This window comes from Camelus ferus, chromosome 13, assembly GCF_009834535.1.
Source record: "Camelus ferus isolate YT-003-E chromosome 13, BCGSAC_Cfer_1.0, whole genome shotgun sequence".
Lineage (NCBI taxonomy): Eukaryota > Metazoa > Chordata > Mammalia > Artiodactyla > Camelidae > Camelus > Camelus ferus.
Window position 1 is genome coordinate 18,463,306 of NC_045708.1, and position 283,858 is coordinate 18,747,163.

At 44.8% G+C, this 283,858-nt stretch overlaps 10 protein-coding genes and 1 long non-coding RNA gene across 33 annotated transcripts in view; 6 read left to right on the top strand and 5 right to left on the bottom strand.

Moving 5' to 3' along the window:
- Positions 1–72,398: 72,398 nt before the first annotated feature.
- On the top strand, positions 72,399–138,879 carry ARID1A (AT-rich interaction domain 1A). Of its 2 annotated transcripts, none has more exons than XM_032495582.1 (20): positions 72,399–73,604; positions 96,974–97,186; positions 98,602–99,054; positions 100,124–100,240; positions 121,499–121,739; positions 122,001–122,090; positions 122,653–122,820; positions 123,528–123,840; positions 125,040–125,185; positions 125,273–125,382; positions 126,496–126,705; positions 129,396–129,603; positions 130,771–130,903; positions 131,082–131,254; positions 131,618–131,768; positions 131,853–131,990; positions 132,073–132,169; positions 132,647–133,538; positions 133,900–134,030; positions 135,798–138,879. In XM_032495582.1, the coding sequence occupies exons 1-20, from the start codon at positions 72,474–72,476 to the stop codon at positions 137,526–137,528; spliced, it is 6,846 nt and encodes a 2,281-aa protein (XP_032351473.1). In that variant the 5' UTR covers positions 72,399–72,473; the 3' UTR covers positions 137,529–138,879. The 2 variants fall into 2 exon arrangements, with proteins under 2 accessions (XP_032351473.1, XP_032351472.1); XM_032495581.1 differs by having other exon boundaries at positions 131,079–131,254; positions 135,798–138,874.
- On the bottom strand, positions 93,706–98,593 carry LOC116668313. Its single transcript, XR_004325440.1, has 3 exons — positions 98,396–98,593; positions 93,972–93,978; positions 93,706–93,719 (listed from the first exon to the last, which is right to left on the bottom strand). It is a non-coding gene; the product is annotated as an uncharacterized LOC116668313 (long non-coding RNA).
- Positions 138,880–144,392: 5,513 nt separating the features above from the next.
- On the top strand, positions 144,393–154,248 carry PIGV (phosphatidylinositol glycan anchor biosynthesis class V). Of its 7 annotated transcripts, none has more exons than XM_032495587.1 (5): positions 144,393–144,576; positions 145,908–145,994; positions 147,692–147,826; positions 150,949–152,070; positions 153,411–154,248. In XM_032495587.1, exons 3-5 carry the CDS (start codon positions 147,749–147,751, stop codon positions 153,690–153,692), a joined length of 1,482 nt encoding a protein of 493 aa, XP_032351478.1. In that variant the 5' UTR covers positions 144,393–144,576; positions 145,908–145,994; positions 147,692–147,748; the 3' UTR covers positions 153,693–154,248. The 7 variants fall into 7 exon arrangements, with proteins under 7 accessions (XP_032351478.1, XP_032351479.1, XP_032351474.1 ...); XM_032495588.1 differs by having other exon boundaries at positions 145,913–145,994; XM_032495583.1 differs by lacking the exon at positions 144,393–144,576 and adding an exon at positions 144,735–144,795 and having other exon boundaries at positions 145,913–145,994.
- A 9,864-nt stretch (positions 154,249–164,112) lies between these two features.
- On the top strand, positions 164,113–194,539 carry ZDHHC18 (zinc finger DHHC-type palmitoyltransferase 18). Of its 10 annotated transcripts, none has more exons than XM_032495590.1 (10): positions 164,113–164,727; positions 168,944–169,104; positions 181,704–181,853; positions 183,370–183,507; positions 183,617–183,665; positions 184,110–184,212; positions 185,722–185,834; positions 186,710–186,809; positions 191,611–191,697; positions 194,234–194,539. In XM_032495590.1, the coding sequence occupies exons 1-10, from the start codon at positions 164,411–164,413 to the stop codon at positions 194,366–194,368; spliced, it is 1,353 nt and encodes a 450-aa protein (XP_032351481.1). In that variant the 5' UTR covers positions 164,113–164,410; the 3' UTR covers positions 194,369–194,539. The 10 variants fall into 10 exon arrangements, with proteins under 10 accessions (XP_032351481.1, XP_032351482.1, XP_032351483.1 ...); XM_032495597.1 differs by lacking the exon at positions 194,234–194,539 and adding an exon at positions 189,183–189,260 and having other exon boundaries at positions 164,118–164,727; positions 191,611–191,685; XM_032495595.1 differs by lacking the exons at positions 191,611–191,697; positions 194,234–194,539 and adding exons at positions 189,183–189,260; positions 190,142–190,548 and having other exon boundaries at positions 164,118–164,727.
- A 118-nt stretch (positions 194,540–194,657) lies between these two features.
- Positions 194,658–195,995, top strand: SFN (stratifin). The gene has a single exon (XM_006173683.3). The coding sequence runs from the start codon at positions 194,754–194,756 to the stop codon at positions 195,498–195,500; it is 747 nt and encodes a 248-aa protein (XP_006173745.1). The 5' UTR covers positions 194,658–194,753; the 3' UTR covers positions 195,501–195,995.
- A 7,031-nt stretch (positions 195,996–203,026) lies between these two features.
- Positions 203,027–212,655, bottom strand: GPN2 (GPN-loop GTPase 2). Of its 2 annotated transcripts, none has more exons than XM_006173684.2 (5): positions 211,971–212,655; positions 211,244–211,400; positions 209,197–209,357; positions 205,277–205,407; positions 203,027–203,762 (listed from the first exon to the last, which is right to left on the bottom strand). In XM_006173684.2, exons 1-5 carry the CDS (start codon positions 212,379–212,381, stop codon positions 203,690–203,692), a joined length of 933 nt encoding a protein of 310 aa, XP_006173746.2. In that variant the 5' UTR covers positions 212,382–212,655; the 3' UTR covers positions 203,027–203,689. The 2 variants fall into 2 exon arrangements, with proteins under 2 accessions (XP_006173746.2, XP_032351491.1); XM_032495600.1 differs by having other exon boundaries at positions 203,379–203,762; positions 211,884–212,655.
- A 115-nt stretch (positions 212,656–212,770) lies between these two features.
- GPATCH3 (G-patch domain containing 3) lies at positions 212,771–219,213 on the bottom strand. Its single transcript, XM_006173685.3, has 7 exons — positions 218,750–219,213; positions 217,078–217,496; positions 215,385–215,559; positions 214,981–215,040; positions 214,264–214,385; positions 214,027–214,154; positions 212,771–213,520 (listed from the first exon to the last, which is right to left on the bottom strand). Exons 1-7 carry the CDS (start codon positions 219,174–219,176, stop codon positions 213,304–213,306), a joined length of 1,548 nt encoding a protein of 515 aa, XP_006173747.1. The 5' UTR covers positions 219,177–219,213; the 3' UTR covers positions 212,771–213,303.
- Positions 219,214–225,833: 6,620 nt separating this feature from the next.
- On the bottom strand, positions 225,834–228,341 carry NR0B2 (nuclear receptor subfamily 0 group B member 2). The gene is made up of 2 exons (XM_006173686.3): positions 227,608–228,341; positions 225,834–226,479 (listed from the first exon to the last, which is right to left on the bottom strand). Exons 1-2 carry the CDS (start codon positions 228,146–228,148, stop codon positions 226,238–226,240), a joined length of 783 nt encoding a protein of 260 aa, XP_006173748.1. The 5' UTR covers positions 228,149–228,341; the 3' UTR covers positions 225,834–226,237.
- An 8,570-nt stretch (positions 228,342–236,911) lies between these two features.
- NUDC (nuclear distribution C, dynein complex regulator) lies at positions 236,912–247,726 on the top strand. Of its 2 annotated transcripts, XM_006173687.3 has the most exons (9): positions 236,913–237,117; positions 239,302–239,379; positions 244,285–244,488; positions 244,580–244,645; positions 245,452–245,571; positions 245,646–245,840; positions 246,715–246,798; positions 246,891–247,009; positions 247,458–247,726. In XM_006173687.3, exons 1-9 carry the CDS (start codon positions 237,037–237,039, stop codon positions 247,507–247,509), a joined length of 999 nt encoding a protein of 332 aa, XP_006173749.1. In that variant the 5' UTR covers positions 236,913–237,036; the 3' UTR covers positions 247,510–247,726. The 2 variants fall into 2 exon arrangements, with proteins under 2 accessions (XP_032351496.1, XP_006173749.1); XM_032495605.1 differs by lacking the exon at positions 239,302–239,379 and having other exon boundaries at positions 236,912–237,117.
- Positions 247,727–249,602: 1,876 nt separating this feature from the next.
- KDF1 (keratinocyte differentiation factor 1) lies at positions 249,603–277,217 on the bottom strand. Of its 5 annotated transcripts, XM_032495603.1 has the most exons (5): positions 277,041–277,217; positions 257,999–258,158; positions 251,365–252,435; positions 250,800–250,874; positions 249,617–250,238 (listed from the first exon to the last, which is right to left on the bottom strand). In XM_032495603.1, the coding sequence occupies exons 3-5, from the start codon at positions 252,401–252,403 to the stop codon at positions 250,156–250,158; spliced, it is 1,197 nt and encodes a 398-aa protein (XP_032351494.1). In that variant the 5' UTR covers positions 252,404–252,435; positions 257,999–258,158; positions 277,041–277,217; the 3' UTR covers positions 249,617–250,155. The 5 variants fall into 5 exon arrangements, 4 of the variants coding, with proteins under 4 accessions (XP_032351492.1, XP_032351494.1, XP_032351495.1 ...); XM_032495601.1 differs by lacking the exons at positions 257,999–258,158; positions 277,041–277,217 and adding an exon at positions 257,350–257,481 and having other exon boundaries at positions 249,603–250,238; XR_004325442.1 differs by lacking the exons at positions 257,999–258,158; positions 277,041–277,217 and adding an exon at positions 257,350–257,481 and having other exon boundaries at positions 250,714–250,874.
- Positions 277,218–279,146: 1,929 nt separating this feature from the next.
- Positions 279,147–283,858, top strand: part of TRNP1 (TMF1 regulated nuclear protein 1) — a 6,265-nt gene continuing 1,553 nt past the window's right edge. Inside the window, exon 1 of the mRNA XM_032495606.1 lies at positions 279,147–280,174. Coding sequence (XP_032351497.1) covers positions 279,304–280,005 — 702 coding nt within the window. The 5' untranslated portion in view covers positions 279,147–279,303 and the 3' untranslated portion in view covers positions 280,006–280,174. The remainder of the gene's footprint in view (positions 280,175–283,858) is intronic.

A 283,858-nucleotide genomic window follows, 5' to 3' on the forward strand; every position in this document is an offset into this window, starting at 1 on the left:
CTAGCAATTTATGAAAGTTCCAATTGCTTCATACCCTTGACAATCTTTGGTATCAGTCTTTTTAACTTTAGTCATTCTAGTGGGTGTGAATTGGCTTCCCTTTGTGGTTTTAATTTGCATTTCTCTAATGACTAATGATGCTGAACATCTTTTCACGTACTTACTGGTTATTCCTGTATATTCCTTTGTTCAAACCTTTTGCCCCATTAAAAAAAAAATGGGTTCTTTATCTTATAGATAAAGATAATTGGGTTCTTTATCTTGTAAAGAATTCTTTGTATATTCTCTATAAAAGATCTTTGTCAGCCATATATATTGTGAATATCTTCTTCTAATTTGTGACTTGCCATTTAATTTGAAAAATAGTTTTTCATTTTGATTAAATACAATTTATTTCTCAAATTTTAACTTTGTTTCATTTTTTCCCCTATTTTGTATTTCTACCTATCTAGTGGTCACAAGGATTTTCTTTTAAGGAAAATCTATAATTTTAATCCATAATTATACTTAGCAACCACTGAGCCCTTGGCAACAGGCCCTGTGCTAAACCATCAGAGTAACCTCCATGAAGTAAATTATCATCTCCACTCAGAAGATGAGGAAATTAAATAGTGAGAAGTTAAATAACTTACTCAAGGGCACACAGCTAGTAAGAGACAGAGTTGGGATTAAATTCAGGTCTATCTAACCTGGAACTCCCTGCTCCTAACATTTGCTGCTTTACTGCCTGTATAATTTTAAACTCCAATGATAGTTAGCCTGGGAATTTTAAAGGCCTGGAAAGTTTTTATCGGGATTGCATTAGATCTGTATCTTAATTTGAGGAGAATTAACACTTTAACAATATTGAGTCTTCCAATTCATAAACACGATATATTTTCACCTACTTAGATTTTCTTTAATTTCTCTCAGCAAATATTTTGTAGACTTCAGTGTTCAGGTCTTCCATATCTTCTGTTGACTTTATCATTAAGAATTTGATATTTTTAAATAATACTGTTTCTTGTTTATTGCATGGGCTAGAATCTCTAGTACAATATTAAATTTAAAAACATCTCAATCTTAGGAGGAAAGAACTCGGTCTTTTACCTTATGTATGATGTTATATATGGTTTTTTCCTAGATGTCCTTTATCAGGCTGAAGAAATTCCCTTCCCTTCCTAGTTTGCTGAGAGGTTTTTTTTTTATCATGAATGGACATTAGATTTTGTAAAATGTTTTTCTGTATCTGATGAGATGGTCATATGTTTATTTGTTTTGATTTTTGTTGTTTTAGTCTGTTAATGTGGCAAGCTACATAGACTGATTTCAGATGTTAAGCCAACATTGCATTCCTGATATAGATAACTATTCGAATTATCTATTTCTTCTTGAATGAAATTTGGTACTTTGTGTCTTTCAAGGAATTTGTCCGTTTCACCTAAGTTGTTGACATCTAATTTACTGCCATAAAGTTATTCAGAATATACCTTATCTTTAGTTTTTCTTCTTTTTTAAATTTTTTTTATTCCCTTATCTTTTAATATCTGTGTTGTCTATAGGAATGTTCCCTCTTTTGTTCCAGATATCAGTAATTATGTCTTTTTTTTTTTTCCTGATCAGTGTGGTTAGAGGTTTATCAATTCTGTTCATTCTCTCAAAGAATTAGCTTTTGGCTTAATCAATTTTTTGTATTGTTTTTCAGCTATTTTATTGATTTCTACTCTTGAAATCTGCAGGGTTATCCTGGTTTCTCCATTGGAAGCTGACTAAAATACCAACCCTGCCAGGCCTCTTTCTCATAAGTTGCTGGTAGAGGTGCCTCATCTTTCTAGTGGGCACTGTGGCAGTAACAAAAGGTTTAAAAGGTGTATAAAGTGCACATACTTTTTGTTTCTGAAATACTACTTTGAGGAACTTACACAGTGGCATGCTGGAAAATGTTTAACAACTGGCAAAGGCAGGGAGAGAGGCCCCTGATTTGTAGCCTTTAGTGATTTTGTGATGTAAATGATTCCACAATGGCCAGCACTCACATAAATGTGTAGTTGGGAAGAGATGCCCACCATTGGTTCTCATGAGCTAGGACAAATGGGCTCCAGTACACCACAGAATTTATGTCAAAGGAAGAATTGGGAAGAATATAAAAAATTATGTACAAGGGTGTCCCCAGTGGTATTTAATTGGTGGGAAATTGGGGAGACTTAAATATACACCAATGAGATAGCAAATGCATGCATGGTACAGCTATATGGTGATACATGACATGAATAAAATCTTGTTTGGAGAAATTATTAAGAACTTGGGGGAATGCTCATGATATAACGTGCTTAAAAAAGCAAATGTAAGTACAATATAAGATCTTTTTATTTTCTTAATGTTATATGGATAGAAACCCCCCCCAAATATAGACAACAAAATATTAACAATGACTCTTCTTCATGCTTTTTATTTGGGGGGGGGTAAATAGGTTTATTTATTTAATTATTTTTAATACAGATACCAGGGATTGAACCTGGGAGCTTGTGCGTGCTAAGCATGTGCTCTACCACTTGAGCTATACCCTCCCCTTCCATGCTTTTTAAATACTTGACAAACTTTCTAAGATGAAGCTATGAATTCAGGAAAAAAAGCCACAAACTCATACATAAAAAATATGTACATGTGTGTGTGTTTTCAGACCCCAGTCCTGCCCCAAGCACATGTCCTAAGAACCAAAGACGAGGGGTGATTCAGAAGTAGCTGGCTGTACCCATGACCATAGCTCTATAGAGCCACCTTCCTCCCTTCCAGATATCAAAAGAGAGTCTTAACTAATCCCCAGAGCCTTTGTAAGGACATTACAGCAAAAAAAAATGATTTACTGCTCCCCAACCCAAAAAGCTAGAAAGCCTGAGTAGGGATGCATGAGTGTTTTGATTGCCTGAAAAGCAACATATTTTAGAAAGATAAAATTTATTTATTACACTATACTTTGCAGTGATGTTGGCATCTGTTCATTTGTCAGTCAACAAACATGTCCTGGGCACCCGTCCAGCATCTAATTTTTTGGAGGAAAAAAATGATAACTTTGGTTTGGTGTTTGTTAAAAGGAAACCCCTGTTCCTTCCTCCCATTAACTACATGCTTAGCTCTTAACTAAGGACTTTAAATGCTTTAGCTCATTTAATTATCGAAAACCCCATCAAGGAAATGTTATTATTTCCATCTACACCATGAAAAAAATGAAATGTCAGAGAACTTAAATCAAATGGAATATCAAATAACTTAAATCCCTTAATCAATAGCTCATGTTTATTGGTGCCAACCTCTGTAGTAAGTGTTTTATACGTATTATTGCCTTTACTCACTTACCTATGGAGAGAAAGCTTTGTACTCATTTTACTTATGACTATGAGGTTAAATTATTTTTGAGCTTAAATTACCTACCCAAGGTCATCCTGTTAGAAAATGGTAAAGCTGGTACTAATACTGGACTTGGCATTAGTGTTCAGATTTTACTTTTACACGTGATTTTAGGCAAGCCACTATAAAGCTCAGTTTAGTTTTTCCTTAAGTTTTTTAATGTCAATTGTTTTAAAGTCATAAATGGACTTTATATACTTTTAAAGCACTTTACACATGTATTATTATTTAATCAAAACCATTATTCCCTCCTACACTATTTGTGGGAATGTAAATTGGTACAGCCACTATGGAGGACAGTATGGAGATTCCTTAAAAAAATTGAAAATAACCTTACCATATGATCCAGCAATCCCACTCCTGGGCATATATCTGGAGAAAAATATAATTCAAAAAGATACATGCACCCCAGTGTTCACAGCAGCACTATTTCACAATAGCCAAGACATGGAAACAACCCAAATGTCCATTGACAGATTACTGGATAAAGAAGTTGTGGTACACACACACACACACACACACACACACACACACACACACACACACAATGGAATACTACCCAGCCACAAAAAAGAATAAAATAATGTCATTTGCAGCAACATGAATGGACCTGGAGATTGTCATTCTAAGTGAAGTAAGCCAGAAAGAGAAAGAAAAATACCATATGATATCACTTATATGTGGAATCTAAAAAAAAAAAAAAAGGGCACAAATGAACTTATCTACAAGACAGAAACAGGCTCACAGACATAGAGAACAAACTTATGTTTACCAAGGGGGAAAGGGGGTGGGAAGGGATAAATTGGAGATTTGAAATTTGCACCTCTTGGGGTGTAATGGAAAAAATCTTAGCTGTCTTGCTTGTGATGGTGGTTTCATTGGTGTATGTACATCTAAAAGAATTCATCAAGTTATATATCTGAAATGTGTAATTTACTGCACAATACAAGTGTTTTAAAAAAAACCCATTACTGATCACCAATTATGTGCATATCATGTACTGGGAGGCACTGGGAAGGTGCATAAATGAATGATTTGTTGCTCTTTAGTGGTTTATAGAAAAGAGATCAGATTTAAATATAATTAAGGACCACAAGTACAAGGAAATTCCATTCTTATAGCTAGAGTGGGCTCTGGAATCAGACGGATCCAGGTTTGAAAACTTGACTCCACCACCCATTAGCTATATGACTTCGGGCAAATTATCCAACCTTTCTGAACCTCAGTTTTTCTCTCTATCTTCTTCTATATAATATATTTACTTTGCAGAAGTGTTTCAGAGGACTAAGTTAAGTAAAGTGCCCAGCACCATGTTTCACACAAAGCAGATATTCAATCAGTGGTAGTTATTTTATTTATTAAATGCTATGGGCAAGGTGCCTTCTGCCTTGTCCCCTCTGACTGTTTTCTCTTCTTCCTGGACGCTCAGCTAAACTACATTTACCGTGTTGCCTTCATGTTAGATGTGGCCATATGACAATATTCTAGCTAATGGGATGTGAGCAGACATTATCTGTCCATGAAATCCTCCCAAAAAGATCTCCCCGTCCCTTTCTCCTTCCCATGGTTTGACAAGCATGACCACTTTGGGCAGCATGTGGTGAACATGGCAGAGCCATGAGATGGAAGGAGTCTGGGATAATGAACCACTACTTAGAAGAAGATCACATGTCAAACAGGGACACCTGTTTTGGACTTTTTGTTAGTCAGAAATAAACTTGTGGGTTTGTTTCTTAAAGCAATAAATTATTACCCTAAGAGATCGTTGAAGGGTCCATTCTCATCTTTGGCAATCCACCACCTCCAAGCCTACCTGGATCTGTCTTTCTGGACCTGAGAAGGCCACACAGAGAGCCCAGCCAGGGTAGTGTCCCTCACTCGAGACCTCTTCATAATCTTCACTCCTACTAAGTAGATGTAGTTATCAAATGATGGAAGAGCTGCTGACTAAACTCTGCATTCAGTATGTTAAATAGTTCCCCTGATCTAGGACTCTTGCAGACATACGGTCTCAACCTGAAAAATTAAGTCTCCAATAATAACATTTTGGGGTTGGCAGGCTTCCAGAGGAAAAAGCTCTGAATGTAATGGTGGGGTGCCTCCCAAACCATATTCCCATGAAGTGTACCTACTCCCCTGTAACTAAATTCTCTTGCTTACAGACCTCACTATGATTATCTTTCCAGGTTTCCATCAAATCCCACCTCCTCCAGAAAGACTTTCTTGATCATTTGAGCCCAACTGCTTGCTCTTGTCTCCTTTTATTTTTGTTGCTTACAACACTCATTTGACTGTTGCTTTCCATCCTTTTCTTACTGTTTCTTTTCTCTTTTCTTAACTCTATGAGCTACTTTTCTTAACTCTTTGAGACTCAGAAAAATGCTAGAATTGGGCGGAAGAAAAGGTGTCTCATGGAGAAATTATAAGAACACTGAAGCAGAATTATTGTCCCAATTGTTATTTACTAGCTGTGTGGCCTTGGGCAAGTCACTTCCCTCTCTGGACTTCAAGATTCCCAACAGTAAAATGAGGATTAAGACCCAACCAATGGTTCTAACTGTTTGAAAATCACTAAAGCTCCCTTTGTGTTATTTTTTCCTTCACCAATCCTGTGTCTATAATCAAACCACATTTGCTGATTGGCACAATAGGGAGAGACTGAAATCTGAAGTCACTTAGGTCTAGATCTAGTTAGATCTGTGTGACCTTAGGTAAATCTCGTTCCCTTTCTGAGCCAAGTGATGCTGCTTCTCCCTCACCTTCTCTTTCCTCTTCCCCTACCTCCTCCTACTCTTTTTACCTCCTTCTTATCCTCCTTCTTATTTTTAAAATAAAATGTGCTGTTATAATTTTCATACAAAAAATACACACACTTAAAGTATACAGTTGGGGAAAAAATAAAGTATACAGTTAGATGAGTTTTGACAAATACCCATGCAAAAATTCCCCAATCAAGATATAGAACATTTCCATTAGCCCCCAAATTCTCTAATGCCCCTTTGCAGTTAATCTCTCCACCCCGAGAAAATTACTGATATACTATCTATTGCTATAGTTTTGCCTGTCCTAAAATTTCATGCAAAGAGAGCAATATAGTGTGTGCTCTTTTTGTCTAGTTTCCTTCATCAGCATGTTTTTTTGTTTGTTTGTTTTATTTTGGTGGGGGGAGGTAATTAGGTTTTTAATGTTTATTTATCTTTTTAATGGAGGTACTGAGGATTGAACCCAGGAATTCATGCATGCTAGGCACACACTCTACCACTGAGCTATACCCTATCCCCCAGCATAATGTTTTTGAGATTCATCCATAGTACTGAATGTATCGATATTCATTCCTTTTTACAGCCAAGTAGTATTCCATTGTATTATTATACCACAATTCATTTATTCATTTACCTGTTGATAGACATTTCGATTACCTGTAACTTGGAGCTGTTACGAATAGAGCTGCTATAAACATTCATATACAAGACTTTTTTTAGACATATGTTTTTATCTTGAGTGACTATCTAGGAGTAGAATTGCTGGGTCTTAAGTTAAGTGCATGTTTAATTTTATAAGAAACTATTAAGCTGTTTTCCAAAATGTTTGTATGTAGCATTTTACAATCCCACCAGCAGCATATGAGGGTTCTAGTTGCTCAGCAACATCACCTACACTTGGTGTTACCAGTCCGTTTAAATTATAGCTATTGTTGGGGGAGGATATAGCTTAAGTGGTAAAACACATGCTTAGCATGCATGAGGTCTGGAGGATGTGTACAGATATCTCATTGTGGTTTTAATGTGCATTTCCCTGATGCTTGATCATGTTGAGCATCCCTTCATGTGCTTACTGGTTGTCCATATATCTTCCTCGGAAAAGAATCTGTGCAAATATTTTGCCCATTTTTCATTGAATTTTCTTATTAAGTTGATAGAATCCTTACATATTCTGAATACAGTTCCCTTATCAGAAATACATATTAAAAATAATCCCCCCTAGTCTGCAACCTGCCTTTTTCATTGTTAAAGGTGTCTTTAGAATCACAGAATATTTTAATATTAAGTCCAGTGTATCAAGTTTTTCTTTTATGGTGAATTTTCTTTTTAAGTTCTAAGAAAGCTTTTTCTATCCCAAGGTGTCAAAGATTTTCTTCTATTTTCTTGCAAAGTTCTATTATATGATCCATTTCAAATTAATTTTTTCATATGGTATGAAACAAGGGTTGATATTTGTTTTTTTTTTTATTTATGGTATCCAGTTGTTTCTGCACCATATTTTTTAAAGATGATTCCTTTTTAGCACTTTTGTTGGTAATCAATTGGCCGTGAATGTGTGGCTCTTTCCCTCAACTCTCTATTCTATCAATCTATGTCTTCATGCAATACCACACAATTTTGATTATCATAGCTTTATAGTATTTACATTAAGTCCTAATATTAGGTAATGTAAAGTCCTCCTCTCTTGAATATTTTGTCTTTTCTATTCTTTGATTTTGTGCAGTTTCACTATGATGTGATTCTTTTTTTTATAATGTTGACCCAAGAACAGAATTACTGAGACATAGGCTAAAGCCAAAATTCATTTGACTGTGTACTGACAAATTGCTCTCCAGAATGGCTACACTAATCTGCATTCCCCCTAGAGTCCCCATATCTCTCCCTTTTGCCTAATATTTAGCATTCCTAAGTTTTCTAATTTTTACCAGTCTAATGTTACAACCTGATATCTCCACGTGGGTTTTTAAAAACAGCTCTATTGAGATAAAGCTTATGTACAATAGACATACAATAGTGTACAGTTTGATGTTTTGACATTTGTATACACCAGCAAAACCATCTTCACAGATAGGTGATGAATGTATCCTTTACTCCCAAGACTTCTTTGTGCCCCTTTGAGTCTGAGCTTCTTCATCTGCAAAATACAGTTCTGTTGTGAGGATGTATGGTGTGAGTTTAGCTTGAGGTCTGGAACACAGTAGGCATGGGGAAGTAGAGCCAGTACTGCTGTAACCAGACAGCTTGGTAATTAGGTGAATAGATGGGCCCTGGAGCCATACTACCTGGGTTCAAACCCATCTCTGCTATTTACTTCCTTGGACAAGTTATTCAATATCCCTATGAACCAACTTCTCCATCTGTAAAATGGGAACAATAATTGGCACTACCTCAAAGGATTGTTATGAGGATGAAAAGAGTTAATATGAATGAAAATTTTTTTCCCTATCATAAATAATTGAACAATTTTAGCTAGACCTTTTGAAATTTTGAAAATATTCATTAGCACCTTCTCTGACATGTAGGGGTTTGGAACTCCAGCTTGGTAACCTCTGAACTAAAGTGGTCTCTCACAACTCTTGTAAATTTGGTCCTATAAGGTCTATAATTTATTTAAATAGTAATGGTAATTCTAGGAGTCACCACAAGAGGGACAAGGAAATTACTCTTGTAGACTGTGAGAACAATTCAATAATGTTTTTTATCTACCTACTTGGAAATAACAATATTGATATCTAAGCAACTAGCTCTTTCTTAGTATGCCACATCCAGGGCTCATGTGAATGATTCATTTTTAGTATTTTGTCCATCCTGAGTCTCTGCTCTGTAATGTACATGTGACTAAAAGGATTTACAAACAGTCTCTTGGAGAATAAGCTGTTTAATAAGTAGCAGTTGTAAGAACAATAATAATAGTAACCAACATTTATCGAATACATACTTTGTGTTGGGCACTATTCTATGTAGTTTTCATTAACTAATCTGATAAGGTGGGGTTTTTTATTGGCACTATTCTAAGCGTTTTTCATTAACCAATCCTATAAGGTAGGTCTTATTATCTTATTTCCCCACTTTAAAGATAAGAAAATTGAGGTCAAGAGAGGTTAGGAAACTTGCCAAAGGTCATGAAGTCATTAGAATGATTTATGGTTAATCTTAGGGGAATCCTGTAGGAGGAAAAAAGAGAAAACCTATTTTGATGAAGGTCTTTTTGTCACTTACCTGCTTTTGCCACTCATCTGACATTAATTACTAAAAGTTATACAAACTGGCAAATGATTCAACCAGATATATAGGTAAACACCCTGCACAAAAAAAAGAGTTCCCACCAAATGATTTTACCTTAGTCAGCCTATCATGACATCTTCACAAAGAGAAAAATACTGTATTCAGAGTTAGAAAAGGCATCAAGACCTAATGGAAAGGATACACCTTTGGAGTAAAAACAACTAGGTTCAAACTTCTGACTCTTTGTGGGGGGAGGTGTAGCTTAAGTGGTAGAGTATATGCTGAGCAGCAACAAGGTTCTGGGTCAATCCCCAGTACCACCTCTAAAAATTACCACACCCTGCCCCCACCAAAAAAACTTCTTACTCCTCCAATTGCTGTGTGACCATGCATAAGTTATTCAGCCTCTCTGATCCTGTGTATTCAGATACAAAAAAAATTAAGTACATATACTTTATTCACAGAGCGTTTATGAGGTATAAATAAACTAGCTTTTGTAAGAGCACCTAACAGGTTCTAATGTAAAGGAGAAATTAAAGACATGCTTAGTTGGATGCTTGGGGAAACCTCAGAAGCAGACCCTGAGACAAGGATTCCTCGATAGGAGATTAATTAAGGAAGTCCTCCAAGAAGCCAGTAAGGGTGAAAGGGAAGCAGGGCAAGGAAGGGGAAGAAGCCAAGCAAAAATGAGATTTCAGGCGGTCCCAGAGATGGTAGCTTAATTTCTTAGGAAGCTCAGGAGTATAAATTCTGCTGGAGACAAGTAAACTGGTTTTGCAAACTCCCACGTCTAATTAGTCATTTACTATAGACTAGAAAAGAGGGAAGAATCAAAGCCATTAGCCTGAGGATCATCCTTCTCAGAAGAGGCCACAGGTACTGGTTATTGGAAACTAAAGTAAACAGCAAACAAGGGAGATGGGGAGGAACTGGTAACAGATTTGAGGGGCTCTGGGATGAGCAAGAATATTATCTGCTACGGGGTATGGTTTTTTTTCCCCCTCCTTTTAGAAAAGCTAAGCTCAAGTCCTTGCTTTGCCACTTACCAGGATCAAATGAAGCAATAAAATGAAAACCTTCTGGAAGCTAAAATGTTAAAGGAATACTTTATTTTATTTAGCAAGCATTTACCAAACTTCCAGTATAAACCAGGCACAGTAACTAGATTCTGGGATATACACCTTGATACAAGATTTATAAACTAAGGAGCTTTTAATCCAGTGAGGGAGTCAGATAAGGAAATAGAAAATTACTTGACTGTGTGATAAATGATGCTATTAAAGTATGGTGGGGGAAGGGAGACACTAGTACAAAGGAGGGTGTGGCCAGTTCTATGGAAGGACAGGGCTTCAGGAAAGGTTTCAAGAGGAGCTGATGCCTAAACTGAGTCCCAAAAGATGGGGAGGAGTTTGTTAGGCAGACAGTGAGAAAGATAGTGGGAACAGCATGAGCAAAATCACAGAGGTGTGAAATAGCCTGATGTATCAGGAAACTTGCAAGTTCAGGAGAGGCCTTGGATGCCAGGTCTATGAGTTTGAACTTAATCCCACAAGGCAGTGTGAGCCATTGAAAGATTCTGAGCTGGGGAATAGCTTGATGGACCTTGCATTTTAGAATGATCACTCTAGCTGGCAGCAGTGTAAGCAGTGCAGCAGAGGAAGAGAGACCAGAGAGGGAGGCAATTAGAATGGCCAAATCGAGGGACACTCCCATAGGACTTGGATTACTAAATGAAGAGTGGTGCTTTTTACCAAGATTATAAATTATTGTGGGGAGGGTATAGCTCAGTGGTTGAGTGCATGCCTAGCATGCATGAGGTCCTGGGTTCAATCCCCAGTACCTCCATTAAAAATAAAAAAGTAAACCTAATTAGTATCCCCCCAAAAATACAATAAAAACAGATTATAAATTATTATTGTACCAAGAGTGAAGGGAAATAAAAGTTTTTATAGTTTCCCCATTACTGCCAGGCAAGAAACCAGGGCTATGGTAAGATTGGGGAAAACCTGTAAACAAAGTAAATTATTAATAAGAAATCATATGGAATATCATACTCTTCAAAGTTCTTTCACATCTGTTACTGGGTTGGTCCTCGAACAATTCTGGGAGAGGAGGGAAGAAACTGACAGATGAAAGGCTTGAGCCCCAGATTGTTGAAGTGAGTTGCCTATGGTCATGCAGGGTTTGTTTCTTTGATGTTATTTAGTAAAATACGGAATTAGAACCCAGGCATCTTTTACAGGAAATAAGTTCTTCCTCCATTACACAAGTTAATATTGCTCATTAAAGACAATTTGGAAAAGACTAAAAAGTAGGAAGAAATGTTTAGTCCCTCATGGCTGCGCAGGGAACTATTGGTAATATTTTGGTATGGCTTTTTTTCCCCCTAAAATATTTATTTTTCATGCTTAGGTTTTAATCTGCTCTTTGAATCTATTTCATTTTCATGTTGCATTATAATACAAACACACCATCATGTAGTCAAAAAATTTTAATATAAGCATTTATAATAGCATCAGAATATTCCACCAAGTATATTGTTCTAACCATTTGCTAGTTGGACATTTGAGTTGCTTCTTTAACATTTTTTTCAATACAAAATGATCAGTGTGATAAACATCTTTGCACATACGGCTTTTTCTGAGATTTTACTTTTTTAAATTTTTTATTGAGGTATAGTCAGTTTAAAATGTTTCAATTTCTGGTATACAGACAGCATAATTCTTCAGTCATAAATATGCATACATATATTCCTTTTCACATTCTTTTTCATTATAGGTTACTACAAGATATTGAGTGTTGTTCCCGTGCTATACAGTATAAACTTGTTGTTTATCTATTTTATGTATAGTAGTTAGTATCTGCAAATCTCAAACTCCCAATTTGTCTCCCTGCCCCCACTCCCCGCCTTTTCGCCCTTGGTAACCACAAGTGTGTATTCTATGTCTGTGAGTCTGTTTCCTCTTTCTGAATTTTAGATTCATCAATTAGAAGAGGCTTCTAAGAGTGGAATAACTAGGTCAAGGTAAAGAATGTTCTACAACTCTTGGTACAATATTGCAAACTGTTTTTGAAAAGGATTGTCCTCCCACTTCTTGGACCCTCCATCAGTACTCTTGGACCTCACAACAATAAAAACAGAGAGCGAAACCCTTAAAAGGAGGAAGATTTTAACTGTTCCAAAAGCCTTCATTTATCAACTGAGGGACATTTTAGCTCATCCATCCTGTTCCTCTGCTGTTGTTTCTCTTTTGAACAGCAGATGGCAGGCTACCCCCACAACAGGTGGTCATGACTTAATTTAATTGCAGGGAGAAGAAAATTGCTTCTTTTCCCACATGTATTTCTTTCCTGAGATAAACAGCATGTAAGGCATCTGCGTCTTTATTGGAAGTAAGATATGTAAGAAGGTGGCTTTTAGACAAGGTAGTCAACATAAATTCTGAGGCTTAGGTTATCACCCTCCATGCAAAAAACAAATCTCTCAGAAAGAAGCAAATGGAGGTTGAAAGCCAATTGTTTAAATTCCACATATTCTAGATTTCCCCAGTTAATAATCATAAAATGTTTATAGCCAGAAAGTCACAGAGGCCCTTCTGTTGTAATTGTTAGAGTTTAGAGTCAGTGGGAACACCCTTCTCACCCAGGGGATTTTAAAAGCCTATCCCACCCCCTCCCCACAATCCTCTCCCCTAGCACTCATTTCCCATCCCTTCACAAAATTGCCGGTGGTAATTGACTCTTAGATGAGATGAGTTTGAGTTTCTACCCTGATTTTGTAACAGAAGTTCTTTTGGTGAGGTTCTTTGTTTGAAAATGCACAATAAAAATGGCTTTAGAATGACTTCAGAGGACTCTTTCTTTTTCTGGTGCCAACAACAGATTCCAAAGCAGCTATTATTTGAGGTGGGTGATAGGATCCCTTGAGACTGTTTAAGTATCGGTTGTCAAAGTGCTTAGGAATCTGAAATGTCCTGTATGGTATATTTGCAGGTGCATAATTGGCCAAGTGCTCCAGGGGTTATAAAGAGTGCTTTCCTGTAGCTGGAATAGACAGATTTAGCCTCTAACTGAAATTGAAGGCTGCAATGTCGATAACAAATCTGATTCTAACTCTCCCGTGTCACTGCAGCCCAAAGGTGCCTTTGTCTCTCAGGAGAAAGAGGTTGGAGGTAAGTGAATGGCCCTTTACCAGAGCCATGTAGAAAACATTGCTGAGAAAAACTTTTGTCCTGAGAGAGTATGTTTAGGGCTGTTGCCTGTGAAGCAAATTTGCTTTGTTTACAGCCAACCTGCCTGAATGCAAGAACTGTGAGGTGAGTAGGGCTGTGGAGCAGCAAACTGCTTTAAAAGCAGGCTTTCAGTGGGAAACATCAAGCATACAATGGCTTTATTTTTGTTAGATATAGTTCTCCAACCTGGCTTTTTTTTTATTGCACTAACCAAAATAAATCTGGATAAACTTAAAAGGCTGCCTTGATGTCAGAAGAAAATGGGTATTGTCTCTCCTGAACACGTTTGAATGACAGTACATAATCCTAGCTACAGCCAGATAAGAATACACCTCCTTCTATCGAAAGCTTTTCTAGAACAGAAAATCACCAAGAGTATTCACTTTGGGGCTTGATGGTTCCAGCCTGTCTTACTAAAACTTCTGAAGAAATCGTTTGCCTGCTCTTTCACTCTTCCATTTGTAGTTAATACTTATGTGTACTTAGTGGTGTTCTGAACTCCTTTTATTTCTCAGGGCCCCTGGCATTTGATGAGACCTGTGCAGCAGGAGCTTTCATCAAACCAAATACAGGGTGGTGTTTAATGGAGGAGGGGCCAGGAGAGAGAGGGGAAAGCCTATACTTTTTCCTAAGTCACTTTGACTTAGGAAACCAGTGGGTTCTTTTTAAGATTAAATGTGCCTTTAACTCTCAGGATCCCCAGTTACAAAGGTATGGGTGAAACTTCTTCCCTCAGACAAACCTGAGGTGGAGGATGTAGGTGTCACATTCAAATCAAAGAGGTGCCTCTCAACAGGAAAGATTTAATCAGCTCTCCTTCCCAGGATCAGCTGCCAGGTTTGAACATTTACTTGTCTGTGTTCCAGGCAGGAGACACTGTTAATTATGGGAGCAATTCCCATGGATACAGAGAAGAATTGTCTGAGCTGGGGAGTGAAAGCTCCGATCAAGAGGGGGCTGAGAGGAAAAATGCCCCCAACATTCTCAGGGAAATTCCAGAGTTGTCAAGGGACATGACTTCTCTGCAGGAATGCCCCTATATCTGGCATTTGAAGATTTGGAAACATCCTCTCCTTCACCTTCCTAACTCATATATTAAGAATCTCTTTGTTTGAGAAATGGAATTTAAAAAGTGTTTTCTTTTATTCAAATATTACCTGATAAAGTTATCTTGAAAAAACCTGAGCTTTACCAAGAGTAATTCTCACAAGTGACAGTACCTAAAGGGGCAGACTTGGCCATCAGGGCAACCAAAATGGCACAAGCATTTAGAACCTGTTGCATTATCCTTGGCAAAGACACCACTGGATCTTTTCTGCTGTATGTAGAGTAAGCTGCGGGAAAACGTACCTTTCTTGTGGTACAAAACCTAGACTCATAAGTGAGCTTCTCCAACATCAGTCTGAATTTATATTCTGCCCTTCTTCTTCCTCCATTATACAGAGCACCTGCTGCCTGTCCCTCCCCCACTCCTCCAGCTGTCTGTCTGTCTCATTTGTGTCAATTAAGAATTCAATACTGCTTGATTTAATTGAATGACTTTGCCTGTGTAGAATCTCAGCCACAGATAGGGGCCAACCATCACTACCATTGCCCAGAATAAAAACTCTAAAAAGCCAAAGGCATGCAAGGGTGACTTAGAAAAGAGAAGGGGTCCTCACTAGCTTTGCCAGTGAACCGGAGAAGGCAAAGGGGGCAAGAATGGGCTCCCTGGAGATACCCAGTGATGACACTGATATCAAGCTACCAAGAGTCAGCGCTGCATAAGCCAAGATCATTTGGGTCCACTTGATTTCGTTCAGGCTTTCGGAAGTGGTTCTTAAGGCTTGGAAACCAAAGAACCAACTGGAAGAAATAAACCTCTATACAACGTCCTAGTTTACAAAGTGCTTTCCCATTCTCAGAAGAATGATTTTTGTCTTTCTGTTCATTCAGCCACTGAACAGAAAGGCTCTGTTCTTTAGCCTCTATTCATTGAACCAGGCAGTATTCTAGGAGCTGAAAACTATTCTAGGAATGGAAAATAAGCTTCCTGTCCTCATGGAACTTACATTCTAAAGGGTGGAGGGAGGCAAACAATAAGCAAATAAGTGAACAGACAGTGTTGCACATGATAACAAGGGTTATGGAGAATCAGACAGCAAGGCTAAGGGAGACAGGGATTATGGTTTGGGCAGAGTTATTTATTTTATAAAGGGTGGTCAGAAAGAACTCTCTGAGCTAGGACATAAAGGAATGGAAGGAGCTCTACAAATATGAGGGGGAGGAGAAATTCTGGTGGAAGATACAGCAAATGCAAAGGCCCGGAGACAAGTTTTCTGTTGAAGGAGACTCCTGTAGGTGAGTGAGCCAAAAGAGAGATGTAGGAGATAGGTCAGAGAAGTGGGAATGCAGGGGCAGACTTATAAGGCCTTGTAAGGCATTGTTGGCTTTTATTTGAGTGAGATGGGAAGTCACTGGAGAAATATGTCTTTTAATATGATTTATGTTTTAAAAGGTTTATTCTGGCTGCCTTGTAGAAAACAAAAGATAGGAGTACTCAAGGGCAGAAGCAGGGAGAACGGTTAGGAGGCTATTGCAGGAATCTAGGCAGAAAACAATGGTGGCTTAGGTCAGGGTGGTAGCAGTGGAGGTGGCGACAAGTGGTTAGATTTTGGAGGTAAATGTGCCAGGATTTGCTAATGAACAAAGGGGTGGGGGTATATGAGAAACAGAGAGGAGTCAAGGATATTGTGGATATTTGGGCCTGAACAACTGTTAGATAATCTGGTGGAATGAACAAAAGTCTTGAACCAGAGGTGAGACTAAATTTCAAATCCATGGCTTCTTGGTTGTGTAATCTTGGGCAAGTCACTGAACCTCTCTGAGCATCAGTTTCTTCATCAGTAAGAAAGTGATAATGATGATATAATAACTCCCTCATAGGTCTATGGTGAGAACTGAATAGGATGTTAAAATGCTGAAGAGTACCTTGCACAAAGATACTTAATGAATGACAGCTGAATCTGGGAGCAATAATGTCTTTTGAAATATTATGGATCTGGGGTCTTCTCAATTCTCATCTTACTATCATATCATCCTCCAAGGGATTCCCACTGTATTTAGAATAAAATTCAAACTCCTTCCAAATTCAAGAAGACCCATCATAGTCTGGCTTCACCTACCTGTCCAACTCACAAGCCACAATGACCTTCTGTATGGCTGCTAAGAAAACTTTAACAACTTTCCAGTTTCAGAACTTCACATACCCTTTTCTCTCTGCCTGGGATTGCCCTCACTTGAGTAGCTGGTGCCTTCTCATCCTGCAAGAAACTTTACTTCCTCAGTGACCTTTCCTGACCAATCAATTTAAAAATAGGTTCCCAACTGAACACTATGGAGGTTCATTAAAAAACTAAAAACAGAGTTACCATATGATCCAGCAATTCCACCTCCAGGCATATATCTGGAGCAAACTCTAATTTGAAAAGATACATGCACCCCAATATTCACAGCAGCACTATTTACAAAGACATGAAAGCAAACTAAAGTCCATCAATAGATGATTGGATAAAGAAGATGTGGTATATATATATACATTGGAATATTACTCTGCCATAAAAGGAATGAAATAATGCCATTTGCAGCAACATGGATGGACCTGGAGATTATCATACTAAGTGAAGTTAAGTCAGACAGTGAAAGACAATTATCATATGATATTGCTTATATATGGAATCTAAAAAAAATTATACAAATGAATTTATTTACAAAACATAAATAGACTCACAGACACAGAAAACAAACAGGGCTATCATGGGGAAAGGGGGGGATTAAATTAAGAGTCTAGGATTAACATATATAAAATAGGTAACCAACAAGGGCCTACTGTATAGCACAGGGAATTTTATTCAATATCTTGTAATAACCTATAATAGAAAAGAACCCAAAAAAGAATAATTTATGTATATATGTATAACTGAATCACTTTGCTGTACCCCTGAAACTGACACAACATTGTAAATCAACTCTACTTTAATTAAAAATAAATAAATAAAAATAAAAAGAATAAAATCAAAATAGGTTCCCACCATTATTCTTTCTTTCAGGGCTTGTTCTTTTTGTTCAGAAAAGTTAATCACAATTTATAATTCTGTTCACTTGTTTTTATCTGTCTCTTCCACTATATTGTAAGCTCCATAAAGGCAGTAACCGCTAAATACATACTCAATACTTGGCACAATCTTGGTTCACAGTAGGTTCTCAATAAATGTCTGCTAAAAGCCTGAATGTTTCTGCTGCTGTTCTTTTTCTTTTAAAACAAACAAACAAACAAAAAAAAAACCTCATTTTTTCCTGCATTTTGCACAGTTCTGTATTGCATTTCATTGCTGAGTGGAAACACTTCTCTTTGTTGAATCAGAGAAGCCCTTGACTCTTCTTTTGTGTACACTATGTTGGGCTTAATGTCTATGTATAGTACTAACACTGATTTGTTTTTATTTTTTTGTGCTCACTTCTCAAGGTTGTTCTTAGAGGCAGGTGACAAAAGAATACACCTAAGTTTCGGATCTTCTAAGAATCCTCACTCGTACCCATCTAAATTACTTGTATAGGCAAAGGGAGTAGGGAGGGCATTTGAAAAAAGGGGGAAAAGTGTCAGCAAAAACTGCAGCATGTTGTGTGGAGGATAATCAGAAAACACGCATAGTCTTTTTGGTGGTTGGGGCAGGAATATCAAAGATCAGATTGGCTGTATAAGGGCTAATGAGCTGGAAATGTTCCCTCCTCATCTATTTTCTAAAAGAATTTATGCAAGATTGATGTTATTTCTTCCTTAAATGTTTTATAGAATTTGCGAGTGAAACCATCTGGGCCTAGAGCTTTCTTTAGGGAAGTGGTTTTTTGGTTTTGGGGTTTTTTGCCAGTGGGGTGGATTTTTGATAACAAATTCAATTTCTTTAATAGATATGGGGCAATTCAAATTTTTTGCTTCATCTTGTGTCAGTTTTAGTAAGTTGTATTAGATAATGTCTCAAATGCTAGACTGAATCTTATTTTCTTGAAATGAGCTATATTTTGGAGTCATTAAAGGTTTTTATGCAAAAGAGTGACAGTACTGAAGAATGTACAATAAGGGTGTGGGAAAGAGGTCACGGAAAGAGGAGAAACAGGTGTGGGAGAACCAGATAGCAGCTTTTACAGAAATGTGAGAAGCAAGTGACAAGGGCCCTGACTGCAGTGGTTTTGGAAATGGGGGGAAAGAACCAAATTCCAGAAATATGACCACTTCTTTATCTATATCTCTTTTTGCCTGAACTAGAGTATTGATAAATGTTAGTACTTAATGGAACATTGTGCTGCTTCTCAGCGTCTACTCTGCCCTAGGTGGAAAGCATTCCTTGTACCAAAGCCCAGTGGTAGAAAGGTATAATATTTCTGCTGTGATTTAGACTTCCAGCCTTTAAGACTTAGGCCTTAGGAACTGATGCCAGCTGTCTGTCCTTTTGATTTTAAGTTTAACTTCACAACTGGCTTTTCCAATATACTGTTGTTATTTCTCTTTTTTATATGACAGATATGGTTTCACAGTGCATCTAGAAGTTGCTTAAATTCTGTAAGTAAATACTGTGGTGTAGCTGTTTTCCTAATTTGGGAACTGAAATGGCAGCTATGATAAAGGGAAGAAACATGGGATTTAGAGTCAGAAGACCTGAGTTTTAACACTGGCTCACCCACTTATTAGCTGTGTGACCTAAGGCAAGGCACTTAATCTCTCTGAGCCTTAGCATCCTCATGTGTAAACTGAGCATAATACCAGTTTTGCATAATTCACAATTTGTTCTAAGAGGAACTATTTTTCATTTTTTAAAAACAAACAATCCTTTAAAGTCCAATGTCTAATTGTTTCTGTGAATAATGTTTTTAAAGTAATTAACCAACATAAATGAGAATCTTTCAGCTGAAAATTGTAAGAAGTTTTGTTAGTTTGTTTTGTTTTGTTTGGGTGGACTTCCATGCCCCTAACTCTTCTAAGTGACTATGATAGTACTATTTGACTTTCAGATTTTTTTTTTCTTTTCAATCCAAAGTTTTCAACTAAGCCTTAGAAGACTTATAGTTTTGAGAACTGCATTAAGTTTCAAAGTGAAAATTATTGTGCATTTAGCAAAGTTGCTAGAGTTAGGTTAGAATTTGCAAGTTCTAACTTTTAACCTACGATCTGAGAAGTATTAAACCAGTTAGCAAGAATTCTCTTCTCCCAGATATCTACATGGCTTGCTTCCTCACCTCCTTTAGGTCTTTACTCCAGTAACACTCTCTCAGTGAGAGCTCCCCTGCCCATTTAGTTTAAAATTTAACCCTTCCCCCAACACTCCTTATTTCCATTCTCTGCTTATTTTTTCTCCATAGCATTTATCATTTAACAAACTATGTAATTATCTTGTTTATATCTTGTCCCTTCAACACCCCTGTTCTTCACTATAACGTAACCTCCATGAGTTTTACCTGTTCATTGCTATGTCTCTAGAATATAGGATAGTACATGGGTCATAATAGGCACTCAATAAATGCTTGTTGAATGAATATAAGAACTCTTTAAGGGTTTTCTCTTTAGAATTTAATAGTGTAAGAATATGGAAAATCCTGAATACGGCATTTTGACAAAACAGTGATGGGTCTCTGACCAAGATGCTTCTTCTAACACCAGCCACAGCACACCACCATATGCGTGTTCAAACTATTCTCAGCTCTAACAACAAAGATTTGAAACTTTTAAGGTCACTGAGGATGGTAGAGTACAGGAAGAAGCAGTAGGGTTCCCAGGGGGTCATCTTCTAAGAAAATGCTCACCCAAATCTTGGGGTCTGGCAGCTTGCCTTTCAAGTAAAGTTGGGAGTCATTAAGATCATCTCTTCTCGCTTACAGAGGATTCCCTCTGAAACACAAGTACCCCAGGAGGGGATCATAGCTTAATCCTTCATCATTTAACACTTGAGTTGGATTTAGGATATGGAGTGAGGACTGGGCAGGAAGATACATTTTACCAATTTTGCAGTTGTGCCTGGAGTTTTTTTCACACACCAAAGTCTCCTTGCCCCTAAATATTACCCCACAGATAAATACTATAGATTGCAACTCATTGAAGAGGATGGGAAATGAAAATGGGAATGTTCCTGAGTAGCTACAAATTCTATTAATTCTATCAACTTGATCTCTGCAATTGTAATTACAAAGAGATCATAAACTGGAGAGGAGGTTTGGATTCCAAACATACCAAACTGGTGCCACCAGAAGGTAAATCAGATTACCTGCCTACAAACTTGTGCCCCGAGGTGTACATTTGGCAGTGAAAGTGCCCATCAATTAGGTCACCATGTGATATAAATCACTACATATATTGTTGTTTACACCCAAATGTTCATAGTCAAGTTGAGTGACTGCCATGCCATGTGTTGTGAGCAGAGATTCTCCAGCTACTCTTGGGGGACTAGCTATCCCTGGAGCACTTGAAAAAATTCAGATTCCTGGGTCCCACCTAACAAAACAGAATCTAAGGGAGGGTAGAACCTGATAATCTGTATTTTCAAATAAGCACTGATGATTATCATGAATGCCCAGGTTGGGATACCAAGGAAGTACATGATATGGACCCTGATTTTAGTTTTCTTGAAAAGTTAGAACTGAGATAAGAAATAACTGATTATGATTTTATCAGAGTGGTCAACATGTGGTACATTATATAAATGTTACTAATGTGAAGACAGAAGGGGAGAAGTTAGTGGTGGAGAAGATTGAGTGAAGGAAGTAAGATCTCGGTGGGCCTTGAGGTTCAGATAGGGTTTAAATAAAGGAGAGAGGAAAATGTGGGAGAAAAATCAGTAAGGAAATCAACAAAGGTTCAGAGGCAGGAACACAGCAGCATGTTTCCAGAACACTGAGTCTGGCCAAATTAGAAAATACACTTTGCTGAAGAGTTAGAAATAGAGATTGATAAGTAGGGTGGGGCCTGTTTATAGAAGGTCTTAGAAGTCAGGCAGAAGAGTTTAACTTGCCTGAGGAAAACAGGGAGTAAACTGACTCTGAGTGGCAGAAGTGGTATGGGTTCTGGTGCACACCCATAAGCCTACCCCTGTCTCTTAATTCTCACACTCTCTCCAGCAAGGAAAAGCTATCAGAGGGACCTGTGGGAAGAGATTTGTATCTTTCTTCTCACCCAACTCTAATACAAATCTTTTCAATCTCTGATATAAATTCCCTCTTCCTTTTGAAATCAACAGAAAAGTTCCCAGGGAACCTGAAAGCTGCTTCACAATTTAGAGTAGTGCTTACTTCTAATGCTAGAAACCCACCTGGTTTCATCTGTAACCCTAAGGTAGTTTTCTAAATTCTGAACACATATTGGTCTGGAAATTCCTTGTAACTCAGGAAGCAGTTTACCTACACTGAGTATAAATGCATTGTTCCTAATTCTCCTGGTAAAAGGAGCTGCAAACTGATCCTATAGAAAACCATTTTGAGGATAAAAGGGTACAGGAGGTATGGTATGTACCTAAGTAGGTAAGCTTTCTCCCTTTCTCTTCTGTTTATTTGCTCACTACTGAAAAAGAAGTTTCAGAAGCCAGTGCTCAAGCCAGAAAGCCAAGCTCCTGCGTGATTGAGGATTTTCTGGTTTCAAATTAAACAGAAAACTAAATTAGCAAATTAATTGTTGGATGTGTTTTCCTGGGCCCTTCATCAGCTGCTGCAGGACAAGCAGCCAATCAAAGAAGACTTCTGGCTGCTCTGGAGAGGGGGCAGGGTTCACAATCAGGTTCTGCTAGCTACCAAGTGTCAGACATGTTAATTTTAAATTACTTTTGTACAGCTTGGTGTCAAAATGATTAAAGCATGAAGAGAAAAACAGAACTGAAGTAGAGAGAAGGGAAATCATTTACCTTGCATTTGAAGCAAGGACACTTGCAATTCCATTTCAGCTGGCTTTCTCCTACGAGTTACACAAGTTCTAAGCATTAGACCCTTTAGTGACTATCTAAGATGAGAGGGTTGTGTGGTCTCTTCATTCCCTTTGTAAGTCACTCTGTGTCAGGCAGTGTTCTAACTACATTATACACATAATATAGCTTATAATCCTCACAAAAATGCTATGAGGTGGGTGTTATTATTTCCATTCTACAGATGAGGAAACTGAGGCTTGGAAAGGTAAAATCCTTTGCTCTAGTCACTCATCTAGCAGAGACAGAGTTGGGATTCTAGTTCCAGTTTTGTTCTACTCCACAGCCTGTCTCCTCTCCATCTTCCTTTTCAGGTTGGAGGAACAAAGAATTTAAGTAAGCCTGATTGCTAAGACAACTTCATTGCCCCTTTTAACAGTCATGCATGCTTTCTTTTTGTTTGAAGATGCTGCTGAGATCAGCTTTACTGTCCACGAAATAACATCTTTACCAAACTAGTTCCCTGGGGTGAACAGGTAACCAGCTCACTGGTTGGCTTGTCTTTGTTTCTGGACCCAGCTTTTCCAGTTGGTTTCATGGGCTTCATACATTTTGCTCAAGATGATCCATCTCATCTGACTCCTGTATGTGAAATGTAAGGCTGACCTCAGCTGCTATCACTTTTCAACTGTCAACACAAAGCTGTGCTGCTTGACTTCTCTCGGTCTGCCAGATTTTATTAAGTTTATTTTCTCCACCCTTCCTACAGTCACTCCACATTATCTTACTGTGTTGTTTGCCTCTGGAATTGCATTGCAGTGCTGTAGTTCAATTTTTAAGATCTTTGTGGTATAGAATTCACAATATCTCTCCCTGGATGCTACTAAATAAGTTTTAGTTGCAACAGGATATTCTAAAGGTGCCAAGTGATACCCAAGCCACCATTGAGGATAATATTGATAATGCCAAAAAAGTGATCTATAAATACAAGACTTAAATAATTGCCCACTGATAAATTTAGAAATCCTGAATTTTAGAACTTAAGGGATATTATCAGCTGACTTTTAGTGAGTGCTATCCTTTATCCCTTATCCCTAAGTGCTTTTCAACAACCTAATGAGGTGGGTTATGTTGTTTTCCCCTCTTTACAGTGTCCAGGTGAGTGGCAGAGCAAGGATGAAAGGCATCTCATTATACAGTGCAGCCACCACGTAATGCTTTACCACAGTGAATGCTTCTAGTGATGGATGTGGAGTTTGCTGTATTCTAAGACAATTGATTTCATATTTAGGAGACTTTCTATATATTTTGAGCTAAAATGTGTGTCTCTGAAGCTCCTAACCATCAGGTCTAGAATTTTGGAGCCTCTCAGGACAAGTCTGATTCTTGTTTTATACAGTAGTACTTCAGGTATTTCAAGATGGCCCTTCAATCACTTATGAATTCTTCAATTCTTCCTCATAAGCTAGGGTTTCAAGTCTCCTCACCATCCTGGTCGGTTGCTCTCTTTATTACATCCCTCTGAAATTGAACAGGTTACTTAGATGTGGTCTAACATAAAATGAAATGGAGCTCTTTCTTTCCTTATTCCAGATGCCGTATTTCTATTGTCCAGCCTTAAATTGTATTTAATTCATCTGAAGCTCCATATGGGGAAAAAAACCAACCTGACTCCCCACCACCCTCTCCTTGCTATGTACTTTTCATGTTTATGTTCCTTTTTTAGTTCTGTCATAACATGCCCATGCGCTTCTTTTTTGCATGACCTTGATCCTCATTCTTTGCAACGTAGTACTGATTTTTCCCTGTGCACATACGTTACGTTTATTTTCTCTTAGCTTCCATCACCTTATCTCTTCCCACTTCATCTCCTGGTTTCTACCTAGTTCAACATCAGAGACTTCAAATGATTTTCTAACCATCTCGCTTCTTTATAACGTGGGAGACATGTTCTGAATCTGGTGAGGTTGGATGTGTCTGTCCTGGTTAGCATTTACAATGCATATGCTGACAGTTTGAGGCTGGCTTCCAAGAGAGTAATCTGATTTGGGAATGCTTTTCCTAAGCAGATCTCAACAAATTTCACTTTACTGGAGTTTCCAGAAGAAAAAGCACAGTCCAAGAATTTGTCACATAGGGGATATCCTGAAAGCAAAAGATGGTGGACTAACGGTGACTCTTCACTCCAAGGACAGTTAAGCTGATAAACCAGCTTAGATGATGAGAAGCACTGTGGAAACAGCCTGGGTTTAAATCCTTGCTTTGCAGGTTCCAGCCTGGGTGATCTTGTGCCAGTTACTTAACTTCTATGTCTCAATTTCCTCATCTGTAAAATAGTGGCATAATTATACCCACTTCGTAGACCTGTTGTGAGGAGTTAATTCACATAAAGAGCTTAGAACAGTGCCTGGCTCACACATAGTAAAGAACGGATATTATTATTCTTGCATGTTGGGAAAGAATTTAAAGGTAGAACAGAAAATAGATTATTTCTCTCAGGCACTTAGGTTTTCTGCCTGCATCTTTACAAGCCTCAACTCACTGAGCCTCAGTATTGAGGTTTTGGCTTTATAAGGAAGCAGACACAGAAGGAAGCTCAAGAGTCATTTGTGAATGAATGCACCCTCAATCTGGGGCTGGTGAGAAGCAGGGTAGAATTGTTATTAAAGACAGAGAGTAAAGGCTAGAAGAATTAGAATCTATGGGGTATGAGATCCAGTGTGCTCTCTTCTTTTTTCCTCTAAAAATACACACAAAAAACAAAAACAACATCTTTCAGATAAAAATGAGTAAATATGGCTCCTGGTAAAGGCTGTGGAGTTACAGAGCTTACCAAAAGAATTAAGTGGTCTATAACGGCCAATCTTTTGTGTTTTTAAAATCTGGATTTTAAAAAATGAAAACATGACCTCCTCCACACCCCTCCCCCGCCAACCTCCACTTTTTTGGTCTTGGTCTTAAAGCAGTTTAGCACAGAATTCTACAAAATGTCAAAGATTCGGCAAACTTCTGTTTGGTTATGTTGTACGGTCTACAGGGTAAACTGTACACTAACATAAGAAATTAGTTTAGGTTGTGTCAAATCATGTTAAAATACAACATTAAATAAATGCAAAGAGCCCAGAACAAAGAAAGTGATTAAGCTGGTTTAACTGCATTCAACCCACTATGCTAAATCCCTGTAGGGGGCTGGAGTTAAACAACAAATTTGGTTTCTTGGCCTAAATCCTTTTCTTCAAAGAAGATATTTTTCTGGTAATTCTGATAAATTTGTCTTCATCTTCTTCATTTCTTAGTCTCTAGGGAAGCTGGGGTGAAAATAACCTATCTGATTGGGTTGCATTTTTGGAAGAGATGGACTGTAAAGAATGGAGTAGAGGGTGATCGTTTATACAACTGAAGAGGCGTTGGAGGAACTGAGGCATGGGAGGTGCGTGATTATTCAGCCTCAGAAAAAGGCCAGCTAGTGACACCCGGGATGAGGATTTTATCCGGCAGTGAATCAAATAAGGCTGCGAAGGAGATAATAAGGTGTAATTATAGTAGTGCTGTTAGTGCCTGTTTATGGGGTCTGGCAGCAATTTTGTTGAACACCCCTCATTTTGAGAAATTTGTAATTTGGCAGTAAGAATTCTTGCCTTAAAATTTGGCACAAACCCTCACAGTTTAATATTGCAAAATCTGGGAAATGTTGAAATGTGGCTGCTATTCTAATTGAACTTTTTCAGGCTTTTTCGAATTGGTTTTTTTCCTGTTGGATTCAGAAACAAACGCCTCTCTCTAAAAAGTTCACGAAGGTTTTTTTAAACCGCAAACTCAAGTAAGCTTACAAGCAGATGTACGCTGTAATAAACTCTCATGACTTAAATCTCTGTGTACATACAGGGAGGAAAAAAAGCTTTCACTTGAGAAACCCGAGTTCCTTCTGCTGGTAGCCCTTTAAAAATTCCCCACAATCACTATTTTGTTTAATTTCCTTTGAGTCAGAGAGGTGCAACGTGGTATTGCTCTTGGTTTTATCTTCAACCCACTGCTTCCCCCAAGATTATTCCCCGTTGTTTTAAAGTAGAAGGAAGGTCACCGGGCTGTAGTGAAGTGTCACCAACTCCGGCTGGGATCAAGTTGGCCCAACGGGATTCTCTAAAGTAACTGGAAGTTTTCTGACAGGAAACCGTCAGTTCTTGTAAGTCTTGCTCGTGTTCCCACGGCCCTGGCGGCTGAGGCACCCCCGACGCCCCTGTCGAGGCCGGGCAGGGCCGCGGGCCGCGGGGCCCCGCGAACGGCAGGGGGCAGCAGCGGGAACCCGTTGTTCTCTAGGCGGGGGGTGGGGCGGGAAGCCGCCCCCCGTCCCGTTTCCGTGCCCCGCTCCCTCCCCTCCCCCTCTCGCGCCCTCCCTCCCCTCCCCTCGGGGAGGAGGGCGGGGGTGCGGAGCCCTCCCCCTGGACAGGGGGCGTGTGCGTCCCCTCGGCTCCCCTCCCCCAGGCCGGGCTCTCCTGGCTCCCCGAGGCGGGAGTTTCCAGGAAGAGCTCAGAGCGCGACCGCACCACCAAGCGCACGGAGACGTCAAGTAGTCCCTCAGAGCGACCTGATTAGAGAATTCTAACTGCCAGAAGCTGTCGGAGTTGGAACTCCGAAAAGATAGAGAGTGGCTGCCCGGCGTCAGGAGCCCAGCGAAATAGGTCTTAGTAACACTTTCCATTCCCGGAGAAAGATGTGTGGGGGAGGCGGAATGAGTTCCGGCGGAGGGCACGGACGCGCCGGGTGGAGTGAAACGCCGCGCGGTTGAAGCGCTCACAGAGTTAAAGTGGGCGGGAAAACCCGGAGCGGACTCTCCCTGACACACCCAAGACCTCCCGCCCCATTCTTCGTGGGGGAGGGGAACGAAAAGAGTCAGGGAGAGAAACGTGTTCCCTTTCCCTGCTTCCTAAGCCCTACTGAAGAAACAAGTGGCGACCCGCCACCTTGAGAGACGTGCAGCAGGACTGTCAGGTCCCGGCGGGGAGGGGCCGCGTGGCTCCTCCTCCTGTAACGTCCGCACCGTCGGCGCTGGGTGCGCGGTCAGAAGCCCAGGCCTGCAACCTGGAGGAGCTGGGCGCGCGCATGCGCGCGGTGGGCGCGCGCTTCCCGCCCCTTTCCAGAGCGCGTTCGCTTTCCCCCTCCCCCAACGTTCCTCAGCCGCCACCTCAGAGCCTTCCCCGCACCCAGCCCTCTCTTTTCGGGGGAGGTGGCCCGTCTTGCCCATCCACTGACTAACCCCTTCACCCCAGCTTCGCCCCGCCTCCCCTGAGCTTCAGTACAAACTCCTCAGCTAGGGTTCGGCTTTCACATTCCCGCCTCGGCCTTCTATTTCCCCTCCCAACCCTAAAGCACTTCCTGCAAACTGCCCTGTTCTCGCTTCTCTCGGCGCCGCCTCCTCCTTGCCCTAACTGGATGGCTGCTTTCACTGTGGGGCAGCTGGTTATAATCCTGTTTTCTTTCTTCCACACCCCATAGTGATCGTCTGCTCCATTTTACAGATAGGGATGTTAAGGTGCAGAGCTCGAACAGGCTGGACTCTACAGGCTTCTCGAGTTGTTCACAAAATCAGACACCGTAACCGATACTGGAAAGAGTAACCCTCGATATACTACAATTTAAACAAGCTTGGAAAGCTAGTCCCCCAGCCTTTCTCTTGGGACCCTCAGTCCTTTGGGCCAAAACACCCCAAGTTGGGTGTCCAGCTGGCAGACGCCATAGAAACTATTTGCCTCAAATCAAGTATGTAGAGATTAAGAAGGGCCAATTTGAGATCTTGGCAGGCACAGAGACTTTTAGAGGTGATGCACGTGATTTGTGCAATGTAAAGTTTTTTTTTTTTTTAACACAACGGGTAATGTTTTCTCTTAAATTTTGAAAAATTTTCATTCCTTCCCTCACTAGAGATCATTCTTTTGATTCTGAATTTGTCTCCTTGAGTGAAAAAAAAAATTACCATTTTATTTTAAAGGATAACTTTAACTTTTTGTCAATATGGTTAGTTACTATTCTGAATTTCACACCCCAGTCCCCAAAGTCAATTCTACCCTGGGCTTCAGCTCTAATTAAAGTTATCTGGAGTCCGTGAGAAGCTTGCAAGAGACGTCACAGAGATTCTTGAGGCATTGCCTCTGTAAACTTTTTGTTTACCACAAACTTTAAAGCTATAACTTGGAATTAAAGGAAACAAGAGACTTGTGTAACTTTATGTGTATCTAGAGATTCATTATTTCAGATTCAAATGTTTTCAGAGTTTCATTCTAAGCATTGTAAATATGGATCTATTTTGTTATTTGGTTTTCTTCTAAATGATAGTTTTAGCATGATTTTCCTCTATTGTAAGTATTTCTAAATTATTTATTTGGCTGATGTCTTCGAAACATAATGATGGTCTGAAGAACCAGTCCAGATTTGTTACAAGGCAGTTTTTTGTTAAGTAGACTGAGTGTGTTCTATGTTAACAATTTCAGAACGTTTGTTCACTAAATAAATGTTTTCTATGTGCATAGCCTATATTAGGTCTTTTGTGAGATACAAAGTTGGACGAGACAGGGCCATTCTTAAGAAGCAATTTAGTAGTGGAAATAAAACTCTCTGTCACAGGCTGAAATCAGTAAAAAATCGTAATTTCAGATTATTTCAGTTTTAACCACTTAAGTTAAATATTAATTTGTTTTCCAAAAGTTTCCCCCCTTCTTCATGTGCAGTTCCAGGTTCTAAACATGTAGATCAAGAGGTGGGAGAAAGGAAGAGCTAAGAAGCATCTAGACAGAAAGGGTTGGGAGTGGGAAATGATTTAATGAGAATACAAATAATGACACAGTTCAATATTGAAAAATAAAATAGTAGGAATGGCAGGAAAGAGAAATGTAAGAGTAAGTATGTCCAAGTCTTTAGATTTTAAATACTGAAGAAAGATGGAAAAGCCTTAGGAATTATGTAGTTTAACTTTGCATGAGTGTTCACAAACATAGCTTTTGTTTCAGGAAGGATGAAATAGTCCTGTATGTAAGCACTTGCCTACATATAGATTTGGTGAAGAGTTTTAAGGAAGACCAGTGGTGAAGAAGTAAAATCTAGTTTGCAGTAAAATTCAAACTTCCTATAGTAGGAGAAGGGGAGAATCCTTTGATTTAGGCTAGGCAGAGTCAAAACTCTTATCCACCCCTCCCCCCCCAATCACTTACAGTCAAGAGATAAAGCATAATGTAAATCTAAATACTTTTTGACCAATTTAGAAAGCATTGCATTTGAACTTCGTTATTCAAATTTACCTTCCTACTATGATGTTATAAGTTTTAGCTTCATTTTGCTAATCAGAAGTTTTCTGCTGGGCTCCTGGCTTCTGCTTCCAGAGTTACTGCAACTTCAACCTTGCTGTTACATCCTGGTCTGCAAACTGATGCCTCTGGTGGGGTTGGTGCCTAGGTTTTCAGCCTAATCCTATTCTATTTCTAACATTTAAACTCAGAAGTTAAATTCTAAGAACACCAAGAACATAGGATTTTTTAAGTAAAATGAAAAAATTACATGTGAAAATGTATTGCTTCTCATTAAATCTAGGGATAATTTTCTTAACTTGTTGAGAAATGTGACTATTGATATTTATAACCTGCAACAGTGCCCCCACAGGCATTAGAATCAGACTGCTGTGGTTTATTGTCACTGAACTGGGAGAACAGTGGCATTATCTGATTTCTTAAGGGAAAAATCACATTGTAGACTAAAACCTATAGAAGAATTGACACAGTCATCAGCTTTATCATAATGGAATTCAGGCCTTGTTTTCCCCTTTGTTGTCAGCCTCTGTCATATAGCATAAATGGATCCTTACTGTTAGTCTTGCATCCAAGTTGGAATTCGTAAGGCTTCCATTTCTTCTTTTAGAAGCCACAGTTTGAATAGATGCCTGTTAAGTCTTTTTATCATCAAGCTTTCTAAAGGTGATTTTTCTGGCCACTGCCTCTGACTTCATTTTTGTGGGATCCTAGGAAAATCATTCCTCTTATTTGGGCTTCAATTTCTCTACCTTGAGGTAGGTTGCTGGAACCATAACCAGCTCCAGGTCATTCTCAAGGGGATCACTTCTTTGCCTTAGTGCTGAATGGCCCTGGACTTTTAATTTCTTCTTTTACTCAAATCTGTCAAGTGTTATTTAATTTTTATACATTGATGAGGGAACTTTTACACTGGGAGATTGAAACTTGGGGCTTGAAAGGTAATGTGATGTTAAGGTAGGGCCTTAAAGAGGTTATGGGAACAAAGATCTGTATCAGGGATTCTTAACCTGGCATCCGGGATAGAATTCATTAGGTCTATGAATGTGGCTGGGGGAAAATTAAATCTTTATTTTCATTTATTTGTAATTGAAAGTTAACATTTCTTTTTACTATGAATGTTAGTAACAAAACCACAGTAGTAGTAGCAACATCATACTTGTGACTGTCGCAGATAGAAATCACAGGTAATTTCATATCACATTTCAGTTGTTGCAGACACGTTGATATGGTTTGTACTCATTACTAGGAGATCTTGTTATTTCATGTGTTAATAAGAAATATATTTATTACTGTATCATACATTAAAAAATTTGATAACTATTTCATACAATAGGTTTCCTTTGTAAACCTATGTAACATCCTCTGTAATTATTTTATGCATTTAAAAACATTATTCTGAGAAAAGGTCTATAGGCTTCTCCACACTACTAAAGGGGTCCATGGTACAAAGAACGATTAAGAACCCCTGCTTTAATAAAAATAAATCCTATTAGTAATAGGTTATAAACCCTTGAATAAAATAAGGATCCGTTAGTCCACACTGATATAAATAAATGAATCATTACATAAATGTAGGAAAAGTGAAAGTTTTCCCTTTCAGTAGGATGACAACTAATAAATATAGATGAGGGGATGGGTATAGCTCAATGGTGATAGCATATGCCTAGCATACATGAGGTCCAGGGTTCAATCTCCAGTAACTCCATATATGTATATAGGATGATGACGTGAGAAACTCATTCATGGGTACTAAAAGTAGTGGGTGAAAGTTTGATAAGGTGCAGAATATTTACATGGCACAGTATCTCTCCACACCTTACTTAATAATTACGAAGGAATAGTGGAGGAACCTCATTAACACCACTTTAACCAAGTCATCAAGCTTACATCACTGATATTGGGACAAACTATATGTACGTCTTAATAAGCACTGAGGACACAAAATCACTTTAGTGGTAATCCTGCCAAAAATGCACAAAATGAATCTAATCATGAGGAAATGTCAGACAAACCCAAATTGAGGGCCATTTTACAAAATAACTGGCCTGTACTCTTCAAAAATGTCAAGGTCAGGAAACAAAAAGAAAGGCTGAGGAACTGATCCAGATTAAAAGAGACAAAAGAGACATGACAACTAAATGCAGTGTGTGACCTTAGATTTGATCCTGTACCAGGAAAAAAAATAGCCCTACATAAAGTTTTTAGCACAGTTGACAAAATTTAACATGGACTGTAAATTAGATAATAGTATTGTATAATGCTAAATGTCCTTATTTTTACACACATACATACACACACACACACACACACACACACACATAGTGTAGTTACATGAGAGAATGGCCTTGTTCTTAATAAATAACACACTGAAGTATTTAGGGTTAAAAGTGTATGATGTCTCAAATGGCTTTTAAAAAGCATGTATTTATAAGTCTAAATGTAAATAGAGAATAATAAAGCAAATGGGGCAAAATGTAAATAATTTTTAAATTTGGATAAAGGTCTTTAGAGTTCCTTCTACTATTCTTGAAATTTTTCTGTGAGTTTGAAATTACAAACTTTAGATCATTTGTTCCACTCTCACTTTGAAGAGGTGAAAATTGAGATTTTGGAAGGTGAAGACTGCTCAATGTCACACAACGAGTTAGTGACAGAGTTAGGGCCAAAACTCATATCTCTAGATGTCAGTCCTTTTTACAACACCAACTGAATTACTTGGTGTTTGTGTTTGGATGGCAAAGGTTGAGCCACCCCTTTTTATTTCTCTTTTTAGTTTCTTGGTTCCTTAGAGCTAGTTCCTTCTACTAGAGAACCGGAGTAACATACTAAATGCTTCTTTCAGTTCCTTTATGATTAGGCAAGGATCAATCTGAAGTTTTTGAGCTGTATGGTTGAGGTATTTCTTTGTTCTTGTAGGTTTAACATCTTTCTTATTGTCAACCTTTTCCTGTTTGGTTAGCTTCATTTATATGGTATTATTTGTACCCCCTCCCCACCAAGTGATGGTGTATTATTGTTTAAACTTCTTTCCATAGGCCACTCCATTTCAAGGTCTCTTCAGTATTATCTGCTCTAAAGAAAATTGTATGTTTTCATTTCTGTGGTCCTATGACTCAGTTTCTTAATTGGTAGAAAATTAAGACATAAGATGCTGAAAAAAAGAGAATATAGCATTTCAGAATTATAGTCTCAAAATAAGGAGATTAATCTAACTACAATAATAGATAGTTTTACTTGTTACTGAGTAGTATCAGCTTTATCAAAAAATTATCAAAAAATTAAGAAATCAGATCTGTCATTTCCCATGTAATCAGCTAATGTGAGGACGTCCTGTCTCCAAGTGAGATGATGGAAAATACTAAGTAACAATTAAATATCACAGTTTCACATGGCTCAACCTAAAAGCAGTAAGCGTATCATTAGGTAGTGATGTATTTTCTCTTCTCTTACGCAATTGGTAGAAAAATGGAGATAATTCATGCAGTGTCTGCTCTTGAATCTTCCATTTCTCACTTTCTTTTCCTCTGTCCTGTCACTCTCTGTGAGATTCTTGCTAGGCTTCACATTCCTTCACATTTCCATCTTGGCTTCCACCACCTGGGATCCTTACAGTGATTCATAGACAATTAGAGATGGAATATCAGAGGAAGTTTGTTTCATCTCCTTATACTTCAGATGAAGAAACAGAGGCCAGTATCATAAGGCTGATATCTCAGAGGTGTGGCATGAATGCAATATCCTGACTCCCAGTCTCTTGGTCTTTCTATCACAGCATCCATGTTCTATCTTGTATTTTGGCCTATCTGTCAATCTCTTCCCTCCCCTTATCTTTTTCTTATCTCTCAATTCGTGTCAGTCAGTCACCTGGATCTTTATTTCTTCATTTTTGCCTTTTTATCATTCAAGAGCGACCGTAGCTTGTGCATTCTGTCTTTCTCTTTCTGTTTTTGTCATTGGTGAATGGTGAAGAAGTAATTGGAATTCCTGACTTTTCCTTCCTGAGGTGATACCATGGAGGAGTAGCTGGGATACTTTTATTTTAAGATAATGAAAGATACTCTTGTGTATTTATAGGTCTATTGTGTATTATTTTATACTTACAGAATATTTTGAAAATAATTTAAGAAAAAAATAGGGCTTCATAATATCTTCATTTACAACAAAAACTACCATAGCCCAAAGGAAACAACTGAAAGGAATCAGAATATTATTTTTTTGATGAATGAGTGATGTTTTGTTAAGCTCCACAGAGTAGGGTCTTGAATTGACTTTTGACTCTGCTGAAAATATACCCTGTCTTTATTCCTAAAATACTATTGTTCATTTGAAAAGACCTTTGGGAGTTATGTTCAGGGGAGCAGAGTAAAATATTGAGAAAAATAGTTAGCATGAGAGAAGTAAAAGATTTTAGGGTAATGAACAAGTCTTTGGGTCCTAAGAATACTGTAACAAAATTTAAAGGGCAGAGTAGAGACAATTGCTTTCTTATAATTTGTGTATTTTTATGACAGTTCAGCGAGAGACTCAGCCACTGAGTAGAAAAACTTGGGAGTGAAGATTTGATGTATGAATCTGGTACCTTGAGGAGTATTTGGGGTTTTCTCTATCTTTAAAGACCTAGCTGTTGATAAGGAGTTCCCTGTATTTAGTCAGCATTTTCACCTTGCAGCCCAGAAATTTGGTTTTGTGTTCTTTACCTGCTTTGGGACAGATTTACCTTCTGTTGGTAGGTGTGCATTATGCGAGATACTATTTCAGTTTGGAGTTTGGATAAGCTGTGACTGATGGATTAAGAAGTCAATGGAAGCTTTACTCTTAAAAGAAAGGTCACTGTTTTTGTATGTCTTCCTTCTGCCATGTAGCTTTTCTAGAAGTAGTCTGGGTTTCTTTTATTAGTTAATCTCCCACTCCCACCACAACCTATCCCCATTCTCCCCTCCCCACGATCTTTTTGTGTAAACTAAGCCTTTGTTGAAAGTAATTTATGGCAAAGTTGTACAATTTTCTTGTACAACTAATAAAAGACGGATATGTATCAATGGTCTCTTTTCCTTTAAAGCTCTAATCGCCCTGCTAGTCATAGACCTGATTTGGAAAAACATAAAAGAGAAAAGATCTCTTCATCTGGAGTAAATGGAATTACTGTCAATAATTTTAAGTGTATTTTAGAGACTTAATGATTCTGTCTTAATAAGGTAACAATCCTTAATTCACTGATTTTATCACCTATGAACTTGCAGAGTTTTCTCCAACTATCAATTGTTCCGTTGAAGAGCCAGAGCCGAAAAGATGTAGTGTTTATTTCAAAGTACATTCACAATTATATAGTGAAGCTGAATGTGACAAATGCATTACCAGGTGCCTTATCAAACATAAAGAAATCAGTTGCTCATCACTCATGCCTCTGTTCTGCAGATACTTCCTGTAAATACAGTGGCCAATACATTAAAAATTTTTTCACTTTAGCTTTTTTTAAACTAACTCTTATTATCTTTTATTTGTTGAATTTACTCCAGGACTCCAGAAAAAAAAGTTGTTACCAATAAACTTTAAAGTGACTCACTGTTGATGACTACCCTTTCAGATTTCTTGACCGAAGAGCTTAGCTGATGAACTTGACTTAGTCAAGAAGCTACCTAAATCCATTCTACTTGGTCAGGATTTATATTCTCTTAAAATGTATTTCATATGCCCTCATCTTCATAAAAACTTCCTAATAAGATAGCTAAGATGCTCTTGTTCTTCTCTTTTAGCCATCTACTAACACATTAAACATACCAGTGTTTCCCAAGTCAGCTGATTTCTTGCGATATTATTAGGTGTTCAGGGTGAAATAAATTTAGTAAACACTGTATATTATATCCCTCTCTTGGATATATTGATTATTCACATAAATATCTTATGAATGAATACTAAAGTCTCTGAGAAAGTCTGCAGTAAAAGAAATCTGCTTAATTTTGTTTAGCCCATTGTACTCTGAATTGCAAGTTGTAATTCAAATGTTACATTCCACCTGAAGCTTTTCATGACTCCTATAGGCAAGTATCCAATGTGTCCACCACTGAATTCATATAGCTTGAAGTTACACTGTAATAGTGCTATAAAAATTTAGTTTCTGTTAATATTATGATGTAATCTTTTGATTGTAAGCAACAGAAAAACATCTCAAACTGGCTTAATTAAGGGAATTTATTAGTTATCAACTGAAAACTCAAAGTTTGGTCCTTGGTGTTGAGGCTCAGTGAAGTTACTAAAGATCTGGTTTCTTTCCATTTCTTCTTTTAATATATTTGATTTTCTAAAGTTTCTTCCTTCATGGAAGGAAGCAGTTTCTAGGAGGGCTACATGTGTTTCTGTCATCTCTAGTGGGAAGAGAACATCTCTCAAGGAAGCTACTTCAGAATATCAAGGAAGCATCTTTCCCAGAAGCCCCAGCAAAGATCTTTTCATATCTCACTGACCTGAATTAAGATTACTTTCCCAGCACTGAACTAATCAATGTCCATGGAAATAGGATGTGCTGTGTTTAAGTCAAATAGGGTCTATTCTGGTTTGGGGTGTGAAATCAGCTTTGTTGGAAGCTTCCTTATGTGATTATACATATATGCGATCTGTTTCTGAGAGAAAGGAAGAATAGATGCTGGGCAGCCAAAACCAATGAAAATCCACTACATGATGCTTACCACATTCTATGACTTCAATGTATTAATACATTAATACAATAATTCATACATAATTAGTATGTGAATCATTCTGTATTAATTAACTTTGTTCACATAAAAACTTGCACACAAATGTTCATAGCATCAATATTCATAATAGCCCAAAAGTGTAAACAACTTAAGTGCCTCTCAGCTAACGAATGGATAAACAAGATGTGGTATATCCATACAGTGGAATACTATTCAGAAAAAAAGAATAGAGTACTGATACTTGATACAACATGGATAAAATTTGAAAACATTATGCTAAGTGTAAAAAGCCAGTCACAAAAAGCTACATATTGTTTGGTTCCATTTACATGGAATGTCCAGAATAAGCAAAACCATAGAGATAGAAAGTAGACTAGTGGTCACTAGAGGCTAGGGGGAGAGGGAATTGGGGCTTGCTTGCTAACAGATACAAGGTTTCCTTTGGGGATGATGAAAATATTCTGGAATTAGATAGTGGTCATGTTTGCACAACTTTGTGAATATACTCAGAACCCCCTAATTATGCACTTTAAAATTTAAACGGTAAATTTTATGGTATGTGAATAATGTCAATTAAACATATATATTCATATATACTTTGAAGTTAGGAGCTCATTTTCTCCTTTATATTTTCAACAACCCCCAGCAACCCCAGTGCCTTAAATATATTAGGTGCTCAAAAAATATTTGGATGAATGAGTGGAAAATTAAATTGAAAAAATTGATTATATTTTTATCATTAGGATCCAGAAAGACAGTTGGCTAGTTCTCTCCTTAAATTAGCAATGCATATGAGTGCACATCAACATCTTTGCAACTAAAAAGCCTATTATATTCAAAGATTATTCTTCACTTTTGTTGGTTTATTTTGTGATTTGTCACTTGTACAGATACCATTGGTTATATGTCATTACCTTGAGCAGGTTAGTCTGTATCTTCCTTTTTTCCACAGAATTTATTTTCCTCATTTACTTGTAAAAATTGCTTTCATTTATCTTTCAACTTTGAGAGTGTTAACGGGGTCTCTGAGTTTGTTTTGTCTGATTACTGCTTATAATATTTACATTATTTTAAAAAACGATTTCCTTGAGTTTTCCTCCTCTGAGGGCTTTAATTGTATTAGCACCATTCAAGATAATGGTCTGGGTACTTAGCGCTATAAAGGCAGGATGTGGAGGAACCCGTGTGTGCAGGTGAAATTACTGATGACGCCAATGATCATGAATCTGAAGAAGGGGAAAATCAGAAATAAATTTATCTCCAAAGTTCTTTTTGGTTTTACTAACCTGACTGCTCTACCCTCTCCTTGCCACCCCAGTTTATAGGTAAGTTATGGAACCTGCTTAGCTCTGCCATTCAGAGCACTAGATAGTTTTCATAGCCCTTCCATTTTGAGGGCTGGATGGGCGATACAAGGCAGCACATTTTGCTGGTTTTAATTTGAGACTTCCAAGAAGCTTTCTGAAATGACTGTCCTTCTAGAAACCCATGGATGTTACTTTTAAGAACTGAGAGCTTCACTGTGGCCAGTAAACCTTTTTTTTTTTCTTCCTTAGCTAGAGAAGTACTCTTTTATTCTTTTTTCCAAACTTCTAATTTTTTTTTTTTTTTACAAATTTCAGTGTACATAAAAGTGGAAAGAATAGTACAACGTTGGTGTTACAACTCGGTGCTACAGCTCAGTTGTGACAGCAATCTGGATCCAAGCAAGAGACCAAGCAGCACTCGGAGATTTGGAAAACTCAGGTTTACTACACCAGCGGGCCCAGAATAGTTAACACTCCAATCTCTGGACCCCAGCTGTAAATTTACACAGGCCTTTATAGGCTGCCAGTTTTACAGTTTGCAACATCATATGCAAATAAAGTATAACAGAAGTTTACCAACTAGGAACAAGCTTTGTAGAAATAGACCAATCAGGAGTGAGAGAAGTAACCAATCAGGAGTGAAGGAAATAACCAATCAGAAGTGAGCTCAGGGAACCAATAGAATTTTAGGGGTAAGTAAGCCGTTTCAGAGGCAAAAAGTGAGATAGAGCCTGTGGCCCAGGGAACCGGATGGTGCTGGTAGGAGAGTAGTGGCCCTGCTTGGGGGTCCTGCTGGTCTTTTTATGGGACTTCCCGCCTCATTGGCACCATATACCCTACACCTAAATTTATCAATTGTCAACATTAGTATTTTGTCTTATTTACTATATATATGTGTGTATGTATGTATATATTTTTATACATACTTTACATACATACTTTAAAAATATTATTTTATGATCCTTTCAAAAGTAAGTTGCAAGTTGTAGACATCATGGCATTTTCTTAAATATGCTAAATAGTTTAACAGGTATTGCTTAAGAAAAAATATTATATTATGTTTTAGTTTCCTGTGGCTGCCATAACTGATAACCACAAACTTGGTGACTTAAAACAACAAGTATATTCTTTCAAAATTCTGTAGGCCAGAATTCCAAAATCAAGGTGTTGGCAGGGCTACACTCTCTCTACAGGAGAATCCTCTTTGCTCATCCAGCTTCTGGTGGCTGTTGGTGTTCCTTGTGGCCACATCGAGCCAATCTCTGCTTCTGTACTCACATTGCCTCTTCTTGTCTCCTCTGTGTATCTCTTATAGGGATCCTTGTCATTGGATTTAGTGACTATCCAGATAAGTCAGGATGATCTCCTCATCTTAAGACTTTTAACTCAATTACGTCTATAAAGGCTCTTTCCAAATAACATTCAAAGGTTCTGGGGATTAGGACATTGGTATACCTTTCTGGGGGTCACCATTTATCCCAATATGCCCATATAGAACCACAATACAGCCACAATACAATTGTCATTCTCCAGAAATATAGCACAGATACACAGATTACCTAATATATAATCTATATTTAAATTTTCCCAATTGTCCTCATAATTTACTTTATAGCTTTTTTTTTTTTTTTTGATGCAGGATTTCATTTGTGCTCAAGGATCTTTAGTTCTTTAGTTTCCTTTATTCTAGAGCAATTCCCCACCTTTTTTTTTCTCTCTTCCACAGTAATGCCAATTTTTGAGAGGTAAAGCCTCAGTTTGAATTAGTCATATTATTTCTTTATGATTAAAATTAAACATTTTTGGTAAAAGTATTACCTAAAGTGGCCAGTTGTTCTTTAAGAAAGAATGTGCTCAGGGGCTGACTGGCCAATTGCTCCACCCCTGTTTTCCCTCCTAACTCTTCCTTGCTAACCATTTGTTCACTCACCAAGTGTTTGTCTAAGTGGCCTGGTCTACTCTCCATTTTTAGTCCTTTCCCTAACTTAAAGAAATTTCTTAAAAAAAATTTGTATACAAAAGTGAAAATATTGGGTTGGAGCAGTTTAGGTTCTTGAACACAATAGGCTAAAAATTCCCATGCAAACACTGGGAAATTATATTAAAGTCTCTTGGGTTGTCACTAATGATTCTGAGCCCTAGAGGCCACAACTATTGTAAAGGAAATCTTTCAAAAGATCAAAGAAATGGCTCAAGTTTCCATTACCTATGGAATACCAGAAGTTTCACACTGTTATTAAATAAGCATATTTTAGAAAAAAAACCTTGTTAATTCACTTGGTGATTCATTCTTTGGGTAAAACTTTATTATTCGTTTTATTTTGCTCCTTTAGTTTTGGGCTACTGATGCTTTTCTAAAGGCAGTGGGTATCTTTGCATTAGAGTTGAAGCAACTTCTTAATGACATTTTTTTGTTGCATCCTTCCAGCTTTGTAAAACTGATTATATTTCAACCTCTCTTTTTGTTCCTCCTCAAAGAGCTAACACTGGTTTCCTGTCTGTTTTCTTCCTAGTCTCTAATTTTTGGGGAATACGGTTAAACAGATGCTTTCTGATTTCTTATCCTGGTGAAGGTGATTGCTGATGTGTGACCTGTCTGGCCACATTGCCCTCCTCATCTTTCTCAAAAATATCTTCAAAAGGTGACTCTGTGGTACTCACAAACATTTTGCCATTTCTCCCTTGGAGTGCAGTTGTTAGAACTGGTTGATAAAGGTCCCTGAGGAATGCTCTGAATTTCTTAGTAATTGCTTTGATTCCTTATTAAATTTGGTATATGCTTAAGGTCTCTGATTTTTATAGGAGTTATGGAATTGTGTAGATATAAAGTTGTGTGTTTCTTTTGCTGCATTTGACTAGTAGTGTGATCAGTGAATGGTCTTTGTATGGAAGAAGGAATGAAAAGTTAGAAGGGAGAAGGGATGAAAATATGGGAGGGAAAAAATAGGATTTTGTGGGAATAGAGAGGGAGGTGAGTAAAGCGTGAATTACTCATAAAGCCAGCTAATGAGTTTGAAGCTTTATGTTTCAGGCATGAAAATAAAGATAAAGATTCAGAATTTGAGAATACCAGATCTAGCGGAGTAAAAGTAGTTAAGGAATTGCCTCTAAAACGATATCATACCTTTCTGAAAACATACCTGTATTATTTATTCTTAGAAGTAAGGGGGGAAGGTTTTTTTGTAAGTGTTATGGTCCTGTGAATGATAAACCACTGAAACAGGTTATTTGTTGGAGTCGGATTTTATAGAATCATGAAATGTAAGATCTAACGAAGCTTAGAAAGAATTATTCTATACTCACATTCATTCATTCATTCAACAAATATTTGTTGAATGTGCCTGACACAATGTTAGGTCACACAGGTGGGAAAAAATCCTATCCTAAAGGATAGAACAATTGCTGTGAAAAGGTTTTGCACATTACAAAGAGCATACAGAGGAAGACATATCTGTTTTTTTGTTTTTGTTTATTTGTTCGCTTATTTTTGAGATGAGGTAGCAATACTTGAAAAGAAGTTGTAGTTTTTCTAGTGAACAGGAGGGGATGAAATCCTGGCTGAGGAGAAAGCCTATGAAAAAGCACAAGAGTATAACATAAGAGGGTATGTTTAGAGAACAGCAAGTAATTTGTATACTAGAGATGCTAGTCATTTCTCTTATGCTCACATCCTCTTCTTAGGAACCTGCCCTTCTCAAGGCTAATATATATCCCTCTCCATTCCTACAAAATCCTTTTTTTTTCCCTCCCACATTTTCATCCCTTCTCCCTTCTAACTTTTCATTCCTTCTTCCATAAAGACCACTACTGATCATACTACTATATATTGAATGACCCTATACCTCTGGCCACATGACTAGGAATCAGCCCTTGACTGGAGCTAATGAAATTTTCTCTTGCAATAATGAAGTAAACTGAATGGACATCCATTGTTAGTAATGGTAGACTAGATTCAAGTCAGCCTTCCTACTGAAGACAACTAAACAAGCTGGAGAAAGCCTAGAAAGCATATTCTAGAAGCACCTAATAAAATAATAAGACTGTGAGGAATTACTGGGCCAAGATTTTGGGTAGATAAGGAATTTGTAGTGATGAGCCTTGCACTCATGCTGCTTTTGTACTGATTCAGAAAGAAGAACTGGGAAACTAAGCTGTATTTTTGGCAGCCTTGAGTGCTGATGGGGAGAAAAGTTGGAGTCAAGGAGCCATATAAGGTGGTAATCCTAATATATCACCCTCTGCTTTGGCTCAGAACTTTAAAACACTGCACTGTAGGCATAAGGGAGCACTAGAAGTAAACCCTCATGTAAACTGCAGGCTGACTTCATATCATCTAAAGTGGCCCAGGAAAATCTCAAGACCTGAACTACATTAAGTTGGCAGTAATTTTAGTGGCAAGAGCAAATAAAAACCCTCTTTGGGGGTTGGGTATAGCTCAGTGGTAGAGCACATTCTTAGAAGCACGAGATCCTGGGTTCAATCCTCAGTACCTCCACTAAAAAACAAAACAAAACAAAACAAAAACCTCTTTGGAGGAAAATATCATCATCCATGGCCTCAAACTATTTATACAATTTTTTTTTTTTTCAAATACAGTGTCCAGCACAAAGAGGAGACCGGGCGCATGAGGAAACAAGACACTATGAGAAAGAAGAGAAAGAACAGGTAATAGAAACAGACCCACAGGAACTCTGATGTTACAATGACCAGACACAGACTGTGAAACAGCTCTGTTTTCTATGTTCCAGGAGATAAAAACTGAACTTGAGAAATTTGGCAGAGAACTAGAAACTATAAAAAATGCCATTAAAAAACATAGCAGATTTGTAAATGAACAAAAGGAAACTCTAGACTGAGACAGTGGTGAGCACTGAAATTTGTACGATCAGAGAAATTCAAGTCTGGTGACCTTGTTGGTCCATCTGAAAGTCCAGGAAGAAATACAGAGAGAAAGAGAGATGAGAAAGAATGTGACCCCAGGGAGAGAAAGAAGCATGGAGAGAAATCTACCTGGCTATTTTCCAATTCAGCCTCTCCCCACTACAAATGATGCCACAATAAATATCTTTGTATACATTTGCTTATATACTGTTATTTTTATTTATATAGAAAAGATTCCATATACTGCATTGAAAGGATATATTGAGTTTTGAAAGATATTGCCATATTACTTTCCAAAAAGTCATAGTAATTCTCATTTCCTCCAGTAATGTGTGAGAGTTCTCATGTCCCCATATTCCTTCTAGTACTGAATGTTATTGTTTTGATATATTGCCAATCTGAGGAGTTAAAGTGGTATCCTTGAAAGTCTATTTTTCATTAAAAAAAATGACCAGTGGAATAGAATAGAGTCCAGAAATAAACCTTAGCCTAGATGTTCGAATGATTTTCAACAGAGCTGTCAAGACCCTTCAATGGGGGAAAGGACAGTCTTTTCAATAAATGGTATTAGGAAAACTGGGTATCCTCATGCAACAGACTCTTACTTTACACCATATACAAAATTAACTCAAAATGCATCAAAGACCTAAATGTAAGAACTAAAACTATAAATCTCTTAAAAGGAAAAATAGAGAAAAATCTTCATGTCATTGGATTTGACAATGATAGCTTGGATATGACACCAAAAGCACAGGCAACAACAACAAAAAAAATAGATAAATTGAATTTCATCAAAATTTAAAACTTTTGCAAACAACCCAATCCAAAAATGGGCAAAAGACCTAAACAAGCAATTCTCCAAGGAAGAAATACAAATGATCAATAGGCACATGAAAAAATGCTCAATATCACTATCAGAGAAATGTAAATCAAAACTACGATGAGGTATCACCTCACACCAGTCAGAATGGCCATCATTCAAAAATCCACAAATGACAAATGCCGGGGAGGCTGTAGAGAAAAGGGAGCCCTCCTACACTGCTGATGGGGATGCAGTTTGGTGCAGCCACTGTGGAAAACAGTATGGAGATTCCTCAAAAGATTAGGAATAGACTTACCATATGACCCAGGAATCCCACTCCTGGGCATCTATCCAGAAGGAACCCTACTTCAAAAAGACACCTGTACCCCAATGTTCATAGCAGCAGTATTTAAAATAGCCAGGACATGGAAACAGCCTAAATGTCCATCGACAGATGACTGGATAAAGAAGATGTGGTATATTTATACAATGGAATACTATTCAGCCATAAAAAACCGACAACAAGGTCATTTGCAGCAACATGGATGTTCCTGGAGAATGTCATTCTCAGTCAAGTAAGCCAGAAAGAGAAAAAAAAAATATCATATGAGATCGCTCATATGTGGAATCTAAAAAAAACCCCAAAACATAAATGCAAAACAGAAGCAGACTGATAGACATAGAATACAAACTTGTGGTTGCCAAGGGGGTGGGGGGTGGGAAGGGACAGACTGGGATTTCAAAATGTAGAATAGATAAACAAGATTATACTGTATAGCACAGGGAAATATATACAAGATCTTATGGTAACTCACAGTGAAAAAAAATGTGACAGCGAATATATGTATGTTCATGTATAACTGAAAAATTGTGCTTTTTGCTAGAATTTGAGACAACATTGTAAAATGACTATAACTCAATAAAAAAAGTTTTAAAAAGTTTAAAACTTTTGTGCCTCAAAAGGCACTATCAATAGAGTAAAAATCTAACCCACAGGATGAGAGAAACTATTTGCAAATCATATATCTGATAAGGGATTTATATACAGAATGTATTTTTAAAAACCCTACAACTCAACAATAACAAAAACCCAAACAACCCAATTAAAAAATGGGCAAGGATTTGATTAGACAGTTCCCCAAAGAAAATATGCAGATGGCCAACAAGAACATGAATGATGCTCAGCATCACTGTCATTAGGGAGATGTGGATTAAGACCACAATGAGATATCACTTCATATCCCCTAGGATGGCTACAACCAAATAGATAATGAAAAGTGTTGGTGAGAATGTGGAGAAATTTGGAACCCTCATATACTGCTAGTGAGAATATAAGATGTTACAGTGTTTTAGAAAACAGTTGGTGGTTTCTCAAAAAAATTAAACAGAATTACTGTATGATCCCTCTTTTGGGTATATTATACCTAGAATAATTGTAAGCAGGGACTTGAATAGATATTTGTATGCCAGTGTTTGTAGAGCATTATTCACAATAGTCGAAAGGTAGAAGTAACTCAAGTGTCCATTAACGAATGGACAAACAAAATGTAGTACATACATACAATGGAATATTATTCAGCCTTTAAAAAGAATGAAGTACTGACACATGCTACAACATGATGAACCTTGAAATTTTATGCTAAATGAATAAGCCAGATGCAAAAGAGCAAATATTTTATGATTTCACTTAAATGAGGTATCTATAATAGTCAAATTAATAGAAACAGAAGGTAGAATAGTTGCTATCAGGAATTCGGGGTAGGGTGAATTAGGAGTTATTACTTCATGGGTTTGGTAGTTTCAGTCTGGGAAGATCAAAAAGCTCTGGAGATGGATGGTGGTGATGGTCACACAATGATGTCTGTGCACTTGTACTTGATGCTACTGAACTATATATTTAAAAATGGTTAAAATGATCAATTATAGGTTATGCATATTTTACCACAACTAAAACAAGTCTATTTTGTATTTCCTGACTACTAGTAAAGTTGAACATCTTCTGTTTTTCTGGACATTTCTATTTCATCTTTAATAAATTGCCTGTTCTTATCCTTTGCCCAATTTTTTTTTCTGCTGGGTTTTTCATCATTTTGTTATTAATTTATAGGAGTTCTTTTTATATGAATAATATTAGTCTTTGTCTATAGGGTTTTTTCTTCCATTTGATTTAGTTTATGGTATCTTTTGGTGTACAAAAATATCACAAAATGGTATTAAGGTCCCACTACCATTATCAAATGAATTTTGTGTGGTGAGAACGGGGGAAAGTAGTTCACAGAAAATAGGATGCTGGACAGAAAACCTAATGGGTGCCTACTATATGAATTTTTATAAAGATGTGGCCTTTCCAGCAAAGAACTGCAAGGAAATAAAAGGAGGCATTGGATATGGGTGCTGTTAGCTACCTGAGTCATGGTTTAATTGTCACCATTCACTCAATAATTCCTCCAGTCATTTATTCATTCAAGAAACATTTATTCAGCAACCATAATGTACCAAGCACTGTATTATAACAGAATACAAGAATAACTGAGACATGAGTCCTACTTTTGACAAAGATGATGGTGTCTCAGCCTAGGAAGCTGTAGACATAAGAAGTGAATAGAATAGAAAGGTAAAACTGAAAGAACTTATTGATGATTGAATGTAGCTATCAGGGAAAGAAAAGTCAAAGATGATCCTAGGTTTTGGACCCGAGAAACTGAATATCCAGAAGAGCCTTTTACTGAGCTGGAGAGGACTGAGGTAGACAGAAGTCTGAGGGAGAAAAGTGAAGAGCTCTGTTTTAGATATGTTAAATTTGAGACTTCTACTAGACATCCCACTGAATTTGTCAAGTATATATTTAATGTATGAGTTTGGGAGCTCAGGGAAGACAAGTGAAGCTGGATTATAAATTAGGTGGTCAATGGCAGTATTTAAAGCCATCAGACTGGGTGGGATCACTTAGGGCAGAGTGTGAATAGAGTAGAAAAGAACCAAAGACAGAACCAATCTTTATAAATTAGGCAGAGGAAGAGGAGGACCCAACAAAGATGATTGAGGGGTGGCCAAGGAAGCAAGAAGAAAACTAGGAGAATGAAGTGTCCTAGAAGCCAAGAAAAGAAATTACTTCAAGCAGGGAGTAGTCAACAGCATTGAATATCATTGAGAGGTTAAGATGAAGGTAGAGATGGAGGTTTTAATGATCTGAACAAGGCAGTTTCAGTGGAATGGTGGGGACAAAACCTAGGTTTGAATGGATTGAAGAGAGAACAAAGATGAGAAAGTAAAAACAGCAAATAGAGACAAATCCTTTGAGTGGTTCTGTAAAGAATTAGGATGATAGCTGGGAGGGGACATAGATCAGGGAAAACTTTCAAATTATTTTTTAATAGAAAGAAATTTTTGAATAGATTACATTACATGGTGCAAAATTGTAAAGGTACAAAAGGGTATACAGTGAAAAGTCTCACTCCTACATCTTTCCCCCAATCATAGTGTTTTCCTCCCTCATCCCAGTGTTTCCAGTCTCTTATGAATCCTTCTGGAAATAGTCTCTGTATGTACAAGCAACAAGCAACAATCTCCAAGATATAGATATATACACACACATATATATTTCTTCCACATTTCCTCCTTTTAAACAAATACATAAATGGTGATTCACTGTACACACTGTTTCTGCCCCTTGCTTTTCTACTTATCAACATATCTCTGTGATTGTTCTATATAGGTATACAAAAAGGCCTTTCTCCTTCTTTATTTATGGTTGCATTGTGTTGTTATACCATAATTTATTTATTCAATCCCCTGGTGATCCCTGTTGAGTACTTAGGTGGTTTTCAATCTTTTGCTTTTACAAACAAAGCTGCAATGAATAATTTTATACATAGGTCTTTTCACATGTGTGGCAATATATCTGAAGGGTAAAATTATTTAGAAGAATTGCTGAGTCAAAGGGTAAGTACAGTTATGAGTTTGATAGATATGGTGCCAAAACACTTCAATATAATTTGTACCGGTATCTTTCCCACCAATAATGATGAGATGGGCTGTTTCCCCATATTGTGTGTGTGTGTGTGTGTTTTTAAATCTGTGCCAATCTAGTAAGTGAAAAATAGTTTCTTGGTGTATTTTTCATTTCTTTTGAGTGAAGTTGAATATATTCTCAAAAGTTTAAAAGCTATTTGTCTTTCTTTTTCTTTGAATTGTCTTTTTTTTTTTTTTTTTTTTTTACCTTTTGCTCATGTTTCTAATGAGTTAGTGGTCTTTTTCTTATTCATTTGTAGGAGCTTTTCATATATCAGGCACATTAGCGTTCTGTTTGTGATATGAGTTGAAAATATGTCTTTTCACTTTGTTTATGGTGATTTTTCTCCTTCAGAAATTTTTTTATTTTTACATAGTTGAATTTTTCTGAATTTTGTGTCATGCTTTAAAAAGTGACTCCACTCCAAAAGTTTTTTTTTTTTTAATTTCCCAGAAGAGTTTTTTAAGTATGGGGAAGGAGATACTAGAGTATGTTTGCCCATTTTGAATAGAAAGGGAGGAATTGATGTTGCAGGAGAGATTAAGGAAATTTTCAGGAGCAAAGTCTATGACTAGGCTAGAGGGAATGGGATACAAAGCCTAAATGGGATGATTGGCCTTTAATATGAAGAGGAACACTCCTCTCTTTGTCACAGGAGAGGAGACAGAGAATATGGGTGCTGATGCAGATAGATTGGTGGATTTGGTGGTGAGAGGATGAGAAAATTCTTATCTGATTGCCTATATTGTCCCATAAAGGCAAATTTATTAGCTGAGTGCAGGGCAGGAAAGAGTGTTAAGGTTTGAGGACAGATGAAAATTTAGAAGGTTTAGAGGCCTTGTTGGATTAGATGTTCTAGCTTCTGTTCATTTCCCCCACCTTGGAATAAAATATAATTTATTTTAAAGTTTTATTGATATAATGATTCAGTCTGATGGAATGACTTGGTTTCCCTTTGAAAATTCCTTTATCCTTGGAGAATGCTTCACATGATTATATTAGAATAAATGACTTGGCCTCAATGTGTTATGAATGGGTTCCTAGTAGGGTGAGTTTGTCTTCAAGAAGTGTTTAGGTTCACTTTTTGGATGACAATTGAAAGATTCTCCACAAATAATTCATATTCTATACTTACCACACAGTGGCTAAAAGCCTAACAGTTTGGGCTTCAGTTACTTGTTTTCTCTTTGTTCACCTGACATATGTCCCTAAAGAGAATTTGATTGGGTTGATTTGCCATTACTCAGTATTGGGTGCTGCTTTTGAACACTAAGCTACTGCTTCTGCCACAGTGGCAGTTGGCTAGCCTGAATGTAAGCCTTCGGCTTATGTCTTAGCCACTGGTTAATTAGCTGTGATAGCAGGGTTTATTTCTTCAAAACAGGTTGTATCAGTCATAGCACTTGAGCAGGAAAGAACAGTTTGGATCACTTTGCCTGGAAGGGGGCCATGTACCTGGAAAACCCAGATGACTACATGGACTCTTTCAGCCCTTCCGGTAAATTGTTCAGACCCTTTGTCTCAGCAATTAATTCTACTTCCAAAAATCTAACCTAAGGAAATAATCCTTCAGAGTCGTTAAGAATACACAGCCTTTAGAGTCAGATACAGTTAGAATTGAATCCCAAATGGTGAGTATCTACCAGAGTTTTATTTCTCTGTCCCTCAAGTGATCACTGTGCAATTAAAAATACTCCCACATCTTCACTGGAATGTAATTCATGTACCAGAAGATTCACTCATTTAAAGTGTATAATTTAATGATTTTAGCATATTCACAGAGTTGTGCAACAGCAATCAATTTTGGAGTATTTTCATCATCCCCAAAAGAACCTCCTTCACATTAATTATTCCTATCCTATAAAACCCTACACAATCACTAATCTTTTTGTCTCTATGGATTTGCATATTCTGGACTTTTCATATAAAGAAATTATGCACTATATGGTCTTTTGTGACTGAATTCTCTCATTTAGCACAATGTTTTAAAGTTCATCTGTGTTGTTGTATGTATCACTACTTAATTCCTTCTGATTGCTGAATAATAATTCCATTGTTTGAATATATCACTTTTCATTTATCCACTCACCAGTTAATAAACATTTGGATTGTTTCCACTTCTTGGCTATTATGAATAATGCTGCTGCGAACATTCATGTACATCTTTTTGCATGTGAGTATTTCTGTGGACATATATTTTTATTTCTCTTAGATATGTAGCTAGAAGTGGAATTGCTAAGTCATAGAGTAATCCTATGAATTTTTTTTAAGTTAGAAACAACTTTTTTTTGGAGAGTACCTTAAGAGAAAACTACACCAATTATAAGTGTATATACAGATGGATGAATTTTCAGAAACTAAACAAACTTGTAAGCCACAGCAGGATCAAGAAACATACGTATTTTTTTTGTTCAGGGTAATCCTATGTTTAACTTTTTGAGAAACTGCCAAATTGTTTTTCAAAATTCTGGACAATTTTACACTCCCAACTGCAATATATGAGAGTTCCAACTTCCCTGAAACCTCACCAACACTTGTTATTATCTGTCTTTTTTCTTATAGCCAACTTAGTGGGTATGAAGTGTGGTTGTGATTTGCATTTCTCTAATGGCTAGTGATATTGAGCATCTTTTCATGTCTTTATTGGCAATTTACATACCTTCCTGGGAGAAATGTCTATTCAAGTCCTTTGCCCATTTGAAAAAATTGGGTCATTTGGTTTTTTATTGTTGAGTTGTAAGACTTTTTAAAATATATATTCGGATACAAGTCCCTTATCAGATTAAAAATTTTTTCTCCTTTATTGTGGGTTGTCTTTTCATTCTCTTGATGGTATCATTTGCAGCAAAAGGTTTTCAATTTTGATACAGTCCAATGATTCTATTTTTTTCTTTTGTTGCTTGTCTACTCAAATGTTTTGAACTCCTCTCCTCTAATTCTCTCTTAAACTTGCTCCAGCTAGGCTTTTGCCCTTACCACTCCACCAAAATTGTTCTTGGTAAGGTCATCTGTGACCTCCATGATGTGAATCCAATGGTCAAGACTCAGTCTTCATTCTTATATGACAGAGTTCTTACCTCCTCCTTGATATACTGTGCTTTGTCCACTAGGCTTCCTGGACACTATACTCACCTGGTTTTCTCCTACCTCACTCACTGGCTGCTCCTTTCAGTCTCCTTTGCTGGTTGGTCCACATCTCTCTGCCCTCTACATATTGGAGTGCACCAGGATTTGGACCTTAAATTTGTTTCCCTTCTCTACTTTTACTCTATTCGTGTTTTCATTCAGCCTCATGGCTTTAAATATCACCCATATGCTGATAATTCCCTAACTTACATCTCTGGCCCAAACCTCTCTGCCTAAAATATTCTTCCCCCAGATATCTACATTACTCACTATCTGCTATGGTCTGAATTGTGTCTGCCCCTCCTCTGCTCCCATTCATATGTTGAAGTCTTAACCCCCAATATAACTATTAGGGGCCTTAATGAAGGTAATTAAGGGTGAATGAGGTCATGAAGGTGGGCCCTGATCTAATAGGATTAATGTCCATTCTTTCTTTCTTTCCTTCCTTCCTTTCTTTCCTTTCTTCCTTCCTTCCTTCCTCCATCCCTCCCTCCCTCTCTCTCTGTCCATGTGGACACTGAGGAAAGGTCATGTGCACACAGAACAAGAAGGCTACCATCTGCAAGCCAGGAAGAGCTCTCATCAGAACTGGACTGTGCTGACTCCCTGATCTCTGATTTCCAGCCCCTAGAACTCTGAGAAAATAAATAAATGCTATTTAAGCCACCCAGCTGTGGTATTTTGTTATGTCAGCCTGAATTGACTAATGCACTATACTTTCTTCAGGTTTTTGCTCAGATGTCTCCTTGCTCATTGAGAAGGGAATATTGTCCTATTTAAAGTTGCAATCCTGCCTAACCATGGCATTCTCTTTCCCCCTTTCCTGTTTTATTTTTCTCCAATGAATCATCTGACATACTATACCTATATTTTAATTATTTTCTAGTTGTCTGTCTCCCATCGCTAAAATGTAAGTTTTTAAGGGTAGAGACTTTTATCCACTTTGTTCACCTCTGTTTCCCTAAAATAGTGGTAGGCAAATAGTAGGCTTCTAAAAAATATATGAATGTATGATTGCCATTGTAGTTTGAGAATATATAATGAAATTGGATATATTAAATTGGGATATGATGAAATTGACTACTTCTGTGAAAGTTAAAATTCAGGCCTTCATTATTACTTCTTAGGAACTGTTAACTAATAGCTTTGTTAGCTTTATCAGTTAACAAAATCCCTTCCCTCATGACTATTGCAATTAAAGACTCTCAGTGAGCAAGCCACAACTGGAGCTGAGATAGTCTTTTTATCAACATCATGTAAACAGAGCCCAGTCCTAGAACCTTGTGTTTTATGTTCCGTTAAATATCATGTGTACATTGGTGGCTCCTCTGACTTTGTTGGGAGATCCTCTAAAGCTGTGTGGTCCATTGCTGGCATTACTGTGCCTCTCCTTTTTGGCTAGATATGATCTAAATGAAAATGTTTGAACCAGCTTAAATGTTATCTTTGTCTTTTTTTTTTTTTTAAATCAGGACCTGTGTTTCATGCTGGTCATTATATTTTGGCAATGTTAAGATAGATTTGTTTTTGTTATTGCTTTATGGCTATTCTTTGTATATGGGATGAGAAGGTCATCAACAGTCAAAAAGATCACCAATGAAAGATATGACCTCATTATTTTGATGATAGAACTCTATATGGATACATTTGTATGAATAAGTTATTCGTATAACTAATAGTAGCCATTGAATTAGAAACTGTAAGTAACAGGAGAAAATTAGCTGATTCAGCTCTTAGTCATCCCTAAATCAACTGATACTCTTGCTAGTTTTAATTAGTGTGTATACTTATTATATAATTTGTATAAGCAGCATTGGTTGAAGGCAGGACTGATCATGTTTGATATATTCTAGCACAACATGATACTTTAGATGTACTTTTTACCCTGAGAATGACATTAACAGTTCTGTTATAAGTTTCCACAGTAACATAAAATAAAAACTAATTTTAAAAGTATCTGCTGACTTATGACACCATAATAATGGTATTTACACCCATAGCCATTTATGAGTATTATTGTAAATACCAAACAGTTTAGAGGCATTTTGCTCTGGGCTTTACTACTCCGTGTATCATGAATCATCCAACTCCTCTGGACTCACTTGGACTTTCTAGTATTTTGAATGGCAATCTCTTTCAAGGGAGCCCTTCTAATTGCAGAACCTGCACATAGTATTCTTGATTTACTGGCTCAGCATGAACATGAATTGCTCAGTCTATGGATCTACATGTCTTATGGAATGTGTATTTCCTGTGTTTTCCGTCTGTCAAATTGAAACAGCATTTGGACCAGAAGATAGTATTATCCTACTCAGAGAGACAGTAAATTTGGTTTGGTCAAGGGGAATTATTAGAAGCCTTTTTTTTTTTTTAATTCAGTATAACTGATGATTCCAGAACAAAGCAAAGAATCCTCCAAACTGCGATATTGAGTGAGATGGCATACCTCCAAGTCTTGAATATTATCATGGGAAGTCCATCTTCAGTTATTCCACAGATTGATCATTTCTCTTAATTTATCACTTAGTAGCATTTATAGAACACCTTTGTGGTGGGCACTTACAAATGCTGGAAATACAGAAGCTATAAGCTAAGATCCTTGCCCTCATGGAGCTCACAGACTGCCAACTGTGTAATAATGCTACAGTAGAGGCACATAAATGTTTTGATCCTATGTAAAGGATGATTTTTGGAAAGACACCACTATAGTAAGTTTTAGGGATACAAAATGCTGGGAACAAACTATCCTTGGGTTTAGGATTCTTTATTTTGTTTGTTACTAGATATTTACTAAAAGATATTTGAACATCTCCTTAATGCTGGGATTTGTAGTTGATGAAAAATTAGATGTGGTCTCTGCCCCAATGAGGGAGATAGACAGACATTAAACAAATATAGAATTAGATATTTTCAATGCTAAGGAGAGGATATCAAGGTGTTTTGCAAGGCTTCAGGGAATTTAGATAGGAGGAAGGCCACTAAGCATACTGTATGTTATCTATAGTTATAACAAGTAATTTCCAAAATTAGAAGCTTAAGACAAGAATAAACACTTATCATCCCATATGGTTTCTACGGGGCAGGAGTTCAGGATTGTCTAAGTAGTGTGGCTCAGAGACTTTCATGAGTTTGTAGTCAAAATGTCAGTCAGGACTGCAGTCATCTGAGACTTAAATGAGGAAGGAAGGTCCAATTCCAGAATGGCTCATTCATATGGCTGTGAGCAGGAGGCCTCAGTTCCTTGCCCCATGGATCACTCCATAGTGTTGCTTGTCTTCAAGACATAGCAGCTAGTTTCCCCAAAGAGGGTGATTCAAGAAATGGTAAGGCAGAAGCCACAAGTCTTTTATGACTTGCCTCAGAAGTCATACTACACCTTTATTTCCACACTGTCCTATTGGTTACAGAGGTCATCCCTATTCAGTATGGGAAGGGGTGTGAATACCAGGAGTTAAGGACCATTGAAGGCCAATTTGAAGCTGATTACTACATATATGAATCTCCAAATGCAAGCTTGCTGAAATCAAACTCAGAAGAGCCCAATATAGCCATTTTATAAACAGTCTCTGTTTATATTACTAGGGTGAGGTCATATTCAACTGCATGTCTGTAAAGGATTAGCATGGTCCTGTTTCCTGCTTAATTGGGAGCCCCATCCCTTCTAACCTTTCTTCCCCACTTTCTTCCAGAAATGTTTATAGAGTACCTACAATCATTAGAAGCTCAGTTTTGCTGATCTCAGGTTCAGAGAGATATAAAGACAGAATATTTACCCTCAAGGTGCTCATGTTCTGGTGGAGGTAAACTTAGGGTACAAATGTGATAATAGAGGCATAAACAATTAGGTTGGAAAAGAAATATCTAAGTAGAATGCAGGTCAAAAACCATATATCATGGGCCTAATTTAGCCTACTGCCTATTTTTGTAAGTAAAATTTTGTTGCAGTACAGCCATTTCCATTTGTCTATTGTCTATGTTTGCTTTTGCACAACAACAGTAGAATTGAGTCATTGGGACAGAGACTTTACGAAGCATTCTCTTTGCTCTTGGCCTGTAAAGCCTAAAATATTTACTATATGACTCTTTATAGAAAACATTTGCCAACACGAGGTTAAAGAATTTAGAGGCTGCTTCCCAAAGAGGTGATATTTGAGATGAGACTTAGGGGAGCCATAGAAGTTTTTCTGCTGAAGGGAGCAGCATGACATAAGGTATGAAGGGATATGTCATATTATATTGGACAGAAGTCTTTATTGGAGCAAGATTATACTAGTTTAACCCCACTCTCAATCACTGCAGCTTACAACTGTAGGAATGGGGAAGGAATAAGGCACTAATAGGAACATATAAGACACAACATCAAAGTGGCACCATAGCTCTTGGCTAATAGCTGCACATCCCCCTCCTCCTATGTGAAGATCTGAAGCAAAACTTTTAATAGTGAATTATTGGCCTTTGTTAACTTTTAGTTAAACTGAGTTTTGACCACAACTGAATTTTGGCCCCAACTTTGATGCGGGAGAGAGTCTGAAAAAAGGAGAACTCCTGAAATTCCAACCCTGTTTATCACAATGAAGATGAGATGTTTCACATCTTCTAGGGAAAGGCAGTAGGTACACAGACAGTGAAGTGACAGACAAAACTGTAAATCTGAACATCTGAAGGAAAAAAAGTCATTGAAAAGCACCCAAGGATGGAGTTGGCCAGAGACTCATAGAATGGTATAGCTAACTGGGTAGAAAAGTTTGGGCAGGAACTCTAATGCGGTAGATACAGATATATAGATAACCGATTACAGCATAAAACTAACCTAAAGTAGAAATGGAAATGGAAGAAAGATCATGAATGGAGGCACACTAAAATTGGTGCTTGTCACAATTAAAGGGAAAAAAGGAAGAAAAACTAAAGAATTAAAGACTTCAAAAGTTGCTATAAATACTACTTACAACAGCTAAGACATGAAAACAACCTAAATGTCCACTGACAGATGACTGTTTAAAGAAGTTGTGGTATACATATACACAATGAAATATTACTCAACCATTAAAAGGATAAAATAATGCCATTTGCAGCAACATGGATGGACCTGGAGATAGTCATTCTAAGTGAGGTAAGCAAGAAAGAGAAAGAAAAATACCACATGATATCGCTTATACATGGAATCTAAAAAAAAAAGACACAAATGAATTTATTTACAAAACAGAAACAGACTCACAGAAAACAAACTTATGGTTACCAGGGGGTAAAAGAGGTGGGAAGGGATAAATTGGGAGTTTGAAATTTGCAGATACTAACTACTGTATATAAAATAAACAACAAGTTTGTAATGTATAGCACAGGGAACTATATTCAATACCTTGTAGTAACCTATAATGAAAATGAATATGAAAACAAATATATGTATGTATATGTATGACTGAAGCATTATGCTGTACACCAGAAGTTGACACAACATTCTAAACTGAATATACTTCAATAAAAAAAAAGAATGAAAAAAAGTTGCTGTAAATATTAAGAACTCAGAAAAGCACAATTCTCGTTGTCATTTATTCATTAGGGAACTATGCCACTAACTGACTGACAGAGTTTATAAATGGCTCCTATGACTCAAGCCATTCCATATCATCACGGAAGAACTTGTCCCCTTTAAGAAAGGTTGACCCTTCTGTATATCTTCTAATAGCAGGTGTTTTGGGAAATTGCCTAAGATATCCTCTTATTGAACTACTCCTATACTTGTTCTCACCAAAGTCTCAACTCTGTATTATACCAATTCAACATTTGCCTTTATACTCTGAAGGGGGTGTTCATATCCCTGATTGCCTAATATTTGGCTATTTGGCTTTCATCAGGTGGCTTTAGATCTGCTCTATGGAACCCAATCCCAGCCTTTAAGCCAGCTGGCCTTTGGTTCCAGCTGGGCTAGTCCAAGTCACGCCTGACCCCTCCCTCAGAAGCAGATCCTAGCAACTGGGAAGAACCACTTCTACTTTATACTCTAGTAATAATTGCTGATTAGAGACACAGCTGGTTGGTTATATTTATTACCAGTAGGTCTATGGTCAAATTGGCCACAATTACCCTGCTGAATACATGCTGAATACTCTCTTACTACCTCTCAGCAATAGTGTAAGGATGACAACTTGACTTAATAGAAAGGATGCAGACTTTGAGAGCAGATTTCTAGGTCTGGGTACCAGAGGGAGGGAAGTGGGTGGCGGTGGGGAGATGGACACCCCCAGTCCTTAACCTGCCTCATTTATTCAGGGGCACCCAGATTCCCTCTTCCTCCTTTTTCTCAGCACACAGGCACTTGAAGGATCACTCTCGTCTGACCTCAGCCACTCTAGAGCAAGCTGGACTAGATGTGCCTGTGAATGACCTTTGACCATGCAGTTGAGGTGAAATCCCTAAGAGAGGGCAAAGCAACAATATAAAGGAACACAAATCTCTGGGAAAGGATTTGCTATTCAGCATCTTCCAGATTGTTATTTGAGAAATAAACTTCCGTTTTCTATTAAAAAAAAAGAAAAAAGATTGCAGACTCTTGATTCAGGGCTGGATTTGAATATCAGCTCTTACACTTAACACTCCTGTGACCCTGGTTAAGTCGCTTAATGTCTATTAGCTCCAGTTTTCTATAAATGTAAAGTAAGGTTGTTATATATGTCACAGCACCATTCTAAGTGTAGCAAAGAAAATATGTGCACCTGGTATATAGTGGACACTCGATTGTTAATGATAGCTGTTACATTTCTAAAATTGAATACACTAGTTTTAACTTAAAACTACAACTCAGGCCTTTTCCCTATCGTTTAAAAAAACAAAACAAAACAAAACATTGTATTTGGAAGATTCCCTGTAATCTCTAAGAAGATCTTTAAATCCTACCAGGTTTCTAAGTTACTGGGGTTTTCTTTATGCCCATATTGGACAGAATAATGGTTTGAAATCAGGAGGAACTAAAAAGAATAGAAAAAAAGAGAACTTTTGATGGAAAAAAAATCCTACCTGGATGAACTGTGTTAGCAGAAAAGTACTAGTATAACTCAGTTTTCTACAGAAGGTAATTTATCCAACAATTTAGGGCATCTGTAGGGGAATTAAGGATTCTGGAGCAAGTGAAAAGGAACATTGAACTGCCTTTGAAGAACCAATACTACTCACTTCCCAGAAAAACTCTCAGATTCAAAACCTATTTGCTCTTACTTTACACACAATGCTAATAAACGTAGTTACCTGGTTTCCTAGGACACAGATTAGGAAGAGGACTGCTCAAGTCAGGCACCTAGGAAGTAGCAAGAGGTACTATCTAATAGCTTAACAAAGGAGGGGGGAAAGCTAGAAAGAAAATTGTTAAAAGTACATTAAAGAACACAAAAACAGACCAGCCTTGGATCATTTTGGGTAGAGCAAAGAGCCTAGCATATTTTTAATATTTCCTAAAGAGGCATTACTTTGCACTCTATTTCTCAATGCTAATAATGACCAAGAAAGGAAGAACATAAGTATATTTGCTATCTGTTTCAAGAAGGCAGGGATTAATTTTATTTAGAATAATATTTCATTAAAGGCAGGTTTTTAAACATCTTGTACTTAAAGGGATTAGTTTCATTATTTAGAAAACTAGTTCAGACTTCTCACATTCTCCAAAGGTGTTAGATAAATGAAGCTTTTTAAAATTGTAATAGCAAAGTCAGAGTAAATACACACCTGTTTATGTTGACAGGCCTTCTAAATGTGTCTTTAGATCTGGTTGGTTGTTTTGACCTCCAAGCAAGAGAGAATAAATAATGCATTCCTCTACAAGCTGACTAACAGTAAAAGTGTAACAAGTTCCCATTGGGAAAAAAAGGTAGAAAATAGGAAAGGTACATAAAACACTTTGTTCTGAGTTCCCAGGGAATAAAGAATAATCACACGAACAAATCCACAATGTAAATTATTTATACTGCTAAATAATATGAACCTATATAAATTAACAAAGATTATACATAAAAACAATTTCCAAGCAATGCCTAAACATATAAGTTATTGTTTAAGAATTCAATGATGTCATGAAGTCCATTAATGATATTTTTCTCGCCGTTTGGGAAACTTCTGTGGGTCTCAAAGGTTATTCATTGTTCAAGGATCAGAGTATGCTGAAGGCAGAAGTTTCTGCAAGGTTACCAGCCAGGAACACAAGATATCTGCCTTTCTTCCTTGCTGTCAAAGACAAGGTCTTTCTTGCTTGCTTCACTCAGGGAGAGCAGGACTCTTCAAGACACACTGAGGGAATCAGCCAAACACATGACAGCTCTGTTAGGACTGCAGTCCACCATTACATATCCCCTACTCCCTCTAGAGCAAAACCCCATAAGAGCTAGAACCTTATCTACCTTATGTACAGCAGGGAGCTGGCATGTAGTAGTATCCAAACATTTCTTGACTGAATATGATAGAGTGGCAATGAGAGCTTCAGGTACCTGGAGGCTTAATTTGGAAAGCCTTTCCCAGGAATAAGGGCATGACTTGGGGATATACAAGCTACTCAAGGAGTACAGGGCTGTGACAACAATCTGTAATGGAACTATACACCCCCAAATAAATGCAAGCAAGGTCCCAAATCCAGGCATGAACATCTAGGGAAAATGTTTTTGTTACTATGCTAGTTTTTCTTTGGGACTGATAATTTATGTTTCATAACAAAAATTTGGCTTCGGGCAGCTTCGTTTATTAAAGAAGAACATCTTGATTTTGGAGAACAGAAAACCGTTTTCCTTGTTTTGCTGTTCAGTAGGGCAGAATGTTTAGACTGACTCTCTTTTTTTTTTTTTTTAATAGAAATAACTTAGCATGCCCAAATGTCTAAGTACACAACTGTTGTGTTGCTGGAAGTGGCAAGAGAAAACAATCCAGGTAGAGATGAACAGGGAAAGATGTTTAGGTTCCTTCTTCTGTGAAGAATCACGTAGGGAAATGAAAGTGAACTGAGGAGAGGAAGAGAAATGGGAGCTGAAGAAACAGTCAAGAACAGGAAGGGAGATTGCAAAATCATGCCCCCTTTGGCCCCAAGTGCATTTGCACTTGCCTCTTTCTCTGCCTTTTGGTAATTTGGAGGTGCCAGGCATGCATTGCCACATGGCACATCCTTGACCTCTCCTGGTCACACTCTGTCATGAGTCACAACCTTGACTGCTGCGTAAACAGCAAAGAGCGGGGCTCTTGGGGAGGAAGACAGTGCTGACCCAGTGTCCACTACTTCAAGAAACGGGCATAAGGTGGCAGCACTGGTAGCGCCTGCAGGTGTTGCAGAGAGAAACTTGGCCAAGTGCCAGCTCTACTTGAGCTGCTAAGTCCCAGGGAGAAGATGGAAAAGAGGAGTTCTGTTAAAGACTTCCTTACTAGAGTAGTTAGTAATTGGAGGAAAAAGGCTTCTTCTCCTGGGGGAGGAGTGGCACCCAGGAGCTCCACTGGGAGGAGTGGGTGATGAGGTCACATTGCCTGGCACCGACACATCTGTTAAAACAATAACTGCCACTTATAAGGAAGGAATAAGACAGATTGATGAACAACATGGTTGAACCTTGAAAATGTTGTAAGTGAAAGAAGCCAATCACAAAAGACACATACTGTACAATTCCACTTACGTGAAATGTCCAGCATAGGCAAATCTATAGAGACTGAATGTAGAATAGTGGTTGCCTAGGGCTTGGGGCTGGGGACACTGATGGAGAGGGTGACTGCTAAAGGGTACAGAGCTAATTTTTAGGGTGATGAAATGTTCTAAAATTGATTGTGGTGATGGTTGCACAACTCTGAACAAGCTAAAAACCATTGAATTGTGCACTTCAATGGGTAAATGGTAATTAAATCTCAATAAAGCTGTTACTTAAAAAAAAAAAAAAGATGAACATTTAGTCAAAAACCAGAGAGGAGAGGTTATAACAGGACTGCATTCTTAACCACTTTCTCCCTCCCTGGTCCTATGAATACAGATGGCTTCAACAGGGGTGAAAAGTGACCCTTTTCCTGGAATCACCCATCTCTAAGTCAGTGCATCTTAAACTTTAATTTGCCTACAGATCACCTGAGGATCTTGTCAAAATGCAGATTCTGTTTCAGGAGGTCTGAAATGGGGCCTGAGATTGTGCGTTTCTAAGAAGCTTTTAGGTGATCCTGAAGCTGCTGGTCCTGGGATTACCTTTTGAATAGGGAGACTCTAAGACACTCAATGAAGTTACATTTATTCTTTGATTGAGATTAGTATTATGTTGGCTCTGTACTGAAGCTAAAATGCCAATTAAGTATTTTTATTTCGACCTTATTTTGACTTGCTAGTAACATAACTATGTGATGCTTCTAACAACAGTTAATACCGGTATCTTGAAAAAGTACATTATTAAAATTATGGGATTTATTACTCATTTTTATTGAAAAGTTCAGAATTTGGAATCTGTAAGAGAGCTGGGTTTGAATCCTCGCTCTATCATTTACCAGTGTCATGGCCTTGGATTATATGAGCTTCAATTTCTCTGTTTATAGAATGGAGATAATACCTATCTCAGTGGATTTTTTTGAGTGCTGGAGACTGTATGGCACACACGTAATAGTCACTCATGAGATAACTACAATTATTGTCATCAAATTTGGATGAGGAGGGAGTTTCACCCCACTTTCCTTCTCATATCTGCATCACTCCATATTTCTTATAAATATAAATCTTGACATTTTAGTTGTGTGGGAGATACTCCTTTAAAATTATTTTTCTTCATCTGTTTGAAGAAGTCATTATTTAGAGCTTTAGTAAAATCCACATGGAATATAAATTTTAATACAAAGATATGTGCTTTTTTTTTGTAGGAGGATTGGTTCTGATACTAAGGGATTCAAGGTAAAAGTTCAGGATATTTAATAAGGAGTGTTGGTCTCATTCTCAAGTGTGAAGCTGAAATAATTCAACAACAATCATCTTTACTTTTGTTGAAAAAAATTTCAAACTGAGTTACTTAATTTCACTTTAGGGCCTCTGTTGTTTCCTTTTCTTTTACAGGTACAGCAGGCAAGTTCTCCTAAAGCCTGGCCCTGAGGGAAGCCTGCAGAGAGGCAATTTGGGAAAGCCTGTTTTGGAACAGAGCTGTTCCTCAGCAGCTCCCCATGGAGGAGGGATTCCTGCTGCAAATGACATGACATCACAGGCACACAGCTTGGGCTGGAGTAAGGACTGCTGCTTCTTCCTTCCTGTGGTGCTCTGCCCTGAGAGGTCTGAGACTGCAGTATTAGGTGAGCACCCACATGCCTTGTTCCCTATGTTTTACTTCGGCTATTATCTGAATGCTGTAGAGTTGCAAAAGGCTGCCCAATGGATGTGTTTCCTTTTGTTTTTATATTCTTTTGACTTTTAGGCTGACTTGATCGCCTTGATTTTCCTGGTTACTGGAAAAAAAATGTAGCAAATGCTAATTGTCATGGGCAAGTTCCTGGGATGCAGCATTAGTGAAATTCATTTCTTCCTTTTTGTTAAATTATTCTTTTTTTTAAAAAAAACACTTTTATAATTTAACCTCTTGCCAACACCTTTCTATCACTGTGTACTCAGCATTACCTATATGAAGGCCTAAGTAGTAGGGAGACGTAAGAATTTCTTTTCTTCTCTATTTGTTTTTTAAATTATAGAAGACTCTAATGCTGTCAGCTGGTAAATGTTTAGAGTTTAAGGTAAACATCACTGCAACTTTTGTAAATAGAAAACTGGTTTTGGAGATGCCAAAAACAAATTAAAATTTTGTTTTATAGAGAATTCTGTTGAAGACATATTTTCAAATTTGTAAAACGAAACAAGGAGTTCTATCTTTTCAAAGCGGCTTTGAATATTTAGGATTTCTTCTGTTAACTGCTTTGTGTCACTGCTGCATGAGGGGCTGAGAAAGGCTGAACTGAAGACACCAGTCCCTTGAAAGGGGTAGCCCCATGTTCATGGAGTGAGGAAGTGCTAGCTGCTGGCCAGGGACTTCCCAGGTCACTAATTTTGAAACCCCCCAAACACTGATCTTAAAGATCAGATTCTTGTCTTCAATAGCAAGGATCAAAAGTTTGGGAGGCTGTATCCTGTTTCCTCATCTAGCACCAGGACTCTGGTTGAGAGTTGCAATTAAGTGGACTCTAAGTCTGCTTGTTCTTTCCTTTCTCATCTGGCCAATTAGAGACATTATTTGATTTGGTGCATCTTAGCCATTCATTTTGTTGGACAGTTCTTTCTCTTGTTATAAGGACCAAAGGCCATTCTAAATCTAGAGTCAGCCAATGGGGTAACACAAATATCTCATAATTCCACGCAGCTGCCTTAGGTGACCTGGTTTCCAATCCATGCAGGAATCTCTAGCATGAATGCTGTTATGTACAGGAGCTTGATCTTTGAAAGCAACCACTGTGGCACAGATTGTGCCTTGTGGACATTTTTGTGCCATTTAGTCCAAGTACAATTATCCATTATGAGAGTCTGTATGTCACGGAAACAAAAAGAGAGCGAAAAGGAGGAGCAGGAGAAGAGAAGTTATCTTAATTCTCTTCCCCTCTAGGGGAAAAAAAATGACTAAAATAACCTGAGTGTAAGAGCATTAGTAACATTTAATAATAATATCTTTGATAATTAGGCCAGTGATCTCAAAGTGCTTTTTTTTTTTCCTTTGGTGCTGAACCCCAGGAAAAAGTGCTTTTTAAAAAAATTGAAGTATAGTTGATTTACAATATTGTGTTAGTTTCTGGTGTACAGCATATTGACTCAGTTATACATATATATATTCTTTATCATTATAGGTTATTATAAGATACTGAATATAGTTCCCTGTGCTAAACAGTAGGACCATGTTGTTTATTCATTTTATATACAGTAGTTAGTATCTGCAAATCCCAAACTCCTAGTTTATCCCTCCCCTGCTGCCCCTTTCCCCTTTGGTAACTGTAAGTTGTTTTCTATGTCTGTGAGTCTGTTTCTGTTTTGTAAATGAGTTTATTTGTGCTTTTTTTTTTTAGATTTCACATATAAGTGATATCATACAATATTTGTCTTTATCTGTCTGACTTACTTCACTTAGTATGATAATCTGTAGGTCCTTCCATGTTGCTGCAAATGGCATTATTTCATTCTTTTTTATTGCTGAGTGGCATTCCATTATTTATTTATACACGCATCTTCTCTATCCATTCATCTGTTCATCTATTGATGAGTATTTAGGTTGCTTCCATGTCTTGGCTATTGTAAATAGTGCTGCTATGAATATTGAGGTGCATGTATCTTTTCAAACTTGAGTTTTCTCTGGATATATGCCAGGAGTGGGATTGCTGGATCATAAGTTAAGTCTATTTTTAGTTTTTTAAAGAATCTCCATTCTGTTTTCCATAGTGGCTGCACCAAATTTTATTCCCACCAACAGTGTAAGAAGGTTCCCTTTTCTCCACACCTCCAGCATTTATCATTTGTGGACTTTTTAATGATGGCCATTCTGATTGGTGTGAGGTGATACCTCATTGTGGTTTTGATTTGCATTTCTCTGATAATTAGCAATACTGAACATCTTTTCATGTACCTATTGGCCATCTGTATGTCTTTTTAGAGAAATGTCTGTTTTGGTCTTCTGCCCATTTTTGATTGGGTTGTTTGTTTTTTTGTTACAGAGTTGTATGAGCTGTTTGTATATTCTGGAAACTGAGCCCTTGTCAGTTCCATCTTTTGCAAATATTTTCTCCCACTCCCTAGGTTGTCTTTTTGTTTTGTTTATGGTTTCCCTCAAAGTTCTTTTAATATCCATTATTTTCTTTGTACTCACCAAAATCTCTTTAAGTTCCCATAGAATGGGAATTGCCAAGGCTTAAATTTTTCCATTTCTCTTTTCTCTTTATTCATCAAATTTCTTGGAAAATGAGGGATCTTGACCTGATTCCTATAAGCTAGGAATTTATAAATTTTGAAGGAAAACGGCTTAAACTATTTTGGAGGTATGTCTTTCCTGTTAGATATCAACCTACACTCTACTTTATGGGAGATACAAAGGTAGTGTATACATGATGTTGTACAATACAGCAGGGTAATTGTCATAGAATCTCCCACTTACAGTAAGCTGAATGAGAGGACTGACACCCAAAATCAAAAAGTAGAAACTTCTAGTTTCAAAGCACCACAAGATAGTCATTTGACTTATGAAAGCTCTGCTCTGATGTTTCAGAGCATACAGAGCCCATATGATTAGATTTTGTGAGTCTATCTGAAATCTTGATCATTATAGTTTATAAATGGATTCAGCCATTTAGAAATCTGACTTAGAATGAAAGTCTGGACAGTTGTCTCAAATGTTGAGATACTCTCAAGCTGTAGGCTCTTTGCCTTGAATACTAGGGAGGCCATCCTCCTTGAACTCGTCTTCTCTTTCCTCATCCTCTAACTCCAGTCAGTCCTAAGAACACTTGTAACAGAGTTTTCATTGTCTTTGTAGTACTTCATTCCTGTAAATTTCTTCTCTGTGTTTCATATTTCATGTAGTTTGGAAAATGGCAGTATAGAATGTTTGGTATAACCAAACATGTTGTCAGAGGTGCATGCATGCGTGCATATGTGTGTTTGTGTGTGTGTGTTAGAGGTGAGGGAGAGACTGGGTCAGATAGCATAGTGTTTGCGATGGTAAAGAATTTACTAAACTAATTAATCTTCAATGAGCATATCAATTAGGATATAAATCACTCACAGGCAGTCAAAAGTAATGTCAGTGAATGGTTATGGCTCAGCATGACTGCTCCTGTCTGCTATTACATTTAGTCCTAGCACTATTGCTACTGCAGGGCTCTCCTGTGAATTTTATTGTGGGACTTTAGAAATGTCTACTGCCAACGATGGCATTAATAAGTATTCTAGGAGATAGTTAAAGGAAAGAAAAAGGTACTCAATGAAGCTTATAAATATGACTCTGAATTTATCTTATTAGCAATAGTCATACTATTAATTTCTAGTTGAAAGAATAACATGCTCACAAGAGTTTTGAGCCTAAGTAGAAGATTCATTTTCATGGAAATTGGATCTGAGCAGAATATGCAACTCAAGGATTGCTGAGTAAGGGCAGGTGCATAGAGTAAAATTGTTTCATCATGAACGGTAAGTATTCAAGGTAGAGTTTGTATGTCCTTGGTCTACAATATCTGGTTAAGTTTATAAAATGGTTTCTGCCTAATCTCTCTGTAATAGTTACAAATTGTGCTAATGATGGATTACTAAAAATCCTCAGTAGCCAATCAGGTTGTGACCACCTTACTTCTAAGCTTCTTCCTAGAGAATGTCTTATGAAGGCCATGTAGAACCTCAACTCTCCTATGATTCCATCTTGGAAACACTGGCTGCTAGTTAGTTCATAAAAAGACAAAGAGTAGGTGCAGAGTCAACTAGAATCCTTGTCTAAACTACTTTGAACTTCTAACTTTAGCTGGTCTAAAGGGGAACAACATCAGCCATGAACTCCAGGTTTTGCTCAACAGAGTGTCCATATTTTAAGGTAACTGTGATTGATTGGGGGAAAATACTTAAATGAGCTCTTGGACATTGTTCTAAGGTCAAAAGGAACCACACATTAATGTTGTGATATTGTGTACTTTTTTGTTTGGAGTTTATGCATGAGCTTCATTAATGAAAACACATTGTGGTGGAGAGGAGTGCGGGTGTGTGTTTCAGTGCTATTTTTAAATGGCCTGTTGGATAGGCTTGATTCTGTGTGTTAAGTTATTTCTCCTTTGTCTCCTGTTCTCTCCCTCCGCAGCAAGACTGGAAGAACAACAACACACTCGTATTATCTTTGGAGACCTAGGCCAATAAGAACCAACCTGCTAGTCCCTACCCTCCAGCCCCTCTGGTAGCTTCTGAATCTAGTTTCAATGTTGTTAAATTTCAGGACAGAAAGTGATAATTTGGAAAAGTGCCCAAATCTCACTGTAATTTTTCCTGGCGGCTTTCCCTTGGTGTCATTGGTAAGTTCTGCATTTCACTGGAGTAACATACCACTAGCACAGTACCTCACAGCTCATTCTTTTGTTTGGTCCACTTTTATCTTTGGAAGAAACATTTTCTGTAGGGATACATGGATTTAAACTCTATTAAAGCTAGTCAAAATGCTTTCCCTTAAGGGCTATTTACTTCCTGTCTTATGCCTAATGGGTTCCTTTGGCTTTTCTTTGATTCTTACATAAAAAGCCTGGGATCATCATGCTAGAGTATTCTCCTGGGGTGGCTGTGTTGCACACTTTCTGTTTTAGCCTCCTGTCCTGTTTCACAGGACTGCATGACTCCCTCCCTCCATTTTGTCAGTGCTTACTGTGTTTTTCCTTCTCTTTTTAACTCCCTTCTACAGAACTTGTATAAGAGCAAAAGACTCCATTCCGGATCCATTCCAGAGTTGCTATGAGAAACTTCCCCACTCTCTGACTCTTTTTCCTATCTCAGGAAAATGGCAGTGTAAGAAAGCTTTATGCAATCAGGGCTGAAAGAAATACCCACCTAGAATATTTGATTTTCCTTCTCTACTCTCAACTTTCAGAAATTTCCCTTACAATCATTTTACATGTGTAAATTTTCCTAGATTTGTTTTAAAGAATAAAGCAAAACAAAAGCAGCCTATATTGATTTAATATGGGAAGTCAAAGATAACAGACTTTTCCTATTTCTGAGCATTACCTTCAGTATTAAGATTGGTGACCTTATCTTTCCTTGGTAATGTTATCAGTGTTTAGCTCTCCAACTCTAAAAACAGCTTTGTGTAATAAGGACCAAATACAAAATTAAGTGTCTCTTCTGATGGACTATAGAGTGGTTTTCAAGTTTCTCTGAGAGTAGGTTTTCCATATTTGCACTATATATATATAAGTTCAAAGTAGTATGTGTGTATATATATGTGTGTGTGTGTGTGTGTGTGTATATATGTATATGTGTGTGTGTGTGTGTGTATATATATATATATATATATATATGGAGAGGTAATTAGGTTTATTTACTTATTCTTAGAGGAGGTACTGGGCATTGAACCCAGGACCTCATGCATGCTAAGCATGTGCTCTACCACTTGAGCTATACCCTCCCCCCTGCACTATTTTTGTATCAGTTGGTGAATACACGCCTTCAATGAGGCTCAGCAGAAATGTCCAAATTGCTGATCTGTCCAGTGGTTATATAAAACTCCAGTCCAGGTTGGTTGGTTTGTTTTAAAAATATTGTTGATAGTTTTACTCCATCTTCTGCAAAATAGTCAGCAAGCTCACTGATGTAAAGTGGATAAGGAGAATGTACATATTAGAGTGTGAGCGAGTTGGTACCTTTTCCCTCCTGTTAGATTAACTCTGGGTGTTTGTTTTGTTTGAAGCCCACCACAAACCAGACAAGTTTGGACCTTCATTTTATTTTGTATTTCAGTTTTGGGGAAGGTGATTGTGAGGGCAATTCTTTTATATAGGTACAAAAAAAGCAAGCTGACTTATGCCTAATGCCTAAGGATATTTTTGCAGAGCTACTCTTCTGGTGAAAAAAAAAAAAGCCTTATTCAGAAATTAACACTTCTCAAAATGTATTCCTTACTATTCTGAAATAAATGTAAATTCCTTCAAATTGTTTATTTTAAAACTTTGAGATGAATGTAAAAAGCACCTAGACAAGCAGTTGGTGAGCGCCCACCATGCTGGATACCTCTGGGGTTGCTAGGTTCTAGCCTGGCACAATTTTACCAAGAGCTGAGCACCATTCAGACTCCATTCCATTTTTCTCTGTGGCGATCCAGTTCGTATCTTACAGCTCCCGCCTGGAAGCCGGTAATATAATGAATTGCCTTGACTTTCGCTTCAATCCACTTTCCTAGCTTAATATGCAGCCCAAAGTTTTGCAGCTCGCTGTCAGATGGTAGTGCTAGACTTTCACACAGCTCCCAAAGCCTCCGCTGGGGCTGTTCAGAACACGGAGTTACAAACTTTAAGAAACAGACAGCTCCAGACGGAAATCCACGCCAGGCTTTGAACTCTGCTTCTGGCTTCCGTCAACTGACATAGTTGCCCTTTTGCTCAAACTCGCAGCTCCAGTTCGCACTGAGGAGAACTCCGCTGGGCGTCTGCTACCTTGCCGCGGCGGGGACGCGTGTGGGGCCACAACCTGGCGCTCCACTTAATTGAGGACCAAGGCAAACCTTCACTTGGGTCCCTGGGCTTAAAACGTCTTCCTTCAAAAAGAGGGGAATGGAAGGACCTGAGCTCGACCTTTTGTTTGTTGAATTTTGTATTTTGGACACTTACGGAAAGCAAATTAGGAGGAAGGGCTGTCCTCCCTACAAACGTTTCCCTCTCTTAGCAAACCCTCCAGGCCTCAGTTCCACATTTTGCAGTTGACTGCGTGGATTTTCATAGGTTGTTCCCTTACTCTAGGGCCCAATCCACACACACTGTTTAGCCGGATAAATGAGAGCACATCCTCTGCCATTTTCAGCCGTTTTGCCCCGGCCGCCCTGCCCCTCTCCTTGGCTGCGGCAGCCGCCAGAGTTGATGCTGCGCGCTGAAAACTCCGCCTGATCCTCCCGGCCCGAGATCCAGTCCACGTTTGCCAAGTACCATGTGGTCGGGGACGGCGATAAGAACTCTCCTGTGAGGGAGCGAGCGAGACTTTAGTCCGGTTTCCATGTCAACGATTCAGTCCATATTTGCCATCAGGCTTGTCGGTGGCAGAGGCGCTTTCGTGCGGGGAGCGCTGTCCTAGTCCTAGTTCTCCAATCTGCGCCGGGATTCCTGAGCTGCCTGAGTGTGGGGTTAAAAGGCAGGGGCCGTGGGGGAGAAAACTCCACCAAGGGGAGGACCCACAGCCCCAAACCCGGCTCTCGCAGCTCGGGCCAGCCACGTGCCCAGTCCTCCCCTCCCCCTCTTCCTGCTGCCATGGCCCCTAGGGAAAGCTGATGGGCCAGTTTCTAAGAAAGTTCCCGTCAACTCGGCAGTCCCTGGGATAGTGGTGTGGGGCTCTAAAGGTAGGGGTGGAAGAGGACCCTAAAGAATTTGAGTTAAATAAATAAATATATATATAATATATGTATATATTTAAGTGAGAAAGGAGAAATCCCACATTACTTCCTCCAACCCAGGTGGATAGATTTTTGTGCACTTTATTGCTAGGTAAAAATGGTGGCTGTTTTCAAAACAGCGTGCCCACGTGTCAGAAAGAGATTTGGCACTTTCCAAATTTCACAGCCCTTGGAGAAAGGGGATGAGGGCTTCCTCTGGAGACAAATTCTGGCTTCCAGATTTTCACTGGGCTCCAGGTTTCTCATTACACTCCAGCTCTGAGGAAAATGGCAGTGTAATTGCATGTAAAAAATTCCTCATTTGCGTGCAGGACTCAGGACTGTTTGCCAGCTCAGAGGCAGTTGATTAAATAGCCAAGCTCCATTTATGAGGCAGCCTATAATTTGGTTTCTAGGACCTAATGCACCGGGAGAGTTGCTGCCCCTGAAGACTGTTAGTGAAAGGAGGGCACTGGTCCATTCCAGTCAGTTAGATCCTTGTAGGCTGGTTTGGTTCTTGGCTTGGAGAGAACAAAACAAAACAAAACAAAACACCATTCTTAGAGTAATAGGAAGGTTTTGCTTTTTTTGTGTGTAAGATGCTTTTAGGTTTCCTTGGAAGTAGGAATAAGTTTCAGGTTTTTGGAATTAGTCACAGTGACCAGTGGCATGGTCAAATCTCTGGGGGCCTGTAGAATCTGGAAGTTCTAAGATAATGGTTCTGTGGCCATGAAGTCTCCACTTACAAAGTCTGAGAAGAAAAAAGGCCCTGGTGTCTAGTGGCTAGCTGGCCTAGCCTCTCCTAAGGCAGCCGTAGGCTTGGTGAAGAGCTGAAATCCCCTCTGGCTTTTGTAGCTTGTCATGTTAGAGCATTCCAAGTCAGCCAGAGGAGGAGAAGGCCGCTGCTGGGATTTGGTGGGGCTTGTGGATTGGAGTTTTCTGTGTATGCTTCCAACTTAGTCAGCATCTCTTACAATGTAATGGTAAATTTTGAAGAATATTTACAGTGGAGGATAGAAAACAAATTTGGGTTGCAACTTTTTTTTTTTTTTTTTTTGAGTGACGTGCTACACTGCCCCTTTTCTCTAAGGAGAAAATGTTTCCTTCCATTTGGCCATCCTTGTTCTGCAGTGATTCCTTTGAACACTCAGGTTCCTCCAGTCCCTGGAGCCTCTTCTGTGGTCAGTTTACAGTCTTCTATCTTTGGAGACTGGGGCTCTTGGTCATTGTGAGCAAAGGTGGGGCTTGTGCATTCCTGCTAGAAGGCTGTCATATGCCTTCAAAGTAGCTTCAGTGGTGACCATTTTAAGTCAGTGTTGAGATAACCAGCTTTGATCTCAAACCTATTCTGATATTCTGATCCCATTGGTGGATATGGCACAACTTAACCACTTTTCTTTTTTAATGCTACGTAGACAGGGGTATTTTGGGGGACTCGGCCACTTTTCAAAGCCATCCTCCTCTGCCCTCAGACTTAAAGTGACAGGGCAGTCCCCTACACTTTGTCTTAAAATTCTGTAAAATGGGGAGAGTGGACCTCATGCCCCCAGGGCCTGTTGAGCACCAGCTAATGAGGTCAGGGAAGTGGGAAAACAGAAAGTCTGAAACAATGATCTGTCATCCCATGTAGCTTACAAAGGGGATAAAATGTAAGGCTCAGTTGAGTCCTTAGAGCGCGTTTGTAAAAGGCTTTGAAGAAGAAAAGTGCTGTAGCGGTGCTAAGTAGCAGCCAAGAGACCAGGCCCGCTGCCAGGGGTGTCAGGCCTGGGCCGTGGCGGCCGCGGTCTCGGGCTCAGGCCAATTTTGCAGCCGCGAGTAAAGTTCACGCTGCCCTCTCCTTTCGGAGCCGCCTGGAGGGGACCGACCCGGAGAGGAACGCTGGGAGGGAGGCGGCGCAGGATCCGGAGAGGCGGAAGCTCCGGGCCAGGTTTTCCCCGAAGCCTTCGGCGGTGGCGCTGCCGAGCGAAAGCGGCAGAGGGCCTGCCGCCGCCGCGGCTCGTTCTCTCCCCTCCTCCTTTGTGAGGGGAAGGGAGCGAGTCCGTTCCACGGCCTGCGCCCGCTCCGCGCTCCGTTCCGGGTTTGCCAGGCGGCCGCGACGGCGCTGGGTAAAATGGCAGTGCTGAGCCTCGTGTCGGAGTGAGGGGGACTCGGAGGAGAGTGGGGCGCTCTAGCCGCTCAGTCCGGCCGCCCGCCCGCTCGCCCGCCCGCTGCCGCGCAGCAGCCTCTGCCCGCGCCGCGGACGGGGAGGGGAGGCAGGGCGCCCGGCCCGGCCCACGCTCCGACTCTGCCTCCCGGCGCCCGGGCAGCTACCGCGCGCCCTCCAGCCCGCCCGTCCCGGGTCCCCCTCCCCCCGCTCCCTCCCTCCCTCCCCGCCCCCTCCCCCTCGCCTCCCTCCCTCCCTCCCTCCTCCTTTCTCCGGCAGCAGAAAGCGGAGAGTCACAGCGGGGCCAGGCCCTGGGGAGCGGAGCCTCCACCGCCCCCCTCATTCCCAGGCAAGGGCTTGGGGGGAATGAGCCGGGAGAGCCGGGTCCCGAGCCTACTGAGCCGGGAGCAGCTGAGCCGCCGGCGCCTCGGCCGCCGCCGCCTCCTCCTCCTCCGCCGCCGCCAGCCCGGAGCCTGAGCCGGCGGGGCGGGGGGGAGAGGAGCGAGCGAGCGAGCGCAGCGCAGCAGCGGAGCCCCGCGAGGCCCGCCCGGGCGGGTGGGGAGGGCAGCCCGGGGGACTCGGCCCCGGGGCGGGGTGGGAGGGGGGAAGAAGACGAAGACAGGGCCGGGTCTCTCCGCGGACGAGACAGCGGGGATCATGGCCGCGCAGGTCGCCCCCGCCGCCGCCAGCAGCCTGGGCAATCCGCCGCCGCCGCCCTCGGAGCTGAAGAAAGCGGAGCAGCAGCAGCGGGAGGAGGCGGGGGGCGAGGCGGCGGCAGCAGCAGCCGAGCGCGGGGAAATGAAGGCAGCCGCCGGGCAGGAAAGCGAGGGCCCCGCCGTGGGGCCGCCGCAACCGCTGGGAAAGGAGCTGCAGGACGGGGCCGAAAGCAATGGGGGTGGCGGCGTCGGAGCCGGCGGCGGCGGGCCCGGCGCGGAGCCGGACCTGAAGAACTCGAACGGGAACGCGGGCCCTAGGCCCGCCCTGAACAATAACCTCACGGAGCCGCCCGGCGGCGGCGGTGGCGGCAGCAGCGATGGGGTGGGGGCGCCTCCTCACTCAGCCGCGGCCGCCTTGCCGCCCCCAGCCTACGGCTTCGGGCAACCCTACGGCCGGAGCCCGTCTGCCGTCGCCGCCGCGGCGGCCGCCGTCTTCCACCAACAACATGGCGGACAACAAAGCCCTGGCCTGGCAGCGCTGCAGAGCGGCGGCGGCGGGGGCCTGGAGCCCTACGCGGGGCCCCAGCAGAACTCGCACGACCACGGCTTCCCCAACCACCAGTACAACTCCTACTACCCCAACCGCAGCGCCTACCCCCCGCCCCCCCAGGCCTACGCGCTGAGCTCCCCGAGAGGTGGCACTCCGGGCTCCGGCGCGGCGGCGGCGGCCGCCGGCTCCAAGCCTCCTCCCTCCTCCAGCGCCTCCGCCTCCTCGTCGTCTTCGTCCTTTGCTCAGCAGCGCTTCGGGGCCATGGGGGGAGGCGGCCCCTCAGCGGCCGGAGGGGGAACCCCCCAGCCCACCGCCACCCCCACCCTCAACCAACTGCTCACGTCGCCCAGCTCGGCCCGGGGCTACCAGGGCTACCCCGGGGGCGACTACGGAGGCGGGCCCCAGGACGGGGGCGCCGGCAAGGGCCCGGCGGACATGGCCTCGCAGTGCTGGGGGGCTGCTGCTGCTGCGGCGGCGGCGGCGGCAGCCGCCTCGGGAGGGGCCCAACAAAGGAGCCACCACGCGCCCATGAGCCCCGGGAGCAGCGGCGGCGGGGGGCAGCCGCTCGCCCGGACCCCGCAGGTACATGGCTGAGTGGGGAGGGGGCTGGGACGAGCGGGATCCTGGGAGTGGGTGGCGGCTACGGGGAGCAGGCTACACCCGTGGGCTACCCCCAGTCTGGGGCCCCCACTGCTGGGGAGCTGCCATTGTCTGGCTCTTCTCTCTTAAAATGGCTGCCTGTCTGCCTTCCTCTCTTTCCCTCCTTCAGCCTTTGTGTGGGGCTTTCCCTGAGGTGTCTGCTCCCCTTCTCCCTCTCCCCTGGTCCCTTCTAGCTCCGGGGGTCTTCAAGGGGGTGCAGGGCAGAGTGTGTGGGAAAGGGCCTGGCCCGAGGTGAGGGGGTGCTGGGGGGTCAGCTTAGGGGTGTAGGCATTGTTAAGAGCTTGGGAGTTGAGTGAACAATTCTTTGCTCACCTGCCGCTCCTCTCTACCCCCCTTACCTTCCTCTAGGGCGTCCCCCATCTGTGCTTTCAAGGAGGGGCCCCTCGGACTCGGGGGGACCTCGAGGGAGGGCAGGAGCCTGCTTGGGGGCGGCTAGAGGCCGGCTGCGGTTCACCCAGGGCAGCCCGGGCCGTCTCCTGTCTCTGTCTCCGTCGGCCTAGTGGCCTGGGCTTCTCCCTGGAAGTGCTGGTAAACAGCTGAGTGATTGGAGTAGTAAGTGCAGATTGCTTTGGTTTGGGATTTGAATTATGGAGGTAAAATCCTTCTGTCAAAGCCAGGAGACAGTTGGTCTTAGGTTGACATCCTATCTGTGATCTGATTGGCTCCCCATCTCCTGCTCTTGGCCATTTATAATTGCCTCTGATGTAATGGTACAACAATCCTGATGAGCTCATAAACTTTTACACTCTGCTTTTCTGCCAGTGATAACCCAAACCATCGCTGCCACTATCTGCCTTTTATTCCAGAGCTGAAATTGACTGTGACCTTGAGGAGGGAGGTTTAAGCAGCAATACTGTATCAGCAGGAGCAGAGCCCCAGACAGGCTGCCCTTGTTACATTGTGCCCGAAACAAAAGAGGAGGCAGTGGCATTTTGCTTGTACCTTGGATTTATTTTGCTTGTTATGTTTTATGCAGCCTGAAATAGATTGTGTGTTGTCAGAACACTAGCTGAGTTTTTCTCTACAATGGGTTTGCTGTTTGTTTTGGTTTTGTGACTTTTCTGGTGGTATAAATGACTTCTTTGATGGCTCTGAAGATGCATTTGTCTTAATTTTGACCCTATTCGCTTTGCAGAATTGAAATTATTTTACTGAGCTTTTTATTGAGTGGGAAATGTGGGATCTTTGTGGGAGGGGGTAGGAAAAAACTTTCTGCGAACTGGAAGCTTTCTGAGAATTTCATATTCAAGCGTTTCGTTTTAAGGAAGGCTGGCCTCATTCTTTGTTTACATGTTGAATCTTGTTAACTTTCTTTTGTTAATTTAACTTTCGGAGAGCAGCTCAATTTAAAGGGAAGCTGACATCTTTTGTGATCTTGAGAGCGACTGTCTCCTAAAGGCTTTTGGTTTGGTGATATTTATCATTTGTTCCTGGAATATCAAAAAGGCTAATTTTCTACTTTGTCATCAGTCATTTTAGAGCTTTGGAATAGAGGTCGATGAGTTTTTTTTCTTGTGTTTTAAAATTCCATTTATTCTATCGCCCAAGATAATAAAGATAGGATCACAATGATACTTAAGATGTGCTTAGAAATTACAATTTTTGGTACATTTTTATGCATTCTATTTCATTTATTTTGCGTTTCTTCCCTCTGAATCATGTTCTGTTCTCAGTGCTTTGGTCAGGAATATAGGTATTCTGTAGGGTCATCTGTCATTTCAAAAAAGGGAAAAACTCCCTTCATGACCTCCCCCCTCCCAGCAGTACCTAGTTGTACCTTTGTACTGTGAGATTTTGTTCACTTCAGTGGCCTAATTGTGTTCCTTCCGCATCCTAGAACTGCTTTCCTACTCTTACATTGAGCTGGGAGTTTTGAAAATAGTTGTGTCAGATGGCAGGTTTAGAGCTCTGTGCCTTGACTTCATGTCTTCCATGATGTTCTACATCTGGGCAGGAAATAGGGGAATTTTAAATTGGATTTCTAGTGTCTGGAGGATAAATTTTGTCTTAGAAGACAGAACATTCCCTTGTCTCTGGGTCACTCTGTAGTTTATATCTCTTTACCTTCATTCTTTCTCCCTTTTTTTGGAGGAAGGAGAGGAGGTTGAGAAATTTACCTTTCTTAAACTATTAGAGGAAATAATTTGGGGTAAGTCAAGCCTCATTTAAAAACAAAAAATAATTTGAATTCTTCTGGCTTGCGGTATTCAGGCTTTTTTTTGGATAAAACCAATTTTTGCCTTAACAATTTCTGTTTTTCATTCATTAAACAAGTATTTGAGCACTTTCTATGTACTAAGTACTATGCTCTGTGCTGGGTAAATGATAGGAAAATACAGTCCCTGTTTAGAAGCTTGTCTGTGCTGCCTTTGAGTGAATTTTCTGATTCTTTTTTTTTTAACATTACCAGACCTGGCACTTCACACAACATAGATTCCTATTTGACTTCAGTTCAGTTGCATACTCCCCTGAGACCCAGAGCATGGGCTGGTGAGCATTTACCTGTAGAAAAGACAGTACAGCTTCCAGTTTTGTGGCCTGTTTCAAGTGTGTCATCCAGGTGAGGGTTGTAGGTGGATAGATTTTGTTCTGAATTCCTTTTTGCTACTTAAGGGTAAACCTCTTGTTCAGACCATGATGCCCTATTCTTAAGCATTCTTAAATAATAAGATCTTTCTCTGTCCTCTTCTTTCCCTAACTCAGTCTTGAATTTAGAGTTTTTTGCAAAGACTTGATTGACACAGTTAAAGTGGTACTGTTCTCATTTGACTCTGCCTTTATGAAATAAAGTAAGTGTGTGTACTGTGCCTGTATCTTTTTCACAGGAGCTGGGAAGATCCCAGCAAACAAACTTTTCCTTTATCCCTTTCCATAAATAGTACTATGTCTCAAGGTGTTAAATCCTGCTACTGATGAAATACTTTTCAGTTACCTATGTTCTTAAACCTCATGTAAAGCTTTTTACTTGGGATGCTTTTAGCTGTAGTACTTTGAAAGCATTACCAGCTCGTCAAAGTAAAAAATGAAACAGAATATGTAGTCCAGGATCAAGATGGATTTGATTGTAGAAGTTTGGCTGTTAGTTCCTGCTATGGAAATATCAAATGATATTTCCGACTCCTGGGAAACAAATACAGGAATCCTAGGCTTATGGGAATGCCTACTGGCAGAAGTTCTGGGCTGGCTGAAACACAGGACTCTTGGAGCTCTCTCAAGTAGGAGGGGCCAGGAAAAGCACATTGAGACGGCACTTAGTTGTGGGGCTTCATGTTCTCTGCTCTCCAAGAGAGAACTGGGGGTGATGGAGGTTGGGATGGTGGTAAGAGAAGAGAGAAAGCAGTCAGGACCAAGTTTGGCTTCTTTGTATTGGGCCCTGTGGGGACTTTTTAAGGTTCCTTCCTTTGTGTGTGACACAGAGTAACCATGACAAGTGGCACCTGCTGTAACAAGATGTCTTGGATTGCATTAAACATTCATATGTTGGATTGACTCCAGTAGGGTGGGATGTCTACAGTAGACCTTTTGCAAAGAGCTTAGTGAACTTTTTTAAAAATTGGAAATAAGCTAACAAAGTAGTAGTCAGGGCCTTTTCCCATTCCCATGCCCCAAAAGATTGTATTGATTGGCTTCAAAACCCAAAATTCTAGAAGCAGCTGAAGCATGCAAATATGGCTAAAATATGGTATTCAAAATAAATTGGTATTGAATAGTTCTTTCTTGCCAGTGAACTGGGATGATACCTCTGTTTCTGAAATGGAGTCCTGATTCCCTTGGCTTTTACATCTGGGTTTTATATCTGGGTTTTCTTGTTTAGACTGGTGACTATCATTACTGATGTGCATCAAGTTGTGTGTGGCGTAGTAATGAGGGGTAAAGAGCACAGGACCCAGGAGGAAGAGGAGCTTTGGTTCCACATGCAGCTCTGGATTAAGCCGAGTGACTTTGGGCAGGTCATTGGCCTTCTCTATTTCTTTATCTCTTCATCAGTAAAGTTGGTGGACTAGATAACCTTATTCCTCTCTGATGCTACACATCTCTCTGTGCTTCCATACCTTGCTTGTTAAGAGGGCAGCTTCTTCCTATACATTTTTCAGTAGGGATCTTGAGACCATCTTTCTTCCCCTGGGCTCAAGGAACTCAAGGCTATTTTCTCTTGAGGATTTACAGGAACAAGCTCTGAATGGTTGGGTGCCACTGTGGCCTGTGGCCCTTCACAGAAAAAGCCCTACCAGACTGTTTTGCCTTGAGACTGTTAATCTCTTTGTCATTAGTCATTCCACCTGGCTGGTGGTTTTAAAACACTAAACAGTAATTGAAAAATTAGGCAGACTTCATTAAAGCAAGACTTGAAAAATAGTTCCATCAAAATCTCCATGAGGGAATTTTGGGGGTAGAGCCAGGGGTGAGGTGAGGAGTGGATATTCATAAATTCAGCGTTAACACTCTGCTTCTCTTTGGGGAATAGGAAGGTGGGGAGAGGTAGCATTAAGCTCTCCAGACTCTTCTGGTGTTTGGGCAGGTCTGGGTCTGGTTTGGGCAGTTGGTTGTAATCTGAGTGCCTGAACTTGCCCTGTAAGTTTTGCTGAGAGAGGAGCAAAACTTCCTGAGACTGGAACAGGAAAAGCTAAGCATTTTAGGGTCAACTTTATAGGTCTATTGCCTTTTCTCATACCTGTTTTTTTTTTTTTTTTAAACTGTATGGTGTGGTTTGCAAGTGATCGTGGAAATGCTGCTTTTCCTTTTTTCCAGCAGACCTGAATTTCTGATTTGTCTCCTCCTGGTTTAGTAGTTTAAAAGTATAATTTAGGCATTTTAGAGGTATGCTAGAAGGAAGCTTCCCTTTATAAAAGAGGAGTAAAGGTAGAGGGAAAGGTGTTTGATAATTCTCTGCTTGACACAGCAGCTTCTCTCTGAAGGAACCAAATGTTTCAGAGCTTTGTGTAAATACTTGCTGAGCTGTCAATATGTACCCAGGAGGTTTTTGTAGTAAGATGTAAACGGCTCTATAGAATGTTTGACAGGCAAATTAATAAACAGTTTTCAAGCAAAGATAGTGCTAGTCTCTTCTTGTGTGATGAAATAAAATAACATTGGAGAAAAAGACTTGGGGGGTAGGGAAGAGAGGGTAATGCTGGGAGGTGGTGGTGGGGGTGTGTGTGGAGAGCATAGAGATAAGAAGAGATGGTTTTAAAAGAGATCTGAAGTGAAAAGATGCTGCCCTGGAAGAGAAGCTGCCCCAGCCATGGTAAGTTCAGGGCGTGTGGAGCCCTGTTCAAAACTGCAATTTCAGGGTGAAACAGAAGTTTGGAAAGAAGGTCCTAAGTTTCAATAGTGAAGTGTTCTCCTAAAGCTTGGCTTATGAGACTGAGTTTCGAAGCCTTGTCCTTTCAGAAAGGTTTTGTAGTTTGGTGAGATGTTTTTAGGGTTGGGTTTGCATTTTTGGAATGCCAGAAAGGAGAAAAAAGATCCTACAACTTCAGTATTGTTCTTAGCCTCTGTTCTGCTTTGGCTCTCAGGATTATAAGCCCACTCCAAGGGCCAGATTTATTTATATAGCTTTTACTGGACTCGTATGCATAGCTTATTTATATATTAAAATTAATGCCCCAGGTTCCTGAGTCAGTACAAAGTCCAAATGTTTGGGGACTCACTACATACTGCCTGAAGGGTTATGAGGGTAGATTCAATCTTTCTTTCTGAAATTGCCATTTTAGGATCAAAAACGTTTCTGGGTTCCTTTTGTGACATTCTTTTTATAGAAGAGGAAGTATTTTAGAAGTGTTTTAGCTGTTTGCCTGTCATACTCTGCTTTGGTAGCCTTGTGAGATGACCAGATTTACTTTCTCAAAGTCCCTTTTTAAACTAAATGTGCTGACTCTGACACCAGTTTTCTTCACAAGAAATGTATTTTAGACCAGAATCCTGAAAGTACCTTTTTGACTCAGCATAGTGTAGGGAATAGGAATGTGATTATTGCCCTGACCACAATTTTTAATTAGGTTCAACTAACTTACCAAAGGCTATCAGCTTGTTTTAAAACAAAATATGAAAACTTGTGTTAACACTGACTTTGGTTGCCCAGGTCTTTCCCAGTATGGTGGTAGTGAGGGTATTAGAACTTTAGGCTTGTTGCTGAGAGCAGGATTTCTAGGGAGATCTGGAGATTCAAACGGGGATGGGAAATAGCTCTGTGTGGACATACCGATTAGATACTAGGGAGGAACTTAAAAGATAGGGGCAGTATCTGCTTCAGAGAAATTTAGTTTCCTTGGGAAAGCATGCTTATGTGCACACACCTGGGAAACTTGCAAAGCAAGGTTTTATAAATGGCTATAGACCAAACTAAATGTATAGGCTGAAGAAATCTGAGAATAAGGAGCAATCAGAGTTGGCCAGGGTTAATCTGGGGCAGTATTTCAGAGGCAGTGATTGTGAAATTAAATGTCCAAGAAGGGAAAAGTTAAGATATTAATTAGCTTTTTTCATAATGCCAATCGGCATTCCAGGTGCTTTATAGAACCCAAATTACACATCCATCCCCAGACCTGTAGTTGTCTCATTCTGGTGACTTTGAGAATTTGGACTGTAACCATAAAATTCCTTGAAAGAAAGTGGTTTCAGGGTCTTGGTGGTTCCTGTGGTTATGTGGGGCCTTTAGTATAACCTGCCAAGTTCTTGGCCAGTTCAGGGGCTCTTTTGTAGTAATTTTGGGTTTGGAAGGTCATGTCACCTTCAGAGTTATGTGAACACTGGACAACTCTACAGTGACAGTGGTTCAACTTTGGTTAGAGAGCCTGGGTTTTTTCTTCTTTGGCAGAGTTAATTGACCTTTCTTAAAACGGGAGCCATGAAGTACCTGTTGGGACTCTTAGGCGGCTGCTCTTTCTGAAGATTTGGGAGCTCTGCTCAAGCTGAGTTGCTTAGATCAGACCTTATATTGAGGGTTGTTGGTGGGTAAGCCTGCACATAATGCAGTTTGCCCATCTGTTCACAAAAATGGCCTTTAATATTGTTTTTGATTAGGTTGGCTGTGACTAAGAAGCTCATAAATGCTGCAAACACATGCTTATTCCTTATGGGAGCATCTGAAATGTAGTGATTTGGTTTCTCTTTACCTGCTGATCCATATGTGATTGGACCACACATGATTTCTGGTACTTTTCAAAGGGTTGTAAGTGGATGCTTAACAGCTAAATATGCATGGAGTGTCCAGTGCCAGGCTGCTACAGTGCTTCCACCTGGAAGAGAAGAGTGGGTTACACTGTTCCAATATAGAAGTATGGAGCCTTGAATACAGATTCTAGTTTAGGAGTTTCCCTTCGAACATCTTTTGCCTTGCCATTCTGGCATTTTGCAGAAGTGAGTTTCCACTAGCTCAGAATTAGGCACAGTGGTTCATCATCAGCAGGTATATAGGAGCTTGAGATGAACTCCTTAGTCAATCCAGGTTTTAGAAGAATCTAAGTTGGGGTGAATGTTTTTTTTAACTTTTTTATTGAGTTATAGTCATTTTACAATGTTGTGTCAAATTCCAGTGTGGAGCACAATTTTTCAGTTATACATAAACATACATATATTCATTGTCACATTTTTTTTTTTCACTGTGAAGCTACTGCAAGATCTTGTATATATTTCCCTGTTCAGTACCGTATAGGTTGGTGTGAATGTTAACCACCTTGTGTATTCTGCCCTGAACTTTCTCTTTCCTCTGTTTAAATGGATGGCATTAGTTTTTATTGAATTTGAAGGGACATCTGAGTGAATTTTTGTTTATTTTTGTCATTTGTGCATACTAGAAGGTGGTCTTGGGACAGGCTGAGTCTTTATTTCCCAGTGGCTTTTGCATTTTCTAAGGGTGGACTGCAGTTGGGAAGAAGTCTAATGCCAAGAATGCATTCCAACATGCTGCAGAGTAGGAAATTTGATCCCTAAAATGTTGACTTAGTGTTGGTTATGGTACATATCAGAAATCACTCAGTAATCCAGGACAGAGTTTTGTCGCCCTCCAGGAAGTTAATATTGATATGAAATACTAAGGGGCTTTGGGCACCAGTCTATGTGCTCTGCAGGCCCAGAATGCTGCTTGAATATGAAGAGGAAATGTGCCATGTGCTTTTTTCCTTTCTTTTGCATTTAGGCTTCCTTATGGCTTCATTGCTTCTGGGTTCCCAACTCTGCAGTGTTAGATATTAGATTTTCCCCTCCCTTGGAACCCTAGCACAGTCATGATTTTTTGTGGCTCATCACTAGCAGCCAAGATTTTTGTATGTTTTTTCCTTTTAAACTTGTTAGCGTTCAGCTTGCTTGTTTATAGACACCTTTGTAAAAAGGGACTACCCCTTCAAGATCTAGCACCAGCATGATGGCAGCAGGGGAGTTTAGGGATTGGTATGGTATCAGTCATTTAAAAATCCGTTTGCTGTGTGCTTAGTGTTTCTTATTTTGCCTCCTGTTTTCTTTGAGGTCACAACTTGCTTGCCAGGCATGAGTGCATCTGGGTCCAGCTGTTTATTCTCAACTGGCTTGTGCCTGGTGTACTTTGACTTTAAGAAGAGTGTGAGTTCAGCCACGTGGTAGAGGATTAAAGGCTACATCATGCTGGGTTCTTCCTTTTAGAGGAAACTGATATGTCTTCTTGCCCACTGATTTCCCCTCTCTTGGGTAGACCTTATTACAGCTTTCCGTTGTCCTTAAAGAACAAGTCACCTGAGCAGAAATGCTGGGAATTGGTTGCTGTTTGTTATTATGTCTTCTCTGGTGAATACAAATGGCTTTCCCTCTTGCCTTTTGGCTGAGAGTCTGTTCTGGTCCTAAGATGATGGAGTTTCATGAGTTGGACCACGTTAGTTTAGGAGTATAAAACTTGATTCAGATTTGGATAACCTGCCTTTTGTCTCCAGACTTCTAATGTTTTACCTGTTTTAGGAATCTGGGGTCCCAAAAATATTACAAAGGATTTGGCGATCAATTCTATAGGTAGGTTATTCACAACTTTGTCCTGGGCCAGGGATAGGTCTAGCACCTCACTGGGGTCCCTGTTTTCAAATGATGGCATGTTGAGGGTAAATATTTTTGATAACTACCATACCATGTATTTGAGTACTTAACTGTATGCCAAGCACTATGCTTGGGTCTCTCCCTGAATTTCTTCATATAATCTTCAAAACCATGAGAGCTGGGTTCTTGTTTTATTTTACTCTTCCCACTTTACAGGTAAGGAAATAGAGTAATAGTGAGGAATTTGGCCTAGGGCAAAAAACTAGTAAAAGAGTTCAGATTTGAATCAAGGTTTGTCTGATTCTCCAGAGCTGTATATAACACTATAAAATACTCAGTTTGCTTCTCCAAAATAAATTATTCAAGCACTGGAGCTTATTGGGACATTATTTTTGCAATAGTCTAGAACTCTTAAATGGGATGAAAGACTGAAAAGTCTTTAGTTACAATTTGACATTATGCCTATATTTCATCCACCTCTTCCATTTAGAATTTTATTTAGGTTTCTGATGAATGGCCGTATGATCCCAATGGTAAGAACTGGCAATATTTGGGCCGTAGCTCTTTTCTCTTCAGAAGCGATCTTTGAACAGTGGGAGTGGGGGTGGGATTCAAGTTCAAAGTTAAAGTCCTTTACTTTGATCTAAGTGAAAGTAACTTGTGTTATAAAAATATTTGCAGAGTAATTTTACTTTCTAGTACTTGGAGCCCTTGCTGGAGGGATGAGGATTATTGTCTAACTTCCCGTATGGGAAAAGTGAACACATAAAGGTTGAGTGCCTCACACAAAGTTTCATGGCAGTCAGCTCTAAAAGTGAGGTTTAAAGTTCCCTTAGGCTGTGTGACTTTAGGCAAGTCACTTAACTTCTCTGAATCTGTATCCTCAACTGTATAATGAGGAAAAATATCTACCTTGCAGCTGTAGTAAATGTTAAAAAAAATGTGGAAGTATTATTTATTATCAAATAAAATTTGAACACAACTCCTAGTTGGTAGAGGCCCCTGCTTGAGAAGGGGGTAGAATCGAGTGGTTAAAAGACAGCAGTGGGGGTAGGGGAGTAATACCTCAGTGGTAGAGCACGTGCTTAGCATGCATAAGGTTCGGGGTTCAATCCCCAGTATTTCCATTAAATAAAAAAAATTTTTTTTTTAAACGACAGCTTGTCTTTGCTGAATTAAAAGCTATCCCATAGTTCTTAGCTATATCTGAGTTATAGTAATGCTTTAAAAAAAAAAGACACCCAACAAATTTTACTAAGCACCTATTCTAGTTTGAGAGGTACATTAGTGCAGTAGTTCTCAGTGTGGTCTCTAAGCATCAGCTTAGATTACCTGGGCCCTATTTAGAAACGCAAATACTCACCCAGACCTACTGAGTCCAAAAACCTGGCCGTGTGTTTTAACAAGCCTTCCAGGCCACTGTAATGCATGCTCAAGTTTAAGAACTACTGAATTTATGCATTTAATGCTCAACTAGGCTGTAGAGTATATCTGAACTACCTGAAGGGCTTCTTTCAAATTATACCAAAGGCTCATGTCTCAGATATATCTGCCACTCCCATGATATTGGAAGTGTTATTGGTTGGAGAAAAGGTTAAAAGTGCTTGGAGTTGGAGAAGAAAGAAAATACTTTTGAGATGGATCTTCTGCTACGCAATAATGACAAACTCGTGATAAAACTTGTCTCTGTTTATAGGACCAGGGGACTCCCTGCCTTCTATTTCTCTTTCTCTTAGCTCTTTGGTAGCATAGCATGAGGATAATTTGAATCTGTGGTCCTAGTTGTTTGATGAAGGTAGAAAAACTCATTCTTGGATGATAACCTATGGTGGTCTCCAAGTATGACCAGTTGAGAAAACTGCCCAAGAAAGTTATTTGTAAAAATGCTACTCAGAGGCCAGTATTGGAGTATTAATTAAATGCTATGATATCCCTTCTGCTTGGGATGGCCAACTGATCTGAGAACAAGGTCTTTGGTGATCTGGTGATCTCTCAGTAGACCATCCATAATGACTTCCTTTTGTCTCTCATCCCCCACCTCCCAGTGCCCCAGTGGCCAGCTTGAATTTTGCTGTGATTACTTCCCTTGGGTCCCTTGTTGTGAAGTCCTAGTAAATAAACTCTTTAAGTAGACTCCTGACAAGTTATCCCATCTCTGAAGTGGATGACGTCTCTCTGAGGAGTGGACATTTGAGCTAAGACTTATCCTTAGTTGTGTGACTTAATAAATAAGGATTGTGTTTGGCACAGAAATGGAAGTTACAAAAATGGTCAGATAATAAACATTAATAATGCAAAGACCAAGTGGACAGCCAGTTCATGTGAGCTTTCTGAAAACCTGATATGGTTCACCTTCCCATTGAAAACAAGTTTCCTATGCCAGGCCTCTTTTCCCTCCTGCCTGGGAAGGGAAGGTGTGACCACTGTGACCCGGCTGCGATGAAGGCAGGGGCTTCCAAGAGGCAGTGTGCTGACAGTTTGATCTGTGATTTGATATTTGTATATACAGATGAATACTCTAGTAGGGAGTCTTATGTTCTGTGTGTGTTCTAGGCTCACTTTATCATCCCTCTGCCATTTAGCTTTATTTTCTCTGTTCTTTTTTCCTTTTTCATTCTCTCCTTTGGCATCTAAGTCTGTTAGTAGAATGCAAAGCACATGGAGACCTCAGTAACTTTAACATAGCAGAGATGGTAAAATGTCTTTAAAAGAATCGGAGATGCAGTTTATACCACTTCTAGATCAACATCATTTCATTGAAGATTCTTGGTATCTGCTTACCTCTATTGGGGTGACCTGGCTAACTAGAAGCAGGAAGTGCCTTTGTCTAATTAACTAATAAACAGAAGTTTCCTAAAATAATCTCTGCCTCTTTTCTCACTTTATTGCCTTTGGCCTGGAGACTATTTTAGCCCTCCTTAATCTGTTTTTGGGGTTCTGTTGGTCCAGGACAAATTTGTAACATTCTTGTTTCTCTTTCTAGTCTGTGATTTAAATCTTCTGCTTTCCCAGTGCAGCTTTGAATTGGCTTCTTTAAACCCCTATGTAAAACCTCAAGTGACCAATATGTGGCCTCATTATGGTATTTTGGGTTAAAATAAAATGAGATTAAGATAGCTGGGTTCACCCACACAGACACATTTACCAATGAGAAATTCTGTGTGCCTTGAATAAGACAATCTCAAAAGAGTGTAATGAGCCAAAAGAGACTTGGGATGGGGGTAGGGATAAATTTTAGGTACATTGCCATAGCTTAGCAGGCCAAGTATCCACCCCAGTTTGATCATACTGGCCAGCGACAGCAAAGAGGAGAGACAAAGAGCTTCAGAAAAGACAGTTGGTAACTTTGGTCTAGTCTCATGTATTTCTGGTATAAATGAGGAAGCCCAGGCTCTTCTGTACACATTTGTGTGGATAGTGGTGTGGAGGAGGTTGGTACCAATGTGATTTTGAGCTCTGAAAAGAATTGGAGAATCTATAGGACTCTATGGTTTTTCATTCATGGAATTGCTAACCTTAAAAAAGCCTGAGTATTTGAAAGCATCCATAATCTTAATAAGGTTGACTGTGGCCTGAGCCATTCTTTAACTTATTTTATTGTGCCTGTTAATAGTTCACAGTGGACTTAGGGGGACCAATTGAAAGGCTGGCATTTTTGGAAAGTGGTCCAAGGCAGCCCAAGGAAGTAATGAAATAAATAGTGACATGGCTGCTGCTTCTCAGTGTCTTTATCAAAATATAGGACTTGATTGGATTGATGGCAATCAAAGCATGATGACAAACAGAATCCCCTACCTCATGCAAATCAAGTTCCTACAACTAAGTGATGTGTCACAGATACCTTATTTAGTATAGAAGGAAAAACTTTGGCAGGATGTAGCACTATGCACTTATAGAAATCTAGAATCTTTTTATATAACCTGTGCAAGACCAGTCCAAGTTTGGAATTATAGTTAAAAGGAATGAGAGGAAGAGATTTTTAAAGGAAAAGCAAAGAGGCCTTAAAGTTTTTTGGCTAGGAGCAGTTTTTGCCTTTGCCTTTTTTGTTTGTTTTTGAGCAGTTATCTGTAAAGCAATTTAATATATAAAAGAGGGAGGCGTAATTTAGAAACTAGGTCAGAAGAACAAGGGGTGATTTAAAAGTGCTGTCCTTACTGAAAAGTTGATATGTACTCTCCTAGGTAAAGCCCTGTTTGTAAGGTTACGTGCCCTTTGCCTCTACATGTATCCCTTCAGTGTACCATATTAATTCACAATAAATGACAGGTAGGGAAGAAAATGTCTTAAAAGAAAAAACTGCCCCACTCAGTTGGAGTTGTGGTCCATCTACACTAAAAAGGATGATATGTGCGAGGAAATGCTTTTTTCTGGTGTTAACCCATACCACCTCATGTGAATAGGTCTGTACATTGTTAAGTTTTTAATTATTAAGCATGTTCTGGGATGCAGTATACCAACCTATCTTCCTTGTATACTATCAAGGTTTCTTAGATTGTGATCACATTCCTCATTTCCTAACAATTTTCAGAATAAGAACTTTTTTTAAAGCTCACTTAATTGTCCAGTCCTGATACTGAAATATTGTCTAAAGCATACAATAGTTGGGAGTTGCCAAACGTAAGTCTTATAGCAAAACTTTTGGAAAAGTGTCTAGTACTCACCTACCATTTGGCAGTTGCTTTTAGTATTGCAACAAATACTTAATGAGCTTCTACAACGTATTGGGCACCAGGATTCATAATGCCTGCCTCCATGGAGTACTTTCTAGCGAAGAAAGATGTAAATAAATTATCACAAATAACTATGTGTTTATAACTGTAATTAATGCACTGGGGAAGTCCCACTTTCAGTAGATTATCTTCCAACTATTTTTTAAAGTAGATTTTTATTTATGATTACCTTGGCTGTTGGGTGGCTTTGTACTGTTGGGCTCTTGGGATGGGTACCAGTCAGTTCTGATTCCCTTTCCCTTCGCTGGTCCAGGGTCAAGTGTTACAGGAAATTCTCAGATTGGACTTGTAATAGGCTAGAGTCCATTGTTTCTCAGCGAGGCCTCTCTTTGTGTGGAGGTGCATTGCAGGACATTTGGCATCCTGCTCCCCAGGTAATAAATGCCAGTAGCACCAAAGATAACCAAAAAGGCACTTTCATACATTTGTTTCCAGACACTTCTCAGGGATTAGTATTGCCCTGCTTGAAAACTATTGGGGTTTACTATCAGGATTCCTAGAAGGAGCTATTGAACAAATTCCTCTGAGAGAACAAACTGAAAGCAGGTGGAGCTTGAAAAATTGGACTTGTCAACCCTTTTGGCATCTGACTTGTGTGTTCTTGTTTTTTTTTTTTTAAGTAAATATTTTGACACTGCTTTCAGCTCCATCTTACTTTTTCTCCTATTGAGGGTGGAGAGAAGGAATAACTTGTTTGATTGTTAGCTGGCTTCTAGTTGACCATGTTGGGTTTCTGGTCTTGAGTGTATGAGTCCAGACCTTAACTGTTCTGGTTTCTAAGCTTTATTGCTAGAACTCGGGGACTTCTGTAGGATGACAATAGCTAACATTTTGGGTGCTGGAGGATACAGCAGCCATTTAAACACAGACACATACCTACTTTATATTCTAGCCTTGTAGCTTATATATCTTAATCTAGGATATAGACATTAAACAAAATAAGTAAACTTCAGCATCTAGTGTGCTAGTAATATATGCTCAGGAGCAAAGTTAATCATAGGCCAGCTGTATGAAGTGTGCAGGATTGAAATTTTAAATGGGTTCATCAGGGGAGGCCAAATTGAAGTGATATTTGATGTGAACAAGAAAGCTATACTAATACCTGAGGGAAGAAAGAATATTCCAGGTGGAGAGATCAGTGAGTACAAAGGCTCTGAGGCCGGAGCATGTCCAGCTGGTTTGAAGAACAGTGTTTTGTGTTGTTCTGTTTTGCTTAGATGTATTAACTCATTTCATTCAACCCCGAGGGTGCTACTACTATCATCTCTATTCTGTTGATGCAGAAACTGAGGGCCAGAGAAGTTGAAGGCATTGTAGAGGCAGAGCTCTTAGGACTGACCACGTAGAACCAAAGCATTTCCTTTCAGCATGAATGAGGTTAGGAATTGCAAGGCCTCTAGCATTTCACTTTCTCTTCCACAACCTCTTTCCTTTCCTCTTTCATAGTAGGAAAGCTTGTTTTACATGCAGTTCTCTCTCTATGTTCCTGGAGCTTATGTTCTAGTTTAGGATACTGATAGTGAACAAGGTAAATAAGTAAAGCATATAGCATTGTTGGTGATATGTGTTCAGGTGAACAAGATAATCAGAAGTTGGGTATAAGAATTTGGGAAAGCTTGGCTTTGACTGAGAATGCTGCTTATTTGGGAATCTGCGGTGCATTTTTAGTTTTTCTTTATTGGCCAGGCACTGCCCTCTTCAGACCATTGTTTGGCTAAAGAAACTGAACATGCCTCTGAGTTCTAGTGTTACTCTGTGCTGGAGATAGGAGGAGCTTTGGAGGGAGGCCCTGTAGCCCAGATGTTCTCAGACTGGACATGAGAATCTCCCAGGGAGATTCCTGGCCCCATCCCAGAGTTGCTGATTCATAATTTGAGGGCAGGATTCAAGTGTGTAGCTGAAGAGGTTAAGGTACAACCTAGTTAGTGTCCCCTCCCCCCATCCCCTGCATTGGTCAGAGAACAGGGATCAGAACCCAGGCATTCTCTCAGTTTAGTGTACTCTTTTCACCATGTTGTACTGCCACCTTACTCTTGAGATTAAAAAGTTGTAAAGAAGGAGATGTTTAATTTTATCAAATGGCATTTTGTTCTTGTTTTAATTATCTTCTTGGGGCCTTACTGTTTATATATTATATCCCTGGGTTTTAAGCAGTACCTGAAGAATTCTTTCTCAAGAAGTTATATGGTTTCCTTAGAGGCTTTTGTAATTCATTGGAAATCGGGAGAAATTGGTTAGCTAAATTTGGTCTTCCAAAAAACTGATCTTTATCATTTTTGGAAGGGCACTTTCTCTTTGAAAGGCGGCTAATGAGGAGAAGAACTTTATCATTTGTTGGGGGAATTTATTAGTTTGATGCTCTAGCTGCTTTATTTGAAGAGTTCTTTCAGAAACCAAAGAAGAAATAAAGAAATACCAGCCACCTGGTTGTGGTTTTTCTGGCATGCCTCTTTTGGGTGGACAGCTGTGAGGTGGTTATTACAGTTGGCTCTCATAATCTGTTTGAGTTTTGCTAGAAGAGTCAATGACTCTTCCCTCTCTGGTCCCTTTTTTCTATTCTTGATGAGTTTTTATTTTTCTGATCTTCGGATCTGGAAGAGTGGAACACAGAAGCCTAAATACCTCTGAGCCAGGGAGAGAGCCAGGCCTCTTGTCTTGTTCTCTTTCACTTTAGAGACAGTATGGGTTGAAAGGTCCTGAGTCTGTTGTCTGGTTGCAGCCTCCTAGGGGTTTGGTCAGGCTGGTGCTGCAGCTGATGTCTTTGAAGTGGACTCTTAAGTTGGCAAAGTGGGAGTGCCCTGATCTTCTAGAATCACTTCTGTCAACAGAATGGGATAGATAGAACTTTTCATTGATTATGGATTTTTATTTGTATTCAACTTGGACACTTACAGAACTTTGAAAGCATTTTTTAAAAAATCTGCCCCACCCAAAAAAACTCCACAAAAAACAAAAAACACCTGTCTCTGGAGTGGTAGTTGCAAGCTAGTTGTTGGTAATTCCTCTCTCACCATAGGCATATGACCAGTTTGTTTAGAACTTGAATGAACTAGAACTAAAATGAAAGAATTATTTCCTGTCTCTTGTAAAGTAGAAAAATGGGGTTTGATTCTCAGGTTAGGAATGATAAGAAACCTAGACTGAGTGGGTTTGATTTCCTAGGTCAGGTGTTGGTATATCTGATGAGAAATTTTTATTTTTCCTATCATCAGTTTAGCTTCAGGAAGTCGTTAGTGATGTCTCTGAGGCCACATAGGAGGTTAAGAATCTCTTATTGTCCTAGGTCACATAAATAGTGGGGAAACATGACTGTTTAAATGCAGAATAAAATGAAGGGAGCCTATTTTAGGAGGCAGGCCCTGGGGATAGAACTAAACAAGTGGGTTTCTGGGCAGTTTCTCTTCAATTGAGGTAGGGCTCCTCAACCAGTCTTCAAAGCCATGAAGTATTGGAGGAGTGAGAAAAGACAAGATGAGGGGGCATTAGACACAGATGTCTGTGCCTGGGGAGGGGGCACAACAAGAATGTTTTATGCTGGTCAGCTCATGTGTACCAGGATACAAAGGGTAGTTCTTTTTATGGAATCTACTCTGTACCTCCTCAGAGCTGAGTAGGGCCACGTGGAGCTTGCAGGAAGCTGAAAGTGCATTGGTTGGGAGAGGCCTTAACTGTTATATTTGTCCCTGCCTGGAATGCTCCTCAACAGGGGAGGGTCCCGAACGGGAACTGGATCAACAGCTGCCGCCTGTCCCTGTAATCACAGGAAGCTGAGGCCGGGTGCCTTTGTATGGGAGCTCCGCAGCCAGACAATAGTTTGTGCTGGCGGGGCCATGTGGCGAGTCACGTGACCCGGGGCTGTTTTCTGCTGGGGTCCTTACCCATCTGTTCTCTCGGCTCTTTCTGGGTTATCAGGCGCCAGTCCAAGTCCTCCCAGGCAGCCAGCTTCATGGCCAGAGATTACGAGCACTAACCTTCCTGGCAGGGGCGGTGTGGCTTCGCGTTTATGCAGATTAGCCATGTGTTTCTCACTTCAAGGCGTTCCACAGGAAAAGCCTTTTCCTGTGTTTGGCTCTCAGTGGGCGGTTCCCAGCTTACTGTACTGGGACTCTGCAAGCAGCAGGCGTGCACGAGAGGGATCACAGTACACTGGCCCCCTCCCATTCCACCTCCAGTGCTACGTCACCACAACACAACCGCTCGTGCTCTCATACTGTTGGTGTCATTCATTCGGTGCCAAGATTGCTTTAAAAAATTCCCTTGGCCCCAGTTCAAACAGGAGTACAGCTGGGATGTGTTAGATTTTAGGCAGTCTGCCCTCAATTTGAGATGAGTTATAAATAGCAGTGCTGACTTCCTTAACTACCGCTCTCTGAGGTAAAATGCAGGTTAATTACTGTGGGAATCAATTAGGGGGTTCTTTTGGTTAAAGAGCCAGGGATGCTTTTTTATTGTTAATATTAAAAGTCATACAACAAATCTGGCCAGGAATAAAGTGAAAGCACAAGGAGTAAGAAATATTTTAATATCCGGAATCCAAGGTTATGGCTCAAGGTTTCTGCTGGCCCCCAACTAGTTGGCATTTAGGATGACAGGACAAGTGGTAGTCAGACTTCTGCTTTCTGATGGATACCTTTTTGGTAACCCAGCCCATCCCTCTCTAGTCGTGTTCTTGCTGGTCCTTGGGTACCAAATCTGGCTCCTTAGGTTTGCTGCCTGGTCGCTTCCTTTCTGCATCTTTGGATTGGAACTGAAGCCTGGAGCTTTCCTCAGTTGGACTTTTATTTCAAAAAAACTAAGAAGTTTCTCTTTCCTGGTGCCATTACCATATGGTGTTGTGCATTTTGGTGAACAGTATCTTTCCCTTGGAAGTTGGAGTGCATGGCTCCATCTTTCCTGCTCTCTTCTCAATCAGTCTTGATCAGAAGTTGGAGCATTTGAAGTCCAATGTGTTATATCTCAGCAACCCCTTAGGTTGTTAGGCTTTCCTTGGTGCAATAAGAAGTTGTAAGGGATTCCATTAGCCCTCTGGTCTGGAGGGGCTTTTAATTCCATTTGCTTGGAGCAGGAGAACTCTATGCAAGTGGTTAGTCTGTAAGCTGTTTGTTCTGAATATATTCATAGAGACCAGCCTGCTAGGCATCCTTGCCTTTGATGCCCCTAAACTGCATCTTTTGATGCATTTCATTTGGCAGACAGTTTGTAACATGTCCAGTGATCTGGAAAGAGATAAGTGGTTTGAATGGAGTTGGGGGTTTTCTTATGGCTCTTTTTTATTTTTATTTTTTATGAATGCAGGAGAGTTATATAGCAGGGGGCCCGACTTCCCTGATCAAGGGGGCAGCATTTTCCTCTCAATTATGTGCCTTTGTGGCAGAGCCTTTGCTTTTGAAGTGTAATCACAGTAATCTACTCCTGTGGTTTCCCATTGAAAGGATTTCCTCTTCGTCTTTCCCAGAGTGGAATCTCTGGCTCTTTGGTGTTTGTCATTTTCCATCCCCTGCCTCTTCCTTGGTGCCTGCAGATTGCTGATACTGGCTTTTCTGTCTTGCATGTAGTAGGGATTTTTCTAGTCTGAAATTACTACTTTCCAATAAAACTGATTAGTGAAGATTTAAAGCCCCTTCTCTGTTATGAGAGATTGGAAGATAGCATTTCATCTATAACTGCAAATCACAAATCTTTCACAATGGTTTTAAATGTCAGAAGGGTGATAGGTCCCTGCCCACCTCCCTTTATTATATGAGCAGATGTTTAACTTTGACGTGGGACGAAACTAATCTGATTGAACTGAATATATTTTAGTTGCTAAACTGCATATTCTGTTGATTATAACCCTTTGGTGAAGGGAAGGGATCGGAAATCTGATGTCCAGGAAAGGTAAAGTCTTAATTTCACTTCTGGAATAAGAATTTCTTTAACTTGCATTTATTTTGGGTTTTGGGTGGAGGAGGAAATTAGGTTTATTTGATTTTATTTATTTATTTTCTAATGGAGGTACTGGGAATTGAACCTAGGACCTTGTGCATGCTAGGCACATGCTCTACCACTGAGCTATACCCTCCTCCTGCATTAATTTTTATTCTGCAAGGAATTTCTAAAGTTAATGGAGGAATCCTTAAACCCTTTATTAACTAGCCCCCATGTAAGTAGCTGTCTTCAGTTAGGAGTGCAGTCCCCCTGATGTGAGAGAGGAAAAAGTAACTTGCGTTTAGGCTTTTGTTTTTAAGCAGTGTGTTTAGGGATGCTTGTGCAGTTTGACGACCTCTGGTTATAGGATGGTAGAAAAGATTCTTCTGAGAAGTGTGCTCTTCTCCCTTGGCTGTTTGTTATACACCCCCCCCTTTCTTTTTCAGTCCAGTCCCCATTTTTTTCTGCCCCCAAAGTCATAACCTGGTTTAGAGTTTAGGGGTGCTCTTGGCCCTTTGGTTAGATGATTTGATCTGGGCTTTCTCCCCACAGTATCCCCTACCCACTTCTTACAATAGGGCAGCTTTGTACATTGAAGTTACTGAGCCCTACTTCTGTGCTTGGGGTCTTTGGAGGGACTTCGAAGATAAAATACCCGATCTCTGACTTTCCAGAACTTAGTCTCAAAAGATGCAGTCAGTTAGCTGGACAACTAAGTGCTAAACCTATGACTCTGACTGAAGTTACAATAGGACATTCAGAAATGTGAAAGATCAGAATGTACTAAAGAAGTTGGAAGTAGCTTCATGTTGATGTGTTGGGTTTCTGCTAGTGGAAGCCATTATGGACAGGAGGACAGGAAGGGGTACCATTGCCTAGAGCTGGACAAGTGGGAAGTTTGGCATGAGGCTGAAAAATGTGTAGAATCACAGCACACTGTGGCAGGGTTTAGAGCTAGGCAGAAGCACTATTTATCATTATTGATAATAGCTACTATTCATTGTACATTTAAGTTCCAGGCACTGTGTGAAGTGTGTTAATGTGCATTTTAAATAAAGAACTGATATGTTCAAGGTCAGGCAGTGATAGAGTTAGAATTTGAACCCAGGTCTATCAATTTACTACAGTCTTTGCTCTTTCTATGCAGTACTGAATATGATATAGTAGGTAGGAATTTTGGAGCTGTTGTTGAGCAGGGAGAGATGAAGATGATTTGTGAGTATTGCTCTGGAATTGTATGATCCAATATGATAGCCACTAGTTACATGTAGTTATTTGAAAATCAGAAGTAAGTAAAGATAATTCATTTCCTCAGTCACACTAGCCATATTTTAAGTACTTAATAGTCACACAGTACAGACGATTTTGTTGAGTGATGTTTTTCTAAATTACTGGTTCTTAGCCAGTAGTATACCCTAGAATCATCCAAGTATCTTAAGGGGTTTGGGGGTGGGGGATTGAGCCCAAGCCTTTTCAGACCCACTCAATTGGAATCTCTGCGGAGAGGCCCGGGCATTTGTGAAGCTTCACAGAAAATTCTGATCTATATCCCCAATTAATAGATACTGCTCTAGAAGCTCCGTATTAACCGTGGTAATAACTGCCCCTCAGGTGTTGTGGGGAAACCTACGCTGACAGAGATACCCAAAGTGGGCTGGTCTCTATTCGGCAAATGTAGTTTCTTCACCTGGGGCCACATGGACAGCAGCTGCAGGCTCTAATGAGATGACAGTCTCTTGTTCTATGTAGCATGATGTGGCTGTGTAAGCCCCTTTTCTCTTTATAGGCAAGAATGGTGATGTTTTGGCTCCATTGCCAGGAGTACCTGGGAAAGACCACATGCTGTTTATTGCTCACCAGTGCAGTTGTTGAATTTGAACTTCCTAAACAGTCCCAAAAGAATCCGTGTAGCTCCAGAATTACGATTGGGAACATTATTGGAGCTTCTGATACAGAGGCAGGACTTGGGCAAAAATTGTTTAGTTGTGATTGTTGGAAACAGAATTTTAATATTGACATGTAGTAGTGATTTGGGACACAGTTTTATTATTAGTTTGGAAACTTTGAAGGTATTCCCATCATCACTTACCTTCTTAGCTTTGATTTCAGCTGCAGCCTAAGAGAGAACTTCGCTTCTGCTTTTTTTTTTGGGTTGATATTTAGAATAGTCTGTGGCTTTTTGTCTTACCCATTTTCCTCATGACAGCTCGACTTCCTCTGTTATAAAACACTTAGGTATTACTCTGCCCAAAAAGACATGTGCAGAGAACCAATTGCTTGAACGCCTCCTCCCCTTATTTTGGAGGGGGTTGTGTTCTTTTTTAAGGTCTTACACTACAGACCTTAAATTATAGAAAAATTTATTAATTGTAGAATAATAGAACTAGAAGGGACCAGTGGTTCTTAAAATGTGGTGGTCCCTGGACTAGCAACATCAATATCACCTGGGAACTGTTATAAATGCATATCCTAGCCCCAATCCTGAACCTACAGAATCAGAGACTCTGGGAATGAGTCCCAGCAGTATGTGATTTAATACGCCCGCCAGGTGATTTTGATGTATTCTAAAGATTGAGAACCACTGAACTCCTTAATTTGAGAGTTAATGATGTTGAGAGTTAATGATGTTCAGACCCAGAGTATTAATATCTACTCGCCATCTCCAATTTAAGATTCAGTTTTCAAGTTTTATGTTAGGTCCAGGTCTACTCTGCAACTTGGGCATATCTATTTAAGGTATTTAGAGACACTCTTTCCTCCGCTGCACACCACCAGTAGATATAGGTAGGGAACTCTGGCAGGGGAAAAGTGTACTGAGGCTGTATACTAGTAGCTCCAATAGTATAAATGTCAAAGAGTGATTGTGTTGATTGATCCTGTTGTACCACAAAGAGCTAAAAGTTATGTTTGTAGCCAAATACCTATGAATTGAACTTTGAACTTTCATTATTGGTTCCTCTGTATCTTATTCTTTAAAGAGACAAAAGTTCTACCCTCTTACACCCTCAAGCTCTTGAGTATTAAAGGAGGTGAACTTTTCAGTTAAGTTGTACAAAGCTCTAAATAAATTCACAGTCACAGTTTCCTCTACAACTGTAACTTGTTGATGTTACCAGTTTGGAAGAAAGCATAAATTTAAATGCTTGTGCCATAGTACAAATGGGCTATGGATGTGCAAGGAAATAAGATTCCACTATTTAAAGAATAAAAACATCTAGATGCTTGTGTATTTGAATTTCCAAACACAGTATTGAAGCAACAGTTTTGGTATTATTGAACAAGATCATGGCAGAGTATAGCAGCACCGTCCCCTCCCAGTTGAAAGGCCTTTTTTCTGATTTTCTACACCATAGAGTGCATATATTCATTACTCCACACCTGGCCTGTCCCTGTTCTCTCAGGTAGTATCACACTTAAAAAGTAATGTATAGCTTACAGGATGCTTTCACAAACTGGTGGTATTTCCATTTTACATATGACAAAATCAAGGTTCTGAGGAAGGTTAAATGACTTACCCAAGGGTTATGGGGTCTGTACCATTACTTTTTATAGTAATTGTTTTCTTATGTGGCATACAGACCTGTATGCTTAGGTTTGTGTTCATATTGGCTGAGGCCATCAAAGCTTCAGGTTAATGAAATGCTCTTTATTTTGTAGCCATCCAGTCCAATGGATCAGATGGGCAAGATGAGACCTCAGCCATATGGCGGGACTAACCCATACTCGCAACAGCAGGGACCTCCGTCAGGACCGCAGCAAGGACATGGGTACCCAGGGCAGCCATATGGGTCCCAGACCCCGCAGCGGTACCCGATGACCATGCAGGGCCGAGCGCAGAGTACCATGGGCGGCCTCTCTTATGCACAGCAGGTAGATGGTGACTCCGACTGTCTTAATCCTTGTTGTTGTCCAGGGTCTGGTCTTGACCTATAGAATCAGAATGTGTCTTTGGCTTCCAAACCTTGAAAGGAACATAGACCAACTGACTCAGTTACAGTGTGCAACTTACAAGACCAAGATTGTGGGCACCATTGCATGTGTTCTGGAAGGAAAACTGCTCCCTGGCCACAGGCTATAATATCTGTCTTCTTTGGCCTTTGGCCTACTTGTATCTACTGAGTGGTTATCTCTGAAGGAGGTGGGAAGAAAGAAAGGCAGTGACTGAGCACCAGTCCACTGCTACCAAGAAAAACCACTCATGCCATGTGCCCTGGGACAGAAGAGGCCCTTCATGTTTCTCGAGGCTTTCAACATGTAGCTGTCTGGTTTAAAATGAATGTTTAGAAGGAACTGGGAGTAGCAGAAAAAGGGAAGATTGAACAGTAAAGATGCTAACAGTGCTATTACAAATATTAAGATTTTCTTCATCTCCTTTTGTCTGGCCATCCACGCCATTATCTTTTTATTGTCATTTTTTTTGTTTGTTTTGACAGCATTTTCTATTACTTAAGTATAAGTGATGTTCATACTGAAAATGATGAGAGACGGAATATAAAACCTAACTTTACTTCTAAGACTTTATTTTTGAGGGGGGAAGGTAATTAGGTTTATTTTTGGAGGAGGTACTGGGGATGGAACCCAGGACCTTATGTATGATAAACATGCACTCTACCACTTGAGCTATACCCTCCTCCCTAAGACTTTAAAACAAACTATGCCCTTAAATATAGTCTCTTTTTTTCCAACTTGAAAATGGAGAGTTGGGTGGATATTATTGGTCTTTTTTTTTTTTTTTTTCCTACTTACCAAATGTATCCCCAGTGCCTAAAGTAGTACCTAGTACAAGTAAGCAAGTAGGCTTTCAAATAACTTTTTGAATGAAGACTAAATGAAAAAGAACTAGAGTAGTTTAGTGATTGGCATCCTGTCTGGATTACTAAACCCTAGGTTTTCAGTTGGCTGAGCCAGGCTGCTTTTGACTATTCGTTGTGGCTAGGATACAGATTCCTGGTGCTTATAAAAACAGTCTAGGCCATGGTAAAAAGAGTAGGCTCATTGGTGAAAACAGCTGCTCTTGAACTCTTGTAAGTTGCCCAAATATTAAATAGTATAAATTTTCTGTGGATGAATGTAGTCCACTTATAAACAAACCAACTAGTAACCTAGCTTGGCTATCCTTCTGGCTTGGTTTAACTGGGTTGGTAGAAAAACCCTGGGCCTTCTAAGTGTGAGACTTGTCTTACCTGCTTTCTGTACTCATCCTTAGGGCATAGCTTCTGACAGAATACTTTGCCTTTCTTCATCCAGAAGTGTCAGTGCTAAAAGTATCTTTTCCTTTTCTACAGATTCCTCCTTATGGACAACAAGGCCCCAGCGGGTATGGTCAGCAGGGCCAGACTCCATATTACAACCAGCAAAGTCCTCACCCCCAGCAACAGCAGCCTCCCTACTCCCAGCAGCCACCATCCCAGACCCCTCACGCCCAACCTTCATATCAGCAGCAGCCGCAGTCTCAGCCACCACAGCTCCAGTCCTCTCAGCCTCCGTATTCTCAGCAGCCACCCCAGCCTCCCCATCAGCAGTCCCCAACTCCATATCCCTCCCAGCAGTCAACCACCCAGCAGCACCCCCAGAGCCAGCCCCCCTACTCACAGCCGCAGGCACAGTCTCCCTACCAGCAGCAGCAACCTCAGCAGCCAGCATCCTCGACGCTTTCCCAGCAGGCTGCGTACCCTCAGCCCCAGTCTCAGCAGTCACAGCAAACTGCCTATTCCCAGCAGCGCTTCCCTCCACCACAGGTAAGATGTCCCTTCCTCTCCCCTCTTCCTACGTGTGACCACAGACAGCTTGGGGGTTGGTGTCATGAGAACTTTGCCATACAAATTGGTTCTCTCATGTGTACTTAAAAACCAATTAAACTCTGGGTAGACATGCTAACTGGATTGATTGAACTAATAAAGACATAACTGCATAGAAACCTGTAGTTCTTCTTACTGATGAAATAGGGCAGTGAAAAGTTGCATAGAGGGATAAGAAATTAAAGATAATGGGACTAATTTTTTATTAATTTTTTTTTTAACTCAGCATTCAGTACTTGAGCTTCCAAGTGAGTTTGGTCTTTTTAAAAACGGTCAGTTTGGGAGGCTGTACTATACATTCACTCAACTGCCATTCCATTCTGCTACTGCTCAAAGTATTTTGGACCCTTTCATTTGAAATTGCCATCAGAGCTGACATGACATTCTTTGGAATATTCTCCGTGGTAGCAAATCCTTTTTTTTTAAGAGTGGATTTGACTTTGGGAAATAGCTAAAAATCATTTGTTGCCATGTCTATGAACAAGGTAGGTGATAATGTCTAAAAATAACAATTTGGGCTTTATTCTTTAAAGAGCAAAAAGAAGAGAAATGACTGAGTGATGACAAGTCCAGTAAAGATTTTGTGCATTGGTGGCATTGTTGAAATAAATATCTCATCCCAAGGCAATGTCTTTGAAGGAAGCAGTACTCATTTTAATGCAGAGGTTCTAGTGTGAGTTTTTTTTGTTGTTTTTAAATTGAATTGGTCTCATTTCTTGATAGATATAACTTCTAATTAGCCAGACTTTAGCATTTAACCCCAAGGAATAGCTTTCTGTGGGTGGTGATAAATGGTCAACAGTGCCATCAGAAAGAGTCTTATTTCCACTGGTGACATTCTTAAGAGCCACAACTTGTATTTTTCTGCATTTGGATAATACTGTGTGCAGTTGGGCAGTCTCTCACACCAACTTCCCCTTTGTGAGAGTCCCATAGCCCTTTCACCAGGAAGCAAGCTTGTCTGAATTATCAATACCAGGTTCTCACAGCTTCTTTTTTCTTGTTTTAGGAGTTATCTCAAGATTCATTTGGATCTCAGGCGTCCTCAGCCCCCTCGATGACCTCCAGTAAGGGAGGGCAAGAAGATATGAACCTGAGTCTTCAGTCAAGACCTTCAAGCTTGCCTGTGAGTATTTCTGCCACTCTCTAAAAGATGATGGGTGCAGAGAGGAAAGCAAAGAAAACCAGTTTCCAATTGGATATTTTGGTGGTATTGAGCTAAATGAAAGATGAACTATTCCTTGAATTCAGGGCTCAAAATTCTGAATAGGAATGTTTGAACTGACCTTATAGAATGTTTGTTTCGGCTGCCTGCCCAGGAACGAATATATCTGTGACCTTCACTTAAAGATCTAAACATTGTTTAAAGTTTTGGGGGTTTTGTTTTTAAATCTTGGGCTCTTAGGCATGGAACCAGGTGAGGGACAGAGAAAATGGAGATGGTGGAAGCACTGTATGCTCTCCATCAAAATTGATAGGAGGTTCAGTGTTGTTTTGTTTTTTAAATCTTATTTTTGAGGGCTTAATTTTTAGGTGTTTGTCTTAGTGTTTAGCTAGGAGGGTAGGATCTTGGGGTGCATTCAGCCTGGATTGTCGCATTGGGCACATATGGAGTAAAAACAGATTTTCTAGTTGTTTTTTGTGAATAGATGCTCTTATCTAGTAGAGCTCTTGGTGCCCAGATGCTTGATGAGTGTTTACAGAATGGACTGACCATATCCTGAGAAAAAGCAATATGGTCTGCTGATTAAGAACTTGGGCTCTAGAGCCATATTTCCTGGGTCTGCATTTTGACTCTGCCACTAACTCTGTAGCCTTGGGCAAGTCATTTAACCTCTCTATGCCTGTAAAATGAAACTAAAAGTACCCACTTCATGAAGGGATTAACATTAAATAAGTTAGTATAAAAAGTGTGGGTGCTTGTAGGCACTTCATAAATGTCGGTTGTTAATCATCATCTTACAGGGCATAGGGACTATAATTTGATACTCAAAGGCAATTAACACCAACAATTTAATAGTGGGCTTGTTCCGGGAACATTTACCTTTATCTTAGTTCTGCCACTGAATGTGGACAGGTCACTCAGGCTGGGCACAGGAATAAAATGAACTGCTCTGAAATCTAGTTAAGACTGTAGGCAGCAAACCCCTTATTACAAATCTGGCTTAACAAATTCATGCTGTATAGCATAGGGAACTATATTCAATATCTTGTAATTTATGGTGAAAAAGAATATGAAAACGAATATATGTATGTTCATGTGTGATTGAAGCATTGTGCTGTACACCAGAAATTGACACAACATTGTAAACTGAGTATATGTCAATAAATACACATAAATACAAAACCTTCAAATCTGGCTTCAATTAAGAAATGGAAATTCAGCCATAGGCGCCCAGATAAGATTCTTTTGCAATTTTGATTCTACTTGAATTTTAAACTTGTCTCTTTAATTATTCTGACTTGGGAGAAAATGGTTTTCTGGATCTAAGGAATTGGTAGGAGGCAGGAACTGACTTTATCATGAAGCCTCCATGGCTTCCCCTGAAGATCTCTTGAGCCATACATAAACTTAATAGGGCAAAGTCTATGGAGGCCCTTAGCACCTGTAATTCAGGCTTCCCAGGCCGGGATGAATAGCTGTTGTCAGATGGGACTTCTGAGACTGTTGACTTTCTCAGCTGAAGAATTGGGAGAGGAAGTGTCTGAATAAGGCTGTCACTCTCTGTTCCTTTCTCATTAATGTCTGTTGCAATCGTTTTCTGCATCCTGAACTTCACTGGAATGTGCTTTTTAACCTGATTCAGTCAGAAATGTGTAACCACTCCCTCATCATCTATGGTTTGTGGCTAAATCTGGGTGAGGTACTATTGTAGCAAGAACCCCAATTGGTGGATTTCTGCCAGTGCTGTAATTGCTCCTCATCAAAAAGTTTCTGCTTATTCCTAGTGGCCTTTTGACAGAACTGTATTTGATAGTTTTTAGTCCTGAGAAGCCTAGCATGCAAACACATTGCATGTCTTCTAAGGGTTGAGAGCCTTGTACTGTTGAATCCAAGAGTTTGATTTGACCTACTGAAGTGAAGTGCTGTTGGGTCCAGGGGAGGGTTGTTCCTGGGCAGCCTGTCATAAGGAGCATTCCCAAGTTCAGGCTTCTGCTATAGATTCATCCAAATGGGTCATTTGCTCTGTAGTAGAAGCTCCATGAGGGAGGTGAGCTGGCTGGGTTATTGGCATCTTGTTTGTTGAATTGCTTTTTATCCCTCTACTACTTGGACCAAGAAACAAAAAGTGGTTTATTCTTTGAAATTTTGGTTTGATGCCAGATTTGCCTAGCCAGGCTGGGGAAACAGTCATACCTGAAGAAGGAGAAGTTGGGATTCCCTGCAAAGGGCCCTCTGCTTTCTTTCAGCAGCTGTGTTAAGGGAACCTTAGTTTCGCCATTGTATCCCTCCACTCAACACGTGTTTGTGTTTGGCTCCAAAGTAGATAACTGTGCTAACTGGAGAGCAGCCTTTCCAGTTTTCCACGTCCCACTGCACTCATTTGCCTTACCCACTTTGCTCTAAAGGTATGATTGTGACCCTTGATTTAAAGATTCAGTATGGTTTCTGATTCTGATTATTACAAAAATTAGATTTTGAGGTATTTTCGTTCAGCTATTAATGCCAAATCATTTAGCTACTATTATCCTAATTGTTACCCATCTATTTAAAACCTCTCAATTATTTTTCATTAATCTTAGAATAAAATCCCAAATCTTTAATATTACCAAGGCTGTTCCCCCACCCTCCCCTTTCTGATTTAGTAGGTCTGAAGCGAGGCCTGAGAATTTGCATTTCTAACAAATTCTTGATGCTACTGTTGCTGTTAGACCAAGGATGGCATTTTGAGAACCTGTTTCATCCTTGTTTTGCTCTCTGCCTTCTCTCAATTTCTGTACGGCCCTGTGCTTTTTCTGTTTACAACCCTTTGCACACAGTCTTCCTTTGCCTATATGCTTTTCCTCCTATCTTTTCATATTCATATTTCAGATTACATCTTCAAGATCATTTTTTCAGAAAACTTTCCTAATCAAGCTTCAAAACTCAAGCTAAATAACTTTTGTGATGCCTTCACTGACTAAAGGCAGTTTTTATTTTACTTTTTAAAAAGCTAGCAATATTTAAGACATATGAAAAGGTATAAAGAATAATTCAGCACCTGAGAACCCATCTTTAGAAACCAAACCTTGCTGACACAGGTAAAACATCTTATATAGCCCTCTGGGATCACTTCCCTATCCTTGTACCCAGAGAAGCACTATCCTGTATCTGAGGGTTTTTTGCTCCATGTTGCTAGAGCATTTTGCTGATACCTCTACTTGGTTGAATGCTTTCCACCAGAAAATAAGCTCCTGGAGGGCAGGCATTATATTATTGACCTCTGTTCCCCAAAAACCTATCACATGATGCCCAAGACCAGTGGGTTCTCTACCTTGGCTGCACGTTAGAATTATTTGGGGAGTATATGGTCTTTAAAACCAGTGGCCAGGGTTCACTGAATTCTGATTTGTTTGATATGGAGTTGGGCTTGGACTTTGGTATGGTTAGAAGCTGTCCTGGGTGATTCTGGTGTACAGCCCCAGTAGAGATCCACTAGTCCAAACTGTCAAGTTCCTTTGCTGTAATAGGCTGTATTAGGCCCATGCTTCTTATCACTGCTTCTCAAGTGTAAGTAATTTCAATTACTTATTTAATGCAAGCTCAGTGAGGGCAGACTTGCTCTGTCTTGTTCATTGCCATCATGGTGCCTGGCAAATAGTAGGCTCCAACTCATTGAATAAACCTGAGCAGTATTCATTGATCATCCACAAAGTGTATGGCTGACAGGAGACAGCGTGATCATATTAACCAGATTGTAAGTTTTCACTGCTAGGGCAAGACAGGTATCACAGACTGTTATGGGAAGGCCCAAACTCCATTTTAGAGTATGGAATAATTGATCTGTGCTTCCTGACAGTTGCCTTAGGAAGAAGTCGGGTTAGGGTTTGTCGTTATCTTGTGAAATAGCTACCACTTCACTTTATGTTAAAGAGGTTCCTCCTGTAAGGGATGGGTGAGAAAATCTCTAGGTGTTTTATTAAGCTTTTAGGTTTCTTTATTTTGGGGCAAAATCTGTAAGAAACTCGTCTGAAAATTGGTATCTGACTTTTGATTATAGTCATTTTTGAGAATGACTTGGAGTTGCATCTTGAAAAGCTTCTGTTTATGTGATTCATCCAAGTGTGTGTGGTTTCCTTCAAATACTGACTGCTTCCCAAATTTTTCTTACTGAGGCACATTTGTAGATTTACGTTTTAGTCTTGAAAGTGTACTTGGGATAGAGTTTCCATTCAGTGGTGAAAAATGGATATAGGATTGAAAGCCTAGGTCTGGAGAGGTTAGCTAGATTACTGCTTCTCAAACTTTAGCATGCTTTAAGAATCACCTAGAGATTAACTAAAACACAAGTTACTGATCTCTACCCAGATAGATTCTGATTAATTAGTCCTGGGGTAGGACCCCAAAATTTGCATTTCTAATAAGCTCTCAGGTGCTGCTGTAGTTATAAAGACCATACTTGAATAATCATGACCTATGGTAGTCTTTTGAAAAGGGAAGAAAAAAATTAGTAGACTATGAAGCCAAAGTGGCAAGTTGAATAACACTGGTGACTTACACTACATTTTGACTCGATGATCTGGAGGGAAGGCTGTGGATTGAAAATGGTGGAATGAAAAGAGACTTGGGAGAGACAGACTGCCTGCAGCTGTGGCCTCTGCAGTTTATATTCCTCAGTTAGGGCAGTCCTTGCAAATGCCAGCAGCACACTGGGCGCTCTCTGCTCTGTGGCACTCACCACTGGATCCCTTCCATAAGTTGGTCACCAAATCCTAGCCTGCCTCAGAAATGACTTTTCAGTCCTTTGTCCTTCCTCATTGCCTTTTCTTCAGGCCCCAGTTATCTCTCACTTGGTGTTTTGCTACAGAGTTCTGACTGTTCTGTTTCTTCTCCTTCCATGTCTGTCCTCAGCTTAATCACCAGAGTGATCATCTTAAAAATTCAGACTTGGCAAGTTATTACTACTAGTACTATATTACTACTTTACAATCTCTGGCTACTTGTTGCCTACAGGTTTTAAGCCCAAGTGACGTACAAGTTCCTTTGTGATCTAGAGGATTTAGGATATTTTAAAAAGAAAAAGAAAAAAAAAGTGGTAAGTTCCCTTTCTCTGGAGTAAAACCTGGCACACTCTTGGCTGTGGTTGTAATATAGAAGGCAGATAGGCATTAGACAAGGGTTGAGCTTTGCTGACTTCTGAGGTAACCTGAACTCTTTTTTAAGTCTGTGACTCTATTCTGAATATGGCATAATTGCAAACCTTAAGGATCCTCTGTTTCATTAGTAAAATAGATAAAAAGAATGTGTGCCTGAATGTTACAATGAGTGCTGTTGGAGTTTGATGAAGTCAGTGATCGATTTATATCCAAATAATAGAGGGAAGACATCATGGCAGAAGTTTTGAATGAACTAGATATGTCTGTATGGGGATGATTGGTAAGGAAAAGTACAGCCTGAGCAGAGACTAGATGGGGGTGGGGTGCAGTAGAAGTGACACGTAAGGGGGGCTGTTCAGGATCAGGCTTCCTGGGGTGGGGTGTAACAGGAAGGAATTCTAGATCAGAGAGTTTGGGTCCCTGATAGGATAAATAAGCCATTTGGATCTGATCTTATAGTCTGGCAGATATGTAATTAGGGCAATAACTTGATAAAACTAATGTTTTATAAAAATGATCCACTGATGTGTAGAATGGTCTGAAAAGGGGAAAGTCTGCAAGCAAGAGGATAAGTTAAACTCTTGAAATAATTGTAGTGTTCAGTGGAGTTCTGCCCCTCTGTCTCATTTGCATAGGGACCTAGTCCTAGTTGTGAGATGCACAGGAGGAAAGATTGTATGGAACTGAGAACAAGTGGAGTCTACTGGCTGGAAAATTTAACAATACTGATTTATTGGGGCAGTGCAGGGGGGAATCTCATTGACAGAAAGGTTAATAGGAAAACTCATTTTTGAGAAGTTGCATATAGTGAGATGTCTAAAAAATGCTTAGTAACAAGTTGGAGGTAGGAGACTGAAACCTGGGTAAGAGCTGAGTCTAGATAGAGCTTGAGAGTTGTCTGTGTAGTGGTTGATAGTTAAACCATGGAATGAAGTTAAAAATTATGGAATAGTTATACCTCCCAGGCTAGCAATGTGAAGAGAGTAGCCACATGGACCCCCGGACCATGCCTGCGGTCCCTGAGTAGAAGCATGCACCACATAGCTGGAGAGATTGGAGGAGAACCAGGATCGTGTCATGTTTCTGGAAGCCAAGGAAGAGGCAGAGATAGTCTGCATCAAATATATATTTCAGGGAATATAAAGTTGGATTTGTTGTGAAGCAGGTTATTGGGATCCTTCTGAGGCAGGGAGAAGACCTGATTTCTGAGGGCTGGAGGGATGGAAATGAGCAAGGAAAAGGTGTAAAGGTCAAGAGCACTCTGGAAAGGCATAGGAGGAGGCAGCTGAATCAGCCCAAATTCCTCAGCTTCATCTCAAGGCCCACATATGTATAAAGCAGATAGATATAGAATGGTGGATATGCTGGCAGAATATTAGAAAGGTATAAACAGGCACATCTTTTTAAGAGCTACAAGAATCAAGGGAATCACGGGCACTAGGTTAGCTTTAAAGGGACACTGTATCCTTGACTGAAAAAGTCTTAGAGGCTGCTGTTGAAGATCTGGACCATACTTGTCTGCTCTGGTTAGGTAGGAGTGGAAATTGTTGATGCCAGGAATGAGGTGAACAGGAATAGGATTTTTAATGTCTGCTAAATTGTCTAAAGATATTATCACTTGGGTTTCCAAGCCCTTCTTTAGAGTTCACTTAACAACAAAGTAGCTATTAGCACTCATGTTTTACTACTGTGATGTTCTCAAACCCTGAGAGCTTGGGTTACAGTGATCTGGAAAGAAGAAATGGGAGGGAACTCTTGTAGAATCTGAATCCTAGAGGGCAGGAGTGAAGCCAGGAAAGGATCTACAGCCAAAACCAATTCTGAAAGGACAGGAATTGAAATGTACTGAGTTGAATAATCATTCCTGTTTTTCATAAGGAGAACCTAAGGGTCAGAACTAGGATTTGAATTCAGTTTTCTCTAATATTTCAGATGAAATACTTCCTTTAGCATCCCAACCAGGAGAGGAAAGACATGGACAGTCTGATTAATGTTTAGCCAAAAGCCTCAACCCATTGTCATTTAATATTTACTAGACTTGTCCTAAAGGAAGGAGTATAGTGGATTTCCACTTCACTTCTGTTTTCTCAGACATCCTTTTGATGAGTTTGTGAACTGAGGGACAGGGAGGAGTGGGAGAGGAAAGATGGCCAAATCTATAGATCAGGCCTGCTAGAGGAACTAATCAACTAGGGAATTGCCTCAAGCAGTGGAAAGTTGACCAGATTGGTTCTTTGGTTCCCTTGTGTTGAATGGGAGCAAGCCCTGTTCTCTGCTAAAAGTTTAATCAGTTAGATCCCTGGTACTGAAAAAAATGTGCTCCGTTATCTAGCAGCACAGATATTGCCTGGGAGCTTGCTAGAAATGCAGATTCTTGGGCCCCACGCCAGCTTTATTGAATCCGACACTGTTAACAAGATCTCCAGGTGATTCATGTGTCATATGGTTTAGAAGCAAGGAGGAGTTAGACCATGAGAGGTAAGAGTAAATTTTTCAAATGAAATATTATGCCAGAGACTTTGGAGTACAATGAATTTTACTGACTGTATCTACTAAACCAGTTGTTTTGTGGGTGCTTTGAAGGCCCTGGCTCCCCATGCTGACAGTCCAGATCCTATTGTGGGTCCATCCATAGCTCCCTGCATACCTCTGTGACCTTATGTCTGGCCACTCAGCTGTGCCTTAAGCTCCTCACAACTCTTGGTCCTTCCAGGCATTGTCCTTTTGCTTAAGGTGTGTATGTCATCTCCTCACCCACACACACACCCTTTTTTTTTTTAAATGCCAAGGAAACTTCTACTTTGACTTCAAAACCTATCTGTGAAATACCTTCCCTGAGACTTCTTCACCATTTTCTTCATGTTGACATAACATTATGCTGATATTTCTACTTGAGCACTCAGGCCTGTGTCCGATACCTGTGTTAGGCAGATACTTAGAAAAACTTTGTTTAATAGCCCTTAGGTTCTTGTTACCTACTGGAACTTGGAGGCCATCTTTTTGTTGTCTAGGTTTATTGGCAGAGGGTGGGTTGAGGGGGTGACAGAAATTCTCTATAAAGGCTTAAAAAACTGAAATGTTTGAAGGAGTTTAATTTTACACAGCTTGTGTTCATTTTTATCACATTTCATGGTAAAAGGAGGCAGGGCCAACAATTTTTGCCTTGGTTTTTGATGGCATATTTATAAAGGGATAACAGAAATGCCACTAGCACTTTTGGTACCCAGAGAAGCTGGGCCATTCTGAGGTTGATGACCTGTTTTCTTTATATCTGACTGTGTATCTATGTTTGCCCCCCTTTAATTATATAGCCCAGGTGCTCTCACAAAGTCTCAAAAAGGAAATCCCCACCCCTCTCTATCATATCTGCCCAGACTGCTCAGAGTAGCAAGTACCCTGTGCAAGTAACTGTCCCTTCTTTAGAACACCAGTTCTCGGGCAAGGCTAGCCAATCTGCTTCTCCATCTTAGTCACGCTGCTTCAGCCCCGGTACTGCCTGGTGCCTGCTGGAGCCTGTGTTTCTTGCAGCAGATTACTATATGCTTGTTCCTGGGCCCGTTTCCTGTTTCTATTCTAGTTGTTGGTGGCTCAGCTTTGCTTCCTGCCTGTGTGTCTCACACAGATTCCTCTTGCTGGAACCTTTTGTTTCCTTCGGAACAACTTCAATCTGAAAGCTAACTGAGCCCTACCTTTAGTGTGATGGCTTCTGGGGTCAGTTAGCCTTGCTGAGGCCTGTTGGGAAGTAACCCCCTCCCCACCAAGCATGCCACTTGGATCTGACCTTGTTTTTCGGTTTGTCCCCAGTCCTGCTACAGGAAGCTGGTGGTTCATTGCTTAGACCAGAAATTGGTAGAACAAGATAAGCTGGGATCTTGTGCAGGCCAGACTTGTCTTCACTCATCAGCTATGCAGGCTTGTCAGGACTGTTGTGCCCTGGTTCTTTACCACCTGGGGCATATAAACATATTTTCTGCTGTTGAGGAAGACAGTTGGTACCCTTTCTAGCCCAGGCTCAGAGAATACTTATTTTGGGTTGGGCAGGTAATGCTATCCTCAGCAGAGTAAAAGCTTACAGAGAATATAGGGATGGAAAGGAAAGCATGTGCTGACTCAACCTTCCATCTTGTGTGAGCAATTCAACACCCCCCCCCATCTTCCCCCAGAGCTTAGAGTGGAAGGGAGAAAGTGCAGAAAGTTTGTAAAAAGGGAAGAAGCAAAGGAGATTGTCCTGAACAAATGTATTTTAAAGTTCTAGGCTTCCTCATCTTGCCCATTTTCCCTACTCTTTTGGGACCATCTGATAATACTGTGTCAGACAGAGTGGTTTCTACACTGAACCTAGGCCATACTAAACCCTAGGTATGTTTAATAGAGAGGAATTTATACGGAATTGGACTTAAAAATTGTTAGGATTGAGGGAGCATGCTCTAGGCTTGTCCTCTAGGAATGGGATCTAGACCTAGATTTGACCCACCAGGGGAACTCCTGCTTGTGACCTACTATCAGAACCAGTACCCAGTTAACTGGAAGGTAAAACCAAAATGCTCCTGCAGAAACAAGTGAAGGAGGCAGAAGTACGATCTCTGCCATACTTCGGTCTAATCTTGAGTGTGATTCTAATTAGCAGAACCCGAATTGTATCCAAAACTCATCTACAAGGAAGTCTGGGAAGTGCAGTTTTTAGCTTTTTAACCTCAGCAATTAGGAAAAGAGTAAAATGAAATCAGCATGAGTTACTGCACAGAATATTCACCACACTAACACAACACCACCGTTCCTCCTCATCCCCGACTTTATATGTGAGGAACCCAGGTCCCAGAAAGTCCTTTAGGACTTGCCCAAGTTCATTCAGTAAATGAGAACATTGGGTTCCCTGACTTCTAGTCCATTGCTTTTATTATTAGGACCAATTCCTACAAAGGATCAGCAAAAGGCTCTTTTAAGAGAAGGAAGAATGCCATGTTCAGAAAACAGACTTTGTCGTCCGTATTCTCTTCTCTTCAGAGAAAGGGAAGGAGGAGGTATGGAGAGATGTAGGGTTGAGACGTCTAGGCAAGGGTAGTGGTACTATAGCTGCTGGGTTTAGATCTGCTCCCTGGGAAGATATAGGAAGCATTTATTCTGGAAGAAGAAACTTCAAAAGCTAGAATTTCCTGAAATTCCTGAGTCAACATATGGATGAACTCAGTTGCCTTGGTGATAGTGGCTTTCCTCCACCCATCTCCCCTTCCCCTTCTCTCCTGTTGGTGCTTTTATAACCTTCTACAAAGCTGTCTGGGAGACTACCTCTGTGAAGTACATGCCTTGGTTCTGCCATTGTCCTCCAAGACCAACCAAAATCTGAAAGCTAGCCCCTAGATGTGTGATGGCCAAACTGTTTCCTGTCTTTCAGGTGGTGAGGAGTGGGTACCTGGGGTGGGGGTGGGGGACTTGGGCTTTTTGAACAAGGTACGAACCAAGTTCTCCTAGAAATGCTATCCTTACAGAAACAACTAGCCCCACCCCCACCCCCGCGTGCACCAGAGTGAGAATTTTGATCCAAACTTGGTTCAGAGGGGAGGGCCCCTAAGTGTAGAGCTATCTTAACATACCTGATAAATCAAGCATGGAATTAGCTCTATTGTCCTTTTGTCATTTTTCTAAAATATTTGGTGTTCTACCTGAAAGCTGTGATGAAACTGGTATGTGATCTAGTGCTGTCCCTTTAGGGACCAGTGCTTGATCTCTTGTTCCATCTATTTCTGAGGCCTGAACCTATTTCATCCTCCCCACCTAGTGTTAGCATGGAACTGGCTGGTATTGTGACATAATGTCTGATTGCAGTGAGGCGGAGCTCACCTCCAAGCTGTTAGCTTGCTTCCCATTTGATCTTTCCCAAGGAAGCTAAGAAGCCATGCCTTGTTGAAGGTGGAAACTAGGGGATCGAAGGCTTGAGTTGAGAGCAAATCTGTCCCTTAAAGCCAACTTTGATGTGGGAGGAATATTGAATGTGGTTTACTGAGATGAGTGAAGGTAATTTCCTGATACTTGGGGGGAGGTAGTAGAGAAACTAAGTTCCAGATAAAAGGGATCAGTATTCAGAGGAACTGTTACCAAGAATATTTGTTTTCTCTCTTCGTCTTCTACTTTTAGAACTTGACTATGTCTTTCCCTAAGTACTGAGTTGTGTTTTTGGTTTTAAAGGCCTTTGAGGTTGATGGCTGTCTTTTCTGATTTAAGATTCTATCCATTTCCCACTCTCAGATTTCTTTGTTCCACCCCTCCCCCTAAATCTTTGGATTTTATCTAGACCCATAGGTCATGGTAGGGAAGACTACTGGTTAATATAAATTTAGGGCTTTAAATATGAAACCAAGGAGGCCATCCAGCCCCCTAGACCTTGGTCTACTCTGTGTTTAGCACCATGCCAACTTTACTTCCCCTACTTGCGCACATTATGTCCTCCTTATTTTCTGGTTGCTGTAATTCTGAGGAGCAGCCAGGTGAGGTGGAAGCCTAAGGCAGTACCCCTTCCCCTTACACTTCTCAGACCTAGAATTCTGCTGTTTTCTCTGTGTTCTTTCCTCTCCTCCTTTTCCTTTTCTCCTTGCTCAAGTTCTAGGATCCAAGCTGATGATCATAATGGAACAAGGTCTTGTTTGGTTGGTCTTCCTAATACGCAATGCATGACTTGGAGAAAGTAGGGAGTTCCTAACTTCTTTGCCTTCTCTAGCTTTACAGTGCTCGTTTCCTGCTGGGATTAGAACAGCCCTATTCCATAAATATGCACTGCTCTTGACTGCTCTAACTCAGACCCAGCTCTGACCTAGTTTCATTTTTTTCAGATTTGAGTCTGTTAGCTAGTGACCCTTAGAACGCTGTACACTTTTTGGCCAAGAGGTAGTTTCTGACTAGATAAGGCATCCTCTTCTGACCAAAGTGAGAAACCTTTGCAGGGAAGGGGTGTGTGTCGAAAGGCTGGTCAGGTGGATAACGTGGGTATTACATATACTTGTTGGGGTCTGTGACAGACTGGAAAGCGAAGTCTCAACTGTTCAGTGCCTTCTGGGAGTTCTGGGATCTATTTCCACCCCCACACACAAGTTGGGAACCTGGATTCTTTTAATGCAAAACATCTGAGTTACTAGAAAAGTCTCTGTAGGAGTGTTGGGCAATGGACTGAAAGGTTCTCTGGGGCCTGTAGGTCTGCTCATGCAGCTTCTTGTGGGTTGCCCGTTGGCCAGCTTTGGTTCCCTTGAGCCGGTACTTAGAATTTTCCTGGAGGTGGGGGCCAGCTGTAGGGAGCACCATCTATCTGTTGCCAACTATCATTGTGTTTGGTGTTTGTTTTATTGGTTTGGGGAGGGGGAAGTGCAGGGGAGATGTTGAGCAGAAGCACTCAGTGTGATTAAACCTCTAGCCGAGCAGATCTGTGGGAGCGGAGTATCGACCTCTGGAAAATCAATGGGTGCTGCAGTGGCCGAGCTGCTGTTTGCAGGGGCGCCCACTGCAGGAATGCAGGCAGCCCAGCAGCCTTTCTTCTTCCCCACCTTTTCACCTCAGCAGCTCCCTCAGCTTCCACCCAAAGGGTCAGACCTACCTCAAGAGATTTTGCTGAGGTGGATTAGAACAGCAGGTTCTTGTATTTTTGTAATTAGATTGAAATTTCTCCAGTGACACAGAGCCCCGCCTCCTGACAGCCTCCTTTCCAGGCGTTCCTTTCCTGCACTGCAGTTCTGTCGAGAGCTCTTACCGAAGTAGCCAAGGCCTTTTCAGAGTTGTACTTTGCAGTTTTAGACAGGAGAGTCAGTTCTCTTGATGCCGACACCCAAGAGTCCCTCCCTCACTACGGAGGTCTAGAATTGAGGTACAAGGTTAGGGTTGGGGAATGACTATTAAAGGAAAGAGAGAGACTAACAGAGATTGGATCTAAATAAGATGATTTTGGGTAATATTTATCAGTCATTTTGTCATTTGTGTGCCTGGCATTTTTCTGGTCACTAATGACATTGGAGAATATAACCCCACAGGCTAGTGGGGAAAAAGGCAGATTCAGCACAGTGCCATCAGTCCTGAAACACTGGGTCTAGAGGATCTCGAAGGGACTCAGTGCCCTGCCTATAGGATGTGGGTGAGGGGTCAGGAATTATACTGTGATTGTGGAGGCTTTGCCCCTACAAAGCTGTTCTCATCTTTGACGTTCCCAAGGGGAAAAATGATTTTTGTCTATAGTTGCTACACCTGTAGTGTAACTTCAGACAATTGGTCTTCCTACCCAGTTCTCGCTGATGGCTGGGAACTGTGCCACTCTGCTGTGTTTGTTAGAGGAGACCTCTGTTGCCCCGTTGTTGGAGCACGGCTGTGGGCAGGGGGTTGAAGCTTGCTTGGCTCATGCCCCCAGGAAAGGAGCTCTCCCACGTTGTAGTTTGGGGAATGGGGCTCGTAAACAAGACCCAACTGTCCTGCAGTTTGGAAGGGTGGCTGCAGGCTGGGTGAGGAGGAAAGTGTGAGGGTTAGGAATTGTCCAAGATGAGGCCACCTAGAGGCCAGGGATGTTTTGCCTTCTCTCTCTGTTTTGCCACACCCTAGTGCTTGATAATAGGATTAGGGCACATGAATACCAGCAGAGATCAGGCACCTACCTTCATGGTACTTAACTTCCTGTTAGTCTCTGCAAACGGTAGGTCACTCTCTCCTCCCTCCTCCCCCCATACTTCAAGTACCCTTCTAAGGACCCAGAGGTGAGGAAAAGTACTATTCCCTTTAGTGTAGACAAAGTAGGTTTAAATTAAGAGAGTTATAGATAAAAGGGCTGACTTGAAATAACCATTAAAGGTTTAGAAAGAAAGAAATTTATAGGAAGAGTGGGTAGGATAGAGGGGACGATATAGTACTATAGGCCTATAGAGTTGGATTATCTAGTTTTAGTCTCCTACAGAAGAACTAAGTGATGCCTAGTGAGGTTAGCCTCTTAGAGTCATGTGGCTAATTACTGAGCATATCTGGAGACAGGTTGTTGCCTGACTTTGTTTGGAGCATGGAGCGTAGCCTTTGATAGCGGCAAACTTCCACCTTATGGTGGAAAGAGTGCAGACTTTGGAATCAGAGGGATATAGGTTTAAATCCCAGTTTTTTGTTTAATAGCTTCCTGTCCTTGATTAAGTCAGAAACTTCTGAGCTTGCTTGCTACTTTGTTAAAATGGGGATGATATGTACCTCAGAAGATGATTGTGAGGATGAAACGTGAGACAGCCGTGTACCTTAGGGTTGAACGCATCATAGTCTCATATTTGTGTCAGTTCTGCTTCCTTTATAGAGGGAAGCACAAAGGGATGCTTTTTTCCTCTTTCCAACATCCTCTGAATTTGGAGATTTGGTCTCCCAGGGTTTTATGAGTTCTGATGTTTATGTGTAGTGGATTCTTCTTGGAGGTGAGCCCCTGAAAAAAGTATTCTGGAGACAGGAAGAGTCTGACCTTTCTCTACTGTTCATTGCCCACAGGCAGCCAGAAGATACCAAGAAGAAATGATTCATTATCCCCAGAATAATTGCTTGTAGAAAAAGAGAAGAGGGAGTTTGGTGAGGAGTTTTGGGAAACTTTCGGGTGGAAGGGGTTGTTAAGATACAGAGTTCTCAGAGCTTTTTCCCAGAGCAGTTCCTGCTATTCCAAATGGTGAGTATAGTTCAGGCAGGGATGTGTGTGGTCCTAAGCTTAAAGGATAGTGCCAGCCTCTGCATCTTTTCTGTCCCCTTCCTCGCCACCTGCTAACACCCTGACTTGGAAGTCAGAGGCAGCCTGTTGTATGTGTTGATTCGTTCTTGGCGTTCCAGCCAGCACCAGCTAGCCTACTCTCAGGGGAGGGTGGCATTTAATCTGTTGGACTGAGACTGCTCACTGAAACAGCAGTGCAGCAGTTCTGTAACTCTGCAGTCCCTACTAGTCTGGGTGGGTCAGATCACCCATCCTTCCATTTAGCAAAGACTGAGGAGAGAAGAGAGAAGAGAAATATTGTACTGAATATTAAGTGTTTGATAGAGGTAGCCTCTTCCTTTCCTGACCCTTGACAAATATGTTGCTTAAAGAAAGCTTTATGAAAAACCAGGTCTCCCCAAAACTTATTGCCTTAATTAGTTCCTAAGTAATTGTCTTTTTCTTCTTTCCTTGAAGTTTGTCAAAACTGTTACCTCCTTTCCTATCATCTGCCTTTCTTCAAAGGTTAAGTTTCCCATTCTCTTCTGTGTTCTTCAGGATTTCCTCCCATTCTCCAGCCTGAGAGCAGCCTCCTGCTATGGCCATGAATCTGTTAGGTTAGACCGGGGGAGAAACACCTGACAAATTGCTACTGCAAATTTGGTCATTTCAGGCTGTGCATCTGGACTTTTTTCATCCAAGGCTCGTCATTTAAGTGAATATGGCTGAGTTGCGAGGTTCACACAGGTGCGCACACACGCACGTTTACTACAAGCACGTGTGTAGGGTTTACCTGGGGTGGATGGTTTCCCTGCCAGTAGTCAGCACAACTTGGCAAAAGCTCTTCACAACTGCAAGAATATGGGAACTCTCTCTGGGGGTTAACAAAAACTCCATTTTTTAAGGATTCAGCCAAATTAATGAGAAAACCCTAAATCTGAGCATTGCCATGAGCCCGTTCTTTGGACTTGTTATTTAAACTACTCAGCAAAACGAGCTGATGTCATCCTTCTGGGTCTCTGTTGGGGGATTGTTTAACCCTCCTTCTTTAACCTTGATCTGGTATCTTCCTGCTTGAAAATGTACTTCATCAGGCAGCCAATTCATGTTAGAACTTGCAGCCCTTCCTGTGAGAGTGCTAGCAAATCCCCCCTTCCCGCTTGCCACACACACACCCACAATGAGGTATGGACTGTGTGATTTCGGTCATGGTTTTGTTGTGGTGTGAAGAGAAGGTGTTAGCTGCTGAGTTCTGTTTGTCAGCAGAGCCTGACAAACCCATGCTGGCACTAGCTGGGGCTGGGCAACCAATCACAGCTGGAACAGTTATCGTCATGGAGTCCCTGTGGGCTTCCTCTATCAGGTCACATCCCAAAATAACATTGGGCAGTATTTCAAGTGAAGAAACGAAGGCTCTTGGGGCTGTAGCCAGCCTGGAGTGTGAGATTCTGTGTGAAAGAGTTGGACCTGCTCCAGTGCTTTTGATCTGCATGGTAGATGAGCAATAAAATGCATGAAACACGTTGGAAACACGTGAGGAAATTCTCCCTGGCCCTGCTGCTTCCTTGGAACTGGCAGGGCACTGAGTGGGCTGATCTCACCTCCCATCTTTCAGCAGGATAATGCTTGGAGGAAAGCAAACCCGGAAAAAGAGATCTTTCCACTTACAGGGCATTGCTACAGTTGTTTCAGCAGCACTCCTGGAAGGCACCTGTTAGGTGGACCCTTTTAGGAGAACTGAGAACCTGAATCCTGAAATCTAAGGGTGGCCTTACCAGGGAGAGAGAATGGGGGCTTGGATTGATTGAACTGTGTGTGATAAATGTGTTGTGGACAGCCGAACTCGTTAGGCACATTGAAGTCTGACTCAACAGTCAGACATCCGGCTTTTTGTGGAACAAAAGACCTGAAAAACTGGCTTTTTGTAGGGTAGAAAGCAGAGGTGTGTCCTGTGCAATAAAAGGACATGGAGTTCAGAGCAGTATCTGTTGATGTAGATAGAGGGGATCAGACCTCTTTTGGAGTCTTCTGCCCTTACCATTCCCATTTCCCAATAAAAACATTTACTGTGATTAACCACTGGGACTGATGGGTATGTCTTACATCTTATACTGCTGTATGTTGTCATCTCTCTCATTCCAGGCTATTGCTGCTGGTATTGGGTTTTCCATATGGCCCTGACCATATGGTACCAGCAGAGTTTCATGCAAATGCCCCAGGGATGTCACAAATTCAGATTTGTCCAGTCCTCTCATTGTATAAGTGAGAAAGCTGAAACCCAACTTGTTGATAGCTTGCTCAAGGTCACAGCTGATGAGTATCAAGAGCTGGGCATTGGTCTCCTAACTCAAGGGTATGATGCTTTTTCCTTAGTCTATATAGTATCACAGCATAATGGAAAGAGAAAGAACACTGGCTTTACAGAGATCTGGGTTCAAAGTCTAGTTTCTGCCACTTATTTGCTGGATGGCCTGGGCATGTAGCCCAGTCTTTCTGAGCATCAGCTTGCCTCTGTTTAGCATGTCGGTGGTAGTAGTACCTACTTCCAAGAGTTGTAGCAAAATAAGTAACTCCTTAAAGTGCTCAGCAGGTACTCAGATGATAGTTATTGTTAGTATGAATGTAAATGATCTGTCCTTTCCTATGCTAACATTCTGGTTTTTGAATTTTTATAAATCAACTCCCCCCCATGCTGACCAGTTGCCATCTGATAAAAATGATAGTTTGAGTGACTGGCCTCAAACCAACCAAATGAGAGAGAGAAGATTAATGCTGATTCCTTCCTCACTATTTTTCTGTGCCCAGGCATCCCAGCCCACATGGGGCTGCTGTTGACAGTGGTTTATTTAACATTTTTTCTCCAAGGAGCTCAGGGCACTTTACCAAAACTGACAGTCCTCCTCAGGGTGCCTCTGTGAAGGAAGCTACCGTGTTGTCACCACAGGTGCTTCTGGGTCCCTGAGAGTCCAGCCCTAGGGGCTGACAGTGTTTTCTTCAGGCTCCTGGGATTCCTCAGCTGGACTAGGACATTCACTTGTGGACTTATGGAGAGCCTGGTTTTTAACAAAAGTGTGGCTGAATGAGCATCTGCAGGCCCTGCCCTGATCCTATAACAGTGGTTGGTGGGATTCCCTCTTTCTTTCTTTCTTTCTTTCTTTCTTTCTTTTTCTTTCTTTCTTTCTTTCTTTCTTTCTTTCTTTCTTTCTTTCTTTCTTTCTTTCTTTCTTTCTTTCTTTCTTTCTTTCTTTCTTCCTTCCTTCCTTCCTTCCTTCCTTCCTTCCTTCCTTTCTTCCTTTCTTCCTTCCTTCCTTCCTTCCTTCCTTCCTTCCTTCTTTTCTTTCCTTTCTTTCTTTTCTCTCTCTCTCTCTCTCTCTCTTTCTTTCTTTCTTTCTTTCGTATAATTGACATAGTAACATTATATAACTTTCGGGTGTACAACATAATGATTCAGTATTTGTATATACTGCAAAATGAGTACCACAGTAAGTCTAGCTAACATCCGTCACCTACGTAGTTAAAGAATTTTTTCTAATTATGAGAACTTTTTTTTAAAGATTTCTAATATGCAGTACAGTGTTATTAATTTTAGTTGCCATGCTGTACATTACATCCCCATGGGTTGCTTATTTTATAGGTGGAAGTTTATACCTTTTGACTCCCTTCACTCATTTCTCCCACCCCCACCCCGACAACAACCAGTCTGTTCTTTGTGAGCTTGGTTTTTGTTTTGTTTTGGGTTCCACATGTAAGTGAGATCATATGGTAATTGCCTTTCTCTGTCTGACTTATTTCACTTAGCATAATGCCCTCAAGGTCCATCCATGTTGTTGCAGATGGGAAGATTTCATTCCTTTTTTTTTAATGACTGAGTAATATTCCTGTGTGCACATGCATGTGCATCCCATTTTCTTTATCCAGTCATCTGTCAGTGGACACTTAGGTTATTTTCATCTCTTGGCTATTCTAAATAGTGCTGCAGTGAACCTGGCTGTGTGTGTGTATCTTTTCAAGTTAGTGTTCTCATTTTCTTCCGATAAATACCCAGAAGTAGAATTGCTGGATCATTTGGTAGTTCTATTTTTTACTTTTTTGAGGAACCTCCATACTGTTTCCTATCGTGACTGCACCAGTTTATATTCCCACTAACAGTGCATGAGGGTTCCCTTTTTTCCACATCCTTGACAATACTTGTTTGTTCTCATCTTTTTGATAATAGCCATCCTAACACACGTGAGACTCATTGTGGTTTTGAATTGCATTTCCCTGATGATTAGTGATGTTGAACATCCTCTTTTTTTCCCCGCTCCTCAGTTCCTCAGAAGGTATCCAAGGATATACACCAAAGGGAACAGGGGTTCCTCTATTGGAGGCAGCAGCAAGAGAGCAAAGGGGGACTTTGATTTTACCCATAAATGTTTATGAGAATGTTTGTTTTACTTCCTTAATTAAAGACAAAAATGTTTAAAACACTTAATTTTTCAAGGTCATTTAAAGAGTTCTTGTCTTCTGGATGGACCTTTGATTCCTGTTCTGTTCCAAAATATGTTGGTTTCTTTTTCCTTTAAGCAAGTAGCTCTTGTTACCAGAAGCTGGTGGTTTGATAAAGAGTGGAGACTATAGGGAGGGATGTTGAGGATAGCTACTGGTCCCTAAAACAGAACTGGGCTGTGGTTTCTGTTACAGGCCAGGGTGTAACAAGTTGCTTTTAAGGCCTTTTCTGACCTACACAATTGGCTCCTCTTGTCATCTTGCTGCCTCTTTGAGTTTACTCTCCTTGGTTCAGAAGCCAAGTGTCCCAAGTATAGCTTAGCCCTCAACGTGCAGAAGGAATCCTCCTCTCTTGGGATGAACCTAGGGCTCTTTATAGATCCAGGTACTTTATTCCTTTGAGAGGAAAGAGGCTCTTTGGTGTTACCTAGCAGAGGGCTTCTTGAGTTCTCTTCCATGCTAGAACTAATTCTAATTGCATTTTTAAAGCATTCTATGGTGTACTGGGTCTGCTTCTTACAGGAAAGCAATAACATTTCCTGGTTTCTCAACTAACATTGAGAGCCGGACACAGGCACAAATGTGCACCTACCTACCTGCCTTGCCCTCAAGGCATGCTTTGTTCCTCTAGAACTCAGCAGAAATGCTCCCAGCCTAGTGAAGTAATCAACTGATTTGCAAAAAGTCCAACCAACCTGGATACTTATGGGAGGGCCTAAAAGGTGCTCTCTGATCTCCAATGTTATTGTCAGACTCCAGGATTAGAATCATCTCAAACTAATCTTTCTAAGATGAGCTTCTTGTGAGAATAGGAATAGACTCAAATCTATTTTGGATTTCCTTCCTCTTCAGATACGTCTCTTTAAGAGAATTCTTCTTAACCATTTGAGTATTAGGGTTTTCCCAGATCTGAGTCTGTACCCAAAGCTTTCATCCTTTCTTGGGTACAGCTAGTTCCCAGCCTTACGTTACTGTGTGGAGTTGAGCCAATGGTATTGCTGGAGAATGAACTTGGGGCAAGGTCTGGAGGTACATTTCCTGGGGTGAATATTTTTCATATTGAGCACCTGATTGCTAATCTTGGTGCTTACTGGCCTAGAGAGGACTCTACTGATTAATTCAAGACAAGCACAACACCCAAATAAACAATAAGTTCTCATTGAAAAATCTAAAACTAGGGAAAAAACTGGGTTTTGTTCAGTTGGTAAACATTTGTTCGTCCTGGTTGTTGGCCAGGTGTTAGGAATATAGTCCCAGACCTTCTTGGCTGTTAAGGAATTGGCTGTGTAATACATCCCTTTCTTACCTCCTACCCCTTATGTTTTAAAGTATGGTAACTTGGAGTAAATCCTTGGTAAATGTAGGTTATAATAATCTGACAGAGAGGGGATCTGTGAACATTGCCCAAACTTGTTAACATTTTCTTGTAGCTTCTGGTGCCATCCTGGCAGTGTTTTGTTTAGTTTCCCCATTGGAAAAGAATTTAAAGTCTCACTGAAAGAGCTGCTCTCTTACCACTATAGAAGGGGGCTGGGAAAGAAGATAAAAGTACTAGATCTGCTTCTGGTGGATAGACCAGGGATTGGCAAACTACAGCTTGTGGGCTAGTTACTTGTTTTTATAAATAAAGTTTTATTAGCGCACAGTCACATCCATTTGTTTATGTATTGTCTGTGACTGCTTTTGCGCTATGAAGGCAGATTGACTGGTTTTGACAAAGACTGTATGGCCTGCAGAGTCTAAAATATTTTCTGTCTAGCCCTGTAATAGAGTTTGCCACATATAAACTATAGTATCATGACTACATAATGTGTGCGGTTTGTTTAGTTTTGGTTGTTTAAGGAAAATGCTAATCATATAGTAGGGTCATTGAAAGAAGAGTCTTTCTGCCTAATATTGCTAATCCATGTTCTTGTGTGTCTGTTCCAGGATCTGTCTGGTTCAATAGACGATCTCCCCATGGGGACAGAAGGAGCTCTGAGCCCTGGAGTGAGCACATCAGGGATTTCCAGCAGCCAAGGGGAGCAGAGTAATCCAGCTCAGTCTCCTTTCTCTCCCCATACCTCCCCTCACCTGCCTGGCATTCGAGGCCCCTCCCCGTCGCCTGTTGGCTCTCCTGCCAGTGTTGCTCAGTCTCGCTCAGGACCACTCTCGCCTGCTGCAGTGCCAGGTACTCTCCAGTACAAGGCTTTGGGGAGGGAGAAAAGGGACTGGCCCCCAGCAATATCAGGGAGCCCTAACCTTCCACTGGCAGAGAGTTTCCCTTCAGCATTTGAAGAAGGGAGATGGGAGCCCCTTGGCTGGATGCCTCTGTGTAATACCGGGAGGTTCTTGGCCTTCCCAGGAGCCGTTTCCAGTTCTTGCTTGACCTTCTAGCTAAAATTTCCAGGCTTAGCCAAGATCGGCTTACTTCTTTCTCTGTCTGGAGCAGGCAACCAGATGCCACCTCGACCTCCCAGTGGCCAGTCGGACAGCATCATGCATCCTTCTATGAACCAATCAAGCATTGCCCAAGATCGAGGTGAGAGCCTGGGCTTCAAGGGAGGGGTGGAGGGCAAAGACAGACCTTTGACTGATTATCTGTGCAACAGCTTTTGGAGAACTGTGTGACCATGAAACTTAGAGGACAATCTCAGCAACAGATTATGAAGTTAGAATGGGCTTGGCCATGTTGGTAGCTCCAGAATGATGTTCCCTCACAGTCATTCTTGTTGTTGTGTTTTAATGAATTCCCTGCTACATTATGCCTAATTTTGGTCAACAAATACTGAATACTCAGCATTAAATCTTTACCCATTAAATCCTACATCTTTCTTTTTTTTTTTTTTTTTTTTCTTTTTTTTTTGGTCATTACTATTTGTTCTTCAAACCTCTGTTTTGTAGAAACAGTTGACATGCCCTTGTTAATGGCTGTGTCATTTTTGGGGGTGCCTAAAATGGCACATAATTATATAGCAGATAAGATGGAGACTTTATGCAAGTATCTGCTAAAGAAAATGTAGATAGTAAAGTCCTAGGATAAAGGAGAGCATTTGTTCCCATTGTACAAAGGTAATAACCCTATGGACACTATCCATAAATAGGTTACATGCAGAGGAACCCCCAGATGCCCCAGTACAGTTCCCCACAGCCTGGCTCAGCCTTATCTCCACGTCAGCCTTCTGGAGGACAGATGCACGCAGGCATGGGCTCCTACCAGCAGAACTCCATGGGGAGCTATGGTCCCCAGGGGAGTCAGTACGGCCCACAGGGTGAGTACACTACCCAGGTAGGAGTACATGGAGGTGAGATGAGAAAAGAGTTCTTTGTTTCATGTGCTGCTATCTGGGTTATAAGAGTAGGACTGTCCTTTGCCTTAAATTGATCAAAGTCAGGCCCTAAAATGAGGCAGGGCGGCCACCATGGGAAAGTCCTTGAATGTTCCTGAGCCTCTGTTTCATCTGTAAAATGGAGATAAGGTATTTAGGCCAAGACTGAGCATGGACACTTCAGTGGTAATTACTAGTTATTACTTTTTTTTTTGTTTGTTAGTAAATTAGTCCTAACAGAATAAATCTTTGCTCAAAATGAGCTGTAGGTGGATCTAAAACCGAGTGTCTTAACACAGATCATGGGAGATGACTGTGTAGAAAGGAAAGAATTCTGGGAGTTGAAGAGCCTGGATAGCAGCAAACCCAGCCTTGCCTGCCAGCCAGCCTTGCCCTGTGCTGTGCTGTCTATAAGATGAGGGGACAACTGAGACCTGCCTTTATATGTTCGTGGCCCCCCTTTACTTTTTTTTCATGGACCATGAAGTTGTTTGTTTGTTTTTTAAAGAGACCATGAAGTTGGTCTCATTCCAGACCAATTATTAAATCATTCCCATTATTACCTTTAGAGTTTTAGAATTGAGCTAAGTTAGTCAGTTGCTAGTAAGTCACTAATCAAGTCTCTGCATCTTCTCTCTTTCCCCACCCAGGAGGCTACCCTAGGCAGCCGAACTATAATGCCTTGCCCAATGCTAACTACCCCAGTGCAGGCATGGCTGGAAGCATGAATCCTATGGGTGCTGGAGGTCAGATGCATGGGCAGCCTGGCATCCCACCTTATGGCACACTCCCTCCAGGGAGAATGAGTCACACCTCCATGGGCAACCGGCCTTATGGCCCCAACATGGCCAATATGCCACCTCAGGTTGGGTCAGGGATGTGTCCCCCACCAGGGGGCATGAACCGGAAAACTCAAGAAACTGCTGTCGCCATGCATGTTGCTGCCAACTCTATCCAAAACAGGTAAGGCCTTGGAAGTGAAGAGGTTATCAGTGTAAGGAAGCAAACTGTGTAGTCATTCAGGTCATTGGGATACTTCTGGACCTAAACCATGTCATCTTGTTAAGTAGATATTTTGTTGAGAGCTCTTTAGAAAACTAGCTTTCCTTACAGTGAAAAACAAAAATGCTGATTTGTAAGCATCTTAGATTGGTAACAAATTTCACATGACCAGATATCATATGTAAAGAACTTTATAAAACACATTATTTTGATTAATATAAAATAAGTCTTCAGAGTGTCTTAATTTCTTCTGGCAATCTGTTTCTTGGTTTCCAAAAGGATTTTTAATGGTACACATGATTTGGATCTGCGATGTAAGAAATAGAGAATGATGAGATTGTGGTTTGACATTTCTCCTACTGTTCTGAGTGGTCCTGTGTATTTCACTCTGGTGCAAAAGTGCAGAAGGCTCATGTGATTTGGTTTAATGACTTTAAGATTCACCTCTTCTTCCTTGGCCACTGACTTCAGTAAATGTGATTCTACTGTTTTGAAGACTGTGCACCCCATTGGTGGTGCCTACAGTTCTTAAAGTAACTTTTACTGGAATGTTGATGAACCAAGGTAGAGTAGGGTGATTGACTATAAAGAGGTGAGTCTGGTAGTACTTTAGAATGATGGAAGGGCAAAGTTTGCAGTAGGCCCATCAAGAAAGGATATAAAGCCCCTCCAGGTGTATGCTATGAGGGGTCCAGTTTGGTTGGGGTGACATGACAGAGTGATAAAATTGAGCATTTTAATCTAGGCCTTTAGCCATAGAGAGGGCTCTTAAATGGAATCACAGCTTGACTTTCGAGGTGCCTTAAAGGGAGGTGGTACTGAAGAGACACAGGGCTCCAGTCTTCAAAGAACGTATCCTTTAAAATTGAGCCATGATTTCCTTTTGAGAGCTTGAACCCTCTTAGAACCTTTTGTGGGAGGTAGAAGAGGAGAATATCCTGGGTTTAATCCCCAGTACGTCCATTAAAAAAAAAAAAATAAAGTTTAAAAAGAAAGAAAATCTAGGTGCATGGTTGTGGTTTGTAAGACCCATAAACTTTTTCCTTGTAAGCCTAACTCAGTGATCTTGGCTCACAACCCTATTTAGCTCAAATCCAAATCTGAAAGCTCAGTGTCTCTAACTCACAACTCTCTCTCACACTTTGCATTCTCTTCCTCAGGCCACCAGGCTACCCCAATATGAATCAAGGGGGCATAATGGGAACTGGACCTCCCTATGGACAAGGGATTAATAGTATGGCTGGCATGATCAACCCTCAGGGACCCCCATATCCCATGGGTGGAACCATGGCCAACAATTCAGCAGGTGAGTCCTAGTCATTGCTCACCTTAGGGATTTCTTCCAGCGTGATCTTCATGTCACATATCTATTGGACATTTTTCTCTTTTATAGGAATGGCAGCCAGCCCAGAGATGATGGGCCTTGGGGATGTCAAGTTAACTCCAGCCACCAAAATGAACAACAAGGCCGATGGGACACCCAAGACAGAATCCAAATCCAAGGTAATGCTGTATATCTTGATGCCTCAATTTTCTGTCTCATAGAAAGATAGGTAAAAGAGAATGATAAAAGAGGGTGACTAGATTCCAGATTTTTATGACACCGACTAGATAATCTTGGAAAAGGCTGCTGTTGCCTCTTCTTACCATGAAGGATCCCAGGATAATAGTTCATTGAATTAGGTTTGAGTTAGCCTAAGGGATCCTAATGTAAATAACAACATTCTCACAGCTGTGTGATACGGAAGAAATGCCAGATCTGCAGTGTAGAATTCTCTGTACAGCGCACTCTGAAACTGTGACCCCTGTCCTCATGCATCGATAGATGATGTATATCATGGGCAACTAGTTACTCTTCTCTTCCTGGACCTTACTCAGAATAGCAGGAATGGTTGGTGCCCTATGTTCTATAAAGGGGGAGAAGAGGCAGGTGGAGTTTGGGTCCTTGGCCTCTCTGTAGGTTGGTCCTGAGTGTGCTATCTGTTGGCATTCTGAGGACCTGCCAATATCAGAGTCATTTGAAACAGTCCCACCCTTTGTCATACCTCATTTTCCATATCTTATAAAGTAGGAAATAAAGATCATAGCTGCCACTTCCTGTGGACCTTCACGTCTGACTTCCAGACCCCTTTAGTCATCCTGTCTTGGCTAGGGTAATATCCAAAGCCACTCAAGCAGGTGGGAGACTCCTCCTTTCTTGAGAGAAGGAAGTTTCTTTTCATTTTAGTCCATTGTCTTGAGATCATGTTTTGAGTTTTCTTGAGTTATCTGAAATAGTCTATGAAAGTGTGTCCAGGCTCCTGGGTAGTAATGTGGGAGTAGTGGTGACATTGATGTCAGGTGGATAAGGGTCTTATAAGGGAAGAATAATTTATAACACCTGATGTGTAAAGGCATCTAGCACAACACTCAATTCATAATGTATAGTCAGTGTTAGCTTCCTTCCTTTATAGGAGGGTCTAGCTCCCTTTTGGTTTTTGTGAAGGCAGGGGCAGATGTTAGTGACCAACCCAGAATAAGAAGCTTTACCACTGCCCTAATCAAGGGACTTCTAAGACCCTTAGCATAGGTTTTGAATCTGATCAGTTCCTGTGACTCTTGACCTGCCCCTTCCAGAAATCCAGTTCTTCTACTACAACCAATGAGAAGATCACCAAGTTGTATGAGCTGGGTGGTGAGCCTGAAAGGAAGATGTGGGTGGACCGTTACCTGGCCTTCACGGAGGAGAAGGCCATGGGCATGACAAATCTGCCTGCTGTGGGTAGGAAACCTCTGGACCTGTATCGCCTCTATGTGTCTGTGAAGGAGATTGGTGGATTGACTCAGGTGAGTACCTTGCACTTGGCTTCCCCTGTGGTTTCAACAAGTCTCTCTCTAGGTACTCAGTGGCTTCACTGGTACCATGCATCCCACAGGCATATCACCCTCTCCTGCTGAGTTACATACTGACAGACCAGGGAGCTCGGGGCTTCTAGAAGATAAGGCAAAGGGAGGAGGCTAAGACCTCTGTGGGTAGTATGAAGTATTAACATTAAGTTTACTGTGTTTCCAGAGTCCCCCTGGGGGGCAAAAATAGAACAAGTCAGTGGGCATTCTGATTCCATGGCAGGCAGTTTGGCATAGTAGACAGGGCAGGGTTCAGAGACATGGGTCTGGTTTTGAATTCTTTCTTAGCCACTTACAATGTGTGGCCCATAATTAAGGTATATAACCACTCTGAGCCCTATTTTTCTTATTTGTAAGGGAGGGTCAGTATGTACCCTGCTAGACTGTCAGAAACTAGAAATAAGCAAAGCTGGCAGCAAGATTTCTGCCACATAAGTTGGCCTGCAAGATGGTACAAGGGCAGCCAGTGTAGTTGTTGATCCTTTCATTCTAAGAAGCTTCCCAATGGAAGTGGGATTTGAGGAGCTATTTAATAGGAATAGTTTATGAAAGAAGTAGGTGGGAAGTTGTGCTTAGTTACTCTGTATGGGAGACTTAAGTGAATGGATTAACCTCTGCTGAAAACCTCTGAACTGACCACCATCGTGAGCCTTCCCCTGTCCTCATACCTTACATCTTTGCTTTACACTCAGCCCAGGATGCAAACAAGTGAAGCAACACTGGCAGACAGCACACTGTGCTTTGCAAACTTTCCTCCTGTGTATGTTCTGTAGTCATTACCAGGAGCCTGCTATTGGATCTGAGTTTGTGGCTGAGCTCAGGGGGAGGTGTGGTGGGGAGGGCTGTATTACAAACCTTCTAAATCAGAAAAGGAAAACAGCTGTCACCAGTAGAAAAGAAAATGATTGGAATGAAGCCAACCAGCAGTCAGTTATGAATTCCTTCTCCCTTAGGCTTTATTCCCCTCCCCCACAAAGGAAAACAAAACATAACAAGACACGTGCACACCGCCACATAACTGGCGTGGGAAGCAAAGCTACAGCAGGCTTCTTAGGTGACCCTCGGCTCATTCCTGCCATTCTCCCTGATGTTGAGTTCTCATAGTCAGTCCTCTCCTACCTGTAGGGAAAGGGGGTGCATTGGGTTAGGTTTAAAATAGTTTTGATTACGTAGGCTTCTGGATTCACTGGACCTAGGATGAGGTGTAGAAGGAATCCCAAAGCTTGGGTCTGTCTTCCAGTTTGCAAAAGGCTGTTATCCTTTTAGATGCTATGATGTGGTTGGACTCTAAAGACCGTTCAGAGGAGAAAGAGTGCTGTTATAAGTTAGGTTGTGAAGGTGCCAAGAAAGCAGAAGATGAATCGTGAGCTTTTCTGAAGGATTAGTAGGGTTTAGGTAGAGGGAGGGGCCAAGCCAGTTGACTGGCCCAGATGGCATGGAGATAGGAAAGGGTCTGGAATATACCCTACCAATGCTGCCTCCAACCTTCAAGAGTCAGCTCAGATGTTACCTGCTCTAGGAAGTGTTCCTGGTCATCTCCCCTCCATTTAGGTTGTTCCTCTCTTTGCTTCTTCATCACTCTTCTCTCTGGTGTCACAGGTGCCAGATCAGCAGGTATCAAAACATTGAACTCCTTGTGGATTGGGACTGGAAAGCCAGTTTTTCTAGCCCTTGAGAGACAGGCTTACCACATGGTGGATGAATAAACATAAGAATACATGAAGAAGGAGACCTGCCTGGCTAAAGCAGAAAGACTAATTGTGGGGATTGGGGACTGGTCTTGATCAGTGTATTCTGAAGCTGAGGAAAGGAGGCAGAACTATAGGCTGGCAACTGGGAAGGTACAAAAGAAGTCAAGGGGCCTGAAGCATCTCCTGGACAATCAAGACAGCGACTGGTGAGGGAGAGGGGCTTGTAGTTATATGTCACTGAGATGCAGGGAGCAGTGACACAGAATGTCAAATTTGCAAGGAACCCCACACTGAAGAAAAAATCAGATATGAAAACCACCGGTTTGACAAAGTAAGTCAAGTAGGGTGGTCGTTGATAATGCCAAAGGTCTCCATTTTATAAAATGTTAGGTTTTTTTGTTTGTTTGTTTTTTGAGGGGGAGTGGGGAGGTGATTAGGTTTATTTATTTATTTATTTACTTTTTAGAGGAAGTACTGGGGATTGAACCCACATCGTGCATGCTAAGCATGCACTCAACCACTTGAGCTATACCCTCCCCCTTAAGATGTTAGTTTTTATGAGTGCATTTAACATATGATTTTGATTTGATGGTGATCTGCACATCATTTTTCAATAGTACACTTGTGTAAAGCAAAGCCCATACATTCTGAATTCTGTTATCTCTGATTGATAGTGATGTGAAGTTTGCCCCATTTTGAATAAGCACTGTCTGGTAGTTACAGTGATCTGTGGATAAAGCCTGCTGGGGTAGAGGGAAACCATGAATTTAATGTTCGTTGTTGTGGACTATCCACCAAGTGAAGTTAACTTTTGTGGTTAACTGAGAACTGATTTCACAAGATGAATACATAGTAGCCTCATGGGGTATGAAGTTTGGGGTTTGTGGGCAGGAAAACCAGATGGAAGATGCACCCCAAATCTTCTGGTTGTTTGTACAGGTCAACAAGAACAAAAAATGGCGGGAACTTGCGACCAACCTCAATGTCGGCACCTCAAGCAGTGCTGCCAGCTCCTTAAAAAAGCAGTACATCCAGTGTCTCTATGCCTTTGAGTGCAAGATTGAACGGGGAGAAGACCCTCCCCCAGACATCTTTGCAGCTGCTGATTCCAAGAAGTCCCAGCCCAAGATCCAGCCTCCCTCTCCTGGTAAGGATTGGGTGAGCAGTCTCATCAAGGCTTACCCTTCAAGGGTAGCATTCAAGGGTCCAGACTCCTTACTCACCAGTGCCTGCCACCAGGGATGTGTGCCCTGCCCTGTCCTATCTCAGAACTTAACAGGTTTGCAAACTAAAGAGTGGGCAGTGGCAACTCCCTTGGGAAATAGTCTGCAGCAGCCCTTAAGTTTTAATTTTCATTGTGCACCTGGCATCTTGCCAAGTGTTTGTAAACTAGTAAGTGGGAGGGACACCAGCGGAGTAGGGAAATCTGACAAACAGCAAGTGAGGCAGGGCCATCTGGGAGCTTTGGCCCACTGATGTCAGCACCTTAGAATGCAGCTCAGACAAGAGCCCTGAATTCCCCAGGGAGCTGAGATGGTAATGAATGGGAAGGAGGGGGTGGGGAGGGGATATGAATGGAACTCTCTGCTAGGAGTGCCTCTGCCCACCCTCCTTTCTGAGAGGAGGATGGGGCCTGGACAGGCATGGGGAGGGAAGAAGGCCAGAGCTCCTAGAAGGTGGGTGTAAACACACGTGCCCTGGTGTTGACCTCTGAGGGTGTAATGAGTGCCTGAGATGACTCATCAGCTGGGGAGGCCTAAGCAGTGGGATATCTGCTGCTGGGAATGGTAACTAATGGAAATATTAATTACTGGTAGTTCTGTGCTCATCAGTTTAAAGGAACTTTCGAATGTAAGTGGTGATACTGTACTGGATGCTTGAGAATAGGAGTTCCTAGGCTCCTAAAGTGCTCTGCAGGTTTGGGGCAAGATGGAGCCTTCCCAACCAGCATTCCAGGGCCTCTGACTGGGAGCTTGTGTACCAGCTTGTGCACAGGGTTTAACAGGTTAGATATAGGTCCTTGGGGAAGTAAAGAGTAGTCAGAGAAGCTGACATAGACCCAAGGACTCACCAGCATGCTGATGGCCACCATACCATTCCTGTTCTCCAGATATGAAAGCAGCAAGGAGTGCTGGAGCCCTCAAATTGCCTTCTTTATTACCTGGCCTTGCAGATCCCCTGCTGAGGAGAACGATTTAGGTTTAAAGAACCCCAGCTCTAGCCTTAGCAATCTTTTTCAAAGAGATCCTAGGGCATTTGTGTGTTTCTGAGAGAGTTAAGTCCTTTCCTGCTCACCCTACATCTCTCTCCACAGCAGGATCAGGGTCAATGCAGGGGCCACAGACACCTCAGTCAACCAGCAGTTCCATGGCAGAAGGAGGAGACCTGAAGCCACCAACTCCAGCATCCACACCACACAGCCAGATCCCCCCCTTGCCAGGCATGAGGTAAGGCTAGGAGCAGAGGCAGGTGGTTTGGGGGATCCTGAGCAAAAATAAATGTGCTCCTGTGCAGCTCGGGGTGGTTCCTGCTCTGCCTGCCCAGCCAGTGACTCCCAGGAGCCTTGCATTATCAGAGGAATTGCTTTCTTTGGGGTCTAATTGGCTTTTTCTCACTCTTGAGCAGGAGCAATTCCGTCGGGATCCAGGATGCCTTTCCTGATGGAAGTGACCCCACATTCCAGAAGCGGAATTCCATGACTCCAAACCCTGGGTACCAGCCCAGTATGAATACCTCTGACATGATGGGGCGCATGTCCTACGAGCCAAATAAGGATCCTTATGGCACCATGAGGAAAGGTGACCAATTGCTGTTGGCCTTACATCCTTGAGGACAGGGCCAGGGAAATGGGGGGATATCTTGAGAGTGGTTCGAGGTTCTTGTCAAGCCATCCTCTGAGATAAGGCATTTCTGGACCTAACCACCCCTCTTCATCCTCCTTTCATGTCTCCCTCTCCCTGGCCTCACCTTGTCACCCCTTTACAATTATGTGTTCTTTGCTGGTTGGGGCCTCTTTAGATCTCTGTTTCAAACCTGTCAGGAAAACAGTTGGAACAAACTTGAGCTCTGAAGAGGGCCTGGGTCTTTGGGGCAAGCAAGGTATAGGTTGCTAGGCCTGCTGACTGACTAGGCCTGCTCACTGCTTTCCCTTTTGCTCTCAGCTCCAGGGAGTGATCCCTTCATGTCCTCAGGGCAGGGCCCCAACGGCGGGATGGGGGACCCCTATAGTCGAGCTGCCGGCCCTGGGCTGGGAAATGTGGCGATGGGACCGCGACAGCACTATCCCTATGGAGGTCCTTATGACAGAGTGAGGTAAGCATGGCCCCAGCTCCTGTCCCACCCTAGCACCCCACAGCTGTCAGGGACTACTCAACCTGCTTCTCCAATTTTGTTTAGGACGGAGCCTGGAATAGGACCCGAGGGAAACATGGGCACTGGAGCCCCACAGCCGAATCTCATGCCTTCCAACCCAGACTCGGGGATGTATTCTCCTAGCCGTTACCCCCAACAGCAGCAGCAGCAGCAGCAGCAACGGTGAGTAAAGCCTGGTCTCAGTGCTGCTGTGTCTCAAGCTTTTCCGCTTACCACCCTAATCCTGTTTCCTTCCTTCCTGCAGACATGATTCCTATGGCAATCAGTTTTCCGCTCAAGGCACCCCTTCCGGCAGCCCCTTCCCCAGCCAGCAGACCACAATGTATCAGCAGCAGCAGCAGGTGAGGAGGGCGGTGGGTGGGCTGACACAGTTTCCTTCTGAGAGCCAATTAGTTAGAAGACTAAGTTGAGAAGTCTAAGAAGCCCGCTTTAGATATTTTGGTGGTGTTCTCCCACTCTAATAGCCAGTTTTGTCTAAGAGTCAAGTCCTCACTCTTCCCTATTTCAAGTCTAGTCCAGTCTCTAGTTCTCCAAAAGGGTTAGAAGCAGGCCTTGTTTTGACTTTTGAACTTCTCCACATTTTTCTGCTTAGAGCATGGGAGAGCGAGAGGGGAATAAAGAATGATTCTTGCTTTCAGAAACAACTTGAAAAGATAATTTGTAAAGGTGACTCCTTTGTTCCCTTGGAGTCTCTGTCCTCTCTTCTAGAGGGTCAGAAGTAAGCCCAGCAAGTGCCTAGTGTAGCCCTCTTGGCAGCTGTGGATCTTGTGTCCCTGAGTGCGGAGTATTAACTTCCCCTGTGCTTGTCCCTGTCTTAGAATTACAAGCGGCCAATGGATGGCACATACGGCCCTCCTGCCAAGCGGCACGAAGGGGAGATGTACAGCGTGCCATACAGCACGGGGCAGGGGCAGCCCCAGCAGCAGCAGTTGCCCCCAGCCCAGCCCCAGCCTGCCAGCCAGCAACAAGCTGCTCAGCCTTCCCCTCAGCAAGATGTGTACAACCAGTATGGCAACGCCTATCCTGCCACTGCCGCCGCTGCTACTGAGCGCCGACCAGCAGGCGGCCCCCAGAACCAGTTTCCATTCCAGTTTGGCCGAGACCGTGTCTCAGCACCCCCCGGCTCCAATGCCCAGCAGAACATGCCACCGCAAATGATGGGCGGCCCCATACAGGCATCGGCTGAGGTTGCTCAGCAGGGCACCATGTGGCAGGGGCGTAATGACATGACCTACAATTATGCCAACAGGCAGAGCACAGGCTCTGCCCCCCAAGGCCCTGCCTATCATGGAGTGAACCGAACAGATGAAATGCTGCACACGGATCAGAGGGCCAACCATGAAGGCCCATGGCCTTCCCATGGCACACGCCAGCCCCCATATGGTCCTTCTGCCCCCGTGCCTCCCATGACAAGGCCCCCTCCATCCAACTACCAGCCCCCACCAAGCATGCAGAATCACATTCCTCAGGTATCCAGCCCTGCTCCCCTGCCCCGGCCAATGGAGAACCGCACCTCTCCTAGCAAGTCTCCATTCCTGCACTCTGGGATGAAGATGCAGAAGGCAGGTCCCCCAGTACCTGCCTCACACATAGCACCTACCCCTGTGCAGCCCCCTATGATTCGGCGGGACATCACCTTCCCACCTGGCTCTGTTGAAGCCACACAGCCTGTGTTGAAGCAGAGGAGGCGGCTCACAATGAAAGACATCGGTAAGGAGGCCTCCCTGACTAGGTTGCTTAATCTGCCCCTTTGCATCTTGTTCATTGTTCTGTCTCCATCCTGGTGTTCTGGATGAGTTAAAATCTGGTCCAGTGTTGACTAAAATAGAGCAAAAAACTTTGGGTAAGGAAGAAATCAGCTGATGTCGGGCTTTACTAAAGGAATCGCCATGCCATGATGTCCAAACAGAGCCTAGAAGCCATGAGGGGCAGATGTGTGTCATCTCCCAGATGGGAACCACCTCCCACCATGTGTTCTTCTTAGAGTAGCCTGACTGATGAGCCAGCTCTGGGGTGGGGAGCTCCAGCCAACCTGGGTTTGGTGGATGGACGACATGGAGGTTTATTTCAGGAACCCCAGAGGCATGGCGGGTAATGATGTCCCTCAAGTCTGGGCTGCTGGCAGAGAGTACGTGGGCATTAGACACCATTAACATCCTGCTGTATGATGACAACAGCATCATGACCTTCAACCTCAGTCAGGTGAGTACAGGTGCCGGGGGAGGATTGAGAGGGCCTGGGATCTTCTTGAAGTCGATGGTGCTAAGTGACACAGGGAATTAAGCCATCCCTAGCCAGCTTGGTCTCTCCATCACTTGCTCTGTGATACCTTCTATGCCAGTACTTTGCCTCTGGACATGGGCCCAGAATACTGAGAGCAATAATAATTTGTGTAATTAAGTTAATCAGGATTAACTTGAAAGAGAATTTAGGAGAAACTTTTTGGTATTGGTAAGAAATGCAGATTCTGTTGATGATAGTGAAGACACTGTATTTTCTAGACTACCAAGAAGAACCTGTGGTCTATATTAGTGACCAGAGCAGGTTCTTTATTTTCCCTTTCTTTCTTCATCCACTCTGAACAGAAGAGGTCTTTGTTGATCCCACTTTCCTAAGTTGTAGAGTGGGAGGTGTACAGAGGTGCACTTTGGCCTGAGGGTGGAGGGTGTTAATGATGACCTTGCAGAGATGATTTTCCAGACCCTCTCTCCGCAGGACAAGCACCTTGAATTCTCTCAGCTGGGAAGAGTTTCTTCTGCACCATCCTGCTGTTTCTTTTATCATCCTCAGTACCTACCAACCTGTCTATCAAGGAGTTGAAACTAGGGGGCATTGTTATTAATAGTTACCATTTACTGTGCCCTCACTTTGTACTAGGTCTGTCATAATTTCTTTTGTGTCATCATCACAACAGCCTTCTGAGACAGATGTGGCCACTTAGAGATGAGTAAATAGGCTCAGAGTCTTAACTTTGCCCAGGTTCACACAGCTGTTAGCAGAGTCTTTCTGATTCAGAAGTCTGCCTCCTATGAGAAAGAAAAGGGACAAATATTGACTGAGCAATTTCTGTAAGCCAGGCTCTTGACATACTCCATTTAGATCTCAAAACAACCCTGTAAAGTTTAGGAATTTCCATCATTTTCAATGGAAAGATGGAAAAACTCCAGCTTAGAGAGTTTAAGTTAAACAGATAGTTCCTGGAAAAGTCATAATTCAAACCTAGATCTTTTTAACTCTGTAAAGCCTAATTTTTTCCTTTCTGCTGTACTGTGCAGCTAGAGATTAATCAGACTGGAGGTTAATGTTTTCTTCTAGGGGTAAATGGCCTATCTAGGATCTAAGCTAGAATGTGGGTCTGTCTAGCACCAGCTTGGAACAATGTTTGGAGAACCTAAGCCTCATCCTATTCATTACATTGCATGATGCACAGAGAGAGGTACAGCCTCTTGGAATGTTGGGGAGCTTGGGGAAGAGAGCAGATGAACATCTGTGCACCGTTAATTCCCTCTCTCAGCTCATGTTGGAAGGTGTCATCCCACCATGCCTAGGCTTGGGCTCCACTTGGCAGTGGGATGTAGAGAGTGTCTTAAAAGGGACAGTGACAGTGACCAAAGGGTAGGAAACTGGGCCTGGTGAAGAAAAGCAGAAATTTGTTGAGAAAAAGGCTGAGAGATGAGTGGCACTGGTAGGTGAGATGCAGAGTTGTTGGTCAGTGTTTCCATCCTGCAGGTTTGTGTGAAGATAGGTTGGGCAGAAGGAAGAACTTTGTGCTAGGCAGAGGAGAGTTTAAACAACTTGCCTCGTGGAGAGCCTTTGGGAAAGGAGAACTCTGACTCTCTGTGATACAGATGTCTGACTTAGAAGGAAAGTGGGGGAGATTAGATAGATGACCTTGGTAGGTCTCTCAAGTCAAGGATTCTCTTAGCTCACTTTTCTCCCTTAATTTATTTCCTGTTCTTTCTCTTTTAGCTCCCAGGGTTGCTAGAGCTCCTTGTGGAATACTTCCGACGTTGCCTGATTGAGATCTTTGGCATTTTAAAGGAGTACGAGGTGGGTGACCCAGGACAGAGAACACTACTGGACCCTGGGAGATACAGCAAAGTGTCTAGTCCAGCCCCTGTGGAGGAGGAGGAGGAGGAGGAAGACCTTCTAGGTCCTAAACTAGAGGAGGAAGAGGAGGAGGAAGTAATTGAAAATGATGAAGAGATGGCCTTTTCGGGCAAGGACAAGGCAGCCCCAGAGAATAGTGAGGAGAAATTGATTAGTAAGTTTGACAAGCTTCCAGTAAAGATCGTACAGAAAAATGACCCATTTGTGGTGGACTGCTCAGATAAGCTTGGGCGTGTACAGGAGTTTGACAGTGGCCTGCTGCACTGGCGGATTGGTGGGGGGGACACCACTGAGCATATCCAGACCCACTTTGAGAGCAAGACAGAGTTGCTGCCTACCCGGCCTCATGTGCCCTGCCCACCAGTCACCCGGAAGTATGCAGCGGTAGAAGGTACACCAGGGACAGCAGAGCAGGAGGGCCCCCCACCTGATGGCCCTCCAGAAAAACGGATCACAGCCACTATGGATGACATGTTGTCAACCCGGTCTAGCACGTTGACCGAGGAGGGAGCTAAGAGTGTAGAGGCCACCAAGGAAAGCAACAAGTTTCCATTTGGCATCAGCCCAGCACAGAGCCACCGGAACATCAAGATCCTAGAGGATGAACCCCACAGTAAAGATGAGACCCCACTGTGTACCCTTCTGGACTGGCAGGATTCCCTTGCCAAGCGCTGCGTCTGTGTCTCCAATACCATCCGAAGCCTGTCATTTGTACCAGGCAACGACTTTGAGATGTCCAAACACCCGGGGCTGCTGCTGATCCTCGGCAAGCTGATCCTTCTGCACCACAAGCACCCAGAACGGAAGCAGGCACCACTAACTTATGAGAAGGAGGAGGAGCAGGACCAAGGGGTGAGCTGCAACAAAGTGGAGTGGTGGTGGGACTGCTTGGAGATGCTTCGGGAAAACACCTTGGTCACGCTCGCCAACATCTCGGGGCAGTTGGACCTCTCCCCATACCCTGAGAGCATTTGCCTGCCTGTCCTGGACGGACTTCTACACTGGGCAGTCTGCCCTTCAGCTGAAGCCCAGGACCCCTTCTCCACTCTGGGCCCCAACGCCGTCCTCTCCCCCCAGAGACTGGTCTTGGAAACCCTCAGCAAACTCAGCATCCAGGACAACAATGTGGACCTGATTCTGGCCACACCCCCCTTCAGCCGCCTGGAGAAGTTGTATAGCACCATGGTGCGCTTCCTCAGTGACCGAAAGAACCCGGTATGCCGGGAGATGGCCGTAGTACTGCTGGCCAACCTGGCACAGGGTGACAGCCTGGCAGCCCGAGCCATTGCAGTGCAGAAGGGCAGCATCGGCAACCTCCTGGGCTTCCTGGAGGACAGTCTTGCTGCCACACAGTTCCAGCAGAGCCAAGCCAGCCTGCTCCACATGCAGAACCCGCCCTTTGAGCCAACTAGTGTGGACATGATGCGACGGGCTGCCCGTGCACTGCTGGCCCTGGCCAAGGTGGACGAGAACCACTCAGAGTTCACGCTGTACGAGTCACGGCTGTTGGACATCTCGGTATCACCGTTGATGAACTCATTGGTTTCACAAGTCATTTGTGATGTACTGTTTTTGATTGGCCAGTCATGACAGCCGTGGGACACCTCCCTCCCTGTGTGTGTGTGCGTGTGTGGAGAACTTAGAAACTGACTGTTGCCCTTTATTTATGCAAAACCACCTCAGAATCCAGTTTACCCTGTGCTGTCCAGCTTCTCCCTTGGGAAAAAAGTTTCTCCTGTTTCTCTTTCCTCCTCTTCCTCCCCCCTCCCTCCCTCTTACCTTTCTATTCCCTGTCCTCACTTTATCCCCCTCAGGACCCCACCCTATTTGAAAAGACAAAGCTCTGCCTACATAGAAGATTTTTTTATTTTAACCAAAGTTACTGTCGTTTACAGTGAGTTTGGGGAAAAAAAAATAAAATAAAAATGGCTTTCCCGGTCCTTGCATCAACGGGATGCCACATTTCATAACTGTTTTTAATGGTAAAAAAAAAAAAAAAAGGAAAAAAATACAAAAAAAAAAACCTGAAGGACAAAAATGGTGACTGCTGAACTGTGTGTGGTTTATTGTTGTACATTCACAATCTTGCAGGAGCCGAGAAGTTCGCAGTTGTGGACAGACCCTGTTCACTGGAGAGGCCTGTGCAGTAGAGTGTAGACCCTTTCATGTACTGTACTGTACACCTGATACTGTAAACATACTGTAATAATAATGTCTCACATGGAAACAAGAGAAAATGCTGGGTCAGCAGCAAGCTGTAGTTTTTAAAAATGTTTTTAGTTAAACGTTGAGGAGAAAAAAAAAAAAGGCTTTTCCCCCAAAGTATCATGTGTGAACCTACAACACCCTGACCTCTTTCTCTCCTCCTTGATTGTATGAATAACCCTGAGATCACCTCTTAGAACTGGTTTTAACCTTTAGCTGCAGCGACTGCGCTGCCACGTGTGTATATATATGACGTTGTACATTGCACATACCCTTGGATCCCCACAGTTCGGTCCCTCTCCCAGCTACCCCTTTATAGTATGACGAGTTAACAAGTTGGTGACCTGCACAAAGCGAGACACAGCTATTTAATCTCTTGCCAGACATCGCCCCTCTTGGCGTGATGCTGTACAGGTCTCTGTAAAAAGTCCTTGCTGTCTCAGCAGCCAATCAACTTATAGTTTATTTTTTTCTGGGTTTTTGTTTTGTTTTGTTTTCTTTCTAATCGAGGTGTGAAAAAGTTCTAGGTTCAGTTGAAGTTCCTGATGAAGAAACACAATTGAGATTTTTTCAGTGATAAAATCTGCATATTTGTATTTCAAACAATGTAGCTAAAACTTGATGTAAATTCCTCCTTTTTTCCTTTTTTGGCTTAATGAATATCATTTATTCAGTATGAAATCTTTATACTATATGTTCCACGTGTTAAGAATAAATGTACATTAAATCTTGGTAAGACGTTTGTAAGGCTCTTTATTGTTTTCAAACTATTTAAAAGCTTGACCTTTTGGGGATGTTGGGGAACTGGTCCTGTTCTTGCAAATCTCCCTTGACATGCTCTCTCCCTAAATGGTAGCTTCCTGGATCCTGTCATTTCTGCAGTGTATTCCACTTGACTTTCCACAGTATAAGTCTAAATTTAAGAAAACCTCTGAGATGATTTCACCTGCAAGAGGAAGTTCTAGGCATAAAAAGCTTGTTAGGCTCTTGAAATAAAGTGGGTTTAAATAGCCAAAGAAATTGGTGATACTCTAGAAATTGTTGGCAAAGGGAGGGTCTTTTTCTTAGAAATTTTTAAGAGTAAGACAACCATTTATCTGGAGGCAGCCTCCAACTAAACTGTCTATTTCTCCAGACTGGCTCTCTCCCCTGATTCCAGATTAGAGCATCAGCTGCTTCCTTGACATCTTTGCTTGGAAGTTTAGTTTGAACATTCCCAGGCTAAAATGCCCTGTCCTCCTCTAGAAACCCCCTTCTCTGTAGATTTCTCAGTATGGGGCAACTTACTTGTTGCTTTGGCTTGGCCAAAAACATCCTGGACTCCTTTCATTTCTGCATCTAGAAGTGTTATCACTCTTCAAAACATAATCTTCAGTTCAACTACTGCCACTGTAGTTCAAGATGCTTACTTTATCCTATCTTTCTTGAACTCTTGAAATACTCTCCAAATTGGCCTCCCTGCTGCTGCTTTGCCTGGTTGAACCTGTTCTCAACATAGCAACAAGAATGCTCCCTTTAAAACCTAAAATCAAAATCCTTCAGTGCTTTTCACTCGAAGTAAATGTCCAGATCCTTCTAATGAACTGTGAGGCCCTCAGTTATCTTGCTGTTCTCCCCTTTTCTCTCTTCCCCATTGCTCATTCCACCATACAGGACCGTTTCCACCTTGGGACCTTTGCACTTACTGTCCCTTCTGTTCAGAATACTCTTTCACCAGATAATTGCATGGCTCAAGTCCTCATCTCTTTCAGGTTTTTGTTCAAATATCATCTCTGTAAATCTTTCCCTGGCTATCTTATTTAAAATAGCAATCTGCCTTAGATCCCTTATTTCCCCTGCCTTATTTTCCTTTATAGCACTTGTTACCATCTGACTTACTGTATATTGTACTTACCTATTGTCTTCCACTGTAATTAATGTAAGTTCTCTGAGGTCGGGTGTTTATTTTGTTCATCGCTATATCCCTGGCCTACAGCACAGCCAGGCACATAGTAGCCACTGACTAAGCAGTCGTTGGATGAAATGGTAGTTGTTAGCCAGATGCAGTTACTTTTATAAGGCTAATGTTGCAAAATAACTTCTGTTCATCTCCTTCCTTAGTAAACAATGGGAAAACCAGAAGCAGTAACAGAAAATACTATTATTGTGGACACTTAAAAGTGAAACTTGAAATAGCAGCTTTCTATTGAGTACCTACTTGTGTACCTGACACGGTACATCAAACAATCCCACAATAGTCCTGTGCCTGTGAGGTCAGTATTCTGGCTCCCATTTTATAGTTGAGGGAAGCATCTTGTTTGAGGTCACACACAAAGCAAGGCCCCCCTGGCTCCAAAGTCCATGCTCTTCCTAATGCCACACTGCACTTCCTTCCAGGATTGGAGGACAATCAGGAATAATGATCTAGCTGTGGAGCACAGCAGACAAGATTTGTTTCTGTCGTATTTAGCATGAGGTAAAATTGTCCCAAGAACTTCAAGTATTCATCAAACTAATTGTGCTTGTTAATATTTGGGTGAAGGACAGGAATTAATAATTTGTATTTCTCCATTGAGAGAGGGAGAAATAGATACAACTGTCTAACCTTTGTCAACTAAGATGCATAGCTAGGACTCTTGTGGAAAAAACTACATGGCAAGCTCTTCATATCTATATTTTGGTAATTTTACTAATGGCTATTTTTGCTCTGGGCCTCTTAAGTCTAGAAAGTGCATTTCTGGGCTGTGTGTGGAGCATTACCTAGGAGTTTGGTTTCCTGGGTTCCTTTCATCTGCTCTCCTGCAATGCAGGGGGAGCTTAGCCTGGTCTCCAGTTTATGACTGGAGTTACCACAGGCAGAAAGAACTGCTAGCCACTGAGCTGTGAGTAATTTGCTTTTGAGAAGTAAATAGAACATAGCCAGTAGAGAACCCAGGGGTGTGGCCAGTAGTTCTTTTCCCAGGCTCCTCCCTCCCCACCCCTCAAATGACCTTAACCTTCTTTCATAGCTGGAGAGCCGCCAAGTCCAGCCTAAACAATACTCTCAACCTCATTGGTTCTTTTGCCTTCCAGCCACTACCACCCCCAAGTGGCTAAGACCCTCCCCACTAGGCCTCTCAGTGGGGTCAAGGTTTTCTAACTACTGAAAGGCAAACACCAGAGAAAAGGTGAGAAATATCTAGTATCAATGGCTTTTAAAGGATCAACATTTGGCTCCTGCAACTGCGAGGCTAGGTGGGGTCTTTGTCCTAGAATGGATGGGCATCCTCAAGATATACGTATGGTGGAGGCCAAAAAGGATGCTTCTGGTAAATGTCCAAGATCTGACTGGTGCCACCCCTAGTTTCAAGATGGATGTAAATGTCATTCAGCATCCTCAGAAACTGCCAACAAATACCCTTTTATCTTCAGGAAAGGAAGTGCAAAGTTTTGGTAAGGCAGAGCTGCCTGGCCTTAGCATCACAGGGATTAGCCCTGCCTGCTAAAAGCTGGCAGTGTGACAGAACCAGAGGTTAGTGTGGTCACTTTTGTCCCATAATAGCATGGCCTCAAAGCCAAGATCAGGATCAGCTACACCATCATTCCCATAGGATTAGGGCCATGAAAAGTTTAGCATCTGGAAACTGAGTTACTCAGAGGAAATATCCTGGGCCGCTCCTCTGCCAGTAAAGGGCCAAGATCATCTCCAGAGAGGTGAGTTGTCAGATTGCTCCAGGGGAGTGAGAGCTCCATGAGAACTACCAAACTTCCTTCACATCTTCAGTGGGAAATTGCTCGCTTCCCTTTTTGTTCAGGGAGTTATAACAGCCCATCTTTATTAAGCACTTTGTGCTGAGCACTATAGAATCCATAAGGTAGATATCATCTCCATGAGGACAAGGACTGTCTATCTTGCTCAGTGTTGCATCCTCATCTCTGTCACATAGTAGGCACTCCTATTTTGTTGAATAAATCAAAAATATTAGATCAGAATTTAGTAGAGGAAAGAGTAGGTAGGAGCTCTTAAGACTTGGTGTGCCCTATGTAGAATTCTTGGCATAGCCCATAAAGACTCTTAGTTGTGTGGGAAAAAAGGAAGAGAAAGAGGTAAACCTGAGGAAGATTAATAGTGTGGACTGGTAGGGGAAAAAAACATCCAGCGAGGCTGGGGACCTGAATTCAAGTCCCACCTCTGCCTCTAGCTGTGTAACAACAGGCCAGTCACCTCCCCTTTCTGAACCTTAGTTCCCTCATCTATAAAATACAGGTATCAGGTTAAACAAATGAATTTATTCACTAGATCCTACTGAGTACACACAATGTGCAAGGCACTATTCTAAGTGTTGGTAATACTTTGGTGAACAAGGCCCCCACTCTCACAGAGCTTACGTTCCATAAGAGAAAAACAGACAATGAAATGAGTAAAATTCATGGACAGGATAACCAGGTGATACTAAGTGCTATGAAGAAAACATAATAGGACGATGGGATAGTACAGGATGGTGGTTGTGACTGGGTAGACAGAGAAAGCTTCTCTGAGGAGGTGGCATTTCAGCTGAGACCTGAATGTAGTGGATAGGCAACAAAGCATTTCAAGTAGGGGAAACAGAGGAGAGCCAGGCAAGTTCAAGAAACAGAAATGCTTTAACTCTCTTACATTCCAGGATTCTAGAAACAGTGATGCAGTGCTTCATTGTTTAGTCAGGGATTTGTATTATGAAGTTGTTTCTTGGTGGTGTGAGATATTTGCTCCCCAACAGAAGCGGCTGGGTGGTACAGAATCTTTCAGAAGCCCTGGGATACCTCTCTGTCTCCCTGGCTCTCCCACTGTGCTGGCCGCTCAGCTGGCTCCCTGTGTAGATGCAGGCTCCATTTTAGCTGCAGACTCTAAAAGCAGACCGGAGAGAGCTGCCTCCTCCACTACTTACTCACAGCCTTGGAGGCCCAGAACCCCCTCCCATCCCACCTAGTCTCCTTCCATTCTGACAAGCCAGAGCTTTGAGAGCACAAGATTCCGCTTCCTTGTTTTCCAGTCAAAGCAGGAGCCAGAAAATGAAACAGGAAACAGAGCGGAAGAGGAGGGGGGTGGGTAGTAGAGAAGGAAAGGAAGGAGAAATAGCAAGAAAGTAGAGCTGAAGATCTGGACAAAGTTCTACCTCTAAAGGGTGACAGTTGAGCTTTGAGCTTTTAAAAAAAAATTCTGACTTGTTACAGGAGACCCCTGTCCTTTTTACAAATAGATTTTTGAGGGAATTTGTTGTGGACAGAGGGAAACTTTAGAATGCATGTCTTCTTCTCTCGTGAATTCACAAAGGAAGAATAGTTCGTTTCTCAGTTTTGTCTTTGCAAACAGAGTGCTACTTGGAGTCTCACAGACTTCTAGAGATTCAAGGCACAACCTCAGGCCCCAGTCACGAGTGTGCCCCACAGCTCTGCCGATTCACTCACTTGCCTCTGGAGCTGAGAACAAGTGTGTGTTACTGAAAAACCTGGGGGAAGACCTTCCAAGCTCCATTTTCCCCCTTCTCCTCCAACAAACCACGACTAGAATGTGATTTATCCGCCTTACACACAACAAATATCCGAGGGCAGTTTAGGTATCAGTGCCTGAAATGAGCTGGAAAGAATCAAAAGATACAGTCCCTGGCCCCCATAGAACTGATGTGGGCTAGTTGTCTTTGCCCGAAGAGATAGCAACCATCCCTTTTGTTCCCACCCACATTAGTAGCTGTTGCGGAAGATAAACCCCTCCCTCAGGCAGGGCTGTGGCCAGAGGCTAACCCAGACCCTAGCTTCGCTTGGAGGGCGGATAACTGAAACCACAGAGGGCTTTGGAATCCTGAGAAACGAGAAATGCACCAACGGAGAAGGATTTATTATCTATTTCCTTTAGGGAGGGTGCAAAGTTGTTATAAGTTTCCGTTACAGGGGTACCAACTGGCCGCTCCTCCCTTAACAGTTTTGTCGAGTTAGCTTCTTTTTTTCCTTCTTTTTTGGCCCCACTTCCTCCGAGAGAAACTGCTTGAATGAGGAAGGAGAAAGGAGTCCCGGGGGGCGTTCTCTGAAGTTTCCCTTACCACCCTCATGAGCCACCTGAGGTGCAGCTGAGGACTGAAGCAGGGTAGAAGGTCCCCAGCAGCTGGAGGAGGGGAAAGTCAGGGGGAACCCCCCACTTTCTTCACACCCAGGACGCAGTGTGCCGCTACTGGCCACAGAAACCCCAAGAAGGCTTTTCTTTCTATTTAGAGAATAGCTATTGTGTGCCAGGCCCTGTGCCGAGCTGTTGCTGTCCGACAGCAGGGCAAGCGGGGCTCTGGCTTCTGGGACGAGGCCGCGGGGCAGCCCCCAGAACTCCGAAAGCCTCGGCCCACTGGGGAACTCAGTGGATGGTTGCGGGATGGAACTGGGGCAAGAGCACCGACTCTGAAACAGCGGCCTCGGCTACTGAAGGAGGCGGGAGGGGCTTGAGAAGCAGGTACTCTTCAGGTGTCACCAAGGCGGGAAGGTGCCAAGACGGTGGGGCGCCAAGGCCCAGGACTACACCACCCCCAACCCCCGCTCGCCCGGAGTCAACATGGCCGCCGCGGAGGGGGGCGGGGCAGCTCCGACTCCAGAGCAGGAGCGGGGCGGGGCCGCCATAGGCAGAGCCAGTGCGCAGGCGCGGCTGTACGGGGCCCCGGATGGAGGAGCTAAGGTTTGGGTCCCGCCTGGGAGGTTGAGACCCGCAGGCCCTGGAGACCCAGGGCCAGTTGGGGAGCGTGGAGTTTTGAGGGAAGGGGAGTTGTCAAACGGAGGCCGAGGGTAATAAGGCGGACGCCGCGGAGAAGCGAGGGGCCCCGCCCCTCCGCCATAGCGGCCTCCCGGCTCCGCCTCTTCCTTTACAGCCTCCCGCCCTCCCCTGTCTTCCGGCCCTGGATCGGGCCGGGCCGTACGGGCCCCTTCGGGAGTAACTCTGAGCCGTGGCCTCAGGGGAGAGGAGATGCCCAATCCCCTCTTGGCACTGTGTCCGAAAGAAAAGGGCTAGAACCGGCTTCGGAGCCGGCTGGACTGGGCAGAAGGCGGCCCCTGCTTCGCGGCAGCCAGCAAAACCTCTCATCTGAGGACCGTGGATCAGAGCGACTTTCCCGCACCACAGGGAATGTTATTCTTAGCCAGAAAGTCCAGGGCTTCTGTTCAAAAGGTTTTCCTATGTACTCAGATAGGGTCCTCGCTGCTTTAAGCATATCAAGCAAGAGCAAGTCCTGGGCTCGGAGTTGGGAGACCCGGGTTTTTAATCCTGGCTCTGAAAGACCACATCCTCTTTTTTTTTTTTTTTTTTTTTTTTTTTTTTAAGGTGGGGAAGGTAATTAGATTTATTTATTTATTGAGGAAGTACTGGGGATTGAGCCCAGGACCTTGTGCATGCTCGCATCCCCTTTGGCAGGAGTGAGAGCTGGTGGAAAGACTGTGAGGTTACCGACGCGGGGTGGGTGCGGTGGGGGGACGACATTCTCCTTAAATACAGCTTTGGGTGTGCCACTCAACCCCAGTGAGCCTCAGTTTCCACATCCATAAAATGGCGATGGTAATTACACAGGCCTCCCAGGGTCTAATGAGATCTCTGGTGTAAAAACTCTGGAAATTTTTATTACTCACCTCTCTAGGGCGTATTTATCTCATGGGAAACTAGAGTAAGACTAGTATCCTGCCAGTTCAGAGTCCGTGATTTCTCGTAAAGGGGTTGTTGAAAAGTGAGGCCCGCAATTAGCTGAGAGGGAGAGCTCACTGGTTTTATTTTGTTTTCACTTGGTTTACCTGTAAACTAAGTGTAGGCTACACGTCTGTGGTCGCTGGGGCTAGAGCTTGACTCTGGAGAGAGGAAAGGAAGAATGGAAGCCTGGTGAAGAGGCAGAGGTGGGTTACGAGCTTTTCTGTTCCCAACTCTCTTCTGCATGTGGGTGGGAAGTGAAGGAAGGGGGAAAGTGAATTCACCATAGAATAGAGAACCAGCGGCCATGTGAGGTTGGTTGTGCCTGTTTCTACGATGCCTCTCGATTCAGCGAGTCAGATATTGGGAATTGGGAAGATTAACAAACTATCGCTGTTCTCTGGGGATTTCAAAAGCGTGCCTTTGAACTGAATTTTGATGAGCAAACCGGTGTGGCGTTGGCGGCCTCTCCCTTACTTCAGGCCTCCTGGTGTTGGAGTAAGCAACAGGCGCCCCCTTGTGCTGAGGAAAGAGAACTGTTGCTTAAGGCCAGTTTTCTGGAGAAATATTTTTTTGTGGCTTCTATGACTTTGTTGTTTTTGCTCTCAAAGATATGGTGGGAGGTATACTTGGAGCAGTGATTTCATATCTAGAGCCCATGAACTGGTGAAGCCATATCCATCCAGTTCCTGCTGCTTCCACTCAATCAGAACACAGGCTTAAAATCCCTATAATACTAGGCCCTGAGGGTATAGTTGGGAGCAAGCTAAACAAAGTCTGTGTCCTCACAAACAACTTTTCAAATAAGGCAGAGTGTAATGAGAGCATATCACATAGTCTAGTGAGGGTCAGAGAAGTATTCCAGAAACAAGTGATACCTAAAGGCTAGATAGGTGTTAGTCAGATAAGAAAGAAAAGTCTTCCAGCCCTGCCTATTAATTTCTCAGTTTAAATATTTTTTCTTTTAGGGATAGCTCTTCACCCCAAATTGATAAGCTGCCTCTGATGCTCTTGCACTCCCTTCTGATTTTCGATTGGTTAGGAGCCATTGCTACTTCTTTGAGCCCAAGGGATTATTTTCAAAAAAAAAAAAAAAAAAAAAAAAGCCTTAAAGTACATTCTTTTCCTCCAGAAGGCTTTGCAATTGTTTATACATTGCTGCCATTCCAACAAAGAGATGGGAAATAACAATTTTCTCCATCCCTAGTAGTCGATTCTATCTTCCCCTTAAGTTTGTTTTAGCAATGTGAGTGGTGAAGAAGTCCTGCTGAGTGGTGGTTTTCTTTTTCTTCTCCACTTAATTTAACAGACCAGCTGAACACACATCAGAGAGCTTAACTAGAGTGTGTAGTCATTATGGTCTTCCAGTTCAGTTCTATGCCCCACTTTTGGGACTCTGGTTTGGGACCTAGTTTATTATTCTGGGCAAAAGGAAAAGGGTGCACATCAAATAATAGCAACCACAGTATGGATTTGGTAGCACTTCTTCACACTTTAGTCCATCTCACCATCATGACAGTTTTGAGACAGGCAAAATAGTCTGATCCCATTGTATATATAAAGAACTGAGGCTCGGAAGGACCAAATGACAACTTGCAGGACTTGAACCCAGGTCTTTAGTTCCTGCACAGGGGCACTAAACAAGCTTTAAAAGGTTTTCTGTGAGGTTAGCTTTCCAGCTTCATCCCTATCTGTGTGAGACTTTCCCCATAAGAATCTAGTGCTTTAGAATGACACCAAGTGGTCCCATCTATCTTCAAGATACTTTTCTCTCATCTGGGCAGTTAGGTGTTTAAGTTTGCTGTAATAATGCTGAAGAGGGTGTGGGATTCTATGAAGAATGCTTTCAGGAGTTTACTTTCTGCCTGTGTATGACATTTCCTCCTTGGGTTTTGGAATTTAGAAGCCTGAGGGAGCTCAGTCCTGGTAGCGGCACCCCTGAATTCCTGGTGGTGAGAGTATGTGGCCCTTGGACCCATCCCGGAAAGAGGTGCTGGGGTTTGCAGTCAGCTGCCGTGTCCTGACTCTGGTACTGCAGGTCAGTCTCTGATCTTTTATCCTGAACACGCCATTGCCACCTGACTGCTCAGAATAGGCCTCACTTCTTCCCACTTCCCAGATGTGCCCCTCCATGTGGTTGGAGCCATAGAGTTCTAGGCCTGAAAAGTGGATAGGACTCATAGAAGTGATCTGTTAGTCCCTTATTTTGCACATGAAGCAGCTGAGGCCCCAAAACATTAAATGGTTTCCTTAAAGTCACGAGGCAAGTTAGAGAAGAGCCAGGATCAGACCCCAAGTTTCCTTACTCCTGGTCTAGAGGTCTTTCCAACAGACCATGATGTTCTGTAACCAGAGATGCCTTTAGGGTATGACAGCTCAAAGCATTGCCCTGGTCCCTTGACCAAGAGACTGAGCACTGTTGTCGGTGACTTGAGTGGGAGAAAGGTGGCCTGTCCTGAGACCGTCTGTGTGTATTCACTTAGTCAGCAGTGTCTCCTACGTTTCCCTCAGCTGTCTCCCTTTCTGTCTTACCCTACACAAGCCCCAGAATGCATTTGCCCTTTGCAACTCCCTTTACCCTGCAAGGCTGCCCTTGATACATATTTTAATCAAATTTCACATATATATGAATTATATACAATGCCAACACAGGGCCCAGTTCTTAGTAGGTCCTCAATGTGTGTTATTGTTGACTGTATGTCAACACTCTAGGCATGTTCTATTAGTGTATTATGTGTGCCTTTTATCACAGGCACGTTCTCTCTCAGGCTCGTAGCTAGTTCCTTTGCGGAAAACTCTTTTCCTCTCTCCTCTCCAGCTACATGAGGCATAACAGGCTCTGCTAGGTCCCAGGTTTAGTTCAAAGTGTCTTCAGCTTGGAGACCAGGGCTGTTATCTGTCTGTCCCACTTGTTTTCACTGTTCAAAGTGGCCTGATAAAGAAACTGACCAAAAAGAGAAACAGCCTTAAAAATGAGGTTATATTCCTGTTGCCAGGCTATGAAAAATGACTTGATGATGGCTTTGAACCAGTATCAGCTGAGTGATTGGCAGAACTAACAGAACAGTATTCTGATTTGGCATCTGGGATAGGGTACCAGGACAGCTGGGTTCTAATTCAGATGGTGATTTGGAAACAGGTATGTTTCCTCTATATTTCACTCAGCCACCAAATTTATTAAGTTCTCTGTCTACTCTACTAAGTCTACTCTGTTCAAAGAACTAAGCTAGGTGGGAGTATAAAAAGTCACGATCTCTTTTCCCTTAAAGAGTTGACAATCTAATGGGACAAAAAGACATTTAATAATAATGCTGTTTTGTTACCCTTCCCTCCCCTTCTTGCAGCTTTAAAGCTCGTGCCATCAGGTTATATCCCCAGTTACCCTTCACTGTTGCTGTCATCTCTGTTAGTGACAGCTCATTCCTTCAAGTTTTAGCTCCTGATTCACTGTTGCTTTTTCCAGCACTACTGTTTCTTTCTTGGTGGTTTCAATATTAATAAAGCTGATACATCTGACACTGTCTCCTGTCTTTCCAGCTCACTCCCTCTAGCACCCCAGTTCTGACGATTCTTCCCCTCCCTCAGGACTTATAATCCATTGACTCTACCATCATTTCACTGTCCCTCACCCACTCATGGCTTCAGCTCCCCTTCTTACCCAGCTTAGATTCCATGGTCAAGTACAGCTCACTTGCTCCCTTCTCCCTATGTCTCATTCACAAGATAAAAGCCCAACCTTGGTCAAATTCAATTCTTTGTCTACTCCACACCTGCATCTGCCCAGAGAAAAGCACACAACTGTGCTAACTAGTCTCTTTCTATTCAATATCATTAACCCAAGTGAGTCCTTAGTGCTACCTGGCTATCTTAGTGTTTTTCCCTGGTCCAGGCACCCTCCCATTCTCTCAAATTTTTCTGCGCATCAGAATCACCTGGGAGAGCTTAAAAACAATCTAAATGCCCAGGCTGTACCCCAAAGTGGTTAAATCATTAATGCCTGAGGGTGGAGGGGACCCAGGCATCAGTATTTTTGAAAGTCCTTGGGTGATTCCAGTGCACAGCCTATTTTGAGAACTAGACTCATAGATGACTTATTTGACACGTTTTCCTTTTTGCTCAAGTCTCTAACACCTTTTCCCCAACTTGTTTTCCTGAGTGAAAATTCAGAAAAATAGAAGTAATCAGAAGCAACCTTCCTCATACTCCCGCCACATCTATCAGCATACCTACATCTGCATCTCTGTGCCTTCACTGCTGAAGGTTAGATGCATTGTCTGTCTCCTCTAAGGACAGCTCCTCCTTTGCAGCAGATTCCTCCCCTTTTGCCTGTTCCAGAAATTCTCCCCCTTTTCTCCCACATACTCAGTGATTTCCTTTCCACTGTATTATTTTCACTGGCAAGCAAATACTTACCTTTCACTTAAAAAAAAAACAAAAGATTTCTCTTGGTCCCACAATGTCATTCACCTGCTACCCCATTTCTCTGTTCCCCCTTACAGCAAAACTCCAAATAGTTGTTTGTATGTACTGTTTCTCTTCTCTGTTGAACCCAGTCCAGGCAGTCGTCTCTCTCCTCCACTCCACTGAAATAGCTCTTGTCAAAGCCACCACTGACCTTCACATTGAAATAGCTCTTGTCAAAGCCACCACTGACCTTCACATTGCTAAATCCAGTGGTCAGTTTTCAGTCACCATCTGACTTGACCTATCAGCAGCATTTAACAAAGCCAATCACTCCCTTGCTTCACTTGGTTCTGACACACCATGCTTTCCTGGTTTTCTTCCTACCTCACCAGCTCTTCCTTCTTTACCTTTATTGCTAGATCCTCACTCTCTTTTGAGCCTCTAAATGTTGGCACATCCAGGGCCCAGTCCTCAGATCTCTTCTCTATCTGTATTTCCTCCCTAGGTGATCTCATTCAGTCTCACAGCTTTTAATATCACCCATGCACTTATGACTCCCAAACTTTTATCTCCAGCCCTGATTGCTCTTCTGACCCTCAGACTCCTATGTCTCACTGCTTCAGTGACCTCTGCACTGGAACATCCAACTCAACTGAACTCATGATTCTTCCCCAAAAAGTCTGTTCTTCCTCACTTTATTAAATGGTAATTCTTCCACTTGCTCAACAAAAATCCTAGTTCTCCTTCATCCCACAGGCTCTCTTCAATGCTGTCATCCCAGACCATCGTGCAGAAGCCTTTTCTCCTCCTCGCCTTGCCCCCTCGGGCTCTGTGGACCAACTTGTGGAAGGTCTCCTGGGTGGCCTATCTCACTGGGATGCTGAACACTTCCTGTTCATTGCCGAGCATGGCTACCTGTATGAACACAACTTTGCCTTCTTCCCTGGTTTCCCCCTGGCCCTGTTGGTGGGGACTGAATTACTGAGACCCCTCTGGGGGTTACTGAACCTACGGAGTTGCCTGCTAATCTCAGTAGCATTGCTTAATTCCTTGTTCTCCGTGCTGGCCACACTTGCACTTCACGACCTGGGCTGTCTGGTTTTGCACTGTCCCCGCCAGGCTTTTTACGGAGCAGTGCTCTTCTGCCTCAGCCCCGCCAATGTCTTCCTGGCAGCTGGTTACTCAGAAGCTTTGTTTGCCCTCCTGACATTCAGCGCCATGGGGCAGCTGGAAAGGGGCCGAAGCTGGACTAGTGGACTCCTCTTTGCCCTTGCCACTGGTGTACGCTCCAACGGGCTGGTCAGCATTGGCTTCCTTGTGCATTCTCAGTGCCGAGACTTTTTCTCTTCTCTCATGATGCGGAATCCTCTAAGACAGCTCTTGAAGCTAATGGGCTCTGTGTTCCTGTCAGTGCTCACACTTGGCCTTCCCTTTGCCCTTTTTCAATATTACGCCTATACCCAGTTCTGTCTCCCGGGCTCAGCCCACCGCATCCCTAAGCCCTTGCTGCAATTAGCTGTGGACAAGGGCTACCGGATCGCAGAGGGAAATGAGCCACCTTGGTGCTCCTGGAAGCTTCCCCTAATATACAGCTACATCCAGGATACCTACTGGAATGTTGGCTTTTTGAGATACTATGAACTCAAGCAAGTGCCCAATTTTCTACTGGCTGCACCAATGGCTATACTGGTTGCCTGGGCAACTTGGACATATGTGACCACCCACCCTTGGCTCTGCCTTACTCTTGGGATGCGAAGGAGCAAAAATAATAAGAACCTAGAGAAGCCTGATCCTGGATTCCTCAGTCCTCGGGTGTTTGTGTACCTGGTCCACGCCGCAGCACTGCTGCTGTTTGGCAGTGTGTGCATGCATGTTCAGGTGAGGTGGACTCCTCGCTGGGAAAAGGTGTACGTATAGGTAAATCCTTTGGTCAGGGACAGAGAAGACAGCCAGTTTCTCCTGTTTGAGTGACCTGTACCTAATTTATTCATTCAACAACTATTTGGGGGATTTTTTGGTGTCAGACACTGGGTCAGATCACTGAGGATAGAACATGAGTAAGATAAGATTGCTGCCCTCATGGTTCTAGTGGTCAGAATGGATAGACAGAGATTTAACGGCTAAAATTATAGTATAGTGGGGTGGGAGAGGGGTTGCTGTTTTGAAATAAGTATTGGGAAAGCATAGAGGAAAAAGTAGCTAACTGGCTGAAGGAGGCGAGGAGGGCATCATATTTAGGCTGGATCTTGAAGAGTAAGAAGGAATTCCATTTAAGAAGCAGAGGAAGAACATTCTGGGCAAATGGAGGGGCTTGTGCGAAGACATGAGAGTTGTGAAAAGACCTGATTTGACTGAATTATAGGAATAAATACAGAAGATAACTCAGACCTTTCCCTCGTGTACAACTATACCCGGAATGTCTGCTTGACTGTTGACTTTCTGAGGTACTCTGAGCTCTGGTAGGTGCTCCATTTTCAGATGAGGTATCTTGTGCAAGTTCGGTTGGTGTGGGGATAGAGACCCCATCTAGGAAGGGTTTGATCAGACATTCCTGGCTGTGGCCCCATTTTCAACATAACCCAGAGGAAGTCCTTTTGTCTCCATGCTGGCCACTCCTCAGCACTTTCTGCCTTTTGGAGGCGCACTTTGACTGTAAAGATCCCTGAGCTATGTGGTAAGAGGCACAGGGGAAATAGAAAGTAGCATTCCATGTTCATAGCTGGATTAGCTAGCAGAGTAAGTGCCAGCAAAGCTTAGAGTTTCCAGGATGGATGAGGGAGGCCACTTGGAGACTTGGCTATGAACCCCTAGAGGAGGGACAGTGTTGAGCCACAGGACCCCTGCCCCTTTGCCCTCTGCTTTGCCATCCTCATGGAATGAGGGAACCACTTCAAGTTCCCAAAGTCCCATGTTGCAGCATAAAGTTAGAGTCCAGGCCCTGGGCTAAAAGTATACCCTGCAGAATTTTTAGTATTGATTGGTCTATCATGGTAATCAGTCTGTAGCTATGTTTCTTTCTAACATTGCAGCCACCTGGCTGGTGTCACACACAGCTTTAGAAGGCGGATCCTAAGCTCTGCTCAGTTTCTTTTCCAGTGTAATACATTTCTAGTCATGGAGGCATAGTTCACTGAGCAGCAGGGAAGCCCCAGGCTTGTCCAATTTGAGGCAGTGACATTCTAATAAATGTGTAAATTTCCCCCTCTTACGATCTCCAGGTTCTCACCAGGTTTTTATGCTCCTCTACTCCTATCGTGTACTGGTTTTCAGCTCACTTGCTTCAGGATCAAGAACCGCTGCTGAGATCCCTAGAGACTGTGCCTTGGAAGCCTCTTGCAGGGGACTCCCCACCAGGATGCCAGGTCCCCAGAAATTCTATCCTGGGACTCTTGTACAACTGGAAAACTTGTTCTCTGGTCACGCGATGCATTCTAGGCTACTTCCTGACTTACTGGCTCCTGGGACTGCTCCTGCACTGCAACTTCCTGCCTTGGACATGACCTGGAGTCTTAGGGGACAGGCTTGAAGCAGGTTTAACCAGGTGCTGAAAGTACAGATACACACTGGGACTGCCTGTGCTGCCCTGGAATCCTTACTGTGGCAGTTAGAACCTCTCTCTCAGAAGGTTGGTTAGGCATGGGAGAAGTGTGAGCTTCTAGAGAGCCCCTCTGGTCCTGGCTATGGCAAATTAATTTAGAGTAGTAATTATTTTCTCTGTAAATGAAGAAATCTTATTCCAAGTCTAAAGTACACCTGAATCTGCCTTGTCAGTCAATCATAGAAGAGATATTCTTAAACTTACCACTGACCCACACATAAATCTAAATGTAGATTATTTAAGTGTAAATTTCATCAAAGGCTCTAGCCGACAAACTGGTGATAGTCCACACATGATGGTGGAGGCCTGAACAGTGCAGCAGCAGTAGTAGGTCAAATGGGACCATCTTTTCTAAATGGGATGTTGTTTCTGATGATTTTTTTTTTTTGGTGACTGTTACTTACTTGAAAAATCTTACAAAGATATGCAAATTAAACAACTTCTGGTTGTATGTGCAATGAATTACCTTTTTAAAAATAATACAAATTAAGGGCTGAGACCCCACCGCATCCACATTTCATTTGGACATTAAAGGCCAATTGATGCAAATAATAATAATACAAATCACCTGGAGAAAAGAGTCATGGTAAAAACAAATTTGCATGAGGAGGCAGGAGACCTGGATTCTGGTCCTCTCAGTAAAACGTCACCTACAGCCACGTAACTTTGGGAGTTTTCAGAGTCTTAGTTACCTCATCTGAAATTAGAGGGAAATTATATTATTCTAGTGGAGAAAATATCCAGCTCTCCTGTTTTCAGCACTTAGAAGAAAGTCTCCCCATCCTCAGGTGCAACTCTGGAATAACTTAAAGTGACCTTTCCTTTGAATGAGGGGAAGCAGTGGCACGTGGCAAATAAGTCTTGTCTTATGTAAGCAACCCTACACTGGCAACTAATGGTCAGTTCAGTGACTGGTTTTCCTGCTCTGCCAAGTGCCTGTGCTTACTTGATTGGTAGGCAAGGGTCAGAAAGCCAACACAGCAGCATGAATTGATAAATTGTAGGTAAGTCGAATGAATGAATGAAATGATATCTGCCTGGCCCCCATTTGGTTATAGGCCCATCTCTATAATAGTAGTAAGATGTTGACCCCAGCTGAGCTATTTTTTCTCATTCTTTGAGCCAGGTAAGAAGCTCTGCATCATCACCACTCATTCCTTATTTGAGCCAAAAATTCCAAAAAGCAGAAACTTCAAAATAGATGAGTAATCATAAGCAGCTTCTGGAGAGCCCTGAGAATTGGAATTTTGACATGCTCCCTCTGACCGTGACAGAAAGCTAAACTTGCCAGCTGAAGGGAAGCTCCTGGCTGAGCCCCAGCACCCTCCGTTGGAGCTCCTAGTCAGCCTGGCCAATAAGCATTTCCCATCCATCGCCCCAGCTTAAGCACAGCTGAGAGAATTTGGTCCGGAGTCAAATGCTTCTGAAAATGTACACACAGATCGGGACAGCCCTCTGCCTTCTGCCAAGACACCAAGTGCCCTTCTTGGCAAAAGATGATCACCCCTGCCCTAGTGTCCCTCCAGTTGGCAGAAACTGTTCCCTCCCTCCTCACCAACAGCTGCAAATCCTGGGACTTCCACCCTGTGTGCAGAAAGAGCTGAGTTCCTGATTCAGCTCTTTATTGCAGAGGTAAGAGTGCTAGATTGTTTGCTTTCATGGATTCTCCTCTTTGCCTCTTTTTGGGGGATAATCAGGACTGATTGTTTCCCTACTGGAAGAGGTGACTCAAACGCCACAGGGTAGGGGGTGATTTCACTGCTCCAGCAGTCTCAGCTTAACCTTCACACTGGATCACATCATGCCAGAAACAAGTGATTTCAAGGACCAGAAACCCTATAAATGGGAATCCCTCCTTCTCCACTAATACCAAGGAACTAAATCACTCTGGTATTCTGCAAAGTCCATTATGGTCACAGCTGATAACAGAGCAGATAACTGAGGACCCCAGCCAGGTGGACACACCTGGTGTGACCTGCAGAGAGACAGTTTTCTCTCTGACCTTGGAGGAATCTAGTTGCTGTTCTCTAAGGATCTAAGGAACGGGATGACTTTATGGCCAGCAGCTGTCCTTTTACTATCCTATTAACAGTCTTTAATAGTCTGGGAGAGGGACATGAAGGGCCCAAGGCAGGAAGCTTCCTGTTTACCCTGAGGTCTAACAATGCTGCAGCTGGGTTGGGCGCCTACAATTTCAGAGAAAAGTCATTTCCTTCTGAGACCCAGCTAAAGCAGAAACCAGACGCTACATGTACCTAGAAGTAGATTCTTTTTGTTCTTTAATGGAGGTGGGAGGAGAGGGAGTGTTTGACATGTCTTTACCAGGCCCCCTGGAAAAAAAAAATCACTTATTTTCTTGAACAGACCCTCTCACCTTCATCTAAAAATGTATTGTGTGCAGGCTCAAGGGATTTGAAATTGGTTTTTTCAGCAATTGTTTATTAATGCCTAGTTTAGGGGAATAAAGATGACTCGCCATGACTCCTGTCGTCAAATAGCTGTCTAATAAGAGTTTTTATAAGAAACAAAGGAACATTAATCAAGAAAAAAACCTTGATAAATTCTGGGGAATGAAGAGATACTTGAACTTCTTGCTCTATATCTCTACTTGGACTTTTTGTGATGAGGATGAATGAAAGTTTTACTTGTATGCTTAGGAAAAGTGTGGTACAGAATGAGTACTTTGTAAATTCACATAAGGTGGAGATCCCTTCTCCAGCTTGGAATATTTGAAAAAAAGTTCGTACCTTGAAGGACAGGTAGGATTTGAAAGTTAAGGGCGGGGAATGAGTATAGGAGGCAGGAAACGGAACAGGACAGGGAGAGCTCAGTTTGAGTGGAAGTGAGGTATTATCATTATTGAGACCTAAGCAAGCCTTGAAATCAGCCCCAGGCCCAGCTCCCCTTGTACTAACTGTGTAAAGGTGAGCTAGATACTGAATCTCTAAGCCTCCCATTTACTCATCTGTAAAATGTGGATAATGCTGTCTACCTCACAGATACGAATAATAACATTATCTATCTCATAGGGTTGTGCAAATTAAACGAAAAGTGTTTAGAGTAGTACTGACAAAGGCACAACGGGATTTTGGACATGTTGAGTTTACAGTGCCATCAGCACGTTCACATGCCAGGATACGTGGCGCTGGAGATAAGGAGAGCGGCCAGGGAGCCATCCACACAGACATGATCATTACAGCAGCCATGATATTGGGTGTGATTAACAAAAGGAAAAGTGTAGAGAGACAAGGAAGGCCTGTAAGACCTTGGGCAAGTGAGTCAACTTCTCTAAACCTGTTTTCTCATCTCTAAAATGGGGGTGATAGCACCTACTACACAGAGTAGTTATGGAGATTAAATGAGACACTAGATAAAGCACTAGCATAGTACCTGGCACATAGTAAAAACTTCATAAATGATAGCTATTTACCATCATCATCATCATCATCATCATCATCATCATCACCATCATCATCATCATCATCATTGTCATTAAGGGACCATAAACAGTATTGGGGGAAAAGAGAGTTTCAAGAAGAAAAAATGGTTACCAGGGTCATATGCTGTTAAGGTTAAGGAAAGGATGATAAAAGCTATTGAATTTAGGGAGTATGGGTATCATTTAGGGGAGATTAACTGCTATAACGGACAACTCTCAAAACTCTGTGGCTTAATAATAAATGTTTCTTTCTTGCTTACATCATACTGTAGTGCAGGACTGGGGAGGGATGCCTGTTCCACCCAGTCATTTGGGACCCTGGCTTCTTCCATTTTGTGACTCTGCCCTCCTCTGGATACTCAGAGTCCTCTGCTTTCAGAGAGGTTTTAAGGGGCCAGACCTGGAAGAATTGTACATTACTTTCACTTTCATACCATTGGCTAGAACTCAGTCATATGGTCACATCTAACTGCAAGAGAGGTTGAGAACCAGAGTTGTCAGATAAAACACAGGATGCTCAGTTAAGTTAGAATTTTAGGTAAATGACAGATATTTTTCAGTATAGTTATGTTACAAATATTGCATGGAACATGACTTATACTAAGAAATTCTTCATTGTTTATCTGAAATTCAAATTTAATTGGGCACCTGTATTTTTATTTGCTAAATTGGCAACCCTAGTGAGAAGGGAAGTCTGGCTATAGGTTTAGGAATAGGAGAGCACAAATATTTGTGTGTCACAGTCTGCCTCAATCTCTGTCTGAGTCAAATATCTGTTCCTGTCCTTCTCACAGAGAGAACACACTCACTCCATCCCAAGGGAGATAACCCCAAATCCCATGTAGTCATTATATTCAGCTCCAAGGATCTCAAGTCAGTTTCAAATTTGGTTCCTCATGGTGATTATGAAATAAAAAGCCAAGCTATCCATACCCCACAAACAAAATATATAATGATAACAGCAAGAATAGGGTAACCTCGATACAAACTCCCATTTAGAAAAGGAAAACATGGAAGATGTATAACAGTAACTTGTTCCACAGCCTTTCTGAATCCCTAATGGTCAGACATGTCAAAGCCCTCTTCCTGGCAGGAGAAATTTCCTTGATTTACTTTGATTTATTCTAGGAGGGACTCCTTTGTTCATTGTTCTCCATTGTTCTCACAGCTCCTGGTTATGCTCCCTGGCTTGTTTATCCTTCACAGGCACATATTAGATGGGCTTTGGGGAGTATGACCTCTTTGGAGAATGCTTAGCTCTCATAGCCCACTCACTGCTGGTGCAGTAAAAGTTATTTTAAATCTTGGCCAGCCAAAGGTCTGTGTATGTGTGTAGTGGGTGAGGGGGTAAGACATACATAACATTAAATGTATCATTGTCACCATGTTTAAGTGTAAAGTTTTGTGGTATTAACTATGTCCACATTGTTGTGCAACAGTCATCACTTCAGGGTTCATCTATATTGTAGCATGTGTCAGAATTTCCTTTCCTTTTTAATGTTGAATAATACTCCGTTGTATGTATACACCACATTTTGTTTATCCATTTATCAGTTGATTGGATATACTTGGATAACTTATACCTTTTCACTATTATGAATAATACTGCTATGAATATTGGTATACAAATATCTGTTAAGTCCATGTTTTCAGTTCTTTTGGGTATATGCCCAGAATTATATATTGCTAGATCATATGTTAATTCTATGTTTTTTTTTTAAGAAACTGCCATACTATTTTCCACAGCAGTTGCACCACTTTATATTCCCACTAGCAAAGCACAAGGGTCCAGATTTTTCCACATCTTCACCAACACTTGTTATTTTCCTTTTTTCTCTCTCTTTTTTTTTTTTAATACAAGCCATCCTAGTGGGTGTGAAGTGGTATCTCACTGCGGTTTTGATTTGCATTTCCCTAATGATTAGTGATGTTGAGGATTTTTTTCATGTGCTTATTGGTCATTGCCCTTTTTTTTTTTTTCCAGAGGGGGGAGGTAATTAGGTTTTACTTATTTATTTAATTTTTAGAGGAGGTACTGGGGATTGAACCCAGGACCTCATGCATGCTAGGCATACACTCTACCACTTGAACTATAACCTTCCCCTCACCCCTGCATTGCCCATTTTCAAATTGGGCTGTTTGTTTGTTGTTGCGTTGTTGGAGTTCTTTGTATATTTTGGATATTAATCAGATATATGATTTACAAATATTTTCTCACATTCCATGTATTGCTTTTTCACACTGTTGATAGTACCCTTTGATGCACAGAAGTTTTTAATTTTGATGAAGTCCAAGTTATCTTTTTTTCTCTTGTTGCCTATGCTTTTGGTGTCATATGCAAGAAATCATCACCAAATCCAATATTGTGCAAATTTTGCCTTATGTTTTCTTCTAAGAATTTTATAGTTTTAGCTGTTATGTTTAGATCTTTTATCCATTTGGGGTTAATTTTTGTATGTGGTTTAAGGTAAAGGTCTAACTTCATTCTTATACATGTGAATATCCAGTTTTTCCAGCACCATTTATTGAAAAGACTGTCCTTTCCCCATTGAAAGGTCTTAGAGTCCTTGTCAAAATCATTTGACTATATATGCAAGGGTTTATTTCTATTCTATTCCATTGGTCTATATATCTGTCTTTATGCCAGTACCACACTGCTTTGATTACTGTAGCTTTTTAGTAAGTTTTGAAATCAGGAAATATGAGACCTTTCCAACTTTCTTCTTCTTCTTCTTCTTTTTGCAGGAGGGGGAGGTAATTAGGTTGATTGATTGATTGATTGATTTTAATGGAGGTATAGGGGATTGAACCCAGGACCTCCTGCATGCTAAGTATATACTGTACCACTGAGCTATACCCTCCCCCCTTGTTTTATTGTTCTTATTCAAAAGTATTTTGGCTATTCAGGGTTCCTTGACATTTCATATGAGATTTAGGTAATCAAAGGCTTTTTTCATTTGGGCTCAGTTTCTTTGGCAGTACAATTACCCTCAAAATATTTTTGGTGTATAAGTCAGAATTCTCCAGAGAAATACAACCAGTAGGCTATGTGTGTCTGTGTGTTTAGAGAAAGAAAGAAAAAGATTTTAATGAACTGGCTCATATGATTGTGGAGGCTGGCAAGTCCAAATCTACCAGGTAGGCCAGCAGCTGGAGACCCATGGAAGAGCTGATGTTGTGATTTGAGTCTGAAGCAGTCTACTGGTGGCAGAATTCTCTCTTTCTTGAAGAAAATCAATCCTTTTTCTATTAAGGCCTTCAACTGGTTGGATGAGGCCCACTCAATTTATGGAGGATAATCTGCTTTATTCAGAAGTCTACTGATTTAAATGTTATATCTCATCTAAAATATACCTTCACAGAAATATGTAGAATATTTGACCAAATGTCTGTGTACTATGGCCTAGCCAAGTTGACACACAAAATTAACACAACAGGTTTCTATTCTATTTGCTCCTAGATAGTTCCATGTGACACCTAATCACACTCAAGTTCTTTCCTAGATAGAATTCTTAAGCTGATATATTTACTTCCTCATCACCCCCTTGCCTCACTCTCAACATAATAGTGGCTACATTGAAGCCCTGTGAAATAGTAAATGAGAAGGCCACAGTCTTTACCTCATATTTGCCTCAGAGGTCATCACATCTTTCAACTCTTGTTGTTCAAGACCTTTTTCAATCTTATACAATTTATAGTCCAGAAGCAGTAACTTTTTCTGACCCTGAAAGGCCCATCACTTCTGGACTTTATCTATTTACCTTCCATCTCTTCTTGAAAACCAGCTAATTCTCACCCAACTTCACCTCTTGCTTCTAATACTTCATAAAGGCATCTGTGCTAGTTAGAAGTTACTGTCTCTCAGCTCCAAACCCACCCTTCTACCCTCTACTATGAGATTCTGGAGCTGGGACTGCATATCACATTTCTGCTGGCTCTATGTTGGTTCTGCCAACATGGGCCACTAGAGGGAGATAGTGAGGCCAGAGAGAATGAAAGCACTCCTTTCTTCCATTTGCTTCCTGTTCCTGTGAAGTCATCCTAGCATTGCTCCTTCAGCCCGGCAGCAGCAGTGCTTTCCTATAGCGGCAGCTGAATCCACTTTGCAGTTTTCTCCAAAAACTGCGAAACCAGCTTCATGGTGTCCCAGTCAGAGACACCAACACCATCTGGGTAGCACCTCTTTTCCAGAAGTGTTGGTTCCTCCTCCAAGTTCAGAGACACCAGACACCAGCACCAGACTTAGGGGTCTGAGTTTCAGCTCTGTAGGGCCCTTCTTCTAAGTTTCGAAATTTTAGTAATTTCAAACTCTTCCCTTTGTTTTCTTAGCCCTAGGAGCTATAGATGCTTCCTGCTGTTGCTACCTCCATGGTATCTCACAGTTTTCTTTTTACCCTTCCAATTATCTAATTAACAACTTTATAGCCAGTTAACCATTCTAACCATTGTTTATATTAAATTTTCTCTGTCCAGTGACTGGTGTGGTTTCTGTCTCATTGGCTGGATTCTGCCTGATACAGTAATTGGTGCTAGGAGGGGTCCAAGGAAATAGACCTCAAAAGATGGGAATAGGGAACTCGTTTGGTTGCATCATTGGGTTTGAATGTGCTAAGCTCTTTGCCAATGAAAAACCTAATGCTACTGAACCGTGGCATGCTGTGGCGACATGATTAAGCAGATTATCACCTGTGGTTATTTATGATGAAGTGCCAACTAAAGCAAGTGCCTTGGGGGCCCAAGTGGTTGTTGCACTTGACTTATGGCTGTGCATAAGCAACAATATGTTGCATGTTGTAGAATTTCATCAATTCAGTCTTGAATTTAATGGTGGGATCCTGAAACTTGGAATGGACACACCTGGTTTGACTCTTTTTTAGGTTCTCAGAGTCTCTTCCATTCTGCTAGCAGATGGGAAGGAGAGCAGAGATTAGCACTTGAGAATTTTATGGGACAGACTGTAATTTCCATTCACATTCTATTAGCCAGGATTCAGTCACCTCTCTATAAGAGAGGCTGGAAACTGTGGGTACTGGTGAGAATCAATAGTTTATGCCACACTAAATGGGTCATTAGTGACATTTAAGGTAGAATTTTTAGGGGAGTGATGTAGATAGAGGCCAAATTGTAAAAAGTTAATAAATGAATAAGTGACAAGGGAATAGTAGCTACTCTTTAATACGAGTAGTTAATAACAGAAAAAAAGATAAACCTGAAGCTAGAGGGAAGTAGCCAAACACAGAAAGTTGTTTCCGTTGTTGGTTTTTTAGTTTAGTTTTGCTTTTTAATTGATAGAGGAGAATTGAGCATGTATTTGTGGTCTCAATGAACAGGAAGAGAGAGAGGACGTGAGTGGAGGGCTGGCCACGGACAGAAGGAGGCCCACATCTTTAAAATGAGGGGAAATGATAGATACAAATAGAGAGAAATTAGGAGGTAAACAGGAGGGAAACTGACAGTCAAGCTGGATAGTTTGGGTTTCTATAAAGTGACAAGCAGCAAGGAAAGGTTTAGGGGTTGCAAGACACCCAGTTGAGGTGGGACAAGAATCTTACTGGAAACAGTATGTCCAGTTTTGTGATTTTGTTCCACAGCCAAGGGGCAAGAGGGGAGGAAACCCACAATGTGGTTCATTCCAAGGTAGGGCTTATCAAATCCAGAACTTTGGCACCAAGGGCATGGTTGGATGGCCTCTGGCATGTGTAACAATTAGTGATCCCTGGGGTGACCCCACTGCCTTTCTACTCCATAGTGTGTGTTCCAACTTCCTTTCTTACTCTATCCTATCCTAGTCTGTAGCTCTCTCTTTTCCTATACTTCTCTTCAGGTTTCCAGTAACCCCAGTGTGGTGGACAGACCCTAAGGTGAGCCTCAGTGATTCCTGCCTCCTAGTATTCACACCTTTGTGTGATCCTCTCCTCTTGTGTTCAAATGGGACCTGTGACTTGCTTCTAAACTACAGAATATGGTGATGGTGTCACACATATAACAAGTTACCGTATATAGAACGCTGGAGCTAGAGACTCTCCCTGTGGGCTCGATGAAGTAAGCAGCCATGTTGGAAAAGCCCACATGGCAAGGAACTGTGGTGACCTCAAGGAGCCGCAGGTGGCCTCTGGAACCTCAGGGAGGCCTCCAGCTAACAGCCAGCAAAAATCCCAGGCCCTCAGTCAGATAGTCACAAGGAAGTAAGTTCTGCCAATAAAACCTGAGTGGGCTTGCAGGTGAATTCTTCCCCGGTTGGGTCTTAAGACAAGCACGCAGCCTTGCTAAAACCTTGATTGCAGCCTTCTGAAACTAAGCAAAGAACTCAGCTAAGCTGTGCAGCAGCTCCTGACCTGGAACCTGTGTGATACAATGTGTGTTGTTTTAAGCCACTAAATTTGTGATAATTTGTTATACAGCAATAAAAAACTAATACACCCAGAATCCCTGAAAAACACTGGGGCCCTGTGGCTTCAGCCCTGAACTAGGTGATAGGAAACCTGGGTCTGGGGCCAGATCACAGAGCTGGGTGAGGGAGGACAGAGGATGTGCCACACATACCCCTTGGGCACTTAGAGCTTCAAGACAATAGTTAACAGGCCCTTGGCTGTCAAAGCAGATTGTGTTCCCATCCCTACCCCTGCCTGCCCCCCACCCCCCCCAGATGCCTGTCCATTAAGTCATCAGAGATGGGTGAAGACTGGAAATACAGATTGCCAGAAGTAGATCCCGGAGTCCGCCTCTCAAATCTCGGCGCTTGGCACGGTGCCCCGCATACAGGGGACGGCCAGCAAACGGTTTGATTGCAAAAGAACTGAAAGAGTCGTGGAGCGCGCATCTGCTGCCGCGTCATTGTGCAGAAGCGACCGGGGCTGCAGGGGACTGGTCAAGGCCCTTCAGCAGGTCAGGACCCTGCAGCGGGTCAGGACCGGGCCGTGGGGCCGGAGCGCCATCCCGGGCCCAGGCGGAGGGGGCGCTGCGGCGGGAGGCCGCGCGGAGCGGGGCGGGGCGGCGGTGGGGCCGCCCCTGCGAGCGAGCGCCGCGCGCGCGTCGCCGCCGCCGCCGCCGCCGCCGCCGCCGCCGCCGCCGCCGCCGCCGCCGCCGCCGCCGCCTCCGCCTCCACCTCCTCCGCTCGGCCCTGGTCCCGGTGCGGCCCGGCCCGCCCGCGGGGCGCGGAGCCGAGGTCCGCGGCCGGCCGTATGAAGGACTGCGAGTACCAGCAGATCAGCCCCGGGGCCGCCCCGCCGCCCTCCTCCCCCGGGGCACGCCGCCCCGGCCCCGACGCGCACCCCGGCCCGGGCCCCGGCCCGCCGCAGCCCGCCGCCGCGTCGCGCTGGAGCAGCAGCGGCAGTGGCAGCGGGAGCATCCGCCGCCGCCCACGGCGCAAGTGGGAAGTGTTCCCTGGCCGCAACCGCTTCTACTGCGGCGGCCGCCTCATGCTGGCCGGCCACGGCGGCGTCTTCGCGCTCACGCTGCTGCTCATCCTCACCACCACCGTCCTCTTCTTCGTCTTCGAGTGAGTTTGGCGACGCCTCCCTTCCCTGCCCACTGAGGCGCCCTATTCCCTCCGATCCCCTTTGCCCCCTGCCGCGCACCACCCCCACCTCCTTCCTCAGCCCTTGATGGGCAGGCACTCCAGCCCCCTTTGATCCCCTACTGGGCTCCCCGTCCTCTCCCATCACCCTGGACACTCCACCCTTCCTAGCACCTGCCAAGCACCCTCCCCTCCCTGCTCCTCCTTGGCGGGCATCCTCCCTGTGCCTCTCAGAATCTGCCCTCAGGCCTCTCCAGTCTCCTTGCTTGTCTCCTATCTGTCCTTCCTGGTCCCCTCCAACTCTCCCAGACTCTACATCCTCCCTTGCCAATTTGGATCACCATCTAAGCTTGTGCCCTCCACCTCTGTCAGCCACCCCATCCCTTCTGGCCCCTCCCTAGCACCCCCGTCCTCCCCTGTCACCCTGCCTTTGCCAGCCTCTGCCAGGAACACCACCCTCCCATGTCCCTCCAGGACCCTCATCCTCTCTGCCCTCTCAATCTGTTACAGGTCTCCTCAGCTCCTTGGATAGATTCCCTCCCCTCACTATCCCCTGGACCATCTCTTGCCTAACCTCCAGGTTCTTTCTGACCCCTTGAGACATCTTTTCTTTAAATCCCTTCCAGAAACCTGAATTTCTTCCTTTGTCCTTTGGCTACATGCTCCCACCTCAGATTCCCTGTACATCTTCTGGATTCCCTTCAGGGTCCCTCTAGGGTCTGGACTAGGTCCCCTAGTCATCTCTCTACTCTCAGACCCTCCCCGGGCTTTCCCCTCAGTCGTTCTCACCCTAGGTCCTCTCATGCCTTCCTTTTCCTCTCCAGCACCTTCCTTAGTTTCTCCAGAGCTTCCTGTCCTTCCCTCCATCTCCTCCTGTCCCCCCAGACATCTCCCAGGCCCCTGTCCCCATCCTCCTGACCTCCTGGCTTTCTTTCCCTTCCCAGCATTCCAGAACACCCTCTGACCTGTTCCACGGCAGGAACAGCTGCAATGCCTTGTTATTTTTCAAGAGTCCAGCGTATTTTCATGTGACAAGTCATATTTGCCCCCATGGGTTTTTGACCTCTTCATATCCCCAGTGACCCAGGATTGACCCACACAGTAGTCTCCATTTCATGGATGGAGGAGGGGATGCCTGTCACTTTACCAGGGTCACATATTTGTATCAGAAGTTTTCCACTCTACCCTTGGTCTCCAGCCTGAGCCACCTGCTTTGTGATTCCTTGCACACACACACTCACAGGTGCACACAAATGCACACCCACCCCATGCTGCATGAGCCCCACCTACCCACCCTTTGTGATCTTACTGAATTATACAGATGGTTAAGAACTCCATCTCTGTAGCCAGCAGAGCTTGTTCAGATCGCAGCTCCACCAAGCAGTAAGTGTGTGACTTCAGGACAGTCACTCTATTTCTGAGAACCCCTGTCTCCTTATCTATAAAATGGAGTTTATAATACTACCTGCCCCCTCAGGTTGTCGTGAGGATGACGTGAAGTCATTCATGGAAGCTATTAGCTGGTAATAAGCACTTAATGCTGGATGTTGCTGTTACTTGTTGTCCATCACCAAAAAATCCTTCCCAAGGGTCATGGTAAAGCTGCCACAAAGACACTGGCCCCCGGGTACCCTTTCTAGCTGCCAGACTATATATCTGCAACCTTGGGTTTCCCCTTGAAGCAAGGTGAGGACTTCCTACGAATTAGCTTCTCCCTTTCACCCTTTCTTTCTGACTCAGGGTGGATAAAAAGTTCTGGGGTAATTTAACAAGCAGAGCCCCCAGCCTCCAGCATGACTGTTGGGCTGAGTTTCAGATCCACCTCTCTGGGCTGACCCACGTGGATTTTTTAAAAATGCCTTTTCCAGCATCCCTGAGCTCCCTCAGTCCTCCCAGACAGGGCTGCAGCCATGGCAGGAGGAAGTGGTGCTTGCCACAGTTGGCCCCTGTGACCCCACAGTGTGGGATTCAGTCAGTTCGGAAGCAAAACCTTCTCTGGCTGAGGGGATATCTTCACTGGTGACAGATTTGTCCCCAGAGAGGGAGGAAGTGAGGACTTCTGGGTTCTGGGAGAGCTTGTGAATCATCTCATATTTTTCTCTGCTCCTCCTCACTTGGGTTGGTAGCATTGGCAAGAGAGTTTGGGTTTGGGCTGAAAGCCCACCTGGGTCTGGACTAGGGTGAAACCTCAGTAGGAACCTGGCAGATGGGCGCTCTGGTGATGAGGGCCTGGAGGGTGAGAGGCACTCGCACTCTCCCACGGCTCTGGGGAAAGGTAAACGCAGCCCTAGGCCTTTTCTGCTGTGAAGGGTCTTCTCCACTGTTTGATTAGGTACATTATTGCACAGGCCGCCCAGCAGGGCTCCCAGCTTCTGCCCTGCTTCCCATCCCCACACAGCAGCCAGAGTGCCCCTTTAATTCCAAGTCAGATCTGAATATTCCCTGGCTCTCTGGTTAAGAGCCAGACCCCTGGTGTTGGCTCCCTCTCTGTCCCCATCTCCCACTCTCTCCTGTGCATTCCCTCCCAGGCACACTGGCCTCTCTGTGCACACTCCTACCTCAGGGCCTTTGCACTGTTTGGAATACTCTTCACATAGCTTCATGGCTCACTCCCTCACTTTCTCCTGTCCTTCCCTGACCATCCCTATACGTAGCAAACCACCTCCTTTCCTCCTATCCCCTCTGTCCTGACTTGTTCTCCAAAGCACTTGGCACCATCTGACATACTATACTTACGCTTTTTGTTAGTTTCTTGCCCATCTCTCCGTGAGAACAGGCACTTATTCTCACTGTTGTATCCACAGTACCTAGAACAGGGCCTGGAATGTAGTAGGCACTCAAGACAGTATATACAATTAAGTGTCATATAGCAGATACATTTATTTGTTGAATGAATGAACAGCATTTGCTGGAAGCCTGCAGACCCCACTTCTATCATTGCCTGTCTAAGTGACCTTGGATCTGGCTGTGGGCTTTGGAGTTCCCCTTTGTAAAACCAGAGGGCTAGGACTTGGTGTTTCTGGGGGCTCTACATGTCTCAGACTTCAAGTCTCCTCCATCTCCCAAGAAGTCTGGTTGTACATGAACTGGTTGAGTTGCTAGATGGGTGACACGGAGGGCCCAGCTCTGTTTGAGGCTCAGATCTGGGGACCACTGAGATGTTTGGAGCACAGCGTAGCCCTCTCGGAGCCCTTGGTTTTGGCAGTCTCTGCTCCTCGAGGGAAGGGCCTCTCTGGTAGCCAGTATCTCCAACAATGGAGACTCTGGAAACAGCCTGTATTTACCCACAGGTTTGCTCCTGCTACTGCGCCAGCTCCTGGAACCTTGGCTGATTCAGGCTTCCCGGCGTCTGTCATCCCCAAATAGTAGTTCCTGACCCCATCAAGTGCCACTCTGGCTCTGGGAGGGAAGGCTGCATAGGACGGCGGTTAATTATATGGGTGGGCCTCAAAGTCAGACCCATGCATAGGCTGTTGGAACTCACTAGGGTCAGGGGGGCAAGGCCAGCCCTGGGGTGACAGTGGCAGTGGCTGGATCATTCTCTCCCCCAAATCCCCTTCACCTGGCTAACCCTACACATGCTTCAGATTTTAGCTTAGGCATTATCTCCTTCAGCCAGTCTTTCCTAACTCTTCTACTGCTTTTCCCTTCCCCGTTATAACATGCAAAGCCCTGTGTGGCAATTCTCTGTTTACATGTCTGTTTCCCCCGCTAGGCCATAAGCCTCATTGAGGGAAGGAGCGAGGGGACTCTTGTATAATTCACTGCCGTTATCCCTGCTGCATGTATTGCCCTTAACATGGAGAAGACCTCAGTAAATGTTTGTGGAGTGACCAAAGGAATGAATGAACAGCTGTCATGGATGGTTCATCTCAAGTGACAGTCCAGTTCATTGGTAGTGGCTACCTGAAACTGTGTTTAGAAGGATTCTGAGACTGCGGCCACGTGCAGAAGTTGGGTGCTGGGATCTGTTGATCACATCTGCCAAGGGCTTAGGGAGAAAGCACAAGGATCAATTACTGGTGTCTGCTCTAGACACTGAAGGGTGGCAAGTGGCTGTACCTCACCTAGGGGCCGTACCTCTGCCTCTGGGAAAGGCTCTATTCAGGACTGTGGTGATATTTGCCTGGTGCTGCAGCCCTGTGTCCCAGGTAGCCCTTGGGTGTCTGCTCATTCCTCTCTTTCTCTCTTTTTCTAGCTGTCCCTTCCTGGCCCGCCAGCTGACCCTCGCCATCCCCATCATCGCTGCCATCCTCTTCTTCTTCGTCATGAGCTGCCTGCTGCAGACAAGTTTCACCGACCCCGGGATCCTACCCCGGGCCACCGTCTGTGAGGCAGCCGCCCTGGAGAAACAGATCGGTGAGGCTCCTACTCCAGCCACAGCCATGTCTCCCAGCTCTGCATTCCTTGATTCCAGAGGAGGCCTAATTTTCTCTTCCCACACTGTGCTGGGAACTGGGGGTACAGGAGTGAGCAGGGCAGGCTGGAGGTGACACTGGAGTGGAGAAAACAGAGGGTAAACAAGTGAGCAAATAAGCGAGAAATGCTAGCACATGAGGGCTGGTGCTGACAGCAGGCAGTACTGAGTGGGCACTGCAGGCCAGCACTGTGCTCGCCTCTCTGTGCTTGATCTTGTGTGATCCCCCAGTGATCCTGTGAGATAGGTGCTGATGTTATTCTCCTTTACTGAGTAAGTTGAGTCTCACAGAGGTTAAGTAAATGGTCGAAGATCACATAGGAAGTGGAAAAGCTGAGATGAGATCCCGGGTACTCTGACCAGCACCCCTGCTTTTAAACATTCACATACACTTATTCATTCATTCATCAAACACTTACTCAGCCCCTACTGTGCACCAGGCACTTTTCTAGATGCTAGCGTGACAGCAGCAAACAAATCCGATGGTAATCCCCATCCTCTTGGAGCTGACATTCCAGTGGGAGGAGAAAGACAGTCAACAATTAAATGTCTAGGATGGCACACAGAGAAAAGCGGGGAGGCAGGATGAGGGCTGGTGGAGGGTGTGTGATTGTAAATGGGGCGGGGCAGGGAAGGCCTGTGAAGGAGATGACCTCTGAGCAAAGAAGCAAAAACCTGCTGAGATGAGAAGTTAAGCCGCTTGGGTTATCTGGAGGAGAGCACGGTGGTGTGGAGAGTGGGCTAGATTAGGTGGTCAGGCAGGGCCCTTGGGAGGAGGTAGCATTTGAAATGAGCCCTGAATGGCCCAATGGAGCCAGTAACAGGCAACCCAGACACAGTAAAAGCCAAAGCCTGGAGTGGCAAGCAGATGGATGTGTTTGAGGAATGGCAGGAAGGCCAGTGTGGCCATTAAGGACCTGTGCTCCCAGCAATCCAGTTGGCCCTTTGTGCCTCCCAGAACACTGCATGGGTGCCCCGGATGACTGGGCACCAAGGCCAGGCCCTTAATCTCAGCTTGCTCCACCCCAGCTCCTTCCTGCTGAGAAGTGACGTGGTTATTTGCACACCTTGGGGGTTTCCGGTCCTTGGTTGGCTACTTCCCCTAACAGGGTGGCTTTCAGTCAGGCTTTTAAATCCCCAGCTGCCTCTGAAGAGACCTGGCAGCCTGTGCATGTCAGAGCCCTGCTGCGTCCATCCTGGAAGTCATCCTGCTAATTCTCTGGAGCAGCTCAGGACGACAGGCGGGAGGGGAGAGGATGTTCTCTGACTCCTGTCTGTTCTTTGTCTTGTTCCTCTGCCCCGGCCTATTCTCAGCCACGCCCTCGGTTGCTGTCTTCCTCTGCCCGCATCCAGCTTCCTTCCCCCTCGCAGCCCCGGGCCTGGCTGCTCAGCCTCCGGGGTTTCTGCTCCTTCAGAATCCTTCAGTCTGACCTGGCAGCTGGGGAGGCTCTGTGGCAGCCCCGCTTCTCCCTCCAGGTGGGGGCAGAATTATTGTCCAGCTCAGCCCCGTCTCAGGTCTGGCTGCCTGGAATCCTCTGGCCTCCTGTGAACTGTTTGGGTCATATTGACAACAGTAATCCCCCATGTTTGGGGAGACCTTGACTATGGGCTGAGTGCCTTCCCTCCGTTATCCCCGCAAATCCTCACCACAGCCTGGCTGTGCCGATGTGGAAGCTGAGGCAGGGGATCCCATGGCCGGGAGCAGAGGTGCAGAGCCTTGACTCCCAGTCCCCTTGCTTTTTCTTCAGAGATGGCAGCAGGGACATGTCCCCAGTCTCCCATGGCCACAGTCCTGTCATCCTTAGGTCCCAATTCAAGCGTCCCCAACCCTGGGAAGCTTTGTAACCCCAGTTGGGCCACACCTTCGTGACACAGTCCCAGAGCACCTTGTCCTTCTGCCTTGGCTTGTGCTGCGTGCTGGCCATGACGCAATTGTCAATTGTCAGGGAGGCCCGGGAGCCTTTCCTGGATGGTGTCTTGTTCACCTTGTCTGCTGTGTGAAGGGCTTAGCGATGTCGGCCGAATGAACAAGCCTCTGTGGAGGCCCTCCTTGCTGTCCATGGGTGGCTGGTGGAGAGAGTTGAAATTTCTCCCAGTTAGGCATTATGGGTTTGATCATTTATGTGTTAATTCTATATGCTACTCCTGACTGCAGGAGGAGGGGGTATCTGATGTGAACCTTGCCCTCTGGTGGTTTCCAGGCCAGCTCAGTCCAAGGTGGAAGGCCTGACTGGCTGCCACAGGTAAGACTAGGCTTTGGAAGAAGATCAAAGAAACCAGGAGTATCTTCTGCCTGGAAGATACGGAGAGGCTTCATGGAGAGGTGCCTTGAGCCATACCTGTAAAGTTTGAGTGGAGTTCAAGCACAGGAAGATTTGTGAAGGGAGCCCCCACAGTGTGCAAATGGAACAGGGGGAGGGAAGGAGAGGGGACAAGTGTGGTACCCGAGCAGGCCATGTTGGCTGGACACAAGGAGTGCTTCAGAGAATTTGGGGGATTACGTTTGGAAGATGGGATGGAGTCAGTCTTGTGGGCCCCTGAATGTTGGGGTCAGAAACATTCCTTTGAGAACAGTTCCTAAGCCTGGAAAGTGGCATTTTGGGGCCTTTGAATTCTAAACTTGAACTGGAGACTTCTAGTTAGGGTGAAACATATTTTCTTGAAAAGGACTAAGGTCACAACCTTTTTGAGAGGTTGGGGGCCGGCTCTGAGGTGGGTGGTGCCGGTCATATAAATGTGAGCTGATTACCAGGGCCTGGGCCCATGCAGACAGTGTGAGCTTCTCACTTTGCCCCCAGAGGCCAGCAACTCCAGCCCCACAGGATCTGGCCCAGGACTCCCATACTGCAAGGACCTTCAGAAGTGGGGTGACCAGCTCTTCCCAGTTTGCAGTTTGTCCCTGTTTTAGTGCTGAAAGTCTCCTGACTTGGGAAACCCCAAAGTTGCAGGCAAACCAGGCTGGTTGGTCACCCTGGTCTGAGATCTTGACTTGTTGGTTGGCGAGCTATGCAGCTAGATCCCCCTGAGGGGCCACGTGCTCTGGGCAGTTGAAAAAGACTCAGGAGGTGGGAACATTGTCCCCAAGAAGCACTTGGTCTGATGAGAGATGATATGAATCCGAGTGACAGACACTTGGCCACAGGTACATCTCACGCAACAGAAGCAGAGGTGGCCTCCCCCTCTGCCACCACACAGCAGGTCACAGACCGCATCTTGTCTGCCTCCAGGTTGTCTCCTTAAGTCCTGAAGCCCACTGCCCCTGTGCAGACACACCTCACTTTCCACCTGGATTGCCTCAGGGCTTTACTGACCAGACTGCCCTCTCCCCTCTATCACAGTTGTCTCTCCAAGACCCAGACTTGACCCTGGCCCTGCCTGGCCTAGAATTTGGGTGATTTCCTAGTACTCTCAGCAGCATTTCCTGAAGATTGGTCATGGGAGTACATACAACCTTTGTGATTTTTACCCTTTCTGCACCTCACCTTGTGCTTTCCTTTCTTTAGTATTTTCCTGTAAATGGCTCACTTTTAAATGTGTTTTATAAGGAAAATTTATATCACCCCTGTTAGCAGAAGCCACTTGCTCTAAATAGAAGATAATCATAAAAATAAAAACATAACAATGTTACAGAATTCCTTTTTTGTTTTGTTCTATGAGGGGGAGGTAATTGGATTTATTTATTTTTATATTTGGAGGAGGTACTGGGGATTGAACTCAGAACCTCGTGCATGCTAAGCATGTGCTCTGCCATTTGAGCTATACTCCCCCTGTTACAGAATTCTGAGTGGTTACAGTTGCCTGAGGAAATCAATCACTTTGAGGCCTGTGAAGATCACAAGTATTAAGTATTAAAAACTGAGACTTTCCCCTGGAATGAGTCAAAGCTTGAAAGAGAATTGAAGGAGAATGACTTTCTCATCATGTGACTCAGTGTTGCTTAGTGTCATGTCCAGGAAACAAACCATCTCCCACTTTCCTGGAAACAGCAGATCACTTCCCACCTTCCTGAAAGCTCGCCCTATGTGGCGCACTTGCCTACAGGATCAAGGCAGGCTCAGCCCACCCTCCCTCCTCATCTCCTTCTACTCCCAGGGCCCCAGCCATGCTGCACATTAATGCCTGTGTGCCTTGGCCCTGGCCAACGGGGTCCCCTCTACTGCCATGCGCTCCTCCCCCATGGGCCTGAGGTCTCACTGTTTCTGATCCAGCTGCATTGCTGCTTCATCTCCTGTTGCTTTCCTGAACACTGCCTCCTGCCCCGACCCCACATAGTCTGCCCTGTGTTCTCGCGGTATTAAGTATAGACACCCATAACACCATTGATTGATCAGCTGTGGGTTAGACCTTTCCATCTCTATCTTTTAAATGTATTTTATAAGGAAAATTTGTATCACCCCTGTTAGCAGAAGCCACTTGCTCTAAATAGAAAATCTCTATCATCATCTTACAGGGTTGATATTATTAACCCAGCAAGAACACTGAGGCTCAAGAGACCTTGAGCAACTTCCTCAAACACAAGCTGACAAAGGGCCAGGCCAGGTTTCACAATGAGATCACGCTGGCCCCAGAGTCATCACACTTGACTCACAGTGCCTCTTTATTTATTTTTTTTCAATTGGAGTGTAGTTGATTTACAATGTTGTGTTAGTTTCTGGTGTACAACATAGTGATTCAGTTATACATGTATGTATGGTCTTTTTCATTATAGGTTATTTCAAGATATTGAATGTAGTTCCCTGTGCTATACATTAGGACCTTGCTGTTTATCTATTTTATATATAATAGTTTGTGTCTGCAAATCCCAGACTTCTAATTTATTCCCTACCCCTCTCCTTTCCCCTTTGGTAACTATAAATTTGTTTTCCATATCTGTGAGTCTCTTTCTGTGGTTTATAAGTGAGTTCATTTGTATCATTTTTTTAAGATTCCCCATATAAATGATATGTGATATTTGTCTCTCTGTCTGACTTTCTTCACTTAGTATGATGATCTCTAAGTCCATCCATGTTGCTGCAAATGGCATTATTTTATTCTTTTTTATGATTGAGTAGTATTCCATTGTATATGCATCATGTCTTTATCCAATCATTTATCAATGGACTTTAGGTTGGTTCCATGTCTTGGCTGTTGTATATAGTGCTGCTGTGAACATTGGGGTGCATGTATCCTTTCGAATTAGAGTTTTCTCTGGATATATGCCCAGGAGTGGGATTGCGGGATCAAATGGTAACTCTATTTTTAGTTTTTTAAGGAACTTCCATACTGTTTTCCATGGTGGCTGCACCAAATTGCATTCCCACCAACAGTGTAGGAGGGTTCCCTTTTCTCCACACCCTCTCCAGCATTTATCATTTGTGGACTTTTTAATGATGGCTATTGTACAATGAGTTGATACCTCATTTTAGTTTTGATTTGCGTTTCTCTGATAATTAGTGATATTGAGCATGTTTTCATGTGCTTATTGGCCATCTGTATGTCTTCTTTGGAGAAATGTCTATTTAGGTCTTCTGCCGATTTTTTGATTGAGTTGTTGGGTTTTTGTTATTGAGTTGTATGAACTATTTGTATATTCTGGAAATTAAGCCCTTGTCAGTCGCTTTGTTTACAAGTATTTTCTCCCATTCCATAGCTTGTCTTTTTGTTTTGTTAATGGTTTCCTTTGCTGTGCAAAAGCTTATAAGTTTAATTGGGTCCCATTTGTTTATTTTTGCTTTTATTTCTATTGCCTTGGGAGACTGACTAGGAGAACAGTGCTACAATTTATGTCAGAGAAGGTTTTTGCCTATGTTCTCTTTTAGGAGGTTTATGGTGTTCTGTCTTGTGTTTAAGTCTTTAAGCCATTTTGAGTTTATTTTTGTGTATGGAGTGAGGCAGTGTTCTAACTTCATTGATGTACATGCTGCTGTCCAGCTTTCCCAACACCACTTGCCGAAGAGACTGTCTTTTCTCTATTATATATTCTTGCCTTCTTTGTCGAAGATTAATGGACTGTAGGTGTGTGGTTTTATTTCTGGGCTCTCTAGTCTGTTGCATTAATCCATATGTCTGTTTTTGTGCCAACACCATGCTGTTTTGATTACTGTAGCTTTGTAGCATTGTCTGAAGTCTGGGAGGATTTTGCTTCCAGCTTTGTTCTTTTTCCTAAGTATTGCTTTGGCAGTTCTAGGTCTTTTGTGATTCCATGTAAATTTTAGGATTATTTGTTCTAGTTCTCACACTGCCTCTTGCACTGACTCTGTTCTCTCTCCTGCTCACTCTGCCCTCAGGGTGAACTCTTCCCGTATCCCAGGCCTGCTAGTAAGCCTGTATGTGGTAGGGGCTTCATAAAACCCTGGAATGAGTTGAAATGATTGGGTGGGGATTACAGTGACCCAGTGCTCACAGCCTGGGCACTGTGGCTGACCTCCTGCTGGCCTGGAAGCTGGGGGACTGCAGCCCTGCAGCTGTTTCCTCCGTGGGTAGGAACAGCAGAAAGTTATCAGTCAGGGCCCCGCAGGGCAGGTAGAAATCCCCTGCCTTCCCTCACTAAAGCCTTCTCAGTGGCTCATGGCCAGCCCACGGGGGCTTCCCTCCAGCCGCTGGACTTCAGTCACAGCCCCAGCCGGTCAAGCTCAGACTGCAGAATGCCTGCCTGCTCCTTTCCGGGGCTGTGGTTGGGTGAAGAGACCCATAGCAGGCCCCTTGGTCAGGAGGAAGGCGTGAGAGAGTCATTGTTTCTCCCAGCCCTTCAGTGAGAAGGAGCCTCTCCTTCCTCATTACCACGTCCAGTCCCGGGGTCTTTACTCTCCCACGTGGAGGGCAGCAGGCAGGCCTCACTAGCAAGAGGGGAAGAGCCTGAAGCAGAAAGAGCCCTGGAGTGGATCTTAGTTTTCCTTAGGGCAGGGATAGCATCTCTTATCATTCCTTCCTTCGTTTCTTCAACAAGTATTTTCTGAACTGGGTGAACAAAGCAACCATATTCGACTCATCTCTGTGTACTTGCCCCCTACTTCTCTCACCTGCCACCTCGGGTCTTGTACAATTTCTTGACGTAGTAGGTGCTAGTGTTAGAAAGAATGGACAAACGAATGGATGACAAGGGTTCTGATTTCAGCCCCACCTTATACTATTGGAGTGAAGTTGGTAAAATGTGGGCACACGTCCCCTTGCCTAGCCCAGTGCATTTTTTGTGCAAGTGAGACAGCGAATGTCAGGGCACTTTGAAGATGGTTTTTCTCTGTTGAGACTTAAGAGGCTTGAGCCTTGTGGTCAGGAATGGCAAGTGGGCTTGCTCTGGGTGCTAACAAGCTACCACTGGTAATGGCTGCTGGGAGGAGTGTATTGAGGAGGATTCTGAGGCCAAGTCCAGGGCAGTGATTGGTCAGCGTCGTCTGGCCTGAGAAAAAGCAGCGGGAGAGCTGCTTATCTTCCCCACCCCGCGGCTCGGGGTTCAGCCCCCATAGCAGCATCCCCGCAAAGCTTCCGACCTGCTCCATTTAGGGCCCTGCAGTTGGTGAGTTTACTCAGCATCTTGGTAGCACCTTCTCCTCTCTTCCCCCTCCAGCTCGTGGCAGCCCGAGGAAGCTGGGTGTGCAGAGCTTCACTTCCTCTTTCTCAGAGTTCTGGAGAGGAGGAAGCCCGACCCTGGAGGCCAGAACATACTGGTTGGAGTTCCCTTCTTGCCTTGGGGAAGGGCCTGTGGGAATCCAGTGAGGATTCCAGTAACTGTTCTCTTAGTTCTGAAACGTGTGTGGCTGTCCTTCACTCACAGATGGGTTGTGTTCTGAAGTTTCTTCATGAATCAGTTTGGAATATAGTGTTTCATAAAAACAACAACAATAATAATGCCTAGTATTTATTAAGCTCTTGCCAGATGCTAGATACTTTGCTAAACCCAGTTGATGAATTTTCACCTGATCCTCCTCACAGCACTAGGAAGTAGGTTTAGTTCCCATTTTCTTTTTTAGCAGATGAGGGCACAGAGAAGTTAAGCGACTTGACACACATCACACAGCTAGTAAATGATTAAGCTGAGAGTTATACCCACATGTCTGTCTTGCTCCAAAGCCTGTGTTCAAGCCTAGGAGGCAGCAGTGGGCAGGGGCATGCGCAGGGACCCGGGCCCATGGGGCAGGATTAGGGGTTGTGTTTGGAGTAGTCTCAACAGCTTTGGAAAGAGGGATTTCTACACCTGGGGGTTTCACAGCCCGAGTGTTTGTTGGGACTGAGGCGCCCATGAATCCAGCACTGTGCTCAGGGCTGTCCATGCAGCATCTCATTCGGCCCTCACTACAGCCCTGTGAGATTGAGACCCTCTTGTCTCCATTTTATGGTTGAGGAAACTGAGGCTCAGAGAAGTGAAGGCACTTCCTAAAGTAGCAAGTGGGTAGCAAAACTAGGATTCCAACCCAATGTTTCAGACTCCAGAGCCTGTGCCTTGCTGCCTCTCATAAAAACATCTACTAGTAGGTACTCACCGAATTCCACTTCCTTTATGGATACTGTTCCTGATTCATCCAATCCTTCAAGGTAGTTGTTATTTGTCTACTTTTTTTTAATTTTTAAAACATTTTTGGGGGCAGGGTAGGTAATTAGATTTGTTTGTTTGTTTATTTTAATGGAGACACTGGGGATTGAACCCAGGACCTCGTGCATGCTAAGCACACACTCTACCACTGAGCTGTTCCCTCCCCACCATTTGTCTGCTTTTACAGATGCAACAGCAGGTTCACAGAGGTTAAGCAACTTCCTCAAGGGTACCAGCTCATAAACGGAAGGGTCAGGATTTGTACTCCAGGCCTGCCTGCATCCAGAAGATGTTTTTTCTCCTCTTTGCCTGCTGCCTCATAGTTTATAGGCCCAGGACTGCCTGTTTATTCCACTGTCCCTGCTCTCAAGGGACTTAGGGCCCAGCTGGGGAGACAGTTTACACACACAGTTGTCCTGTCACAACTCAGCATGGAGCAGTGAGTGTGTTCAGGCGCCATGTACGAGGCCTCACAGCCCCCGAGGCTGCCTTGGTCAAAGAGGCTGCTGACAGGGCCCAGGCGAGTCCTGGTGAGCAGAGAGAAGGGAGGGCCGGGGCTCGGGAACAGGGGCAGAAAGCTGGGGAAGGGTAGTGGGAGGAAGGCTGGGAATGATGCTTGGGCCTTAATGTGGAGGGCCCTAACATCAGGACAAGAAGTCTGTCCTTTATCTTGTTTTTTAGAGGAGGTCAGTGAAGTTTTTGAGCTGGGAAGTGACTTGAAAGGGCTTATTTAGAGGAATATGACAGTGTGTGCAAGAGGGGCTGAAAGGCAGAGGGTCTGGGAGCAGGGAGTCTTCTGGGGAAGCTGTTCGGTGACACAGACCTGGTCTGGGTTGGGTGTTGGGACTGGAAGAGTGACAGGTTATGAGGGAAGAACCTGACCAAACCCAGCGACTGGCCAGGCAGGGATGAGGGAGAAGGGTTAGTCTGCAAAGAGACTCCAAACTGGATTCCCCTGCCTCTGCCACTCACTGGCTGTGTGACCTTGGGCAAATCTCCTATCCTCTCTGGGCCTTTTTTCATTTGAAACTGAAGGAGTTACAACAGAGGCAGTCAGCGAAGGGACATTTACCATGTATCTGCTACTTGCCAGGGGCTGTGTTACATGCTCTTTGAGGTTCTTTCCAGCCCTTAGGATTATGCCATCAGCAGAAAGAAGGAACCAAGTGGGGAAAAATAACACTCATTATGACACTGTAAAATTTACAGAAAGACCTCACACTCAGGCTTTGGGAACTTGGCTTCACATCCTGATTCTGCCAGTTATTAGCTGTGTGGCCTTGGGTAAGTCACTTAACCTCCCTGAAAAGTCTCCTTAACTGTAACCTGGAGATGATGGTGATAATCTTACCTCCAGGAATGTGATCAGGGTTCAAGGGGAGAATGTATGCAGAGTGCTCAGCATATAGTAGCACTCAGTGACTGTTCTCTTTCCCTCCTTTTGCTCAGTAATTCTATGAGCTGATCGTAACAGTGCACACTTCTTAAACACTTTGTGCTGCTTCACATGTGTTAATTCATTTAATATTCACAACAGCCCTATGAGGTGGATTCTCCTCTTATCACCATTTCAGTGGTTGAGGAAACAGAAGCACAGAAGGTTTAAATAATTTGCCTTGCCGCACATCTAGCAAGTGATATCATCAGGAGAAACCCAACTAGTAAGAGGTGGAGCCAGAATTCATGTTCCACTCTACCTGTTATTCCCATTTTACAGATGAGAAAACTGAAGATCAGAAAAGTTTATTTGACTGCAGTCTCACACACAACCAGTTAGTGGCAAAACCAGTTTTCAGAGTGTGTCCATTGGCCTCAAACCCCCTGCCTTGACCATGCTGCCATTGCCAAGGAAGAGATGCTCAGATGCTTAGTTCCAGTTTAAGCACGCCCCGGTTGAGGTGGCGGTGAAACAGCCTAGCACAAGTCTCTTTGGTAGCTAGGAATGTGAGACGTGAGTCAGCCTCACTGGTATATGCCAAGTGCCCAGAAGAGGGCCTGGCACATTGTGGGCACTCAGTAAGTAATCGTTGAGGGCAAGAGGCCAAACTGGAGATAGTATCTGGGGAGTTGATCCAGTGGAAGTGAAGACTGGGAACATAGCTAAGGGCTGGGGATCACAGGCAGCCCCATGCGACTCTCGGGATTCTGTCTAGGAAGGAGCCACTGCTCTCGGGAACGTTGGTCCTCTGTGGCCTGGGGTACCAAGAGGCTCAGTGGATAGAATTGTGGGCTTTGCATATGGCAGACTTGGGTTCAGATTCCTGCTCTGACAGCATACCTACCTTGTGACTTCAGATTAGTTACTTCTGTTTTGTTCTTTTTCCTTTTTTTTTTTTTTTTAGGTTTTTACTGAAATACAACAAGCTTACCAGAAGTGTACAAATCATAAATGTTCTGTTTGTTGAGGGTTCACAGTTGGAACACACACATAATCAGTACCCAGATCAAGAAACAGGGGTGTCCCAAGAATACCCCCTTTCTCATCTCTGTCACCCCTCCAAGGATAACCACAGTTCTGACTTTTAACACCATAGATTACTTCTGCCTGATTGTGAACATTTTGTGCTCTTACATCTGCAGTGTTTTTTTTTCCCCACTTCACATAACGTCTGTAAGATTCATTCATGTTGCTGTGTGTAGTCGAGGGTCACTAGTTCTCATTGCTATATAAAGTGCCATTGTGTGACTATACTGTAATTTTTTATCTACTCTGCTGTTGATGGGCGTTTGGGTAGTTCCAGATTTTGGGTGTTTTGAGAATTGTTGCTATGAACATTCTTTTGCATGGCTTTTGGTGCATGTCAATCCATGCACTTTCCTCCTGAGAAGATACCTAGGAGTGCGGTTGCTGGGATCTGTGTGCTGAGCTTTGGTAGTTAGTGCCAAGCAGTTGTCCATAGTGGTCATATGAGGGTTCTAGTTGCTTTACATTTTTGCCAACACTTGAGATTATATCTATCTCTATCTCTATGTATCTATAGATATATAGATATATATTTCTTTTTTCCATTCTAGCCATTCTGGTGCATATGTGTTGGTAGCATATTGTGGTTTTAATTTGCATTTCCTTGATGACTAATGAGTATGAGCACCTTTTCATGTGTCTGTTAGCCATTTGAACAGCTTCTTTTATGAAATACCTGTTTGAGTCTTTTGTCCAGATACAGACACATATGTATATAGTTCTTATTAAACCTTTTTATAGTAAATTATACACATCATAGACACTTTACCCATAAATACTTTAGCATGTTTCTTCAAAATTTAAGACTAGCCGCCTACATAATGACAATTCCATTATCACATCAAGGAAAATTAGTATCTCCCAAATTTCTAATCTGTAGTCATTTTTATCCCCATTGCCCTCCAAATCTTTTTTGTTGCTGTGTTTTGTTTTTTTAATTTTTTTTTAAGGGAAGTACTGGGGATTGAACCCAGGATCTCATACTTGCTAAGCACACACTCTACCACTGAGCTGTACCTTCCCCCTTAAATCTCTTTTAATTTAGAACCATCTCCTCTCTCCTTTTGTAAGTGACATTGACTTAAAAAAATTTTTTTTAATTGAAGTATAGTTGATGTACAATATTGACACTGACTTTTGTTAGAGAGCAGGCCAGTGGTCTTGCAGACTTTCCACATTCTGGATCTGATTGTCTCCTCATAGCTTTACTCTCACTGTTTACTTTGTCCCTCTGTCTCCTCAACCTTCTGGAGACTGGAACTTAAATCTAGGCTTGTTTAGATGCAGATAAACTTCACTAAGCCTTCTGGATCTCCTTCTCCAATTTAGAGCGATGTGTGAGCAGGTGTTAAGCTTTAGCACAGTGCTTGACACATAGCAGGTCTCAGTAGGTGGTGGTAGCAGCTCTTGAGATTTGTCCCCACCTTCAGCAGGCATTTTGCTGCAATGTTGCCCAGAAACAGCTTCCCTGAGGCTTCTCTTGTCCCAGCCAGGCAGCACTGGCTTCTCCTGCCTGGGGCTCCTGGCTCTGGGCTTGGCCATCCCCCATCTATCTCTCCTCCCACTCTCAGACAACACAGGCAGTTCCACGTACCGGCCACCCCCTCGGACCCGGGAGGTGATGATCAATGGGCAGGTGGTGAAATTGAAGTACTGCTTCACCTGCAAGATGTTTCGGCCGCCCCGGACCTCACACTGCAGTGTCTGTGACAACTGTGTGGGTAAGTAGGAGGCAGCAGGGAGGGATGGGGGGAATCCTGAGAGAGACAGAGCCCTGGAGACAGGGGAGTCACTCATGGGGGGCAGGAAGGTGTCTGAAATATCCAGGACTGACTAAGAAGTCTGGTTCACCGATTTGCTCTGACTATGGAGGGACTGTGGGGAGGGGCTCTCAGTGTGACCAGTGGTGTCTTGGCTTCAGCCCAGGGTTGGTGTATTTCCACCCCATAGCTCTAGTAGAGGGTGGACACAGAGACACCCAGAACCTTTCTCCCAGGCCTCAGCCTGGTCCTCAGTAGGGCCACATTCCCAGGAACCAGAGACTGGAACAGTGACATTCCAGATATGTTTGATTTATGATCCAGTGGCCCAAGGCCAGCTATACTGAAAGACTTTGATCTATTTCCCAGGATTTGGAGGGATGAGAATTTGGGAACAGAGGAGTTTAAGCTGGTGAGGTGGAGAGGATGTAGCCAGGATTGGAAGCTAAGCTCCTGACCCACAACTGCAGTGGTTGCTGGGGAACCAGAGGCTGTTTTGTCCCCTCTCCCTGCTCTCCAGAGACCAGGCAGCTCTGATGGGGACCGAGGGTGTGTCCCCGGGAGGGTGTCGTAAGGGAAGGGCTATGGGAGAGGACTCAGGTGAGCTGAGCCACAGTGACTGTGCACAGTCCCCAGGGCGGTGAGCTCATCATGCTAGCTCAGCGCTCCCTGAGCAAGAGAACAGTGGGGAACACCCTGGGATGGCAGGCAGTGAAGTGGGTGACTCAGTGGGCGTCATTCATCCCTGAGAATCTGCCCCACCCACCCCCTGTGAAGGGCGCTGGCCTGCAGCGGGCTTATAACCCACATTCCCACAGGGGACTTTCCTCACCTGTCTGGGTGTGGCTCCACCCTCTGGGGACATAGTGCTGGTGTGAGCTCAGCCCTCTGCCCGGGCCTCTGATGCCGGTTCTCCAGAAGTTACATAGTGGCCCAGCCCCTCTCTGACCCTCTAGTTCTAGAGCAAGAGGCAGGGGTCATTGGTTGTTGGCATGTGGCCAGGATGGTGGGCCAGGCAGCAGCAACTTTTTATGGATCTTCTTTATACCAGGCACTGCCAAACTCTGGGATTCAGCTCAGGCCTTCTCATGGAGCTTACAATTGACTAGGGGTAACTGGCCAGCTCACTAATTGTAAAGAAGTATGTAACTTATGTGAAAATGTGGGCAAAGTGCTGCAAAGGATAAGTGCCAGGGCAGCAGGGCCGATAAGAGGGGCCTCGCCTTGTCTGGAGTTGGCCTTGCAGCCGAGACATGAAGGAAGAATAACCCTGAACCAGGTCGAGAGACGGGGAAGAATGTGTGAGGCAGTGGGAACCCATGCGCAAAGGACCAGAGGCTGGGAGTGTCGAGGAACTGAGAGTTGGTGGGTGTGGAGAGGGTTGTGGGGGGCGCCCCAGCTGTGGCAAGAGGCCTCTAAACACCTGTGCTAGTTGCAGGCCAGGCCGGCCTTAACGCAACTCCCCTGACTCTTCTAGAGAGATTTGACCATCACTGCCCCTGGGTAGGAAATTGTGTGGGGAGACGGAACTACCGCTTCTTCTATGCGTTTATCCTCTCCCTCTCGTTCCTGACGGCCTTCATCTTCGCCTGTGTGGTCACCCACCTGACGCTGCGTGAGTTGGGGGTGGAGTGGGGGTGGGGTCGGGGCAAGCGGGAGGAGAAGCGGGCAAGCTCAGCTGTGGGTCACAGGGGCTGTGGTCACTCTTGTTTCTTCCTCCCTAGGCTCTCAGGGAAGCAACTTCCTCTCCACTCTGAAGGAGACACCAGCGAGATATCCTTTGTCAGCTAGGGGGAGCCCTGGTGGGACCTGGTGGGACCCCCTTAGCTGAGGCGAGTCCCCACACCTGTAAACAGAAGGGATGATGTAGAGCCAATTCTGAATGGGCTGTGGTGGGGCTGGGATGGCTGAGAACCCTCAGGAGCCACAGCCCCTGTCCTCCCTTAAGGCCAGGCTCCCTGGACCACGCCATGTCCACAGCTCTTGGTACTTGGAATCCTCAGTTCCCTCTACCGTCTGTCACCCTGGGCTCATCCTGCTCTTGGGGGCCTCCCCAACCCTCCTTGGGGCCCAGGAAGTGATCTCCTGAGAAGTGGTGACTGGGCCACAGGAAGTAACTCCACAGAAGGACAGGTGGGAAAGTCTGGGCAAGGCAAGCTCCCAGGCGCAGGGGAGGCTCCGAGCCCTGGTCTCTGAGTCCTTGACTGTCCTGCTCACTGTGCTGGAGTTGGTGATCTGCTTTTTCTCCATCTGGTCCATCCTGGGCCTCTCAGGGTTTCACACTTACCTCGTCGCCTCCAACCTGACGACTAATGAAGATGTGAGTAAGGCTGGAACTGGGCTGGATCGTGGGAAGGAGGCAGGGCTGAGGGAGCTTGGAGGGGCTGCAGTGGGCCCTGACTCTCACACTGCCAGGAAGACATGGGCAGAGATGTGAGGCAGCCAGACACCTCCTTCCAGTGCTCACAGCTGGGCCCTGGGAGACCCAGTGCAGGCTCCCAAGGCCCCCACATGCCTCAGCTCTCATGCAGGCTCCCAGGGTCCTGAGGTTCCTTTCTCCCTGTCCCTGTAAGAACAGCACTCACACCATAACCAGCTTACATTTGGCTGGCTTATTACCATTTTTAGAGTTCTTTGAGTTTCCATCATCTCTTTGGGTCCTTTTGCCAACTCTGAAGCAGAAGGAACAGGGATGCTTTTTCTCCATTTGATGGCTGAGTGACTTGCCCCAAGGTTACACAGCTGGAAATAGACAGAGCAGAAATGGTCCAGAAGCCATGGTCATGCTCTCAGGGCCCCACCGCACTGCACAAGTTCTCAGGGTGTCTCACAGCAGAGATGTGATGGTTTCAGGGTGTCCTGGGGCTCTCTGAGGCATCCTTAGTGAGGGGGGCGGCCTGGATAGAAGCGTGGGGCTCTATCAACCCTCTTGACCTGCCTTGTAGTTCACTACCAGCAAGCGTTTTAGCACCCACTGTGTGTTCAACCCTGGGCCAGATGTACCTCCCCTTCCTGTCCTCCCAAACAGTAAAAAAAAGGAAACAAGAGCATCTGTTCCAGGGCCACCATAGGATACTGCTCCGAGGCCCATTGTCCAACAAAAAATACATTTCTTGACCTCAGCCTGCCATTCAGGGGAGCAAAACTTAACATGCATGATAGGGTATCATGTGCTAGGTAATTGGCACAGAGCAGAAATGATATCAGCCAGCATGTCCCAAGGTGGTTTCCTGGGGCTGGTTCTGCAGGATATTGCTAGGAGTTAAGCAAAAAAGGGTGTCATGGCCAAGTAAGTTTGGAAAACTCTGGGTTAAAGTCATACAGGTATCCTTTTCTGCTCATCTCCTCAGTGCCTTTGATAGCTGGCTTCACTGAGCTAGAGGTGGGCAAGATTTCATCTAATTCTCCCAGAGTGTTGTCAGAGATTCCCCTATTTTTCAAATGAGGATTGAGACTCAGAGAAGTGGTGATCTGTCCAGGGTCATGCAATGAGTCTGTGGCAGAGCCAGAGTTCACGGTCAGGTCAGCCTGAGCCCTGTACTATCCTCCTTCTTAGGTGGCAGGCCATAGAAGGAAGGATGCACCCAAAAAACTTCTTTTGGAAGCTTCTGTTTGGCTCTGCTCTGTCTTCTGTTTCAGTTAGGGCCTCTTCTGGGTGCCCCCCAACACCCAACAATCCTCCACATTCACTAAATGGCCTGGGTTAAAGGCATGTTCCCTCCAGTAGTCTAGCCAGAATTGGTTTCAGAATTCACCAATTTTCCCCACCATCCAGAAAAAATGAAATGAAGGGAGATACCTGACCCAGAGACTTCCTTCCTGCTTGTAGATCAAAGGCTCGTGGTCCAACAAGAGAGGCGGTGAGGCCTCTGTCAACCCCTACAGCCATAAAAGTGTTATCACCAACTGCTGTGCTGTGCTCTGCGGCCCCCTACCTCCCAGGTAAGCCAGGAGCTGCAGGCGAGAGGTCACGGGTCCTGGCCTGGCCAGTGGGGGGTGGCCCTGTGAGTCCACTCCTCTCAAAGAGGTGCTTAAATCAACAGATCTCTCCCCCCACCACAGACACCCTCTGTCTACCATCCCCTGTTGAATGCACTCGGGGTGCTTGTCACATAAAGGAATTCTGTAGAGAGCCGTAATTTGTAATCACTTGCTCATTGTAGAAGAAAATGAAGTACAAAATGTTAAAAAGAGGAGTATTAGATATCACATGTAATCTTACTCCCCAGGGATATCCACAATTAATGTTTTCGCCATGCTTGAGCGACACTGCCCTTCTGGTGGTGATGGCTGGGCTGGGTGCAGCCTCCGTCTCCCTTCTGGCAGAAGAGAGCCCTGGTGGCTCAGCCCTGCTGGGAAGTGCCCGATCTTTCCTGACACCAGGGGGTGCCAGAGTGCCAGATCAGGAGTTAAAGTGCAGTGGACACTGTGGCTAAGACTTCCCCACACCATCCCACTTCCTCCCACCCAATATGCCTGTCACCCATTCTGCCCTGGGGGAAGGGACAGTAGGAATCTCATTATCTCCCATTGTCCTTTCATCCTTGCTTTTCCTCTTACCCACCGCCTGGGAGCCCAACAGAAAGCTGGACAATTTGAATTAACAGTGGATAAATTCTGTGGCCAAAAGCCAGGTATTCAGAGTACAGAGAGGGCTTTTCCAGAAAGGAAGGGTCTTGAGCTCCCAACTGGAGAGCAGCTCTCCTTTCCTTAGCCTTTCTAGGGCTGGGTCTTTCCTGGACTCTGCCTTCCAGCACCCAGCCTGGAGCCCTGGCGTCAGGCAGGGCCCTCATGTGTCCCCTCTTGTATTTTGGAAGCCTGATTGACCGGAGGGGATTTGTGCAGTCTGACACCGTGTTGCCATCACCCATCAGAAGCGATGAGCCAGCCTGCGGAGCCAAGCCCAACGCCAGCATGGTAGGAGGCCACCCTTGAACTGGGCTCAGTACTTGCCACCCGCTGGCCTGTCTGCCCCTCTGCACTCACCTGCCGCCCTCCACACCTGCCAGGACCCTCCCCATTCCACTCGAGGGAAGCAGAGCCGCCAAAGACTTTTTGAGTCTTTTCGTATTTATTTCCTACCCCGCGTGGCTTTCCCCACACTGTGCCGTGGCTGTACCCTCTGCTCCCCAAACTGGGTTCCCATGGCCTTCGGCCCTAGATTCCCCCACCTGATCAGCGGCAGGAGTGACAGGAGGGAGGCCAGGGCCCCTGAGGTGCCCCGGGGGCCACGCTGAGTCTCTGCTGTGCCTGGGCGAGCCCTGTGTGAGTGAGGGTGTGGACTGTGTGTGACGCCTCCCAGGTGGGGAGCTGGCGGGCTCTGCTGAGCCGGGGTCCAGGGGGTGAAGCAGGACCAGGGAGCAGTGCACTCTGGACAGCAGGCCATGGGAGAGCACGTCTCCTTGGGCTGCTTTGGTTTGTGGGCTCCTTCATTCTTTTTGTGATGACCGTTGTTCTTTCTTCCGTTTTTCTTTTTATTTTTGTATGGAGTTGGCCAATAGGCTAGAGCTGGGGCTCCAGATAGAGAGGGCAGAGTTCGGGTGGGTAGGGGGGAGCCTGTGTCAGAGGAAGCCAGACCAGCCAGCCAGGCACCCAAGACCTCAGCTCCTGCATAATTCCTGGGCAGCACACTAGGAAGTGGGGGTCTTGCCCCCTCTCTGCCCATGGAGGGTTTTCCAAGCGCCCAGCCTGGCCCCCCCACCTCTCCCAAGTCAGGTCTGGGGATGGTCAGGTTATATTCATGCTGGCAATACTTGAAACGGGTTTATTAATGCTGGGTATTTTGCACAATTTTATAGACCTCTTTTCTATATAGCATTTTTTAAATGGAAGAAGAAACAAGTCAGCCACATTGCTATCTGTGTAGTACCAGATTAAGGATTATCAGAAGGCAACTTGCTTTTAATAGGTTTATTACAAGAGACCTTCTGGCTGTGAGTGAGTGAGTGTGTGTGTGTGATCACGCGTGCCCTCGTATGAATGTGGTTGGCTCCCACTCCCCCACATCCCCTGGGTTGCCCTACTCCTTGCCATCCCCCTCGGGTGTAAGCCTGCGGTGGCAGCAGCAAAAGCAGCCTGAGCCATAGGGACAGGGAATGTGTGCATTGGTAACAAGCGACCCCTGGGCTCCCTCTGCAGTTCAGCCCCATCCTCCTATTTTTCCCTCCTCCAAAGACTTCAGACAAACTGTGGCTGGGACTCAGCCACCCAGCCCCCAGGTCAGGCTTCCTGCTGGGACCTGCCCAGACAGGCTGAAGCCTGGTCAGGTGGATGGGGTAGTGGCTGTGGGGAGTGCCTGCCATCCTACACGCCACACCCCTTTCTCCAACGTCTGAGTATGAGGCCCAGCATTGGGGGGTGGCTAGAGCATGGGAGCATCAGAGGCCTCCCTCCGGAGAATAGGAAGGAAGGAAGGAACAGGGTGGGCCAAGAGACAAGTGCAGGTTGGCTTAAATCTAGGCCAGAAACTTAGAGGATGTCCCTCTTCTGCTGGGAGCCATAGTTTCTTGTCAAAATAGATAGGAAATTGTCCCTCTGTCCCCTTTCTTGGCCCTTCAGGTGGGCTGAAGCTCTTGGAAAGTGACATAGGAAGTCCCCACATCTTGTCTTTCCTCGCTCCAGAGGCTAGTGGGTCACAGGCAGAAGTGGCAGCCACAGAGGGTCCCCTCCGGGAGAATGAGCTTCATCCCAGCCTCAGGGCCCTGGGCCACGCTGCAGTGGCCTTAGGAGGTGGGGAGGAAGCTGGCTAGAGGAGGGGACTCCTACCTGCCTTTTATTTAAGCCAGTATCCTTTGTTCCTGTTTGTAATAAAATTTTTGTTTTTAAGAATTAATTTGCTTTGGTTTGGTTTTTGTTTGCTCTTCCTTTGCTGAGGCCCCAACTGGCAGCCCTCTATTCTTTCAGCCAGACTTGGTCTTTCCTGGGGAGATGGAGAGAAGGCCGGCAGCCCAGTGATCTGGCTACCATTCTCCTCTCCTGGCTGGAGTGTGTCTGCTGGAGGCAAAGCAGAGGGGGCTGCCGCTTGGCCCCCACAGGCGTGTAAGAAAAGGCCATCCTGTCCCCTCTTCCTCCTGTCTACCTCCCCTTGCCTCGGGGGCTTGAAAACCCCTAAGTTCTTCCTTGTTGCCTTTTCACTCTGATTCCCGGTGACTACTCAGCTAAGAAAATGTTTATAAGACAGTAGATTCTAGATTGAGAGCCAGAGCCTCCTTTGCCCCCACCCCTACCAGGGCAGCAGAGCCCAGCCAGACAACTCATAACACTGGCCCACCTCTCTGGTATCTCCCCCAGGAGGACACCTGTCAGGATTTTGCCATCTCCTGCACAGCCTGAGGGGAGCTAACAGGCCTCTTTGCAGAGGGTTAGCTGGTAAGACCGTATCTCCCCCGTCAGCCAGCACTGCCCGCTCCCCTCACACACCATCTCATCCTCATCGCATGCCTCACCAACCCCATGGAGCCCATTCATCTGTCTGGTGTGTGGTGTGGTGTGTGTGCTGGCGCCGGTAGGGCCCCCAGGGTTCCCCCTAAGCAGAAGGAGTGGGACATGGGGGCAGGGCTAAGAGCCCAGCCCCAATCTGGACTGAGGAAGCAGCTTCGTGCAAAGCAGCTGTCCAGCTGGAGCAGGAGGTGAAGGGTGAGGTCGGGGAGAGGATGGTGCACCTGCTCGGAGGTGCTGGGGCCTGTTCTGGTGGTGTCCTGGTGTGTAGGGGCCCTCGATCACTAACACTTGTGTCCTGGCTTTCTGTCCCTGCTGAGCTTTCTCTCACCTGCCCGTTTTCTCTCCTGCTTCGTTGCCTGCTGCCCAAGCCTTGGCCCTTCTGTGGGGAAGAGGCAACACCTCTCCCCACCGGCACCCCTACAGGCTTCCTCCCTCCTCCCAGTCTTGCTAACCCTCTCTCTTCTCCTTCTTTGCTGTCCTGCCCGGGATCTCCAGTATGTGCGGGGGCTTAAGGACCTCCTGAGGACCGCTGCTCTCTGCCTCTCCAGGAGTGGCCTGGGGGGAGCCAGGCACCCAGCACCTCCACCTGCCTAACCTGTGGCCCATCTGCCACCGTCTGTGCCTACAGGGTCTGCCCCACTGTGTGCTCTCTAGGGCCCCCCATAGAAGGCAGGGGCTGGCCTCTTTGCCCTGACCCCTACTCCATGCCAGCCAGAGTGTAGAAAGCCATAAAGCAGCTGTCAGCACAATGATGTAATACTATGCTGAAACTCGCCCTCCCCTCCTCCACTTTCCTTCCCCTTCCCCAGATTTGTAAGTTGTCAAGACTCTAGGAATCCTGCCTTACAGCCTGCCCACCCCCAGAATCAAGCATAGCCTTAGTCAAGCCGAGCAGGTTTCTTCAGGAGCCGTCTGGGGTGTTGATGACGCTGCTGAACAAGTTTGGTGACTGTTCTAAGCACAGCTGGTTTGACACTGTTCCCACGGCACCCTCACCCCCACCCCCCAAAGCAGGTAGGATGTAAGGAGGGTGCTTGTACCCTTTGCTCCAGGCACCAAGGGACTGACCTAGCCCTGAAAGTCCCATGTTCTTCAGAGGAACAAAAGGAAATGGGGCCAGGCCTAGGAAATCTGCTGAGCCCATGGCTGGGGGCTGCTTGTCTGCTGTCCTGTACCTTTTTTAACCAAAATAAAGATTTCCCTCTTCTTGCCATAACCTTGGCTGTCTGGTGCCACCTTTACTTTGGGGTCCAAGGGGTGGGGCCTGTGCTGAGTGTGCAGGATAACACCTGGCTTACCCTCACCGCTAGCTTTGTCAGCTGGTCATTGCTGTTCTGGAGGTTTTTAAAAAGTAGAGCAGTGAAACCAGAATGACACAGGCAGAGTGGCTAGTATCATCTTTACTCTGTTCTTCCAGAACTTCTGGACTCAGTTCTACAGACGTTCAAGCCTTGGCTGACTTCTGAACTCAGAATGGTCCCAGCCCAGGCTGGGACAGAGGGTTTAACTCCACACCCCTGAACTAAGCCCAGCCCAGAGTAACAGTCTCATGGACCCTTCCCTCTCTGCAGCTGTTCCCACATCGGGATACGTGCTGTGTGCTAAGAGCTAAAAAATAATTACAGCGGCCACTTAGCACAGGTTTGCCAAATGCCAGCCTCGTTCTTTTCCCTAAACCGATGAGGAAGGCGATGTCAGCCTTTTTACAGATGAGGGCACTGAGGCTCAAGAAAGGCACGAGTTGCCCAGGGTCTCCCAGCTGATAAATCCAGAATTTGAGCCTGATCTCTGCCCCGACCTCTGTCCCTTCTGCACCACACAGGAATGAATGGGGGGGAGGAGCTCTCAGAGGGAGGAACCCTGAAATTAGAGAACGTTGTTCAGAGCTAGCAGGGGGCTTAGAGGTGATCTGTGCTGGCCTCTTCTTACTAATGAGGAAACTGAGGCCAAAAGGCAGGAAGGGACCTGCTCAAGGCCTTATAACGGAGCTGGGATGCAGTCCCACACGCAGACCTTATTCCATTCTCCTTCCAATAATACCATACTTTATCCTAGACTGGAGAGGTCTAGGACATACAGGATACTTCAAACAGCGGTGCCTTGGAGAAAAAAACTCAGGATAGCTGAGTCACTTAAAAGTAATCTAGTATCTCTCCCAGAGGCAACCAACTAGTAGAGTGAGTTCTTGGCTGAATAACTGAGCTCTTGTTCACAACTAACCAGGGGGAGAAGGTGCCGTAGTTTCCTCTAGTCACCTGTTTAATTTGATCATTCTCAGACTGAAAAAATTCCTAGGAAGTTCTTTCTGGAATCTAACCAGAGTGCCTCCTGCTGCAATCAGAGCCCTGTCCTGTTATCAATGAAGGTAGGTAGCAACTGGTTGCTGCCATCTCTATGCCACAACCCTTCAAAGCCTGTTATTATCAGCTAAGAAAGATTGGTTTCCTATAGGACCAGAGGCCTTGATCCTGCTGGTAGCATGGATGCTGTATAGAAGCGGGGGAGGTAGCAGGCAGGATGAGAAAAGCCCCTTTGGGCTGCAGCCCCAGCTCCTGTCCTGCTGACTCAGGTGGCTGATGGTGGAACTCGATGCCCTGCCAGGGCCTGCTGCCTCCTGTCTGCCTGGGCTCCCGGACTTGGGAAATGGAGGCCTGGAGGCAAAGGGAGGTACCTGAGACAGGAACTGAGTCAGGATCGACAGGCCAGAGCGGGCAGGAGGTGTTAAGCAGCCTGGCTCCCACATTCATCCCTGAGCTTCCGCAAGGGAGGGGAAAGAGTGAAGAGGCTTCCTTTCCCTTGCTCAGTGCTGTGCTGAGGGCATGGAGCTTGTGGTGTGAACCACCACCAGGTCTCCTGGCTTGAGTGGTAGGAAGGGAATGCTTCCTCTGGGACAGAGCAGCTCCAAAATTCCTAGGCCTACCAGGCCCTGCCTTCCGGGTTTCTAGTGTTCTGGGATCTCCAGCTTTCCCCCAGGACTTGGGAAAGCCTGGGCTGGATGACTAGTACAAAGGAAGGTCCTTGAGGGCCCAGGGCCTGCATAGGTCAGAGGAATGTCTGAGCTGGAGAGGGAGGAGGCAGCACTGGGTGAGTGCTTCTGACCATTAATAGTCATCTTTCCAGCTGGGCAGGGTCTGGCTTTCAGCTTGAGGCCTGGTTTGGGGCCCTTCCTTATTTCATAGAAACCAGCTCCATGTTAGTGCTTGGAGTGTATATGTTTATAATTCTAAGATTGGATGGATTTTTTCACATGATAGTAATAGTTACCATCGACTCTACTAAGTGTTTTCCATCAACTCATTGAATCCTCATGAGCCCCATTTGATACTTAGGAAAACTGAGGCTTATGGAGGTTAAGTCACTTAGCCAAAACCACAACAGCTTGTAAGAACTGAACCCAGGCCGTCTGATTCCAAAGATACTACGCCATTCTGTCTCTCAGAAAAATAATACACATTCCCCATTGATAACCTGAAAATAATAGGAAAATCAGAAGGAAAAAAAACACTTGAAATCCCACTACCTAAAGGTATGCTCTGTAAATTTATATTTTAGTGTATTTCCTTTCCATCCTTTTCTGTGTCAGTAATCTGTTTTAAGCAAAGCTTTCAGGACGTCAAGTCGAAAATCCCTTCTGCTTCCTTGGAAAACCTGTAACATCAGCCCAGACATGTCCCTACTTTTCCTTCAAAGAAGCAGATCTCATTTTTGAGCCTCAGAGTTCTGGCCTAAGCCTCCTTCCAGGAGGGGATGGTGGGTGTTCAGACACCAAGAAGAACCAGGGAGGGACAAGCCTGTGAAATGGTCCTGGTTCAAGGATTAAATTGGCTGGATCCCAGTGAGGGGAGCCCCACCTGTGAGCCCCGTCTGAGCTTTGGCTAGGCGTGGAGCAGAAAAGCAGGAACCCACCCTCATAGGTGCAGTGCCAACAGCTTTAGGTGAAATTCTTGGCTGACACGAAGACAGCACCCCAGCAAACAGGGACAGAAGATTGGCAACAGAGAAGTCTCCATCTCTGAGGCCTCTGCCAGGGGTCAGAGGTGAGGCCATGGTCAAAGGGAAGGGGCAGGGAAACTTCTGAGAGGCAGGCTTGGGGAGGCAGCACTCAGCTGGGACTGCTGCCCTATAAAACGAAATGGTTTGTCATGGCCACCTCCTTTTTCTCGGTCCCGTCTCTCTCCCCAGTTGCTAGTGTCCTCCCCTGGGGAATCAAACTGGGCTGAGCACCCAGGTGGCCTGCTTCCCAGACTCTGACAGAGGGCGGGCTGAGTCAGGCAGGAAAGTGGGACAGCCAGTGAGCTGGGTCCTCACCCTCTGTGAGCCCTACTGATACATGACGGCAGGCAGCTTGGAGGGAGGAGGCAGGTGACCAGGCGCGGAGAGGCTGAGGGTAAGTCCTCAGACAAGTGGCAACAGGCCACCAACTTGAAAGGGAAAATTGTGCTGCAATGGGGAAGGTATCCAAAAAACCTACTGAGTGACTAATTACAAAGGCTGGGCTGGAGCGTCAGAGGCCGCTCGTTAAACACCTCATTAAGTGGCACCCTGAAAGCAGCCACCTGTGCATTCTGGGAGCTCAGAGGGGACAGGACCCTGAGGGGGCGTGAGGGGCGGAGGATGGAACCATTTCAGTTAGACTCAGGAGAACTCCTGCCTCTCACTTCTAAATACAGCCTAGAGCTCACAAGTCAAAGCCTTGATGGAAGAGAAGCCAAACTTAGTAGCTGTGGAAACTTGAGCAAATCTCATCCCTCTCTGAGCCTTAGTATTCCCATCCCTACAGTGGGAGTAATATTCACAGTCCTGCCCATCTCACAGAGACACAGCTGGGATTAAGTTAGATCATGAGTATGAAGGTGCTTGGGAAACTACAGCCCCACCTAAACAATGAGTTATCTCACCAGAACCAATGGAGGAAACGTACCTGGCAGGATTCGGAAGGAACCCCATCCTCCTGCACCTGGCTTTATGAGCTCTGCCTAGATCCACAGTGGCCAGGTAAGCTGACGCCATTCTCAGCCCCTGGAAGGACACTGTGAAGGAGGATCTGATTTGAGAAACTGGGGCAGCTACCTAATGTGGGCACCCATTAGGTAATGGAAGCCCTGAACAAGGGGGCAGCCTGAAGCCTGGAAAGGTGTCGGTGCAGGTGGGGCCAACGCCCAAATTTCTCCTGCTGACTGTCCGGATGACTCACCCCCACATCCCAGCCCTTTTACCTTTAAGGAAGAGCCGGAAAGGGTGGCGGGTGGGGCGGAGAGGGAGGCAGGTCCTGGGCTCTAGTCCCGCCCTCTGCCCCTCCCCACCCTCCTCTGGGCCTGGCCTTCCAGCCAAAAGGCAGGCAGAGAGCAGGAGAGGCACAGAATCCTGCATTGGTTCCGAGGCAGCCAGTTACCCTGCAGCCTGTCGTCTGTCCCCAGAGCCATGGAGAGAGCCAGTCTGATCCAGAAGGCCAAGTTGGCAGAGCAGGCTGAACGCTATGAGGACATGGCAGCCTTCATGAAGAGCGCCGTGGAAAAGGGTGAGGAGCTATCCTGTGAAGAGCGCAACCTGCTCTCAGTGGCCTACAAGAATGTGGTGGGTGGCCAGCGGGCTGCGTGGAGGGTTCTGTCCAGCATTGAGCAGAAGGGCAATGAGGAGGGCTCGGAAGAGAAGGGCCCGGAGGTGCGAGAGTACCGGGAGAAGGTGGAGACTGAGCTTCGGGGCGTGTGCGACACGGTGCTGGGCTTGCTGGACTCCCACCTCATCAAGGAGGCCGGTGACGCTGAAAGTCGTGTCTTCTACCTGAAAATGAAGGGCGATTACTACCGCTACCTGGCAGAGGTGGCCACCGGTGGCGACAAGAAGCGCATCATCGACTCGGCCCGGTCGGCCTACCAGGAGGCCATGGACATCAGCAAGAAGGAGATGCCGCCCACCAACCCCATCCGCCTGGGCCTGGCCCTGAACTTTTCTGTCTTCCACTATGAGATCGCCAACAGCCCAGAGGAGGCCATCTCGCTGGCTAAGACCACCTTCGACGAGGCCATGGCTGACCTGCACACCCTAAGCGAGGACTCCTACAAAGACAGCACCCTCATCATGCAGCTGCTGCGGGACAACCTGACGCTGTGGACGGCCGACAACGCCGGGGAAGAGGGGGGCGAGGCTCCCGAGGAGCCCCAGAGCTGAGCCGCGCCTGCTACCCTCCCTACCCTGCCCTACCCACTCGAGTCCCTGGCTCCTGGCAGAGAGGACTTGTATGGGGTGGGAGGCCCGACCCTTCTCTCCAAACACTCTGCCCCAGCCCAGAAAGGCTTCACAGAGAGGAACCAGCAGAGCTGAGGCCACCAGGAGCCAGAGGATTCCACTATTCATGCAGCTGTCAGGTGCTCCTGACCACTGGTCATCCCACCCAAGCCTGCTCTCTGCTCCCCCACAGGTCCCACCCCTGAACCTGGCCACTTCCTCCCTGCCCCAGCCCCCTCCTGCCCCTGCTGCCTCTGGATCTTAGGAAGTGAGGAGTGTCCCATCCTTGTGGCTGAGAACTGAACTGTGTGGCAGAGGCTGGAGAAGAGGGGAAAGAGAGAGAGTGTGTGTGTGTGCCTGCGCAACGCAGCGAATGACAGGGAAAGCATGTCTGCTGGGTGTGACCCTGTTTCCTCTCAATAAAGTTCCCCTGTGACACTCCTGTCTTTTTTCTAGTTATTGCGGAGGGACGGGACAGGGATTGGTGTATGATTTACAGAGACCTTGACCTCCCACCTCCCATGGGGCTGGATATCTGGCCCGCAGGCAAGAGTCCGGAGCCAGTGACTCCAGGAAAGAGCTCAGGGGTCCAGCTCTCTCAAGCAGGGTGGCCCCAAACTGGTCTGGTCCCGGGAAAGTCAAATGAGCACAAAGGCGGCTGGGAGGTTCCTCTGCCGGGGCACTGGGGCCGGACGGAGGCTGAAGAATTGAGACCTGAGGGGACGGGAAACTAATGAAGTTTCTGGTGTGAGGTCTGAGGACAGCGACGCAGGAATACGCTGTAGTGAGCTGCACTGAGCACCCTAGATTTTAAATTGGGGAAGAGTCCCGTTAGGTGCTCGGATCCATGCGGAGGGGAGTACGACCTGGAGCAGGGGTATGACGTCGCCATTAAAATCGGCATTAAATACCCCGCAGCGTTCGTGGATGGGGACAAAATGAAATGCGTTAGCGAGCAGGAGGCGCAACCTGAGCAGGAAGAGCCGCGCGAAGAGGGTCCGGTCTTGGCCGGCCATGCCCGCCACCTCCGCTGCTCGGCTCCCAGCATCAACTCGCCTTGGCCTCCGGCCACTTCCCAAGACCCCGCCTTCAAGCCCGCGGCTGGAGGCGGGCCCGAGGCTAATATTATCCAATCACAGGAGGGATCTGCTCAGGAGCCTGCCCCCGGAGCCTGGCTGGCCAATAGGGAGTGAGCGGCGGAAAGCGTGCGGGGCGACTTCCCGCCGCTCGCCAGGCCCCGCCGGCTCCCTGACGCGCTGCCTGACTGAGGGGCCTCTGCCGCCCGCCGAGCGCCAGGGGCGGCGCTCTCCCGGTTTCACTCGGACAAGTTGCCACCCGCCCGGCCCGAGAGCTCGGCATCCTCAGAGCAGCGGGACGGGGCGGGACCGTGCGCAAAAAGCAGTCCCCGCCCTTTGAGTCATCTGCTGAACCGGCGGTGCCCGGGCCGGCCGGATGGGAAGAGTCGGCTGGGAAAAGACCACTACGGCGTCCCCACCACAGTCCCGGCGAGCCCAGGCAGCGCTGAACTGGTGGCCAGGAGGCTTGGATGTGTCCCTGAGTGGCTTTGCGACCTTGGAAAAGCCATCATACCTCCCTAGGACTCAGTTTCCCCTTCTGTATCATAAGGGGCTTAGACTAAAGACTTTCTAACGAAAAATGGGGAGTTAAAACTGCCTGGGTTTGACTTCCAGCCTGCCTTGGTCAAAGCTCTTAACCATGCTTACCTTCTGTCCTCATTTGTAAAGTGGGGATTAAAAAATAGTACCTTCCTCTTAAGAGCTGCTATGAAGTTTGAGAAAATAAATGCATGTAAAGTAGACCATGGTACATATTCAGTACGTTAGCTATTATTAATCCTTCCGGCATCAATAGTCTAAGATTTATCCAGCATATCTGTGCAAAAGCAGAATAATCAGGCCCAGTCCTGAGGAACAGCTTTACTGCCAAAGCTGACCAGTATGCCCACTGGGTCACCTGAGAATATGGCCCAAATCAGGTGGTCACGCCTTTACCTGGCAAAACTGGGAAAACAGTCCAGCCTCACCAAGTTCTCCAGAGTCCAGTTTGGTCACACCCATGGGACCCAAAATTGAAGGGCTCTTATCAGAGCTACTAATTCTACAGGGGAAGCTGGCAGGACCACTCTGATGCTTTCTGGGTTCCCTGTTTTCTCCTCTCCTTTCCCAGAAGGGTGTTGAGTTTCAAAGTTCCAAACCAGGCAGAGACTCAGTGAGAGGGCAAGTGACACCCCCTCAGCTCTGGAAGTGACCTGGTTTCTCTTACCAGACAGGTCTGGTGACTTTCTCTTAATGGGGTAGGTCCTGGGAAAGGAAATTCTTCTTTTCTCTCAGCATTTGACTTTTGCCTCCTCCCTCTGTACCACTCTTGGTTGCCCTCTATGGGGAAAGAAATGAACTACCCTAAGGTAGCGTGTTGGTGTCGACAGATTTCAAAAGCAGATGCTATGGATTGGAATATTACCAAATCAGACAGCTAGCTGTGAGCTGGCTTAGGCACCAGCTTCTGAACTGGGTCCCAGACCTTTTTATCTAAAGCTTTCTTTCTTACTGTTACCCCAGGGTGGGGTCTCAGTGACCATTTCTTGCCATCTTTTCCTGGCCTAAATTTGACATTTAAAATTTTTTAGCCTTACTGTTAATGGATGTGGAATTTCTTTTGGGGTGATGAAGTGTTTTGGATTTAAATAGTGGTGATAGTCGCACAACTTTGTGAATCTATGAAAACACACTGAACCGTACACTTTAGAAAAATGTATTTTATGATAGGTGAATTATATCTCAGTAAAAAAAAAATCAGTCCTTTCTTCCTATAGTGTCTCTAGCAAGGTTTTCCTTCTAAATGCCTAGAGCCAGGTTTAGTGCCAGGTCCTCTTGAAAGTCTCTTAAGAGTTGTATGGGGAATATTTGCAACCTAAAATTTTCTAGGGAAAGTATGTACTCTTCTTTCTCTTATATGTAGTTACTTCAGAGAGCAAAGTCCAAGTTGGCTGTGTAGATCCACAGGAGCAGGTGTTGGAAGGCAAGGCATTGAGGGGAGACACACACACACACACACACACACACACACACACACACACACACACACACACACACACACACACACCCACCCACCCACACCCACACACACACACACACACACCCTCCAACTGCCTTTTTAGGAAAACCTGATTTCAAATGCTTCCTCCAAGATTGCTCTTCTAAAAGTGCCTCACTCACGCTTCTTCCTAGAGAACAGAGTACAGTAATAAGGGCACCTGGCCTCACCGCTATGTGCCAGGCAGTTTCATACTTTTATCCTCACAGCAATACTATTATCATCTTTGTTTTGCACATGAAGAGACTGAGGCTCAGAGCAGCTAAATAACCTAATAACCAAGGTTATACAATGACTTGTGTGCCTGGGGAGTGGAAGGAGTCTGACCCCAAGGCCCACGATTTTTAAACTACAACAGCTGTTTTCAGAGGGTTCCCCCAGAAGCTGCCATAGGGCAGGAGACCAGTGGTCAGGGTTTCCCCGGTTTCCACACGCATTGGCTAAAAGAGCCACACATATGTCTGTTTTGTATATTGGAGTTTCACGAGATAAAAATAAATTTGAAAAGAACCACCTTATACTATGCTGCCCTGCTCCTTTCTCAGACTTTCTAAGAACCAGGAAAGACTTCTTACTCTACTTTATCTAAAGCCACTCCAGGGTCTGGCAGAAAGGGATTGTCTTAAATGAGAAAAACCTGTATGGTTGACCAATTTCCTGGCTCATTCACCAAGATTTCCTTAACCTGGTTACATCCTTTGTTCCTTTTCAATTCTTCACCCTGTTAACAGGGTCTCAGCTGTTCCCCACATCCCTGCTGTGCGTGGGAGGGGGGATGGGGAAGGCAGGTTTCTGCAGGGATGGTCTGCCTCCTCTCACAACCCCCCAGCCCTACCTACCCACTGAGTCAGGAATCAGGAATGTCTGTGGGGGCAGCAGACAGGTATGTCACCCTGGGGGTGTCAGAGGGCTGACTCATCTCTCATCTCCACCCAATCTTCTCCTTACTGCTCTCTGAGAAATTTAACTCTGTCTAGAGATAAAGGGGAGAAATCCAAGACTCTGAAAAGCAAAATGTCTTTAATCTATGGCTATGTACAGTATTTAATACACCAGATTATTGAATTCAATAAATATTTGTTAAAAGAGAAGGAAAGACTTTCCTTCTCTTTAGTCTTTCTTCCTCCAGACCAAAGTTAACCTGAAGTTTCCTTGTCTGACTGTGGAGAGGATTGGTTTTTAGCTCAGAGTAGATTATGTGACCACTGGTATGACTTATGAGTTTGCCCAATATCCCTTCTTTGCTGTTTCTATGACTCCACAAAGCGATGTGGAGACTCCAGGATTAATATACAGGAAGAGGCAACAATCCAGTGTGAAGGGGAGCACCAGGCAACATTTCTTGAAGCTGTTTTTCACAGTAAGCTCACTGCTTTAAATTTTGTTTATTTGAGATGACTTTGAAGGGGCCTCTCATCTCTCTCCTCCATGACTGCTTCTGGGTTTTGGGTGGGGAGGAAAAAAAGGTAAACTTCACTATGTATGTATTCTAATCCAGAGCATTTTACCAGTACTCACATTTTTCACCTCAGCTGAGCTCAGAATCCCCAGCCCATCTCATAGTCCCTCAGTCGTAGGCCACCTGGACACCTGGGTTTCTGGGGCTGCCTGGAGTTGGCTCCCTGGCTGGAAATGGAGGACACAATGGGTTGGAAATGAGGCATCTGGCTTTCCCCTATTCTCAGCAAGCCTGATGCCATTGAGGTATGTGCTAATCTGGGACTCTACCTTCTAAAGGGGAGATGGGGAGATGAGCAGCCTGGACCAGGCTGGGTAAAGGCTCAACAGCCAGGGACAAGAGAGAAGAGGGAGAGGAGGGGAGCTACTCAGCTTGATAGAGAATTTCCCTCCAGGATTCTGAGATAGTTTGGCCTCCCGGCTGCTTTCAAAAACAGGTTGGTCCTTAGTAATGCTGGGAAGTCACAGCCTCGTCCCTCTCAGGAGCCTTGAGAAATGACAAAGAATCTCTCAGATCGACCTTCCCACAGACCCTAATGGGATCAGGCTTCCTATTCTCAGCCACTGTGTCTGAGCATTTTGCTAATTCAGAAACAGCTGAGAGCAGACTGGCTGTGCTACAGCTCTGTGGGCTTTAGGGTGTCACCCTCACTCCTAAGCCTCTTTGCCTGGACTGGAGGCCTTTCCAATTAGATGTGGTCTCTAAGTTCCAAATGCTATCTCTCAGTTGTTGGGGGTCCCCAGTTCAGAGCCAGGAAACGCGTATCAGGATGGTTTCCTCCCTCCAGAAGTCATTCAGGATTGCCAAGTGAAGTCGTGTGTGTGTGTGTGTGTGTGTGTGTGTGTGTGTGTGTGTGTGTGTGTGTGTGTGTGTGTGTCTATCGGGTACAAAGATGTTAATAACACCACTATTTACAACAGCAAAAAAGATTGGTAACGACTTATAGGCTAACTATGGGAATCTGGATAAGCAATGTTATGGCTGTACTGCAGAATATTATCATGTAGACATTTAAAAGGTCTTTATATTTTTAATTACATGAAATAATGTTAACTGAAAAAAGCAGGCTACAAAGCAGTAACATACCCCATGTATATAAATGCTATAGCTATCCCTCCAAATGTGTAGAAAAATAAGACTAAAAGATAAAACACAAACTGTATTTATACATTTGAATAGGAAATTTATTATAAATTATAAATATTATTTGTGTGGTGGGATTATGGGTGACATTTTCATTTTCCAAGTTTTTTACTTCTCTATTTTTATCAGGAAAAAAAGAAATCTTAAGGAGGGAAGGGTATAGCTCAGTGGTGGAGTGCATGCTCAGCATGCACGAGGTCCTGGGTTCAATCCCTAGTACTTCCATTAACAAATAAAACCTAACTACCTCACCCCAGAAAAAAAAATTCAAAAATAAATAAAAGTCTTAAGGATGGTTGTCATATGCCAGCCAAATTGAGGATGGTTTTTCTCTTACCCTACAAACTTCACACTGAACAGACCTCACTTGGAACCCAGATGCCTCTGCTTTTCTGCATTAGCTGTCCCCTCCCCATGACAGAGGGAAGAGAAAATCATGTTGCTATCAGTGGGAGGTAAACAGAACTCCATTTACCAGAGGAGAAGACAGCCTTGCTGTCACACCAAGGCTGGAAAATAAAGTCCTGAATATTTCCATCCTCCACTCCATAACTGCAGAGAATAAATGCCGAGGGCGCTTGGATGTGAGGCCATAAAGTTCTAAATGACGCCTTCCTTCCAACTGGTGTGCTTTGGTGAGAGCTGGGGCCTCCGTGATGGCGTAAGCATCAAAACCCATGACCACAACTATCGGTACTAGTTTCAAAAAGGGCAGCATCCACCCTCATGCTCTAACTGGTGAAGGATTTGTCCAGCTGCCTGGGCGTCAGGATTCCTGGGCTCCAGTCCCCATAGGTGACTCACAGGGAGCCCCAGGCAGTACCTCCTGGCCTCAGTTTCCCTGGCTTGCACTGGTGATCGTCCCCACCAGTATTAACAACTGTGTGTGGTGTTAATAGGGTTAAGGTGCTTTGAACTCCTCAGATGAAAGGCAGGGGAAACAGCACCCAGTTATTATCCCCCATGCGGCCAGGCGTGGGAGCGGAGGTTGGCTGCTTTCATACTGTTCCAGCCTGGGGAGCCTCCTCATAGCCCCCCACTCTTCTGCTTCCTGCTCTGGAGGCCAAAACTGGGAAGCAAAGCTGAGTCACTCAATCTCAATGCCACTTCAGAACAGTTTTCCAAGTTGAATTCTCCAACTGCCCAAACCACCAGTCATCTGTCTCCCCCTTGATTTATGATAAAATAATACCCTACACGTGTTTAAATTCTTTGCCCTGATTGGCTACAAATCCTGTGGGAGAAGGGCCATGACTTTTCACCATTAAGTGTTCACCAGTTAAGAAGTCAGCAAAGTGAACTGAGAGGCTAACCGGAGTTCAAACTCCTCATCTTTCTGTTTCCTTACTGTAAAAGTGCAGCTTAGTTAATACTCCCCTCTTGTCTACATCTCTGGGAGTTGCTATAAAAGCCACATGAGGACTGTGTGTGGAAGCCCTTTGTAAAAAGCTAAGCCTTTCCCATGTGTTAACTGGATGGAATGTCTGCAAATAAGACTTCTGGCACAACTGCCATCTGTTTCCTTCTGCTTCTAAGACTACAACTGAAAAAACAAAATTAAAATTAAAAAAGTAAGCCTGGAATGCCACCTGCTGGTTGAAAATAGGAATTGCACCCAACCAGTTGCAAGAAGAGCAAAGGAAGCAAACACCAGCATTTCCAACTTAAAGCCGTCTTAATTTTTGCTACAGCCCTCATGGTATGATATTAGACACTAATATTTTTCTTTAAACAACTCATTTTGTATAAGTGATTTCATTTTAAAGTAAACTTTTAATCACAACTATAAATGGAAAACTAATTAACACTTGCCCTGCAAAAAATAAAACTGAAATAAATACAATGAAAATAAAACATTGTAAGATCTGCTAGGAAGTCTTGCCTGTGAAAGCTCAGGCATGAGGTTCACTGTTCAAACTGAAGATTAAGAAAAGTGCACAACTGGAGACTCTGAATCAATCCTCTGATATAACCCTGTGCTTTGGGGGAAGCAATGTCCTGTGAAGAAACGGCTCTTCTGAGGAAAGGTGACATTCCCAAGTTCCCAACCCCCCATTCCCAACTCTCTTGGCCTGGGTGGTTGAAGAAAGTTTGGAAGCCACAAAAAGTAGAAAATAAACTCTTGTATTGTAGCACACTCCATCATAGCCCGAGCGGGGCCAGCGCTGAATTCCTGGTGGCAGCGTCCAGAGCTCATGAACACTGAGAGTGTAATGGGTGTTCTGCTTGGTGACATGTCTGGCTTTTGGCCAGAAGTCCTCTGCAGGGCTGAGTGTCCCCTCGCCAGTCTCCCATCTCTGGGTGGGAGGACTGCTCTTAGATCTGCAGAGCTGCTGAGCTGTCCGCTGCTCTCTGGGAGCCATCACTTTCCCCACTGCTGGGTCGTGCGTCTTGCTCTCCAGAGCCCAGCTTGTTGCTATAGCTGCATGGCCTCCTGCTCCACTGACTGCTCAGAGGGTGCCAGGTACTTCTCCTGGAGGCCCAGGGTGCTGATGGAGGGTTCGTCAAGGCTGACAGCACAAGCAAGGATGGGGAACTGGTCTGGGCGGGACCTGATCTCTCCTGATGCCCACCTTCCAATCACATCTGGCAGGTTCCTCCCATCCTGCTCTCTTCCTCATAATTATAGCTTCAGGCAACCCGGACCAACTGGGTTTGAGAAGCTCCTCAAAGCCTCCAGACCCCAGTGCTCCTCTGTTTGCCTCTCCCCACACTGCTGAGAAGCAAAGGACCAGAGAGGCTAACCCTCCAGCTCCATGTCATGGCACATGCTCTGGAGCCAGGCCACTGGGGTCAAATCCTGATTTTGCCACTTCCTCTCATCTGTAAAACAGGGTGAAGATCAAATGAAACAACAAATACAATGTGCCTGCATGGCAACCAGCACACAGTAGGTGCTCAATAAATGTCTGTGACTTCTCTTGTTCTGTTAAAGGAGGGAACTCAAGGGAGCTCCAAGAAAACAACAGATTTCTGCTTGGGCTGTAGGTTGCCTTCTAGCTCCCTCTGGGATTGCAGGAAAGTGGGGCAGGAAGGACACCAGTCAGGTTCACACAGGAAAAGACCATGACATTGCTGATGGAGCCCTGTGAGGCTGGCCAGCCTAAGTTCTGGGTCTGGGGTCTGACTAGGAGACGGGTAGACTACGGCTAGACCATGGCTGCTCGACTAGATGACTCAGTGTCAGAACCTGAGATTCTACAATCAGACAGACCGAGGTTCCAACACATCCAATGGTCCCCTCAAACACAGCACAGCTGCCAGCCCCCACCTCTCTCACCCACATGACAAACCTGCTATCTCCTCTGCCTTTTCTGACCTCAGGGACAACCACCCCTACCACTGTTTAAACCAGAAAACTGGGAGTCTAAATTCTGTGCTACCTCCTTCTATCCCATAACCTCCTGGTCACCAGCTCTGGCTGTCTATCTCTTGAATATTTTTCCAGTCCACACTCTTCTTTCTAGTCTCACTGTTTCATCTGTTCTCACCTGGAGACTGTAAAGATTTTCCTAGCCCCAATCACGTTCCTTAAAGGCATTTTCTACACTTGGAGGTGCTTTTCAAACATGTATATCTGATCACGCCACACTCTGCCCCTCGATAGTATGCTGGTTCCAACTGCCCACCCACAGGCTGAGGTCCACACAACTTAAGCAGGGCACTCAGGTCCTCCATCACCAGTCCCACCTGCCTCCCTCCCCTGTACCACTGCATCTCCCTTTCCCCTTCACACTCAAGACACCAGGCAAACCAAACCCCTTGGATCTCTCCCAAATGACCAATGCCGTTTCATTTCTGGGCCTCTGTATTTGTTGCTCCTTCTGATCAATATCCTCCCTTGTCCTCAGGTACAGCCAACCCCGAAGTTTTCTAAGGGACCAGTCACCAGGGAGCCCAACTGGTGAACATGAGATCAATCATCTGCAAAGACAGACATGGCCATTCCTGAGCCCAACGTCTCCCCCTCTTGGCTGTGGTGGAGGCTATAGAGTAAGGATACGAGGAGAAATGGAAGTCAGCTCCCATTGCAGCAGACATCATGGCCTCCAGGCTCCGTTGCTCCTGGACCCCAAAGCAGTAGCCATTGGCTTTATCCACAGCCTGCAGGACCCGCTGGATACTCTCCTTGTCCTGGGTAGGGAAGAGAGAAACAGCTCTGAGTGGAACAGAGGTATGTGCAATTGAGGTTGTTCCAAACTACCTGCTGTCTCCAAACACCCGCCTCGATCTTGCCTCAGAAAGCCTCTGTACATGCATTCCTTGGCCTGGAGTAATTCCACCTGTCCCCAGAGGCCTGGCTACACCCCAGCTTTCCTGACTACCCACCCAGCCAAATTAGAACAGATAAGCTCCTCTATGCACACCTATAGTCCCCCAGGTGTAGCCCTACAGCAGCTGTGATCTGACCATCTTATTAAGTTATTAACAAGTTATTAACTCCCCTGCCTCTCCTACTTGACTGTGCACCCCTTGAGATCAGGGACTCATCCCCAGTGCTGGGCACAGTACTTAGCTAACAGGAGGCATCCAATAAATATGTATATAAACTATTTGTTTATCCACATAAAAGTGATAAAATGGTCGCTGTATCACAGGCTGGGAAAGAGATCAAAATAATGCATGTACAGCCCTTAGTATAATGCCTAGCATGGAAAGCCTTCAATGAATGGTAATTGTTACAATTAATATTATATGGTTCACTTCCTCATTTTAGAGGAGAAAAGTGTGGCATTAAACAGGAAAGAGACAAGTTTGCTTAAGTCTACCCACTGCAGAAAGGAATCTAACGTGCACCGTTGACGCCCAGGCACCTTTGTAGGGTGCAAGGTGAGAGGCACAGGGTTGGGTACTACTCTGCAAAGACAACAGGCAGTTGCCCGTCTTGAAGAAGCCTCAAAGACCTGTCCCTGGCCTTGGCCAAGTCCCTTGCTGGTGATTTTCTGAACTTAGCCATTTTCACACTAAGGAGGGAACATGTGTAGAGAGAACCCAGCAATACAGAACAGACAGGACCAAAGCTTGGCCCACCCTCTTTACTGAAATCCTGCCCACCGTGGTCTGGAAACCAAGGGGACCGAATGAGAGTCGGACCCTGGACCAAGACCATTGCTTAAGTCATCAAAGCCTCCTATACCCTTGGCATGGTGAGGTCCCAGGCACTTCAGAGTCGATATCCAAGGGGTAAGGCCTCTTAGTGCCCAGTAGAGGCACACAGGCACACCTCAGAGATGTGGATTGGATTCCAGACCATCAGAATAAAGCAACTATCGCAATAAAGTGAATCACACAAATTTTTTGGTTTCCCAGTGCATATTTCATGTTTATATTTTACTATAGTCTATTAAGTGTATAATAGCACTGTGTTCAAAAAATATAAATGTACTTATCTTAATTAAAAAATACTTTATTGCTAAAAAAAAATGCTAACCATCATCTGAGCCTTCAGCAAGTTGTAGTCTTTTTGCTAGTAGAAGTTCTTGCCTTGGTGTTGATGACTGATGACTGATCAGGGTGGTAGCTGCTGAAGGCTGGGGTGGCTGTGGCAATTTCTTAAAGTAAGACAGCAATGAAATTTGCCACATCGATTGATTCTTCCTTTCATGAATGATTTCTCTGTAGCATGCAATGCTGTTTGATAGCATTTTACCCACAGTAGAACTTCTTTAAAAACTGGAGTCAATCTTCTGAAACACTGCTGCTACTTTAGCAACTAAGCGTATGTAATATTCTAACTCCTTTATTGTCATTTCAACAAGGTTTCTTTTTTTGTTTGTTTGTTTGGGGGTTTTTTTGGGGGGGGGTAATTAGGTTTCATATTTTTATTTATTTATTTTTTAACAGAGGTACTGGGGATTGAACCCAGGATGCTAAGCATGCACTCTACCACTCAGCTATACCCTCCTCCTCATTTCAACAATCTTCACAGCATCTTCACCAGGAGTAGATTCCATCTCAAGAAACCAATTTCTTTGCTTATCCATAAGAAGCAACTCCTCATCCATTCACATTTTATGAGATTGCAGCAATTGAGGTACATCTTCAGGCTCCACTTCTAATTCTAGTTCTCCTGCTGTTTCTACCACCTCTGCAGTGACTCCTCCACTGAGGTCCTGAACCCCTCAAAGTCATCCATGAGGGAATTAACTTCTTTCAAACTCCTGTTAATGCTGATACTTTGACCTCTTCCCACGAGTCATGAATGTTCTTAATGGCATCAAGAATGCTAACCCCTTTCCAGCTTTTCAGTTCACTTTGCCCAGATCCGTGAGAGGAATCACTACATACAGCAGCTAGAGCCTTATGAACTGTATTTATTAAATACTAAGACTTGAAACTTAAAATTACTCCTTGATCCATGGGCTGCAGAATGGATGTTGTGTTAGCAGGCATGAAAACTATCTCCATCAGAACTCTTGAGTGACCAGGTGCATTGTCAATGAACAGTAATATTTTAGAAAGAATCCTTTTTTCTGGTAGTAGGTCTCAATACTGGGCTTAAAATATTTAGTAAACCATGTTTAAATAGATGTGCTGTCATCCAGGCTCTGTCGTTCCACTTACAGAGCACAGGCAGAGTAGATTTAGCATAATTCTCAAGGGCCCTAGGATTTTTGGAATGGTAAATAAGCATTGGCTTCAACTTAAAGTCACCAGCCGCCATTAGTGCCTCATAAAAGACTCATCTTGTCCCTGGAAGCTTTGAAGCCAGGCACTGACTTCTCCCTAGCTATGAAAGTCCTAGATGGCATCTTCTCCCAACAGAAGGCTGTCCTGTCTACACTGAAAATCTGTTTAGTGTAGCCACCTTCATGAATGATCCCAGCTAGATGCTCTGGGTAACCTGCTGTAGCTTCTACATCAGCACTTGCTGTTTCACCTTACGCTTTGATGTCATGGAGATGTTTCTTTCCTTAAGCCTCTGCTAGCTTCAAACTTTTCTTTGGCAGCTTCCTCACCTCTCTCAGCCTTCAGAGAACTGAAAAAAATTAGGGTCTTGCTTTGGCTTAAGGAAACGTTGTGGCTGGTTTGATCTATCCAGACCACTAAAACTTTCTCCTTATCAGCATCAAGGCTGTTTTGCTTTCTTATCATTCCTGTGTCCACTTGGAGTAGCACTTTTCACTTCCTTCAGGAACTTTTCCTTTGCATTTACAACTTGGCTAACTGTTTGGTGCAAGAGGCCTTGCTTTCAGCCTGTCTTGGCTTTCAACATGCCTTCCTCACTAAGCTTTATCATGTCTAGCTGTTAGAGTGAGAGATGTGATGCTCTTCCTTTCACTTGAACACTTAGGGGCCATTGTAGGGTTATTAACTGACCTAATCCTCACACTGGCGTGTCTCAGGGAATATGGAGGCCGGAGGAGAGGGAGAGAGATGGGGGAACAGCCAGTCAGTAGAGCAGTCAAAACACACATAACATTTATAGGTTAAGTTCACCATCTTATATGGGTGCAGTTGGTGGTGCCCCAAAACAATTACAACAGTAACATCACTTACGGTGAAAAAGAATATGAAAACGAATATATGCATATTCATGTATGACTGAAGCATTGTGCTGTACACCGGAAGTTGACAAATTGTAAACTGACTATACTTCAAAAAAAAAAAAAAAAAAAAAGAAAAAAAACCCCAGAAACATCAAAGATCACTGATCACAGATCACTATAACAGATGTAATAATAATGAAAAAGTTTGAAATATTGTGAGAATTACCAAAACGTGACACAGACACATAAAGTGGGCAAATACTGTGGGAAAAATGGTGCCCACAGACTTGTTCAACGCAGGATTGCAATAAACCTTCAATTTGTGTTACAAAAAAGAAAGAAAGAAAGAAAGAAAGAAAGAAAGAAAGAAAAAGACAGAAAGGAAGAAAGAATTAGTATCTGAGAAGCACAATAAAGTGAAGCGTGCTTGTACCTGGATGTTGAGAGGGATGAAGGAGACCAGGCTGTAGTCTTCGATGAGCTGCACCAGTTTCTCATTGAGCTGACGGTAGTGGCGGAAAAAAGGATCAGAAGCCAGGTGGTCAAGCAGGTAGGAGAGGTCCAGGACCTCTGTATAGTAGTCCAGGTTGAAGGCTAAGAAGAGAAACTGGTGTTCAGGAGCAGCTGGCATCAGGCTAATGACTTGAGGACAGGGAAGATGTACCAAGAACAGTGCCTGGGCCCTCCTCACGAGGCTCACAGTCAGGCAGCACCCTTGGGACCCGGCACACACACACACACACACACACACACACTGCAAGGACTCTATCTAGCAGGGTTGTCTCTTGGGAAAATCACTTTCCCTTTCTGGACCAGTTCCTTCCTAATGTAAAACGAGAAGACCAGACTAGAGGACTCAGAGGTCCCTGACTCAGTATTGTGAATACAAACTTCCCACTAAGAGGAGGAAAGTGGGCCTCCTTGCACTATTTTTGCCTGGAAAACTCAAGCAGTTAGGCTACTCAGCAGGTCCATCCCAGAGTGAGCTGAGGGGACTGACCAACTCCCTGCGCTCTACTTCCTGTGTTCTAATCAGCTCTAATTAGAAACAGACATCCCTATGTCTGTGCAGAAAAAAGTCCTGGGCATCCCAGCAAACTTCTTAGATTGCCTGACAGGTATGCTTCTCACTGAGAATTAAGAAACTGGAGCCAGGTACACCCGGGTTTAGATTTCATCTCAGCTAATATACTAGCTGAGTGATTGGCTTTGGGCTATTCATATAATGTCTCTGGGTCTCAGTTGCCTGATCTGGTTTGCACTTGTTTCTTGTGAGGATGACTGGCAGGAGTTAGAGCTAGAAATGTAGAGGACCAGCATGAAGCCATCTGGGCTGGAGGCTGTGAAGTGGGAGGGGGCCTGGGAAGACTGCAAACCTGGGTGGAGAGAAAATGGGGCTTCTGGGCTTGCCATGAGATAGACCAGGACTCAGGCTGAGGTGGCCCCTCCAAGGTGCCTCCATGTCCTGACTAGCCAGTCACTCTCCCTGGACAAGGCCCTGACACTTTATTCTCCCAACAACCTCCCTTCCTGCTCACTGCTGGTCATTTCAGCTGGTTCTCTAGGTTCCTTTGTGGTAGGAGATGCTATTTAAGGAACTGATGCCCCCAGCTCAGCAGAGCACTAATTCTGCAGGGAAAAAAATGCCGGCCATTAGACCCCCAGGCAACACCCTGGCCGAGTACCAGCCTGCTTCTCCCTCAGGCTTTCCCACCTTGACAAATGGCACCTTTATTCATCCACTGGCTCAGTCAGACACCAGAGAGTCATCTTAATTCCTCTGTCTCCACATCCAATCTACCAGCAAATCCAATTTCTTGGGTAAGTTTTGAATCTATCTACTTCTCTCCATTCCCACTACCATGGCCTGGGCTGCTGCAGAAACCTCCTGCAGGATCTGTTTTCATTCTTGCCCCTTTCCATTCATTCTCCACAGAACAGCCAGAAGGACCTTTTCAGTTCATGCTGTTCTCTTGTTTCTTATTCATCAATGGCTGTTCTGTGTTTCAACAATACAGGTTCCAGCCCCTGCCTAGCTCTCTGATCTCACTTCCTACCACCCTTCCCCCAGCCACTATCTCAGCTACCCTGGGCTCCCCCCACTCCCCACCCCCTTTTCCTTGAGCACAAAAAGCTCTTTCCCTAAGGGCCTTTGCTCCTACTGGTCTCTGCCTCCTTGTCACCATTTGGGTCTCAGTTCACGTGATACTGTTCACTCCCTTACTCCCACTCACTGTCCCATCACCTTCTAATTCCTTCATAATACATATCACCATCTGTAGCTCTCTTGTCCCCAAAACCCAGAACAGTATCTGACACAGAGTGGCACAAAATAAATGGGCAGGGGTCAGGGCCTGCCTGTGGCTACTATTATCAGACCATGCATGGTCCCTGGAGGCAGCTTCCTTCAGTTGAGATCTCTGCTTCACTCCAGTCCAGATGCTGCCCTACTTTTTGCCTGCCAGAACAGGAGCTCTTACCCAGCTTCCCATAATGCTCAATGAGGTCCATCTTGGAGAGGAGGTTGACATGGGGCAGCTCCACATGCAGCATAGTGGCCAGGGAGGTACACAGTACAGAAATGAACTTGGCAGGGTCTGTGCAGTAGTGAGAGTCCACCAGATGGACAGCAGTCAGCTGGGAGGGAAGGAAGAAATAGGATGAGGGGTCTGGGGAGGCAGAGAACATTAGGGCCTATGTCTCCCCTATCAGATTGGGACTTCTGAGGACAAAGAGCAAGCCTTCCCACTAGTCTCCTCCTCCTCGTTTTTCATTCTAATAGCCAATCACTTTCTTATCCCAAAAGATACGGGGCACTTTTTCCTACAAGATGCCTTGCACTGAGCCTCCCAGTGGGCAACTGGTTCAATTCCCACTTTATCTGACTCTGTTCTTTCACTTTCTTTTGCCTACTAAGTCACAACAATCACCATGCCACTTTCCACATAACCCCTTCCATATTTCCAATAATCCCAAGTTGGGTATAACACATCCACTTTACAGATGAGAAAACTGAGGTTCAGAGAGATAAACTGACTTGTCCAGGATTACACACCGAGTCAGTGGCGGAGCCAGAATTCGAACTCACACCTGTTTTATTCCAAAGCGACTCTGCCCTACCTTGCTGTGGGACATGGGCGCATGGCATCTGCCCCCCCGTCTCAGTTCCTCCATCTGCAAAATTAGCCTGCCGAACCCCAGACGCACCCTAAGGTCCCACTGCGCCATTTGGGAGAAGATGCTGCGCAGGGCTCCGTGGTGCGTGCAGAGCTCCACTTGGCCAGGGCAGTCGAAGAGGAAGTAGTGACCGCGGAGGGGGTCGAGCTTGGCACGCAGCCAGTCCAGGTTGGCCTCCAGGTATTCCATGCAGTAGAGCAGGCCGCCGTTGGGCCCCAGCTGCAGCGCGTCCATCACGTCGCCCAGCCCCACCAGCTCGCCCACGTCCACGGCGCACTCGTACGGCAGCCCCTCGTTGGCCGGGTCCAGGTTCACCACCGCCACGCGCCGGCCTAGCGCGCGCAGGAACTCACTCATGCCCAGGCAGTACGTGGTCTTCCCCGAGCCCGGAGGGCCAATCACCGCCTGCCCAAAGGCTGTGGCCGGAGCGGCCCCCGCCATGGGCGGCACACAGCCCCCTACAGGGCAGATAAACTCCGCGGGGAAGCAGGGTGGGAGTCACGCCGGAGACGAGCCGAGGGCGACGGAATCCCCGACGTGCACTATGTCAGGGGCCGGCGGCGATGCCCGAGGGTCACCTAAGGAGGAAGAGCAGGAACCCGCACGCGGCAAGACCAGACGTCCAGGTACTGATGGGACCAGTACCCGACTTCCGGACGACGTCGGAAACAGCACGGCCCAGAGAGGAAGTTCCGCCCTCGCGGTGACGTAGCAACTAGGCGCCGAGGGGCGTGGTGACAGCGGGGCGTCGGACGGACGTGCGGTCCTGGGACAACCTTTCAGGGCATTTTCCCACCTTCCTCCTCCCCCAATTAGAAGAGAAAGAGAAATTCGGTAGTAAACTTTATTCTCCCGTTAAGTCGCAGACCCGGGACACCTGCTGCAGACTCTCCGCTGTCCGGTCCCAGCCAGTTAAGGGTAGAGGCATTGGAGGGCCCGCCCCAAGACCATCTCTTCGGAGCACAAATCCTCTCCTCTTCCATATCCCTTTCCCCCTCTTTCTGGGCTTCATGATGACCCCCATCCTCCTACCCCCCGGGAGGGTTGTGCTGATAACCTCAGTCAGTCCAGCTTTTCGAGGTACTGGAGGAGGCAACAGGAGCAAGCCCAAACAGAGACTAGGGTTAGGAGACACCGTGGAGAGGTCATTAAGCCCTGTCATCAAATAGAAGAATAGGGGGCTGTCTGTAAAAACACCCCTGAGGTAGAGAACCAGAAGGCAAGTTCTGAACAAAGCATCTTGAACAAGCCGCACAGACTGTTGCTCCCAGAATTCTTTCTCCTTTGGTGGGAGATAAGGCTGGGCACAGGGTGGCCACTTTGCAGTTGTAAGTAATCCTGACTAAGGAAGCCCTTGACCCTGTCACTCAGGTTCTGAGGGGCTGTCCAAGGCACAGCTGGAACCCCTCACAAAGGCCATGTCTGCTCGAAACTTCATGCTGGTCGGTGGCTGGCGGCGGAGCAGTGACTCCCCCTGGTCCTGGGGTAGGAGTTCATCGTAGATAGTGGAGATGAGCCCCAGGCCAGTTCCACGGGGCCTCTTCAGTTGCCCAAATGGCTGTAGCTTCTCTCCATGGTATCTGGATGAAAAAGTGCTCTCAGTGAGAGGGCTGCTCTCTCACCCCAGTAAGGGGTTGGGAAAGGGCAGGGAAATAGCTACTACATATCTGGTTTGTCCCAAAGACAGCATTTAAATCTGGATCTTTGCTCTCCAGCTCCCTTATCCATCCATTAATAGTGCCAGAAACCAGAGGCCTCACATACTGCTTTCATTTCAAACAGTATTAGCAATTTAGAACAACTGTCACCACTTTATGACTTACAGTCACTCCCTAACAACAATCATCAAGTCCAAACTCTTCAGATCCGGGGGAATAACTCCCCCAGGAGATCAATGATCCTGTCAAGCCTGAGGGCTCAGTCTTGGAAAAAATAGGGCCAGACCTACTTTTTCCTTCTAATTCTGCTTTGAAGTTCATTCCCTAGGGGTCTCTAGCACCCAACCCAAAACCAGAGGGAAAGGGGAACTGGGGTACAGCTGAAAGGCCTGCTTGGGCTCCCAGGGAAGTCCCTCAGCCATACTCACCCCAATCCACGCTTGCATCTGGGGTGTTGGCCGTCACTATCCAGGGCCTCAGGTACCCCTGAGCACTGGCTGCCCAGGCCCTGGCCCTCAGCCCAGCCCTGTCGTTCCATCACCTTTCGTCCAATGCCCTGTAGAGGGAAGGTAGAAGACTCAAGAAATGGCTCCTGCTGGGGTCAGAGAGGAAATGGGGGTAGAGAAGGAAATGAGAGGGATCAGGGGGCTGGGCACAGTGCTCACCTTGGTATGGCGCTCAAAGGTGCCCACCTGGCATCCAGTCACAGAGCCAGCCTCCTGGCCATCACGGAGTCTCCGTTCCAGACGCATCTGGACAGAGTCTCGGGCATCCTTGTCTCCACCATCTGAGGAAGCAGCCCAGTTTGAGGAAGGGTCTCTCTCAGCAGAAAAGGGGAATATCAGGTTTCTAGACCCTCCTCACAAGATTTATGTATTCATCTTTATGGTGTTTTATTACTTTATTATTATTTCTCTCATTAGGCTGGAAGCTCACCAAGAGGTAAGAACCATGGCTGTCTCATCTTACAGTTGAGGAAAATGCGGTGGAGAAAAGTCACAGAGCCATAAACTGAGAGATGGAACTAGAACCCTTCCCATCCCGCAACCACCCTAGGTCATTTTTGACTCCAAAGTCTAAATTCTTAACCAGAGCCTGAACTCTTGCCCCTCCCACTGTACTAGGGCCTGCCCATCAGAACCAGAGCTCCCTGAAGGCTGTTCCTACATGTCCTTCCTCCACAAAGAAAGGAAAAATGCTCTGCCCACAATCAGCACTTAATGCACTCAACCAGAGACGTTTTAAGAGAGGAACACTCTCAGTGGGCTACCCCAAGGGAACCGGTGCCCCGTCTCAGCCACTGCTAAGCAGGACTGGGAAAGTGTCCCTGCAAGGCCAGGGCACCATTCCACCTCGCAGTATTGCAAGCCCTGGTTCAGTACCTGTATCGTAGTACACAGTCATGTCCACATCCCAGTCATCAGCTGTCTGTTCATCAAAGTCTGCAGATATAAAAACATTAAGCAGAGTAAGCTAGGGACTTTCAGTTCTGTTGAGAGTTAAATCTAGACGTAAGACACACGTTCTAGAATTTGGGGCTTTTGATTGTACTTTCAAATCTTTCCTCTGGGAGGGTCATTCAGAATTTGCAGGAGGGCATCTTCACTCCACTCCACTGATCCCCCACCCCTATAAAGGATGACTGGTCTCTCATATACAACCAAGGAAAGCCTCTTCCCTAGCCCTTTCTTTGGGCTCACTGCCAGGGAACCCACCGTGTGGAGCAGAGCACCCTGACTGAATGCAGCAGGGGTCATCCCTGCCCCTGCCCAGGTGCCAGCATTACCTCCTTCTTCCTCCTGCCAGAACTGGGCGTCGGTGTAGAACACCAGGCCAGAGCCGCCCTTCTCCCACTTGAGCTCAATCTCCTCCTCAAAGAGCCGCTCAGTGGTCCGCTCCTGCCCAGTCACGTCCTCGTGCAGTGCTTCATGCCGCTCCCACTCCTCACCCCGGTCATCATCCTGGAAGAAGGTGGGGAGAAGTGACCTGCCTGTCCAGCTTCCTGATCTCATGCACGCAAGGAGGGCAGCTCAGGGCACAGTTCCGTTCCTCCAAATCTCTCTGAGAAACAGCACATTTTTAACCCTCAAGGTCTGACCAACACACCTCTCCATGCCCTGACTCTTTCTCAACATACTTGGCCCTTTCCCCCACAAGCCTGACTCATTCGTATCCTTGTGCTTTTGGCCATCTTGTTCTCCCGTAAGTATCTGCCCTCCTCTTCCACCATCACCTCTTCTTCACTTGGTTAAATCCTCCTCATCCCTCAAGTTCTGCAGCCTATGTGAAGCCCCCACACCGAGACCCACAGCACTCTCACTGGTCTCTGAACTTCTGAGTGCCAATCCATACACACTGTTACACCTTTATACATTATGTCACAAAGAAAGAAGGGCAAGAACTAATATCTATTATCTACTATGTATCAGGCCCTTCAATATCTTAGCTTCTTTAAGCACCCCAACAACCCTGTGAGGTAAGTACTATTATTCCCATTCTACAGACGAGGAAACCTCAATCCAGAGGAGTAAAGTGATTTGCCCGAGAGTACACCAAGAGGGAGGCAGAGACAGCATTCAAACCAATACCATATCATAGCCTTTCCAGATGCTGCTTCTCTCTCTTCAAGGAGATGTAAGGCTCTTTGAGAGAAGGAAATGGGTCTTAGAATGTCTTTAGAGTCCCGCACTAGCCCCTGTGTTTACAACTGCTCAACTGGACTTGTGGAATGACAAGATGACTCCTGGCTTGAAATTTTGGGGGCCCCTGTCCCAGTGAAACTCCAGGAGGCTTCAGCAATCACTGCTGCAGATCAAGTGCTGGAGAAAAGTCAGGACAGTACCACACTAAAGGATGTGGTCCAGATGTGTTAGCAACACTGAGATGGCAGCTTTGAAGACATAAATTACTTCTTACACAGAGTATGCAGTAAAAAAAAAAAGTTCCCCAACAAATCACACCTCTCCTGATTTTATGGATGAACAATCAAGTTTGGAGAAAGAGACAGAAGAAATGCCTATTTCACTGATAATGTTAGAGTGGAGGCTGATGTTTAATCCACTGACTCAAGGTCAGAAAATAGATGCGACTTCTCAGCCACAAAATGAAAGCACGCAGAGGTTAGACAAGCAGCAAAGAGGACTGAGTTCACATCTTAGCTCTGCCTCTACCTCCTTAGATGATCTGTCTCTCAGTCAGTAGATTTCATCAATGAAAAGGGCTCTCCTTACATTTCTTCTGAAGAAATGAAAAGAAGATCCTTTTGTGAATCTTTTGATAAAAGCTCTGGCCCCTCTCCCCAAAGAAACACATACTTGCAAATGCAGTTTTGCATTCAATGTCAGGGAGTTCAAAGTCTTTGGAACCCTCCTGAGGATCCCAGGCCTAGAACTCTTGTAATATACAATTGAAGAGTGGTAGTATTAATGTCTTGGCCTCTCTAAGCTGCCAACAAGGACAGGATGGCTCACTGTACTCACGTCATCTGAGTGTGACTCTTCTTCCTCTTCCCCTTCTTCTTCTGGCTCTCCACAGGGGTTGGCTGGTATGTCTGCCAGGCAGGTTCCCTGGGGTATTTCCTCACCCTCTGCCGTGTACACAAACTCTTCCTGCTCCACAGTCTCTGAGTCCTCATACTTGAAGGGCACATTGCCATAGCGCCGGGAGGAACCTGTCTTGGGGAACTGGAGCTGCAGCTGGGTGATGATCCGAGGGGGTAGGCGGCAGGCCCGGATCAACTCCAAAAAGACCTGCAAGGGAGTCCCCACGTTCCCACTGGGCATCAGCACTGGTGGGTTCAGCTCTGGCAGTTGCCTCAGATCGGCCAGTGTGAAAGCTTCACTCTTAGCCTTCCGACTCTGCAGTTCCTTCCGGGTCTTGAAGGGAAAGGATCCCAAACCTTGGGAAGCAGGGAGAAGAAGGCTCTTGAAACCTGGAAGTCTTCAGCAACACTTGAGCCAGAAATTGATCAAGGTTTAAACACCTTAGCCTAATGCTATTTCTCCCTTTCAGACTTTCCCAGAGTTCCTTCCTCTGTTTCCTGACCAGAACCACCTAGTAATTTCATGCCATTTCTCATCACCTTGGCTGAGCTCACAGGTTTCTTCCAGCTCTGGTTCCTATTGACCTTTTGATTCTCAACTGCCACCGATCCCCACCCCTGCACACCTTCATACCATTTGTTCCAATCAGAGCGAACAATTTAACATGCCGGGAAAGTTTCATGGGCTTTCACCTCTCTGTCCATGTCATTGCAAATGCCATTTATTTTGAACACCATTCTCTCCCAAAAACCCGTTTATCTTTCAAGATCTAGATGAAAAGCCACATTTCCTGATCCCTGTAGGCAATCAGTTCCTCCCTCCTCCGACATCTCATGGCAGTTGGTGTTAAGGAGCACAGGCTCTGAGCAAAATACCTGGTTAGTACTGTGACTGTAACCTTGAGCAAGTACCAACTTCTGTATCCTTTAGTATCCTCACTACCCCTCAAATGGGTAACAACAGCTCTTACCTTATAGAATTATGAGGAGTCAATAAGAAAATGAAAGGCTTAAAAGCGCAGAGAAGTGCTCAGTAAACGTTAACAATTATAATGGCATCTCTGTGACAATTACCTTTTTACAAATCTGTCTTCCTCTCTGGATTCTAAGCACAGGCTGTATCCAACTGTTCTCTGCATACCAGCTAGAGTCACACTAGGTCTAGCAATATAGGCTACAGTTGTTGAATGAATGAATTAGAGGACTCTGCACTGTGTTTCTTGTTTCCCTATCAAAGTGATTTCCCATGAAAATAGCTGTCCAGAGAAAAGTTTGTCTCTCCATTTGCATCTTGCCAAGAGAGGACTGGATGGGGGGCAACAAAGAGAGTGTAAGAAAGAAAATACCTGATTTCCTTTTTCCTCTTATGCGTCAGTACAAAATTAAAAGGGTCTCAGAACAGAATAAATTGGAAAGGTCATCCGAATAGGCCTTTTCCTCCGCGCCCCGAGTTTTACTACCGTCCAAGTTGAGCCTGAAGTTTTGTCCATAAATGATCTAAACTTCTAAAGAGCCCTAACGAGATACCTGAGTTAGCCTCATCACTCCTCAGGCAAGGTGCCTCTGTTCCAGTGCCTGTAGGCCCAGTCTATCATCTTTCCCATCTGTACCTGATGCCTCAGTAGGTAGCCGAAGTCTGCGGATGAAACAACGACCAGGTAACCAAGTCCCTTGAGAATCCAGCCACCGGCGGCCCGAGTACATGCGGAGAAACCTCTGGGCTTGAGCTGCCCCCCGTACCGAGATGACGCAGCAGCAGGTGCGAGTCTGGGCGGAAGCAGAATCCTGAGTGGAGAGAGCGCGGGCATCGTTTTGATTGAGACCCTGGCTAATAGGAGTTAGGGTAGAGTCGGGAGTAACCTGGGAGGGGGCCCGCTCAGGCCGATGCCGGTAGTGGAAACAGAGGAAGCCACAGCCGCGCTGTTCCCGGAACTGGCTAAAGTAGCTCCGTAACTGGGCTGAGCGCAACTCCGAGGGTATACCGCACACTATTAAGTAAACTGCCGCCTCCTCCTCCGCCTCGCTGGACACCGCCATTTTAGATGTCACATGATCGGCTGCAACCAACTCTCGCGATAACAGCGCGAGCGGCGCTAGGGTGTTGCAATCCTGTGAAACCCGTGATCTACAGTTCGCACGGGTTGTGGATGTGGCACCGAGAGCTGCGAAAAAACGGAAGGAAGTCGTTTGGTCCCTTTCCCACAGACAGAAGCTGGTAATGTTGGATAAAGCTCACCTGAGAAATGGGGCTTTAGCACTTTTTCATAAAGCTCTAACGAGGATTAAATTAGAAGCCTGAGGGGGCAGTTTTTTAATATTTTTAGCTGTTGGGTAATCTCCCAAACTTAATCTCAATTCTTTATCAGTTCAGAGGTTTTTCAGTCGTTCATCCTTTTATTCTTCCAAAACATATTGGTGAACTCCCACAAATCACTAATAAAATGATAATCCAATTGAAAAGTGGGCCGGAGGACCCTTCACAGAAGAGAAACACATCCAATTAACAATGAAAGATGTTAAGTCTCAGTCATTAAGGACATGTAATGAGTTCCACCTTCATAGCCATCAGATTGGCAAACATTTTTAAATCCTCAAATCCTCTTTTAGATTCTGACGATGTAGAGCAACTGGATTTCCTACACGCTGTTCAAGTGTAACCTGTTACCACCACTTTGGAAAACAATTTGGCATTACCCTGTAAAAGTGAAATTGTGTACACATACCTTTTGATCCAGCAATTCCACTTTCAGTTATATACTTTAAAGAGATTCTTGTTTATGTTTATCAGGAGATACCGAACCTTGCTCAGCCCTGTGATCCTGGAAAACAACGAAAATTTAACAAACTCCTCCCACCATTTTGTGTTCTGGAACACAACTTAACTGCAAAGAAACACCCTTCCTTATATGACTTAGGTAAAGCTCATGAGTGCTCCCTTTTTAACCTACGGCAAGGCACAGACTGCAAATTTCAGTTCTTTTGCCTCATAAATGCTTAGATGAACTGCTGTCCCCACTGATCAATGAGGACAAAATGCTTGTTAACTAAACTTTGGTTAAGCTCTCTTTCCTCTAGGTCCATGAACTTTGCACCATCTCCCCTAGCAAACCCCTAGCTTGAGCTGTACACAGCCTCTCCTTAACAGCCCCTCCTGAGAATAGGCTGGCTTCAGGGTAAAACATTCTTTGATATACCGTCCCATCGTGCCACTCCTGGTCATCTCACTTCCTCACACCCAGTTCTTTCTGGCTTTGTTTACTCCTCCCTATGAAAGAAAAATTCTGCTTAACCCTTGAGACATGTGTAGATCTTATGGTCAGAGCTTCACTCTTTGCAATAGCTTCCCTCTCCCCATTGCAATAATTCCTTTTCTCCCTTGCAGTAATCATTTCAAATAATGTCTCTCCTCCTTAAGTCCAGATTTTTAAAAAATTTGACAGTGTATATGAATATTCATAGTTACAGTGTTTGTAAGGGCAAAAAGTGGCATTTAGTGCTAATAATCTCTGGTATATGATGTTGAGTGAAAATAAGTCAGGAAACAGAATATTCAGCTTATATAAAGTTCAAAAAATACAAATAAAAAACATTTTTAAGGATACATAAATATGTATGCTTTAAAGTCATAAAGGAAAGTAAAGAAATGGTTAACCCCAAATTCAGGGTAGGCATTACCTTTGGGTGGAGGTAACAGATTTTAGGAAAGATACTTCAGAAGTTGATGATAATAAGATCTATGGAATAATGATGAGGATTCATTGTACTGTTACTCTTTATATTTTACATATATTTTATAAATATTTTGTTTTACTCAATATTTAATTTAAAAAACTTAGAAGGGAAAATAACGTTTCAAAAAGCAGGAAAGTAAGTAATTACATTGAGGTGATCACAAATATACACCTATTCTAGAAATAAAAATAAAAACAGTCCTAATGAGCATCTGGGTAATTGTAAATAGTGACAGTGTTATATCTGGATTTTGAAATCTGCTGATGGGCATATGGATTGGTATACCACTTTGGAAAACGAGCAAGATCCACTCTAGTTGAGCATAACTTGAATCCATAATTCTGATTCTTGTTATACAGCAACAGTTCTGCAAATACCTGTGCACCAAACAGAAAAGTGTGTAAGAATCATCCTAGCAATATTATTTGATGAACCAAATGTTCTTCAGCAGTATAATGGATAAATAAATTGTGGTGTACTTTACCACAATGAAAATGAATGGGTTACTGCTACACAGAGCATAGTATGAATCTCATATAATATTGAATAAAAGAAGACAAACACAAAAGTACATGCTATATGGCTCCATTTATATAAAGTTTAAGACAAGCAGTCTCATTTATGATTTTGGAAATCAGGGGTAGTGATACTCTTTGGGGAGGAGGCAGAGGTGGTGATGGGGAGGGTTTCCGGGGTCTTGCTAATGCTCTCTTTCTTGAGCTGGCTGGTGGTTACAGGGTTGTATTCATTTTGTGATAATTCATGAAGCTGTTCATATATGATTCATGTACTTTTATGTTATACAGAAAAGGTTTAGTTAAAATTGTATTTTTTAAAAATCTGAAAATCAAAAAATAAGTTTTTTGCAGCAAACAGCATGCACCAAAATAAAGACAGTGTACTCTAGATAAGCTGTTAGCTGACCCAAGAAGTTACACACTTATGATTACACACAATGGCCATTTGTGGGACTAAATTTCCAGAACCTTGCATGATGCTCCGCATATAGCAGATTGTCAGTAAATCATCATTGATGGAATGAATATTCATAGCATTAACGTGGAGATATGTTGCTGGGTGTGGCTGAGGACTCTTCAGGGAAAGTGGGCCACTTCCCTGGGGGAGCAAAGAGTCCAGATTTCTCATCAAAAACAACCCTGAAGGTAACCAAGACTACATTTTCACTCTCATTCTGCCTTTTAGTGAGATGGGGAGAGGAGGGAGTCTAGGTGCTATTTATTCAACACTTGATCATCTCTGACTTTTAAAGACTCAAGATAGCACTGTATTTAATAGGGCCCTAAATCCAGACCACCTGAATTCAAATTCTGACTCTACTATTATTAACTGTGTAACCTTGAGCAAGTTACCTAACTTCTCGGTGGCGCCATTTATTCATCTATGAAATGGAGGTAATAATAGTACTCCTAGCATAGAGTTGTTGTGAGAATCCATGTAACAGAATCCATGTAACATGTTTAGAACATAGCTCTCAATGACTGTTAGCTGGTTATTGTTTCTTAGTTACCCAGAATGACCTGCCAGGAATGGGTGGTCCCCTTTGTTAACACTGATTCCCCGAGACTTTAGCCTTGTTGCCTCTATCCGTTTCACCGGGATTGCCTCTCTCTGCTGCTTTGTTCTGTGACATAGTCTCTGTTCACCTCTCCAGGCTTCTCTCTTGCTGCCCCTGACCCCAGATGCCCCAGACCACTTGCACTCTCACACCTCTGTGTCTTTGTGCCTGTCATTCCCTCTGTCTGGAATGCCCACCCCCTTGGTTTGCCTGGCAACCCCCTATTCAATCTCTTTAGATCAAAGCAGTCACCACTTGGCTGAAGCATTTTCCCCACTTCCAGGCAGATTTAATCACTACCTCTTCTGAGCTCCTACTGCCTGTTGGCTGTCCTTCTATCACAGTTCAGATCACTGTGTGCTATAATTTCTTATGTGTGTCTCTCTGCCATAGACAGGATGTTCAGTGAAGGCAGGGACTGATTTATTCTGTGCTCCTCAGCATCTAGCACAGGGCCTGGTACAAGTAGATGTCAAGAAAGATATTGAAAATAGCATGAACGGATGGCTGGATAGTGGGTGTTGGCTTTTTGCCGGCATCATAAGTTCTGGGATACGTGACTGCACCAAGGGCAGGGTGTGTCAGCATAGGGCACTGTACACATCATCAGCCTGACTGCTTAATAAGCAGTCAATGATTTGGCTAATGAAAGTAGAAATAATGATGATAATAAAATGGTACCTGAGGTGACCCAGAGTCACAGTTGCTCTTGTGCTTCCTAGTGAGTCATCTTCGGCTGGGCCTGAGGACAGTGATCATGGCTGAGAGTTAGACAGTCAGTAAACAGTGGCTGAGCTGGCTCCAGACAACCTGATCTTGACCATGACTCACTCCTGCCTGTGCTGGTGGCCAGAGCCTGGCCTCCATAGTCACACAGGCCTGGGTTCAAATCCCAGCACAGACAGTGATCAGTCCAGGCCTTGAGTAAGTTGCATACACTGTCTGAGCCTGTTTCCTCCTCTACCCTTTCTGGTTGGTGAGACACAGTTCCCACTCCTAAGATACTGATAGTGGAGACATAGTACCCCATCTTTGGAAACCCTGCAGTCTAATGGAAAAAAAGCACTATTGCCCTTATTAATGTGTATTACAACTTTCTCTTTAATTTTGTTATATTTGTCTTTATTTTCCTCTAGAAGGCTTGGGTAGGGCACAGAGAGTGACTCAAGAAATATCTCAGAAGAGAGATGAGAAATAGAAGTATATCTCCCCAATCATGTGGAGGGGTAGGGAAGATATTTGCAAAGGAACAAGGTAGGGCTAAGAAACGAAGCTATTTGGATGATGGAAACATTAGCTAAGTTGAGGGGAAAGGCTGGGGTGGATGGTGGAGAGGAGTGCTTTCTAACAGCTGCTCAGGTTTTGAGGAAGGGAGAGGTGAGAGGCAGGAAGACTCAGCCTGAGGATTCAGAGAGGTGCAATAATAAATGAATGGGGGCAGTTAGTGAAGGGACATAAAAGATAGAATGACATCAAATCCCCAAATCTGCTGGATTTGGCTTCTATGGGGAGATGAAGCGTCTACTCTTGAAAGAGTTGCCTCATCTGTCTGCAGGGTGAGATGGGCCAAATTGGTGGGAGGGGCAGGACGGAGTGGTGCTGGGGCTGATATCTGGGTCTGGGGTTCTGGTGTGGGGGTGAAGGGGTGGAGCAATGCCGGGCTCTAGAGGACGCCTCTGTTTGGGGATTTGATTAGGTCCTGGCTACAGGGGTTGTTGTTGAGCAGGATGTGGCCTGTCTGAGAGGATGCTGGGTGTTGGAGTCACCATGGGAAAAGGGGGTGACTGAGGCTTCAAAAGCCAGGCAGAGCTGTTTGGCCTGGATTTACAGGGTCCGGGTAGACTCTAAAGATGTGGAGACACAGGTCTGCCTATGTTGGGGGCCACTTTTTCTTTTACTGTGACATACAGAAGATGGAGAGCAGGCCCTGCTGTGCCCCAGCCTCAGGCACAGGGGTGTGTGGGTGCGAATGCCTGGCTTGGGGGCACATCTCCCCTGTGTGAATGTGTTTGCGTTGGCTGAATGTCACCGGGTGAGTGTGTGGGGCTGTGCAGTTCTGTGCTGGGTGTGGGCGGATGGAGGGTCTGTTTTGTGAGTCTGTGCAGGCGTGTCTGAGTTGTATGACTTAGTGTGCGTGTTTGAGAGAATTGTAGGTCTGAGTCGCATGTGTGTGTTCATTGTGGGGTCTGAACTGTGTGCTTCTGTCTCATTCTGGGTGTCTGAGTGGTGAGCGGGTGACTGGGTAAGGGACAGGGAGCCCTTGCTGCTGGCACTGGGTGCCCTTAATGGGTCCATGGCCAATTCAGCTGTGGTTCCTTTCCTAGGGGCCATAGGGAGAGGTCTGAATGACGACTCCTAGACTGTTGTCCCTGAGTGAATGACCTCTTGTTGAGTAATCATTAACTTGGCCCCCCCCGTGAGAAGAATCCAGACTGTGGTGGTGGTGGTGGGGGGGGTCGGGCCTGCTTGGGGCAGGCCTCATTGCTAGAGAAAGGAGGAGGCCTGAAAGGGGGTCCTATAGGCATGTGTGTTGTTATCGTTCCCTTCTGCCCACCCTGCAGGTTAGTGACCCTGACCTGGACGATATTCAAAATGTTTAACAAACAGTGAGGCACAGACATTGACCAATCAGAGCAGACACAAGCCACACACTGAATGGAGCAGCCCTGGAGGCCATGGCTGTGCCAAGCATTGCCTCTCTAGTTGCTGGACGCAGGGATGGATTCCAGGAGAAGGGCCGGCACAGAGCGGCAGTAGAAGGAAATACACGGGGCTCCAGAGTGGCTGTGATCCAACTGCCATGGAAGTGTCTCAGACCTTAACAGCTGGGGTGGCAGCTGAGCCGTGGCCGGCCTTGGCCTTGGCCTCCAAGCAGTTGCGAGGCCAGCCCTGAGTGCCCTTGCCCCCTCCCATTGGGAGAACAATGGACCACCGTCTTCTGTCTGCTGAAAAGACTGGGGAAAGTGAATGATCCCAAACCGCAGAAATTCCAGTGACCTGTCTGTTTCAGTTTGGGAATGGGCTGCTTCATTTTCCTTGTTGGCTGTGCTATGATTCTCACTGAGGTGAGAGGGAGCCTGGGGCAGGAGCTGAGAGAGGGGTCAGTAGAGGATTTGGGGACAGGAAGAGATAACCCCTTCCCTCTAAGATAAAGGCAGGGACTTGAGGGGGTCCTGACCTGATGCTGTCCCCTGGATTCAGACCCATGCAAAATAAATCTCATCCCCAGAAATGAAATCATCATCCCACTGTGAAAAATTAAAGTTCTAGTTTCCTGAGGTCTGGCTTCTGTACCCCTTATGGTTCCTTCCTCCTGGGCTCCCTTTGATAGGGGCAGGGTGGCCCTGGAGGTGAGACGGTCCCTTCCACATGCACAGACTACAGTGTCAGGCTCCAAGGGAGTCACACCTTTTATTACAAAAGTCAATAACTTAAGTCAGTTCTGTGCAAAGTCAGTAGGACTCCTGGTCCAATGAGCAGTTGAAACTTCCAACTCTGTCCCAGGAGGGGACAGGAGCCTTGGCCCAGAGGCTCTGGGATCGCCAAGGGCTGGGCAGACAGCTAAAGTACTGGTCCAAACCAAGGAAGGCCAAGATGGGGCATGGCTGAATGAGAGCCCCATAGCTCATCTGGCTGGGCCAGGACCAGCTGCTCCTGGGGCGCCGAGTGCTGTCTGCCCAGGCTTGCCCCTTTGGGAGCAGTGGCTCACCCCGGGGGACAGCCAGGCCATGAATCAGTGCCGCCAGCCTCTGCCCAGCCTACACATGATCTCTGCTTGGGCTGGAGCAGGTCAGCCCAGCAAAAGCATGTCCTCGAGGAGGCCAGCGATGTCAACATCTCCAATGACAGGGCGAAAGAAGAGATCCCCAAGCAGGCTGGGTGGAATGGACTTGAGGGTGGAGGCCGTGAGAAGGACACGAGCCAAGCGGCTTTGGCCTGCTGGGCACCATGGCTCCAGGACCTCCCACAGCGCCTGGTGAGCCTCCTGCTGCAGGTGTCCAATGTGGGAGGAGGCGTGGAGGCCTGGCACGTCTGTGGGCAGAGAAGGCAAAGAGGGCTGGTGAGCACTCTGCTCTGAGACACCCCAGGGTGAGACTGGTTCAAGACCTGAGGCCACCAGCTCAGCCCTGCGGCCCCATTACCACCTCCTCTATTTATTTATTTACCACTTTACTTATCCATCCATTTATGGAGAGGCAGTACAGAGCAATGGTTATGGATGGGTTGTCTGCGTTTGAATCCCACACTGTCGCTTATTAGCAGTGTGACCTTGGGCAAGTTAGTTAATCTCTATACCTCAGCTTACTCATTTGTAAAATGGGGATAAGTTACAGTTCCTATCTCCTAGGCTTGTTACAAGGTTTAAATGAGCTAGTATATGTAAAACCCTTAGAATTGGACCTAACATATGGTAAATGTAATATGAGTATTCAGTACTATTATTATAATTAATTACTGTAATAATGCATTCCATGAGGGCCTTTTGGTGAGGAATTCTCACCTAGATGTTCTCTAGATTATCTGTGGCTCTTCTGGCTGAAGTTTACAGAGACTCCTCCCTCTCCTTCCCCACACTCCACATTTTCACTCCTCTTCTCTATGTGGTCTTTCTGAACCCATGGAGTTTCACCTTCAGAACTTCACCATGCGAGGGGAGGGTATAGCTCAAGTGGTAGAGCATGTGCTTAGCATGAACGAGGTCCTGGGTTCAAATCCCTACTCTAAAAATTAATAAACCTAATTACCTCCCCTGATCTGCCAAAATAGAGTAACTAAATAATACAATAATAAATAAAAAACTAAAAAAAAAAAAAAAAAAAAGAACTTCACCATGTGGTCCACTGATGAAGACATGACTGAGACACAGCTGTGTCTGCCCACCCTCTCCTCCCCCACTCCCAGCTTTCCTGAGTGTCAGGGCAAGTTTCTTGAGTAGAGTGACAAGGGCTAGTCTCTGACATCCTTGCTTTGCCCCTACCTGGCTGTGTGACTTTCAGCAAGTCACTTAGCCTCTCTGAGCCTCTTTTTGTGAGATGACTATGTGGTGATAATGAGGACCCAAAGAGCTAACGGATGCCAAGCCCTTAGAAAGTGCCTTCCCTGGCTGGACCCTGCCCCTCTCTAGCCTTGGCCCCCATCCAGGAGTGTCTAGGAGCTCACCAGGATTGAAGAGGATGGTTCCTTTCAGGTAGGCATATTCCTTGGGGCCCAGCTCCAGACTCCAGAAGGACTCCAGGCAGCACTGAAGCCACTGCACTGCAGCCAGTGAGGGCTGGGGCCGATCAGGCAGCTGGCCACTGCCTTCACCGCTGCTGGACTCCTCCAGCAGGATCTTCTTGAGTATGCTGGGAACTGGGACCTCGGCCACTTCGAAGGTCACAGTGTCTTGGGCCAACCCAAGAAGAAAGAGGGGGCCCCAACAGCCCTGCAGCAGCTGCCGCCGATCCTGGGGGAGCAGCTGGCAGAAGGATGGCAGGTTCCTGAGGAAGGCCAACGTCTTGGCCAGAACATCCAAGGCCTCCCGGCAGGTGCGATGGGGAGCACACAGCTGGACAGGCCGGTGCTGCCTGCACAGGCAGCGGCTACGGGCTGGGGGCATGGAGGGCTGGTCCCTGAGGCTGGGGCTCAGAAGTGCATACAGAATCGTTGGGCGGCCTGCAGCCCCTTGGCACGGGCAGGTCCCTGGCTGGCTGGAGCTCATGGTTGACGATCTGCTTCTCCTTTCTCCCAGCTCTCCCACCCTCTGCTCTGTGCTGTGGGTGCTATTTATATCCCCAAATGGGGGAGGAAGGAGGGAACGGCCCAACAACCTTGACTCCAGAAGTCATGTTCATTGAAAAAAAAGAAACACACACTGACCCTGGCAGGACTGGTGGGGAAGTGGCGAGGGAGGGGGCCTTGGGAGCTCCACGTGGCCCTGATATCACTTCAGTCAATGAAGCAGAGGGTGCAGGGCACAGGGCCGCCTGCCTGCTGGACTGGCTGCCCCTTATCGGATGACTCAAGTGGATAAACAGGGTCATTAACCCAGGCTGTACCAGGGCACCAAGGCCTCAGGTGCACAATCAGCAGGTGGCCATGGCAGGTATCCCTATTGGTGCCTGCAGGAGTCTCACTCAGCTGGGAGGCCAGCCCCAGAGCTGGACAAGCCTTGAACGCAAGGCCCAACCTGGAAGCGCCTTATCGCTCGCTTGTTTGCCTAACCTTGGGGCCCTGCTCCTGTTGTCGGCAAGGAACAGGCTGCAGGGAAGGAAGCCAAGACCCTGGGGAGCTGGGAGGACTTTGCCCATTGTATAGTCTCAGAGACCCCCTTCCCCTGACTCTGGTTCTGGGGGGCCCTGCACAAATAAGGTCCTTAAGAACTCTTTATCGGGTGGCAGAGGGGAGGGTATAGCTCAAGTGGTAGAGTGCATGCTTAGCATGCACAAGGTCCTGGGTTCAACTCCCAGTACCTCCTCCAAAAACAAATAAACAAATAAACCTAATTACTTCCCCCCTCCTAAATAAATAAGTAAAAAACAAACAAAACAAAAAAGAGAACTCTTTCTCCTCAGCCCAGGTTCCTGGGGCTCTTGAAAGGCCCTATCTGCTATTAAGCCCTCGCAGAATGATAATGAAATACGAGCACCTACTCTGTGCCAGGCACTGCCCAAGCTAATATTCGGAGTTTCCCTATAAGACAAGATTTGTATTTTTTGAGACTCAAAGAGGTGAAGTGACTTGCCCAAGCTCACACCACTAAGAAGAGACAGAACCCTTATCAGTCTGACTCCAAAGTTCTTCCTTCTTCCCCTGCATGCATTGGCCAAATTGTGCAACCAGAGCTGAGTGGTCTAGGTTTCCCAGAGCCGTTGACCACCCGGGCCCCGACTTCGCTGCTGCTTGGTTTGCAGATGTTGCCCACTTATGATCTGGGCAGAAATGTTGCTTTGCTGCCAGCCGCAAGGCTCCTCTGTCCTGGTCATCTGTGTCAGGTGCTGGGGCATGGGTTGTGAGAGTTGGTGGGAAGGTTCTTGGCTGTGTCGTGTCTGTGGACCTTGGCAAGCCCTGCCTGGCAAGCCTTTTGCTAACACACTGTTGGGTAGCTATCGCCATCCCTGGCCTTGGCTCCTGGCTCTATCACTTTCCAGTTGTGTGACTGTGGGCTGAACCCCAAATCTCTATAGGCCTCAGAAACTTCGTCTGGGACAATGCCTGCCTCCAGGGCTGCTGTGAGGACAAAGTGAGGTCCTAGATGTCAAATTCCAAGCAGTTTCTGGCATACAGTAAGAGGACTTTGCTCCCCCTTCCCTCTATCTGAGAACCTAAGACAAACAGGACCCAGCAGACAGGCATGCATCTTTCATATGATTACAATCACATACTAATCTTAATCTTAACATACATATAGTTCCTTTAATATTCTTTTCTCTTACTGTAGCCACAGTATCCCTGGAAGGAAACTCTAGAGTCAGAGTGGCTGGGTCCAAATCCTGCTTCATCACTTAGCCGAGCGACCTTGGGCAAGCGACTTTATATTTCGGTGCCTCAGTTTCCCCATCTTTAAAGGGGTAGTAAGAAAGGCCACTAGTGAATATTTGTTTTATGGGGCCTGAAGCTTATAGGGCCTTCTTTAAGAATAGAAAATCAGGTGTGACGTGAATATTCAATAAATCAGAAAACAAGTCACTACAAATTACAAACTAAAATAAGCTGACAGAAAACACAGACATCATGGACCCAGAAGAATAACAAAGTACTTTTACTGATCAATTGCTTGACAATATTTGCCTACATATTTTAACTGCGCACTCTTTGCTTGCCTCTTCATGTGTCAATGATATTTATTTTGAAACCATCACAAACACAGAAAGTCTGCAAGTACAGGACAGGGAACTTTTTTTTTTTAACCTTGAACCATTTGAAAGTAAATTGCCAACCCGAGTCCCATCACCCCCAAATACTTCAGTGTGTAATTTCTACAAACAAGAACATTCTACATAACCTACATCTACCTACGTCAGGAAATTACCATTCAACAAAACCAGGAAATTAACACTTAATCTCACTGAAGGACTTCAGGAAATTAACATCTAATCTCTTAGATTTCCCCCTTTAAGTTTCACCGATGCTCCTGTGAAATCATAGTGAAAGAGCTCAGTCCAAAATCGCACATTGCATTTCTTTGCCATGTCACTTTAGCCCTTACAGGACAGGAAAACTATCCTCAGTCTTTCCTTGCCTTTCACAACCTTCTTTTGAAGAGCTGTTATTTTGTCACATGGGCTCGTCTGAGGCTTCCGTGTGGTTAGACTCAGGTTATGTATTTTTAGCAGGACTATCAAGGAAGTGATGCTGTGTTCTTGATACACCCTGACATGTCAGGGAGCACACAATTCCGTTTGTCCCAAGGTTCACTTTGGTCATTTGACTAAGGGGATTTCTGCCAGACTTCTCTATGTATCAATTACTCTTTTTCCCTTTGTAATGAATCAGTATTTCTGAAGCTATATAGACATTCTTCCTCATACTTTGAATCTATTTGTGTGTGTACGTAGGTATGAATTCAAGGTCTTCTATTTTATTCAGTGGCTAGTAATCTTTTTCTATTATTATTATTATTTTTTTATTATATACTCAGATTGTTATAGACTTGGCCAATGGGAGCCCCTTCAAGCTGGGGTCTCTGTCCTTTTGACATGCCCCATCACTCTTTGAACATCCTTTGTTTCCTGGTATATGAAGATACCACTTTTCCAGCCCCTGCAATCAACCAGTACTACTAGAAGCTCTGATTTAATCTTCAGTGGTGGGTAGTATTTAAAAACCATGATCTGGGCACCAGAATCATACTTAGAAACCATGATCTACTCATTGCTATAGGGTGTCACTGCACCTAGGCCCTCCCAGAGCTAAGGGATGTACACACACACACACACACACACACACACACACATTTATTTCTGTATTTATTTATAGATACTGAAAAACATGAATTCATACTATTATACTATTACCTGCTATTATAATCCACTACAACAGGGTTCACTCTAGTTGTCACCCTTTCTATATTATGTCTCCCTTCTCTGACACTGAGAAATCTGGCTTTCATTATTCTTAATTTATTTACTTAGTGGATCAGGCCTCCATTTGTAACCAATCTGCCATCTCCACCACCAACCTCTCTGCTGTCAGATGCCCTCTTCTCCCTACTTGGGCTCTGATACCTGGTGTCAGGCTGCCCCCTCCCCCCTGCTGGGCCTGTCGCCCCATGCCAGGTCACTGCTCCACACGGACACCCTCCTCCCCCTGCTAAAGCCACAGTGGCGCCTTCCCTCCCCTGGTGCATGATTTTTAAAAATAAATATCTACAGTGAGAATGGGGAGATGATTCTGTCTTTCCTCTTGTGGGGTTGATTTTTTTTAAAGTTTTACTGTTGATAGTAAGGAGACATAAAACATGACTTTCACACATAGATGTATTTGCTACTTGTAGTATGGCTTGTAGGTTTGTAATAGGAGTTCTGATAAATTCTACTTTGTAATTCCTATTGAAAAAGAAAAATATGCATGGAATATTTATAATTGCTTGTGCTGCCTATTATAGGAGAGAACTTCCTTTTTTGAGTTGGTGTCAATATGAAATGAGTTTAGTGAGGAGTGACTGAAAGAATTCTTCACAGACTTGCTTCTTGCCCCACACAGATCCTTGTTTCTCCTCCGCCACCCAAATCCTTCCTGGTATCCTGGGAAAAATTCATATTGGGAAGGATAGAGTAGGAAGAAACAGTCATCTTCACCAGCTGTAGTTTTAAATTTTTATTTTTGCAAGTTTAAAATTTCTTTAAGAAGACATTGCTGGGGGTGGGTGGTGGGTATAGCTCAGTGGTAGAGTGTATGCTCAGCATGCACGAGGTCCTGGGTTCAATCCCCAGTAGCTCCATTAAAAAAAAAAAACCCTAATTAACAACCCCCTCCCCCCACAAAAGACATTGCTGGGGCTCTGAAATTCAAGCTTCATTTGCTTTACAGCAAATCTGCTACTGTCTTTCCTAGAAATTTGTGAGGCTCAAATGAGGTGTTTGTGAGGGCACAGCAAGTGCTCCATAAAGGAGGGCAGTTGTCATGGTTATTGTTGTTGCTTTCACCCACTTTTTCTAAGGGAGGGAGAGGAGGTTGAGGAGGGAGGAGACCCCTCAGCAGGGATCACGGTAAAGCGTGGCTGGAAGCTGGGCCCCTAGGTTTTCAGTCTTGCATTTGTTTGCACTGTGGGAGCGATGTTTTCTGAGCCCCATGTGTGGCCTTAAGGCCAGGGTGCCAGTGGTGGAGGCCCTGGAGGGTTAGGAATGGCCTCAGCTGGAATCTCCAGGCCCAGAGTCTGACTGTGGCCATTTGCTCAGAGGCTTCTGTGGGGGAAGATGGTCCATTAGCTGCTCTCTGCCCAGGCCCTGCCCTCAATCTGAAGTGGGAGACACAGGTCAACCCTCAAGAGTCCCCAGTCTCAAGGGGGAGACACAGGTGTGCCCTTGGGAACTCGAGATCTAACTGGGGTGACACAGGTCATCCATCAGGGACCGTAGTCTGATAGAGGAGATAATCCAGCTCTTGGGAGACTTCAGTGTGTTGGGGAGACCCAGACCAGCCCTGAGGAGCCCACATTCTGAGGAGGCAGAGATAGCACCGCTCTCAGTGGCTCTTACAGGGGAGCCAGGATGCCACATCACTGTGGCAGGAATGCTCAAGTGCAGCAGTGGGGCTGAGCAGCTGGGATTTTGAAGGCTTCTGGGAGGAAAAGTTTGTGACTATACTCTCCTATCTGTACTGCCCTCATGGTTTACAAAGCACCTTCACAACAGTTATCTCAGTTAATCCTCATGTGACAATGGGACGAAGGTGTTATTATCCAAGCAGGGACAACAACCATCATCATACTAAGAATTATAACACTGAGCACCTACTACCTCGGGTCAGGCACTGGGCTGGGCTGGGCATTATCTGTAAATTAAAGAGCACCTTGTAAGGCAACATATGTGAAAATGCCTTGCAATCTACAGCCAGGTGCACATATTTCTCTTGTTCTGTACAGAGACTTCTGGCTACTTGAGGAGACAGCTGGAAGGTCCTGGGGGGCAGAGGGCTTGGTTTTAGGATTGGAACTGGGAGACAGAGAGCCAGCATTAGGCGCCTGAACATGTCATGCAACTTTGTGCCTCCAAGCTTTTTCCCATGATGTTCCCCGTGCCTGGAATGTCTCTCTCTCACCCTGTCTGCTTGGTAAGCTCCTGGCCACTCTTAATGGACTAGCACAGACTTCATGGTTTTTCCTTCTGCACCTCTTTGTAAGAATAAATTGTTCCCTCCCTGAGTTCCCAGGTCTTCTTGTCCACACCCTTAACAGAGTGCTTAGCATATGGTGGTGTAATCATCCACCTACCTGCTGTTGGTGGTGTTCAAATGTAGTTGAGGTCAGAGGTCACTAGGGGGTGCTGACTGATTACCAAGAGGGCTTCCTGGGCAACATTAATTATTTCAGTGAATTTACCAGTGTTCAAGATCAGGCCTTGCTCTCTCAGTGGGAAATCACATCAAATAAGCACCTGGATCTGATTTATAAAATCAGAATGCCAATTCAGGGAGGCAGAGCTCTAACATGAAGTGGGTAAGTGTGTGGGCTCTGGAGTCAGGCTGCGTGGGTTTGAATCCTGGCTCTGCACCTTTCAGCTGTGCGGCTTTGGGCACATGAATTCATTTCTCTGCCCCTGTTTTTTCATCCCCTAAATGAAGATAATAACACAGGAGCATTATGCTAAGTCAAATGATGTTTGGTACAGTACTGGGCACTTAATAAGAAATCAATAAATTTTACCAATATTTATTGGTAAGTTATATAATGAGAATCAATGGTATCAGGCAAAGAGCATTTATTCAGTCCCCAAGTATTTATCGAGTTTCTACAACATTTGAGGCTCTGAATCAAATGCTCGAATGAATCAGCCAAGTGAGGAGATGGCTATAAAACCAAGATTTCTTAATTGTATATTTCAACTGTTATAAATAATTAGGATGAGCACAAGTTACTGTGAAAGCAAGAATCATGGCGCTGAAGACTTAATCTGTATAGCAGCATTAGTAAAGGCCTCGCAGAGGAAGTGGCATTTGAGTGGAGACCTGATAAGTGAAAAGAAGTTGCTGGAGAAGGCCCAGGAACTAGGAGAGGGCATTTGAGGAAGTGAAAGCAGCCAGTGAGGAGGGAGCTTGGTGAGGGAAGGGGACTGTAGGACAAGGTGAGGCTGGAGAGGTGGGCAGGTCCCTGATGGTGTTGCACCCTTGAGGCCATGTTTGGGAGTTTGGAATTTATCCTGAATGCAATGGCCATCCTCCAGGGGCTAATTTTAAGCAAGAGAGTAACAAGACTGGCTTATCCTTAAGAACAATTGCTCTGGATGCTGAGTGGATGAGGGACCCCAAAGCAACAAAAAAGGAGGTAAGGAGACCAGTGAGGAAGCCCTAGGAGTAGCTGTCCAAGCAAGAGATAATGTTCCAGTTTAGACTGGAGTACTAACAGCACCATACTTCACCCAGCAAGGTGGGATAGAGACAGAATCAGGATATATTTTTGAGGGAGGGCTGACTGGACTTACTAATGGATTAGCTGAGGCCAGATTTCAGCTTGTCCAAGTGAGTTGATGAGTGGAAATTTGAGCTTTTGTATATCAGTGTTTGAAGAGGCCATTTAACTCAATTGGAAGACTGGGAAGAATTTGTGTGTGTGTGTGTGTGTGTGTGTGTGTGTGTGTGTGTGTGTGTGTGTGTGACTATCAATGTTGGCCATGTTGTTTTTAAAAAATAATGATAATTCTTGATGTGGTATATTTATACAATGGAATACTATTCAGCTATAAAAAACGACAACATAACACCATTTGTAGCAACATGGATGTTCCTGGAGAATGTTATTTTAAGTGAAGTAAGCCGGAAAGAGAAAGAAAAATACCATATGAGATCGCTCATATGTGGAATCTAAAAAAATTTTTTAAATGAACATAAATACAAAACAGAAACAGACTCATAGACATAGAATACAAACTTGTGGTTGCCAAGGGGGCTGGGGGTGGGAAGGGACAGACTGGGATTTAAAAATTTGTAGATACTGACAGGCATATGCAGAACAGATAAACATGATTATACTGTATAGCACAGGGAAATATATACAAGATCTTGTGGTAGCTCACAGTGAAAGATGTGACAATGAATATATGTATGTTCATGTATAATTGAAAAATTGTGCTTTACACTGGAATTTGACACAACATTGTAAAATGACTATAACTCAATAAAAATGTTTAAAAATAATGATAATTCTTGAATATAATAGACTTAAGAGTTCAAATTGTCTCATAAAGTTACAAAATTTTTAAATTGTGTTAAAATATACGTAACATTACAGTTATCATTTTAAACATTTCTAAGTGGACAGTTCAGTGGCATTAAGACGGTGCAACCGTCACCACCATCCACCACCAGCCATGTGAGTTGGTCTGAATCTTAAGAAGATTAATTAGAGTAAATCGAGAAATGGAAGGGGTGGAAGTGGAAAACAAGTATGGCAATCTTAAGAGAACTGAAAATTGGAGTGGTAGGAGAAAGTGGGATTATAGAAGAGTAAAAAAGAAAGTGACACTAAAGTATGTAAATTGAAGGGGATGATCCAGAAGAAAGAAAACTGTGGTGCAGGAGATTTAGGAAATGATAATAACAAAAGTAGAATCCTTGAAAAGACGACGATGATGAAATTCAGTACAAAAGTGGAGGGGTTGGCCTTAGTTAGCTGGTACTTATTCCCGCACATTTAGCAGAAGTGAAGGTCAAATACAGCACTTACTGCATAATTTGCTGGGACCAGTGCAAAATGACAATGTGGGGGTCTTTTGTTTTGAAATTGTTAAGAATTTCAGGACTGCAGCAGAAGGACATTAAACCAAGTACAGAGCCCGTGTGACTGCACAATTTGTACGGAGGATGTGACGATGACGGAGGTAGGCTTTCTTTGGGCAAGTCCCTTCTCCTTTCCGGGCCTCAATCGATTCACGATTCACGTAAGAATTGGAAGAGATGACTAAGGACACTTTCAGTTTCACCGTTCTACAAGCTGGGAGGTCACTCCCAAGGCGTAAAAGCAAAGTTTAAATTAAAAAACAAAAAACAAAAAACAAAAAACTTGTGCCTTTTAACTTCCAACACCGCCTGATTTAAGCCCAGGGCTTTCTGGAAGTCTCCAAAAAGCATCTGGTGACCATAGCAACTCACGCCAAACTCTGTCCCTCGGTTCCGTCCACCGCTTTACGAACGCGCTCTTTGATTGGCTCAGCAGATTGACCAATAGTCGAAGAAGCAGGCTGCTTGCCGCGTGGTGAATGGCCGCAGGCCGGGAGGGAGGCGGGAGGAGAGAGCGAGTAGGCGGGCCTGGGCGGTGGGGCGCTTGCGTGTTTCCGGCTCCGCTGCGGAAGGCGGAGGACAGGAGCCGTTGGACCGGACGCTACCCGCAGGAACCGAGAGCGCGAGACGCGAGTGCGGAGGTCAGACTTAAGAGCGTGGCTAGCAGCCGGCACGATGGGCGGAGAGCAGGAGGAGGAGCGGTTCGATGGCATGTTGCTGGCCATGGCGCAGCAGCACGAGGGCGGCGTGCAGGAGGTAACGGCCCGCGCGGCGTTGGCTCGGCCTGGTCCACCTAGGCGGCCCCAGCCACGCTCTCCGCCCTTCTCTGCCTTCGAAGGCCGAAATCCACCCCTAGGCCTCGTGGGCTTTGGAATCCCCCCGCATTCTCATTGCACCCTATCTTCCGGTCTGGCCTCTCCGCAAGTCTTGTCCTCGTATCAGTCCTGGGCCCCCGGGACCTCTCCGTAGTTCCTATCTTAGCAACCCCGGCGACACTGCTCCCGCCCCTGGAAAACGTAGGTAGGAGAGAGCCTTGGGATCTCTCACCCACCTTAGTCTCCCACGAGCTTCCGGCCCCGTTTCCCCTCGGGTGGCCGCCCCCAAGAGCATCCCTTAGCACGAACAATTCCAGACATTGAGATTTGCATCTACCAAGATTTGGAGCGAATGGAAGGATATGAGCGAGGGTGAGGGGTAATATTAACACGTGGTCTTTTTAGGCCTTGAGTGGGGAATAGGAGGCCTGTGTTCACAATTGTTTTCCACCACCTACTGACTTGGAACCATTCCACATCTCCAAGCCTTTGAAACAGAGCTACAAATCCTTATCTCCTGAATTTGAAGGAGAGTAATGTCTTGAAGTGAAGGACAGTGAGGAACTCTTAGGAATCAGGCTTGAACATTTAATAGGTATTTCTTGAGTAATTGATGTGTGTCAGACGCTCTCTAGACCTGGTCTTGGGGGATACATATGTGAGCAGAAACCTGTTCTTGCCCTGATGGAACTTACAAAGAGCTTTTCAAGAACATAATTTATGCATAGTGACCAGACACAATAACACATAGTGTATGAAGGATAAGGAGCAACTAATAGAGATTCTGGAGTTGGTTTTTTGGACCATGGAAAGAGAAAAGCCTATTAAAACCAGTCCAGAACTTTTTCTATAAAGAAACTTAAGAAACTCGCCCAGAATCATCCAACAGGCTCCTGACCTGGTGGGGACCAGAATCCTTGGGCCAGTGTGTGCTTTGCACAGTCCATTGCTGATTTTGTGTCTCACTGGGGACAAGTTTTCAAGGAGCTTTCCATTCCCATTCTCTCATTCAGGTGCCTGTGGTGACCAGGGACTTCTAAGCTCCTAGATATGGGAAAAGTGCTACTAATTTGCAAGTGTGAAGGGCTCTTGTCCTCCATCCCTCTAAATTGTTGACGCAGAACTGGATTTGGGAGACAGTATATTTTTGAGTGAATTGAAAGGATGTCGAGAAGCAGGAATTGAAACCATTGAGATAAGTTATAGCATCAGATTAGAAATACTTGGGCAAATAACAGGCCTTTTATATATACATATATATTATATGTATATATTTTATACACACATACATGCACACACTAACCCTAGGTCACCACTATATCTCTTCATTCAGCAGAAACTTTACTGAACATATACTCTGAGCCAGGTCTGGTGCCAGGCACTGGGGATGTAGACAGACTCATGGTTCATTGTGCCTGCTCCTGAGGAGCTCCCTCTCTGGCAGAAGGTCTCTTGCTTTGGACCAGACACCATTAAGGGCCTCACATCCATTACTTCCTTTGGTTCTCACAAAACATCCTCCTTACCTTTATCCCTAGAAATAGGTCCTGCTGCTATTTCTGTTTTATGGAGTTAAGGAACTTCCCCAGAGTCACAGAGCTAATGTATATCAGTCTGATACTCAAACCTGTGTTCTTAACCACTTGTCTACACTGGTACCCCAGCCAGAGTTAGTTGGTCTTAACCATCTTTGAAGTGGCTTCATTTGCTCCCCTCCTTCCAGTTCTGCCCTTGTAACTCAGCCAGTGCCACTTTGGATGAGGTTTTTACTATCTGGAGAGGAAAGCTGGGCCCCAGGCATTTCAAGCCCTGGATGCAGAGGAGTGTCCCATATCCTTAGGCTGCTTTGTTTCTGGCACCACAAAAAATGTGAAACACACACACATATGCACACAGGAAGTGAGAAATCTGCCTTTCAGGTGATCTGGATAAGGTTAAGTTAGGCTTCCTGGCAGAAGTGACTAAGACGGGGCTTTTGGGGAGGATGTTTCCTTCCAGTTGGGAGGCTCAGGGATGAAACAGTCCAGGTCCAGTTGCCCTCCTAGACTAAGGAATTTAGCTTCTGTGTGGTTGAGGTGTCCAGTATGGCACCTCTACAGCTTCAACTTCTGCTTCTGTCTTTCAGCTTGTGAACACTTTCTTCAGCTTCCTTCGACGCAAAACAGACTTTTTCATTGGGGGAGAAGAGGGGATGGCAGAGAAGGTGAGTGTTGGGGCCTGCTGTCCCTTGGGCAGCTGTTTCTCCAGAAGAAGAGCTTCCTGACATTTCTTTGGCATAATAATCCTCAGCAGAAGTGAAATGCCAGGGGCAAAGAGTCGGGGAAGGGAAGCTTTATTGAAGCCCCTCTTCTTGCCAGGTGCTTTATCTACCCCTTTTCCCATGATCCTTTAGCAGTTTAAGAGCGGCAGGTGTTACTATCCCCATTTACAAATGAAGAAATTGATCTGGGGCCCTTTGCCCAGAGTCTTGAGCTGAGTTGTGGGAGAACCAGGGTTGGAAACAGGGCTGGAACCAGGGCTATTGTAAAATTGCCTTCTGCCCCTGACACCATGCTTCTTGGTTCCTTTTCCATTGAGAGGATTTTATCTAGTTACATAGCCAGGAGATGGGAGCAGGCAAGTGTTAGAAACTTTGAGCTTAGAAGACAGAGATGTAGGAAAACTCAAAGCCAGCCAATCCCAGTCTTCCTGGATGCTGTGACTCAAAGTTCAAGGATTTCAGAATTGCATTTTGTGGTACAAGTTCTGAGATCTTGGATTTACTTCTGATTCCTTAGATTGTAATTATATATTTGAAGATTGGTAAATCATGAAGATGTCACCTCACTGAACTGTGATTTTTAAAACCTTGGCATTTGTTTTCACTTAAGAGACATAGTAATGAGAAGGAGACATTTTGCAAACCGCTTTCTGTGGCTTCAGGGTTCTAAGAAGCTGAAGTGCTCAATACTGTGTCTTAACAATCTGAGGCTAGTCTGTCATAGACACATCCACCTGGAGGAGGAGTCCTGGGTTCTTGGCCAGCTGTGTGGCCTGATTGATTTCCCACCAATCCTCTGGTCCTTTCAATCTTCACATCTGTAAAATGGAAGAAGGGGGACTCACTGACCTGTAGGACCCCTTCTGATATTCTTTCTGTATTAGCAGTAGCACCTCTGGTTTTTCTGTGGGCCAGACTACCTTGTCAGTCATTCATTCGTTCAACTAATGTTTATTGAACAGTTAACACTTTGCCTATGTTAGCTACTATGATAGACACTTTGGGATTACAGAGGTGAATACAGACATGGTCTTTGTTCTCATGGATCTCACAGTGTAGCCCCCTTACCAGTGACCCCCTCACCCCCCCCCAAAAAAAAGGACAGTTAAAGAAGTGGTGGGTGTTTGGGTGAAAGTCCTAGGAGCATAAAATGGAAACTAACCTAGGTTGGGGGCTCAAGGAAGACTTCGTGAGGAAGTGGTGCCTGAGGTGCGAGTAAGAGGTAGCAGGCAGGAGAGAGGTGGTGTCTCAGGAGTATCATAGGTAGCTGATGCTTGTAGTGATGGTAGCTGCCATGTATTGGTTGTCTCCTGGTCCCTCTTAGACTTTGTTATGCTCCCTGGCTCTTTGTTCCCTTAGAGTTGGCTCTTTCCCAGGAGGTTGGTCAGACTCTTAGGCAGGCAGAAACCTGTCCAGCCTTCCCTCCTGGTCTTTAGTTATAACACAGTAACTCCTTTGTATTGAGGACCTACTGTGTGCAGGGCCACCAGATGTATCATTTCCAAATGCATTGGTTAAGAGCATGGGCTCTGGGTAGACGTGAGTGAATCCTGGTCTCCCCTACTCCCTGCTTCACAACTGTGTGGCGTAGGGTGAATCACTTTCTGAGCCTCATTTTTCTTCCCTGTAAGAGGAGCTAATCCTTCCTTCCCAGGGCTGTTGTGAGGATAAAAAGAGGTAATATAGATGAAGTGGCTGGCATAGTTCACAGTCCCTTTTTTGGACCTCTTGGGGCCAGATATGTTTCGGGATTTAGAATCCTTTGGATTTTAGGAGGCAGTGTAGTGCATGTACAGTAGATTATGTGTAATACCCCTATCCAGGGGTCAGGAGCGCATCCTCTAATGAAACTAATATTTCTGCAGAGAAATGTTTATCAATATTTCTACCAAGTGGGAGATACGAGGACTGTAAATATTTTCATGCTACAAACTTGTAGAAATGCAGGAACACTTTTAGTTTTTATAGCTTTGGGGCTAAGAATTATAGAGAAGAGACAGTGGGTTTGAATGAAGCCATAATGATCAAATCAGCATATTACTGTCACAGGAAGAGATCAATGGGCTAGTGAAGCAGAATAGAGAACCCAGAAAAAGTCTAGCTTGTGTGAGGATTTAAGACGTGTCTAATGAGGTAACGCAGGTCAGTCGGCAGAGGATGATTCAGTAAGTTGTGATGTTACAACTGGCCGTTCTGTAAAAAAACAAAAGTGTACCATCTGTTTTACTCATATCTAAAAATAAATTGATCAAGAAGAGCTTCATGAGGAAAGCTAGGAAACTATGTATAATCTTGTGTGGAGGAGGCCTTGCAAAGGTAGGCACCTGGGAGCTGTAGAAGAGAAGGTAGCTGTTTGCCTCTCCAAACGTAGAAAACATGTATGCCAGAAGAGCTGCAATGACATATAAAGTCAATTGAAAAACAATAGGTTTGCAATACAGAGGACAGACAAAATTTAATAGCTAACTTAATATGCAGGGAGTCATAAATTGACAAAAGGATAAACAAAAATGGGCAGTTTCAAGAACATATGAAAAAAATGCTTAAATTCATTAATAGTCAAGGAAATGTAGGGGAAAGAAACAGTGAGATGCCCTTTTTTCCTTATCAAACTGACAGTGTTTTCCAAAAAATTGCTTACAGGGATATGGAAAAAAGGGTACTCTTCAGACATTGCGGGTAAAAGTGGGCAACATCACTAATCATTAGCGAAATGCAAATCAAAACCACAGTGAGATGTCGTCACCTCACACTCATTAGGATGGCTTCTATCAAAAGCCCCAGAAAACACCCAGGTGTTGGCAAGGATGTGGAGAAATTGGAACTCCTGGGCACTGTTGGTGGGAATGTAAAATGGAGCAGCTGCTGTGGAAAACTGTGGTGGTTCCTCAAAAAGTTAAAAATAGAACTATCGTAAGATTTGGCAATCCCACTGTTGGTATATATGCCCCCAAAATTGAAAACAGTATCTTTTAATTTTTTTTTCTTTTTCATTAAAGGGTATTACAAGATATTGAACATACTTCCCTGTGTTATATAGAAGAAACTTTTTAAAAATGTATTTTTTTATATAGTGGCTAACATTTGCAAATCTCAAACCCCAAATTTATCCCTTCCCACTCCCTTTCCCTGGTAACCATAAGATTGTTTGCTATGTCTGCGAGTCTGTTTCTGTTTTGTAGATGAGTTCATAGTGTCCTTTTTTTTTTTTAGATTCCACATGAGTGATACCATATGGTATTTTTCTTTCTCTTTCTGGCTTCACTTAGAATGATGATCTCTAGGTCCATCCATGTTGCTGCAAATGACATTATTTTATTCTTTTTTATGGCTGGGTATTCCATTGTATAAATATACTGCAACTTCTTTATCTGGTCATCTGTCGATGGACATTTAGGTTGCTTCCATGTCTTGGCTATTGTATATAGTGCTGCTATGAAAATTGGGGTGCAAGACATGAAAACGGTGTCTTGAAGAGAGATTTGTACACCCATAGCAGCACTGTTCATAATAGCCAAAAGGTGGAAGCAACCCAAGTGTTCACTGACGGGTGAATAAATAAAATGTCATATATACATATAATAGTCAGCCTTTAAAGGAAGACAGACGAGCACATATTGAATGATTCCATTTATATAAAGTTCTAGAACAGGAGTGTGTCTTCTCCCTCAGATGTGGCCCCTCTACCCTCCATAGTCAGGTTCAGGACCTCATGCCTTCTGGTTTATCATAAATCTCTCGGGGCCTTCCCTGACCAGACTGGAGGAAACCACTCTATTCTCCTGTCACCCAGCCTAGGTCAGGGAGAGCTGTGTTCAGGTATGCCCAGTGACCAGTCTGGAGCCTGTCCTCTGGAACTGACCCAGCCCTCCTTAGCCTTCCCCACTCTGCTGGGCTGTGGTTCCCAAAGATGTGTCCAGTGAAAGAAGCTGGACTCTGACAGTCTGCTGGTTGGCACCACTGAGTAGGCTCCATACTCCCAGGGGTCTCTCCCTGGGGCTGGTCCTGGGTAAAGCTCATGGGAGGAGATGGGGAGGAGGGGTCAGAGGCTGCTGGGTTGGCCTTGACTCTGCCTGTTGGTTCAGCTCTGCCCTTACCTAACCTCCAGGAGCTAGGAAGGAACAGGATGAATGGGCTGTAACATGATTCACTGGAGCTGGGAGAGGGGAGGGTCCTGCTCCCACCTTCCCTTGGCCACTGGTTGGCAAATAGCTTGAGTTCAAGGTCTCCCTGATTAGGGACTTGGGACCAAGGCCCTGTGATGGAACAGTCTCTGTTGGTGTAATTGTCCCGTGACTGATCTCTTCTACTGACAGCAGAATGGCCTTCAGGTGGCTCATTTCTTTTTACATCTCATTTTGTTAACCCGTTTGGTTTGGGGGGTGCTTTTGGTGCCCTTTAACCTTGAAGAGTATGGAGCTACTGTAGTGTGGCATGAAGTTGGGGGTTTGGTCTGTGCAACATCTCTGTGAGCTAAGGCTTCGTCCTCATCGATGAGGAATCTGAAGCTCTTACAGGTTAAATAATTTGCCAAAAATACAGTAGCTAGGGTGTTAACAAAGCCTGGATTACAACTCTGGTTGTCCAACTTAAGTGTTGGGTCCTAGTCCCTGGACAGCACTTTTTTTTTTTAAGTAGTTACTGTTTATTGAACTAAATACTTTGCAGGTATTCTCATTACAACTCAATGAGATAGGTGTGTAGTAAATCCCATTTTATAAACATGGAAACTGAGGCTCTGAGGGCAACACCTTGCCCAGGCATTCAGCAGATAGAGATGGGACTGGCTTCACGTCTGGATACATGACCCCTTCCCTGATGCCTCACTGCCTTCCCTTCCTTCCCCAGCTCATCACACAGACCTTCAATCACCACAACCAGCTGGCACAGAAGGCTCGGCGGGAGAAGAGAGCTCGGCAGGAGACTGAGCGGCGGGAGAAGGCAGAGCGGGCAGCCAGTCTGGCCAAGGAGGCCAAGTCAGAGACCTCTGGGCCCCAGATCAAGGAACTGACTGATGAGGAGGCCGAGAGACTGCAGCTGGAAATTGACCAGGTGAGAGTGGGCTTCCCTGCCCGCCCCCTCTGGCTCCCACTGGCACTGGAATTGGGGACCCTCTTGCCAACTGTTTTGCCCTTTGCCATAGAAAAAAGATGCAGAGAACCATGAGGCCCAGCTCAAGAATGGCAGTCTTGGCTCTCCAGGGAAGCAGGTGAGATGGACGGGGGTGCTTGGGATTAGCAAGGGGCTTGGGAGCTTCAAGGGACTCTGTAGCCTTTCCCTTTCTCTGGAATGCCCTCCCCTCCCCCACCCTTCCCATAGCTTTGGGGATCCTCCTCATACTTCAGGATCCCACATTGGACCAAAGTGGGTTAAACAAAACCAAAATCCACTGGCTTTAAACCTTGGCAGGAAAGCCCAAGAGAGGGCAGTGCCTGTACAGGTACCATTCAGATGGGCTGGGGTCTGTGGGCCCAGCCTGGCCTTTTGTGGTGGGTTACTCTCACATATCCGGGGGATGTGCCCTTCAGGGCTTCTTCCATTGATCTGAGTCCAACTTCCCAAATAATCCTTGGGGCATTCATTTGGTTTTCCAGAAGTTCTGGTCTGAGACTGGGGTCTCAACCCTACAGATGCAGAAAAAGGAAATTGATCATTTGGTAGCCTAGTTTTATTTTAGAACATCCCTGCTCACAGCCACCTCATGACCTTCCATTCTGTGCTGGGCTTTCTTCCCGAGTCTCTTGGCTTGGACCCCCAGCTGGGTCCCATGGGTCCATCTCTTGACTGTCACTATCCCTCAGCTGTGTCCTTTGCCACATGGTATAACAGTCTGAGTTCCTTTCAGGCAGAAATGAGAAGAGGTTTTACCTCTGGCTCCCAGTGGGCCATGGACCAGGCAGGGACCAGGTCTGTTCTGTTTTGTGGCCATATGCCCAGTACCAGCCCTGGGCCTGGCCTAGTGGGGTTCAGTCTGGGTCTGTGAAGTCAGTAGCTGAATATGCCGACTGTGAGCAGGAGGCTGAGGAGGACGAGGAGGAGGAGGATGAGAAGGACAAAGGGAAACTGAAGCCTAACCTTGGCAACGGGGCGGACCTGCCCAATTACCGCTGGACCCAGACCCTGTCGGAGCTGGACGTGAGTGCCAGGGGCTTGGGCGGAGGTTAGGGAGCCAGCCTGGGGCCCCTCCTGACTGTTCCTGCCCCATACAGGTGGCAGTGCCCTTCTGTGTGACCTTCCGGCTGAAGGGGAAGGATGTGGTTGTGGACATCCAGCGGCGGCACCTCCGGGTGGGGCTCAAGGGGCAGCCAGCGATCATTGATGGTGAGCTCTACAATGAGGTGAAGGTGGAGGAGAGCTCATGGCTCATTGAGGACGGCAAGGTGGTGACGGTGCATCTGGAGAAGGTGCGAGAATCCCCGCCTCTGGCCTGTGTGATGATAGAGGAGGTGGGCGGGGTCGGGGGGGGTCCTGTTCATTAATGCAAGGACAATGCTGGGGGCCTGATAGATGTATCTTATTTAATGCCCACAACAAGACTTTTAAAGTAGGTCTGTCTCGTTTTAGAGTCAGAAAAAGGGCAGCTCAGAGATGCGCCTAGGTTCTTACCTCAGGTTCAGAACAGTCTTTCATACCAAAGCCTCTTCTTTCTCATTAGATTTGTACATACATTTAATTCAATAAATACTTGAACTCCTACTATGTGCCAGAAACTGTTCTAAGTGCTGGAGAGAGAACAATGAACAAAATGTAGAAAACCGTGCCCTCAGGAAGCCTGTGTTTTCTCCCTCAGAGAGCTGAGACACAGGCACCAGTAAATGAGTGTGGTCTCTGTGAAGTGCCAAGGGTCCAGAGAAAGTGTCCCATGGCACGTACGGTCCGGCCCAGCCCAGCCTTTCTGGCCTTAGCTGCCTCTCACTCTTCCCTCTGTGTCCTTGCACTTGCTCTCCCTCTTGTCTTGCTTTTGAATGTGGCTTACTGCATGTCCTTTAAGTCTGAGCCCATGTGTTGCTCTAACCTCTCTCTCTCTGCCTGGATGATATCTCCCTCTGTACTTTATTCTTTCTCTTATCATGCTGATTTGTGACTGTCTCTGTGTCTGTCTCTCCCAGCCACTGGGGAGGGCAGAGGTCTTGCCTTTCTGTACCCTAGGTCCGAGCACAGTCCTTTGTGTGTCCTGGGTGCAGAATGTGGGAAGGAGAGAGTTTGGTTCTGGAAGGGTTGGGGGTGATTCCCAGGGCCCAAGGTGAGCCACCTCCCTTCCCCTGGTGCTCCTCTCAGATCAACAAGATGGAGTGGTGGAACCGCTTGGTGTCCAGTGACCCTGAGATCAATACCAAGAAGATCAACCCCGAGAACTCCAAGGTGAGCCCTGGCTGGTTGGAGGAGCCTTGGGTGGGAGGTGAGGGGCCTAGGTGGCCTCAGCTTCACCTATCCCTGTCACTGCCTGCTCCTAGCTGTCAGACCTGGACAGTGAGACCCGTAGCATGGTGGAAAAGATGATGTACGACCAGAGACAGAAGTCCATGGGGCTGCCCACCTCGGACGAGCAGAAGAAACAGGAGATTCTGAAGAAGTGAGCAACTCAGACAGATATGGAGGTTTGGGGGAGGTGTTTTGGGGGGCTTGGGCCTGGATGACAACAGTGAATGTGTCACTGAGCAGAACACAGGAGCGGCCCTGCCCTTTCCAGGATAAGCCAGCCAAGTTTATGGCTTTATAGCCTTGGCTTGCCTCCCCTAATCACTTGCTGAGGTCATCTTGAGGGCAAGGCCACCTCAGAGTAACAGGTGGTCATTGCCACCTACAGAAGAACAGTGCCAGTGTTGGCACGTCAGCTTCCAGCTTCAGGGGCTCAAGTGGACCTCAGAGAGAGACCTTGGGGTCCCGCTCCTGCCTGGCCTGACTCCAAGTTGCTCAGAGTTCTAAAGAGATTAGACTTCTTGTTGGGGGCTAGGAAAAAGGGAGTAACTTTAGGGGAGAGGGATGGCCTGTTTCACCTTCCTCCTATTTTCCCTCCCCAGGTTCATGGATCAGCATCCAGAGATGGATTTTTCCAAGGCCAAATTCAACTAATCCCTATGTGTGCCTCCCTGAACTCTTGGGGCTGAGTCCCCAGCTACCCACCTTTCCTTCCCATCCTTCCCTAGGACTTGTGGCCTTAGGGCTGGGACAGGCATGGGGCTGGCCAACGCACACAGGTCCCAGGGTATCATGGGAGAAGGGCTGGGGCCTTGGGGGTCCTTGTCCTCCCTAGTTGGCCTGCTGTTACACATTAAAGCTATTTACCGAATTCCACCTGTGTCTTCTCTTCCCCCTGGCCTTTCCTTGGGTCATAGGCCTCTTATGGCTGCTGCTGGGACTAGGGGCTTGGCTTCTAGCCCAGGTTCTGTCATGTGACCTAGGGCAAGTCCTTGTCCCTCTTTGCAGCTCAGTTTTTCATTACTTAAATGGAGGGTTCAAACAAGGCTTTTAGTCTGTGTATGATTCTGAGCAAAAGTGAGTTTTTCTGGCTATAGGGACCAGAACATTATGTCAGATTCTCAAAGGGGCCCATGGTTCAGCAAAGTTTAAGATCAGCTGGACTTGATTTTATTTACATCTCTAAGACAGTTTCCCATTGTAGTGGGTCTGTCCTCTAACCCTGGGTCACATGTTTCTAAAACTATATACGTATTTCCCAGGGGCAGAGAGTAGCAAAGGTGGGGAAGACTGCCCAAGCCTCAGACTGGCTTTGTGTGTTGGAGGGGATCTGGCCAGGAAGGCAAGGTGAAGCCCTGTGGAGCCCTATTGTGTGTCTCTGACCTGGACCTCTGCAGATTTTAGGGCTTCTCAGAGTCAGCCACTGAGGCAGTGCCTGGGCCAGAGAGGAACTCTCTTCTGCCCAAATCCACCCATGGGATCTGACCCCTGTCCCACTTTGGCGAGAGTGCAGGTCACGGTGCAGGGTGCCACAGGGTTTCTGGTTACAGCAAGACTGTCTAGGTTGGCTTGCCCAGGGTGCTATGCTCTGTGGAAACAGCATGGCCATTCTCTTGGTGTTTCAGAATATTTCATTAAAGACTTAAGCTATGTAGTATCTGGCTTTGTCTGTTTACCAAATTCAATAAACTGTTTCTGGGAATGCCAGTAGCAGTTCCCAAGGATGAGTTTGGGAAATGGTGCTCTTGGGCAAAGGCTATGGTGGAGGGACTACAGCATCACTCTCCTACTCTGTCCAGTGGTGTCCCTGGGCTCCAGTGCCCTGTGGTCATTTTCAGTCAGAGGCCTTGACCTGGATGAGACAGCAGAGCCTAAGGAAACAGGCCAGTTTTATCACTGGTACTGGGCCCTGTGGTCATGGCCACAGTCAGGGACCATCCTGTGTGTCCAATAGGAAACTTGATAAACAAGTATAGTTTGTCTAGTCACTTTCCAAAGGGTACTTATGGGGACACTAAAAACGGCTGTGGGGGCTGCAGGGGAGATGGGGGCAGAAGAGCTCCTGGACACCTGGCTTATTCACCAGTGAATACTGGACTGGTGGGCCTGCTCTGGCCTCACTGAGGTAAACACACTATGTGTGAGGAAGAGCTAAGTAGGATCCTTCTGATCCCAGCTGGGCTCCGATGTCCAAACGTGGGGGCCCTTCTACCCCTAACAGGTCAGTTCTCCAGTTTGGGGGCAAAACTGGGTGCAGAGCCACAGTTACCTAGCTGCATAATGCATTGAGTCTCCTGAGCCCTAGCCCCTGTGAAAGAAGAATGACCCCACTGCAGGGTTGCTGGGAGTGTAAAGAAGACACCAGTGAACCAGTGCTGTCTGCAGCAAGGGGAAGGTGGAGGGAGCTGCAGGTCTGAGGCAGGGGTTTGGGGAACTGTAGGGATGGCCAGAAGCAGGCCAGCCTGCAGGTAGTGAACTGGGGATAGCAGAGGGAGTCCAGGCAGACCTGCCTAGAAGGACCTCTCAACAATGAGAAACTGCTTGTTAAACCCTTCTTAGATACAGACACTGCGCTTGGCTCCATCTCCTGGAATGCACAGTGAGCCTAAGAGGTGGGCATTACTGCTCTCAGTTTAGCCTTCTGACCTCAACCTCCAACACTAAGCCAGGCTGGATGCCCTATCCTGTCTCCTGCTTCAGGCTGCAGTCAGGCATATGGGACAGAAAGGACAGTATCACCGCCGAGATGAGCAGACAGACGTCTATTGTACTATGGTCATGTTAGCATGTAGAACTTCAGCCGAGAACCTAACTGCTCAACAGAACATAACGTGGAGTGGGCGCTGCCCACAGAATTCCAGACAGAGACCCTGCCCAATCCATTTAAGACAAGCTTCTTTTAGCTGTTACACACCACCCCCAACCCCCAGCCTGTCCTGGGGAGGGGGAAGTTTGTATGATTGGTTATGGGGTATATGTTACAGGGGGAGCATGTTATGGGGATAGAGTCGGAATTCAATCCCAGAAGTTAACTCCTTAGTCTTTGCTTCCCATGACCCAGGCCTCCTGAAGACGGTGGGCAGGAAGGAACAGGCCCATGCAGGGGGTCCAGGGGGACGTGGGCACCATGGCCCAGTGAAATGCACGTGGTCCAGGAACCAGTCAGCCAAGGCGGGAGGAGCCAGAGTAGGCACTGCTTCTGGGCTCATGGCCTTGCCTCCCACAAGGGGGTTCTGGCCCCCCTCTTGCTGTAGACTGTCCTCTTCTCAGAAGGGGTTGCGGCCACTGGGCCCGGTGGGGTTAGCAGTACACGTGGAGCAGTGGTGCTCCTGAAGAGTCTGTGTCAGTGCCCTGGAAAGATGAGTCGTGGCTGGCAGGGTATCCTGAGGGGGAAGGGAGGAGAGAGAGGCTCAGAGTGGGGAGGGGCTCATGCAGGTCCTGCGGGCAGGGAGAAGCCTGCTGAGAAGGAGCAGAGCAGGACTTGAGCCTGGGCCAGTCTGATCCTGGTTGGGTGACCTACTCAGTTTCTTGACCTCTTTGAGCCCCAGGCTTGTTCTCTGCAAAAGGTAATGACCCGGTTCCCAGGGGCTTGTCATGAAGGCCAAGAAGACAGCAGTAGAAACCACACAGGATGCCTTTTCAGCACCAGTGGATGCCCCAGCCCCCGCTCCATCCTCCACTTTCCTCTCCAGTGACCTGGGTTTAGCTGCAGGTTCTGGGCCCTTATCCCTACACTGGTTCAGGGGCAGCCCCCTGAATCTCCCAACTGAACCCTTTGAGCCAGCTTGCAGGATTGGGATGGGGTATGAGGCTGCTCAGGCTTCTCATCCCATCCCTTTTAATCCCATCCTCACCCACCCCAGGAGGAAGCTGGGAGAGGGGCACGTGGGGGGCCCCTAGGGCAGTCCCCTCTCCTCTCCGCACTCATCAGGTCAGGACCAAACCTGGGGCTCCATAAGGCCTCAGCTTCCTGGCGATGGCATCTGCGGTCGTCTCCTGGGAGATCTGCACTGTGAGTTCTAGGGAGGGAACACGAGGGGGGCACTGGTCATTATCACATCCTTTCAACCCTACTCCCCACTTCTGCCCCATTTCCCTTCTGAGGGAGGGGAGGGGCTACATACCCCTTGGCTGGGATAGAGAAACAATGCTTAAAACAAGAGACACTGATAGACAGCGTGTGTGTGTGCGTGCGTGTGTGCGTGTGTGTGTGTTAGTCTGTGCAGTGGTGGTGGTGGTGGTGGTGGTGGCGGGGAGACTTTGGTTAGGCGGAGACAAGCCCGAGGTGCAAATTTATATGGGTTTTGGGGTCCTGTTAACCAGGCTAAGCCTAAAAGCTACTCTGGCAGGTGGTAGCAAGGGACAGAAAGAGACTGTTAAGGGATGTAGAGGAGTGGAGAAAAAGGAGGAAGAGCTGGGGCCAGCTAAGGGGTGGACCCATAGTGGCCAAAGACCTCAGTGCAACCCTCCCTAGCCAGAGCCTCTGCAGCCCTGTGGGGCCCCACCTACCATCCTGGCTGAGCCCTGAGCCCACCATGGTCTCATGGCCGCTGTCAGGGGCAGCGGCGGCAGGGGCAGCGGCCCGGGTTGAGCGCCCCTCTGTGGTTTGCGGGCGGGTGCGGCTCTTTCGGGTGCTGATGCGAATGATGCCGCGTACCAGGCGGCCCTCAGCATCTTGCTCATCCAGGTGGTAGTCCTGGGTGATGCTGCTGATAAGGTCCGAGATCTTACTGGTCTTCTCCAGGAACACAGTGTCTGAGGTGCACTTGGCCAGCTCGTCGATCTGATGTACGCTGAACAGCTCTGTGAGCTTCTTGAAGATGAGCACATCGATCTCTCGGCTGGACATGGAGCCACTGCCTATCTCAGGCAGGTCCAGGTCCGACTCGTGGAAGGAGTAGTATTCCTCAGAGCCACGGGGGCTGCTGGCAAGGGTGCTGGGCAGGCTGTGCCTCATGGGTGGGGGTTCGGCCAGTGGCTCCTTGCAGCAGGAGTCCGCATCGGGGGCTGGGGAGGTGGCGCTGCGGTAGGGATACACAGGGATGCCTTTGAGCTTGACATCAGGGTAGCTGAAGCTGCTACCCATGTTTGACTTGAGCCGCTGGCCATCCCGCTGTCTGGGAGGGGCGCAGTCAGGGCTGGGGGGCACTCCATTGTGCTCCTTGGCCCAATTGGCTTCAGCAGCCCCCTCAGGGGAGTCCCCAGCAGACAAGCAGGGGCTGCAGCCCCGCACACAGGCTCCACAGCGCTGGAGGCAATTCCGGCAGCGGCGGAAGCAGAAGGCAGCCCGGCACCAGTCCCACACCCAGGGTTGCCAGAGCAGGCAGCAGGTTGGGGGTTCAGCAGCTGGCTCAGTAGAGCTAGAGATGAAGGTAAGGCTCTCGGGCCCATAGTGGCCAGGGTCTTTGGGGTCTGGCCTGCGGGTGCGGCGGCTTGGTGGGGCCCTGGATGGCTCATCGTATGTCTCCAAGCATAGCTCTGTTGGCCGCTCCCAGGGTCCCAAGCGTGGGGGCCCAGATGATGGGCGAGGGTGTCCCGGTCGAGGCATGGCTCACTGCATGGTTTGCTGTAGCCAGGCACCTGTAGGAGAGAGGCCAGAAAGGAGTCAGTATCAGAACTCAGGGACAAGCTCCTGCACTATGACCTGAGGAGCTTCCGATTTCTGGTTTCTGAGAGGTCTGTGATGTGGACAAGCACAAGTCTGCCCACAAACCCTCATCTAGTGTTCCCTCCCTCCCCAAAAAGGAAGTTCTTTCTGTGGTCTAACCTACATGTCAAAATCTCCTGGGACTTCACACACATTGGGATGGTCACTATCGAAAAAATAGAAAACGACAAGCATTAGAGAGGATATGGGTAAGTTGGAACACTTGGCGTTGCTGGTGAGGATGTAGAATGGGACAACTTCTGTGGAGTGGAAATTCATCAAAAAAATTAAACATGATTTACATGTGATCCAGCAATATCACTTCTTGGTATATACCCAAAAGGATTGAAAACAGGCACTCAAAACATATTTGTAAACCAATGTTCACAGCAGCATTAGTCACAGTAGGCAGAGGAGGAAACAACCCAAATGTCCACTGATGGATGAATGAATAAACAAAACGTGGTGTATACATACAATAGACTATTATTCAGTCCTAAAAAGGAATGAAATTCTGACACACATTATAACATAGATGGGCCTTGAGACTCTATGCTAAGTGACATAAGCCTGACACAAAAAAGACAAATATTGTATGGTCCCACTTACACAAAATAGCTAGAATAGTCAAATTCATAGAGACTGAAAGTAGAATGGTTGTTGCTGGGGGCAGTGGGGAGGAGAAAATTAAGTGTTTAATGGGTAGAGTTCTAGTTTGAGAAGATGAGAAAGTTTTGGAGATGGATGGTAATGCTGGTTACACAACAATGTGGTTGTGTTTAATGCCACAAGACCATAAGGCTAAAGTGACTTAAAAAAACTAAAATGGTAAATGTTATGTTATGTATATTTTACCACATAAAAATAAAAATCTCTTGGGACCTCACTTTCTGGGGAATGGTTTCCCCTAGTTTCTTCCCACTGCTGGTAAGCCTCAGAGGCTGCTCAACAAATACCTTTCCCTGTGACTTGCTACAGAACCTGATTATTACCATCTTCCCTTTCTTCCTCTATTCCTTCAAATCAGACGTGGAAATGCAACAGGTCCCCTGTCAATATTTCAGTCTGCCTCAGATTTGCTCTCCAGTCAACACTTAACACCAAGCACTGTTTTGCTTCCTTTGATTAGATAAGAAAGCTGAACCACAAAAATCACCTTCATTCCCTCTGCGACTTGGTTGCTAGCAAGTTCAGAGCTAAGATTTCATTCATTCCAAAAACACTGAGCCTGGCTCTGTGTTAGGCACGTAGAACCAAAGATGAATGAACTATTGACCCTGTTCTTGTGATTCTCACATGGTTTTGTAGAGAAAACAGATACCTAAAACCTCATAAGCTGGAACATGTAGGATATATGAGGCATTATGGGAGTAAATAATTCTGCCTGCAAGAACATTACATAGTGATGTATTTGGGAGGGTACTTGTTCACATGTGTGGGTTTGCTGGGCAGTAACTATCCTTAGCCTGGATTTTCTGAGACATTAATCCCTTAACTTTTTATTTATCCCTGATTTAATGGCACTAGGGTCCTAGAACTGGTGATGTGTACAGAACCTGGAACTGGGCATCAGGATATCCATATTCTAGTCCCAATTCTGGCTCTAATAGGCAACATGGTTTGGGCAAATCAATGCCACCTCCCTAAATAGGGCCACCATCATCCCTCACCCAGATACTGTTGAGGCCCCCATTCTGGCCATCTCTATTCCCCTCTACTTGCTGCAGCCAGGGAAGACCTTAAAAAAAAGAAAAGAAACCCACAAACTTGAAGAAACTTGGCAGACACCACTTTAATAAAATGATAGAAGTTAACATTATTAATAATGGGACAAACTGCCATGATGTGTCTCCTGATACTATACACTAAGAAGGGTACAGCATCACTTATGAAGTATTCCTGCCAAAAATGTATAACCTGAATGTAATCATGAGGAAACATCAGACAAGCTCAAGTTAAGGGACATGCCCACTAAATGTAATGTGTGATCCTGGATTTGATCCTGGATCAAGAGAAAAAATTGGAAATCAGATAACTGGTAGTATTTAAAAATAGTGTATTATGTAATAGTATTATGTCAATGTTAACTTCCTGAAGTTGATTGCTGAGGTTAGTAAGACAATGCTCTTATTCTTAGGAAATATACACTGAAGCATTTAGGGCTAAAGAAGCATAATGTCTGCAACCTAATCTCAAAGGGTTCCCCACAAACAGAAGGTATATGTGCGTAGAGAGAGAAAGGCACAGAATGTTACCCATGGGGAATGGGGATGAGGAGGATACAGGAATTCTCTAACTATTCCTGCAACTCTTCAATACACTCCCCAGCCCCACTTGGCACTCCTTCTCCAAGGACTCTCCAGAACCTTAAGTCAGATGGGGGACCCTCTCCCCACAGCCTTCTGCTGGGCTCTCAGTTCAGCTGAGTTGGCATTGAAGCCATATTTGAAGATAAGCCTATATATGACCCCAAGGGGCAGGGACTGTGTCTTATTCTTTTCTGTTTCAGTATCTGGAACAGGGTTGGTACAGTAAGTGCTTCAGGGGATTGACACATTCTGTGCGACCTCTGGGTAGAAACAGGACCACTGGGTAGAAAGTAAAAGGACTTAGGTTCTAGACCAGAGCTGGAGGAGCAGCAGTCTAGAAGGAGGGGGGTGAAATTTCCTCTCCAAAGGTGTACAGACTGAAATTGAAACAGGTGACTTGAAAATCCCTTACAACCCAGAGAACAAACAGTTAAAAACGTTTGCCTTGGGTGCTCGCTTTGGCAGCAAATATACTAAAAAATTTGCCTTGGTTTGAGCAATGTGGGGGTGGGTATGGATTCACTCATTCACTCAATGAATATTTACTGAGAGCCTACTGTGTGCCAGATGCTGTTCTAAATTTGGTGGATACAGAAAAAATTCCCTAACCTCAGGAGTTTGCATTCTAGTGAAAGAGTTAATTATTGATACTGTACATTGTTCTCAGTGCTTTAAATATCTTAAACCAATTAATTTTCACAACCCTATTTGTAGGTTTTATTATTATTACTATTATACTGAGGAACAGAGAGGTTAATAAGTTATCCAAAGCCACACATCTATTTGAACCCAAATGGCCTGGCCTAGACTCTTATCCACTACCCCCATCCCATCTATTACTTGGGAGGTAAGGGTCAGTCAAAGTGGCCAGCTGCCAGCTCCATGGACAAGCCTGTGCCCAAGAAGGGCCCACATAGGGAGCCCTGAGTTTTCCAGGCTCAGCCCTTGGATGAGGAGGGTGGGCACATCTACACTGTTTCAACTACACTGAGCTCTGGGGTACCTGGGGTTTGTAAGAACATCACGAGGTTGCTGATTGTGGTGTAGGTTGTTGTCTCCTCCTCCACCTCCAAGGTTTTAGGAGCGGCTACTATTCATTAAATCCATCCAATAAATATTTACTGAGCACCTATCATGTGCCCAGTACTGTGCTAAATGCTGAGGAATCAGCAGTGACTGGGCCAGAACCAGGCTCCAGCCCAAGAGGACTTTTGCTTTATTTAACACTCACAATTGCCCTGTAAGTATTACATCTCCACTTTACAGATCAGGAATCTGAAGCTCAAAGAGGTGAAATGACTTGCCCAGAGACATCTAGCTGGAAAGGGATGGAGCAGGATTTGTACTGTGGTCCGCCAAACTCCAAAGCCCCTGTACTTTGCTCTGTGCCGCACATCAGGAAGAGGGGGTGGGATGGAGGAAAGGGGCAAGACCTGGGGTAAGGGACAGTGCCTGGCCTCATTTCCCCTCTTCCCATTATTCTCTGAACCCTCCAGAAGTCAATTTCAGCCCCTTTTGTCCTGGCTATATGCTGTCACCTCCCAAATCCTAGGAACACTGGTCACTTGGTTTAATGAGGGGAGAGCTCCTGTTCCTGTTGTGGCCCCAGGCAAGACTCCTGGCCTCAGTTCTCTCATCTTTAACAAAGGGAGAGAGGAGTATCTTTATGGGCGACCATAAGGTTTAAATGAGATATTGCGTGCAGGGGCCTTAGCATGTTGCCTGGCACCTGGGAGGGGCTGGGTCACTGGGCGCCTCAAGGCACTGCAGAGTGAGTAGCTCCCAGGTGTCAGGCGCGCCCTCCCTAAATTTCTTGTTGAAGCTCTTTTCTCCCTCCCACTTGGTCCCTGAGAACACACACACTCAGGGGTCTGTCTGCGTACCATCCCCCTCCTCCCAAGGTACCCAAGACAGGCTCGGCCGCACCAGCCTCTGCCCCACCCCAGAGCTCAGCCAAATTTTGCACACCCAGCAGAGAGGTTCACCCCAGCCCTGCTCACTAAACAGCCGTCGGCTCTGGCACCCGGCATCCACGCACCCTCGATCTCCTGCCCCAAAGGCTCAGCCCGCGACTCCGTCTGCGGGCACCTAGTCCCGAGGGCAAGGGAGAACCAGACCTCTGCATTGCCCGTCGGAGTAACACAGCCCCTACACCAGCAATGCCCTCGAGGCAAGCACCACCCTCTCCAGTCCCAGGGCCCTCCGCCCGCGGGCGGACACAGCCTCTCTAACACTGTTCAAGGTGTGCACGGTTCCCTTCCCCCATTCCTCCCCCGTCCCTCGAGAGAGCAAGGCTCCCACCCCAAGCCAGAGCAGCCCTAAGAGCCAAGACAGCCCCCCTCACCCCATTCTGCCCGCCCAGCCCAGGCGCCCGCTCAGGCCGCTCCCTGGCCGGGCCGGCCATCGCACCCCGGAAGTGGGAGGCTAGCCTGAGGAACCGGCCCCGGGACCCTCGCCCGCCCGGGCGTAGCCTTGGGGGGGTCTCTCCACACTGGTGCCGCTCTTGTTCGCGCGCCCTCGGGCCCGTGCGGGGCTTACCTGTTCCACCAGGTGAGCCGCCTCCGGCTCGGCCCCTTCCCCCGCCCCCCTCGCCGCTCACCTGGGGCGCAGGTGAGCGTCTCGCGGGAGCGCTGCACGGGCCGCCGTTGGGGACACACTTCCTGCCTCCGCGAAGCTCCGCCGCCGCGCACCTGGGCCGAGGCCCCGCCCCGGGAGCTGGGCGGGCACCGTGGCGGAGCTCCCGCGTTCAGCCTGCGGATTCCGAGAGCAGCTCTCGGCCTCATCCGGGTAAGGACGATAGGGCGCGGTGGACAGACGGCGGGGCTCAATCTTCTCTTGCATTAAATGGGCAGGTGATCCCAGCAGTGTCTGAGCGCCCGGGGAGCACTTGCCAGGCCTTAAAGGCTCAGCTCAAAGGGCATGTCTCCTGAGACACCTCTCCTGACCACTAACGCCTGTCTGGTTTTCTGTTACATAGAACAGTTCCCTGTACTCTTTGTCATAATACTCAGCATACTGTTTTCTCATCTTCTATCTCCTCCTTTAGCCTCTGACTATGGTATGGTCTTGTTCCCAAATGCTTTGGGTGCTCAGCAGATATTCTCTATTGAGTGAACCGCTGGACTGATTTCCCCCTTCGTCCTGAGGCAGTACTGGGGGCCTAGTTCCTCTGCTCTGGTCTGCTCACCTTCTCTGTTCCAGGAGATCGGCAGAAGAAGATAAGGGCCTCTGCTCTGGGGCCTGGGAGCAGGGTGAGAGGAGGGCTGAACTGTGCAGTCCTGAAAGACATCCCAGATCAGCAGAGGTGGCCAAGATGGGCTGTGATCACGGCATCCTATGGGGTCTCTCTGCAAGAGGCAACATCATTGGGCGGCAAGAGTCAGGGATCAGATTATCCTGGGTTCCTGCTCCCCTTCATAACAATAATAGCTCTCACAAACAAGTGACTTTTAGGGAACATATCCAAGATCCATGCTAAACCCCTTACTTGCATAGTATTATATAATCCTTCCACCTGAGGATAACACTGCAGGTGTTTTCATTCCCATTTTACAGGTGAGGAAACTGAGGCTTAGGGAGGGGAAATTATTTGCTCATGCAGTTGGCCCAGATGGTGTGACTTTGGACAAGACACTTGCCTTCTCCAAGCCTCATCTGTGGAGATAACAGTACCCCTCTCCAACTGGGAGAATTAAAAAAGATAATGGATGCAAAGTGAGATAAAGGATATGGGAGGAGATCACTGGTGTAAGGATTGGTAAGTGGGAGGAATTCAGTGCTGCCTAGCCCCCTTCCCCTCCAGGCATATCAAAGATACACAACCTCCTAACCCCAGATGGAGATACTGCCAATTAGGACAGAACCTTTTGTCTGCCCTGTTTGGGTTGCCAAGTCCTCCCCTTTCACAGCCAGGGTGGGACACTCCGTGGAAGCTAATTCCCATGGCAATGGGGGGTTTCCTTTCCTATCTCACCTCTCAGAGGACCATTTTCTCATTCCACAGGTGCCCTGCCATGTGCACATAGTAGGTTTTCAATTTTTACCAGACACCCGCTATGGCAGCGCCTCCCACCACATTCTCACCTGGTGCAAGTAGTCGTTATACCCTCATTTGGAGCTCATAAAGTGAGTCAGTGTACATTGTGTACAGTTGGACATCTGTGTAGCCTAAGATCCAGTAAGTACCTCCCTGGGATACAGCCACATACACCAAGAGACATGTACAAGAATGGTGGTAGAAACGTTCACAGTAGCCTCAAACTGAAAACACCCAAATTCCATTGACAGGAGAAAAAGAAATGTGGAATAATTATAAAGTGGTACAAAATGAATGAAAAATAGCAATATGGCTGGAACATGGTGATATAATACTGAGTGAAAAAAAATGCAAGTCCCAGAAGAGCACATGTGGAATGGCATCCTTTTCATAACTAGAATCACTATATTTAGGCATAATATTGGGTTCGACCACATGAAATTGCTGTTTTTGACCTATTTTGACCTATAAAAATGGCAAATCCATAAGGTTAAGCCTAATTTATGTGTTAAAAAATTACTTAAAGAAAAAGCAAGAGAATGAGGAACACAGAATTCAGTATAGTAATTACCTGGGGGTGAGGTAGTAGAGGGTTCAGGGATGGTGGGGAACTCATAAGTAGAGTTAATTTTTAGTGATGTTCTGTTTCTTGGAGCGGATGGTGGACTTTCATTCATTTCATTTCAAGGACTTTCATTTTATCATCAATGAATGAATGAAAAAACAGAAATTTATGCTGTAACTAAATAATTCAGGACACTGTCACTTGCAAAGTTTTCAAGGTAGCAAAAATGTGAGAGTCTAGAATCTTATTTAGTTTTTCCCCATTCACTTATTCATTATTTTTTGAAGGTTTAGGTATAATTTACATTTAGTAAAATTCACGTTTTTAGCGTACAGTTCTGTGAATTTTGAAAAATACATACAGCTGCATAACCACTACCATAATCAAAATATAGGTTAGTTTCATTACCCCCCAAATTCTCCTAAGTCCCTCTGCATTCATTCCCTCCACTCAACCCTAGCCCTTGGAAACCACTGATCTTTTTTCTGTCTCCATATTTTGCTTTTTCCAGAACATGTTTAGTAAAAGTGCACTACAAAATTCTAACTCTGTGATACCTAAAACACTGTAGATTAATAAGTAGGAACATGATGATTGAAGCAGCTCAGAACTACTTTCTTTGCCCAGAAAGAAAAATAAAGGAAGGAAAATATGATCTCTGAACCTCTGGCTACACTCTGATGTATGAGAGAACTTTTCTCTGGAGCCCCAGCCCTGGCCTCTCACCAGCTGTGTGGCCCTGGAGAAGCCACTTCCCTTCTCCTCATCTGTAAAATGGGGATGATATATCCCCCTCTAGAGTGGTTTGTGGAATACTTTGCAAAAGGCACAAGTTAGCTGTTACTCTAATCATAGCCACACTGAAACCTCTCTCCTTCTCTTCCCCTCTCCCTCCCAAACTCAAAAACACTGGGTCCTGTTCCCAAGGGCCCATCCCCCTGCGACAGTGCATATTGAAAAATCCTGTCCAAAACTGATGACACTGTAGGTATATACCCCAAAGAATTGAAAACAGGGACTCAAACAGGTACCTATATGCCAGTGTTCATTGCAGCACTATTCACAATAGCCAAAAAGTGGAAACAACTCAAGGGTCCATCAAAAGATGAACGGATAAAATAAGGTATATACACACAATGGAATGTTATTTAGCCATGAATGAATGAAGTTCTGATACATGCTACAACATAGATGAACCTTGAAGACATTATGCTAAAATAAGCCAGGCCCGGAAGGACAAATACTATGATCCCACTTATATTAAATATTCAGAACATTCATAGAGACAGAGATTAGAGGTTACCAGGGGCTGGAGGGAGGGAGGAATGGGGAGTTATTGTTTAATGGGTACAGAGTTTCTATTTGGGATGATGAAAAATTTTGGAAATAGATAATGGTGATGGTTGCACAACAGTGTGAATGTAATTAATGCCACTGATTTGTACACTTAAAAACGGACAAAGTGGCAAATTTTCTATTTATATATATATATATATATATATATATATTTTTACCACAATTAAAAAAGCCCTCAAGAAAACATCCGACATAAATCTCAGCAGTGTTCTCCTAGGGCAATCTACCCAAGCAATAGAAATAAAAGCAAAAATAAACAAATGGAACCTAATTAAACTTATAAGCTTTTGCACAGCAAAGGAAACCACAAGCAAAAAAAAAAAAAAAAAAAAAAAAAAAAGACAATCTATGGAATGGGAGAAAATATTTGCAAAAGATAAGACTGACAGGGCTTAATTTCCAGAATATATAAACAGCTAATACAACTTAATAAGAAAAAAACAAGCAACCCCATCCAAAAACAGGCAGAAGACCTAAACAAGCAATTCTCCAATGAAGACATATAAATAGCCAATAGGCACATGAAAAAATGCTCAATATCACTAATTATCAGAGAAATGCATATAAAAACTACAATGAGGTATCATCTCACACCATTCAGAATGGCCATCATTCAAAAGGCCACAAATGATAAATGCTGGCTCCTACACTGCTCGTGGGAATGTAGTTTGGTGCAGCCATTACGGAAAACACTGAAGATTTCTCAAAAGACTAAAAATAGACTTACCATATGATCCAGCAATCCCACTCCTGGGTGTATATCCAGAGGGAATCTTAATTCAAAAAGATACGTGCACCCCAATGTTCACAGCCATTTACAATAGCCAACATATGAAAACAACCTAAATGTTCATCGACAGATGACTGGATAAGGAAATGATATATTTACACAATGGAATACTACTCAGCCGTAAAACATAATAAAATAATGCCATTTGTAGCAACATGGATGAACCTGGAGAATGTCATTCTAAGTGAAGTAATCCAGAAAGAGAAAGAAAAATACCATATGATATCACTTTTATGTGGAATCTAAAAAAAAAGACAAATGAACTTATTTACAAAACAGAAGCAGACTCACAGACATAGAAAACAAACTTACGGTTACCAGTGGGGGAAAGGAGTGTGAAGGGATAAATTGGAAGTTTGAGATTTGCAGATACTAACTACTATATATAAAATAGATAAACAATAAGTTTATACTGTATAACACAGTGAACTATATTCAATATCTTGTAGTAACTTAAGGTTAAAAAGGATATGAAAACAAATATATGTATGTTCCTATGTGACTGAAGTATTGTGCTGTACACCAGAAATTGACACAACATTGTAAACTGACTATACTTCAATACAAATATTTTTCAAAAAGCCCCCAAGCTGATGACATTCTTTGAGAACAAAACAAGGTAACTTATGGGTCTAGCATTCAGCATATCAAAGGAAAGAGAAGTCTATTGCAGTGAAATTTCCAGATAATAATCCACCTCTTCTGTGCACTTCTCTTTACAGTTTACCAAGCAAACACTTTTAAGTTTGATCCTTACAATAGCCCTAGAGGTAGCCATTGTCATATTCACATTACAGATGGGGAAACAGAGGCACATCAAGGTCCCAAGGCCATACTATGGTTGAATAGTGGAGCTGGGTAGGAACCCAGTCCTTCTGGCTTCCAGTACAGCATTCCTTACTGTGCCCTCCTCCTGACCCTTTAAGCTGTATTTGGGCTCCCTTCTAAGCAGAAAGACCTGCCCTTCTCACTACCTGAGCTCTGTTTTGCCTCCTGGCCACAACTGGGGGCCATTGTCCTGATCCTCTGCTTCCACCACAGTTGCTCTGTTCTGTCTGATGTTTACCTTTCTGGTCTCCACCCTCGGCCCCCACTCAGGCTTCTGGGCTGGTGACAGATTGAGAGGGAGAGGGAGGGGTCAAAGATGGCTGGGGTTCTGGCTTGTGCTACTGGATAGACAGAGATGACTGGGGAGGCAAGTTTGGGGTATAAAAGTGTAAACTTGGTGTTAGACCTGTTGAATTTAAGGATTTGTGAGATACCAAGAAATATACATGTATATATGGATGACATTCAGAGTGGTATTTAGAAGCTATAAGACATGCAATTTTGGGCAAGGGGAGAAGCAGTGGGTCAGGAGAACGTGGGCGGTAGTATGGATCCCTGGGTATCTGCCTCTTGCCTCTGGTGTGCTTCTCCCATAAAGGGCACTAGGGGGCAGCACTCAACAGACGAAATTGCCAGAACTTGAGTCACAGGATCTAAGTTGGAGTCCTAGATGCACTCCTGTTCAGTTTGCAGTGTGAACTTTGTCTCTTTGAACCTCAGCATTTCTCATCTGAAAATGGGCTTGATGTGAAGTAGGATAGTACAGTGGTTCAGTGTTTGAACTCTGGAGTCAGAGGGCCTGAATTTATGCCCCAACTCTGCCACTTAATTGTGTGACTTTGGTCAAGTTACAGAACTTCTCTGTGCCTCAGTCTATAAAGCGAAAGTAGTAATAGTTTTATGTAGTAATTACAACAGTGGCTGGCTCATGGCTACACGCTAAACAGATGATGGCTATTTTATTTTACCCTCTTCTTCCTGTCTTCTCTCTGCCTCCTCAGCCATTCTGGAGCCAGGACACTCAAAGGCAAGACCTCTGCCTCTGAGAATAAGCAGAACAAATTACTATGACTGACCATAATAATCTACTATGTGATTTTTGTTTTTTAATTTTTAAAAATTTTATTTTTTTTCAGTTTTATTGAAGTGTAATTGACAAATAAAAAAATAAATCATGGTGACTTGATACACATATACATTGTGAAAGGATTCCTCCCATCTGGTTAATTAACACATCCATAGTTGTTAGCACTGTATTGTGTAATGAAATTTGCTAAGAGAACTTAAATATTCTCACTGTCCCCCACCCCAAAAGAATTACAATTGTCTGAACATTGACATTATGAGCCTTATTCCACTTAAGCCTCACAATAACTCAGTGAATGGATCCCAAATCCTTATTTTATAGCTAAGAAAACAAAGGCTTGGAGATTTAAGCCTTTTGCCCAAGGTCACACAATTAGTAAAGGGCAGAGCCCAGAATTGAGCCCAAGTTCATTCTGTTCACAGCCTGAGCTCTTTGTAGTGGCTGCTCTGGGTACCACTGATATTGAGCCCTGGAGGATGCCCCAGGACCCAGCAGAATTGGGGAATTCTCCCCTCAAGAATTCTCTACTGTAATCAGCTCCAATTCTACCTACCATACCTCTCTTTCCCAGATATAATTTCCTGGAATTCTGAATGGAATAAGTGGAATGGAACTAACTGAAAGGGAACCCTGTAGGGTGGAAGGGAACAGAATGGTGGAGGATGAGCAGAATTGGAACATGGGAGTTAATGTTGTCTCAGCTCCTCTGATTGGTCAGTTCTGTTTGTACTGATCAGACAATGGGCCAATGACCACTCAGAGTTGCCTCTCCCCTTTCCTTCAATGGCCAAAGGATGGTGTGTCCTGGAGGCTGGAGAGAACCAGGGGAGTCCAGGAGTTACCCTGGGGAGTTACAGACAGGTAAGCTGGGATCTAAGCTGCCAGGATAACATGGATAAAGGTGCAGTTGGAGCCCTGGAATTCTAAGGAGTTGAGCTTCTTCTAAGGGGCTTCTGGAACTCTAGGTTGGGCTATTGGGAGGGAGACCCCAGGTCCACCTGACACTGGGGGATTCCTGGGGCTCCCTGGCTTTAGCCTGCCTGGCACCCAGTTGCTGGGCCTGAGGGAGCTGCAGGCTAAGAAGCCATCCTGCACCAGGTTGAGTCAGGGATTGCTTCTTTGGTCCTGAATTTGGTTCCAAGCTCTAGTAGAGGTATTTTCTGCAGAGTCCTTGTGCTGAAAGAACCGTCATCCAACCCCTTCATTTTACTGATGAGGAAATAAGGCCCATGAGGAGAATCGCTTTAGCTGAGGTCACACAATGAATAAACAGTGGACCCTGTGAATAAACAGGTGGACCTCCGCTCCTTCACCTTGCTCTGTGTGGTGTCAAGATAGGCCTCAGTTCAAATCCTGCTTTTACCACCTAGTGGCTTTGTGAGGTGGGACAGGCAACTCCACCTCTCTGGGCTTTAGTTTCCAGACACACATGGCCGATGCTGAGTCTCCTGGTTACTCACAGGAAACAATCGGCAGCTCTGGACACTGAACACCACCCCTACTTTCTTCCCCGCCCACAGCCAATCTCACATACCCTGTTAAGCTTTCCCAGAGAGCTCCTGGCTAGAAGTCTGTCTCCCTGAGCTATTGCAGAAGACTGTCTGAGCCCCTCTGATGGCCTTGACCTCCTCTGCTGCTTTCCCTGTTCCCAGACCAGAGCTCCCAGAGGGCAAAGTCTGGTCTGATTCATCTCTGAGTCCCTAGCACCCTGCCCAGGGCAGGGTCCAAAGGCTATGGCTGAGAGCGTTTGTGAAGGGAGTAAGTGAAGGAAGCCCCTCCAGCTCCTCCCCTTTCCCAGGAGCCCATGACCTTCACCCTCCCAAACCACTGATGTGGCAGAAAGAGCCCTGGAGTGGGGGCTCATACAGACCTAGGATGGAATCCCAGCCCAGACTCTTGGGAAATGTCATCACTTCTCTGAGCCTCAGTTTCCTCTTCTGGAAGTAGCCTTCCTGGGGAGGAACATGTAAGCTGAGAACTGGAAGACCTAGATGGAAAGACCTGGAGGAAGAGTCTTCTGGGCAGAGTAAGGGGCTGATGCAAAGGCCCCAAGAAGGGTATAAGCTTGGCATGTTCAAAAAACAGAAAGGAAGCCAGCACGGCTGGAGTGCATTAGCAAGGGAAGAGTGACTGGAGGTGGGGGGTGGGCAGGAGACAAGGCAGACCCTGGATCACACAGGGCTTCGATGGCCACTGAGGCATCTGTCTTTTAATCTAAGTGACATGGGAACTGATTGGAGGATGTCAAACAGGGAGGTGGTTTGATCTGACTAATATCCCAAAAGCTTCAGTTTGGTCGCTGTATGATGACTGCAAGAGGGTGAGAGTGGAGGCAGGGAGCCCAGTGGGGAGACTTTGGAAATAATCCAGGTGAGAGAGACCGTGGCCTGGACTGGGGAGGTGCCTACAGACACGGTGAGAAGTGGTTGGGTACATGATATATTCTGGAGGTGGATTCCACAGGATTGGATGTGGAAGACAAGGGCAGAGAGGATTCAGGCTGGTCCTTGGGTTCAGTTATCTATTGCTAAGAAATAAACTACCCCAAAACTCAGTGGCTTAAAATGATATATTATTTCTAAAAACTCTATGGTTCAGCCAGGGCCAGCTGGCCAGTTCTGCTGGTTTCACGTGGGGTTGCTCAAGGGGCTGCATTCAGGTGGGAGCAGTGGGGGCTGGTTACCATGATGGCCTCACCTCTCCCAGGACCTCTCCTCACCGGGCCTCTCATCATTCAGCTGAGCTTTACAGTGAGGCTGCTGGCTTCCAAGAGGACGGGCCCCAGTGTGCAAGTGTTTAGAATCTCTGCTTGCTTCACGCTTCTTCACATCCCTTTGGCCAAAGTAAGTCATAAAGCCAAGTGCAGAATCAACATGGGAGGGGATACACAAGGGCATAGATACCTGGAGGCCTGCTTCATTGGAGGCCACTGGTGTAACAATTTAGCACCCATCTCTGGGCCTGTGGCTTGAGGAAATGGGTGAAATTCAAGGGCAAAGGGGAAAAACAGAGTTTGCCAGAGGTTGTGGGATGGTAGTTGCAAGTGAGACACTGAGGAGGACAGTGGGCTTGGGAGAGCCAGCAGCAGTGGAGACGCAAAGTCCCTGGCAAGTATGGTAAAGCAGAGGAGTGGGTAGTAATCAAGGTAGAGAACCTGAGAAGTCTCTAGGCCATTCCCTCACTCAACAGACATCACTGAGCAAGCCTTACGCTGTGCCTTGCCCTGGTCTGAGGGCTGCACACACGGAGAGGAATAAGACTTGGCATGTGACCTTGGGGAGCTCACAGTATTTGGGGAGTATCGACCACACCCACAGATGCCAGTGCAGTGTGGGAGGTGGCAGTGTGAGGTTTTCCAGGGCATTTTGGGGTCCCAGGGAAAGGACCTGGAGTGGTTTCCAATGGAGGAGTACTTGAAGAATAGATAGTTAGACAGACAAGATGGTGGAGCTGGAGCAGGTAGAGGTCAGACTGGGCCCCAGCCTGGCCCTGAGCTGCCTTCCAGCCCTGACAGTGGAGAGGTAAAAGCAAGCCCACAAGTGGGCTCTGGGAAGACCAGCTGTAGATACTCTTCTTCCCATTTTATACATGAAAACCGAAGCTCAGAGTGGGGAAGTCAAGTCACTCAACCCAGATTCAGCTCCTCACATTCTGGGCTACTCTCCACCCTTTTCAATTCTTGCTGAAATCATAGGGAAGGTAGGGGAGGAGAGGGCTGTCTCCTGAGCTTGCAGGGATGTACCTAGAGGCTGGTCTGGCAGTGCTGTGGAGTGCTCCTCCCTGGGTCCTGGATTTGTGCCACCTCCCTTAAGGAGGGCAGAGCCCTGTGAAGAAACATTAAGGGAGATGGTGACATGGACTGGGGATGAGCCGACCCAGATTTGGAGCCCCCAGCCTGCGCAGAGAACCCCAGTCCTTCCCTCAGGCCCCTCTTGTGAAGTCCCACCCTCAGGGGTCCCCTGTCTGAGGAATGAAGCATGGAAGGAAACTGTGCAGAGGTCAGAAGTTAGGGCCAGGGGGTACCTCTGACTAGGGCTGGGCTGGGTTCCCTGTAAAGTGGGGAAGGGTGAGGAGTTACCAGGTTTATCCCTGGGGGCTCAGGCAGGGGAACAGGAGGGAGGCTGGGAGTTTAGAGCCTCATCCAGCTCAGCTTCAGCCTGAATGACCTTGAGCTGTCCCACTCTTCTAGGCTGGTGCCAGGGTCCCAGCACTCTGCCAAGTGGAGCCACTAACACAGGGGCTCAATGAGCCAGCTGAGCTCTGGCCTCCTCTCAGAAGGGAAAGGCAGCCCCTCTCTGAGCAGACCAAGCCCAGCCAGAGCCCTGCTGTGCCTTCCTCCCCAGCTTTTGTCTGGTGGTGGCCATGGAGGGGGCGGCTGCTGAATCCAGGCCTCAGATACAGGAGAACAAGTGCGGGGATAGAGGGCTGGATGGATGGAGAGGGATGGAAAGAGGGAGGTCCTGGGTCCTGACATCTGATACCCTTACAGCAAAAGCCTCTTTTCCTTGGAACCAGAGTACTCTGTAGGAGGTGGGGCAGGGGAGGGAGGCTGGGGGGAGGAGAAGGCAGAATCAGACTAAGATCTGGAAAGGGAGATGGAGACAGATCTAGAGAGAGTCAGCAAGAGAGAAGGAAGAAAAACGGTAGAAGCAAGTGTAGAGGGTATGAATACGGGTGTACATAATCAGGTAGGGAAGATAGAGGCTATTTTTTAACCCACTCAGAGCCCTCATTCCATCCGGCTGGTGGAAAATCCAGTTTCCATTATTGTTGGGTTCTCTCAATCCATGATGACCCCTAGATTTGGGCCAAGGCCCAGAGGGGTCACAGAACCAGACATAGACAAGATCCTTCATTCAGCCTGGTCACCAGGCCTTCCTAATCACCTGACCAGCATGACCCCATCAGGTCAAGGACTGTGCTGGCCATGCTTGAGGCATGGAATCTTTGGTGATCAGGAAGCCATTTGATGCTGGGTCCAGTCTTCTGAATGTCACCTGTCCTCTTGAACCCAGGGCCTATCCATCCATTCCCTGGAATCTGGGAGGCTGAACTGCCACTCCCACTCCTTATCTAAGAGATTTGGAAAGAGCCTCCCACTGTGGTCCCTAGAAGCCCAGGGCAGGCCCCTAGAAGCGCAGAGCCATACCCCTGCGTCCCTCTGGCCCCTGAGTCTGGAGTTCTGTCCCTTAGCAGAGTCCTTGTTCCTTAGCATACTGCAGCTGAGCAGCTGGGGCCAGCCCAGCAGTCCTTCTGGAGCCTGGAGGCTTTAGGCCCAGCCAGAGAGCCTAGGGGAAGATCCCCAGAATCTCTACCAGCCACCTCTGTAGTGGTGGTGGTGGGGGGGGATGGCAGACAGACAGAGCTGAAACAGGAGGGTGTGAGTGAGTAGGAGGGACCTGATCCATAGCCAGCTGGTCATTAAATTATTCAGTGCATATTCATGTGTGCCTGTGGTGGGCCAGGCCCTACCCTGGTCTTATAAGACCCTACATGACCTGGTCCTTACATATTCCATTGTAAAAAATTTTATTGTGAAATATCTTGTACATGTAGAAGAATATGTTTGTACATACATGTATATATACATACATATTAAAATATAAAAGTATATGTTTGTTTAAAGAGTAAAAATGAAGACACCCACAACTAGTTTAATGGGACATTTCAGCACTTTTGAAGCCCTCTGTGTGACTCTCCTCTGTGGCCTCTGCTTTCCTCATCCTTCCAAAAAAAATCCTGAAAATAGTGTTAATCATTCCCTTAGTGGTGTTAATCATTTGGGCTGATTCATCCCCTGGGTACAATAAGCACAGTACATAGCAGTCTCAATATTTTTAGGGGTCTGCACAAATATCTTAATTTCTTTTACAATGAGAGCTGATTTATGCTGTACACTTTAATTTTTTTTTTACTTTTTTCTTTTTTTAAATTGAAGAATAGTCAGTTTACAATGTTGTGTCAATTTCTGGTGTACAGCATAATGTTTCAGTCATACATATACATACATATATTCATTTTCATACCTTTTTTCATTATGGGTTATTACAAGATATTGAATATAGTTCCCTCTGCTATACAGCATAAAGGTGTTTATCTCATGCTGTACACTTTAAATTTACACATAACTGTATGTTAATTATATCTCAATAAAACTAAAAATATCAGAGATGATTGAATAAATGGGGAGAAGAGACGTTTTCCTTACAAAATTCCAAATATATGTAGATACTCCACTCTCCAGGAGGGGGCGCTTTATCAGGTTAATGGTTTATACCTAGTTTGCTAAGAATTTTTAATGTAAAAGATTGTTGAATGATCAGGTGCATTTTCTGAGTAAATTGAAGCGTTCGCTTGGTTTTCCTCCTCTAACATATTACATCAGTAGAGTTTTCTAATGTTGAATCAACCTTCTTAGAATAAACTCAACTTGGTCGTTACGGGTTTATTATCTTTTAAATACATTGCTAGATTTATCTTGTTAATATTTTGTTTAGAGCATTTACAGCTATGTTCTTAAGTAATATTTTTCTGTAATTTTTCTTTCTCATACTGTCCTTGACTGTTTTTGATACACATTTTTATTTTTCCAGGATTTGTCTATTTACCTTTGTTTTAAATTTGTTGTCATAAAATTGTTTCTAATATTCTCTGATTATCTTTTCAACCCCTACTACACCTGTAGTTCTGTGGTCCCAATCTTCAAACCTAATGTTTATTTGTGCCACCTCCTTTTTTTCCCCTTGGTCAGTCTTGCCAGGAATTTCTCAGTATTGTTCCTGTGTCAGTTAGGAATTGGATTCAGCTGGAAGTATCAGACCCCACATGGCTCACTGTTCTGCCACCCCTAGAGTAAGGCCCTTATCTTAAGGTCCTTGATGACATCCACCACATCCATGTTTCTGACAGCAGAATGGGGAAAAGGAGAAAGAAAAGGGCAGAGCTTGTGGGTCATTTCTTCTCACTGGCTGCTTAACATCTGAGTGCCCCGGGCTCAGTTCTTGGTCCTCTCCTTTTCTCTGCCTTCTCTCTTCCCGTGGTTGTGTCAGCCAGCTAAATACTGCCTACCTGCGGATAACTCCAAATTCACACTTGCAACCCAGGCCTCTCTTGACTCCCAGACATATAAATTCAACTGCCCACGCGAAATTTCTGCTTGAATATCTAATTGGCATTTCAAACTCAACATGGCCAACATTTAACTCCCTAGAAAAGAAAAATCCAACAAAATGCTGGAGCTGGGACCCCAAACGGTCCCTTTCTTCTGAATGCCTACTGATTGCAACTTTCAATTTGATTGCACCCTGGCTTCCCCTTCCCAGACAGAACACTTTCCAGCTCCTAGTACTCCATTGTTGAACGGAGCATTAAAAAAAAAAAAAAGGTAACTGAATAGTATGGAATAGATTAGACTGGTATAATTAGGGTGAATGTTGCTTGCGAAACTTTTGTCTGTGTCCTGGGTTCTATTGTAAAATGGCTTTTTTTCCTTCCAGTTTTGAGATATGATTGACATATGGCAGTGTATACATAAGCTTAAGGTATACAGCATGATGATTTGACTTACACACATCATGAAATGATTGTTGTGAAATGTCTTATCATGGGTTAAAGTAAAAAAATTTGACTAGTCTAGATCTTAGAGTTCAACAGGTGCCTTCAGGGCAAACACCAGCTACCGGACTCATTTACTCCTGAGGAATTGCCCTTTCTTGTCATTTCTGACCTCTGTTAGTTCCCTTACTTTGTAGTCAGCTCACTGATGCTTTACAAAATAAAATTTAAAAAACTTTATCCATCATTTTTAAGTACCATGTATAGAGAAGTGTTTCTCTGCTCCCCTCTTCTGCCACTATGCTGGAAATGGAACTTTTTTCCTGTGGGTCTTTTCCATCTCATTCCATCACCACAGCTCATTATATTCTAGCTTCACTTGCCTCCTCTGTGTTCCCCAAATGTGCCAAACTCTCTTCTGCAAAGAATCTTTGCACTTCCTGTTCCTTCCATCTGGACTGCTTCTCTCTGGCACTTTTAAGCCTGGTAGCTTTGCTCCTTTGCCTTCTTCATCAATCAGGATTTGTTCAATTATAAGTTCAAAATAGCTCAAAAAAGCTTAAGAAAAACAGGAGAATCTATTGGCTCACTAAACTGAAAAGTCCAAAGGTAGCACTACCTTCAGGTAAGGCTGGCATCAGATGCTCAAGTGATTTCTGGGCTCTCCTTCCAGCCAGCAGGCAGGTACTTCCCTTGTGCTGGCAAGATGACTGTCTTCAGCTCCAGGTTTATAATCTACTTGGCCAAAACTTCCTGGGCAAAGAACGTTTCTCTTTCTGAATAGTTCTAGCAAACATACTAGTACTGAATTTCATCAGCCAGGCCAGGATCATAAGCCCTTTCTTGGTGATGGGCTGGGGTCAGCCTCACAAGAAACACACACTGAACATATAGGAGAAGAGGCTACCCCCAAGATATAAAGACTGTGTTATCAAAAGTAGGACAAATGGATAACGAGAAGGCAAAACCCACATCTACCCACTCCATCATCCTAGACTTCTCTGTCTATAGTGCATTGCCTGGGTTACTCCCTATGACATCACCCTGTTTACTTCCTTCAAAGCACACACGTAACACAATCTAAAATCATCTTATTTGTTTTGATTCTTTATGGCCTTCCTCTCTTCCTCTGGATTGAGAGTGCTCAGATTGTGGTGCCCTTGACTGAGATGGGAAAGACCAAGGGAGGAACAGGTTTAGTAGAGAAATCAAGGCCAAGAGTTTTCCAGCTGTTCTAGCAAATTATTGAATCCAAGGAGCAGGTGGTGGGGACCTCTGATTTGTAGTTAAGTTGGACAGAAGCTATGGATAACCCGGGGATCTACTGTTCGTGATTGGCATCTGAAATGAAGGGTTGTCTTGTGGGGATAATCCCTTAACCTGCAAGGTCTGTGCTAACTCTGGTTAGTGTAAGAATTGAATCAGACTGAATTGCAGGACATCCAGCTAGTGCTGAAGAGTTGGTTGGTGTGGGAAAACACACACACGTTTAGTGACCAGAAGTGTCAGAAAGTGAAGTTTCTGTGAGTGGAGTATTGAGAGTAGCAAAGAAAAACAAAATCGTTTCCAAAACAAGTGTCCAAAACAAAATTCTTTCCAAAAGAATCCCCTATGTGTGTAGACCTTTACTAGAAATAGATATTTTCCTTTTGTGTTATTTAAATTGAATTTTGCCTTTTTGCATTAGACTGATACATATTGAGCATGATTTTACAAGTCAGAATTTCATTTTCCAGTGCGCAGTAACTCAAACCATTTCAAACCATCCAACAGCATTATCTGAATGCTGCTATGCTAAAGTCAGTTATTTCAAATACTCTTCCACTTTTGAAACTGGATTTATTTCCCTTGCAAGGTATACTATTTCTTAATTAGACTAAGAAATGGGACGATATAATGCGCTATTACTGTAGACTTCTTTTGTTCTTATTTTTGTAATGAAGCAGGTATCACTTAGGGAAAACAAAGAAAACAAAACCTCTCGACCTTGATTTTTCTACTAAACCTGTTCCTCCCTTGGTCTTTCCCTTCTCAGTTGAGGGCACCAGAACCCATTCCGTTGCTCTATCCACAAACCCAGAGGGCGTTCCCTCACCCCTACACTAATCCATCCACAAGTCCTCTCATTTCACCTCCAAATAAACTCAAATCCATCCCCCCTCCCACCTCTTGCCATTATTCCTGGTCTGGCCACTGTCCTCTCAGTTGGATTACTGCAGTAATCTCCTAACTGGTCTCCCTCATTCTCCTTTTGCCACATTTCAGTTCATTCTCTACACAGCTAAAAGCACGATCTTTTAAAAGCAAATCAGATTATGTTGATCCTCACTTAAACCTTTTAAAGGCTTCCCCTGCACATTAGAGTAAAATCCAAAATCCTCACCCTGGCCTCTAGACCCAGCTCCTATGACCTCAGCTCTCCCTGTTTTCTTGCCAGCTTACCAGGCACTGAACATTCTGATCTTTCAGTCTCAGGACCTTTGCACATACTATTTTTTTCTGCTGGGAAATCTCTCTCCCCAATTCCACATAACTGACTCCTGCTCATCTTTCAGGTCTCATCTTAAATGAGACCTCCTAAGCAGAAGCCTCCCTGAATCCCCTCTCTATCATGTCATCAGATTATTCCTTGTTCATGATTTCTAGAGAAGCATGGTGGTTGAGAACAGGCTCTGGAGACAGATTGCCTGGGTGTTGAATCCTAGCTTGGCCACTCCTTGACCATATGTCTTTGCCCATATTTACTTACCCACTCTGTCCTTCAGATTCCTTTTATGTAAAATGGGGTATATTAATAATAATACCTCATATAAGTAAGCCAGAAAGAGAAAGAAAAGTACCATATGATATCACTCATATGTGGAATCAAAAAAAAAAAAAAAAAAAAAGAAAGGAAAAAGAGGACACTAATGAACTCATCTACAAAACAGAAACAGGCTCACAGACATAGTAAACAATCTTCTGGTTACTGGGGGAAGTGAGGTTGGAAGGGATAAATTTGGGAGTTTGAGGTTTGCAAATGATAACCACTAGATATAAAAATAGATTAAAAAAACAAATTTCTTCTGTATAGCGCAGGGAATGCTATTCAGTATCTTGCAGTAATCTTTAATGAAGAAGAATATGAAAATGGAGATATGTGTATATGTATGCATGACTGGGACAATGCTATGCTGTACGCCAGAAATTGACACATTGTAACTGACTGTACTTCAAAAAAAAAAAAAATCTCATAGCATAGGTGCTCTGTGTATGGCATAGATTAAGCACTAAGTAAATATTGGCAGGTATTTTATTATTCCTTCATGGCACATTTCTTGGGATTTAATTATTTTGGTTTCTGAAATGATTGTGCTTTTCTTATTTACTGCTGTGCCCCGAGCACCTGGCACAGTGGTTGGTACCTACTAAATGCTTAATTATGTTGCTGAATGAATGCCCGAAAGCACACTTGATCTCACCCCTTTTGGAGCTTGCAGTCTAGAGATCGCAGACTCTAACCTTGCCCTTCTTACCCTTCCACACCTGGCCATTTTAGAGATGTGAAAACTGAGACCCAAAAGGTAGGGTGATTTGAGCAAAGCTTCGAGGGGGAAGAGGTATTGCTCTTTCCAGTTTCCCAGAGGGGAGTAACGTTTCTACTTGTCAGAAACGTGATGAAGCACCAAAAGCACGTGAAACCTGCTACATCCATTGTGAATGCAAGTCATAGCCTTTTATTCTGGGAATAAGAACCAGGGCAAAATTTTCATTACAAGAGAAAGAAAAAAGAGAGAAAGAGACAACCTGTGAACTCTCTGGATGGAGGAACGGGGTGGGTTGTAGTGCTGTTGACTGAGATGGCACTGGTGCTGCAGTTGTGCCTTCCTGGGAGAGATAGCCAGTCTCCTGTCCAAGCCAGTGCCTCCCCCAACCCAGGCATTATGTTCATGCCACATTTAGGAATCCTGAGGCCTCATTTTACAAATGAGGGAACAGAAGCTTAGAGAGGAGAAGGGACTTGCTCAAGTCCACAGAATGAATTGAACCCAAGTCTTCTGACTTCTAGCATGAGATTCCTTTAAACTCTAATTAATACAAAACCTCTTAATATGAGAATGGAGAGAAAGAGGAGGTGAGGAGGAGGATAGTGGAAGGAGGAGTTGTCAAATCAGGTGACCATTTGCAGGCAGGGGGACCGACAGGCCTGGGGCAACCAGAGACCTTGGTGCGAGGGCAGGGGAGTCTGCTGAGGAAAGAGGAGATGGAGGCGGGGGCCTAGCTGGGTTATTTTCAGAGCTGCTATCTTTGTCTGCATCTGCTAAATTATTAAACTGATATCACATCCTAGAGGGTGCCAAGCCAGGTTGCCAGGAAGAGACTGAAAGGGAGGGGTTGGATCTCTTTACAGAGGCCTTGAATCTTCTAGGCTGGGATGGAAGTCAACTCCTCAAACCTAGACCTCCTGCCCCACCCTACTCTCAGCTGATGGAGGGGATCCGGCTTTGGGCCACAGCCACACTGGCCACCACTCCCTCCATATGGTTCTGTCTCTGCTGTCGTGGGAGGGGAGTGTAGGATTGTATATAATAAACAGGACTCTGGAACCAGGTCCCCCCTAGGCTGCCTCTTCTCTTTCAGGGTCTCTGACTCAGACTGAAAACAGATACGACCAGCTGTGCAACCTTAGACAAATCCTTGATCTTCGTGTGTCCTTGTCTGTGCCCTAAGTATTAGCAGTTCCATTTCTCAGACCCTGAAGTTCACAGGGAAAAGTGCCTTTCTCAGAGCTGGGCTGCTAGAAGAGGACTGAGCTTCAATTCAAACTCAAGTCTCTCAAATTCCAGATGCCTTTCCTCTCTCTATTCTTTTTTTAAATTTTAGTATTTTCTCTATTTCCCATCTTTCCTACAAAAGTAATGTATAACTTTGATAAAGATCAGAAAAAATGAGTAATCATTATAGTTTAAAAATGTATTTCCTAATTCCAAATGTTGTGCTTGCTGGGCTGGCTGTGCCCCAAGAGGTGGTTGGTTGTGACCCCGGTCCACTCCCAGGAGTGTGGAACTTAGGGCAATTAAGGAAGCAGGCAGAGGCCAAAGCTCTCTCACTTCTGGTCCTGTGCACGTGGTGTTCCCATCCAGAATCCTTCTCCCTTCTTGTCCCCCCACCATCTGTTCACCACGTACTTTGATTCATCCTTCAGGTTTCAGTTTAAATATCACCTTCTGCAGGGAACCCTCCTTGTTCCCCTCCCCACCCAGCTGGGCTCACTGTCTGCTCTGTGTTCCTATAGCCACTGTATTTCCCCTATCCCAGGAGATACTGCACTAAACTGCCATCACCTGTGTCCTCCCTAGACTGTGTGCTCCCTAAGGGCAGGGATCTTATCTGATCATTGCTGTACCTCCAGCAGCCAGCCCAACAGAGAGAGTAATGATCACATTTGTCGAATGGGTGAAATAAAGAATGAATAAATGAATGAATAAAGAAGGGGACTTCTCAACAAGTTCTGTCTACCCTTGTATTATTTTTCAATTCAAACAAACATTATTTAAATGGCCTATGGGGCCAGGAGCTCTACCTAACTTCAGGGAATCTAATGATATAAGCAAAACGTGATGAAGCACAAAAGCACGGGAAATCTGCTACATCCATTGTGAGTACAAGTCACAGCCTTCTGTTCTAGGAATAAGAACAGGGCAAAATTTTCATCACAAGAGATGGGGGGGAAAACAGAAAAGTAAATCTGTGAGCAAAACAAGTCTAAGGAGAGACTATTAAATCACTGAACAGTAAGGGGGGAGGGTATAGCTCAAGTGGTAGAGCACATGCTTAGCATGCATGAGGTCCTATGTTCAATCCCCAGTACCTCCTCTAAGAATAAATAAATAAATAAATAAAATTACCTCCTCCCACCAAGCCAAAAAAAAAAAAAAAAAAAAAAAAAAAGAAAGAAATTAACTAAACAATAAACCAATACATATAAATGACTTGTGGGAAATTCCATAGAGGATAGGAACAGGCGACATACCAGAGAAGAGCAGGGAGGTATGCTATGACATTGGGGTGGGTCAGATCTGTGTTTGAATCTTTGCTTGGCTACTTATCTGCTGTGTGACCTTGAGCAAGTCTCTTCGCTTCTCTGGGCTTCAGTTTCTCAGCAGGAACAAAGGCTGCTGATGCCCCTCACTTAGGGATGCTGTGGAGACACAAACATTCATGTATTCAGTAAATGTAGGTTGAGTATCTCCTCCTATTCAGAGAAACAAGTTGCCCAAGATAAGTGTGTGCGGGATTTGAATCTGACTGATTCTCTGGATCTGGCTGATGGTGGAGGGTGGGGTAAATCCTGATCTTATTCCCCTTGACTCATCCCACAGAAATTGGGAGTGGTGATCTGCTTGATGCAGGCAAAACACCTGTCAGTCTCCGCACAGTGATGGGGGAGGGGTCTTCTGCACAGAGAAAGACACAAGGTTTGATGACACAAAGGAGACCATTCAAAGGGATAACAACATTCAGCAGGGCATTCCTCCTTGCTTCGGGCAACCTGGTCACTCTTAAGCATCTGTCATCCCCACTGAGCCCCTCTGACTCACTGAGCTCCCAACCCCCTCACTGAACTTCCCTTCTTCCTCTCCTTCTGTGAGCCTCTAGCACCAGTGTGCCCAGTAAACCCCTCTCCCCTCACTGAGCCCATCACATTCACTGAGCCCCTCCCCTCGCCTTCCCTGAGCCTCTGCTACTCCTGGTCACTGAACATCCTCCCCCTCACTCCTTCCTTCTAAGTCTTCCTTTCCCCTTCGCTGGGCCTGACACCCTCTCACGAATCTCTCCTCCTCTCTGAGCCCCTTCTGAGCTGCCTCTCAGGAGCTGAGGTGTCTCACCCACGAGTCCCCATCACTCAATCTAAGATACTTAAAAGCACTTAGAGAACATGATGTGGAGAGTAGGAAGGTGGGGCGTGCTTCACTGTTCTCCTCATCAGGCCAGTACAATAGCCCCATCAGCCTCCTCTTCAGGCTGGGGCAGTAATCACACTGGCTACACTTTTGTTAGTTCCCTCTGAGCCCAAGTTCACCACAGTTCTTTCCAATTGGTTTTAGCTGGTTTCTGGCCCTCCAACCCCTGCACCTGCCCAACACAGAGACCTCCCACTTCTGATGGCACTTTCAAGTGGATGGTAGGGCCATGGTGTCCAGGTCAGTGTTTGGAGGGGGTAATGGCAGGATCACTTCTGCTGTGGGAAAAAATGGCCAGGGCTCAGTTCTATCATTTTGCCAATATGACTAAAGTCTTAGTTAAGGAGGGTCCCCTCAATGATAGTGAGGAGACCCAGGAATCTAAGCCCCTAAAGAGCATTGAATGGCTCAGCTTATCCCATTTAGTGGTCCAGATTCAGCCACTGACCTCGGGCAAGACTCCACGGCACCTTCTGGGTCTGTTTTGCCCTCTGTGTAAAGTTGTGGGGACACCTACTGGGAGGAGCAAACAGAAGCGGGGCAAGGGAAGAATTTTGCCCACCGTGAGGCCCCGGACTCCTCAAGACGGCCACCAAGGTTTGTGAAAGCCTCACCAAGCTCAGCAGCAGCGCTATGGTTTGTTCTACTAGGGAAGGGTCTGCCTTATGCGGATCCAACCCCGCCAGATCCCTACTGGGATCCCTCTGTATTAACCTTTTCATCGCCACAGGGAGATTGGAGAAGAGAGTCCTGGCGAAGTTCGGCCTTGGTGACCAGGTACAGCCGGTTCGGCCGAGGAGCAGCGTGGGATACGGGAAGGAGCACTGTGCAAGGAGTCAAGCCTCCTGAGTTCTAGCTCAGGCTTTCACTGTCAAACAGTGTGACCTCAGGCAAAACCCTCCCCCAGGTGGGGTCTGGAGTCCATGATTTCTAAGCACCAGCTACCAGGGCATATGAGCTCAAGGGCCAGACCAGAGAAGATACGTCCCCATTTCCACCCAATTTTGGGGAGGTAGATGGGGACTGGATGCCCTAGAAGGGTAGAATGGGACGAAGCACCAGGGACCTGAAGGGTTTGGGCAGTGTCCCGACTAGGCGGGGCAGGGGAAGCGGGTTTAGGGATGCCGGTCTCTGATTGGCTGTGCTGCCCCTCGCTCCGCCCCGTGTTTTATAAGACGCACAGGAGGCGGGCGCGGCGGTGGCGTGGGGGCTGCGGCCGCATCTTTCTCCGGCCACATCTCTCTCCGGTCCGCAGCGTCCATCCACCCACAGCGTGGGGGACAGCCAGCCAGACCCGCGGACCGACCGCTGCAGACCGCCAGGGGGCGGGGGATGCCGGGCTGCCGGATCAGCGCCTGCGGCCCGGGGGCCCAGGAAGGGACGGCGGAACCGGGGTCCCCGCCGCCGCCTCCCCGGGAGCCCCTGTCGTCCCCTCAGCCCCCGCCCCCAACCCCGACCTTGGCCTCGACCCCAGCTCAGGCCTCACCGCTGCCCGAAGCAGCCCTGGGGTCGGCAAGCTCGGCCAAGGGGCAGGAGCTGCATCGCTGGCACCAGGGCGCTAGTGGGGCCGCGGGGAGCACTGGGCTAGCAGGGGGCGCGGGCGGCGGCCCGGGCGCGGCGGCTGCGGCGGCGGGGCCCGGGGGCCGCGCGCTAGAGCTGGCCGAAGCGCGGCGGCGACTGCTGGAGGTGGAGGGCCGCCGTCGCCTGGTATCAGAGCTGGAGAGCCGAGTGCTGCAGCTGCACCGGGTCTTTCTGGCGGCCGAGCTGCGCCTGGCGCACCGTGCAGAGAGCTTGGGCCGCCTGGGGGGCGGCGTGGCGCAGGCCGAGCTCTATCTGGCGGCGCACGGGTCGCGCCTTAAGAAGGGCTCACGCCGCGGCCGCCGCACCCGCCCGCCCGCGCTGCTCGCCTCTGCGCTAGGTCTGGGCGGCTGCGTGCCCTGGGGCGCTGGGCGCCTGCGACGGGGCCACGGTCCCGAGCCCGACTCACCCTTCCGCCGGAGTCCGCCCCGCGGCCCCGCCTCCTCTCAGCGCTGACCTTCGCGCCGGGACCCCTGGCCACCCCGACCAGCAATCGCCGAGGTGCCGACCGATAGATTGGGGACGCCAGCTGAATGGACGGTGTCACCGACGAGGATGGACCGACTGGCCGACCACAGGAAGAGACAGTCAGGGGGCCGGGGGACCAGTAGAAGGCTGAACTGAGGTGCGGTCTTAGCGGCTGGTGCATCCGAGGGGTGGCGGGGCGGGATGGTGCCAGGTTCCGGACCTCCCTTTCCTGGGGCTTCTGGAGTCCAATGGGTCCTTAATAAAGATGTCCGCTTTCTGTTGCTGCCTCTCCCAGACCTCCTGGGGAACGAGGTGATAGCATCAAGTCCTCACCATAGAGTTGGACAAATTGAGGGTGCTCAGATCCCAGGAGGGGTTTGCCAGCAAACTTTTACCAGCTGGAGCCCGCTACGCTGTTGCAGAACCCCCTACCCTGACCTCCACCTGTGTTGCCTTTCCTGGATCCCTTGGGGCTGTAAGAAGAGTCTTGCCCATGAGGCTGCTGCTTTCTGGCACCTCCCTTTGGGAGGACAGAGTAATGAGGCCCCAGGATAGGGTGGGGGTTGGCACTTTTACCACTGAGTTCTCTCCTAAGTCCCTGTTTCACATTTGGGGAAGTGGAATCCCAGAGAAGCTAAGGATTTGCTTGCATCATACTTATACTTAGGCCCCTCCACTTCCAGGAGACAGATCTTTTCTCAGGCCCCCATGAAGCTTCGCTAAGAGTACAGCCTGACTCAGATGACCAGGGTGGGGTGTTTGGTGACTGCCTAAAGCCTTGCTGGATCTCCTAGGAGCCCCCTCCCAATCGCTAAGATGGCTCTGCCAGGTGATATCCTTTAACAGGCCCCAGGGGGGCAGGTATGTCATTGGCTTCTTGAGAGGGGGGCCTTAAAGGGCCAGACCTGAAATGAGATCTGCTTTCCTTTCTTTCCACATGCCATTCAGGCCCCTGTCCCACTCAGCTGTGAATGGCCTGGCTGTTGCTTTGCTGCTCACCATCTGAGTTGACTGCATCCTCACTTATCAGTCTCTGAAGAGGGTATCCTCACTTCCTGGAAGGATTGTAGTGAGGTTAACACAAGGCAGGGGTCTGTCTTCTTCTCCCATAAGTCGTGGAAGAGTGTTTTATTCTCTTAAATCACACCTAGAAATAGGTGCTGCTTTTGCTGGTGGAGCCAGGAGCTAATTCAAAGCCCTCATTTTAGAGTGGCAAGGTCACATGCCAGTTAGGGACAGAAGTAGGTCCTAGGCCTGTGTGTATCCTTCCTGCAGTATCTCTTCACTGTCCAGGGGCAGGTGCTAGAGAGAACTGGTGTCAGCCTGCCTGCTGTGTGACCAGGACATCTCTGCCCCCTTTTTGGGTGGGTTTCCTCAGTCCCTCTCTGAACATAGCTGTCCCTCCTCATGCCAGGGCTTTGGAATGGGGAGAAGGGAGCAGGATGAGATCATCAGAGTCACGGGATTCTGGTTTAATGCTGGAGTCCTCAGGGTCAGGTGCACTGCTTTGAAAGGCAGAGCCCCAGGGGCCCTCACTTGACCTTTCCTCAGCAACCTTTCCTCTCCCCAGGTACCAGACTTTTTGACTGGTTTCTCAGCTAACAGCCAGGCCTTCCTGAATGCATTCTTAGCTGGGGAAAAGAAGTCCAGGAGGAGTTCTCAGAGACTCTAAGAGCTGGGGGACCAGGAGAGCAGTGAGGAGCTCTGGCATCCTCTGGCCTCCCCAGAAAGGGAGAACCTCCCAAAGCTACTCAGGTCATTTTGGGTCTAGAGGCCCAGAGAGGGCAAGGACTCCCTGGAGGTGACACAGTGAGGAGCTCAGGCTGCAGCACTGGACAGCAGCCAGGACTGTTTGCTTTCTGGGTTGCACAGGAGAGGGACACTTGGTCCAGAGAAGCTTTTAGCTAATGGTGTAAAGTGCTCTGTGTCACCACAGTTTTGCCTTTCTCTGGGATTTGTTGGTAATCAGCTTTGTCCTGACTTTGGGGGAGGGGGTGGGTAGGGAATTAGAGATGGCTCCTGCTGGAGAAAGTGGTAAATGTAGGAAATGGACATTGGTCCTAGTGTCACAGGCAGCTCTGTCCCCTCCCTCCACTTCCAGATGTCCCACTGATTCTCACTAAGGGCCTTGGCCAGGGCACACAGCGCTCAGTGACTTGAACCCCAGCTCTTGACTCAGTGCTCTGCCCACTACCCCTTAGCCAACTAATTAAAGTCACCTTTGCACCCCTGCCTAGCCCACCCCTCTAGAAGGCTCCATATTCTACTCAACCAACCAACATTGCTATCTGCTCAGTCCAGGGACTTGAGAAGCAACACTGAATTAGAGAGTCTATGCTTCCAAGGGCCCACGTCTCCCAGCCATCCTCTTGGCAGCCTTACCTGGCAGTCATCATCCCAAGCAATCCTCTGGGGCTGGGCAGTTTGTGGTGTTGGAGGGCTGTTTTTAGGCCTTCACAAATAACTATAGCCCCTGGTTATATAATATGCCCCCCATGACTTCCTGAAGACTTTCTAGATGGCCCCCAGCCATCTAACCCTCGGGACTGGACTGAGTACGGGGGATCTTGAGGGATCTGTGCACTGAGGACGTTGATAGCCACCAGTAAATGTGGGATCTTAGCAGAAGGAAATGAGGGAAATAGGAGCCTTTCTTCAGGCCAGTGCCTGGGGCTGGAAGACCAGTTCAGGATTCTAGTTGGGACTTGGCCCTTGCCTGGATGAGCTCTTTCACTCTCTTGGCTGGCCCTCGCCAAGTGAGGGCACCTCTGGGCAGTGCCACCAGAGGGCAGTGTGGGGCTGCTTTCTGGGGCGTGGGGGCGTGGCTTGGAGTAGGCTTGGTCCCCAGTGTCCCTGCACCCGATCAGCCCCTTCGCACGTTGTCCGGGCTTCTCAGGCTTTGAGCTTTACGGGTCTGGCGGAATTAGCTGGTACTTGCGGTCATGTAGCGAAGGGGCGGGCCCACTGACCTCAGGGAGAAGGTCCATCAGGAAAGACTTTCCTGAAAAGAGAGGTTGCCCCTGTTGGCGGTCACGTTCTGAGTAAAAGCCCAGAGTCGTTTTCACTCCTCACAGATTTGTTACACTGATAATTGGTTAGAATAGCCCTATCCCACTGCCACCTGGGGATACAGGAGGCTTCCTAGAGATTGGGTTGAAGCAACAATTCTCAGCTAAGGTGCTCCAAGCCTGCAGTGGGTAGTCTCTAGGAGGCTCCCTTTCCCTGACAGCCAGGTCCTTCGAGAAAAACCCAGCGTCCTAGGCTTCCCCAAGCTGAAGGAGAGCCTTAACCTCGTCACTTGCTTGATAGCCAGCGTGGGAAGAGGTATTTGGGAAAGCTGGGAGGTCCCCAGCCTATTTCTTCCCACATTAGTCCTTGACCACACCCTAGCCAGGAGTGATGGGAATCCTTGGTTCTAGAATAATATATTAACCACCTCCTCTGTGCCAGGTACTGTGCTAAGCGCTTTACTCCTATTATCTGTTTCAATCCTCTTGGCTACTCTGCAGTAGGAATTATCCCTATTAACATGGATGAGGAAACTAAGGGTCAGGGAAGGCAGGTGAGTTGTCCAAGGACATAGAACCTGTAAGTGAAGGATACCTTAAACATTAGGCTATGTGGCTTTTTATTTATTAGGCTAATGAGGGCTCCATTTGGAGGGTTTCTGGGCTCTCATCCTTTAAGTCTGGGTACAGTCACCCCTGGTCCTTGATTCTGGGAAGGGATGTGATGAGATGTTGGAGGAGTGGCAGAAGGTGCCCCCAACAAGGTCTGGACACAACCCCAGAGGCTGGCTCCCCAGCTTGGTTGTCTGGGTTTTGTGGGGTGAGTCAGGCTG

Bases quoted from the DNA above. Each gene is read 5' to 3' on its own strand.
- ARID1A (XM_032495581.1), top strand. From the start codon at position 72,474: ATGGCCGCGCAGGTCGCCCCCGCCGCCGCCAGCAGCCTGGGCAATCCG. The intron at 97,187-98,601 runs GTAGATGGTGAC...CCTTTTCTACAG, and splicing joins GCCTCTCTTATGCACAGCAG to ATTCCTCCTTATGGACAACA. The intron at 125,186-125,272 runs GTGAGTCCTAGT...TCTCTTTTATAG, and splicing joins CATGGCCAACAATTCAGCAG to GAATGGCAGCCAGCCCAGAG.
- PIGV (XM_032495587.1), top strand. From the start codon at position 147,749: ATGTGGCCCTTGGACCCATCCCGGAAAGAGGTGCTGGGGTTTGCAGTC. The intron at 147,827-150,948 runs GTCAGTCTCTGA...TTCATCCCACAG, and splicing joins TCCTGACTCTGGTACTGCAG to GCTCTCTTCAATGCTGTCAT. The intron at 152,071-153,410 runs GTGAGGTGGACT...TACGATCTCCAG, and splicing joins GTGTGTGCATGCATGTTCAG to GTTCTCACCAGGTTTTTATG.
- ZDHHC18 (XM_032495590.1), top strand. From the start codon at position 164,411: ATGAAGGACTGCGAGTACCAGCAGATCAGCCCCGGGGCCGCCCCGCCG. The intron at 183,666-184,109 runs ATATCCTTTGTC...TGTCCTGCTCAC, and splicing joins CTGAAGGAGACACCAGCGAG to TGTGCTGGAGTTGGTGATCT. The intron at 185,835-186,709 runs GTAAGCCAGGAG...GTATTTTGGAAG, and splicing joins TGCGGCCCCCTACCTCCCAG to CCTGATTGACCGGAGGGGAT.
- SFN (XM_006173683.3), top strand. From the start codon at position 194,754: ATGGAGAGAGCCAGTCTGATCCAGAAGGCCAAGTTGGCAGAGCAGGCT.
- GPN2 (XM_032495600.1), bottom strand. From the start codon at position 212,381: ATGGCGGGGGCCGCTCCGGCCACAGCCTTTGGGCAGGCGGTGATTGGC. The intron at 209,358-211,243 runs GTAAGAGCTCCT...TTCTCTTCTTAG, and splicing joins TGAGCATTATGGGAAGCTGG to CCTTCAACCTGGACTACTAT. The intron at 205,408-209,196 runs GTACAAGCACGC...TTCCCTACCCAG, and splicing joins TCATCCCTCTCAACATCCAG to GACAAGGAGAGTATCCAGCG.
- GPATCH3 (XM_006173685.3), bottom strand. From the start codon at position 219,176: ATGGCGGTGTCCAGCGAGGCGGAGGAGGAGGCGGCAGTTTACTTAATA. The intron at 215,041-215,384 runs GTAATGCTGGCA...TTATATCTGCAG, and splicing joins CTGGCAGGAGGAAGAAGGAG to ACTTTGATGAACAGACAGCT. The intron at 214,155-214,263 runs GTGAGCACTGTG...TTCCCTCTACAG, and splicing joins CCTTTGAGCGCCATACCAAG to GGCATTGGACGAAAGGTGAT.
- NR0B2 (XM_006173686.3), bottom strand. From the start codon at position 228,148: ATGAGCTCCAGCCAGCCAGGGACCTGCCCGTGCCAAGGGGCTGCAGGC. The intron at 226,480-227,607 runs GTGAGCTCCTAG...CTCTGCCCACAG, and splicing joins AACCATCCTCTTCAATCCTG to ACGTGCCAGGCCTCCACGCC.
- NUDC (XM_006173687.3), top strand. From the start codon at position 237,037: ATGGGCGGAGAGCAGGAGGAGGAGCGGTTCGATGGCATGTTGCTGGCC. The intron at 237,118-239,301 runs GTAACGGCCCGC...TCTGTCTTTCAG, and splicing joins ACGAGGGCGGCGTGCAGGAG to CTTGTGAACACTTTCTTCAG. The intron at 246,799-246,890 runs GTGAGCCCTGGC...GCCTGCTCCTAG, and splicing joins TCAACCCCGAGAACTCCAAG to CTGTCAGACCTGGACAGTGA.
- KDF1 (XM_032495601.1), bottom strand. From the start codon at position 252,403: ATGCCTCGACCGGGACACCCTCGCCCATCATCTGGGCCCCCACGCTTG. The intron at 250,875-251,364 runs GTAGGTGGGGCC...TTCCCTCCCTAG, and splicing joins CTCAGGGCTCAGCCAGGATG to AACTCACAGTGCAGATCTCC. The intron at 250,239-250,799 runs GTTTGGTCCTGA...CTTCCCCCTCAG, and splicing joins GAGGCCTTATGGAGCCCCAG to GATACCCTGCCAGCCACGAC.